Raw genomic sequence first — 288,358 nt, forward strand, 5'->3', positions numbered from 1 at the left:
TGGATCCCAGGGCCCTGGGATCATGACCTGAGCTGAAGGCAGATGCTCAAACATTGAGCCACCCAGGTGCCCTGTCTTGGACTTTTTAAACAAAATTGGTAATATTTCTTCCTTAAATATTTGGTAGAGTTTCCCCAGTGAAGCCATTGGGGCCTGGAGTTTTTCTCTGTTGGAATGTTTTATTTTTTTTTATTATTTTTTTTTAAATTTTTTTATTTTTTATTTATTTTTTATTTTATTTTTTTTTTTAATTTTATGATAGTCACAGAGAGAGAGAGAGAGAGGCAGAGACACAGGCAGAGGGAGAAGCAGGCTCCATGCGCTGGGAGCCTGATGTGGGATTCGAACCCGGGTCTCCGGGATCGTGCCCTGGGCCAAAGGCAGGCGCCAAACCGCTGCGCCACCCAGGGATCCCATGTTGGAATGTTTTAAAATATGAATTTAATTTATTCAATAGATATAGGATTATTCACATTATCTTCTTGTTCTAAACAAAGCTTTTCCTAAACTCTTTCTACTCCATGAGCCAATACCAAGTTTTTAAATTCATCACTTACTCATAAATTTGGAGTTTGTAGAGTTCTACGTATTCTTGTGTTCTAACTATTCCGTAGATATAAATTTTGTGTATTTAATTTGATTTCCCTTTTACTCTGTTTTTTTTTTTTTTTAAGAAATGATGTACAGGGATTCAGATTTATGAAGCCACCATTATTCTGCAGAGATTCAGAAGCATTTTAAAGTACTCTTTAGTAAGAATGTTTCAGTAATGAACTATGTTCCATAGTGAGGACTTTTTTGATGAAACTTTCTTGACTGGAGGGACCACAGAGGCACTTCCTGGGCAGTATGACTGTATGGTATTAGGTCTTCTGGCCTCCAAGCACCAATTCCCTGTTTGGTTGGTAGCAGTTCTTGAGTTATGTTTAGGCAATCTCTTTTACTTTGTATTTGGTAAAAGATACTCTCTCTTTCTTAGTTAAGATATAGCAATGAACTGATCTGGGCTAACCAAATTCTCTCCTTGAGGAACTGAATTTTGAACAGAATCAAACACAGATGAATCAATTCAAGCTGGAGGTTTTAATATTCTTATAAGACTCTAAATTACCTCCCAATCCCTGATCTCTGGGTCTGCCCTGGTGTCAGCTCTTTCTGAACTGTTTGTTTCTAGTTTTCATGGGCTATCTCATATCTTCTAAAGTAATTATAGTTCTGCTTAAATTAGTCAGAGGTGATTTCAGTAGCTTATAACTAAATAACCCTAACTGATAAAAGAGTGAATAGGGGGTAAAGTGGTAGCTATTCTTCTCTAGACAGGGAACATAGTGTTTATAAAGGCTGTATGGGATTTATAGAGTTTGTCTATATGATATGTGGACCAACCATATCAAAGATACTAGGCAGGGAGAGCTTATTAAAACTGTAAATGCCCTACTCCAGGCCTAATGAGTAAGAATTCCTCAGTGTGGGATTCAGGGAATTTGCAATTGGAACAAATTTCTCAGGGAATAATCTGCAAAATACATTTGAGAGACACAACATAAGGGCACAGGCTTTGAAATTTGAAAAACATAGAATGCTTTACGCTGCTTAAACAGTGATTAGTCAGTCCCTCCAATCCTGTTTTCTCATCTGTAAAATGAAGATTATAAGACCTTATCCATCAAGTTGTTTTAAAAGATTGAAATATGTATGTAAAGGATTTTCATATTGCCTCTATAGAGGAGAGCTGCATCATTTGTGGGTGTTTATATTCTAAAATCTAATACATCTAAGGCAAAAATTGTGAGTAGCCAAAATTATGGTTGAAAATCATGTAAATCTACAATGGTAACATATGACCACACTTATGCATTATGTTGTGGACAAATGTAATGTCTTTCATCAAACATATAACTGAGGAGCCCATCTGAAGAGTTAAAATAGGTTAGAGTAGCTGAATACCATGTAAAGTAATTGGCTTGTGCTTAGAAGTCATGTTCTATTAAACACACACACACACACACACACCTACACAACTTTATAGTCTCAAATCATTTCTCACCCATGCTCCATGCCAAACAGGGCTGGATGAGGGCAGTGATGCCTCAGGTAGTGTCACTCCAGGAACAGGCTGACAACTGATCTGCTGTCTGGGATGTTGCTAGTTGATGAGGCAGAGGAAGAAAACAGAATTAGCTCTGAAATTCTTCCACCCAGAATAATTCTCTACTCTCCGGCTCAAGTTCATTGGCAATGTAAGTCACATTGCCATGTCTAATTTCAGATGTACCCAGTTGTTACAGTCTGAGGTCTTAGACGCGGAGGGAATAGAAATACCTGTGAGTATTGCTAATGTTTACTACTTGGGGTCTGCATAGCAGTATGTTTTGAAATCTCTCCAGATAATTCTAATGAGAAATCAGGTGAATACCCAGTCTAAGGCTTATACTCTTTGTCAGAAAGGGAGGAAAGAATCACCTGCTCTAATTAAAGTGTAATATTAGTTTGTGAAGGTTAAATGTATGCATGATGTGACACAGGAGGGCTTCTGTTTTGCCTATGTTTGTGGATGGCTTTATATGATGGGGAGAGCAAACTGTCAAGAATCACTGGTGGAGGAACACCTGGGTGGCTCGGTGGTTGGGCATCTGCCGTTGGCTCATGGTGTGATCCTGGGGTCTGGGGATTGAGTCCCACATAGCTTTGTTGTGAAAAGCTGCTTCTCCCTCTGCCTATGTCTCTGCCTCCTGAGTGTGTGTGTGTGTGTGTGTCTCATGAATAAATAAATAAAATCTTAAAGTTACTGGTGGTGACCACTGTTCAACTGTCCATGTTCTCCTCCCTTTTTTTCCACACTGGTCACCATTAGGCATTCCCAAGGTACTCACAAAGTCTCCCATGCTTCCAGAAGTGCCAGTTATTCAAGATTTTTAAATGAGATAAATGGATAAAACTTACAACAACAACAAAAATGGAGGTAAGGTTAAATATGGGTCTTACAAATTTCTTTTGGCTTCAGTACTCATGATTATGTAAGCTGTAACTTTAATTAGGCTGTTAGAAACCTGGCAATACTCACAAATTGCGCAGGGAATTAAAAAAAATCAAACTGGCATCTAATTTTGCTTCTGGATAAGTGGTTCTGCTTGTTACACAGACAGCAGATATCAGTATTTGGAGCAGTCTTCTGAGTCATCATTTTTATCTAAATCCTTCCATCAGGCTGAGCACAAATCCCAGATAATGTCACTTTAAAGCTGCCCTTTCTGTGGTGTCTACTCACAAGATTTCTATCCAGTAGATGGTCAGGTTCCTGACAGACTGATCACAAGTGCATCTCAAGCCTCTGCAGGAGAGGAGAAGCCAGAGATAAGTTGCATGGATGCTTGGGAAGGGCAGAAAGAAGTATAATTTACATGCTGGATGGTCTACATAGCTTAGATCCATGGGTTGGCTGAAAATAATGTGCATTGAAACACATTACCTGACACATGCAATGCTCTCAATGCATACTAGTGAATAGTAGAATCACATTCTTAAAATTAGAAAACCCCTAAACAACTCCTAAATGAACTATAAGTCCTCCCAAGAGGCTTCTTCAATAACATTCATCCATCCTGTACCTGCCTATCTCTAATAATAGAGACTTCATTACATCCCAAGACAATCTACTTTATATACTTTATATTACACTGGAATTTGCTTCTTCTGTTTCTTGTTTTTCTCACTGGAACCAAACAGAAAATTTAATCCTTTTTCTATAAGGGAGCCATCAAACATTTAAGGAGAATTAATATATCACTTTAAAAATCTCATGTAGACCAATCATCTCCAGTTTCTTTAACTCTACTGCAAATCAGAGAATTTCATATTAGAAGAAATCTATTAAACAGTTTATAAAAACTCTTTAACAATGCAGGTTTCTCCAGAAAGTTCATCAGAAGCATCCATTTAGCTTCTGTTCTGCCATTAAATCTCGGATTGTCATGGGTTGAACCATGCCTAGCCCCCAGAAGATACATTGAACCTAACCTCCAGTACCTAACCCCTAGTACCTCGGAATGCTACCTTCTATGGAAAAAGAGTGGTTGTAGACCTAATTAGCTAAAATGAGATCACACTGGAGTAGGATGAACTCCTAATCCAATAAGACTAGATGTGTCCTTATAAGATTGCTGTGCAAAGATACCAGAGACAAGAAAGGAAAAACAGTGAGAACAACATCTTGTGAAGACAAAGGCAGAGACTGGATTTATGGAGCTGCAAGCCAAGGGACACCAAAGAATGCCGGTAAAACACCGGAAGCTAGGAAGAGACAAGGAAGGATTGATTCCCCTACAGCTTTCATAGTAGGACTCTGCCAACACTTTCATCTTGCATTTCTAGCCCCAGACCTGTGGGACGATAAATTTCTGTACCCAGTTGGTAAGATTTGTTACAGTGGCCCTAGGAAATGAACACATTGGCTTTGACTAGATTCTGGATTTTCTTTTCAGAATGATCCTAGCAGGATTCTTCCATATGGTAGAATCAGCAAAGCAAGGAAAATCCTTCCATCTAAGGAGCTCTTCCAACTAAGTATCTCCAGTACTGAATCGAAACCAATTTCAAACAGAGTCTATGAACTAACCTACATGTTGTCAAACATATGCCGTAGGGGAATGAATCTCCTAAATCACATATTTAGATGTACAAATATGAATTTTATTATTTTTTGATAACTTGATTTGTAAACAATGGCTTTGCTGAGATATAATTTATATGCTACTAAATCCACTCTGTGTATGATTCAGTGGTCTTCAGTACATTCATAAAATTGTGTGACCATCACCATTACTTAATTTTAGAATATTTTCATTACCTCAAAACAAACTCTATACTTAATAGCAACCACTCCTCCTTACCCCTTTTCCCTAGCCCCTGGCAACCATTAATCTACTGTCCGTTTTCATCAATTTGCCTATTCTGGACATTTCATATAAATGGAATTGTACACTATATGGTCTCTTGTGACTGGCCTCTTTCACTTAGTAATATGCATTTACGGTTCCTTCATTTCCTTTCATGACTTGATAGCTCATTTCTTTTTAGTGCCAAATACTATTCCATTGTCTGGATATACTATAGTTTATTTATCCAATCCAATTATTTATCCATGTACTGAAGCACATCTTGGTTTCTTTCAAATTTGGGGAATTACGAATCAAGCTGCAATAAACAGTTGTGGGCAGATTTTTGCAGGTGTAAATTTTCAACTCCTTTGGAAAAACAGCAAGGAGGGTGATTGCTGGATTGTATGACTAGAGTATGTTTAGTCTTGTAAGTTTCAAACTGTCTTCCAAAGTGGCTGTACCATTTTGCATTCCCATCACCAATGGTTGAGTTCTTTGCTTATTTTTTAAATAGGTAATTTATCTTCTTATTATCAAGTTAAAAATATTTTTAAAGTATATTCTAGATACAAATCCCTTATCATGCTGACTGCTGGGCCTTCTTAAATTTTCTGGACCTTAATGCCGTACCTGCATCTCTCTTGGCCATTTAAGAGAAACATTCTGTTGTTCCAAATGCCATGCCATGGTGGGGAGTTTGAGGACAGGGATACTCCTAGGTCTGTCTACCAAGAAAGACACCTACAGTTCTTTTTGTGCTATGGCTCTGCCTCCATGGATGATGGTAAAAACTGGCTCTTAAATTGGCATGCTATTTACAATATTTTGTTTAGATCATGAATCTTGTCCCCTAAGCCATTCAGGTTCTTGAGGTTTAATACTCAGAAACTAGTCTTTAAAACTCAAACTCTTTTCTCAAATTATTTTTTTTCTGCCAGCAGCATTACAACCTACTTTAAACATTCTAAAGCAAGAATTTGAGCCTTTGTCTACTTTGTATCCCTGATGCCTCCAGTTGAGTTTGAGTTTGAATGGGAACAGGGGTCAGGATATAGGATGTAATACTATAAGATATTATGTTGCTATATATGATAAGCAACATATATGATATAGAATAAGGGTTTCCAAAAGCAAGCTGAGTTCAAACAGGTACAAGTTGTACAGGTACCGAAACTCAACGACAGAAAATAAGCTAACTCAACGACAGAAAATAAGCTAAAAGTCATTCTGAAGAATGAGAAGCAACTACTCTTTGTATTCCCTCCAGTCACAGACTCTGAGGGTCGTCCATGAGGTTAAGATTGCAGAAATGCAATTAGAAGTCACTTAAGCTAAGAGGAGAATCTGTTTTAAGGTTATCATGGCCTCTCATAGTCTCAGAGAAACTCAGGACCTGAAAAGCACTGAGGCCTCAGAAACAAATGAATCAGGAACTCAAATGCAGTCATAGTTTTCACCTTTTCTGGGCCATCAAATTTCTGAAAGCTCTCCATTTTTGCACCTCCTAGTGGCATTTAAAAATACCCTATCCTTTTTTTTTTTAACATTTAAAAAAATTTATTTATTTATTCCTGAGAGACACAGAGAGAAGTAGAGACATAGACTGAGGGAGAAGCAGGCTCCCCAGAGGGAGCCTGATGCAGAACTCTATTCCCCAGACCCGACTGGGATCACACCCTGAGTCAAAGGCAGACACTCAACCCCCGAGCCACCCAGGCATCCCAAAAAGATACTCTATCTTTCTACATAATGCTTCCAAAATTCCCAGAAAAATGAGTTTCTCTACTTAATTTCAATGAAATATTGGCCAGGGTAGATCTCACTTTAATAATAAAGACATATTCATGGCTACCAGGCAGCTGGTGCTGTAGGGATAGGGAAAATGTCAACCCCCCTCCCCCCATAATAATTTGCTTGGCAGACAAATGTGTTAGGTGTTCTCTTTGTTATTCCTGACTGTATGTAGTTTTAAGTCCACAGTTCTTAAATTAGCATATGAAGACCTTGAAAATCTCCCTCTAATTTATTTTTCTGACCCCTGTCAATCTCTATACTCCAAGTCTAGCAGCTACCAACCTGTTTTCTCTTCCTGGAATGCACCATGTTCCTTCTGGCCCTGTTAGCCTTTGTATGTTTTTTTCTTTGTCTAGAACAACTTCCCCTCTCTAGTTTGCCTGATAATTTCTGTTCATCTTTTAGGTCCAGCATCAGCATTACTTCTAGAAGCATACTTGAATTCTAAAAACAGAGCTTATTGCTTTTTGTATGCTTAACTTTGTTCACAGTTCTAGAGTCCCTATTACACTGGATTGTAGTTGTTATGTAATTTGTCTCCTTTCTCTACCAACTAGAAATTTATTATTATTATTATTATTATTATTATTATTATATTTAGAGAGGGAAGGAGAGGGAGGGGCAGAGAGAGGGAGGGGGGAGTGGCAGAGGGAAAGAAAAAGAATCTTAAGCAGGCTCCAGGCCCAGCGCAGAGCCCCTAGTGTGTTTGGGAGTAGGAGTAGGAATAATGGATATAATTCTGGTTCTCTCCCTAGCAGTTTTACATTTCTGTCTCAGTCGCAAACAGAAAACAGGCAGTTGGTGCATCTCCTGGCCTTTGTCTTCACCCCATATCTTCTCTCTCCTCCCTTGTAAAACTAACCTAGGTTGTGAGGCCAAAAGTAACAGAAGAACATTCTTTTCCCCCCTCTTCCTTCCGCTTCATTTTTCTTCCACCCGTCTCCCAATTCTATTTTGGGCCTGTCCTTCCCCTCTCTCACCTTCCTCTGATGGAAACACTTTCACTTTTATCTCTGCCATATTTTACTGTGATTTTAATTTTTTTAATTAAATTTTTTAAAGAGTTTATTTGAGAGAGAGCGCTAGCGAGCAAGCACACGAGCAGGGGAAGGCGCAGACGGAGAGAGAGAAGCAAGCTCCCCACTGAGCAGGGAGCTAGATGTGGGGCTCAATTCCAGGACCCTCGGATTATGACCTGAGCCACCTAGGCGCCCCTTTACTGTCTTTTAATTTTTAAATTCATCAGCAGGGAAGGACTCTTTTTAAACATTTGGATTTTTAAGAAGAAAATTTGCAAAAATGATTATTATAAACGTAAATTAGCGATTGGAATCCTCCAGATTTCTAAGCTAGAGTAAGCCAGTCAGGTCATTTTCACTGCACCTGGGCAAAAATGCATCTGAATTCCTATTAAATAGATTTCCGGGATGAAATCTAAGTTTACCTCTCTAACTCTCCTCTAAGTCCTGAAAAACAAAATCAGTAAAAATGTATACATGCTTTTTAAGCGGGGGGGGGGGGGGAGCTTTGAATAAAGAGCGGAAGCTTTGAGCCGTGATTCCCAGTTTTTTGAAATCCAAAACCAATAACCAATGCCAATCAGTAACCCTTTCCATCTTTTACTTATAAAATAATATAAAGGATAGGAGAGGATAAAAAAAAAAAGGGTGAAAGAAAGTATAAATCTCAAAATAAAAAGTTACGGAGGTAACAACGCTAAACGACATCAGTAAAAGCAAATCCCGGACTAGCGTGTAAGGTTAGGGACCCCGCGGTGACTTAGCGAAGGCTCCGCCTCCGGGAACCATCTCTTTGGGGCTCACCTGCCGGCTCGCCCCGGCCCCTGCTCCTCCTCCGCATGCGCACTGCAGGCCCTCGCCTCCGGCGTCCTCTCGTCGCCTTCCCCACCCCCGAATTCCTGATTCCGATTGGTCTGTTTCATGGGCCCACCTCTTGGACCCAACCAATGGGGAAGCCGCCTCGGTGCCCCGCCCCTCTGCCGGCGGTGTGCGGCGGCGCAGCTTGCAAACCAGGGTTGCCAGTGGGGATGGCGGCGTTGGCGGCGACTGCGGCCCGGCTCTTGAGGCTGCGTGCGGCCGGGGCAGAAGGACAGTGGGGTCGGCTTCGAGGCGCGGGGCCGCAGGCAGCCTCGGCCGCTGGGGATGCGGCGCAGAGGCGGCATGTGGCTCACTTCACTTTCCAGCCCGACCCGGAGCCCCAGGAGTATGGTGAGCTAGGGGCTGCCCTGTCTGCGCCCGGTGCAACCCAGACCCCCGGGCCTGTGGGGGTCTCGCAAGGAATACCACGCTGCTCGTGCGGGCGGCGGGCGGCAGGCTGATCTCCTTGCTTCTTGATGTAATTCCTGTATTGCTTGTTTCTACTTGAGCGCCTGAGTGGTTTCTTCCCGGCTCTATTTTTGTGGCTGTGCAGCCCTCGAGAGGCAGCCCCTCGGCCCCCTCGAGATGGGTGAGAGGGCATACCGCGGTCTGGAAGGGCGGAGGGGTGGAGGGTGGTGCCCAGGGAACGCCTCCTTTTCTCAGTTCTCCATCCTTACTTTCCCAGCTTTGGCCCTAGGTGTGTTGTCCTAGTTTGCCCCGAGCTAGGCCGTTAACCGCAGGCACCGCTATTTAAAAAGAGAATTATTTTTCATATCATCATCATCATTATTATTTTATTATTGCTGTGGCAGGGAAGAGGAAATGGAAGTGCAATGATTTTCCCAAGGTCACAGAACAGGTTATTCCAAGAGATGGGAAGGAATCCAGGTTTCCCATTTGAGCCTAGCAATGGGCCTGGGCTGGGCTAGGCTGCCACTTAGCCAAGGTGAAGGTGAGGGGAAGAGGAAGCTGTCTAGTACTCTCATTGGTAGAAAGGTCACATAGCAAACTCCTCAGAGTATGACAGTTGCATGACCTTTACCATTTTTTCTGCAAGTTGTGTGTAATCTCCGAAAGATCTAGTGTCTATTATCTGAACCTCAGAAATAATAAGAAAACATTTACCTTCTCCTTGTCTGATAACTTTTCACGTGCTAGAGCTGATATTTTTTGGAAGAGTGTCTTTACTTGTGGGTAATAGGTATGAATATATAGTGAGTGCTTACCACAGGCAGGTACTATGCTGAAAAATTTACATTCATTATTTCATTTGATGCTTAGGACAACCTTTAGAGGTAGGTGAGCGATGTTAACTGAAGTCTTGAGATAGTTTGTCCAAGGCTTTACGGAAGGTAGTGACAGCTTCTGCTCTGGATTTTAATTATTCAGATTCTAAAGCTTCCATTCTAAATAATGTACTATAATGCATGTAGAAATAATTAACTAAGAGGTGTACCACTTTTGTGAAATAGTAGATACCATAAAGATGAATAGCAATTTCTTCTCAGCAACAGGATGAATCTTGAATTCTGTCTTCAAAGCAAAGAAACTTTAGCCTGATACTTGAAAAATAGAACACAGCTTTTCTTAATCCTCCCATGTCCCTTCCATAATTATGAAATTACTAACATCCAGGTAGAATGATAATTACGTTTATATGTTTGTCTTCATCCTAAAAATAAAAATAAATGCACGTTACAGCTAGTTTGGGCAACAGAAAAAGGTAAGAAAAAGTGATTACACCATCCACTATTTGTAAATACTGCTAACATAATCCTTCCAGGTATTTCCTTTCAGTTTGGTGGAATTAAATTACTCCACTGACAAAAATCAGTGGGATTACATTTTCCTATAACTGTAGTTTTAATGCAGATACAATCTGCATTATTTAACAAGAAGCATTTTTCCATATGATTACATGCTTTTCGTAACCTTTAGAAAGTCACGTGTTCCATGGAGTAGAAACACTTGTTCCGTGATTAAGATCTTGGCCCTAGAATCAGATTGTCCTACGTTTGATTTCAGCCCTGCTACCTATGACTTTGAATTACCCACCATCCATTAGTCTCACTTTCTTTGTAAGTCAGGATTTTATAATAATATCTACTTCAAAGGATGTTATAAGGACTAAATATAGACAGTTGTGTACAATGTACTCAACCCGGTTTGCCTACTAAGAAGCACTCTAAGTGGAAAGTTAATGATTGCTATTATGCTTTTATTTTACACTTTTGCACTGTTACAAATAATCGGGATAGAAACATTTCATGTATCCTTTATATATCTGAGATTATTTATTTATTTTTAATTTTTAAAAATTTATTCATGAGAGACACACAGAGAGAGGCAGAGACATAGGCAGAGGGAAAGGCAGGTTCCTGCAGAGGAGCGTGATATGGGACTCAATCCTGGAACTCTGGGATCATGACCTGAGCCGGAAGCAGACACTCAGCCGCTGAGCCACTCAGGCATCCCTGAGATAATTTCTTTAGAATAAAGTCCTAGGGATGAGATTTCTGACCCAAAGATATGAACAGTTTAATGGATTTTTAATACATAGTCCAAATGATCAGTTTATACTTCCATCTGCATTTATCAAAGTGTGAGTATTGAGTGTCACGATAAAATCGCAACTGTGCGGTGTGTGATACTGTGATTTATAATAGATACATACTGGTCTTTGTCCCCTTTCCCTGGCTCAGAGCTTCTAAACTTTTGAAATTTCTTTTGATGAGAACAGTAAAGGTGTCTTGTTATTCTGATGGTGTCTTTTCACAAGCTCCTACTTCATCTAAGGATGGGAGCTGGTCATTAGAGGAATCAGTTGTGTGACTAGAGGCTTAGGACTTTGGGTCGCACCCCTGACCTCTGTGCAGGGGAAAGGTTCTGGAGGTTGAATGAATTTAATCAGTCATGCCTATATAATGAGGCCTCCTTTGAAAACCCAAAAGGGCGGGGTTCAGAGAGCTTTTGCATAGATAAATAGGTAGAGATTTGGGGATTGTGTCATGCTTAGAGAGTCTGGAAGCTCCGTGAGCTTTCCCCATACCTTCCCCAATGCATCTCTTTCCTCTGGCTGGTCCTGAGTTATGTCCTTTTATAAGAAACCATTAATCAAGTAAGTAAAATATTTCTCTGTGTTCTGTGAGCTGTTCTAGCAAATTAATCCCAAAGAAGGGGTTGTAGGAACCTCTAAACCATAGGCAGTCAGAAGCACAGGTGACAACCTGGACTTGTGATTGGCTATTGGGAGGTGGGGGCAGTCTTAATAACACCTGAGCCCTTCACCTGTGAGATCTGACACTCGCTCCAGATCCCACTGGTTGAGCTGGATTGTAAGGCACCCAGCGAATGTTGTAGAATTGCTTGGTGGTGTGTTAAAAAATTGGAATTGGTATCAGTTTTGTGTGTGTGTGTACACATGCTTCGGTATTTTATTATTTTATGCTGTTTTACTATGTATTTGTTTTCTTTCTTTTTAAAGGTTTTATTCATTTATTTGTGACAGAGTGAGGGGGAGAGTGAGAGAGTACGAGTGGGATGAGGGGCAGAGGGAGAAGCAGACTCCCCTCTGAGCAGGGAGCTGGACACAGGGCTCCATCCCGGGACTCAAGGATCATGACCTGAGCAGAAGGCAGATGCTTAACCAACTGAGCCCCCAGGCACCCCGGTTTTATTTCTATTAAGGGATATTTACCAGATATTTGTTTGGCAGACTTTTAAAAAAGATTTTATTTATTTATTTGAGAGAGCACGCATGAGGGAGCACGAGCAGGGGAGAGTACTCTCCATGGAGTAGGGAGCCCAAAGCAGGGCTCAATCCCAGTGTCCCGAGATCATGACCTGAGCCGAAGGCAGACACTTAACCGACTGAATCACCCAGGCACCCCTTGTTAGCCAGATTTATTTTCTTTTGTGAATTGGATGTTCCTTGTCTTTGCATATTTACAAAATTATATGCCTAGTAATTTTGTCCATCAGTATTAATCCTGCCTACCATTATTTAATGGCTTTCTGTTCCAGATGTGTGGTAGACATCAGTCTATAATCCTCACAGTAAGTAACCTTGTGACCTAGAGAGTATTACACTCATTTATAGATGAGAAAATTGAAGCTCAGCGATATCCAAGTCTGAGAAGTAGCAGGGCCAAAATGTGAGCCCAGATATGTCTACCTGAAAAGCCTCTCACACTACTGTTGTGCTAATATTTTGTATATTAAAAATATTAATGAAGATGGCAACTCTTTGTCTTTCATGTATGCTACAAATAGTTTTATTTTTAACATTTTGGTTATTATTAGTATTATTTTTTAAAGATTTTATTTATTTATTCATGAGAGACACAGAGAGACAGAGACATAGAGAGAGAAGCAGGCTCCATGCAGGGAGCCCAATGTGGGACTCCATCGTAGGACCCCAGGATCACACCCTGAGCCGAAGGCAGACACTCAACCACTGAGCCACCCAGGCATCCTGACATTTTGGTTATTTTGACCATGAAAGAGACTGCTTAAATAGAGGGGTGGTTCAAGGTCGACTTTGAGTAGGCAACATTTAAGCTTCACTATGAAGAAAGACAAAGGAATCCTCTCCAAGGCAAAATAATGTTCTCCTAGAAGGAAAAAGGGCAAGCAGTGGTGAAATCTCTGAGGTGAGGTAAGTCTGTTCTGTGGTGCATGGGAAAGCAAAGCCATGGAAGTTGCGTAGAGGGAGGCAGGCAGCTCTCAGAAACCAAGGGTAGACTGAAAAGTCCTCTTTTTGTGAGGATGAAGGTCTTCCAGCATTAGAATTTGTAGAGAAGCAAACAGCATGAGTAAAGACATGCTAGAAAGCACAGGCTCTTATGAGGAATGAGAAGTAGGTTTGGAGGAAAAAGAGGAAGGATAGAAAATCAAAGTTTGGAAAGCCTGAAAAAAGGTTGGGGTGTGGGGGAGAAAAGATTGAATATATCCAGTGTAGCTTACACTGTGCGGCCTGCATTACATTCAGGTTCAGGTTTTATTCTGTGGGCTGTGGAGGGCCATCGATGGTTTATAGGTAAGAGAGTGACTTGAGATGTGCTTGGGCAATGTTATTAGGAGAGTTATAGAATTGATATGGCAAGGTAAGGAGGCAGAGAGGTCAGTCAGGTATTGTACTGCTGTACTGCCCAGGCAAGAAGGTATAACTCTTTATTTATTTATTATTTTTTAAAGATTTATTTATTTATTCATTCAGAGAGAGAAAGAGAGAGAGAGAGAGAGAGAGAGAGAGAGAGAGAGAGAGAGAGGCAGAGACACAGGCAGAGGGAGAAGCAGGCTCCATGCAGGAAGCCCAACGTGCGACTTGATTCCGGGTCTCCAGGATCACGCCCTGGGCTGCAGGCGGCGCTAAACCCCTGCACCACCGGGCTGCCCAGGTATAACTCTTTAAAGCTTGGGGAGTGTCAGTGTGAATGATTGTGTGTTTTGAAGGAATTGACTGGATTTGGTGCTGTTTTGCCTGTGGGGGCTAAAAGGGGAGGGGCAGAGATGACTTGACATTTAGCCTAGGAGGCAGAAAGGGTAGAGTAGTGGTATCACTGATACAAATGAGGAATGCTGGAAGAAAGAAACACATTTTTGGGGAGAGGATGACTTAGGTTTGGATGCATTGATTGGATGTCTTAGTACTTTTGGGCTGCTGTAAGAAAAATACCACAGACTCGTGGCTTATAAACAACAGTAATTTATTTCTCACAGTTCTAGAGGCTGGTAAGTCCAAGGTCAAGGATTTGACAGATTCGGTGTCTGGTGAGGCCCTGCTTCCTGGTTCTTAGCCAGCTGTGTTCTCCCTGTGACCACACTTAGTGGAGGAAGTGAGGGTGTTCTGTGGGGTCTCTCTCTGTGAGGGCATGAATCCCATTCAAGAGGGCTCCACTTTTATGACCTATTCATGTTTGAAAGCCCCACCTCCAAGTACCATCATATTGGGGATGAGGTTTCAACATATGAATTTTGGGGGACACACATTTATTCTACAGTATTGGAAGTGTTGGCAGAACATAGCATTATGAGGTAGGCTAGTCTGAGTGCTAGTCTGACACCAACACAACCATGTCAAAAGTTGGGAACCTTTGAGACTAGATAATTCTCTCCATGTCTCTTTTCCCTGTCTTATGCAGAATTGCTGCAGTTTGTGGCCTTCCTGTTTTCTCTTCCTACTCTGTGTTTCCTTGTTCTTACTTTATCATTGCTTGTCCAGACCTTTCCATGGTACCCCACAGAATGATAATCGTGATGACCACAGATACTTTTATCAGAGCTTACCAGGTACCAAACACTGTTCTGAGTGCCTTACATGCAGCAATTTTTAATCCTCATATAACAGTGCAATGATAGGGATCCTATTATCATCCACATTTTATGGTAAAGAAACTTAGCTGCAAAGAGGTTAAACTTCTATTTTTTTTTTTTTAAGATTTTATTTAGTCGGGCAGCCTGGGTGGCTCAGTGGTTTAGCGCCACCTTCAGCCCATAGCCTGATCCTGGAGACCTGGGATCGAGTACCACGTTGGGCTCCCTGCATGGAGATTGCTTCTCCCTCTGCCTGTGTCTCTGCCTCTCTCTCTCTCTCTCTGTGTGTGTCTCTCATGAATAAATAAATAAAATCTTAAATTTTTTTTTATTCATTTGAGAGACAGAGAGTGAACGATGGGGGTGGGGAGGCGAGGAGTGAGGAGCAGAGGGAAATGGACCAGCCGACTGCATGCCGATCACACATGTGAGGCTCTATTTCAGGACCCTGAGATCATTACCTGAGCCAAAATCAAGAATTCGTTGCTTAACTGTCTTAACCTAGGCACCCCTGTACTTTTTGTCATTTAAATTTCCCCAAGTCACCCTATCTGTATGAGGTGAAGCCAGGCTTCATTTTTAGGTAGTCTGACTTGGTCTGCTCCCAGAGCAGAGGCTGGGCCCCTGTGCACACCACCACACACTGTTTTGCATTATTCATACATGCTTCAGTTTATTCACACAACATTTTGCCCCCTCTTAACTCCACCTCAAACCTGGCTTTCCCCAAATTTGCTGCATCTTTTTTTAAAAAATATTTATTTATTCATGAAAGACAGAGTGAGAGAGAGAGAGAGGCAGAGACATAGGCAGAGGGAGAAGCAGGCTCCATGCGGGGAGCCCAACATGGGACTTGGTCCCGGGTCTCCAGGATCAGGCTCTGGGCTAAAGGAGGTGCTAAACCGCTGAGCCACCCGGGCTGCCCAAATTTGCTGCATCTTTTGCATCTCATCTGAGGACTCCTAGCCTCCTTTTTTGTTGTAATTTACCTACCTTCAAGTTTATTTACTTATTGCCCAGGAATTTGATTCCTGGTTTTCTCGTCTCATCCCCTCCCCTTGTTTTGCCTTCCAGTGTACAATATATTGATTCAGTAATTCTGTATACTACTCAGTCTTCACCCAGATAAGTAGGCTCACGTTCTGTCATCATACAAAGTTATGACAACATGATTGCCCATATTCGTTCGCTCTGCTGTATTTTTCATCTCATCCCATTTTCACCATCATTATAGGAGATGACAACATTGCAGAAACCATGTGACAAAGAAGCTGAGAGATGTGGTTCTTGAGGCAGACGTGCTTGAATTTGAGGCCCCCTTTGCACTTAGCACTGTGATATTGGCCAAGCTTATTTGTCTCCATGGCTGGGGGAACTTAATGAGATAAGCCATGTAATTATGGTGCCCGGTACCAGTTGCACTAAGATTGGTGTCCCTAATTAGGGGAAACCATAGGTAACCAGCACAGAGTAGATGCTCGTACATATTGGATATTTGATGGTAATTATCTCACTGAAACGTCACGCCGGCCTTATACATTAGGTCTTATCCCTGTTTTATAGAAGAGGAAGTGGAATGTCAGTGGTGAAGTAACTTTCCCAAAGTCACACCTGGAATAAAGGACCCACCGGATGCCAGGCCAGGTTTGCATAATTATGTCGGTGTGTGTGCTGCCTTCGCTGCCCTGTATTGCTCCCCAAGAACACATCTGGGCCTCTCCCTGCCCCTGATTTTCAGCATTGTATGTAGGTGTGGGTTTCTTTATTAATTCTATTAATCCTATTCTATTTTAATTTTCTCCTGGATGCCAAACTTTGTGCTAGGTGCTTAGCACAAAACACAAATGTGGATATGGACCCATCTTCATGGAATTTGAAGTCTAGTTGGGAAGAGGGACAGAAAATAGCTAGCAGGGATGCCTAGGTGGCTCAGCGGTTGAGCATCTGACTTCATGCCCAGAGTGTGATACGGAGTCCTAGGATCTGGCTCCCTGCATGGAGAGTGCTTCTCTCTCTGCCTATCTCTCTCTCTCTCTCTCTCTCTCTCTCTCTCTCTCTCTCTCTTTCTCTCTCTGTGTCTCTCATGAATGAATAAATAAATCTTAAAAAAAGGGCAGCCCCGGTGGCGCAGCGGTTTGGCGCCACCTGCAGCCCGGGGTGTGATCCTGGAGACATGGGATCGAATCCCACGTCAGGCTCCCTGCATGGAGCCTGCTTCTCCCTCTGCCTGTGTCTCTGCCTTTCTCTCTCTCTCTCTCTCTCTCTCTCTCTCTCTCTCTCTCTCTCTCTCTCTCTCTCATGAATAAATAAATAAATAAAATCTTAAAAAAAAGTTAAAAAAATAGCAAGCAAATGTGTACTGAAATCAGCCCCAATGGCAATAAATGACCTGTAGGACATGCTCAGGTGCTGGGAAAGAGAATAGAGACCTAGCAAGGTTCTTAAGAAGAGGTAGCATTTAACTAGGCTATAAGGATCAGGAAGGAACATCTAAGAAGGGGGTGCCAGGCAGAGGATCCAGCATGCATGAAGGTCCTGATATAGCAGGGATCTTGGTTTGGTGGAATTGAGAGAAGTCTTAGGTGCTGAGCCTTTGGGGACAGTGGTACAAAATAGGACTTTAGAGGTGGGGAGGGATGAGATCAAGCAGGGCTTTGTGGACATGGTAAGGAGTGGGGCTTTATTCTGGGTGCAGAGAACTTAGAAGGATTTTGAGCAGAGGAGTACCATGACATGCATTGCTCTTTAGGACTTACTGTAGTAGTGCTTTGATGAATGAGAAGTGAAGGAGTAGAAGAGAGGAGGTGGTACTATGGACTGGATGTATGTGTCTCCCATGCCCTCCATTCATATGTTGAAGCCCTAATTCCCAGTGTGGTTGTATTCAGAGATGGGGGTCACTGAGAGGTAATTAGGTCATGAGGCTGGAGCCTCGTGAATGGGATTAAAACCCTTTTAAGAGACATAAGATGTATCTTGCAAGAAGTTACTGTGGCCAAGTTCAAAAAGGGTGTTGCCTGTGTTCTCCTCTAGGATTTTGATGGAGTCTTGTCTCACATTTAAATCTTTCATCCATTTTGAGTTTATCTTTGTGTATGGTGCAAGAGAGTGGTCTAGTTTCATTCTTCTGCATGTGGATGACCACGAAAACAAAAGAAACAAAAGCAAAAATGAACTATTGGGACTTCATCAAGATAAGAAGCTTTTGCACAGCAAAGGATACAGTCAACAAAACTCAAAGACAACCTACAGAATGGGAGAAGATATTTGCAAATAACATATCAGATAAAGGGCTAGTTTCCAAAATCTATAAAGAACTTATTAAACTCAACACCAAAGAAACAAACAATCCAATCATGAAATGGGCAAAAGACATGAAGAGAAATCTCACAGAGGAAGACATAGACATGGCCAACATGCACATGAGAAAATGCTCTGCATCACTTGCCATCAGGGAAATACAAATCAAAACCACAATGAGATACCACCTCACACCAGTGAGAATGGGGAAAATTAACAAGGCAGGAAACAACAAATGTTGGAGAGGATGCGGAGAAAAGGGAACCCTCTTACACTGTTGGTGGGAATGTGAACTGGTGCAGCCACTCTGGAAAACTGTGTGGAGGTTCCTCAAAGAATTAAAAATAGACCTGCCCTACGACCCAGCAATTGCACTGTTAGGGATTTACCCCGAAGATTCAGATGCAATGAAACGCCGGGGCACCTGCACCCCGATGTTTCTAGCAGCCATGTCCACAATAGCCAAACTGTGGAAGGAGCCTCGGTGCCCATCGAAAGATGAATGGATAAAGAAGATGTGGTTTATGTATACAATGGAATATTACTCAGCCATTAGAAACAACAAATACCCACCATTTGCTTCAACGTGGATGGAACTGGAGGGTATTATGCTGAGTGAAGTAAGTCAATCGGAGAAGGACAAACAGTGTATGTTCTCACTTATTTGGGGAATATGAATAATAGTGAAGGGGAATATAAGGGAAGGGAGAAGAAATGTGTGGGAGATATCAGAAAGGGACAGAACATAAAGACTTCTAACTCTGGGAAATGAACTAGGGGTGGTGGAAGGGGAGGAGGGCGGGGGGTGGGGGTGAATGGGTGACGGGCACGGAGGGGGACACTTGACGGGATGAGCACTGGGTGTTATTCTGTCTGTTGGTAAATTGAACACCAATAAAAATTAATTTATAAAAAAAAAAAAAAAAAGAGACATAAGAGAGTCTCTACCATGTGAGGATACAGCAAGAAGATGGCTTTCTGCAAACTAGGAAGAGAGTCTTCATTAGGAACTCACCTTGGTCTTGGACTTCCCAACCTCCAGAAGAGTGAAAATGTTTCTGTTGTTTAAGCCACTCAGTATGTGATGTATATAGCAGCAAGAGCTAAGGTAGGACATTAGGAGGTAGTTTTCAGGAGCAGGAAAGAAACGGTGAGTTCTGGAATTGGGACATCGTAGTACTAGATTTTAAGCTATATTTTGGAAGTGGGATTGGATGGATTGGATAGAAGAAATGAACAAAAGGAAGATATTCAAGGATGCTTCCTTGATTTCTGGTTTGGACACTTGAGTGGAGGATAGCGCTGTTTGCTGATGGAAAGGACTGGTTTTGGGAGCAGATGTCAAGAGTTCAGTTGTGTGCCTCCTGAGTTAGAAAAGCCTGACACCCAAGTAGGGAACTGGTGACTGTTGGGTGTAAGCCTGGAGTTGAGAGGAGAGGTCTGTATTGGAGAAAACCATTTGGGAGTCACCAGCATTTGGAAGAATTTAAAAGCCACTTGGAGACCGAGTAGAGAAGTAGCCAGCCAAAGGAAGGGAAACAGCTGTAGCTCGTCATACCATGACAAAAGACACAAAGTGCTCCTAGGGAGACCCAGGGCTCCTAGCCACAGTCTATTGAGCTTTAAGGCTTTCTTAGGTCCTCTCAATTTTGGCCTTAGGTGACAGTCTCCTTGCCAACACCCCTCCTACACCCCCACCAACCACCCCCCTCCTTTACTGGCACCCTGAAGAGGCATTTGTGTTTATATAAATTTTAATATAAAATGTTCTGTCCCTCCTATTTGAATTCTCTGTGAAACTTTATGGGGTAGAGGTTGGGAAACCCCAGAGTAGGGATTAAAATGGGACAGAGGTACATATCTGGCACATATAAAGGGATTCCTGGAGAATGGGACATCTGTAGGGGTGGAAGAGGTTTTGTTGGGAGAAAATAGGTAGTTTCTTAGGCATCTTTCCATCTCACAGTGTGGTTAGTGCCAGATTATGCCACTAAAATCCTTCATCATGTTTCAACAGGCATATACTGATTGTCCTGTTTCTGTTAGGCACTAAATGCTGAACTTCCTCAGGAATATGACACAAAAATGCTATACTATACGAGTGTATTCCAAGCTCAAGAGGGCCACTGCTGGCTATGCTGGTAGAACCTTTGGTTTCTGAAAGCAGACCCTAACTTTCCATATCATAGCTGTTTTTTTTTTTTTTTTATTTGTTCATGGTTTGACTACAAACACCCTGTCAACATGTCCTGCTGCTGACCTTATTTATTTCTAGACAGCTGCTTCTGGGGCACCCATTTGCCCCTTTAGTCTCGAGACTCTAGTTCTGTGCAAGGTGTCTCCCTTCAATGCTTCTGCACACTAATAGTTACTCAGAGTAACTCAATAACACTTCTACTTCATTCCCCTTCCCCTGCAGAGTGACTCTAAGTTGTCACAGTGGTAGATATTTTTTCCTACTGTATTTCTTTCTCCTTAAGTGGTTGGTTAACACTGTGCTTTGTGTATTTTATCTTTATTGAATCAGCCTAATATATTTCTTTGTTCTGTCATGCATTCAACAAATATTTATCAAGCACTTACTACATGGAAGACATTGTTATAAGCGCTAAGCATATACTTCTGATCAAAAGCAGGTAATTATCCCTGCCCTCTCAGGGCTTCTGTTCTATTGTGTTCCATATATTCTGCAGACGCTCCATTATATCCCAATTTATCTTTGCAACAATGATAATGGCTTGGTTTTTCACAGTGCTCTACTTAGGACAAGTTCAAGTGAGCAGCTCACTCCATCCATAAAGCTATGTTTTACCAATAGGTACCCATTAGCTTGTATTCCTGAAAGGGAAATTACACTGCTGTGTACATTTTTTTAAATATTTTTATTTTTTTAAAATTTTTATTTATTTATGATAGTCACACAGAGAGAAAGAGAGAGGCAGAGACACAGGCAGAGGGAGAAGCAGGCTCCATGCACCGGGAGCCCGACGTGGGATTCGATCCTGGGTCTCCAGGATCGCGCCCTGGGCCAAAGGCAGGCGCTAAACCGCTGTGCCACCCAGGGATCCCTGTTGTGTACATTTTTGTTTGTTATAACTTTTTATCTTGGAAAGAAGAGTTGTTTGGTTTTGAAATTTAGCAGCCATTTATTAATACTGGTGATTGAATGATTTGGCAGTTTTTTTTTTTTTTAAGATTTTTTATTTATTTATGATAGTCACAGAGAGAGAGAGAGGCAGAGACACAGGCTGAGGGAGAAGCAGGCTCCATGCACCGGGAGCCCGATGTGGGACTCGATCCCGGGTCTCCAGGATCGCGCCCTGGGCCAAAGGCAGGCGCCAAACCGCTGCGCCACCCAGGGATCCCCGGCAGTTTGTTTTTTTAAAAAGATTTTATTTATTTATTTGACACAGAGCACAAGCAGGGGTAGAGAGAGGGGGAGAAGCAGGCTACCCACCGAAAAAGGAGCCTGACGTGGGGGCTCAATCCCAGGATCTCAGCCGAAAGTAGACACTTAACCAACCAAGCTGCCCAGGCACCTCTGATAGCAATGTTTAATAATTTTTTAGTGTTCATAGTTAGATGTGATATAGGTACATACTTTGTCATGAAGGAACATAGACATATCTTATCAATGGTCTTTAATAGAAGCTGTAGGAGATAAGTAATTCTAAGGGAAATAAATATTTAAAATGATCTTACCTATGAATAATTTGTGATTTCTTCCTAACCCATTCACAGACTATCCTCCAACTTTAAAAATAATTGAAAGTAGATGTTCCTCTTGCTCTGTTAAAAATTATTTGAATCTTTTAAAAGTATCTAGTAGAATAACAGTTAATCCAAACTCCTAAAAATTTCAATCTATTTGCAAAAGAGTATTCAGAAGTAGAAGTTTTTGTGCTTACATGGAAATAAAACCTTTATATAATCTTACGTATAAATTATTTTCATATAAGAGAGTATATTCTTTGTAGGAAATTAAGCAGTACTTTCCAGATTTACTTGGTATGATTTTTTTTTTAAGATTTTATTTATTCATGAGAAACAGAGAGAGGCAGAGACATAGGCAGAGGGAGAAGCAGGCTTACTGTGGGGAGTCCGATGTGGGACTCAGTCCTGGGACCCTGGATTCACGCCTTGAGCCAAAGGCAGACGCTCAACCGCTGAGCCATGCAGGCGTCCTTTCAGGCCTTTATTTTTGGCATAAAGGGCAGCAGGGCAGATCTGAATGGATATTGCCAAGACCCGAATCCCGTACATTCAGCAGTGTGGAAGGGGTCAGAGCAGGTGGAGTCAGAAGGTCGAGTGTCAGTGGATAATGGAAGATGAGAGATGTCATAAATCAGAGCCTACCGTGAATCCAGGCTGAGCTTGGGACAAAGATAGGTCTCCAGGAAAAGGGTGAGTGACCAGTGGGTGTCACAGCCAGAGGTTTGATGGCAGCAATGACTGTTGTGAATCACACTGTGAGTTAGACCTTGGCTTTTGGGACACCCCAGGCTACTGAGGACCGACCACAGAAATTAACTGGGACAGAAGTCAGGATAATTAGCAGGTGTTCAAGGGATTTACTACCAGCATGGCTGTGGGTTAAAGTGAACCCTAGTGCACAGATCAGGCAATAAAGTGAAGAAGGCATGTGGATCAGAGAAGATTCAGGCAAAACCCTTTCTCTGCCCCGAAGAGTGTGTTTGGAATGTGACCTCCAGTTCTGGGATATCTGTGGGCTCTGGGCAGCACCAAGACTTAAAGCTCAGAGTAATGATGTTTCTGAATTCTAACATTTGGCACTTTATTAAATAAAAATTTCTACCATTCCTAATACCAAGGTCAAGATGAAGGACGTGGGCAAAGTCCAGATTCTAATAAATAGCTTATATTTATTCAGCACTCACTGTGTCAGGTACTTTTCTAAGTACTTTACATGTATTGTTCCATTTAGCCTTCCTATCGACCTATTTAGGGAGCCAGAGGTTGGCTTGCCGAGATCTAACTTGAGCAGTAATAAGATATGAGGAAGGACCAAGTCTGATGTGCAAAGGCATGGGATTATAGTATTCACCAAACACCAGCAAGTTCTGAGTGCTTAAGTTTATCATTAGCCTTCCTCCCTCATTGTTTTATGACCCACCACCATTTGCTGTTACTGGCATATTACATGTGCCTCGGGCCAGGTGTACTTGTTATGGCATATATCCTTAGCCCCTGGCCAGAATGTCTTTCCAGACCACTTCCACTCTGCTCGTTCCCCTTCCTGACTTCCCATCGCTTTTATCTATGCACATTTGGTGACTTGCTTCTATTCCTTTTTCCTTTTGTGTACTTGTTTTTAATATAATATGTGTAAATTTTGCTTCATCATCAAGCACAGAAGTCTGTATGGCTTCTGTATTTCCCCCAGAACCAGCATCATTATGAATAATCCAATAAATTCACACACTATATTCTATATCTTCCTTTCTACTTTGATTTTAATCATGTTGTAATCAACTGTTAAGAAACTGTTTTATATATCTTACAATATAGGAAAAGTTACTTTAAAAAGTTTTTGTTTTTTTTTTTCTTTTTAATTTTCACAGGGCAAACTCAGAAAATGAATCTTTTCCAGGCGATAACAAGCGCCTTGGATAACTCATTGGCTAAAGATCCTACTGCAGGTAAACTTCCTTTGTGCTTGACTGTGGTAGCATGTTAATTCAGAATTGCAATTTGCTGGAAATATTGAGTCTGAAGTTTAATGGTTAACATTACATATATCTGAAATTTTTTAAAAGGTCTGATATCACAAAAATATGGTATTAACACATGTCTAAAATCAATTCATTATGAATCAATTCTCATGTATATCTCGCATCATCAAGTCAGCTTTCTTCCATAGTATGTGTGATCCTGTTATTATCTTAATACTTTTTGGATTAATGCCTACTAAGGACTTCTGTTCCTTCAGCATATAGAAAAAAAGTAGGAAGTACTGCTTCATTCAGATTTATAAACCTGTTTATGAAATGAAGATTTGATTCCATGCTTTCCTTTGAGATACATTGTCATTCCACCTACAAGATTTTTGGGAAATAACTTTAATTATCAAACTTGGTAAGATAAAGTTATTTATTATTGGTAGAAAAACAATTGTTCTTTATGTTTTCTTTATTTGGTTGGCTTTACTTCATATATTATATATATATATATATATATATATATATATATATATAGTATACCTGGGACTTCCACTTGAGAATCCTAGTTTTAAATCAAGTGAAGAATGGGTTGTGAGGAGGAACTGAAAGCTACACTTGTGGATGATGAGATCTTGCTTTGTTTGAATGCCATCTGAGAATAATTGATGTTGATGAGTAATTTAGGGTGAATTGTTTTTCTAAGGTCCATAAATCTGGTTAGGTGCATTAAGAGGACTAGAATTCAACTCTTTGAACACCCATTTTTATTGTCCTTGCTTCACTATATCCCGCCATACTTGCCTCCTTTCACGGAATTTAAGTCCTTTTCCTACTTGTAACTGTTCTCTCACCTTGGAATGCTTTTCCTTCAGCCTTTCAGATTGTTTGTTGACTTTCACTGTATACCATGTAAAAAAGACCTGAGCCTGGAGTGTGAGGCATAGTTCTGCCTCTTACTTTCTAACTTGTCAAGTTACTTTATTACTTCTCTGGCCTCATTTTCTTCATGGGTAAGAACAAGAGGACCTTCTAGATCAGTGGCTTTTCATCAATCGGGGTAATTTTAATCCTCCTTCTTCCTCTTACATTTAACAATGTCTGGAGACACTTTTGGCTGTCACAACTGTGTGTGTGTTGGGGAGGGGCAACTGTCAGCCACTGGGAGGAGACCAGGGATGCTGCCCTATGTCTACAATGCACAGAATAGGCTGCTACTACAAAAGAATTATCTAGTCCAAAATGTCAGTAATGTTGAAGTTTAGAAACCTTGGTTTAACCTTTGATCCATTTCTGTTTTCTGATTTAAAATGTAAACATTGAAATTAATTTTCATTGTCAGTATCACTTAGGGATTATTAAATAAAATCTGTTCTTTAAACATTGTTTTTCAGTAATATTTGGTGAAGATGTCGCCTTTGGCGGAGTCTTTAGATGTACTGTTGGCTTGCGAGACAAATATGGTAAGTTAACATAAAGATGCTAACTTTATATGAAGAGCATTTCTGTATATTTTTTCTTTAAATGTCCTGAAGATAAAAATATGCCTGTTACGTTATCTGCCATTTTCTTATTGTATAGATAGTTGTTGGTTTCTCATTTTGGTTTTGTTTTCCGTATCCACAGCCATCCACAGAATCCTTTGGCCTACATTCCTCCAGATGTATTCTTTTTGCAGCATCCCTCTGATCTGGTTCAGATCACACATATTTTAGATGCCAAAATAATCTTCATCAAATGTATGGTTTTTCATGTCATTCAAATCCAGGAAGCTTTGATCTCTTAGTACTGCCTACCTTAGCCAATTTTGATTCCAGTGCCTCTAGTTCAAGATTCTACCTTATTGCTTTCTGTTAAGAGATTTCGTCTTTTATTACCTGGGTTAATTGGGGTTCTCCAGAGAATTAGAAGCGTTAGGAAATACATACCTGTATCTATGTATGTGTGTGCATACGTATGTGTGTTATATAAGCATCTATATCTATTTGTAGTTATATGTATCTCTATATATGTGTGTATGTCTATACCTATATCTATATTGAGAAAGAAAGATTTATTTTTAAGGCATTGGCTCACACAATGAGGGGGCTGACAAGTCTGAAATCCATAGGGCAAGCCAGTAAGCTGGAAACTCAGGCAGGATTTCTGTGTTGCAGTCTTCAGGCTGAATTTCTTGTTTGGGAACCTGTCTTTTTTCCTAAGGCCTTCAAATGATTGGGTGAAGGCCCTCCATATTATGAAGGGTCATCTGCTTTACTGAAAGTCTACTGACTTAAATGTTAATCACATCTAAAGAATATTTTCAGAGCAACATCTATACTGGTATTTGATCAAACAACCGGGTGCTATCACCTAGCCGAGTGGACATACAAAATCTACCATCCTCCCCGCCCCCAAAAGAAAAAATTACCATCCCATTATTCTTTTACATGTTTTACGTCCTCTGATGTCTGTCTTCTGCTTGGCATGTGATTGATTTTTGCCTGTTTCTCTTACCTCATGTGACTCAGACCCCAGAGTGCATGCTGGCCCATCCTGACATCCTCCTTCAACTATATTTCAACTCCTTACTGTGAGGGGTGACTTTGAGGTGATTGACTTTTTGTTTCGTCTCTCAGTCTTAACTAAACTGAAAGTCAGCAAAGAAAGCACTTAAGTTTAGGGGAGGAACTGACATCTGCCTTTCTGTTTACCTTTGCCACTGCTCTCTAAAGCTCATGGGTGCACTCAAGCGGGGGATCTTTCCGATTTTTTTTTTCTCTTCTAATTGTTCCTTGTCCCACTCTTCTCTGAGATTATCTCATATTTGAATCTGAGACCCCCTGGCATGTTCCATCTCGCTTACCAGGAAGTTCTCTTCTCTTTATAGCAGGTTCATTTTCTGAGTCCTGTCCCTCTGCTTTCTCCTGTTGATTTCTAATAGCTGTTTAGAGTTTGAGATAGTTGGGGCAATCTCACCTAGCTCACACTAGCTCAGTTAGTTCCAATCCAGCTAATTCAGATGCCTACAAACTTTAGCTCTTTAAAATAAATTTCAAAGTCTTTATGCATTTGATTTCAAAGCAATGCATATGCATTGAAGAAAATTTAGAAAATATAGAAAAGCATAGAGGAGAAATATAAAATTGTCCATACTTCCAGAGATAATCTAGAGAAAACCATGGTACCCCTCTTGGTATACACACTTCCAGACCATATTTGAATATCTCTGAGTATATTTGCAATAGTAACTGATGTTAAACACAGAATCATACTTTTATTTTTTTCTTAGGATTTTCAGCTCTGCTTACCTTGCCCACCCGTTCTTGCATATTGTCTACTCTATCCTTTGAAACCCTTAGCATATATTTGTCAGAGTTGTTTTAAATCCCTGGCCTAGATAATTCTAGTCCCTGCCTGTCTGGTTCTAATTGCTCTGTCTCTTCAAATTGTGATTTTGCCTTTTGGTATGCCTTGTAATTTTTTCTTGCTAGCTGGACATGATACACTGGGTAAAAGGAACTGCTGTGAATAGGCCTTTAGGAATGTGTTGGCGAAGTGTGTGGGGAAGGGAAGCATTCTGTAGTCTTGTGATTAGGTCTCAGTCCTTTATTGAGCCGATGCCTCTGGACTGTGAACTACCCAGGTGTTTTTACTTCTCTCTCAAGTGGGACAGGATGGCTGGAGCTGCCTGGAGTTGGGCATCCTCCTTCCCCCAGGCCAATTACACTTGGACAATAAGTACCCAGCAGATGAGGCTCTGGTTAACTAGTTTCACCTGACATTAGGCTTTTTAAAGAAGGGCATGCTCTGGCGTATTTCAAAGTGGTTCCTTGTCCGCTTCTCCAGCTGGAAGCAAGAGGAGATTTTTCTTCCTTGTTTATCATAGGAACCTGGTCGACCTGGAGGTAAGCCTCACAAAACTGGGGAGGCCTTCTTATGACTCATTTCCCTGGCATTTGTAACTCAGACTTATTCACATGGAGCCTCCAGCAATTTCTCAATCACAGTTCAAGTTCTCCTAGCCTGGTACCGGTGCTGACAATGGCTTTTTACTCTCCAGTCTCTGTTCTGGTAAAGTCAAGATTCCCTGTATTCCTGTCTGTCTCTTCAGTCTCAAGGACAGCAGTTGGCTCTGTGTCCTCTCCTCTCGTATGGGTCCAAGAAGAGTTGTTGATTTTTCAGTCTGTTCAGCTTTTACTTGCTATTAGGACAGTGTAGAACTGGAAACCAGAGGTTTCAGCTCCTCACATGTGGAACTGGAAACCAGAGGTCAAGTGGGGCTCACGTTACTTAGCCTCGTCCACATGTGGCGTGGCTGTGCTGCCGAGCAGCGCACTGCCCTGGCTCTCCTGTCTCGCCTGCACCAGGGTGGTAGCATGCCCACTGCTTGTTTAAGCTGGCGAGTCTCCTGTTGGCTGCCTGCCCGAATTCTCATCCGTGGGCTCTTCAGCCTGTGCCCATTCTGTTGGGGACATTCCATCCCTGTCCTCTGCTGCTCACACTGGAGGGACTTCTGAATTTCTAGATCCAGTTTAGACCTCTGACTTGAGCTTCTATCATAGCACATCTTCATCTCCATGCTCCAGTCACTTCACACTCAGCATTTACAAACTCAGCTGAGTGCATTCTCTCCACCCAGCACATCCACAGCTCCCACCGCATTTTCTATCTCCGTGAATAGGCCACTATCCGTCTGGTTACCTGAGCCAGAAACTGGGGCTCCTTTCTCATGCTTCACCAGCACCATCCCAGCACATTCATCTTTACAGTTTGTCTCTAAAATGGCCTCTCCTTTCCATTCCCACTTCTCCAGTGTGCATTCAGATCCATAATCACCTTTGCTTGGGCAGTTTCACCACTGTTCTTAGTAATCACCTCACCTCCACTGCCTACCTGGCTGCCAGTGTGATCATTCTAAAAGTCACCCTTGATGGGATACACAAGGGACTCTGAGATCTGCCCTCTGCCTACCTACCTGACCTCATTCACTTTATTCTTTACTAATATTGAATTGCTAGATGTTTTCCCTAAGCCTCTGCTTTTTCCTCCTCCCCTCTCTTCCTTTACACACACTATATGGATCTCTCTCATCTGATTCCTTGGTAAGCTCCACTTTACCTTCAGAAGGTTCCTCTGTAAAGCTCTTCCTGACCTTCCAAGCAGACCCAGGCACTAGTTTTCACTGTTCAGATTTTACATTTTTTTACATATGGCAGGTTGCATTGTGATTGTCTGATCTCTATACCAGACAACTTTTGCAAGGCAATAGATATTTAAGTACTCTGTGCATCCCGAGCTCCTAATACAGTATCTGGCAGTACTTAATAAGTGGATGTTGTTGAGTGAACTTACCCTTCACCCTCTCACCAAGAAAGTGGCCTCCTGCGTCAGAAAGGGGATTTCCTTATTGTCCTTTAATTGATGTTTGGTTGGTCTGATTTTTTTTTTTCTTAAAGGTTAAAACAGGGTGAAAAAGTCTTCCACTCATTGAGGCACTTGCAGATTAGGTCTCTAGACAGGGGGCTGAGCTAATGAACCACTAGTTTTTAGTTTTATTGTCAGCTGCTGTGAATTTTTGTTTTTACAAGTGCTTTAGGACTATGGATTGAAGTTTTGAATAATTCCAGATTGGTCAATATGAACATTAAATCAACTTTCTCTAGTGAGAAGGAGTGAGGTTCAGTCTTCAGGAGTATAGAATAAAGGAAATGGTGAAGAGAAATATTAAAACTTTTTTCCATATTTAAAAAAATAGCATGTATCTTTTAAAAATAATTCTCTGCCTTTTTGAATGCAGGCCAGAGATGTTTAGCTGTACAGAAACATGCCCACTTAGTATTTTTTGAAGTTAAAAGCACTTGTATTTTAAAAGATAATATCGATATCATTGAATATATGGCATTAAATGACCTAGTAAAGAGCATCTTGCAAGGAATGGATTAGCCTTCTGGGGAGGAGCGGAGTGTTGAGAGATAACGGATCACAGTCAGTAGGTGGCAGCCTACACTTCGAAATGAGACTGTCCTACTATCTTCGCCGGCTTGGTACCAATACTCCGCAACTGTGGGAAGCATTTTAAATCCCACCAGAAGGGAGAATTTGAAGAATTGCTGGTCACTGACCTAATATCGTGATGCTGAGTACTACTTAATATTAAAAAGAAGGAACTGTATAATTAGGGACCGTGCTGTTAAAAAAAAAAAAAAAAGAATGAGCTCTTTTGAACTCCAGATAATCCAGATGAGTGAGTATAGCACCCCTAAAGCACTGTTCTCCTTCCCTTGTCCTTTGATGGAACAAAATAATAAGGATGGTTTGAAAACTGAAAGTAGTCTAACCTTACTGACACATTGCACACCAAATATCAGCTTTAGCCTTTTTAAGCAAGGGATCCCTTGCTCCGGAGCAACAGTTGAAACTAGGTATATCCTCGGGAAGCCCTGGGTAGGAGAGGGCAGTTCAAATGGTAATTGATTTTTTTTATTTTTATTTTTATTTTAGGAGACGTGTAATTTTATGTCGAATACCACCCAACTTTTCATTTATATAATGAGATGGATTCCACAGGTCCTACAAAACCTGTCCACATTGTTGTCCTCTTTATATTGTCTGTGTGTTAGTCACATAAGGCTTCGATATGTCAGGGTTAGTATATGTTTTGTTTTTTTTTGTTTATAAGATTTATTCATTCATTAGAGAAAGAGTGAGTGCAAGGAGGGGCAGAGGGAGAGAGAAACCCCTGCAGACTCCTTGCCGAGCATGTAGCCCGACCAGGGGCTCCAGCCCATGACATGTTTTATTTTACACTCTTCTATACTGATGTGGACGTTGCTGGGCTGTGGTTCATAAGGCTGTATTTTGGTCCACTTGTCTGAAGAAACTTAGGTGAGAAAAGGAATAGCAGAGGACTTGCTGAATTAGTTTACAGGCCCAAACATCTGCCTTTTCATGGGATTTGATGTTTTTCCATTACTGTATTCATTCCTGTACACCACAACTGTGGCCTGTCTTAGCAGCTTGGGAAAACGAATATAACCGCCTGTTTGTTTTCTTATGTAAACATCATCGAAATTGTATAACCAGGCACTTCAGTACCCGGGATTCAGGAAGGGAAAATAAGGGTGGGCGTGTGGAGAAGACACGTTCTCCTCTGTAATGTGCAGATATTTGGAACTTGATTTTCATTCAGCCTCCATGGCCTCATCAGTCAAGGAAAGGACTAGATGTTCCTCACAGACACATCCTTCTGTATTCTTTGTGTTTGTGTCTTTTTTTTTTTTTTTTAAGATTTTATTTATTCATGAGAAGCACAGAGAGAGAGAGGCAGAGACATAGGCAGAGGGAGAAGCAAGCTCCTGTGGGGAGCCTGATGTGGGCCTTGATCCCAGAACCCCGAGATCACAACCTGAGCCAATGGCAGACGCTCAACCACTGAGCCATCCAGGTGCCCCAGCTTGCGTCTGTTTTTTTGCTTGTCTCTTTTTAAAAAGAGGAGTGCATTGGCTTTACATTTCAATTTCCTTCATATTTAGAGGTTTTATGAATATAACAATTCTGTCATTTCAGAATTGTGGGCACTTGAGACCCTTAATTTTCTCTCAAGAAGTCCCTTTTCCAGTATAAATTTTAAATTTGGGGGATGAAGGCAAAATCTTTTGACAAGTCTGCTACATTTTTATGTGAATTATGAAATTAGCCTCTTCAAGAGAAAAAAAAATACCTGCTGCAAAGAAGGGGCTTGTTGGGTGATCATTGTACTCCTGGATGTGTTGTCAGGAATGTCATTCAGTGAAAGGGGGCTTGGCTTCGAGGCAGTTGGAATCCATTTCAGTGAAAAGAAAAATCTTGGTAAAATAATGGCAATTCTTGAGGGAAATGAAATGCATGATTTTTTTTTCCCTATGACGTATATACATTTATGACTTCACAGCAGATTGAATACCAGATATAAGCTGTAAGGGTTTAACCCTTCTGTGAATTTGGAGTAAAAACAGGTGTTAAGATGATGTAAACTTTTTTTTTTTTCTAATGTGTTTATTAAAAAATATTTTAAAAGGATTGTTAGTAGCTTTGTCTTTCTTCCTAAAAGTCAGGTGTTTTCAGTTGCTCCTCGTATTATAAGGCCCTTTGTTTTCTAAGAGTACACATGTGATAGAACTAGATAAAGAACATATTTAATGTACCCTTCTTGTTATCTCTTTTACCTCGGTGAAGTTCCTCGAAAATGGGATGAAAATATTATTGATATATACTTCATTTACATTCATTTCCCCTGTATATTGCTTTGATGCTCTTTTGCAAATTTTTGTTCTTAAAAGATTTTGGAATCTACTAAAATTAGAATTGGTATAGATGTCACTGTATTTTAATTTCTCTAAAATCAAAGTGTGTATCCTTACAATTGGGATGTTGATCAGTGTCTCAATAACATTCAAGAAAATGAGATATAATGTCTTTTGTAGGATATGAGAGAGAGAAATTGAGGATCTATCTAGCCCAGATAGATCCTCAATTGGAGGTGATTTTTTTCACTCCTGGGCCCAGGAGTCTAGGGACATTTTTGACTGTCACAGCTGGGGCTTGCCACTGGCATGTGATGGGTAGAGGTCAGGGATACTGATAATCGTCTCACTGTGCGCAGAGCTGGCCTTTTCCACCAAACCATGAATTCTCTGGCCCAAAATGCCAGTAGCGCCAAGGTTGAGAATCCCTGATCTAGTCATCCACATAATATAGAAACTGATGTTCTGAGACATTAGATGTTACTGAGCTGTTCAGTGGTAAGTAGGTGAGCCAGATCCTGAGCTCAACATCCCTAAAAACCAGTTCTGAGCTTTTTCCACTACGTTGTTTTACCTTCTTAGTTATACGTGAGCAACTCATATAAAGCATGAAATGTATAAGGAATATATAAGGAATTTTAATGAACAGAGCTTAAGGGCTTTGATTATTCATGGAGTAGGAATAAGCCATTGGTAGTCATAAATAACCCCTATTAAAAAGTTCTTAAAAATTCTTCTTCTGATTCTTTTGTGAACATGTGTTTTTGATTAGTGTATTAAGTTGTTCTGGGGTGGCAGCTGCTGCTTTGACTGTTTGTTTTTCCTTAGTTGATTAAACAATAAATGTTAGAACTGCCAACAGGTGTTCTCTTGGACATTTTGAGCATCAGGGTGTAATGCCCTTAAGCCAGTTTTTCTCAACCTTATTTGACAATGGCAGGCTTTTAAAATGATCAAGTGTGAGCACCAGCCGGGCTTAGCAGATAGGGTTGGACTAAAGTAGACCAGGAAAAGTGGGGTTATAGGTCATTTTTGCCAGACCATGAGTCCTATATTTTTTAAAACATCACAATTAAGAATTAGAAAAATAAAACTATATTGAGAACACTTTAAAGGGGGTAAAAAGTTCTTTCATTTTATACTTGCACTAGCCAGTAAGACCTATATTTTATATCCTTAATATTACAGATGATGTTGCTAAGTTGGCTTGCTAAATCAGATGCCAAGGTTTATGAATATCTTCTTCCAAAGTGGTACTTTTAACAGTGGGAAGAAAACACACCTCAGTATTTAGCATTTTTTGAATTTGGGTGCATTAGATATTTTTAATTGTTTTACTTTGATCAGCTCATTTTCTAATTTTTACATATCAAAGCCAATGATTTTTTTTTACTTATAATCAGAATTGCTTATTTGATTTAAATATAATTTTTGAATTATAATGCTTTTTAGTTCTCAGAAATTATCAGGGATAAAAGGGGATCAGCAGTATAATAAATTTCATATATAGTTTAGATTGCTGCGTATCTGGGACTCCCTGGATCCTCCCATCCTATTTTGTTCATCTTAAGGAAACCGATCACAAAGCCCATTAAATTACAACTGAGAATGCTTTTCCTTCCCAGAAGTAGCATGTTCAGTGATCATGGCAGTGATGTAGCAGCTTCATTTTGACGTTGCTCTCAGGTACTGAGCTGTTATTGTCACTTACCTGAGGTCATTTACCTGGCTCAAGAGGTTTACATCTAAGTACACATATTTACATAACTATACAATCTTTACTTCAACTCGAACTTGGAATTCCACTGTTAAGTGACTTCATGGCAGTTAGAAATTCACATGACAATTAAATTCACCAGGAAAAATGATTTTCCAGTCAAATTGGGAGTAGCCAGTACAAACAGTGCTGCATGGAAGATAGCATTAATGTCATTCGACAGGTATTTGTTGAACGAAGACTTCTATGTAAAGTCAGAGAGGATTGGAGCAAATGCTTTGTTTTCTGTTCCCGTTTAGTATAGATGAAATTTTGTGGTTGCTTTGATTGGCAGAGTGGATCAGTTAGGTAAAGGCTGGCAAATGTCATGTGCTAAGGAATCACTTGGGAAGCTTGTTGGACAAAAAGTTTTCAGTTTCCCAGTGAGCAGCTACACCCAAAGGCAGCTTTAGCAATGAAGTGCTTGACCTTCTCTGGTGGCACTCTGCCATCCGTCTCCCCCGCCCGGGTCCTCTGGCCACCAGCCAGAAATGATGGCATTAAGCCAACCTTAAATTAGCCAAAAGATTCTTTTTCTGTAGTTTTGGCTCCTGGACACTCAAGCATCTTTGGTAATAAGGGATTTCTCCCACTCTCAATTTCTGGGCAGGCTGCTGATTTAACCCTCGTGTTTTCCTCCTTTGGTCTCTGCCAGCTGGGAGTCCAGCAGAAACAAAGACCCTAGTTTCTAAGCCAGAAACACAAACACAGTATTACATTCTTAATTAATCAAGATTCTGTAGATGCTAAATTTGAGTATTTTGTTCTGGAAGAAGTAGAGTCTCCTTAGGATTCAAAAGGAAACTTTTAAACTTTAGGAACTTAAACACTTTAGGAACATGTAAAAAAAAGTTTTTTTTAAATTTTAAAAGATTGATTTATTCATGAGAGACACAGAGGGAGAGAGGCAGACACACAGGCAGAGGGAGAAGCCGGCTCCATGCAGGAAACCTGATGTGGGACTCGATCCTGGGACCCTGGGTCAAAGGCAGACACTCAACTGCTGAGCCACCCAGGTGTCCCAGGAACATGTCAATGCTTAAAGGGAAGAAAGGAATATTTAAATGGCACAAACTTTTATTTTTTAAAAAATATTTATTTATTTATTTGACAGAGAGAGCCCAAGCTGGGGAGTAGGGGAGGGAGAAGCTGGTTCCCTGCTGGGCAGGACCCTGGGATCATGACCTGAGCCAAACAAAGGCAGACACTTAACTGACTGAGCCACCCAGGTCCCTGGGCATAAACCCTTTTATGTCAATTCAAATCTAAATTGAATACTGGTAGGATATTAAAGAGACGAGTTCCATAGCATTCTCAACAGTTTCCTAAGTCCAATAGGGCAACTCAGTCATTTGTCTGAAGAAGGTACCTTTTTCTTTTCTCAAAGATTCTAGAGTTTCTGCCCAAGGACCGGTTTGGCATTTAGTTTTTAATTATTCTGTTACGTGTAATATTAATTCTGTATTAATATTTTAATGTTATGTGTAATATTCTGTAATATTTTAATGTTATGTGTAATATTAGTTCTGTAATATTTTAATGTTATTTGTAATATTCTATAATAATTATTTTAATTATTCTACTTTTAATAATTAAGTTTACAACTTGGTTCACAGTGTTTGCTTCTTCACATAAAAAAGAGAAAAGTTAGAGGTCCCTGGCTGGCTCAGTCAGAGAAGCATGTGACTCTTGATCTCAAGGTTGTGGGTTCAAGCCCCACATTGGATATAGAGATTACTAGAAAAATTTAAAAAGGAAAGGAGGGAGGGAGGGAAGGGGAGAGAGAGATTAGCTACTGTGGCTATAATGATTGTACTGTTGTTCTCAAATGACTTCATTCATCCCACACTCTGCTAACAGTGAACCAGGAGGGGAGCCAGAGTCTGTCCTATCCCTCTAACCTAGCCAGCCTCTCCTGATTTCTCTCAGATCCTCGTAAGCAGAATTTGAGCCAGAGTCTCAATTAAGCATTCTCCTTTCTCCGTTATTATTTGTCCACCTATCTAGTTCATGTTAGTCTTTCCTCAGGTGTGGGACAGAAGGCCACTTACTACTCAGCCTTAGCTCCCATTTCACTTAAAGATTCCAGCAAAGTAAAATTTAGGTAAAATTTGCTCCCAATTTTTTTAGGCTAGGTGATCCTTAGCTCTCCATGTCCATTTCCCAAGGGAACGACAGCCAAGTGACTGCATGGTGTTTCACTGTTAAATCTTCTTGTAGCCATAGAGTGCTACTGCTGTCACTCCCATCCTATGTCCCATTTGTTTACTAGTCCTCACCATGTTCCAAGGAATTACAGGATCTGAGAATAGGCATGGCTCTCTCTTTGAGATTTATAGGTTAGACTCTTCCCGCTGCAAGTCATGGACTGAACATGTCAGGAGTTCCTGACATGTTAATTTTTTCAGGTCCCCTTCTACTATTATTGGTGTCTATTTGTGGTCTCTGGCAGAGCCTTTGTTCAATAGCAACAGCCTTTCCTCCCTCATTTAGCTAAAGAGTTAGGTCCGGTTGTTAGCATTTGATGTACTGTCTCCCTTCTAGATCCCATGGTGTCTGGGTCTCCTTTTGGAGGTTTTAGCAGTTTGTCACAGTTTGACCCTGCCTGTGCTCTTCTTGCCATCACTGTGTGTGCAGCCACCAGTGACCCAATGTCTATTGGTCCAATGTCTCTGGAGAACAGCCAAAAAAGGGCAATGAAGAGGCCCCTGTTGCTGGTGCAGTTGACCTGTGGATCTGTGGCTTCTGCCTTTACTAATTCGTGGCTTCAGGGGGACTTGGGGTGACCTGAATCTTCACAATTACCCCAAACCATCCCATGCATATGTCAGATCTAAGTACAAAGAGTGGGCCAGCTATGAAAATGTAAGACTAAGACAAGCCCTCAGGCTCTATTCTCCAACCAGAATGCTTCCCCTCACCTTCTGCTATTCTGGATATTCTGGAGCCTCTGCTGCCTGGCAACTCCACCAGTTTTCTTTGTTTGGGTCAGTTTTATAGTTTTTGCAGCACTGGAAGGTTGCCACCCAAAATAGCTCTAGGTCCATTCAAGCATGTGATCGGGATTTGCCAGGCTAACTGCTCACAAGTAACAAAGGGATAATGAAGGCAGCGATGGGCTGAAGTGCATTCAGCAGAGAAAGGCTGGCCTTGACCCTTACCATTGCCACATTGACCAGAGAGCACAGGAAGTAAGTGGTTAATGTGTACCCAAACTTCTGTCTTGGACTCAGGCACTTCCTTACTATGTCCTGGGGTTACTCGGGTTATTTCCCTGAGATCTTTTAAGAGCTTGTGGGAGATCCCATTCCAGCAAGGCAGATGCCTTTCAGTTGTTTGTGTACATGTGTGGGATAAGTGTTTGAAGTAGGTCTCCAGACGGCAACAGTATCCCTCACTTCATGGCAGTGCTTCTCGGCCTTGCCTCTGTGTCGCAGGACTGATAATTAGGTCTCCCTCCAGAGATTCCGAGTTACTGCTCTGGGGTGTGGCCCGGGTGTTGGAGTTTTAAAAGGTCCCCAGTTGATTCGAATGTGCAGCCAAGTTTGAGAACTACTACTCTAGAAGGTACTAAAATTTTTAAGATGTGGTCTCTGCCTTTAAGGAAATCCCAGTACACTTGCTGGACCGAAGCCTAATTACATGGTAAGTAAAATAACAGTGTACGAATGAAATAACAATATAAAACTATGTAAGAAGGTGCCTAGTGACTTTGTTTCTTTGCTTTAGGCCAGAATTTAAATGACAGAGGAACTAAGTGGTGCACTGGGAGTTTCTATAGAAAATAGCACTGAAGACTTCTGGAAAAAAGAAAATCGAGCATAAGCTCTACTTTTGTTCCCTCCCAAAAGCCCAGTAAAACCTCAAGGGATCTTTTGTAGAGGCCTGAATCCACAAGGATGGGAATAGTGGGATTGGAGACACATGAACACAATGCTGGAAGCTGGAAGGTAAAGGGCTTGATAGGCTTGCCAGAACAGAATCTGGAATGAGCAGCAGGGTGGTCAAGAACCAGCCTAGTTTACATCACGCAATTACCCAAGGATTTAGGAATTGGCAATACCAAGTACCTCTGGGAATAGGGATGAAGAGAATGGTGCTCTAGAGTCATGAGAATTGGTTGAAAGTCTTTTTTTTTTTTTTTAAAGATATTATGTATTTACTTGAGAGAGTGAGGGAGCGTGCATGAGGAGAGAGCGGGGGAGAGGGAGAGGGAGAAGCAGACTCCCCCCTGAGGAGGAAGCCTGATGTGGGGCTCTATCCCAGGAACCTAGGATTATCACCTAAGCCAAAGGCAGATGTTTAACTGACTGAGACCCCCCCCCCCGCCCCCCTGCAGGCACCCCTGAAAGTCTTTTTAAGAAGCCCTGAGATCTCTCCACCACCAGGAACATCCTGGAGGTTAATTCTCCAGGGAGAAGGTAGATGTAAACCTACCTAGAGCTAAGGGAGGCTGGGAAATGGAGTCTGTCTTCTGCGTGCATATGTGCTCAGCTAAATCTCTGGGGTGCTATTATGTAGAAGAAAGGGAGAGTGAATGTCAGAGGAGAATCAGCAGTCAGTACCGTGCTTTCCTAGACAGGTATTTGCTACATTAGTATAACGATGATGTTGATGATAGCAGCAAACAGAGTGCTTTCTACATGTCCAACTCTGTTCTGGGAACTTTATATATATTAAATCATGTAACCCTCACAACCCTATAAAATTGTCTTATCACATTTTGTAGATGTAGAAACTGAGGCACGGAGAGAATAAATAATGTCCTCAAGATTTCACAACTAGAACCAGGCCTAACTAACACTTCATCTTTCTGTGATTAAGCCTGACACTGTGATTAAGTTTCAGAAAAACCTGGTTTCCATTTAATGTTGTTTGATCTATTGGTTTTGTGTTCTCTTCAGGGGGAAAAAAAGGGTATATGGACATAGGCTTGATAAATAGAAGGAATTAGTGCTAGGTCTATAAAACTATATTATGTGTGTACAAATTCGAATACCATTAAAATACAAATCGTTTAACATTTGAGGTCTATTGGTTTTTTCTGTTTAAAATATAGTTTATATATCTTGAACACTGTTGTAGAGGTGGCGAATGACATTATTCAACTGCTAATTTAGAAGGTAACTCTGGCCACAGCATGAGGAACTATTCGTGAGGCTAGAGGCAGGGACATGGAGGTGGGGAGTTAGGATTGCGGAGTCCAGGGGTCCGTAAATATGAGTGTGCATCAGAATCACCTGGAAGGCTTGCCCAAGTACAGATTACTGGGCCCTATCCCAGAGTTTCTGGCTCAGTAGGTCTGAGTTAGGGCCGAAGAATTTTTACTTCTAATAGGTTTCCAGATGTTGCTACTGCTGCTGGTCTGAGGACCACCATTTGAGAACGATTGCATCTATCTGAGAGATAATGAGAATCTAGCATATGTCAGTGCGAGGGAAGGCGAAATCCGGAGGGGAGCAATGAGTCAATAAGGGGGTACTACTAGGACTTGCCATTCTTTGGAATTTGGGGCAAATGAAGAGAGGATCTAGGGCCTTTGGCCAGGGTTCAGCATTGAATGAAAGACAGCTTGAAAAGAGTTGGTTGGGTGACTTGACCTAAAGAAAAGCAGTTTTCATGGCAAAGTAAGGCCAGAAATAGATGACCGAGGCTTCGAGGAGATACGGTTATCCTGTTGTAGCATATAGAATATAGATTCCATTAATTCTGAAACACTGGGTTATACTCTGCATCACGGCTTATTTTAGCTGGCCATCTGGTTTGGACCAAACTACAGGCTTCATCGTATTATGCGTCGTGATACTTTCTGGCTTTCCCCCTGACCTTTTGTATAAAAATAGATCTGACACTAAAACGTGTCCAGTTTATTTCCAGTGAAAACTTCCCCTTCTGCATATGTGCGTATTAGTTTTAGATCAATGTAGAAACCAGGCGGCGGGACTGCGCAGCCTCGAGGCTCGGTCCTCGGGGCCGGGGCCTGGCGGGGTCAGCGCCATGAGCCTGGGGCCCCGAGAGGCGCTCTCGCGGCGGCGGGATAACAGGAACGTTGGCATGTACGTGCAGGGAATGTTCTTCGAAGGGGATCACAGGAACCTGGAGGGCAGAGGGATGCATGGAAACTGGCCTAGCCTGTTAACTCTTTTGGAGGCTGTTGAGCCCCAGAGGGAAAGTGACCCCCAGCAGGCAGGAGCGGCTCCCCATTCTTTCATCCTCATCGGGCACCAACTCCAGGCCAAGCACTGTGCCCAGCACTGAGGATATACAGAGGTTCTGGTCCCTCCCCTCAAAGAGTTTGCAGACCAGTGGGAGGGACAAGCTATATACTCATTGTCCCAGAAAGGGGCTTGCCTCTGAATTCGCCCCCAAAACAAAGCTGGGCATACAGCCCCATGAATGCTTCTTTAATTGACGTAATAAAAACTACATCGTTTCATTTCAGGAAATGAATGAATTTCAGGATTTTTTTTTTTTTTTTTTTACAAACTAAGACCAGGCTTTATTGCTCAAAATGCAAGCTAAACACAGCGTACATGAGGCCCCCAAGGAGACAGTGCAGATCCATGGGGTCGGGGTGGACCCTGGCGGCCCAGCCCCTCCGCCCCCGATGGCTGTTCCTCACAGGGCAGCACTTCACACCGATGGATGGTCACGGACTCCAGGACTGCTTAGCTCTACTCACTGGGAACCTCGGGCACATGTGGGAGGGTTTGGAGCCCCCCTCCCCCCTCCCCTGCCTCTAGGGCCCACCCAACACTCCACTTCCTGATAGGGTGGAGGTGCAACCTTCCTGGATCACAGACAGCCTGTCTCCTGCAGAAGGAGCAGGACTGGGCCTAGGTGACCCCGAGTCCCACTCCCTGGGTAAGAATGAGCCAAGAGTCCTCCTCTTGAGAGGTAGACAGGTCTTGTTCATGGCACACATAGAACACACACACACAGATGGATGGATGGATAATCTGATTGATTATCTGCCTTTTGATAAATCCCATTGATGTTTTCTGATTCTGCTTTCATTTACTCATTGGAGTGTGAATTAGAAAAGTGTGGCCTATTAAGTAATTGGAAGTGATGTAGGATTTGTTGGTTATAATCCATTTTACAGGAAGAAACATCTAGAACTACCATAAGGAATTGTAATGCTATAAATTATAAAAATTATAAAACAGTTCAGATTTAGAGTAGAATGATATAATTGAATTTTTAAAACTAGGGGCACTTGGGTGGCTCAGTGGCTGAGTCCTTTGGCTCAGGTCATGATCCCGAGGTCCTGGGATTGAGCCCTTCTTTGGGCTCCCTGTGGGGAACCTGCTTCTCCTTCTGCCTACATGTCTGCCTCTCTCTCTGTCTCTCATGAATAAATAAACAAAAACAAAAACAACTTTTTTTTTTTTTTTTTGTCTGAGCATCAATCATTTGGGACCTTTAAACTGTGTTACTTTGGTGACCATACTAAGGATCATAATTATGATATCTGTATTTAATTCTGCCTGTATATGTACACTGAATTAGCTTTCTATAGCAGTGAGACTCACAGATATTTTTAAAAGAGCTGATAGCGAATATTTATTTTCTGGTTTAAACTAGTTCTTGATTCTCTTGAGCTTTATTTTATTAATAGCTCTTGAATTTGGACTTAGAATTGGTTTAATGTCAACTTTCTCTTGTTTACAAAGGGGAAAGCTCATTTATTTTTCATGCTTCTTTGTCATGTTGTTCCCTTTGCTTCCGAGAAAAGGGCACCAGCCTATTTAGATAGGGAAGTTTAGGCTATTTATAAAGCGAGGCAGGTTAATTGAAATTGACAGCTTGGTAATGTCCTTCTTGGTGAATGACGCACATGGGTTTTAGATGATGTTGGCATAGTGTTTTCACTTATAGTCAGGAATCAGCTGGAGGAATTTGTGGGCTTTGAGCTTCAGTGTTGACGTAGGTACTGGGGACAGATATGTTTTAGGAAACATCTCATTTCCATATAAATGAAGGAAGACTAAAAAAAATTTAGATGGCTTGCTCTTAAATTCCAGCTGTTATCACAAGGATGACGAAAATATTTCTTTTGATTTTCTGGAAAAACAGTTTTGGTTGTATTCAAGCAAAGTGAAATTATTATGGGTTTATTCAGAAATGCTTCTTGTATTCATTTTTGGGGAATCTTTTTTTTTTCAACATCAGCTATGTGTACATATGTTTGAAAAATTATATTTTTTGTGTGCATTTCATTAAACTCCAGATTTAATCTCTTAAATTTAGATAGCTTCACTTAAAGATGTAGTCATGTCAATAACCTAGTCAATTTGATTTTTTTTTTAAATTTATATTTATTTATGATAGTCACAGAGAGAGAGAGAGGCAGAGACACAGGCAGAGGGAGAAGCAGGCTCCATGCACCGGGAGCCCGATGTGGGACTCGATCCCCGGTCTCCAGGATCGCGCCCTGGGCCAAAGGCAGGCGCCAAACCGCTGCGCCACCCAGGGATCCCCAGTCAATTTGATTTTAATAAAAAGTAGAGGAGCTGCAGTGTTATCTTTCTTACATGATGAAACTGGGTTTTGGGTTTTTGTTGATTTTAGTCTCAGAATATCAGTTTGGCAGAAATGGGTTTTCTTTCCAGGTGTCACTTAAAGGAGAGTCTAATGTGAGCCTAAATTGTGTAATAGTCATATTTCCTAGAACCCAAACATTCAGATTACATTTATTTAAATTCAGTTTCATTCAAGATAAGATGATTTCATAAGTGGGAATTTTATCTTCTGAAATCACATTGATCATGCTCAGAAACAAAACTTAGTTTATATGCAAGTGTCAAAACACCAGCGGTTGATTTATTACTAGCTTAATAATACATCTTTGGTGGGCCCATTGCCCTCGTGAAAGCCAGCACTGGGTAGTTCCTGAAGACTTGTGGGGCTCTGAGAATGCCGAGTTGGTTCTGTGCTGCTGTGGTTATGCTGTTACCTGTGTGCATCATCATGTCCTAGGGTCATACTCAGATGTACAGCGAAAGCACACAGCACTTAGTTCAGGTACCCAGACGTTGGTTTGCTCAGGTATGCTTGAAGGGAGTAGTGTAGGAGCCAGTGCTTCCAAGTGCATGCTTGTTTAAATAGGACCCTTCCTACTGGGATCAAATGGCCCTTATTTCCAAACAGTACATTGGAAGGCTTTGGGCTCCCTTGGATTAATCCTTGGCCTGTGTTGTCTCCAGGCCTCTGCAGATGCATAACAACAGCAGCAGCATTCATTCCTCAATTGCTTTTGAGTGGCTTTTGATCATCACTCTTTATTCTCACCCCTAGGTTATTTCTTGCAGGTTAACAGAGGCCAGGCCTCTGTTGATAGCCCTGCTCTGCTCAGTGGTGACCCTTAACATCTTTGGATGAAGGTACATGCAGGCCTCCTGTACCTATCCCTGATAGCATCTTATTTTTATGTTATTTCCTTGTATCATAGTTATTTCTCTTTGACTTATGTCCTTACCACATAAGGTTTTTGAGTGTTTAAACAGTTATAGTTGTTTAAATGATATCTCATTATCCCTGCATTTGTAGCATCTGACTACAGAGCCTCGTATATCATCAAGCACATATTTTGTGGAAATACTGCATTAGGTAAAAACAAATCCTATCAAGGTTTTTTTTTTTTTTTTTTTTTTTTTTTTTTTTTTTTTGCGGGGTCAGAATTAAAGCCTCTGGTGGTGGTGGTTAAGGATTTGGGAGGCTGTGGTGTTCTCCCTTCCTACCCCTGTCCAATAAGCCTAGGAGGGCATACTGGAGATATCTTACTCTTATTCTTCCTCAGTTTGGTCCATCTCTTAGGATACAACTGATTTATTAAAGATCTTATCTAAATGGTGGCACTGGGCACTTTGTTCATCTTAAAATAATTTTATTCTGATGTTCCCTATTTCTAGTAGTCTCTAATCTGGTAATTGCTAATAGTAATTGAATTTCTTTCCAAACAAAAGAAGATCCAATTTTCAAGTACCAAAATCATTTTTACTTTTCCCTTTAAGATTTCTTTATTTTTCATTAAAAAGCAAAAATCTCTTTAAAGTTGATGCATGCCTTCAGGAGCATAGCAAGCAGGAAATGTTGAATGCAATTAAAATTTTTTTAAAAAGTAACTCTTATCATAATTAAGATCATTTGAACAATGTAGTTGATGCAGTCAGTTGGATATGTGGTTGAATTTGAACTGATATGAGGACTTTCTCTAATATTTCCGTGGGTATGTATTTAATTCTTCCCTTCCCCCTTCCCCCTTTTCTCTAAGAATGGAGAGTGTAAAAATAACCTGACGCTTTATTTAACATCTTAGTTTTGTGCACAGTTTGGAGATTTTATACTATTTCTAGATAGAAGCATGTATATATGTGTACAGAGTAATAGTGCTATCTTGCTATGCAATTACTGACTCAAAGTTTGGAGCAGCCCTTTTAAAAGGTCTTAAATTCTCAGTTGTTTTCTTGATAATTTTTAAATTGCTGTTTTCTCTTGAAGGTGTTTTTTCTTTTACTTCATTGTTAGAAATTGGGTCAATGTAACGTAAGGTTTAACCCAGCTCTCTTACTTGCTTTAGCATTTTGGAGAAACATTGGAGGGAATTTTAGGAATTGCCCGTAAAGACTTACTGCTTTCAGATGAAATAGTCAAGACTATTTTGCATCTGTGGCTATTATGTCAGATAATTAAGGTCTAATTTCATATATTTTAGCATTTGAGTTGAGTAGTGGAGCCAATTTAGGAAAGATATTTATTTAATAGAATGGCGTGAGCCTTTGAGTACCAAGGCTGCCAGTTCCTGACTGTTGTTGTCCTTGGGCAAGTCACATAAATCAAGGCTCAGTTTTCTTATTTGAAGAATGTGGGGCTGGGGGGCAGGTATTAAAAAAAAAAAAAAAAAAACAAAACCAAAACTTCTGGTTACCAGTGATGGTTTTAAACAACTGCCACACTTGTCATGTGTAATTTATTTTAAGAATACTTTTTCAATTTATTTTCAAGTAGCTTTTTTTTTTCTAAAATTGAACAGTAGAGTTAATTATTTGCTCTTTTCCTAGAATATTGTTTTTCTAGCTGCTGTTAGCTAACTCTATGTGTCTGTGGATATTCTGGGAGTTTTCATATTTCAGTGAGATTTAACATTTGAGGGGATTTAATATCAGTGATAATCATTTAAAAAAACAGATTTTGGGTCATCCAGACACCTGCCATATAACCAAGTGTTTAAGGGTTAAGTACTTCAGTGTCTGAAGTGTATGAAGCTTTCACTTGAGATTCAAATAATACACAGTGATAGGAGCATCCCTGCATGCCATCCCTGAAGGATCCAGATTATCCTGTGTTACAGCAACAGTATAGTGATAATATAATCAAGTTACAGTCAGAAAAATTTCACAGATTGCATATCTTAATATAGCACCTTTCAACAGTTCTCTAGCAGTAAGTTTATCAGTAATTACATACTGAAGAACTTTCTTAACCTGATTCCAGCAATAATTGAATAGCTACACATTTAATGCAGATTTTGATATGGTTGTGATAACAGCTTTATCTTGAAGCAACTTTCTTAAAATTATCATTCAAGGAACACTTGTGGGTGATTTTATTTGGTAAGTCTGATTATCCTCACCTAGTAAAGAAAGCCACAAGATCATACATAACTATTTTATAGGGTGAATTTAAGTGAAAATGCATTTTTCTCCCATTATAATGATTAAATTAAAAAAGGAACCTAAAGTTCCATTGGTGCTCTCTCATTTTAGCAGGAAACCATGGTTTGTTACACTGTATTTTTGCTGTTAATCTTGACTTAATTGGGTATGTAGTTATTTTTGTATGTATGAATTTGTTTTACCTTTGTCTTATCAGGGCAATAAATACTAAGTTTAATTTTGTATGTATGAAGATAATTAAGATTGAAGTTGACATTAAGAGTGCAAGAGAATATTTTTCTTCTAACCAAGTTGTCCATCTAGTACTGGTTTGAGCAACCTTGGTCTAGGATATTGATCATTATTGTATCATAGTCACTGTGGCTCACTTTCAACCACATGTCCCCTCTGTCAGTCTCGATGAGTTGCTTAGAATCAACTCTTCCTTTTCTGTCATTTCTAAAACTGATTTCTCTAAGACATGGCCACCTAAAATATAGCTATGAAGTGAATAAGCTATTAATTTTTTGTGTGGATAATTGGATTTTCAAGATATTATGATCCATCTAATTTTGTAATTTCCCCTGATTTGAGGTATCATTTTGTTTTTTTTTTTTTTTGAGGTATCATTTTGAGTATTATTTTGATTACTTTTCTTAAAAAAAGATTTTATTTATTTATTCATGAGAGACAGAGAGAGAGAAGAGAGAGAGAGAGAGAGAGAGATTGAGATTGGCAGAGACCCAGGCAGAGGGAGAAGCGGGCTCCGTGCAAAAAGCCCGATATGGGACTCGATCCTGGATTCTGGGATCCCGCCCTGAGCCAAAGGCAGATCCCCAACCACTGAGCCAGCCAGGCATCCCTTGATTACTTTTTCATTCAGCTATCCACTTAACAAATATTTTTTAAATGTTACTCTGTGCCAAGATCTAGGTACAAGGGATAATGGAACATAATTCTCATCTTTATGCATTTTCCTACTATAAAAAAATTCATGAATATGTTGCTTAGTACATGTCAATTTCGGATGGACTTACTCTTTTTGCCTTGTCATATCTATATGCCTGGAGTACTTGTGGAACATTACCACATCCTGATTACCATGTACTAAAATGCCTTTTCAGCCCAAGATGATGGGTCTTTTAAGCCTGTTCATTCAAGTAATGCTATTGAATGACTATTAAATTCAAGACCTTGTGCTAGATAATATTGAGGGTCCAAAGATGAATGAAATATTCTGTATTCTCAGGAAAGAAGCTTACAAATTTTAATCTAGTCATTGAATCCTTGCAACTGATTGTTGGATCTGTGGATATTTTTGGATCTGTACCCAAAATTGTAGACTTCTTGATTACAGAGTGACGTTTGCATTTTATCCCTCCATCTGTTCATTCAGTAAATGTTTATTAGCATATGGATTTGCTCCTGGTTGACTTCTATCTTTAATTTTCCTCTCACCCATGTTAATGACCCAGAAACTCTTTGCCAAAGATTTTTTGAGAAATAGAGGAGGAATCTATAGGACAAGACTCACAAACAGCCCTTTCTATCCATTGTTGCCCAGAGGCATTTGAAGAATGTTTTAAGGTAGTTGTAAATACAGGTAAAATACTTCCTAACTCTGGAAACCTTAGGATCTGGAGTCTTCTGTAACCATAAGTAGAGTGCTGCTTTCAAGTAAAAGCAAGATTAGGTAGAGAGAAATGTCTAGAAGTGATATAGGTCCGAGGACCACCTTGGCCAACCCTGTGGGATCTCTGGAGTCATAATAACCCTTTGGGTTGTCCTTAATTGAACTGAAATGACCAGACTGTTATAGTCTCACACTGATCAATCATTGGATAGTGCCTTTGAAAGTTATGGGTTTTTTGAGTTAGAAAGTTTGTTATAGTTGATATAGTTCCTAAAAGGGCTGACTACTGATGCCCACACCATTCTCAGCAAGCAGGGCAACAAGTTCTTCACACATGGGGTCTGGGGTGCAGACATTACAGTGTCCACTGTAGGCAGTAAACTGTGATCATTACCATGATGATAAAATGGCATATTCAATTCACTTCGTAATTTTCTAGCTCTGAAACAGGAATATCCTAATTTAGGATGCTAATATATGGTAGATTAGTTATGGCTAAGGTGGACATTTGGCTTTATATTTTTCTTTATTACTTTTTATCTAGGTGTTAATATTACTTAACCCTAATAATGGTGACTATATGTCTTGGTTTATTCAGAACAACCCTGTTTTCCTGAGTCTGTACTGTTTAGGCCTGTTGAGATCAATTAACATCTGTTTAATTATTTTTGGTATCTTTAACACTCCCAGACATTTCCACTTGGAAAGTAAATTGTACAGCCATTCTACCTAGTATTTCTATTTTTTTTTAAAGATTTTATTTATTCATGAGAGACAGAGAGAGAGACAGAGACCACAGGCAGAGGGAGAAGGAGGCTTTATGCAGGGAGCCCGATGTGGGACTCGATCCTGGGTCTCCAGGATCATGCCCTGGGCTGAAGGTGGCGCTAAACCGCTGAGCCACCTGTGCTGCCCTAGTATTTCTATTTTTAAAATTTGTTTGCATGTTTATTCTCTAAATGTCTTTCTAGTGAATGGAATACTATATTTACTTTTCTACTTATTTTAAGAGGTAGAAGTGATCCTCTGGATTAACTTTATTTTTGCTTTACTTGACCCTGAAACAAATGCCTTTCATCTTTATCAAATCCTTTGTCAGCAAACTTTAAAATGTTAAATCACAATATATTCCAGAAAGCCTGTGACTGAATTTACTGCGATGTATTATCTACCCCCGTAAAAATTGTATCTATAATGGCCTTTCCCTTGGTGTATTTTATAGCTTAGTCATGAATCTTTCATCTCCTTATTTACCCTTCTGGTCAGGAACTCGAGGTGTTTCCCTGATAGAGTTGATCTCTTCTGGAAGGATATACTGACCTGTTCAGATTTGTGTCCTAAGGAAATACGTGTTGCTTTGAAATGGGCAGTGGTTTTTTTTTTTTTTTTTTTTTTTTTAAGGTTTTATTTATTCATAAGAGACAGAGGGAGAGCGAGAAAGGCAGAGACACAGACAGAGGGAGAAGCAGGCTCCATGCAGGGAGCCCGGTGCAGGACTTGATCCTGGGACACCAGGATCACGCCCTGGGCCGAAGGCAGATGCCCAACTGCTGAGCCACTCAGGCGTCCTGAGATGGGCGGTTTTAAATCTGCCTTTCCAGAAATTTTATGGGAATAAGAAGTTTAATTTTACCCAAGGTAGATTTAATAACTTGCAGAACCACTGTGTTCAAAAGGAAAGCTAATTTAAAACTAGTTATGGGTTTCGAAGAATGTCTGGGCACTGAGCAAATGGAGGTACTCACTAACTTTCATAATCTACCAGGAGATAATTGGTTGACACCTTACCCCTTGGCTGCTGCTTCTTTTTCCTAATTGTTTCTTTGCACTCTTACTGTTTCTGGGCGAGTTGTCACCTCAATGTTGTGGTGGGGAGAAGGGTTCACTGGTGGACTCAGTTGTGTTCATCTGTGACCCTTTGGCTAGAAAAGCTAACTGCTGGTTTTCTTTTGATATTCAGCATTACATTGTAGACAGTATCTTTAATGTCTTTAGTGTGCTGCCAGTCATGTAAAGCTTCTTAATCATGTTTGTTTTACAGAACAAGAAAACTGTTAAGAAGGTGGTATGACTCTATACCTGATTTTTGTCAACAAATGGGATACTAACACGTCAGTTATTTAAATAATCAAACACCTGGCATTCTACATGTGTTTGCATGGACTTGAGATTATGGAGTCCTACAAAGAGATAACCTAAAATTTAAGCATAGGTAGCAAAATTAAAGATGGCATGTTGTATGAAAGTCTTTTCTTCTAAGTACCTGTAATATCAATAGCAGTAAGTTTATCTGAAATGTTAACTTAATTTTACTCTGTTACAAGGTTTAGAAAGCAGTAATTTGTATAGTATATACTTTTTTCTGACCTAGTCCAAGCTTGAGCATTGAAGAGCTATTTCAGGGTAGACATAGTTTTTTTTTTTTTTTTTTATGAAATCAAAGCACCTGGCCACTTTAACATTCACGGAGTTTAATTTATAGCTTTGATGAAGCTGCCTCCTCCTTGCGACTTTCCTTGAGCTTCAGAAATATGGTGTCATTAGACTCAAACTGCCTTTGAAAGTTAGGGATTGCAACTGATCTTAGATTTTATTTATCATTTGGATGAATGTTGTAAATGGTCATGTGTTTCATGACTGTTCTATGTACCACCTGACCTAAATCATGTGGTCTGTGTGAGATTATTATATAATCCCATAATACTACTTAATAGGAGTGAATTTGAGAAATTTGGTTCTAACTATCGAAAAGCTGATTGTAGTCCCCTCAGAAAGTAAAGACTGGATTTCTGAATCAAAAGAAACTAGCTTCCGTTATTTAATTTTTCCTTTGAAAATAAATGTTTATTGAGTACTATCAATAATTAATTCAGTAAATTACTCCATCCATTCACATCAGGCCACTCTTCATTCCAGCATGGCTCACTGTCTCCCTCCCCAGTACTCCTGTCAATAGCCACAGGGCTGGTGTTCTCACTGTTTCATTTTTGTCTCTCTAGTGATCCTGTCCTCTGTCCTACCTCAGCTTCTCACTCTAACCATCCTATCCCGGATGTTATTATCAGTAGTAACTGCAGTCCCTCCCAAATCTCAAGTTAAAGCATCCCAACTCTGACTTCCACCTGGAACCTCCAGCTCACTGCTTCTGGTTCCTCCAATCCAACAACATTTTGACCATACTGATTCTGAAAAGTCCTGAATTATACCACCCTGTCACCGTATCTCACTTTCCTGATGACCTTTTTTCCCCCTTTTTTACCCAGTTTAAATTCTGTGTCATTATTTGCTTGGGAAAATCCAGTCTCTGCTAAATCCATCCTCTAAACCTGCAATCTTAAGTAGAATGTTGCCAGAGAAAAAGTCATCTTGTCACTTTTAGTCTAAGACTAGTAATCTGCAGGGGCCACTCGTGCCTCCCACCATCCTGCTGTCTGGTCATGGTCCCTTGACTCCTCCATTTTCCCAGATGACTATGTCATACTCTCCTCAACACTGCCACCCCCCATCCTTTTTACCAATAATCTAGTTTTATATTTTGCCAAGAGGATAGGTGCAGCGAAGAAGGAACTTTGACAAGCTTTCACCACTGCACCTGCTTACATGCCGTGTCAGGGCCCATAAATGCTTTCCTCCTGTGCTCTGACTCCTGTCAATCCCTCCACACTAAACCCTTTCCTTCCCATCAAAGACATAGCTTTGGTTCTTCCGCCTCTCCAGTTCATTAATTTTCTCAATCATTTCTTCCTTTCTTACTGATCATTTTTATCAGCCTGCAGATGTTTTTTATTTCTGGTCTTACAAAATTCCCTTTATGGATCTCCTATTTTTATCCAACTAGTTGTTGCTCCTTTTCTCTCCTTTGCAGCAAAATATCTCCAAATAATTGTTGTTGCTCATTGTCTCCGATGTTTCTTCCCCTGCTCCCTCTTGACTTTGGCTTTTATTCGCTGCTCCCTCCCTCCTATTTTGCTGATACTGCTAATGTCAATATCACCAGTTATACAGTTTGCAGCCTTCCTCTCACTTGGAATTGGCAGCATACAGCAAAAGTGATTACTCTAACCTCCTAGAAGAGGCTTCCAGGCCAGCACATTCTCTTACTTTTTCTCCAAACTCTGGCTTTTTTTTTTTTTTTCCCAACTTTGCTGATTATATTTGTTCTCACTGCTTGTCTTTTTTTTTTTAATCGCTTGTCCTTTTAACATTGAATCTTTCCTCTATGCACTCACTTAAATTTGCTTGGCAATTGCATCCAGACCCTTTTTTGGGGGGGGGGGTGTCTTGATGCTGAAGACTTTCAACTCCTATACCTAACAGTCTATTTCCAAGCTTTGCCTTCATATCTGAAGGTTTCTCAACTATAACATCTCCACAACTGAACTCCTAGTATCTCATCCCAACATGCTTCATGGTTTGCCCTTCCTTAGTTAAGGGCAACTCTCTCCTTTCAGATTGCGTGACCCAAAATCTTTGAGTCATCCTTGGCATTTTTCTCTGACTCATACTCTGTATCCATTTCATCAGCACATCCTTTTCCTTCTATCTTTAGACTCTATCCAGAGCCTCACAACTTTTCTGCAAGTAGGAGCCCTCATCTCTTACTGGTATTGTTGTAGTATCCTGTAATCAGACTTGCCATGTCCCTTTTGTCTGGTTAGAGACTGTTCAGCAAATACCAGCTAGAGAGATGGAATGCAGTTGAAAAGATGCTGTGATTTTGCTTAATGGCTGCCTGTCTCCCTCACCTACTTGTTGACTCATTCATTGTCATAGTAGAAAGAGAGTTGATGGTGACTTACAAGGCCCTCCTTGCCTGATCTGTGCCACCGCCCAATCCCAATGTCAACTCTTCCAGCTTCATTTCTTACTCTTACTCCAGACCAGGCACTCTGAACTTCTTACTTTTCCTCTGCTGTAATAAAAAATGCATATACCCAGGACCTTTGCACCTGCTGATCTCTCTGCCAAGAACATCTATTCCCTCAGATATATGTGCAGTGTACTTTCGTACTTCTTTCAACTCTTTCTGTATATGTCACCTCTCACTGGGGTCTTCCTGGCCCTCCTATTTTAAATCACAGTAGCTCTACTTCCCACTTCTAATTACCTATTTCCTGCTTTAATATTCTTCATAACATGTCATCATCTAATACACTGTATATTTTACTCATTTATTTTGTTTTTGTCTCTTTCCTCTAACTACAATGTAAGTTACTCATGGATAGGATTGCTTTATTTGCTTATTCTTTGCATCTAGAATATAGTTCATACAATATTAAGCACTTTATAAATGTTCAAATAAGTGTATGAATTATTTTAATCTTTTTAGTATCACGATTCTTTTGTTACAGACAAGGAATTGAGCCTTACAAAGGCTCGTATTTGTGGAGATAGCACTGAACACCACATCTGTCTTGGCTCATGGTGCAATCACTGTTTGTGTATGAACTTTATATTGGGTTAATTGCATTATGACGTAGAGAAAGTCCTCATTATTGTGCATTTTACGTGTGTCCTTACCCTCAATCGTTACCTTTTGGGAGAAAATAGATTTTTAACCTATAGTTCACGTCATTGCAGCTTGTTGGAGAGAGTTGTTAAATTAGGCTGATTCCTCAGACCAAATGTGTATTTGAGTAGCAGTTCTGAGAAACTCGAGTTTGCTGCCTTCTAGCATCAGAAAATGCTGTATTTACTGAGATGAAAAATACCTGAGTCTAGGGAACTTGAAGTGACAGGGAATAAATAAGAACAGGGCTCCTCTGGTTAAGGTGGCTCAGGTATTCCAAGTTTGTGGATTCCACCACAGGCAGCAGGAATCTTTTTTTTTTTTTTTTTCATTTTCTGCTAATGAATTGTTCTTAGTTCAATGGAGTCGCAGATTTTCAGAAATTATCAAGCTGATCTCAGTCAAATAGGGAACTGATGAGTGATAGAGGTCACAATTTCAGAAGGTAGTTGCAGATGGTGCTGAGTATGAATCATGCTTTTAAGTTTTTGCAGCTGCTTTTAGAGTGCATTCTACAGGATGTGTCTGGCTGGCGTTTCCCCAGCACCTGTCCTATTTGCGGTTCATATTCAAAAGGAATGATTGAGCTGAGAGTGGATTCTGTGCTCCAAGAAGAACTGGTATCCCTCGATCACGGAAGTGAAATATGAATCCCTGAATCTGTCTGCACACTTTTTGTTACCTTGCCAGGCTGTGGTCATTATTTATGTCTATCCAGCTCCCTAAAATTAGGAGTTTTCATGAAATGCTGATATTGGCTGAGAGGTGGTGAAATTTGAAATGAGAATTGAACACTAGTAACATGTACCTTGTGGTTTCAATGGAAAGCCTGAAGTGTTTATCAAGCTCTTTTAATTTGAAGAGTCTCAGACTCCAAATTCCATCTTTTCCTTAGTGGGTAGAGCAGAAATCCTTGCTCAGCATTTTGGGCTCGAGCTGTTCTCTGCTGGGCTCTTGGAGTCTCCTGCAGCCATAGAGGTCAGCCAAAGATTTGAACAGAGTATATGCACAGACTTTGGGGTGCCCCGATGTAGTTTGGAATATAGGTGAGGTTTGGTGGGGTGATGTCTGGGGCTGACCACCAAGAAAGAATTCTTGAGATCTCTTTGGTGCAAAATGGTGGTTTTATTAAACACAGGGACAGTATCTATGGGCAGGAAGAGCTGCTGCCCTGGGGTTGTGAGGGGTGGCTGATTACATACTTGGGAGTTAGGGGAGGTAAGGGAAAGAGAGGTTTTCAAATGAATGTTTGTATGCCAAAGAGGACCTACAAGATATCAGAGATCTTGCCATTGCCAAGTTAAGGTGGTTTTTCCCTCTAGTAAAGGATTAATATTAAGATAGATGGGAGTTTCCTTCTGGAAGTTAGGTTGTTAAGAATGCTTTTTCTTGTAAATCACTAAGACTTTTTTTTTAAAAAAAGATTTATTTATTTATTCATTCAGAGAGAGCGAAGAGAGAGGCAGAGACACAGGCAGAGTGAGAAGCAAGCAGGCTCAATGCAGGAAGCCCGATGTGGGACTCGATCCGGGGTCTCCAGGATCACACCCCGGGCTGCAGGCGGCGCCAAACCGCTGCGCCACCAGGGCTGCCCACTAAGACATTTTTTTAACTAAGGGAGACTCCTGTCTCTAGGACTATAATCTCTATGCATTATTATTTTTTTTTACAAGATTTTATTCATGAGAGAGAGAGACAGAGAGATAGAGAGAGAGAGAAAGGCAGAGACACAGGCAGAGGGAGAAGCAGGCTCCATGCCGGGAGCCCGACGTGGGACTTGATCCTGGGACTACAGGATCGTGCCCTGGGCCAAAGGCAGGCGCTAAACCGCTGAGCCACCCAGGGATCCCCGGTAATGTTCTTCTTTTAGGGATTTGCTCTCTCCATATCCAGCCACTGGCAGCTCTGAACCCCATTCTCTCATACCTGAGCTAATAAAGACTGAGTCTGTCCTGTCTGAATCCTAGCAGTCCTTGTCTCAGAGATTGGAGAGTCCTCTCAGGGGACAAGCTCTGAAAATGTTATACTTAACCACTGTTCTTCCTTCTTTCAAGGGTCGCCCTCTTGGATTTAGGTGTGCTTTTTGGCTCTCCAGTGCCTTTAATTAAGTAGTTCTTTGTTCTATTTTGTCCAGAGTTAATATATGTGGGGAGGTTAGTCTGAAAAAAGCTGTTCATCGGTAAATTTGTAAACCTCAGTAAGTTGATACATAGTTTTCATTGTCATTCAGTTCGGAATACTTTATAATTTCCTTATAATTTCTTCTTTGAGCCGTGGATGCTTAGACATATTTAAATTTTTTTTCTAAGATAGGATTTTCTAATTCTCTGTTAGTGACTTCTAGCTTAATTCCATCATGGTCAGGGAATACACCCTGTTACGATTTTAATCTGTCAAAATATGTGGACATTGGATGTATAGCCCAGTCAGTGAGTGTCAGTGTTCTGCTTACTTGAAAAGGGTTTGTATTCTTGGCTGTTGGGTGCAGTGTCCTGCGTGTGTCAGCTAGGTCATATTTGCTAATCCTTTTCCAATCTTCTCTACTCCCACCTTTGTATCTTGGTATGCTTTTTTCTGTTACTGAGATTGGTATATTAATATCTTCCACCATATTGGGAATATATTCATTTATCCTTTTAATTCTGTTAATTTTTCCTATTTATTTAGGGCCTGTGTTGTTCATGAGTGTAAATTTAGACTTATGTCCTACTTTGATTTGCACCCCTTAAAACTATGAATTTTCTCTCTGTTTCGGGTAATGCCTTTTCCTCTAAAGTCTACTTTGCTAATCCTGTGCTTGTTTTGGCTAGGGTTTTCATTGTTCGTTATCTTTCTTGTCTCAGTGTTTTCTTTTAAATAGTTGGGTTTTGCTTTCTTTTATCCTAGAATGACAACCTTTCTTTCAGTTGAAACACTGACTACTTCTAGTTAACATAATTGTTTTGTTTGCATTTAAACCAGCCATCATGCTAGTTTTCTTCTATTCCCTTCACCTCTTCTATGCTTTTTTCTTCATCACCATTAATTCCCTGAATTTTTGGTTGTGTTGTGTGTTATTACCACACTCTCGTTTGTCATATTAAGATTATCTTCACCTTCTTTTAGGAAAAGATAGAGTTTTCAACACACCGTTGTGTGAACAAGGAATCGTTGGGTTTGGAATTGGGATTGCAGTCACTGGGGCTACCGCCATTGCAGAAATTCAGTTTGCAGATTATATTTTCCCTGCTTTTGATCAGGTAAGAAGGTTTCATTTTACTATAGTTAAACATTTCTTTCTTCTTCTTTTTTTTTTTTTTTAAAGATTTAATTTATTTGAGAGAGAGTGAGCGAGCACAAGCAGGGGGAGGAGGGGCAGAGGGAGAGGGAGAAGCAGGTTTCCCACTGCGCAGGGAGCCTGATGTAGGGCACATCCCAGGATGCTGGGATCATGACCTGAGCCAAAGGCAGACACTTAGCCTAACCTACTGAGCCACCCAAGTGCCCCTATAACTGAACGTTTCTTAGTTTAAGTCCAAGAGGTGTTGACATTTTGCCTCCATTGTCCCACCTCTTATCATGGAGATTTTTTTTTGTCATCTTTGAGCTAATGCATTATGAGTTACTTTGTTATGGGCATATATTTAAAGATCTAATAAATGGTTAAGGAAATGGATGGAAATAAAGAACTCCTTGTGACCTGTCCTTCTTCTCCTCCCTCCCCCCCCCCAGATTGTTAATGAAGCTGCCAAGTATCGCTATCGCTCTGGAGATCTTTTTAATTGTGGAAGCCTCACCATCCGGGCCCCTTGGGGCTGTGTGGGCCACGGGGCTCTTTATCATTCTCAGAGTCCTGAAGCTTTTTTTGCTCACTGCCCAGGAATCAAGGTATCCTCATTTATGTACTTTATTTGATCTGTGTTGGATATTTCCATTTTGGTTCATTCTTTTAACTAATAGGCTTATCCAGAGGAAAGCAAACAGGATTTATGGAATTTATGTGAACTTAATTGTTTATTTTTAGAGAGAGTATTTATTTTAGATCAGCTCTCCAGTTCCCAGGTTTACAGAATATTCTTGTTGAAGTAGCACTGGCTTAACCCTGACATTAATTTCACAGACTTCAGAGAATGAGACAGAGAACATAGTTGGTTTAACTTACCCCTATTTCAAAGATGTTTCTTTCTAATCCAGCTTTCTCATTTAACTGATTCTGGATTAATTTTAATAAACCTACTGTTTAGTACATATTTTACCTCAAAGTTCAGAGGGTTAGGATTTTTGCTTCAGTTTAAAAGAAGCCTTTGTTATCCAGATGTTTTCCAGTCCAGGTAAGGTAATACTTGATCAAACAATTTTGAAGCATCTCTCTTTTAAAACCTTATATCTTTAAAGCCAGTAATTTTAAGTGTTCCACAATAGCTTAGGTCTTTTGATTAAAAAAGAAAAAAATGTGGCTTGTTTTGCATATTTTGTGTCTTAATTTTTTACATTATCTTTTCTATTTCTTTTTGCTGAAGAGCTTTCTAGGGATCACAATAGAAATACCTTTATCTTTCCCAGGACTGTATATATGTTGGATAACATGAATTGGTTGTAAACACATGTCTGTCTTATTTTTATTTTTTATACCAGAGCAAAGTCATAAAGTTTTTTTTTAGTTGAGTAGAGGTTGAATAATTTTTCAATGCAAGCCGGAAGTGATAGGTTCCAACAGAAGCCACATTTGAAGCTACATTTATTTTTGTGCTTAAATTGAACATTGATTCACATTTAAAGTTAATGTTCTTATCCAGCATTTTAAACGATTTTATTTATTTATTTTGAGAGAAAGAAAGAGAAAAAGAACGAATGAATGTTAAGCAGGGGAAGTGGCAGGCAGAGGGAGAGGGAGAAACATTCCCCACAGAGCAGAGAGCCCCAAAAGGGACTTATCCCAGGCTCTGGGATCATCACTTGAGCTGAAGGCAAACACTTAACCTTCTGAGCCACCCAAGCGCCCCTTACCCAGTGTTTTTTAAGAACAGATTTTCGTTCTTTTAATCTCCTAACTTTTCTCCACTTGCCCCTTTCCCTCTTTTTAATCCCAAATGAAAATAGTACAAAATGCTGAAAATACATGAGGAAAGCAGATGAAGAGAAACTAAAGGAACATAAAGACATTGTGTAGTACAGTAAGCAATGTGTTCAGCAGTCTGTTTTATAGAGAATTGTGAGATTTGTGTTATTTTTTAATTAAGAATCCCTTAGTTTAAAATAGTATAAAATTAACTTTGAAAGCCAAGCGTAATTTGTTTCAAGGAATCTTAGTTGAGTCTTTGAGATAAAATCAGATTTATTTTAATAACTCTTCCCATGTAACACTGACACTTATGCAGTTATTTAACTGTCATTAAAAACTAGACATAAGTTTGTGATTTGAGGCAAAAGGGTGTAGTAAGAGCTTAGGCTTAGGTGTCAGAACTGTGGAAGAATCCCTGGTATAGCAAGCAGTAAAACTTTGGGCAAGTTATTTGATCTCTCTTTTAATCCCTTGTCTCTCTTTCTAAATTGGGGAAAATAATAATAGTATGAATTGCTATGAAGAGTAATATCCATATAGAGTACTTGGCCCAGGTAACAACATGTGCCAACTGCTTTGATCATCTTCCTCATTGTCAAAGGCCTTCTCAAGATGGTCCTGGAGCCCATCCCTCTCAACTGGAAGTGGGAAATACCTACACTTTTCTTTTCTATTCTTTCTTTCTTTCTTTCTTTTTTTTTTTTAAGATTTTATTTATTCATGAGAGACACAGAGAAAGACAAAGGCAGAGGGAGAAGCAGGCTCCATGCAGGGAGCCTGATGTGGGACTTGATCCCTGGTCTTCAGGATCACACCCTGGGCCAAAGGTGGTGCTAAACCACTGAGTCACCCAGGTTGCCTCTACACTTTTTTTTTAGCTTTGCAATAACTGAACATTATAGTGCCCAGATCAGAACTCTCAGTGGATGATCCCTATGTTTCATGGGAAAGGAGGGGATTTTGGTATATTAAAATTGGAGAATAATTACATGCCCTTTGAAAGTAGCAGTAGAGTAATAGTGGAAAAGATTTTTCTATAGGTGAATATAAGATAGTGACAACTTTGCTTTTTATGTATTCCTTTTAGTCTGTGTATGCAAATTTAGCTTTTTAAGAGAGGAACAGTATCTTAGTTACCAGAATATGGTGGACATCTGATAAATACTTATTTAACAAATGGAATGTTGGGGGGATGGGGCAATATGTAAAATTTATAATGGTAATTAGGCTAAAAAAGATGATTTCTGTAACTAATAACAATTAGTTACTGAAATATCAACGCTTCTTATAAATGAGTTTACTGGGCTACAGTTTATACTGAAATTTTTGTTTAAAAAAAAAAATCTGTTTTGCAGGTGGTTGTACCCAGAAGCCCTTTCCAGGCCAAGGGACTTCTTTTGTCATGCATAGAGGATAGAAATCCTTGTATATTTTTTGAACCTAAAATACTTTACAGGGCAGCAGGTAAAGGTTTCCTTTATTTTGTATTTGTGGATATCTTTATGCATTTTGTTTTGCATAGCTCAAAAAAATGATAACCTTTTTATTTAATAATATTGATTTGTATTTTCCTTGTTTATAGAAGATTCTGATTGGTTTCTTCTGTATTTACTTTGTCTCTCACTGTTTTTATGTTAACTTTAGAGACAATCTAGCTGTTTTAGGTTCTGATTGTGGAGACAAAGGAGCAATGTGAAATGGTAGCAAGAATATAGGGACTATGTTTAGCTACATAGTAGATGCTTAATAAATGTAGGTTGAATGGAAAAGTGAATGAGTGCATTGTACCAAATAATATCAAATGTCCTTCTAGCTATTGGTCTTTCTCTGAATCAGGATACATTTGATAATGAAGGGTGCACTATCAGTGCTGTGGCATCGGGTCAATGCTGGAATGACTGTCTAAGGCAAATGGAGATGTTCAGTCACCCTACCATGAGCTCAGAATCTTAAATCTGGAACCATTCATCTGTGACTGCTTATTTATCACCTATAATGGAAATTTTAAATATCAAACAATTCTGTCTAAAGTACATTTTATTTTGAATATAAAGAACATTGCTTTGGTAAATCATTCTTTTTCTTGAATAGTTAAGCTTAACATTCTTTATTATATAATTTACATACAATAAAGTACACAGATATTAAGTGTTCAATTTGATAGATTTTTTTTGACAGTCTTACACATCTAGGGAAAAAATGTGAAAAACAAAATCTGGAGCAGTTTCAGGAAGCTCCTTCTGCCTCTTTCCTGGCAATTCCTCTTTTTCTCTACCTTAAGCTTAGCCACTTTGATTCTGTCCCTATAGATCAGTTGCACATGTTTTAGGGCTTCATAGAAACAAATCACACCATATATATTCTTTTGTATTTGCCTTCTTTGCTCTACCTAATGTTTTTGAGATTCATTCATGTTGTTGCTTGTTATCAGCAGTTTATGTCCTTTTCATTGCTGAATAATATTTCTATTGTATGAATATACTCACGATTTATCCATTCTCTTGTTGATGAACAAATGTCCATCATTGTTTTCAGTTTTTTCCTACTTTGTACAAGGCTGTTAGGGACATTCTTGAACAGGTGCTTTGTGAACATACTGTTTCTTTTCGTTTGAGTAATAAACATCTAGGAATGGAATTGTTGCATCACAAAGTAGGTGCACATTTAACTTGGTAAGAATCTACTGAAGAATTTTTCAAAGCAGTTATACCATTTTATGCTTCCATTGGAAATTTTTCAGAATTCCAATGCTCTTAAGTTAAACATATTTTAAATGGAATGTTTTCATTTTTTAGAAACTCTGTTGTGATCTATATCTCATAATGGAATTAAAAGTAACATAAGAATTTAAAGACTGGAGGTGAATAGGAAGACACGGATGGTGTACACCAAGTAGCTCTTTGATTGCTAATTGCTTTAGATATTCTGGGTATTATATTTGTAAGACCAACTGTGCAAGCTTATCAACTAATGCAGATTTTTTTCAGTACATATTTAATAAATAGTGAATAAGAAACTTAGAAAAGCAATATCCATTTTGTTGCAAATGTCAAAATCATGATTGGTAAAGGAAATGTGTAATGTTATAGGATTCCACCTAAGAGAGTGAGCTTGAGAAATTTGTTGTAGCCTTGGCACTGGGAGAGACTGTGAAAACACTCATCAGGAATGGGGCTCAAAGGTTTTCAGAAGTTTCCCAATGATTATGTGCCATTTCAAGGACTTTAATTCTGAATTTTTTCTTGACCTCTAGGGGCTCAGTAAAGAACAAAACAGAGGTTCTTTCACAGCTTGAGAGTTTCTCTGCAGAAGAAAGTAGTCTAGGAAAAAAGGGCTAGCCACCAAAACCTTTTATATCCATGTTTTTTCTAGAGTTGATCCCTGAGCCGGAAGCATTAGCCTCCTGGGAGCTTATTAGAAGTGCAAATTGTTCTCTGATTGGAGAAGGACAAACATTATATGGTTTCACTGATTTGGGGAATAAAAAAAAATAGTGAAAAGGATTATAGGGGAAAGGAGAGAAAATGAGTGGGAAAAATCAGAGAGGGTGACAAACCATGAGAGACTCCTAACTCTGGGAAACGAACAAGGGGTGGTAGAAGGGGAGATGGGCAGGGCGATGGGGTTACTGGGTGATGGGCACTGAGGGGGCCACTTGACAGGATGAGCACTGGGTGTTATGCTATATGTTGGCAAATCGAACTCCAATAAAAAAAATATACAAAAAAAAAAAAAGAAATGCAAATTGTTGGGCCTGGTTTCATGACTTGCTGAATTAGAACCTTGGAGTGTGAGACTCAAGCTGTCTCTTAGCAGCGCTCCAGGTGACTTTGACTCCAACTAAATTTTGAGAACCAGTGCTTCATATCAATTCTGAAGCAGTGACTAATTCTGCCTATTTCCATTTATCTTATTTTATTCTCGCTTCCTATATAGAATTCAGGATGCATTTTTGAGTCCGTAATCTGAAATGCTTTGTAGAAGACGTTTCTGTATTAACAATCACATATAGCAGTGAAAAAAGATACTTTAGATTTATCTCAAAGACCACTTAGAAGTGGTGGCAGTGGGAAGACTTTTAGTATCCATAGATAATAATTTAATAGGTTGACTCTTATTCCTGCATCCTTTTTTGAATTTTCAGCATACATTGGGGGAGTATAGAATAGAGTAGACCAAAGATATGAACCTTTACATTTAGAGTTCTTTTTTGTTTTGTTTTTTAAAGATTTTATTTATATATTCATGAGAGACACAGAAGCAGAAACATAGGCAGAGGGAGAAGCAGGCTCCCCTTGGGCAGCTCGATATGGGACTCAGTCCCAGGACCCCAGGATCACATCCTGAGCCAAATGCAGATGCTCAACCACTGAGCCACCCAGACATCACACATTTTGAGTTTTTTTAAAGGAGTTCACAGATGTATTTTAAATACTAGGCTGACAATCCTTTGCAAAAATAATTGGGAGTTGTATTCTTTACATGATAGCCCATTTAGGTTAATTACTAAGTAATCTTAATTAAACAGAACATACTCCTATATAAGTAAAGAAAACTTTTGAGTATAATACAATGTTTATAAAATCTATGCATTTAAGTACTTATATTTTATTTACAGAATGACCTCTTCAACATAGATAAATCTGTGAAGTAGAGGATTCTGAAAAGTTAGATATGTTATTTAGGCTAACAGTAAATCCATATATGACACTAAGAGATGGAAATTGATTTCTCTCTCCCATAAATATCAAGGTACCAGAATCCTTCTGTCTGATTTCTCTGTTGTCTTTGTGACTTTTGCTTCTGGTCCCAGGGGACTGTTCTGCTCCCATCATCACAGAAACATTTCAGGCATGAGGAAGGATGGGGTGGGGAGGGGAAGAGAATTCTCCTTCTCTTAAAGGAATGACTTGGAAATTGCACATATTAAATCTCTGCACATTACATTGGTCAGAACTTCATCATGGTGCCACCACCCAGTCACAAGGGAGGTTGAAAGAAGTCGTCTTTAACTTAGTGCCCCACTAAGTTTTATTGTGCGACAATGGGAGATGGTTATTAACGACTACCAGTATCTGCCACAGTTGCTTGTATGGAAGAAGGAGGAAAGAGAACTGAGCAATAGTGATTATTTACCCTTTGGACCCATAGTCTAAGAATCTATTTCAGAGATAGACTGATAAAAGTCTGAAAAAAATATTAATTGCAGCACTATTTATAAGAGCAGGGACTAGAAACAACCTATCTGTCTATTACTAGGGGATTTGGGGTTGCTTGAATAAGCTAAGTTACATATATCTGATGGATTATATTGCAACTCTTTAAGGAATGAGCCCTCTAGATACTGCCCTATCAGTCAAGGTTTGATCAGAGATGCTGCACAGAAGATCTAATGAAGATTATATAGCCATAACATATATCATGATAGAAGCTGATTAGTCTATGAAAATTGTTTCTTCTGTGTTTGGTGCTGTCTGCTGAAATCTATAGGGTTGACTGTCGGGCAGGAAAGATGGACATGAAGTAGGGGATGATTAGGACAAACAAGAACATTGGATTGGAATCCAAGGGACAGTCTGGAACTGATTAACAACTGTCTCTTACTACCTCCAGACCTTAGTGGGGGAAAAGACTGATCATTAGACTGGGCTGGAAGGCTTTACCAGCTTGCCTAAGAAATAGTGAGGGCCTGACTTAGCAGTGGGAGATAGGTTAGCAATTTCTTAGACTGTGTCAACTACTTGGCTTCTAAATGAATTTTAGGGGTGGGGGGAAAGAAGAGGGAGGTATTGAGTAAGGATAGGATAAGATTCCCTTGTCTGATGATAATTGAATGGTAGATTAGATACCCTAAAATGAATGGTTGGTATCCATGTGTGTATTTATTTTAGATGTATACTAAACTGGCACAGAAAAAAAGAAAATATAATCAAGAAAAAACTCCCTCTGGTTTAACCAGAAATTATAAACCAAGGGAGAATTAGCTGAACGATAAAGCCAAAGAAATTAGCAGAATATAATTTAGAGAAACAAAGAAAAGGAAAGTATGAGAGAGGTGTTGAATAGGAAGGGAGAATGAGAAGGCCTAAATATATTTGAGGAACAGGAGAGTGGATTTTCTAATAATGTTCATTAATAGAATTTTGTTGATGGAGAAGTAATGCCCTGGCATATTGTGCCATTGTAACTAGGTTGGTGTGATAGATAATTTCAGAAAAGTACCATCTGTTACTTTTTCCTCCTGCAGAATCATTAAGGTAATCTGTTATTTCCCCAAATTTGAGTCATGATCTATATATAATTCCCCAGATATTTATAGGATACAAGGTAAAAAATTCCTTAGGAAGCCAAAATAATTTGATATCTATAAAAGTTAACTGGCTAACTCAAAGAATTTTCCAATAATGTATCATTCTATTTACATTATTTATGTTATTAAATGCTGTTTGAGATTGATTTAATTGTAGAGGCTTTAGCTCAGAGTTGTAGTGCACAGCTCTCTCTCGCTTTTTACCATCTATTAGTCCCTTATTTTCCTGCTAAGACCTATTCTTCCCATGGCCACTGTTCTTACCCCACTCTCTGTTGCTCTAAAGGCCAGTCATCATATCTGATGGGTCCCCGCAGTGGATATGAGGCACAAACCCAGGTATTCTGAGATTGCGTGTATGAGACAGAGCTGCACTTCCCTTTTTTTAAATTTTTTTTTAAATTTATTATTCATGAGAGACACACAGAGGCAGAGACATAGTCAGAGGACTATGCATGGAACATGCATCTCTCTGCATGGAGCCTGATGTGGGGACTCGATCTCAGGACCCTGGAATCATGACCTGAGCCAAAGGCAGATGATGCTTAACGACTGAGCCACCCAGGTGCCCCAGAGCTGCACATTCTATGGGTGATTTGCCCAGAATGACATGAGACTGGGTCTAGTGACAACTTAGTGAATGATGGTCTTTAGTAGAAGATTGTGGGAAGGAGGGGGAGAAATAAAAATGAAAACTGAAAATCCTCACTATTTTATTCTTTAGGTTCTTAAAGTTCCTTGAGTTACTCAAGTTACTCTTATTCCTTTGAACTTCCTCTGTGTAGATGGAAGGATCTGAGGGAAACCTATTAATCTCATTTTTAGGTTTAATCTCCTTTGGTTTCCAGTCCTCTGTAGACTTTACTAATAAAAATAGGTAATCTTGACTGCTGTACTACATCATCTTGGTGATGAAGTAGTGAAGATGAAGATATCCCTAGTTTGATTAGTACAATCAACTTAATATAAATGCTATTTTTGTCCTAATGGCTGAAGTAGGAGCCCTATCTGTTTATGCATAATATAATTTACTTCATAAGGTTGTTGAGAGGATTGAATTGGATAATCCATGTGTGTAACTGCCTTATCTTTAAGCGTCTTTTGAACACTTAAGTGCTAACATAGTGCTATATTGCATAGATGGGAGGACTATTTTAATTAATCTCCATAACAACCTTATCAAAAGAAAATGGAACCATGACCATTTTATAGATGAGGAACCCCTGGGCATTAGGGAAGTCAGTCAACTTGTTCAAAGCTACACAGCTAGGTTTCAAACCCAGTTTGTCTGCTTCCAGGGTATTGGGTGTCTGTGTGGCACCAGTGGTTCCATTTGATCTTCACACTATGGGGTGGTGTTATCCTGAGACTGAAGTTGAGAGTTTTAAAAAAAAATTGCTCACAGAGGAATAAGTGATAGCTTTAAACCAAGATGTTCTGACCCCAGAGGCTGCCTTCTTTCTAATATTGCCCAATTTGGGGTCTCATTTAAACTTTATTGAATGAAGGGTATAAATAGAACTTTCTCTAGCATCCTAGTTTCATGCCAAGAAATATGCCATTTTAAAGATTTACCCACAAAATTAAAATGATCTACTTTGCAATTGAGTGGAAATATGTCATCAGTAGCCATGCTTTTTTTTTTTAACAAGGTCTTTTAAAAAATATTTTATTTAAAAAAAATTAAAAAAATAAAAATAAAAAATATTTAAATTCAATTTGTCAACATATAGTATAACACCCAGTGCTCGTTCCATCAAGTGTCCTCCTTAGTGCCTGTTACCCAGTTACTCCATCCCTCCACCATCCTCCCCTTCTGCAACACTATGTTCGTTTCTCAGTCATGAGTTTCTCATGGTTTGTTTTCCTTTCTATTTTTTTCCCCATTCAGTTTCCCTCTTTTCCTTTATAGTCCCTTTCACTATTTCTTATATTCCACGTGAGTGAAACCATATGGTGACTGGCTTATTTCATTCAGCGTAATACCGTCCAGTTCCATCCACATTGATGTAAATGGTAGGTATTCATCTTTTCTGATGGCTGAGTAATATTCCATTGTCTGAATATGTACTGCATTGATTTCTTCATTGGCATAGGATTAATTTGCTTCTTTGAAAGTTTTGAAAACTATATATATCACAATTCAGTAAGGTTATAGGGAGGTTTGGGAGCCTGTGCTTCATGCATTCTTTAAGGGACCTAATCCTGTGTCCCGAGCTGGAGGCCAAGCAGCAGAGAAATGTCTCTGCCTACATTTTGAGGAGAGGGGGTGACAGTGCATAGCATTGTCTTGTCACAGCTCTTGACCTCTCTGATTGCCTCCTTTGGGGCCTGGTTCATGTACTGTTCTGTATCTTTAACATCTGTGTTGAGGTGACTCTCCACATGTCTGGTCTACAACATATAGAAAAGATTTCTTTCAGTACAGCCATTAACTTTTAGAACTACAAAGATGAAAGTAAAAATCGGTAATACATTCTTTTATACAGTGATTTTCTTGAATTTTGTTTCTATTTATTTTGAATATAAAATAAATGTAGAACTTGTATCTTCTAAATTTGGAAAGAAAATATCTCCATATTCTAATTTCAATACTTAAATGCAATTAAACTTTCAAAAAATGGCAGAGGTATATCTAGAAAAGACAGATCTGTAGAAGAGCAATCTAGACAGTGTCAAACATGTACAAAATAGTTATCATTCAAAAAGAAAATGAGTCAGTGTGACATTAGGTATAGGCATCTTGTGGAGAAACTTTGCTTTTATCCCTTTTGAGCTTTTTGGTTTTATTTAATTGAAATTGATTCATGACATCAGTGATAATGAAGTAAACAGCTTTCATCTGTGGTTCTAATGGGGAAAAAAAGACTAAAAGCCTCACAGTGTTTCATTTCCAGGATTCAGATGACCCTTTCAGGCAAAAATAGGTCATAATGGCACTGAGGGGGCTTTTCCTTTCTTTTTTTTTTTTTTTCTTTCCTTAGTAAATACATTGATTGTATATGAATCCATATGTTCTGAGGAGAAGAAAATTGTTTTAAGTACTTCTTGAGTGGTAGGAGACTTTAAAAATGTTTTTGCCCAGTATATGTATACATGAAAGAATATTTGCTTTTTAAATTTGTTTTGGCTGGCATCATGAAGTGGATCTTGATGCAGCGAGTACATATCTATATACTAATAATGAGACTGAAGAATGAGAAATGAAGGAATTGATTCCATTTACAATTGCACCAAAAACTGTAACATACCTAGGAATAAACCTAACCAGAGAGGTAAAGGATCTGTACTCTGATAACTGCAGAACATTATGAAAGAAATTGAGGAAGACACAAAGAGATGGGAAAACATTCCATGCTCATGGATTGGAGGAAGAATAAATATGAAAATGTCTGTGTTACCCAGAGCAATTTTCATATCCAATGCAATCTTTATCAAAATACCGTGGACTTTCTTCAGAGTTGGAACAAATAATCCTAAGATACGTATGGAACCAGAAGAGACCCTGAATAGCCGGAGGACTGTTGAAAAAGAAAACCAAAGCTGGGGGCATCATGATGCCTGACTTCAAGCTGTAATACAAAGCTGTGATCCTCAAGAAAGGATGGTACTGGCACAAAAATACACATAGGTCAAGGGAAGAGAATAGAGAACCCAGAAATGGACCCTCAACTCTATGGTCAACTAATCTTCAACAAGGCAGGAAAGAATATCCCCTGGAAAAACGACAGTCTCTTCAATAAATGATGTTGAGAAAGTTGAATAGCTTATACTGCTTTTTAACATTTTAGGGATTAGGATTTTTAACTTCCTGCTAGGATCTAGCTATTTTATGGCCCCTTATTTTCCGCTACATGTGCCATTCCTTCCTCATCATAGTCAAACTTCTCCTCAATGTCTTCATAGACTTGCAAGTGTGATTTTTTTTTTGTCAGATCATTAGTGTTCACATTACTGTGATCATCATATTGACATGATTTACAACTGAGCAAAAAAAAGTGGGGGAGGGGAGCATCTTATTTCCTTATTGGTATACAACTCTGTCTTCTCTGGACCAAATCATGTTTTCCTTTTCTCATGTTTCCGTTGTCAGTAAAATCCCTAATTTCCTCAATATAACCTGTTTTCATTATGTTTGGACACATTAGGTGGCCAATCAGGTTTTTCTTTTTCCCGTAGGCCTTTTTCTGCTTTGGGGCAATCCAATAAACTCTGCATTAAGAATGTGGATTCTGGAACCAGATTACCTGAGTTTGAAGTGCTGGCTCTATTCCCTACTGAGCTGGCTGACCTTTGGCACACTACCTATGTTTCAGTCTTGCCTATCTGCTTACTGAAAACTCCTGAAAAAATACAAAAGAGAAGATAAAAGGAGGACATGAATCCATTACCTAACTACTGTTGACTTTTTGTTGAATATACTGCCAGACTTTTATCTGTACTTAAGATTTTATTTATTTGTTCATATGAGAGAGTGAGAGAGACAGAGACCGAGATATAGGCAGAGGAAGAAGCAGGCTCCATGCAGGGAGCCTGATGTGGGACTCGATCTTGCGACTCCAGGATCATGCCCTGGGCTGAAGGCAGGCGCTAAACCACTGAGCCACCCAGGGATCCCTTATGTGTACTTTTAAACGAATATTATTACTCTGTTTATTTCAGTGTTTGCTTATTTGATTACAAGAGAAATTAGGTATTCCATATTTGTTCTTTACGACCTAGTTCTGTGGACTTCTAAACCTTGTGGAGTAGCATTTATTGTAAACCTAAAGCAAGCAGGGGGGCACCTGGGTGGCTCAGTGGTTAAGCATCTGCCTTTGGCCCAGGGCATGATCCTAGGATCAAGTCCTGCATCAGGCTCCCCACAGGGAGTCTGCTTTTGTCTCTGCCTCTCTCTGTGTGTCTCATGAATAAATAAATAAAATATTTTTTTTAAAAAAAAGACTGTTCAAACTTTTATGTTCACTAGTAAATTATATAGATATTTCCATTAGGTTTGACACATTTGTTGTTAGTGTTATTACAAGATGTTTATGGTCTTTTTTGCCATTATGATTGGTATTTTTTTTCATTACGTATTTCTAATACTTTTTATTCATGGTATATAGAAAAGCTATTGATTTTTGTATGTTAATACTACATTTGGAGACCATACTCAATTCTCTAATAACATTTTAGTTAAATATCTTAGGCTTTCGAGGTGGAAAATCTTTTACAGCTAATGATAAAGCTTTCATTTCCTAATAATTGATGAGACATTTATTGTTATTGTTGTTATTATTATAAGGGTATCTCCTGCTTTCTTAACAGGGGCCCTGGTCAGTACTCTTTATCAAGTTAAGGGAATATCTCTTTATTTTTAAATTGAAGGCTCATTCCTCTTGTTTCTCCCAAGGTGTTGAATTTTATCAGGTTCTTTCTAGATATCTGATGATACGATTATATGGTTTTTCTTTTCTTTTTTTTTTAAGATTTTATTTATTTATTCATGAGACACACACACACACACACACACACACACACAGAGTCAGGGAGAAGCAGGCTCCATGTAGGGAGCCTGACCTGGGACTCTATCCCAGGTCTCTAGGATCAGACCCTGGGCTGAAGGTGGCGCTAAACCGCTGAGCCACCCGGGGGTGCCCTCTTTTTTTTTTTTTTTTTTTTTTAAGTTAGTTTAAAGATTTTATTTATATATTCATGAGATACAGAGAGATGCAGAGGGAGAAGCAGGCTCCATGCAGGGAGCCCGACATGGGACTTGGTCCCAGGTCTCCAGGATCGGGCCCTGGGCCGAAGGCGGTGCTAAACTGCTGAGCCCCACCAGGCTGCCCTTTTTAAAATTAATTAATTAATTAATTAATTAATTGATTAATTAATTAATTTATTGAGAGAGAACACAGGCAGAGGAGAGGGAGAAGCACGCTTCCCATGGAGGAGGGAGGGGCTTGATCCCGAGACCTTGGGATCATGACCTGAGCTGAAGGCGGACGCTGGATGGCAGAGCCACACAGGTGCTCCTGGGTTTTCTTTGAGCTCTTGATGACGTGTAGTTCATGAACCTATTTTCTGATGTTTCAATCCTTGTATTCTTGTGATAAATTCTACTTTATCATGATGCATTATTGCTTTTAACATTGCTGGATTCAATTGAAGATTTAAAAAACCTTTATGTTCTTAGATAAAATTGGACCTTTTTCTCTTTACATGTATGAACACAGGCATGTGTTTATATGTCAAATTGGTGTATTGTTTTCTTTCCTTCAAAATCAGAAGTTATGCAAGTCTGATTCCAGAATTAGAAGCCTTGTCTAGTTTAAGAATCAGAGTTGTTCTAGTCTTGTAGAATGAACTGGCATGCTTTCTTTTTCTTTGTTCCAGATGCACTGAATAACTAGAAATTATCTGTTCTGTAAGGTTCAGTATAATTTGCTTGTAAAGCTGTCTGGTCTTGTGACTTTTGGTACACATCTTTGACTTTCTTTTTAGTATCTCCTATGATTGTTAGGCTCCTACTTATTCTTGAGTAAATGTTGGTCATTTATATCTTTGTTTATTATACTTTTTCTTTGGATTTTCAAATTTAGTAGTATAAAACTTTTATTTCCTAGTATCATTTTATTAAATATATTAATACATGTAGACTATTTATGATAATGCCTGACTGATAATTAATGCTTTATAAATATTAGTAGTGCATGAAAGGATGTTTTGTATTATTTAAAAAATCTCCAGTGGATTTATTTTAACACCCGTAAGCATAAATCTTTATTTAGGCTGTTGAGCCTTGAGCACAACTCAGTGTTCAAATTCAGGAGCGAAAGAAGGGTAAATATTTCATAGAGCTTTAGTAAGAGAGGTCTGTCAACATTCAACCAGTTTCAGGAATAGTTGGTCCAAAATGGTTTTGTGAAGAGGGGGTAATTGAACCTGTGGCTTAATATCTGTTGGTTGGGCAATTCAGACTTTGCAAGAAGGTGAAAAACAGTTGTTGGGTCTATGGTCCTATGAAGGCCACTGTAGGACATTTTTAATCCTTCAGGGACTCTTACAGATTATTTAGGATTGTTAACATATCCTAGCATATTTGGATGTGCATGTATTCTGTGAAATCAAGCCAAGAACCTTCTACTTTTGATAATAGGCCGTTCCTAATGTTTCTCAAAATGTCTACAAAAGCAGATATTTAAAAGTCAAAGATCGACTTACATATGACAGTGTCCTTTATGAAGAAAGTTAAAATAGAAAATTTCCAATTAAACCTCACCTTGTAGACCTGGTTGTTGATGACAATCAGACAGTGATATTAACACTACCCAAACCAAACTGTTGATTAGCAGATGGGGTGTTTTTAGCTAACATTTTCATAGTTGATCTAAAGAATTTCAAATTTGGAATAAAAGGCACACACTCCTTTAGAAGTTTTTATCTTCAATGTATATAAATGTGTGTTGAGCAAAAGCTAAAGATTTATAAATTGCCTCTACTTAACAGGTTAAGTAGGTTGTAAAGACTAAATTTTTAAGACCATTAGGGTTACATTTAGTATATTTTCACATATTTTTACCTTTCACAAGTAGAAATAAAGGGTTTGGGTTTGTAAAAATTGCTTCTGGGAAAACTTATTGGTAACTGGAAATTATTTTACCAGTACTCTTAGCATTCCTCAGTGTTGTACTTGAATTTATGGATTCTACCTAATTTATCCTTTTTAAAAAAACTCTAGCACTAAATATAGCTTGGGGTTATGAAATGATTATTAAATGTTATTTGACTTAAACCGCTAGACTACAAATCATAGTTTCTGGCTATATGAATATGCCTGGAGTCCTTCATAATTTTAATCCATAAAATCCATAGTTTTAATCCATAATTTGATATGAAGGGATTTATACAGAAGAAAAATACAGATTTCTAATGGAGAAATGACACACTGTGCAACACAGACGCTGATACTGGGTGATATGTATGTGGAGATTTTAAAGAATATTTGTATTATGGATTATAAAGCCCGTTTGGTATCTAAAAAATTAGTTTGAGAAAATGAGAGTGAATTGCTGGAGGTCAATGAGAAATCTAGATTTAATACTTGGTTCATCTGCAGGAAAATAGCAATTATTTATTTTAAAGATTATATTTTTAATATTTAAAAATGTACACACAGTGTTCCCTTTTTAAAAAATATACAATTGGCTGCTTTTGGTTTTTAAGGCTTATGGTGAGGATCAAGCTTGATCTGTGTTCATACTTGATACTGCTACTAAAATCCACTTTGGGCAGATTTCTATACAATTTATCATGTTGGTTATGAGCCTGGGCCTCAGAGTTACCACTTACTGTATTATGACTTCACTGAGTTACTTAGTATCTCTCAGCCTCAGTTTATTTATCTGTAGAACCAGAATAAATCCAGTATCATTTGTATTGAGTTGTGAGGATGAAATGAGGTGATACATTTAAATGTATCAGGTGTCAGGTACAGAATGGGCTCAAATGTTAGCTTTTTTTGATTATTAATATATTTAGGTTCCCTTTATTTCTCATCAAAGATTACGTTTTCTTCTTTTAAATGTTTTTTTGTGGGATCCCTGGGTGGCGCAGCGGTTTGGCGCCTGCCTTTGGCCCAGGGCGCGATCCTGGAGACCCGGGATCGAATCCCACGTCGGGCTCCTGGTGCATGGAGCCTGCTTCTCCCTCTGCCTATGTCTCTGCCTCTCTCTCTAGCTCTGTCTCTGTGTGACTATCGTAAATAAATAAAAATTAAAAAAAAAATAAATGTTTTTTTGTAATGTAAACCTGTTGTATATTTGTCCATTGCCTCTTATCCTCACACTTGCCCTTCTGAATTTTCCTCTGCAATGCTGGGGTTGAAAACTAGTAAAGTGTATTTTCTTGATCCCCTGCCTCTCTCAGTTCCAGTTAGATTGTCAGTAGAGACCACTTGGGATAGTTGAGGAAGTGGGATGAAGGGGGAAAGGAGCCATTGTGGGACTGGTGCTGGTGATTGACAAGACTGTGCTCTGCCTGCCATTGTTCTGCAGCCTTGGTAATATGGGGTCTTTAGTGGGGATTGTGTGGCTCTGCAGCAGCCCCTGGCAGTTTCAGTATTATTAGTGGCTCCTGTAGACTACTGAGGCTAGCCCAGGGGTTTTATATCTTCCTGACCTCTGGGTTACATTATTTTACCATGCTACTCAGCACCCCCCCCGGCCCCCCCGTAACATCTTTGTAACCAATTTCCTGAATTAAATTCTAGAGAGGCTTCTGTTTTCCTGATTGGCTGCTGATTCATGAAGTCATCAGCTGCCATTCAGTATTCCATAATTCAGTGATGAATTTCGCAGGATGACAAACATCACATAGTTTCTATGTGTCTTTCTTATCCTAAAAATAATTATCTTTTGTCAATGTGCTCCATTGCCCTTTTGACATTCTGTTTATTCTCTGCATTTAAGAAGCTGGTGGACAGCAGCTAATTCTCCCTGTCTAGTGGGAACTGTAGCTCCTTGTGGGTCATATGGTATTTATGATAACTAAGGGACTTAAGATACCAAAAACATAATGCAGAAAATATCTATAACAAAACTTCAATGTTTTAAAGTCATCTGCCCAATTTAAGGTACTATATTTTATTGATTCTGAGATCTCTGTCACCTCCACATTTTAACGTCTCCAAAATTGGAATATGGCTTAAAACCAATGGCAGTCATCTTTCCAGTGGCCAGTAATTGCTGTTACCTAGTCAGGTATAAATATCAAAATCCCCAATCAGCACCAATACCTACAGAATATCAGATCCACAGCTTAGAATAAAGTTCCAGAGACACTAGAGAAGTGTCCTTTTAACAATGAGGGTTTCAAATGGTCATGATGGGTAGGTCAGGCAAAGTGGAGAATCCTAATTTAACAGTCTTTGGAAGCAGGAGTCAGAAATAGACTGTTCTAAATACTGAAGCTAGCTTTGGATCCATTTAAGAAAGTGCTTTTTCGCCGTTGTGCTTGCTGACACAGAAAGTGCTATTCTGTGAAGAAACATGGACACTGATGATTATAAGTTAGAAGATGAATGAGAAAAATTAGCTTCTAAAGGTTGAAGAGTTTTAGGAATAGCTTAACCAATTTATTTTGCTTGTGTTTTGTTATGTTCGTAGAAGGGTGATATGTAATAAAACCTATGCTTGATTAAATCTAAACTTTTTTTGATAAGAAAATAATTATAAACAGTATCAGTTTAATTGGTGGTTTTCTCCTAGCAGTTCATAAAATAATGACATATCTTACATTTGACAGTGAATTAATGTTTTCCTTTTCTGTCTCGATATAATTCTTTGTTAGGTGATTTTTTTTTCTTTTCAACTCTCCATGTGCTGTTGGAGAATGGCTTTAAAATAGTGCCATTAAATTCAGCATTTAATTATTTTCTTTTCCATTTTGCCATTTACCATGTTAGAGTCATTCATAGGAATGGAGTTTACCCATGTGTAGCTCCTTGCTATAGAAAATGCATTGAAAAATATTTACAAAAGAAATGATAATGTATTAAACATGAAAGAGGGACAACTAGTAAAATTGCAGATGGGAGAACTTTTGTTAAATTATTAAATGCTGCATACTAAAAGAGTCCATGGAGAAAATACTGTGTCATTGCAAAAATTGAACAAGATTTATTACAAAGTGGTTAAATTTTAGTGTATATGTTAAGTGTACGGATGCATATTATGTGATATCATCAGTCTCAAAGCTTTTTTGTTACATGAAATGATAGGAGAACATAATGAGGTTAATTTTGAAGTTGTGTAAGGAATAGGATTGTTCCTTTATCATATCCTTACTTTTGTGATATGTTTGCAAACTAGTCTGAAAAGAAACCTAATTTGTCTCATTACACACACAAAAAATTAGAAATGTGGCATTTTTTCAGATTAATTATCAAGAAAAAGAATTAGAGTGCCTTAGAGTTGAAGTAAGTCCAGGGCTTCTTATGTAATCTTGCTTGTCACTATGTTCTCAATATCACTATCCAGTTAAAAATAATAGGTCTTGGGATCCCTGGGTAGTGCAGTGGTTTGGCGCCTGCCTTTGGCCCAGGGCGCGATCCTGGAGACCCGGGATCGAATCCCACGTCGGGATCCGGTGCACGGAGCCTGCTTCTCCCTCTGCCTGTGTCTCTGCCTCCCTCTCTCTCTGTGTGACTATCATAAATAAATAAATAAATAAGAATAAAAAAATGTTTAAAAAATAATAGGTCTTACTTTTCAATAGTATTTCGGCAATAAGAAAACATGACCTTTTAAAATAATAACACTAATGATTTTAAGATTTCAAGTGTTTTTGTATCTCCATGTGACAAGTCTCCTGGTTACATGCTAGAGACTTGCTGATTCTGACATGATGTATTTATGATTAGACAGCTTGACGGGTTATTGGTTTTTATTTAGCAGTCAAGAGTCTCCAACAAAAAACTGACATGCACAGATAATGAATTGATGTCTTCCCATCTTTTTGTCTCTGTGTGGTCAGAACTTTGGTTAAGTTCATCCAGGTAGATGAGGTCACATGGACAGTACCAGATGAAGCTGCACTCCTTTTGCAATTGGATAGCTTTATTAGTAACCTCATTTCTGTTTGTACTGATATTTCTGAAAGCAGAGCTTGTTTCACAAGACAGTATGAGTCTACAGTGCCTCTGTCATGACTGGTATTTAGCTCAATTTCCCATAGTTGGTTTTTGGTGACGTTGATAATTTTGCATACTTGTTCATCAGGTTCTACCATATTTTCCCAGAATCGGTGGGAGACCTAAAGAAGATGGGTCAGCCCCCTCTTAAAAAATTTAATGTTAATATTTTGTTAAACTTTTCATTTTGAAATAAATTTAAACAGAAATGTTGCAAAAAGAGTACAAAAAATTTTTACATACCCCCTACTGAGCTTCCCTGGATGTTAATCTCATAAGTAACTGTAGCAATAATGATCAAAACCAGGAAATTAACAGTGACCCAAAACTGTTAAAACTCCTCCAACATCTAATCCAAATTTCATCAGTAGGCCTGCTAATGTCCTCTTTCTGGATCAGGATCCAATCCGGAGTCTTCACTTACTGATGTCTTCTTAGTCTCCTTTATTTTGGGACAGACCATTCCTTTGTCTTTTTTGTCTGTTGTGATCTTCACATTTGGTCTGCTCTTTTATAGAATGTCCCTCAATCAATCTTTCTGATGTTTCTTTAAGATTAAAATTCAGGTTTATGTAGCTATTTGGTAAGGATACCACTGAAGTGATTCTGTGCCCTTCTCAGAGCATCACGTATGATGACACATGGTGGTGTTCTTAGCTTGTTTGTTTTGACTTTTCTATTATTCATGTATAGTGCCCTCCTGCTTAGAAAGGTAACTTTTTGCTTTTGTGCATCACATTATTTTCATTTTTCAGAACCACAACATTTTTTTGTGGTTTTCTCTGTTTGCTCTTCTAAGAGACTTCTCTGGTTTACTCCCGAGTGGTATTGAGGCTTATGATGCTAGTTTATGCTGTCCACACATGATCCCAGTGATCACCATGGGTTAATTAGTATCACCATGGGTTAATTAGTATGAAAAGTTTAGCACTTAATTATTCTTTATTGAAAGTTAATTTTGTCTTTTAATTAGATAGTAATATAACAACCATTGTAATCACAACTTATTTAGACAAATAATACTGTTAACAGTGTATTGATTTGGTCTTGCTTTAGATTTTCAGTAATTTGAGGTGAAGAAGTGAGGGAGATATTGAATACAACTGTATTTGGGGAATAATTTGAAAATAATTACCAGAAGAGATTACATTTGCTCTTCTATTCATAGATTTTCTCATTTCCAACATCAATATTAAAATGAAGGGGGACCTGGGTGGCTCAGTGGTTGAACATCTGCCTTTGGCTCAGGTCGTGATCCCAGGGTCCGGAGATCGAGTCCCGCATCAGGCACCCCACAGGACTGGTCTCTGCCTCTCTTTCGGTGTCTCTCATGAATAAATAAATACAATCTTAAAAAAAATAAAATGAATTGTTAATGTAGAAGTGAAAATTATCAAAGTATGACCATAATTAGTAGCCTCATCTGAAAGGTTATTTGGAAAAATAACAATTGTAATATAGAGATCTTGGTTGATAGTTAAATATCAGTTTTATACAGAAAATAATAATAGGAGTAAGAATAAATGTTCCTAGAATGAAAACTTTCTCTGTAGTTTTAATGACTTTATCATTGAATTATTTCAAATTAAAGCTGTCTTCTTCCTAAGAACTGAAAGGATAGCCACAGTGATTCACTTAATATGTCCCCATTCTGTCCCTGTGATGTGGCAGACAGACAGATGCTGCCTTCCATAGCTTACACATGGGATACTGGGGCATACAAGTAACACAGTGCTTTGTCAGAGATCACCAAATTAATTAGATGCAGAGACAGGGCTGGGAATTGGGTTCTTGGCTGAGTGGATTTGCCCGCTCTCCCTCATTAGACTGTAAATTCTGACAAATGAGATAGACTTTCTCAAGTATGAAGATTGCCAATGTTGTTAGTAATCAGGCAACATGAAGTAACATTTTCGAAATATATTCTATTTCTTTTTAAGAAGAACATTTATGTTTTATCACTGCATCATGTATAATGCAACATGAATAAAGCCCTACTGACTTTCGCATTTGTGAGGAAACTAGCATTACTGTAAATTAGTGCCAGGGCAGAGAAATGACCCTATTATCTCTGTAATGGTAATATTGTGCCTCACAGGGAAGCTTGCATCATTAAGAGTGAGTTATTATTATCTTGTAGACACGTTCTACATGTGTTATTAATATATGAAGCCAGAAGGAATTGAAAAGGTTTTTCTAGGGACTTGGGTATAGAATTTAAAGCTTTCATCCTCATCTGAAACAGCACATAAATGTGTGTTGATTCATGTTTGTCGATGGCGCACACATGACTTCACACCTTCATTTCTTTGTATACATCTATTCTTTCTATATGGAGTACCCTCTTTATTTCTTTGTTATCTCTAAGACCCCTCTTAGTTGTGCCCTTCATGGTGGGGCACAACCAATGCCCTCCATTTCTCGATCCTTACAACCAGGTTATTGCTTCCCCTTGTTTTCCCAGGCAGTTTATCCCCACCACAATGTCATGTTTTTGTTTGCTGATCATGTCTTTCCATCTTCATAACTCCCAGTTGAGTTTGTGCTTGTCAAAGACAGCAACTGCCTCTTGCAGTTTCATATTCTAGTATCTTGTATCATGCCTGCATATATTGGGTATGTAATAACTATTAAATGAATAAAGGTGTATTGTATATAGTATATACGTTTATACACTGCCTTATTTTAAAAATGTGTTCAAGATGACCAAAAAAATGACAAGAAAATTAGAAGGAAAAAAAGAGGAGGATGGGAAATAAAATTCCACATTTGTGCCATGAGTCTGTATCTGTAATATGAATATAAGTGCATTTGTAAATCCAAAGAACACATATATGTGGAACTTGAAAAAAATTTTTTTAAAATGGGTTTGCTATTCGAGCCACAAGTTGCATCTTTTAAATTTTGGTCTCAGAAAGATTTCTTATTTTTCTGGGTGACACATTTTTGTCAGTATGTATCTGATGCTGAAGGGTTTGTCTGGAAGTTTGTCTGGAATGCTCATTAGTGCAAAGATTAGAATGTAATCAGCATTTGGTAAATGGAGTGGTCTCAGTTGGTCCCACTGCTATGAAAACAGAAATCTGTAATATGACTGTATAGGGGCCTTTCAGTTCCTAAAATTTTTATTATCACTCCTCTTACCTATTGTATTTCAAAAAGCACATAGTCATGGGGTAGAAATGCAAGAATGCTCATTTGAAATAATAACTTTCTCTTGGAGTATCTTTTAAATTAGTGTAACTAAAGTACTTGTGAATTATGACTTGCCCTCAATGTGACGTGTTTGCCGAGTTCAAATAAACAAATACTCTCATTCTTCGGCTCTCAGGATTAAATTTATGAGAATCTAGTAGATTTCTGTTTGTTTTTTAACATGAGACTCTTCTTGAATCTAATTCGTTGCACGATTTTGTCGATGGAGAACAAGACTTTGTGTGCCATGTTGTTCCTTAATTAAGTGTTAAAGTAATGAGGTCTTATTATTCTGGGTAATTTATTTAATACAATGAAGCAGTTAGTCACTCACTGGCAGTTTTTCAAAGGAAGTGGGCCAAGATGCTAACCCATTTCTTTTAGTATGCTAGCCATTAAAATTGTGTTTTCCAGGGATTTGCTAATCAGCTGGCAACTGATTTAAAAGGCAGGAGGACAGGATTCTTGAATGACAGCCACTGACTCACTGACAAGACAGAGTGTGTCAGTACACATTTTAAGCCTTGTCCGTTGGCGTGCAGATCTTGCTGCCAGAGAAAAAACTTGATGGCAAAGAGCTTATGTGCTACCTTTTGCATGTTTGCTGGATATCATCAGTATCATTCTTGACCATCGTTTTGGTTTAGCGACTTGAGAACTGCTCAGTAGAGTATACTGCTACTCCAGTTGAATGTTTGTTTCCCTGTCTGTGTGTTCTTTTGTTCACTTGAATATCTGTTGGTTCATCTGTCCATCAAATACTGGATTTAAGCTGTCAGTGAATGGACTGGAATTAACCTCTGAAAGCACTGTTTACAATTGAGGTTGGCAAACTCTTTCTCTAACGGAAGAGGTAATAAGAATTCTAGCCGATAGGCCATGCTGTCTTTTGTAAACTACTCAGCTCTGCTGTTGTAGGGCAAAACCAGCCATAGATGATATGTCAATGAATGGAGGTGGCTGTATTCCAGTAAGATACTGTTTACAAAAATTGACTTGCCTACTCCTGGATTAGATGGAAGTATCTGGCTCAACATAATTTGCGTGTTACACAAAGACTTTAAAACATGCTTTTAACACTTATGAGTTTTCTAACACAACTTGTGTCTCAGGTTTGTTAGGTAGCTTAATTGTCATCTGTTTGGAGTAGATTTGTAGATTTCAGGGTATTATTTAAACATACTGATGGTCTAAAAAATATCTTTCTCTGGCATTGGTCATAGAAATGTTACTGGATTGGAAATATAAAAAAAATACAAGAAATAAAAATTTCCACATCACTGATAACAGTACCATTAAATTTGATAGATTTACTTGTAAATGATTTTAAAAACTATACTTTTGACATGAAAACATGGCCAAGATATATTGCCAAGCGAAAAAAAGGGGAGATTATAGAAGACTTCTGAACAGGTTGTACAAAGAGATTTTATATGTAGAAACAAAGATTCACATATGTTTATGAATGTGCATACTTGAATATTGTAAACATCTGTAAAGACAGGGTTCTTAATTTTCTTTTTTTTTTAATTTTTTTATTTAGTTATGATAGTCACACAGAGAGAGAGAGGCAGAGACACAGGCAGAGGGAGAAGCAGGCTCCATGCACCGGAAGCCCGACATGGGATTCGATCCCGGGTCTCCAGGATCGCGCCCTGGGCCAAAGGCAGGCGCCAAACCGCTGCGCCACCGAGGGATCCCGGGTTCTTAATTTTCAAGCAGAAATCCAACTCTGGCCAATATAAGCAGAAAAGATGTATTGAAAGATAGTGAATAGCTCAGAAATCTTTGGAGTGCCTAAGAACCAGGCTCAGAGGCCATATGTCTAGAAGCAGTACCCCAAATTCTACTGCATAATTGGTTTTACAAAGATGCCTCAGCAGTTGTCTGTGGGCATGGCACCATAGTCTGAATCATTGAGACCGCTAAGCCTGAAAGCTGGATCTGTCTCCACTGTTACCAGTACTCTAGGATGCATTCTGGATGCCTGCTGCTCTTGTCATCAGCTTCCACTTCAGAGTGTGGCATGGGTGCATTTGATCCGCAGAGCCCATATTTTGTGCCCTACCTGCAACGGAAGCTGAAAAAGTGCAGATGGGGGCCCTACTTCTGTTGTGGACAGAGGGCCCCTGCCTCAGCAGTTGGGACATTTCCCTAATTTAGGAAGAAGATTAAGAAGCTTGGATGACAGAAAGAGTGAAAGCTGTCCCCTGCAGATACTCAGGAAATTGTTGGTATTAATAACCCCAGGCAGGAGAGTTGGAAGAACTAACTGGGGCACAGAGGGAACCTTTTAGTTTGCTCTTCTTTACTCTTTTAATTAAAAAAAAATCCATATAACAATGATAAAAGATGATAGGGCAGGTGAACAAAAGGGAACGTTTTGCCCTCAACACTTCTACTGTTTTACTGCTCCCATGTGGGAATTCAAGAAGGCTTCCTAGCATAATGGGGGCAAGTCCATCAACTTACTTCCATTTAAAAATTCACCTTATGATTTCCTCTTGAATTTAGCTCTATACTGCTTGCACTTAATTGGGCAGAAATAATCTTGAAATAGTCATCTCTGAGATTCCAGTGGCTTCTTCATCCTTTTGGCCTGGTAGAGTTGCTTTAATGGATCTTTTTGGGGTCTACAGGATTCAGTTTTGAAACAACACTAAGGTGTTGTCAGGTGCCATAGTTGATGAAGTGTTCATAGAGGCAAGGTGCAAAAATAAAGTCTACTTAAAAATGTGGGCCTACTATCTGTGTTTTGTTTTTCAACCCCCCATAAGTTTGCTTCTTGAGAGAAAACTTGTCTGAGAAGTTAATTCAGTCTGATCAAGTTTTAGCAGAAGCATACTAAAATTTTTTTAACTTTATTTTTTTAGAACAGGTTTAGATTTACAGAAAAAATATGAGGATAGTAAAGCAGTTCCCATATATCCTTCACCCAGTTTTTTGTATTATTAACGTTATATATTAGTATGGCATATTCGTTAACAGTTAATGTTCCAATCAATATTGACACATTGTTGACCAAAGTCCTTACTTTAAGATTTTCTTAGTATTTACCCAAACTCTTTTTCTGTTCCAGGATAGCTGGTGTATTTTAAACATTTACATTGTACCTTTTCATATGTATAATAATAAATGCTATTTCTGTTTTAAATAACTTAGGTAATTTGGGAGAAGAATAAAATAAAGCTTTGCCACAGTGAAATTCTTATATTCACTTATGCACGAATGCCCATGCAAGAAAATAAATTACTTTTTTTCCCTGTTATATATTCAGTTGAACAGGTTCCTGTAGAACCTTACAACATTCCCCTGTCCCAGGCCGAAGTCATTCAGGAAGGGAGCGATGTGACTCTAGTTGCCTGGGGTACTCAGGTCAGTAACATTTATAAGAACTGATAATTCTTCTGTGCTTGGAAGCTCTCATTTTTAATCCTAATACTGTAAAAAGCAAAAGTGTTGTTTTTCTTATATCTCATATTTAAGTCTTGTTAGTGCTGCATCTATATCTGGTACTGATTTCTGGTTGAAGGTGAGGTCATATCAATCTATTCAGTCTTATTAAAATATGTATGCATGTGGTGAAGCCATTAAAATCTGTTGAATTTATAAAAATGTACTCATTAAAAACTTTCTTTCGAAGCACACATTATACATCCTCACTTGCTTCTGTACTTCCTGTCTTTTTCAGCACATCTGTTGCTATCTCTTGTGATTGCATGTGGGCCATCGACGGGTCCCGACGCAGGATTCTATACCGTCCTCTGCTCTAGTGAACCTCAATACTGATCTGCTTCAGTTTTCCTAATGCTTGTTCTCATGTTGTTCTACCTCCAGACTTTTAAACTTGGGGCTTTTTTTTTTTTTCCCTTTGACTATAGACATCTATCTCTTCTTTATCTCTTTCTTTCTTTCTTTTTTTTTTGAAGGTCTGTTTTTCTTTGTGTAAAGGAAATACTTAATTTAGAAAACTTAGTATAGCATTAAATAAGGAAAATAAATAATTTGTAATACTACAACCTCTGACTCTCTTCTCCACTTCAGTTTTGGCTTGGAGAGGTAGTTAGTCCTCATGGTTTCTTAATTCCGGTGGGAAAATCTTTTATCTAGATCCCTGTCCTTCAGTACACATCTTGCCTCTCTTGGTAATAGGGAGGTCAGTGCTTTGCTTTTTTTCTCATACTTACCATGTCTGCTGACAGGCCTCTTTCTCTTTTGTCCTCCTAAGAAGAGTTGTCTGGTTTTCATAGCTACCTCTACGAATCTTTCAGATTATATTCCATTTTACCTTTTCCAGGCTGTAACTTACTGGCTGGTTCTTTCCCTCTTCTGCATCTTCAGTTTTTCCTTTCAATGTTAAAAAGGTGTATATACATTCTCTAAAAAAAATACCTTTTCTCTACCCTGATTTTCCCTTAAATACCAGTATATTTCCTTTTTTTTAATCACTGAGCTTGAAGAGTTGTTTTCTACTATCTGTATTTAATTCCTTAACTTCCCTATGTTTTTGTACCTTATGAGTTCTGTTCCCACTAATTTACTAAAACTATTCCAGAGACATTCCTAATTTTCTAATTAAGTCCAACCCTTATCACATATTGCTACTGTGTATGACACTGGCTACTGTCTCTATGAAACCCTTTCTTCTTTAGTTTCTGGAATATATTGTCTCCTATTTTTTCTTTTCTTTTTCTTTTTCTTTTTCTTTTTCTTTTTCTTTTTCTTTTTCTTTTTCTTTTTCTTTTCTTTTTCTTCTTTTTCTTTTTCTTTTTCTTTTTCTTTTTCTTTTTCTTTTTCTTTTTCTTTTTCTTTTTCTTTTTCTTCTTTTTCTTTTTCTTTTTCTTTTTCTTTTTCTTTTTCTTTTTCTTTTTCTTTTTCTTTTTCTTTTTCTTTTTCTTTTTCTTTTTCTTTTCTTTTCTTTTCTTTTCTTTTCTTTTCTTTTCTTTTCTTTTCTTTTTCTTTTTCTTTTTCTTTTTCTTTTTCTTTTTCTTTTTCTTTTTCTTTTTCTTTTCTTTTCTTTTCTTTTCTTTTCTTTTCTTTTCTTTTCTTTTCTTTTCTTTTCTTTTCTTTTCTTTTCTTTTCTTTTCTTTTCTTTCTTTCTTTCTTTCTTTCTTTCTTTCTTTCTTTCTTTCTTTCTTTCTTTCTCTTTCTTTCTTTCTTCTTCCTTCACTGTTCTCATTATCATCGTTTTGTTTTGAGAGAGAGAGAGAGAGAAGTTGGGAAGGGCTGAGGGGGAAGAGACAGAGACAGTTGAGAGAATCTTAAGCAAGCTTAAGAGCCTGTGGAGTTTGACGCAGGGCTCTATCTCATGACTCTGAGATCATGACCTAAGGGAGCTCAAATCGAAAGTTGGTCCTTTAACTGAGCCATCTGGGTGCCCCTCTTCCTCCTCCTCCTCCTTTTGCTTCTTTTTTTTTTCTTCTTCTTTTTAATTTTTATTTTTAAAAAGATTTTATTTATTTATTCATGAGAGAGAGAGAGGCAGAGACACAGGCAGAGGGAGAAGCAGGCTCCATACAAGGATTCCAGTGTGGAACTCGATCCTGGCACTCCGGGATCACGCCCTGAGCCAAAGGCAGACACTCAACTGCTGAGCCACCCAGGCATCCCTTCTTTTTAAAGCAAATTCCTCCTTCTCCATCTTCCCCTTAAATGTTGGTCTTCTACAGGGTTCCACGAGTTCTGCCCTTTACTTCTCCCTCCACATGCTTTCTCTAGAAAGTAGGTTGACTTTCCCTTCTGTGTGCTGATATCTTTAGAATCAGTGTCTCTGTCAATGACTCCTTTCCTTTTCTGAAATTTAAGAACATCTTTCCAACTGTTTTCTAGGCATCTGTGTTTGATTACTTTGGTGTAATATGGGGTTCAACGTATCTAAAACAAATTTAATTCTCCGTGCAAATAAGTTCTTCTGGCTTTAAATGCTTTTCTATTAATGATGTCAGAATTCAGTTAACTTTTTGGGTCTGAATCTCTGTAGTTATTCTCTGCTATTTTTATTTCAGGTTCACGTGATCCGAGAGGTGGCTTCCATGGCTCAAGAAAAGCTTGGAGTGTCTTGTGAAGTCATTGATCTGAGGACTATACTACCCTGGGACGTGGATACAATTTGCAAGGTATGAATATAGTGTTGATAGAGTATCATTTCCTTTAACCCTTGGGCCAGATTTGTTGGCGGTTTGCAAATAAAAATATATATCATATAATTCCCTCCCATAGTTTTCTGTTTAAAATATTACAGAACTGTGTCCTTCATGCAGCCAGCTTGGGTTGAGCTGTGGAAGTCATGGAGTGGTGCAAATGAGAGATACCAAGTTGTTGAAGTCACCTGTGTTTTGAACTACTTATAAGTTATGGTTGGATAAGCAAAGTTTAATATAGTCACTTAAGTGGTTTGGCCGAATTTTCATTTGTCTCCTCTCCGGAAGAGATGGAGATGGATTATTTAAAGTACAAAACAAAACCCCAAAAACCTCTTTATATAATCTTCATACCCTGAATAAGTTTGAATATTATGTTATAGGATTCTGTCTGCTTTCAGTTTTCTATCCAAGGAACAGTCCTCCCTCAGGAATATGGTTGATTATAACGGATCTTTTATGTTAAAGTATAGATAAACCAAAGTGCATCTATTTCCATTGTGTGCTATATAAAGAAGATTAAGTTCTTACTTTGTCATGCTCTTATCTACTGAAGTTTAGGTAATAATTGCATATGTTACTTTTCCTTGATTTATTGTTACAGCAAATAAGTCCTAAGACCTAGGGTATTTTATATTTTTTAAAGAACTTTAGTATTCCCATAGCTTTTATAGGCTGTTTCTTCGGTTTGTTGTGTGAAAAAAACCTTCAGTCACTATTGCTGTAAAAGTATAGCATAGGGTGTGTTTAGGTAAAGATTGTTTTATGATTTAATGGAACATAATAAGATTTGTTATAGTAAATGTTCTGCAGACTCACTTGACATCTATAAACTTGACATGGTTGCAGATGGCTTCAACAATATTCTAAGTCTTTATATTTGTAGTTTCTATCATTAAAAGTAGTATTTTAGGTTGAGATATTCATAACTCCATGAAAGTAATGCTTCTTGCAGGGTTTTTCAAATCAAATCAGACACTGAGTTTTCTCAAGTAGCCAAATATTCCAAATTACGGCTATACCAGAGCTGATAGCCTTTGCCCCAAAGTGGGGTTCCTTTTTGCAAATATATCCCCCATTTATTATTGGAGTTTGTATTCATAAAGTAAATGGTGCTTTTCTTTGGTGATATGTTTTGTTATGGTACAGTGGGGGTACTGATAAATGGATAGGGCAAGTAGTTTTAAATTTTATTTACATTTTTATGTACTTTATACATTCAAACAGAATTTGTAGCAGAATTTATACATTCAAAACACGAATATAACAACACTCCATACTTAATTGTGAAAGTAAAGTGAAGAGAGGAAAAAAGGGGGGAAATTATTTATCTTTAAATAAATAACTTGCATATGTGGAATGCTCCCTCCTCCCTTTATTAAATCTACCGGTTGCATTTTGTGTAATCCTGGAATGTAGATCTTATTTTCTTAGGTCTCTTGACTACTAGAAAACATGAAAGAGGAGACCACTAGAGACCACTCCTGAATGAAAAAGTGACGCATCAAACCTCTAACTTGCTAGCATCATCCTTTTAGTCTTGTGTTGGGGTGCTTTCATCATGTTATTTTTCTAGTTGATGACCCTCTAGTAATGACAGTGAAAGCTAGCTTGTCATTTCTTGATTACTTTGGGTTATATGAGTCTCTTCATTGCTGATCATGGTAATCGTCTGTTATCCTTTCATGTATCAAAGAAAAGTTTTGATACTTGGCATCTTTCTAGGATTTGGAGATGATTTTAAAGAAGAGGGCCCTATAGCTAAACCTCATTAAAAGTGAAGCTTTTGTTATTGTTGTTTAACCACGGTTAAGTTTTTCTTGATGAATTCTGTAGTAATCAAAATTTGTTTATTATCTCTTTCAGTTAGTGCTGTGTTTTATTGGTTCTTTTGTTTTATAATATAATTAGATCCCTCAGCTTCATTCATGACATGTTAAGTTCAACACTCAAATGCATCTTTTGGAATACCTAATCAAGAAAAGCCTATATTAAAGGTAAAAAAAACAACAACAACAAGAACAAATAGACCAACTTATTGCTCATACATACACATTAGCACACCATGCATAGTAAAATGACTCTGGGACACTTGAGGAATTGGTTAATGTAGTCTGAATTTAACTATGTGGGTTTTGGTGTTTTTTTTTTTTTTTTTAAGATTTTATTTATTTATTGAGAGACACAGAGAGAGAAAGGCAGAGACATAGGCAGAGAGAGAAGCAGACTCCATGCAGGGAGCCCAATGTGGGACTCCATCCCAGGAATCCAGGATCATGCCCTGACCCGAAGGCAGACGCTCAACCACTGAGCCACCCAGGCATCCCTGAATTTAACTATGTTTTTAAAAACATAGTCATGCTTTTTGTTTGATTGAGCCTTGAAGCATTGCTTGGAAGTTATAATCCTGAAAAATTGCTTGGAGACAGAGAGCAGCAGTGTTTGAATGCTGCTCAGGGAAGCTACAAAATTAGAGACCTGAGCCCATCTGAGAACCATAGTTCATCTACTCAGTTCTGGACCTGATATTAGAGAGGTAAGCTGAAAGCCTCCAATAAACAGAATAAAAATTCCTGAGTTTCAAAGTGCCTAAGAGATAAAGACCTACTCTGGGTACTGGGAGTGTGAATGGGGTGGAGTGGCTTAAAAACATCAGGAGGGTTGAAAGCCCTGAAGTGAGGGGTAAATTGCCTCTTTTTACTTGGGGGCACCTGCTAAGTAAAGTAAGACTCTACTAGATACTGAGAATCCAGGGGTATTGAATCCATGTTTCATGGGCTTGTAGGAACAAAATAGGATGCTTGATGGGGAGTGCTTAAACAGAGTTGGTCTCCCATTCAAGACAAATGACAAATTCTAAAGCTGTCTGTGGTGAGAGCTAATCAGCAAATACCTGAAAAGCCAAGTCATCACTTGAGACTGAAGTGTCAAAGACCAGTCATATTCTCAGTGGACAGGTGTAGAGTCAGGTTTTAGGATCTACCAGAAGTAGATTAAAACTTTCCAAATCCACAGCACAGCCTCTCCCCGTCTCAATTCCTTACTGGATTAATATAACTTACCTTCTGCTCTGTCTGCCCAGCAGAACAAGGAGTCAGTCTTCCTATCATCTGGAATTTCTATGAATCAGCATTCAATAAAAAATTACTAAGTATATGAAGAGACAGGACCATTTGATTCAAAACCAAGAGAGAACACAAACAATAGAAAGCAGAAACACAGGTGATCCAGTCATTGGAGTTAGCAAAAACTTTATTATGTTTAGGACCGTAGAGGAAGAAAAGGAACAAAAGAGGTAAGAAAGTGGAGAATTATTCTGGAGAGGTGTGTGTGTGTGTGTGTGTATGAGAGAGAGAGAGAGAGAGAGAGAGACACCACTGTAGAACCAAAGAAATATTTGTCAATAAGAACTCAGTGGATAGGGATCCCTGGGTGGCGCAGCGGTTTGGCGCCTGCCTTTGGCCCAGGGCGCGATCCTGGAGACCCGGGATCGAATCCCACGTCGGGCTCCCGGTGCATGGAGCCTGCTTCTCCCTCTGCCTGTGTCTCTGCCTCTCTCTCTCTCTCTCTCTCTCTCTCTCTGTGACTATCATAAATAAATAAAAAATAAAAAAAATTAAAAAAAAAAGAGCTCAGTGGATGTGTTTATAAACTTAGTGGACATAGTATGATAGATGATAATAGATGATGATAGTAGATGATAATAGTATTCATGAATTAGAAGGCAAGTATATAGAAAATGTCCAAAGTGAAGTGCAGAGAGGGAGAAAATAAAATAGACTAAAACAGAAGAGGACATAAAATACACGGGGGATCTGGTCAAATAGATGATTTGAATTACAGAAGAAGAGAGAATGAATTAGTTAAAAACATTATAAAAATATTTCTCATGAAACTTTCAGGACATTGCCATACTTGAGAACTTGTGAACCTCTAGGGATGTATTCAAAGAAAACCATAGCCACTTACACAATGGAATGAGATCTTAAATTGCCAAGGATGCCAACCTAGCATTCTATACCCAGTGAAAACCTACTCTTTTCTTTTTTCTTGTTGTTTTTAAGATTTTATTTATTTATGAGAAACAGGCAGAGAGGCAGAGGCACAGGCAGAGGGAGAAGCAGGCTGCATGCAAGGAGCCTGAAATGGGACATGAACCTGGGAATCCGGGATCATGCCCTGAGCCAAAGGGAGGCACTCAACTGCTGAGCCACCCAGGCATCCCTAAAAACCTACTCTTAAAGTTAAGATGAAAAAAAAAATACTTTAGGTAAATAGAAATTGAGAGAATTTATCACCAGCACATTTTCACTGAAGTACTATAAGGCAGTTCTTTAGGCAGAAGGAAAGTGATCCAGAAGATAGTCAGAATGGGCTTACATGGAGTTAAAATATTGTGTTGTGGGATTATTAAGTGTAATATTTTTATTAGGTTATAGTGAGTCAGGGATGCATGTTGTAACCTCTGTACTAACAACTGAAATAATAGTGAAAGTGTAAAGGCAGCAAGTTCAAAAGGGACCTATAGATGAATAGAAATATTTGGTTAAGCCAAAAGATGAGAAAATGTGTTTAAAAAACAAACAAACAAAAAAACAAAAAACAAAAAACTCAAAACAAAACAGGTGTGTCAATAGAAAACAGATAATAGATATAAACTTAAGTATAATAATTAAAAACAAATGCATTAAGTCTGGCAAAAACCTATGATTGTCAGACTTCATTAAAAAATAACACCAATGTGCGACTTATGAGAGAAATGCTTTAAATATAAGGACACAGAAAATTTGAGAGGAATGGGGGGAAAAAACGACCTTTGGTGTAGCCATAGTAATTTCAAATAAAACTTTTAAGGCAAGAAATGTTACTAGAAACAGAACATTTCATAGTGCTGAAGGAATCAACCTACCATGAGGATATTACAGTCTTAAATTTATTGTGTCATCAATAGCATAGTTTCAAAATACATAAAGCAAAACAAAATACAAAACTGAAAGGAGATGTAAATATATCCGCAGTCCTAGTGGGAGATCTTGACACCCCTCTTAAAAACTGATCAGAGCAGATCAGTAAGTATATAGATCTGAACACTTATCAAGCTTGTCCTAATTTTGTACTCAACTATATAAGACATTTTTTTTCCCACTGAAGAACAGTATTAGTTTCAGGTGTACAGCATAGTGATTCATTATTTATATACATTCTAAAATGCCACAATATGCCTTGTTCAATTTATCCAAATTGACCAAATACTAGGACATAAATATAATCTTAAACTTCAGATGTTTGAAGTCATTTGGAGTATGTTTGGACAACAGTAGAGTTTAGTTAGAAATTGAGACAAAACTGGAAAAAGCCTCAACTTCCTACAAATTAAATAATTTATATTTAAATCATAGATTGTGAAAGAAGCTTCAACAGAAATTAGAAAACTACTGAACTGAAGGGTTATGAAGGTACCCCGTATCAAAAATTTCAAGATTCAGCTAAGCCATACTTGGAGGTTTCTATTATTCAGTGTACTCCCTACATTGAATGTAGGGAGGCAGACAGCATGGCTATAAATACATATATTTAGAAAACAGGAATAAGAACAAAAAAATTAATGATGTGAATTTGCATCTCCAGAAAGAAAATCAAACCTAGAGAAAATAGGATAAATGTAGTGATAAAGAGCAGAAATCAGTGAAACAGAAAATGTACAATAAAGATGTTTGATGAAGTAAAAATTAGATCTTTGAAGAGACCAGTGTACTTGATAAACCTTTAGCAAGACTAATGGGAAAAGCAGGGCAAACACAAATGACGAATATCCGGTATGAAGAAGGGGAAATCACAGAGCCTAGAGACAATAGAAGTAGAGGATGTCATGAATAATTTTACCAATAAGTTTTGGTTGAAATGGAAAGATTCCTGGGAAAATACAATGTTTTCAAAATAAAAATTAGTTCTACTCAGTAGTCATACATCAAAGAAATTGAATCTATTTTTATTAATATTTATATAAGGAAAACCTTAGACCCATAGGGCTTTACTGGTAAATTCTTTAAAGCACATTTCTTATGAAAATTCTTACAAAAAATAGAACTAAAGGGAAAACTTCCAAATTCTTTTTTATAAGGCTGGCATAATCATATCAAAACTGTTCTGGACACACTATATAAAGCAAAACTATAGACACATATTTCTTTTTTTTTTTTTTTTGTTAAAACATGACTCAGTTTTTTTTTTTTTTAATTTATTTATGATAGTCACAGAGAGAGAGAGAGAGGCAGAGACACAGGCAGAGGGAGAAGCAGGCTCCATGCGCCGGGAGCCTGATGTGGGATTCGATCCCGGGTCTCCAGGATCGCGCCCTGGGCCAAAGGCAGGCGCCAAACCGCTGGGCCACCCAGGGATCCCTAGACACATATTTCTTATGAATGTAGTTGTAAAAATCAAACACAATATTTTGGAAAGTCAAATCCAATACTATAAAAAACTAAAGGTGTGAGGGTTTATTTTAAGTGTGCAAGGGGTGTCTGACATTCACAAACACAGTGGTTGATGCAGTTTCCCTCATGAACAGAAAATGGTTCATGAACAATCACAATGATCTTCATAATACAGAAAAACATTTGTTAAGAGTCAATATCCATTCATAATGAAAATTTCTTAGTAACCTAGAAATAGAAGGGAATTCTATTAATTTGATAAGGCTACTTTTTACCTTGTAGCTATGAATAGCTATAAAAAGCCTGCGGCAGAAATTGTATTTCCTATCGAAATTTTGACTGCTTTCCTGTTGAGATCAAGAATGCAGCAAGGAAAGGGAGAAGAAATGGGTAGGAAATATCAGAAAGGGAGACAGAACATAAAGACTCCTAATTCTGGGAAACGAACTAGGGGTGGTGGAAGGGGAGGAGGGCAGGGGGTGGGGGTGAATGGGTGACGGGCACCAAGGGGGGCACTTGACGGGATGAGCACTGGGTGTTATTCTTTATGTTGGCAAATTGAACACCAATAAAAAATAAATTTATTATTAAAAAAAAAAAAAGAATGCAGCAAGGAGGAACGCCTCGGTGGCTCAGTGGTTGGGTGCCTAGCTTATGCTCAGGTCGTGATCCCAGGATCTGGGACTGAGTCCCACATCAGGCTTCCCTGCAAGGAGCCTGCTTCTCCATCTGCCTCTGTCTCTGTCTTCAGTCTGTGTCTCTCACAAATAAAATAAATCTTAAAAAAAAAATGCAACAAGGATGCCCATACATAAGGGCAAGAGAGGCAAAAGTCATATGGATTGGAAAGAAGTAAAACTTAACTACTCATAGATAAGATAATTTGTATGTAGGAAGATCTAGTAGAATCTTTTTTAAAAGATTTATCCATTTATTCATGAGAGGGAGGGAGGGGGGCGGCAGGCTCCTCACAGGGAGCCCGATGCAGGACTTGATCCTGGATCCCAGGATCACAACCTGAGCTGAAGGGAGGCACCCAACTGCTAAGCCACCCAGGCATCCTGATCTAGTAGAATCTAAGGGCAGATCATTAGAATTGAGTTTACCAGCGCCCCTGGAAACAAGGGCAATATACAATAATTATATTTTTATATACTGGCAGCAAATAGAAAATAAATATAAAAATACCAGCAACAAATAAGAAATAAATTGATAACATTTGAAAAATCATCAAAAAAATCAAATATCTAGGGTGAAAATGAGTGATGCTTTATGCAGAAAATCACAAAACATCATTCAAGGAAATTAGAAAAAATGCAAGCAAACTGAAGCACATACCTATTAATCAGTTGTAAGGCCAAGAATAACCAAGGTAATTGTGAAGAATAAAGTGGGGAACCTATTTATCAAATATGTTATGATAAAGGTGTGTTGTAAGGTTATAATAATTACAGCATTGTACTGGGGTAAAGTTAGACCACTGTACTGTCATTGATTAATTTCCTTGAATTTATATTGTAGTAAGCCTTTGTATAGACTTAGAACCTTGGTGTGCTCTGACCTGGAGGAGTTTTTTTTGGTCAGTCAGCCAGAAACCCCATACCACTAAGTAGAGCTGTTCTTCCTAAGACCCCCAAGAATAAGAGCCTTGGCTAAGTGTTGAGGTTCAAATGAATTTTCCTGCTGAGATATAGACCACATCTAAAGTGAGTTAAAAAGTGAACTACAAAGTAAAAAAAAAAAAAAAAAAAAAAAAAAAAAAACAGTGGCCAGGCAGACTTAGACTTGAGGTGCTGTCCAACTTGAAATGATTTTTTTTTTTAATGTGTAGAAATTGAGAAAAGTTGCCTATGGATAAGAAGAAGTTGATTTTGGCAGGAGAATGACTGTCTTTGACAGAAATCAGGATTCAAGAATAATATTGTCCTTCAACTTAAAATCAACTACAGGCAACAGTGCAAAAAAAAAAAAAAGAAAAGAAAAATGACAGTTGACAAGGTGTAGGTGATTTTCCCCAAGTTTATAGAGAGGAAAGCATTGACACAGAACTTTGACATGCTTATACTTTAATTAAAGATTAAATTATGCTAATTATTGAAATAAAGAAGGGTTTGCCTTTATACCTTGGAGCCTTTTTTGATTTCTCTCTTTCTTTCGTTTTCTACCTGCCCACATTCAATTCCAAAACAGATCCCGCTGGCTTGGCCTCCACAATATCTCCAAAATCTGACCACTACCTCTAATGCTGTTACTTGATCCTGGCCCCTGTGATCCTGGCCCCAGCTGTTAGCATTTCTCACCTGGGTTTTGACCATAGCCTCAAAGCACTGTCTTGCTTCTGCTCTTTCTTTGTCGTAAGCAGAATCAGTCCTCTCAAACATGAGTCACACGATGTCCCTTCTAGTCTCAGTAGTTTCCCATTACTTGATATTGGATCCCATCCCTCTTACCAAGACTCCCTTTTACCCCTCCCTCCTTTTTCCTAGAGAGATGAAATGATCTAACATATTATGTAACTTTATTATTTATATTGTCAATTTTCTTCCCCCCATTAGGAGGTAAGTTCTGTGAGGGTAGGGGTTTTTGTCTGTTGGCTTACTGCTGAATTCTAAGAACCTGAAGAAATACTTAGGTTTGGTATTCAGTGAGTATTTGCTTTGTGATTATAATGAATATCAGTGAAAAAATGTTTGTTAATATGCATGAAAATTGTTTAAGTTTGAAATGTTTTGAATTTGATACTTTTTATTTTTGACGCTTATACAGAAGTTTAAAAAGTAGCTCTACACTATTGCTTTATGAATAAATCTGTTTTTAAGCTGAAGCATTTATTCTAAGGTTTTAATAAGCTTTAGTTTGACCTTGTGTTTTGTCTTAACAGTTATCCATTTTTCATAATGGTATATAGAAATTATCATTTGAATTCTCATTAGAATAGGACCAATTCTAAAAAGTAAAGTGAAAGTGACTACAGTAAACCTCAGCTATCTTATAGTTTCTAAGAATTGAGATCTTATGATGATTTTCTATATAGATGAGAGTTATTATTTCTGGGTAGCAGCTTTTAAAACTTCTTAACCTTTCGAATGTCAGTATTTCCAAAAACTTTTCACTTTTCTCAAGGAAAGCATAACATATGATTTCATCTTTCAAAAATAATTTAGTCCAAATGAACGTGGGTTGTTATGCTGTGTTAAGACATTTACATTTATTGAGGTATATGGTTATTTACTTCATTGATATATTTCTGTGCTTAATTTCATGGTTTTAAGTTTTTTAAATTTAAATTTTCTTTTATCTTTTGCTGTCACATTATTGCCAGCTGTGCATGGGATCCAGATGACCAAACTTTATAACTGAGACATGTGCATTGGCCAAGGAAGGCCTGTAATGATTTCTCATGAATCAAGAACACATGCTTTACTCTTCAAACCTTATGATACCAATTTGGGCTTTTCAGAACCTTTCTCCTCTTATTTCCTTGCCTGCTTTTTTTGCAGGTGGGTCATTGTCATGGGCTTTAGATCTGGAAGAGGTTAGCCTCCGTCTGTTCTCTTTGGCCTTCCTATTGGTCCTAGGAGTAACTTTTAACATCCATCACAGCTCTGCACTGCTTCTGATCAGGGGTTTTCTCTGTTCAAACACTGGTATGAGATACTGTCTCAAAGCGCCTTCCTCCTCCCCTAAAGTAATCTGCTTTTTTTTTTTTTTTTTTTTTGAGGTTTTCAGGAGGTGGGTTGTTACCTTTCAAATTCTTAACAAAGTTTGGAAGTGATTTAGAAAGGAACTTCTTCTCTATCCTGTCTGCTCTTCTCTCTACTTCCCTCTTGCTTTCCCTCTCTTTTCGACCTGAATTCTGTAGCAAAAGTTTATGATGTGCCTGTAGATGCAAATGTTTGCTCTTTGGCTACATGTGAAGACACCTGTAGTTTCAGGATTTGGGGAGTATCCTAGGGATCAGGGCAAGACCTCCGTGGTCCTACAGTCTGAGACAGAAGCTGGAAGGAGTTTTGCTGTGGCATGAGGAAGTGACTGTAGTTGGGAGGGTGCATTTAACATCCCCTCTGTCCTTTCACTCTAGCTGTTTCTGTTCTTCAAGAGATTTCACTAGGGCCCTGGATAAAGGTGAGGCAGGTTCTAGGGCTGGCAGGTGGGGTGGAGGTGGGAAGGTTCTGGGAGCATACTCCTTCAATAAAAGAGGAAATGGATATTGAGGACTGGAACTGGGAAGAAGTTAAACCTTGGTCACTTGGGTGTGGCTAAGCATTTATATATAAATAACCAAGTGTGTGGGGCAGCTGGATGGGTTGGTTGAGCGTCTGCCTTCAGCTCAGGGTCTGATGCTGGGTTCCTGGGGTGGAGCCCCACGTTGGGCTCCCTGCTGTGCAGGGAGCCTGCTTCTCCCTCTCCCTCTGCCTGCTGATCCCCCGACTTGTACTCTCTCTCTGTCAAATAAATAAATAAAATCTAAAAAAAAAAAAAAGAACCAATTTTGCTTACTCTCCATATTTGCACCCAGTGTTAGCGTATTTGTTGAATAGTGCAAAACTGGCTTAGAAGACCCAAGATCCCATTAAAGTTAAGCATAAAAATGTATGGGTTATATTTTATGACTTTAATTATGATTTTGTAGCCTTTAGATTATTTTCATAACGTTGATTTAAATTACCTTAGATCTCATTTTTTTGTAAGATTAGTAACACTTTCAAAATAATATTTAAGGTCTTTACTTTGTACCGAATGGCTCTACATTGGTTTTACGGGGAGGTTGGAGAATTTGCCTTTAGAGAATCTATAATGGTTTAGTACTCTCAGTTACATATACTTTTTTAGTAGATTTCTTGGACCTGATTGAATAATTCACTGCTTGAATACTAGCTCCTTTGCTTGAAGCTTTTAATTGGTGAGGGGAGAGGTAAGGAAATACGGGAATGGATGAGAACAAGAGCATCACCAGAGTGTGAGGTATTGGGGGCGGGAAGGGGGGCTAATAATTACCTATAACCACTAGAGGCCTCTCTTAAGCCAAGTTTTATGGTTAAAATCACCAGGTTTCCACAATGGGACCTGGCTCTGTCATTGTAAATTAAGCATATTTTATGTTGCAGTTCTGAATAAATGGTATGAGAGCACTTTTTTGCTAAAGCATATATTATAATGTAACCCAAAAGTCTTCTTTAATGTGTTTATCAGAACAACTGATGATTTATTAACTGAAAACAAATTAGAAATCTCCCTCTGCTCTTCTTTCACTCTGTAAATAAGCTATTAATAAACACATGTAATCAAAGAATATGCCCAGATGAAAATTATAAGTCTCTTTTATAGTGCAAGGATATTTAGGTTTAAAATTATTACTGATTTAACATGTTGTGTTGAACTATTGAGAGTAATATATTTTTCTGATGTAGACTTATAAGTAATTTTAAATATCGTGTACTTCTTTCATGATTATTGTAAGCTGCTAATATCAAAAATCTATTTAAGAGAGGATTCAAAAATGTTTTTTTAGACTCAGTATTATCTGGGGTAAAATTAAGTGCTTTCCTTTAGGAATAATGAAATATTATTAAATATTAAATATTTTTAATATTTTAGGAATAATGAAATATCATTAAATATTAAATATTAATATTATTAAATATTAATATTTAATATTTAATAAATATTAAAGCATAGAATATGGTTTTTATTCCATGAGGTCAGGGGAGTTCTGTGAATTTTATTACTGTATTCCTCAGAATTTTAAAGAGTGTACAGTAGAGAGAAGATAGTAAGTATTTATTGAATAATCTTACTGTATTTCAAAAATAGCATGAAATACGTAGTAATAATTCAGTTTTTCAGTGAAAGAAATTAAAGGAAAAACTGGTAATTTGTGTTAGAAAAAAATGTCCTGAGAGTATCACTCCTGCTACCTGGTCTATTTTTGGTATGACTTAATATTTTAGATAGGTTTTGAAGAAGATAAAATAATGCCTGGGTTCTGATTGACTTTATGTAATATACAAGGCTTGACATAGTGCCTAGTGAATGGCAAATAATAATTTAAAACAACATGTTTTATGCATATCTCCCTTAGTATTCACAGCAGTTCTCCTAATTAGATGTCAGTGTCATTATTTTATAGGTGAGAATATTGAGTAACTTGCTCCAGGTCACACAGCTGATGAGATTCCTGGGCTCCCAACCTGTGCCTTTTTATTACAGCATGCAGCTTCTCAAGCAGGGTTTAAGCAGAATTTGTAAATATTTTTCAGAGGTGAGGAAACTTGATTTGTGATGTAATTTTAATGTAACGTGCAAGTATAGAATATATTGGTGACTGAAACAACGTATTTACTGTGGGGAGATGTAGTTTCTGGTTGTTTTTCTTTCTTTCTTTTTGGCTGGGCTTACTGTCAGAACTGTAAAGTGTTCCGGTATAAGTGTGTTCATTCTCTACACTAGAATTTCTATTCCCATTTTAGAGTTGAGGAAACTGTGTCTTAGAAAAGTTAGAAACCTCCCCATGTGACTCAGCTAATAAGTGGCAGAACTGCAATTCAGGGTTAGGTCTTAAATTCTGGAATGCTGACATTTTCATAGTATAACTATGCCTCATGTTATGTTAGAATAGTTATTTTACGATTAACTAACTTTATGCTTTAAAAATTATTCAAGTTTTATCGATGAAATACTTCTAAATTTGAGCTTGCAAATATTATATAACATTTCAAGAATTTTCTCTCACATTTGCCCACCTGTATAACACTTCTTAAAAAATATAACATTCCTAAATACTGTATACACCTTGTAAATCACACTACCATATTTCATTTCATTTGGCATTATTTTTTTTTCCTTCTACATGGAGCCGGAGAAAGCAAGATTAAATTTTATAATTATATTTTTTCCATTTCTAATCCTACATGTGTCCCCTTATACACTTAAAATTATTTGAGTTTCACTCAAGATTTTCATTTTGTTGAAACTATTTGCTTTTGCTGTTAGAATAGCAATGAAAAGAAAGAAATCCATTACCTCATTTCATAGTGAAAAAAAAGCTCATAGGTACTTTGTGTTTTTAGTTTAACAGAAATCTGGTTTAGGTGTAATGTAAGAAATCTACATTTGTTGACTTTCTGTTCTTTCTGGGTTTGGCTTTTTTTTTTTTTTTTTTTTGATGGCCATTAAACTGGTACTTACACTTAGGAAATTGTAGTATTTATGCTATAATTGGTAAGTTTTTCTTGCGTTTTCTATCAGAATACCTTGGTTTTGCAGTGTCTATATACTATAATTTAACCTAAAACTTTATTGAAACTGTCATCGACAAAGGTTTCTAAAAAATAAACATAGGGAATAATACCACTTACTTCTATAATTTATCTACTCCAAAATTGAAAGCACCCTTACCAGTCATAAATAGTTAACCTTTTCAACCACACACATACTCCCTGCTACATGCTTTTGTTGCTTTTTCTTCCAGGAACTTTGGTTTTCTTTCTGTCTGCATTTTCTTTTATATCTTTAAGTGACATAGTTTCTTATATATCTGTGACACATCTTGAAGTTTATTTTTCAGTGCTTTAAGCATTTTTGTTATTGTGAATTGCATCATCGTTATTACAGTTTTCCTTTTTCCCTTTTCCGTGTGTAATGGAAGAGATTAAAAAAAATTAAATACATTATCATGTAAATAACGGTTTAGTAGAGCATACCATGTAAAGCAATATTTTCCATCCCTGTTTCTAGGCCCACCCTTAAACACAGCCACCTTTAACCACTTCTTTAGTTTGTTCTGATGGCTACTTCCATATCTTTAAGACATTGTACAGGTCTTTTGGCTATAATTTATTAATTTCTGCCAAGATCTGGATTCTAAACAGATAGCAAAAATAACAGGGTTTATGGGGAAAAAGTAGGTTAGGCAGATAGTTTAAAACATCTACAGCTTCGTAACTGGAATCAGGAAGGAGTGAACCTGCTGAGTTATGGCGTTAAGGGCAAAATGCATAAAAGTTGGGGAGAACCATGCAATAAACACTTCTAAACCAGAGCAGATGGGCCTGCCTGAGTAAAGAGGCATAGTGTATGGAACTTTTTCTTTGAGGCTCTCAGCTCTGTGGTTATGCTTTGCCTCTTACTGTATTTCTTAGCATCATAAAACATTAATGTGCTGGGGTGAATTGCATTTGTGCCAACACAAGTAGGACAGTAGCTGCTACTCTGACCTAAAGACATGTTTCATACCTTGTGCCAGAAAATTGGACTCCACCCCACCCCCACCCCCCGCCCAGTCCCTCATAGAGTTCACTAATGAATTGGGTTTGATAGGCGCCTAGGTTACATCTTTATCTTAGCTATGATAGAGACTGGAAAATAATTTTTTTACAATCTACCTTGAAGTAGGATTTTGATAATTAAGGAAACTATTGAAATGTGGAGAATATGTTAAAAAATGTTGGATTATCCCACAATCGAAGAGGTCTAATATACACATATCCATAAATGTATATACACACGTATCTGTGTATAATCAATGTATGTATACCTTCATTTATTGATTTTAAACATCATTCCCCACTCTGACACATGAAGATACAATGCACTTGCCTCACCTATTAGCTTCATCTTATCATTTCCTCAATTTTGAGTTACTTCGTCTACTGATTGTCTTTTGATTTTCATGTTTTTAAATCTCTTATCTTGTTCTGTTAATTTTTCTCAATATCCCTCCACATTTCACTGTGTAAGATGACATTGGTGCCCTCTACTTCTGTCTTCACTCTTCTAATTTCTGTTTTGTATCAACTATTTATTTTTACATAGCTGAGACTGATAACATTAAATTCTGTTCTATAACCATAATTAAATCTTCCAAACTTTTGATTCCAAAAGTTAAAAACCAGTAAACAGTCTTGATATTATGATAACAAATGTTTTCTACCACTGAGCTGACCAGGGGGGTAAGATTTTATTTTATTTTTTTAATTTTAGTCCAATTGTCTTTGCCCCTATGCACTTAAAAGGAGATATTCTTGGCCTCTAGAACAAATGGTTTGCCTTTTCGTATGGTGCAGTAATTCCACAAAATCTTGTCACATTTTAGATGTTTCCTGTTTGGACTATAGCATTCATTTGGATCATTCTGTTTTTTTTTTTTTAAGGATTTTGAATTACCTATTCTTTTTCTCCTTGAAAAAGCATAGTCAGCCTTTAACATATCTTGAAAACCAATACATCACTTGGAATCCACTTTTTTTTTTTCCTCTATAGGAGCCAGCCCTCTGACCTTCTGTTCCAGTTTTCACTGCCATCCTCTAAATACGCTGCAAATTCATTCTTAGGGATGTTTCTCCATTGTACTTTTGAAGACATTGTTTTTGGGGTCCTTTGACTTTCTCTTTCATTATTTTCTCCCTCATTTTGCCAGGGAACATACATAATTAACTTCATCAAGCAGAGATTGTGTGAATGTGGGAGGCTTTTGGGATTACCTGCATTTGAAAAAAAAATGTGTGTGTTTTGCACTCACACTGGATTGATATTTGGCTGGATATAGAATTCTTTGTTTACAGTAACTTTTACTTAGGTTTTTTTCCTTTTTTTTCTTTTTCTTTCTTTTTTTTTTTTTTTTTTTTTTGGAGTTTAAAGATAATGCTTCTTTATATACTTGTGTTATATTGGGAGAGGATGGGTACCTCTCGACATACCACTGTGTTTGGCTAGCTTTTTACACATCAACCCTCACAGAATAGGCCTATCAGTTGGATAATAGATTTTCTAGATTGTGATAAAACCATTCAAATTGCCTACAGAATCAGACTATCTTCTTTGCCTGGATTGTCTGTGCGGTCAGGGTTGGAAAGATGTGTTTTATTTGGGTTAAGTGGGAAAATTGGCACAGCTGTTCTATTTAATTCCCCTGTCATCAGTCCTGGTTCTTACACCCAGCTTCCTCACCTGCTGATGAGCCCATCTGGGGCCTCAGGGGAGATTAGCTTCCTCTTCCCTTGGACCCTCCCCCCTCTCCCCCACGTGTCTGGGCTTTGGCTTCTTCTCCTCATCTGCATCTTCATCACACATCCACAAGACACTTGTTTTAGTCTCTTTTGTCTAATAGTTGCTATGCCTCCCCAACTTGGTTATTTTGACTCTTACAAGTTTTCTCCCTTTTGTATTCATTTCCTGTCTTAGAGAAAAAATACAAAAGTATGTATTCAGTCTATCACTTGAGCTGGAAAGCTTCTCTATTATTTTTTCTTTTTTCTTTTCTTTTCTTTTTTCTTTCTTTCTTTCTTTCTTTCTTTCTTTCTTTCTTTCTTTCTTTCTTTCTTTCTTTCTTTCTTTCTTTCTTTTACCAAAAGCATGGTGATTTTTTTTTCTTTTATTTCAGTCAGCATATTGTCCCTTCACTGAAATCTTACTCATTTCAGTAGTTTCTTAGTTGATTTTCTAGGCTGATAATCTTATTCTGCAAGGGAGACTAATCTTGTCTCTTAATCTAGATATTTTTTTTTTCTCGTTTGACTAGAACCACTGAACAATATTGAATGATAGTTATGATAGCAGACATTGAATGTGATATTTCTAAGGCCCAGTATTGAGCTGATGGAATTGTGAAGTAGAAAATAGAAAGTCCTGACTTCATTATATAGAGTCCTGGCTTAGTGAGAAAGATAACAGAAATTTCCTGCAGAGGTAGTAGTTTTGAGTGACTGGCTTTGTCACTCAGAGCCTGAGTACCTCTGGTACTTCTTTGCCCAATAGTCACAATTCAGAACTGGAGATGAAAAAGAAAGTAAAATAAATTCTTCCAATGGAGTTTACCAAATTTCAGATGTTTATCATTCTTGGGCAACTTCTATTTCTTGCTAATAAATCGAGGAAAACAAGACACGTGACCGGCAGCTACAATCCATCGTTTACCTAAGCCAGTGTAGTGAGACAACTATAACTGGACAGATCCGTGCATGTGATAAATACAGCCTACATGCTCAACAGCTAAATGACAAGTCATTGCAAGAACCAAAAGCCTTGGTTGTTGATTATCATGTAGAAGAAATCAACTACTTGATTTATTTTTAATTTTTTAAAGGTGCTTTAAGAATTGCCCTCTAGATGTTAAAACTGACTCATGATGTGAAACTCTAGGGTATAGTATTTGGAAATGCTCGATAGAAGTTGCAGGGAAGTGATTTTCTGTCAAAGTAAAAGAGACTGTGTATCAGTTTTGTCCTTAAAGGAAACTTAAATTATTTGGAACTATCAAAACATGAAATGAATTGTCCCTTGTGGTTGTGAGAACCTCATTAATAGGAGATCATTTGGCAGAAATGTTAAGAGAAGGAATGGGGAGGATGGTCTAACCTGTCTCTTCTGTGTCAAAGACTATGTGAAATAAAGGAAAACTGTCCTTTAGCATTTTGGAACATAGTATTATATTCCAACATTAAGTGAAGTAAGAAAATAATACAGACATCAGAAGTTCTTCATCTCTTATGTTTTGCACAGGAAATTCCTCTTTTTATATTTCTAGTAAAATACCTGTGTCCTTAGACTTTTCTTTTGCCAGCTTTGTCTTCTTTTTACCATAATTAAATACTAAATTATTTTTCCAGTTTTGTAAGTAGGACAGACATCCACTGGCTGAGTTTTATAGTGACTTTTTTGTAACCTCTCTAGCATTTACTTTTTAAATTTTCCACAGCTGCTACTGTCTTCTCTCCCTCTGTCCCTGCCCCCCCACCCCCACCCCTCAGTTTAAGCCCACTTTCATGTGGAGTGGGCCGCCTGCAGTACCTCTCCCACCATGAGTTCTTTTCCATTCTCATTGCCTTATTCAAATCATCGTCATTTCTCCCTAGGACACAGTGTCCTCTTGCTCCTTTGAAGCCCGCCCTTCTTGCCTGGGTAAAAAATTTTTTTTTTTTAAGATTTTGTTTATTTATTCTTGAGAGACACAGAAAGGCAGAGACATAGGCAGAGGGAGAAGTAGGCTCTCTGTTGGGAGCCTGATATGGGACTTGATCCAAGGACCCCAGGATCACTACCTGAGCCTAAGGCAGATGCTTAACTACTGAGCCACCCAGGTGTTCCCCAGGTAATTTTTTAAACCAAAAACCTTCTTGCTATTACTCCTCATAGTTCAATTCTGGCAGTGCTTTCAGACTGCCATCAGGACAACATGTAAAATCTTATGATGGCATATTTGGTCCTCCATTAGCTGAGCCCACTGTACTGTCTCATCCTTTCCTGCCATTTCTTCCACACAGATGTCATAGCCCAGTGACACCAAACCATTTGTCGTTCCCAGAAAACCCATTTTTTGTTCTTGCAGTGCCTTGGTGTGTGCTGTTTCCTCTGCCCTTCGTTCCCTAGAATGGATGTGAGCTCTGATTCATCTGCCACCCTCAGTTTACAAGTTATCTCTTCCAGGAAGCTTCTCCTGACCTGTTCTCCTATTGTCTATTAAGTCCATGTTGCTGTCTTCTCAGTGTTCACAGGGCACTGCAGCTTTCAGAGCTGCTTTCTCCTTGTAGTTTTTAATGTCCTCATCTAGCTTCCTCACAACGCTGTCTTTTAGCTCTCTGTGTTCACAACTACAGCAGCATGGAGAAGGTGTGAAATAAGAATGCATTTCTTGTCCCGTGAACTTTCCATGTGTTTAGAGATTAGGTTTTGTAGAATCTCCCATTTTCTCGTGATGTGGCTGATAACCTTGAAATAGGTAGAAAAAGAATTAGAAGTAGCTTGAAGTAGCGGCCATAAAACCCATTCCTAAACACACACACACACATGCTCATTCTGTAGGGAGCCATTCATCATATGCTTTCACCTTTCTTTGGAAGATGGGGCAAAGTTAGGATGTCAGAGGTAACAGGGAAGCCTAAAGCTGATACGATGATAGCCCAAGAACAAGGCACTCAATGGGAAAAGATAAAACCATAAAAAGTACATAAGAATCTTTAAAAACCACAGCTGTTTGTAGTCAATGGAGAAACAAAATAGACCTGTGCCTTGGCCATATGGTATTATAATTGATGTTCCAAATTCTATCCATAACATCACGAAGAGATTAATTTCTGTTCTATGCACTGTTTGAAATGCAATGTTACTGCTTAAAGGTATGAGCAGGGTAAACTCTCAAATATGTTGAGTAACCCAGCCTCCTACAGTGCTAGATAAATGAGTTCTTGCTGAGTTTCTTCCTGAAAGCTGCAGGGTATGGTGCTCTGCTTCTGATCATTAATTTCCCTTTGGTTATATTCATATTGCTAACAATGCTATTTAGTGATCTTCTGTTAGGGCATTTTTCTATTAATCTCTGATTTCTCACGTCACATTTGGAAACTAATAAAATGACCCCTTTCTCTTGGCTCTTATTGTTCTTCAGTTCTTTTAATCATGCAACTGCTTATGAGTTTTCACTGGTGGAAACCTCAGTAAATCATTAATTCTGATACTATTTTGTATAAATCTCTCTGACATTTTCCAAACTTTAATTGAATTGGTGGGAAGGAGAATAGAGGGGGATGAAACCTCCATCTCTGAAGATACTGAGGTGTGACAGATACCATGGGGAGTAACAGAACTCCAAGTCCCTGTGCCGTGGCTCGAGGCCACTGATCTTGGTGTGAATCACTTGAGACAGGGTTTTTTTTTTTTTTGTCTCTCATTGTGGTTAAACTCCAGGGGAGGTGGGGCTGGTGGTGCCAGTGGGTGGAGGGTGTGTTGACTAATCTGTTAAGTAGCCTTTTATCTGAGAGTCTAGTTTCTCCTTAGTATTTCTGACCAAAATTGTGGATGGTTGGAAATAGGGATTTTTGTTTTTAATTAGTCTCTTTAGGGACGAGAGGCTTATTTTTGAAGAATGGAATTTTAAGGAAGCCTGACAACCTCAGTTTTCATGTGACTGAAAAATTTTGGCAGCTGAGAAAGCTTTCACAACTAGGAGTTCGAGCCAGATTTTCCAGAGGCTAAACTGTTCTTTGGGAGTTAGCCTCGGGGGTAACCTGTACCTCATCTCTCAGATCACAGTGGTACCCTTTAGTGTGCTCATGGCACTTTCATGTGTCTTGCTTCCTAATGGCTCCAAAGGCTCTCATGGGGTTTATCCATTCATCATGTGCCTTATAAAGATCTTCACTCTTCCATCCCATATTTATACATTTTAATTAGGTTAGTTAATACCTACCACAGGCATAGGGCAGCATAATGCTTCATTATCTCTGCAAGAAAGATCTTTTCCTCTTCTCTTATACCACCATAAAATTATAATGCTACCGTATTACCACAATGTTGTAACGTGAGAGGCAGGAATTGATTGTTCTACCCAAAATCCTGTAGGAAAACAGAAGTAGGCAAAAGGGAGCTGCAGACTGGGAAAGCCACCCAGTTCCGTTCCTTGTGCCCTGCATTGTAGCAACCTGACAGCAGTTCCTGCTAGACTCTTCCTGTCAAATGAGGCAATCAGTTCTATTGTGCTATTCTGACTGTTAGAGAGTTTCCAGGTGATATTTGCTTTTCTCTAGGTCCACGTATTGATTCTCATTGTAAGATTTTGTTTATATCTACTTCTCAACTTGTCTTTAAATATTTGGACACCTTACAAGCCTCCTTGCAATTTTCTCATCTCCAATCCAAATATTATCTCCATCCTTTCAGCTATCACTTAAATCCTCTGGTTTCCAGATTCCTCACAGTACTGGGGGCTATTCTTTGGACATATTCTCAATGTCCAATGAACCTTTTAGCTTCAAATGACTTAAAAATGATTCTTGAGGTATTGTCTGTCAGCCAAATGCTTACTAGGACCTGTTTTCTCCTAAGCTCTGACCTCTGTTATGACCTAGAAGAACAATGTTTTTTTATATTTCTGTTTTGAAATACTTGAAAAGGTAGTGTGTTCCATGTCATTGGATATGTGAAGGGGATGCGCATAATATCAAGGATGTTAACAGATAAAAACAAATAGCTAATTAGAGTATGGTGTCCTTACAAAAGTAAATTAAAATGGCTATTTAAAAAGTACCTGTATGAAATACTAACTAAAATAGAGGACATATTAGAGTGCATAATACTGGGAATAATACTTGAGTGATTATTCCTCTCTCAGAAGAGCACTTACATGCTTTTGTTCTTTGACCAATCTCTGCATAAACTTGCAAGATTATTTTGCATCTATGAGAGACTGAGTCTTCTGTCAAAAACTTTTAGTTACCCAAAATTTCATTGACATTTTCCCTTCATGTCAGCAAAAGAGTGCTCTAATTTTCTCCACATTTGCCCACGTTGTTTACTTATTCTTTAAAGAGTCAACATTTGGGGCCATACAACTAGGTTGTTACAAACTTTTAGAAAGCCCTCAATCAGTGGTGTTAACATTGTTTTGTCCAGTATCTCCCCTATTTCCTTGAGGATAACTTTAGCTATGCTTTCTTAGTTAATCTTAGCCATTTATCAGTGATGTTTTCGTAAGTGGAATATTATTTACTCTTAATCCTAAAATTAAAGTATTGAAAAATATATTGACCTTACTATAGATTTGGGGCTGTGTAGTTGATAGATTTTGCCCCATTATTGCAGTGAGAGCTAGTAGTATCTATTTAGTAGTACCTATTTTAGGACAAATTAGTAGTATCTATTTTAGGACAAGTGATTCTTTAGTGACAATGTTAACAACATTCCATTGTATAGAGTCTTTTTTTTCTTCCATGAGGTAATTTTAAAAATGTGTGGCTATTGTGAGATACTTAGTTCAATAATATGTTGCACGTAAGAACATTCAATGATAGGGTTCTGGTGTTATAAGGAAAGGGTGCTAAAAAACCAAAATCTCCAAGTAAATTGTGGTTTGTAACAGTTTCACCCTCAGGGAAGGGAGGCTCATTGAAACTTCCATGACTATTAATCTTGAGAAAGAGCATGCATGGTCTTGTTGGACTGAAGCCTCTAACCATCTTATCAAGCCAAGGATACAAAAAAATAGGCTCAGTTTGTATCCCTTTTTGGCCCATTAATCAAAATAAAGATGGTAGGAGTATATGGATGGTATGTTGGGTCCTTTGTTAAGTTAACATAGGGTATGAGTCATGAATATTTCCCATTTCTTGATTTTATCAATTGTCACCCCAAAGTCACTCACCAGAAATATATAGTAAGAAATTGAACTCATTTGGCCTCACTTAACTTGTTTTGGAGAATGGGTGAGAATGACTTCCAACTGGAGCTGTCAGTTTTTTTCTGCAGCAGGCGCCTGCCTGCCTTTAGCCTTTTGTGAGAATAGCCTGATATGCTTCTTCCTCCTTTTGCTACCATGAAGCATACTCTCCCAGGTTTTTTAGGCTTCCAGACTATAAGAGTGATTGCATTGTCTGGTTAGTACACAGAGTTCTGGGGCATGGAGAGGGATTTCAGGCCCCAGTATTCTGCTGGTTGCTGGATGTCCTTGGGCAAGTGAGTCAATCTCTTCTCCACTTTACTTTCTACTTTGTAAAATTGAGACTTTCTTTTTTCCTTAGTCTCAAAAAAGTTTATAACAAATAAAGGTAAATAAGAGTTTGCTGATATACTCAGATAGATAGTACCTATCTGAGTACTTTAGTTAACATAGGTTGATTTCTCACATTACTAGAATAAATTAAATGCAATGCCCCAATGGGTTCAATATGTATTCCAGATTGTCTGTGTTAAATAGAAGATGTAAGTCTGGTCTATGTTGTATAAATCATTTCAGTTTCTTTTGAGGAAAGCAATGTGGTTGTTTATGTTGTCCATGTAAATGTATTATGGCATTAAAGAAGTTCAGGCAACCCTGAAGAATTGTATAGTCACTGGAACCTTTAAAGTCCCTTCAGTTAGTGTAGTTGATTCTTATGAACCCTTTTAAATAATCTAGGTAATCAGTGTTTTAAATTGCATCAGAATTATTTCATCTCTTTAGGGCTCTCACTTTTAAATTTTGTACTCTCTCTTAAGTAGATGAATTCAGGGATCCCTGGGTGGCGCAGCGGTTTGGCGCCTGCCTTTGGCCCAGGGCGCGATCCTGGAGACCCAGGATCGAATCCCACGTCGGGCTCCTGGTGCATGGAGCCTGCTTCTCCCTCTGCCTGTGTCTCTGCCTCTCTCTCTCATTCTGTGTGACTGTCATAAAAAAAAAAAAAAAAAAAAAAGTAGATGAATTCATTCTGGGAAGGTATTTGGGTTCCAGTTGACATAAATTTGATTCCAGGTTTTGTACCTCACAAGTCTATTATGCTTTTGAAGCCTTCTTAGCTCATTTACACTCCATTTTTCGTATTTGGGTGCCCTATAAGCCTGTAGACTTTAAAGACCTGACTGTAGTCCTAAGCTAATAGTGCAATCTGCTTTTAGGTGTATAACCATAAAACACCTTAAAGGGAGTCCTCTGTTTATGGATCTAAAAGTGTTGTACTTGAGCTAACAGTGAGGCTAAAGTCTGATGTGAGCATTTGAAAAGTATACAGCATACTACTAATGGTGGAACTGTTACCTAATGAGAGTGTGTCTCTGACTCCTTGTAGTTCCCTTGCCTTTTATTCCTGTGAGCTGTAGAAAGAACCCACTGTAGGGGGTTGGAAATATTCCTTCTTAGGATTGTGGGATGACAGAGTGGTTGCTTTTTCCAACCACCATATGTGGTGATTAGGCTCTTCGGAATGACATTGGGGTACTCTTTGAACAAACAGCAACAGCCTTCCAAATAACTTATAATAAATAAAGTATGTAAGACATTTTCTTCAGCCAGATGTGATGTTCAATAGTAGAAAAGTAAATTTAAAGTGATCTCTTACATGAAAATTTGGGAAGTGCCTGGATTGATTAAGAAAGTACTTGGATGGATAAAGTTAGAAATAAACTCCTTTCCATTTCCTAGGTGAGAATATACAATGATTCACTTGAATTTCATTTTAATGATTTTTTGGAAAGTGCATTGTATGATAAAACCTAAAAACTTCAATGAATGAATACACCATTTGAGCTTTTTGAGATTTTTGTTTCCAGTTCTCAGAACTATTTAAGCAGATAGCACATTTCTGTGTGGTTAATTTTCCTGAATGTTTAATAACTTATCTTATTTTTGTAAATTAAATTGTATTTTTCATAGTAGAGTGAAATCAGATTCCTGGGGGACTCTGGATAAGATAGCATCTAATCCTGTGCCTCTGAGTTCCTTCTCAACCACCTAAAACAGCCATTGCAGAATTTCTAGGAGAAGGAAGTTAGGGGTTTGAGTGGGGAACACCTAGAGAACTTATCTTTAAAGAGTGTTTTCTTTGCACACAGAGTGCTTTTACCTGGTTTTTGTGTTTATCTTAATGGGATTGGGGTGGAGAGCTTTATATCTGTCATAGCCAAGCTTTGGTGTCTCTACTACTGTTCAAATCAACCCAAGCCAGAGCAAGTATGTGTCCCGAGATTTGAGGCATACTCCTGACTCAGATTGTGATCAGCCTTGGCTCTCAGGAGGCTTCAGAACTTTGTTTACTTTCCAGGATGGGAGGGGGAAAAAGTTAGTAGTGGAGAGATTTGTGTGAAGACCTAGACCTTAAAGTTGCCTGGGAACTCCTCAGGGAATCCTGGCACCTGCCCAGTAGCCCTATGGCAAAGATTCTTCACTAAAATACTATAGAAGATACCCTGCTGAACTAGGATATGCTAAAAGCATTCTCATTAAAATTATTCAGTTTATTTCCTTGGACAAATAGTCATTGAGCAACTGCTAGCATTTTCTAGGTGTTTTAGAAATGGAGGACAGAGCAAACAGAATAGATGATTTTTCCCCCTCTTCTGGAGCTTAGATTTTGCTGGAGGAGACAGTCAGTAGACAAATATATGTTTAGGTCGGGTCATGACAAGTTTTATGAAGAATGATTAAGTTTAAAAGAATAGTGAGGTGAAAGGAGGTGCTATGCTACATAGTTGATCAGGGATGACCACTCTCAGATGGGCCTATTGAGCAGATACATGATTTAAGCAGAAAGCCTTATAGATATTTGAGGAGTTAAGATGGCAGAGCATTAAGGGGATCCTAGTCTTGCCTCATCCCTTAAACGCAGCTAGATAATGATCACATCATTCCAAACACCCAATAAATCAGTCTGGATGCTGAGAGAACAAACTGCACAACTAGAGGGAGTAAAGAAGCCACATCGTGGAAGATAGGAAGTGGAAATGTGATTCTGGGGAGAAAAGAATTCTGGGTGCTGTAGTGGGGAGGTAGCCTGTATCTGAGAGAGAGAGAGGGGGGGGCAGAGAGAAAGTGGTGGGCAAGGGATTGCACAAGAGAAACACTTCCCCAAAACCATTGACTGGGAAAATTATAGAGTGGTTGATTATCGCAAGTTTTTACAAGTAGGAGCGCTGAAATTCTGAAGTTTTAGAAGACTCCAACGACTAGGTGGGGCCTGGCAGGCACAGCAGTGCCCCTGTGGGGAAGGAGGGCAGAGGCCCAGGAGTGGATTGTGTACCCTGAGGATCCCTTGGGTTGCACTGGAGAGACAGTTCTCCTTCTTGGAGTAAATATGGGAGAGGTGGCATGGTCTTTCCAGGGACTAAAGAGCCTAGGGGTGCCAATATACTTTCCTGTTCATTAGTATAGGAACAGAGATACCTGCTGAAGGCAGCAAACCTTGCTGCCAGCTTTTTGTTGCACTTTCCTATAAACTCTGAGCCCCTCCACAAGGCCTTGCATGATTCTACAACTGTTTCACTGGGACAAACTAGCACCAGCCGCAGTGTAGCAAGACCCTATCATAGAGGATCAGTGCAGTCCATGATGTGCCAGGTCCCTAATAATTTGGAGTTTTGAAAGCCCAAACTCCCCACTCCAGGAATAAGAGAGCAGGGCAACACCATTCCCCCTGCCCATCAGCCCTGACCTACTTCAGTGAGCATCACAGCGCCCCCAGTGGAGGCTAGAGCCACTTACACCAAGCCCTGCCCCCTTCCCCCTGCAAGTGCATCTTTCCAAGGCAAGGCCACCTGAGAACCTGCACTCCTCCCCCAGAAGACTAGCACAAACCTCTCGCACACACCAAGTCTACTGATCATAGAGTGCTGCAAAGCTTTAGCTCTAGAGGAAATAGGACCTGGCTTCTTTAACAAGCAGACCAAAACACACCTAGTCAAAACTTGCTACATAGTGGGTAAGATCTAAACACTCTCCACTGCTGACAAGGAGAAACTGCAGAGGACTGACTTGAGGGAAAGAGTGGCCAAAATACAATAGCAGAGGGGCACCTGGGTGGTTGAGTTTGTTAAGCACAAATTCATGGTCTCAGTTCAGGTCTTGATTTCAGGGTTATGAGTGTGAGCCCCACACTGGGCTCCATGCTGGACATGGAGCCTACTTAAAAACAAACCCGTAATAGCAGAGTAAACACTCGGAAACGCCTCCTGAAGCACCAGGACAGTTAGGACCTCTTCTTAATAGAGCCATTACTCAGGAGCAGGAATATAACAGGCTTTCCTAATATACAAACGGTGACCTAGACAAAATGACAAGACAGGAGTTCACCTCAAAAGAAAGAACAGGAAGGGTAATTACCAGGAATTTAATTAAAACAAGTAAAATGAGTACTTTACAATAAGTAAAATGAACCAGAATTTAAAACAACAATCATAAGGATACAAGCCAGGCTTGACAAAAGCATAGGAGACACTAGACAATCCCTTACTGCAGAGATAAAAGAACTAGAAACTAGTTAGGCCAAAATAAAAAGTGAGATGCAAAACTGACTGGGATGCAATGACAATGAGGATGGAGGAAACAGAGGAATGAATTAGTGATACAGAACATAAAATTATGGAAAATAAGCTGAAAAGAGGGAAAGAAAAGTATTGGATCATGAATGTAGACTTAGGAAACTCAGCAACTCCTTAAAGCATACTAAGATTCATATCATAAGAGTTCCAGAAGAAGAAAGGGGAAAAGGAGCAGTTTTGAGCAAATTATAGTTGAAAACTCCCCTAATCTGGGGAAGGAAATTGTCATCCAGATCCAGGAAGCACAGAGAACTCCAATCAAATTAAACAAAAGCTGGGCAACACAAAGACATAGTACAGTTTGCAAAATACAGAGATAAGCAAAGATTCCTGAAAGCAGCAAGGGAAAAGAAATCCCTAACTTACAAGGGAAGATAAATTAGGTTTGCAGCAGATCTATCTACAGAAACCTGGAAGGCCAGAAGAGAGTGGCATGATATATCCAATGTGCTGAAGATTACTGCCAGGATTACTGTATCTGGCAAGGCTGTCATTCGGAATAGAGAGAGAAAGAGTTTCCCAGACAAACAAAAACTAAAGGAGTTCATGGCAACTAAACCAGTCCCATAAGAAATATTAAAGGAGATCCTTTGAGTGGGAAAGAAAGACCAAAAGCAACAAAGACTAGAAAGGAATAGAGAAAATCTCCAGAAACAGTGATTTTACAGGTAATACAATGGCACTAAATTAATGTCTATCAATAATTACTTTGAATATAAATGGACTAAATGCTCCAATCAAAAGATATAGGGTATCAGAATGCATAAAAACCCAACAAGACCCATCTATATTCTGCTTGTAAGAGACTCATTTTAGACCTAAAGACACCTCCAGATTTAAAGTGAGGGGATGGAGAACCATCTATCATGCTAATGAACATCAGAAGAAAGTTGGAGTAACCATACTTAGACAAACTAGATTTTTTTTTTTATTTATTCATGAGAGACCCACAGAGTGAGAGGCAAAGACATAGGCAGAGGTAGAATCAGGCACCAATATGGGACTCAATCCCAGGACCCTGGGATCATGCCCTGAGGTGAAGGCAGACACTCAGCCACTGAGCCACCCATTCATCTCTAGACAAATTAGATTTTAAGCCAAAGACTGTAAAAAGAGATGAGGAAGGGCACTGTATCATAATTAACGGGTCCATCTAACAAGAAGATCTAACACTTGTAAATATTTATGCCCTTAACTTGGGAGCAGCCAAATATATGTCAATAACAAACATAAACTCATTGATAATAATGCAATAATAGTAGGAAACTTTAATACCCCCCACTTGTAGCAATGGATGAGATCATCTAAGCAGAAAATTAACAAAAAGAAAAAATGGCTTTGAATGAGACATTGGACTGGATGAACTTAACAGATATATTCAGAACATTTCATCCTGAAGCAGCAGAATATACATTCTTTTTGAGGGCACATGGGACATTCCCCAGAACACATCACATATTGGGCCACAAATCTGGCCTCAACAAGCACAAAGAGACTGAGATCATACCCTGCATATTTTCAGACCGCAGGGCCATGAAACAAAATCAACCACAAGAAAAAATTTGGAAAGACCACAAATGCATGGAGGTTAAAGAACTTTCTACTAAAGAATGAATGGGTGAACCAGGAAGTTAAAGAAGAAATTAAAAAAAAATACATGGAAGCAAAGGAAAATGAAAACATGACAGGCCAAAACCTTTGGGAGGCAGCAGAGGTGGTACTAAGAGGGAAGTTGATAGCAATAGAAGCCTACCTCAAAAAACAAGAAAATCTCTAGTACACGACCTAACCTTACATCTAAAGAAGTTAGAATAGGAACAGCAAATAAGGCCTAAAGCCAGCAGAAATAACAAAGACTAGAGAGTAAGTGATGTAGAAACAAAACCAGTAGAACAGATAAACAAAACTAAGAGCTGGTTCTTTGAAAGAATAAAATTGATAAGCCCCTAGCCAGACTTAAAAAGAAGAGAGAGGACCCTAATAGACGAAACCATGAATGAAAGAGGAGAGATCGCAATCAACACCACAGAAATATGAACAATCATAAGAGAATATTATGAAAAATAATATGTCAACAAACTGGGCAATCTGGAAGTAATGGATAAATTCCTGGAAATATACAAACCACCAAAGCTGAAACAGGAAGAAATAGAAAATTTGAACAGACCCATAACCAGCAAAAAAATTGAATCAGTGATCAAAAATCTCCCAACAAACAAAAGTCCTGGGCCAGATGGCTTCCTGGGGGAATTCTATGAGGCATTTAAGGAAGGGTTAGTGTCTATTCTCAAACTGTTCCAAAGAATAGAAATGGAAGGAAAACTTCCATACTTATACAAGTCCAGCATTACCTTGATTCCAAAACCAGAAGAAGGACCCCACTAAAAAGGAGAATTATAGGCCAACATCCCCAGTGAAAATGGTTGCAAAAATTCTCAACAAAATACTAGCAAATCAAATCCAACAGTGCATTAAAAGAATTATTCACCACCACGATCACTATTCCTGGGCTTTGGGAGTAGTTCAGTTTTCACAAAGCAATCGATGTGATATACCACATTAGTAATGGGAAGGATAAGAACCATATGATCCTCTCAGTAGGTGCAGAAAAAAGCATTTGACAAAATCTAACATTCTTGATAAAAACCCTCAACAAAGTAGGGATAGATGGAACATATCTCAACATCATAAAGGCCACATATGAGAGACTGACAGCTAATATCATCCTCAGTGGGGAAAAATTGAGAGCTTTGAGATCAGGAACAAGACAGGGATGTACCCCTCACCACTGTTTTTTAACATAGTACTGGAAGTCCTAGTCACACCAGTCAGACAACAAAAAGAAATAAAAGACATCCAAATCAGCAAGGAAGAAGTCAAATTTTTTCACTATTTGCAGATGACGTGATAATCTGTTGAAAATCCGAAAGACTCCACCAAAAAAAATTGCTAGAAGTAATACATGAATTCATCAGAGTCACAGGATATAAAATCAGCCTACGGAAATCTGTTGCATTTCTATACACCAATAATGAAGCAGCAGAAAAAGAAGTCGAAGATTTGATCCAATTTACAATTGCACTGAAAGCCCTAAGATATCTAGGAATATACCTAACCAAAGAGGTAAAAGATCTGAAAACTACAGTATGCTCTGAAAGAAATTAAAGATGACACAAAGAAATGGAAAAACATTACATGTTCATGGATTGGAAGAAAAAACATTCTTAAAATGTCTATACTATCCAAAGCCATATGCTTTAATGCAATCCCTACCAAAATGCCACCAGCATTTTTCACAGAGCGAGAAAAAACAATCCTAAAATTTGTATGGAACCATAAAAGGCCCCAAATAGCCAAAGCAATCCTGAAAAAGAAAAGTAAAGGTAGAGGCATCATGATTGTGGACTTCAAACTATGTTACAAAGTTGTAGTTATCAAAACAGGTTGGTACTGGCACAAAGACACACAGATTGATGGAACAGAATAGAAAGCCTAGAAGTGGATGCACAACTCTATGGTTAACTAATCTTTGACAAAGCAGGAAGGATTATTCAATGGAAAAAAGATAGTGTCCTCAACAACTGGTGTTGGGAAACCTGGACAGCAACATGCAGAAGGATGAAATTCTACCACTTTCTTATGCTATATGCAAAAAAGAAATTTAAATGGATAAAAGACCTAGATGTGAGACAGGAAACCACCAAAATCACAGTGGAGAATACAGGCATAGGATGTGGAGAAAGGGGAACCCTCTTACACTATTGGTGGGAGTACAAACTGGTGCTGTCACTCTGGAAAACAATATAGAAGTTCCTCAAAAAGTTAAAATGGAACTATCTTATAGCCCACCATTTACCCTACTAGATATTTACCTAAAGGATACAAAAATATAGATTCAGAGGGGTACATGCACCCCGATGTTTGTAGCAGCATTATCAAAAATGCCAAACTATGGAAAGAGCCCAAATATTCATCAAGTGATACATGGATAAGGAAGATGTGGTACATATATATACAATGGAATATTCATCATCAAAAGAATGAAATCTTGCCATTTGCAACAACATGGATGGAGCTAGGGAGTATTATGTTAAGCGAAGTAAGTTGAAGACAAATACTATACAGCTTCATATGTGGAAGGAAAAGAACGAGAGGGAAACACACCATAAGACTATTAATATAGAAAACAAGCTGAGGGTTGATGGAGGGTGATGGGTATTCAGTAGGGCACTTGTTAAAGTGAGCACTGGTGTTATATGTAAGTAATGAATCCCTGAATTCTACACCTGAAGCCAATTTTGCCATATATGTTAAGTAACCAGAAGGAATACAAACTTAAAGAAGCTTTACAAATATATAAAGGAAATGTATAAATAATATATATATACTATATATTTATAAATTATAAAACTATATATATAAAATATATAATGGAACAGTAGGTAGCATTAATAGCATGTGAGAAGGGTCTAAGGCAGGAAGATGCTTTGCTTATTGGAGTAATAGCAACTAGGATGTTGTGGTTATAGGAGATAAGATTATAGAAGTAACCCACAGCCAGATCAGAAACAAAGTAGAGATGCCTACTCTCTTCATTATTCATCAGCACAACTCTGGAGGATCTAAATAATGATGCAAGACTAGAACATTGAATTATTGAGAGAAAAGAAAAAATAAAACTATTTGAACTTCATAGGGCATGTTCATACACTTGTGAAGCCTGAGAGACTTTCAACAATTGAGAATACAAGAGTTGAAAAAGGAAGCTTGATATATAATAAATATATTTTTTAAAGATTTTATTTATTCATGAGAAACACACAGAGAGAGAGAGAGACAGAGAAAGACAAAGACACAGGCAGACTTTGCCTATGCAGGGAGCCTGACATGAGACTCAATCCCGGGCCTCCAGGATCAGGCCCTGGGTTGAAGGTGGTGCTAAACCGCTGAGCCACCTGGGCTGCCCTACAGTAAATATTTAAAATGCCATAGTTTTCCCCTATTCCACTGATAGCCGTACACTGAAAATGGCCAAAAGATCCTATTTATAATAAAAACCAACTATAAAATATTTACAAATACTTTTTACAAGAAAGACAGATGTATACAGAAAATAATAAAATCTTATGGAAGGCCTTGAAACCAGACCCAAAGAGATTGTGTTCTTGGATGGTACAACAATATAGCATAAACTATCTAATACAACCCCAATTTCAGTCCTAATGGAGTTTAGTCTTTTTTTTTAACTGTCTAAAAATCTTTTATTAGCTGAAATTAAAACTAATTGTAAAGCCATGTTAACAATCTATGGCTAGCAGTTAACATATAGGGATTAGCAAACATTTCCTAAAAAGGCCAGATAGTAAATATTTTCAACTTTGTGGGCCAAATTGCTTGTCCCTTGACTATTCAACTGTGCCTTTTAGGGTAAAAGCAGCTATTTGGGTGTAATTTATTTTTTGAACGGTTTGCTAATTCATGATATATATTTTAGAACAAAATAGTGCTCAGAAACTGATAATACAGTATGTAATAAAAGTGATATTTCAAGTTACTTGCAAAAGAGAGTTTATTTAATAAATGATGCTGGCAACATTTATATTAATCTAGAAAAATAAAATTCCTACTTAACACAAAAATAAACTCTTGGTAAATATTTAAATATGTAAACTAAACAAAAAATAATATAAAATTTAAAAGAATATTATATAATTTAGGACTGGAGGATATATTTTTAAACAATAGAAAACACAAACTATAAAGAAAAGGAGAGAGATGTTTGATTGCATATATGAATAAAATTTTAATGGCAGAGTTACAAAATTTGATAACTTACCTATAAGCAAATGAAAATGCCAGTCTGTAAAAAATATTTGTAATATATACGAAGAAAAAGGACTAATATCCATGACATGCAAAGTGCCTCTTCAATCAACCCAGTTAAAAAGGGGGCAAAGAGGTCTATTCTTGCAAAGAGAAACTAACTGTTCAGTGGCTCTAGGAGAGGATGGTCAGCATCACTAGAAGCTGTATTCTTCTGTAAAACGGGACACTTAAAGTACCCATTTTATAGTATTGGACCCACCTCATAGTGGTATCCACCTCTTAATATATGGAAAGAATAAATCAGGTAATGCAAATAAGGTATCAAAATGCTCAGTACATCATATGTGCTCAACACATGGTTGTTTATTGCCCTATAGAAATAAAAGCATGAGTAGGCAAGGGTTTCTGTGAAAAGGGTATTTATTTCAGTTTTTAGTTGGGAATAACTGGAAACAAAACTAATAAGGAAATAATGGAATAAATTATCATTCCTGTGGAGTTTCCTGCCTCCATGCATGTACAGCTTCCCCCATTATCAGTATCCCTCATTAGAATGGTTCCCTCTTTATTATTATTTTGGAGGTTTGTTCCTCTTATTTTTTAATCCAGGGCGAACCTACATTGACATATCACAGTCACCCAAATTTCATAGTTTATCTTAGGATTCACTTTTGGTGTTGTACATTCTATAGGTTTAGACAAATATATGATAACATATATCCATTACTGAAGTATCATCTAGAGTAAGTTTCACCGCCCTAGAAATCCTCTGCTCAGCTTATTCATCCCTCCCTTGCACTCCTACAACTACTGACAACCACTGAACGTTTTACTGTCTCCGTGATTTTCCTTTTCCCAGAATGTCCTGTGATTGAAATAATATGTTATATAGCCTTTTCAGATTGACTTCTTTCACTTAGTAATGTGCATTTACCAAGTCTTCTATGACTTTTCATGGCTTAGTGGCCCATTTCTTTTTACTGTCAAATAATATTCTATTGTCTGGACATGCCACAGTTTATCTGTTGACGTACTCAAAGCCCTATTGGTTTCTTCCAAGTTTTGGCAATTATGAATAAAATTGTTACAAACATCTGTGTACAGGTTTTTGTGTGGACATAATTTTTCAGCTCCTTTAATAAATTCTTTTTTTTTTTTTAAAGATTTATTTATTAGAGAGCAAGCATGAGCAGGTGGGGGAGAGGGGGAGGGAGAGAGAATCCTAAGCAGACTACACCGAGCAGAGAGCCCAACTTGGGTTGTCGATCCCACAACACTGAAACCACTACCTGAACTGAAACCAAGAGTTAGGTGCTCAACTGACTATGCCACCCAGGTGCCCCTAGTAAACGCTAAGGAACATAAATGCTGAATCATATGTTAAGAATGGGTTTAGTTTTATAAGAAACTGTCCCACTGTCTTCCAAAGTGGTTGTACCATTTTATATTCCTACTTGCAATGAATGAGAGTTCCTGTTGCCTCACATCCTCAACAGCACTTAGTGTCATTATTGTTCTGGATATTGGCTATTTTAACATAAGGTGCATATTGGTAGCTCATTTTTTTAATTTGCATATCTCTGATGATATGGAGCATCCTTTCAAATGTTTTTTTTTTCTTTTAAAGATTTTATTTATTCATTCATGAGAAACAGAGAAAGAGAGGCAGAGAGACACACAGGCAGAGGGAGAAACCGGCTCCAAGCAAGGAGCCCGATGTGGGACTCCATCCCAGGTCTCCAGGATCAGGCCTTGGGCTGAAGTCGGTGCTAAACCACTGAGCCACCCAGGCTGCCCTTTTTTTTCCATTTGTATCTTTTTTGTGAGGTGTCTGTTAAGATCTTTGACACATATTTAAGTTGGATTTTGTGTTTTACGAATTCTTTGTATATTTTGGATAACAGTTTATCAGATATTTCTTTTGCAGTTATTTTCTCCATGTCTGTGGCTTGTTTTCTCATTCCCTTGATAATGCTGCCTTTTGCAGAGTAGAATTTTTTAATTTTAATGAAGTCCAGCTAATCAGTCATTTCCTTCATGGATGGTATCTTTAGTATTGTATCAAAAATGTCACCAATATCCCCCATCCACCCCACTTCCAAGGTGCCTAGCAGCCAACTTAGTACTAATACACACCCACGGAATCCCAGTTTAGTTAAAATTAAAACCAAGCATCCTGAGTGTCTACAGCGAGTATTAACACCACGTGATTTCTGCCCAGTGCTCTAAATGCCAAAGTACAAAAGTCAATGATGTGTCAGTAAAGTGCGTTTTACACTGGTCTGTTTCTTCTCCTTTGCTCTTAGGCTGTCATCTGTCATTTCCCTCTGTTGTCAATTCTGTCTTACTATATTTTTCTTTCTCTCTCTTTTTATCTCTTCTTCTAAGTAGGAAAGAGAGCTGGAGTTGGTATTGTGTATAAATTGAGATTCCATAGGCCTGAAAGGAGAGGACTTTTGTAAGAACAATGTTAGTGAGCTTTAGAATATGGACATATTAAAATACTTTTTGGCTAGAAAATAGGCATATTTTTCATATTACTATGAACTCTATTTACCTTAATTAGGCTTAAATAGTCTAGAGGGATTATTTATAATTTCCTTAGGTAAATGTCATATTTGTTTGTAGTTCTTAATTTCTTCATTTTATCTAATGTGCCTGTCAGATGTTCAATGAAATGGAGGACTGTTGCTGGGTCTCAATTTCTTAGACCACCTCCTCTTTCATGATACTCTAAATGTACATCACATTTTATCCAGAGGCCTCTAAAGGAGTTATATCTTTCATTTCCTGAAGGTCTAAACTTTAAGAAGCCAAACAGAATGGAAATAACAGTAGTATAGAGGATGGAGTGACTACTCACAGTAATCTTGTGTCTTTCTTTTTATTCCATGAAGAAACCAAGAAAATAGTTTTTAAAACATGTTGTAGCTATTTAGGTGGGTACTGGTAGCTGGGAACTTTACTTTTTGTTGGCTGTGATCAGGGATAGAATCCCTTGCCTCAGCTGGAGGGGTGAATTTATATCTGTATGCAAATTAAGAGCTGGAGTAAAGGTTTTGAGAAGGTTAGTAATTTGATAGTACATGATATCTTAAATTTGCATTTTTTAAAGTTTGTTTTCAGATCAGATTATAGCAAAAGCCATAGCAATAGTTCATACTTCCAGTGTCAGACATTGGTTAAGCACATTACATTTGTTCCCTTTTAATACTTACAACCTAAAGGGATAGTTGCTGTTACCACTTCCATTTTACTTATAAGGAAACAGATATTTGGACAAGTTGAGTAACCTGTGGTTAATCACTGAAAATAAAAAGCCAATTCCTAGAATATTTCTTCTGTAAAGTAGAAGAGCTTGTTTTTGATTTAGTGTCTGACCTGGGATTTAAACCTGGGTTATCTGATGCCAAAGCCTATGTTCTTGATTTTTAAGGTATATTTCTTTTCATTTTCACATTAATTCTGTCCAAAGGTCAATGGCAGTTAGTAGGTTCTATAGAAAGGATGGAATAAAATTAAGTGCCACCAGTTCCTGTAGTTGCTGGTGGAGTAGTGGATAGGATAACTTAGGGTCACATCCTGCTTGGTGAACATCTCACTGTGTCATCTTTGAGCTTTCTATGGTATAAGATGGCAACAAGATTAATAGTGTGAAACCATTGGGAATATATGCTTCTATGGCACTGCTTAGTCATGGCATGCAGATAGGAATGGCTCTGGTTAGCCGTAGAACCTGGATGTCAATGGCAGTTGCCAGTCAGATGGGGCTGTCTGTGCCAGACAGCTGTCTGTTCAGCCAGACAGTTAAGCCATGCTATATGTGAAAAGGCTGGTTTTGTAGCCCTTCAAGTTTGGAAGGAAATGTAAAACTGAGTTTTTAAAACTAGTTTATTCAAAATATTATTCAAAACAATTGTTCTCTGGCTATTTAGATGTTCTGTTGTTTTTTTTTTTTTAATAAAACAGTAGGCTTTGAGTTATTGCCTTGTATCTTTAATGTGGTACTGCTGTGTTCCCAAAGCACTTTATCCATACAATGAATGCATTACCCACATTATGGTAATTTGTTTACATCCATATTCCCGGCCTCGCCAGGGACTGTTTGAAAGAAGGGCTGTCTTAGGCTGGAAACAAAGGACATCACTGAGGATAATCAACTTTGTGCTCTAACAGGTCACAGACTTTTAGATGATCAGTTAGTATGAACTGATTTGAACTCTAAAATCAAAGCCCAACATTTCTCTGTTCAGAATGTCTGTATGTAACTGATTAAATTTAACTCAAACTATAGGTCTCAGTTTAGCTGGAAAAATGAAAATTTCATCTATGAATATAGGTGTAATTTTGGGTCTCATGGTCTTACATATTTCTATACATAGCCCAAGGCTTCTATTATTTATGTGGGGAAAAAAAGCAAAAGCCCTCACTGTATGGCTCTTTCAAGCATTTTACATATATTAACTAATTTATTCCTTACCATGTCAGCATGAGGTAGCTACAGTGAAAATATTGAGGTATGGAGAGGGGAAATGATTGGCTCCAAAGGTTGAGCCAGGCAGCCCCGCTCCAGAGTCTGTGTTCTTAGCCAATCTATGTTGTTTTCATTTATTTGTAGATACTACTTGCGTCCATGTGCATCTATGTCAAGGAAGAGATTGAAAGAGATGTTCTTTGTCTGATACTTCATAATAGGCCTTATTATCACTTCTTGAAAAATATATAACTTTTTTTTAGAAAGATCTTTTTCTAAGGTCAGTTTTTAACACAAAATAATTATTTTTTTCATACAGATTTACTTTATGAGGAATTTAGATGATCTAGAATTAGAATGAGTTTGGAAGAGAATCAACAGAACACAAAGGAAATGTAAGTTATCTTATTGAAGAGAATATAGATATTTCATCTTGAGAACATCCTCAAGAATTCAAGGTGTTTTTCATGTATTTGAAGGTAGTAATTGGCAGAGAGTTTGGCTTTGTTTTTTATAGTTGGGGCTGATAAATTTAGGACCACTTCGTTGTAGATGCTTTAGAACAACAGGTTTTTGCTCCATGTAAAGAGGAACTTTCTGCATGGATGGGCTACTTTAGAAAATACAAACTTTTTCTCAACCAGAATGTTCAGAATAGGCTGGCAGGAAAGGAAGTCGCTGAGGATAATAACATTTGGCTGATCGAATAACTGAACTAGGTGAAGAGATACGAAGTTCCTTGCAATTCCGTGATTCTAACAACTTAGCACAGAAGCAATTCTGTCTTAATACTTTTATTGCATGCCTCACCACCTAGAAAAGTTCTGTGTCAGTGATTTTTAGTGAAATTTACGCCATTAATCCCAGTGGCTGTAGAAAATAGCATTATAGACATAATTATATCAAGCGCCTGGAAAATTACTCTTCAAACTTGGTAATAATTGTTGCTCATGCTTCCTTCCTGTTTATTATGTAGCAAGCATTTTGTTAAGTGCCTCATATTTGTTACCTTATTTATTCTTCAAGGGTGGGTACTGTTACTGTCTTTTCCTATGTTATAGGCGAGGGGTTAAGGTTAACTTGTCCATGTTTACATTAGCTAGTAAGATGGCATGGCCCGAACTTGAATTCAGGGCTTTCAGAATCTAAAAACCTGCACACTTAACGACTGCACAGACCTTCAACTTCATAAGCCAGATCAGAAATTAGAAGTCAAGATAATCCTAAAGGCATGGTTCTGAGATATGTTGCCTTTTGTTGTTTACATCAGGAGAAAAGGTTTGAGTCCCCTCCTTCAATTGGAACAAACTATCAAAAAAGCAAGGAGTGAGACAGGAAGGGAAAGGGAACAAGGAAATTCTTGTGGATAAACCATTTCATATCTAATTGAAATTTGTTACAAAACTTAAATGCATTTTTTAAAGTTGTATTTTGGCTGGCATGATTTCATGAAACCAAACTTTACTTTTCCTTTTCTTTTCTCCTCTCCTCTTTTCTTTTTTCTTTCTCTTTGTCGCTCTTTCCTTCTTTCTTTATGTTTTCCCATCTTCCTTTCTTTCTAGAAATGGTTGTTGAGGGAGATTATCTTTAAATTATGCAGTAAACAGTTAATTATTGACCACCTTTGACGGGGAGAAATTTGTTCCTCTGTGATGAATATACACTCTTGGGTATTGATGTCAACCTTTACCTCCGTAAAAGTAAAAGTAATTGTCTTTTACTTTAGGTCATGAAAAGTCTAGACCAGTGCTGTTGGGTAGAACTTTCTACAGTGATGGGAATATTCTATATGTTCACTGTTCAGTATTATAGCCACAGCCATGTGTGACTACCAAGCACTTGAAATGTGACTAGTGTGACTGAGGAATTTAAATTTTAATTTAAGATTAAATAGTTGCATGTGCTAGTGGCATTTATTGGAGAGGATGGGTCTGGATATTTAGGTGGCTGGAGTGACTGAATGCTTCTTAATAGGAAAGTTATATTTCTGAATCAATTGTTTCCTTTAGTATTTTTTCTCTCTTTAAATTTCTTTTAGCCTTATTGATAATTGACATATAAAACTGTGTCAGTTTAAGGTCTACATGATAATTTGACACGTGTATATTGTGAAATGTTTACCACAATAAGATTAGTTAACACCTCCATTACCTCACATAATTACTTTTCTTTTTCTGTGGTGAGAATACTTTAGATCTATTCTCCAAGCAATTTTGAATTATATAGTATAGTATTAGCTGAAACTACTATGCTGTACAATAGATGCCCACAACTTACTCATCTTGTAACTGGAAGTTTGTAGCCTTTGACCAATATCTCCCCATTTCCCCAGCCTTCCAGCCCCTGGTAACAACCATTCTGTTCTCTGTTTCTATGAGTTTGGCTTTTTCAGATTACACATATAAGAGAGATCATACAGAATTTGTTTTTCTCTTCTGACTCATTTCACATAGCATAAACCCTTTTTAGCATTTGTTTTTTCTATTTCTGTGAAAAATCCTATTGGAATTTTGATATGAATTGCTTTGAATCTGTAGGTTGCTTTGGGTAGTATGGACATCTTACCAATATTCTTCTGATCCAGGAACATGGGATATCTTTCCATTTGTTTATGTTTTCTTCAGTTTCTTTCCCCAGTGTCTTTAAGTTTTCTCTTATATAAATATTTTTCACTATCTTAGTTAAATTTATTCCTAAATATTTTATTCTTTTTGATGCTATCATAAATATAATTGTTTTCTTTATTTTTTCCCAGATATTTCATTGTTCATGTATAGAAAGGTAATAGACTTCTGTATGTTTTGTATCCTGCAATTCTACTGATTTCTTTATTCTAACAGTTTTTGGTGGAATCTTTGGGGTTTTATTTATATAAGATCATATCAGGTGCAAATGGAGACACCCTTACTTATTCTTTCTGATATGGATGCCATTTGTTTCTTTATCTTGCCTAATTGCTCTGGCTAGGATTTCTAGTATTATGTTAATTGGAGTAGTGAGAGTGAACGCCCTTGTCTTATTCCTGATCTTAGAGGAAAGGCTTTCCACCTTTCACTACTGAGTATGATCTTAGGTATGGGTTTGTCATATATGACCTCTATTCTGTTCAGTTACATTTCTTCTAGAACAAATTTTTTTTTAAGATTTTTTAATATATTTATTTATGAGAGACACAGAGAAAGAGGCAGAGACACAGGCAGAGGGAGAAGCAGGCTCCATGCAGGGAGCCTGATGTGGGCCTCGATCCGTGGACTCCAGGATCACGTCTTAGGCCGAAGGCAGGCATTAAATCGCTGAGCCACCCAGGGATCCCTATACCGAATTTGTTGAGAGTTTTTATCATGGGAGTATTTTGTCAAGTGCTTTTTTCCATGTGTTGAGATGATCATGTGATTTTAATCTTTCATGTGTTTGTATATTTAACATATTGTACAGTTTTATTTATTTTACATTTTAGAAATACATGGGTTCTTACTATACATATTTTTCTAAAATGGTATTTTAAAAATCTCTATTATGTTTTTTAGAGTTATTCATTCAACAAATATTTATGGAGGACCTGCTGTGTGCTAGACATTGTTTTAGGTCCTTAGGATACATTAAGCAAATAAAAGAAAGATATTTCTGTCTTGGCATTGATTTTGTAGCTAGAGGAAACAGACAATATAAAATAGGCATTCCTAAAAGGTAACTATGTAGGATGTTAGAAGGAAAAAGACTATAGGGAAAAGAAAATTAGGATAAGGGGAATAGAAATATTAGCCAGGGGGAGAGGGGGGAGGATGTATGACTGCAATTTTAAATAAGTATATAAGGGTAGGTCTCAATGAGCAGACAATTGAGCAGATTTCAAAGTAGGTGAGGGAATTATCCCTGTAATGTTCTGTGGGAGAAGAATGTTCTAGGCAGAGGGAAAAGTCAGTGCAAAGTCCATAAAGCAGATGTATGTCTCATATACTTAGGAAATACCAAAGAAGTTTGTGTGGCTGAAGCATTGATAGTGACAGCAAGTGTGGTCATAGGGGAGGTGGGAGAGGTTGGAGAATAGACTGTTAGTACTTTGGTTTCTACCATGAGTGAAATACATGCTATTGTAGAGTGAAATAATGTATTATATTGCAAAAGGCTTGATCAGGCTGCTGTGTGGGATTACACTATTTAGAGTCAGGGAGACCAATTAAGAGACTATTGTAGAAATTTGGAAGAGAAGTGATGGTGGCTTGGACCAAAGTCGGTAATAGTAGGGGTGGTGAGAGAAGTGGTCAGATTCTGGGTGTTCTTCCCCCCTACCCCCCTCAGGCAGAGACAATGGGATTTACTGAGCAACTGGGTGTATAGAGAGGGGGAAACAGAAGTCAAGGATGACTCAAATTTTTTGACTGGTGCTATTGGATGGGTGGAGTTGCTGCTGACCAAAATGGTGTGACTGCAGGGATATCCTTAGTGGAGGGAAGATCATAAACAGAGTTTTGATTGTGTTGTGTTTTATGTATCTCACATGAATCTGAAGTTTGGGAAAGAAGTCTGAACTAAGAATATATATTTGAAAGTCATCAATATGTAGAGCACATAATCTATGAGATGGGATAAGATCAAAGGAATGAGTATAGAGAATAGAGAATGAGTATAGAGTATAGAGAATAGATCTAACAAGGAAATCTTGGAACACTCCAAGCTTCAGAGATCAGTGAGAAAGGAAGGCATCAACAGAGAGGATGGGAGAATGATCCCATCTGTGGGATACAGAAGTATGAAATCCTAGTTGTTGAGAAGAGGGGTAGTCAGCTGTGCCAAATGATGCTGATAGGATCTGTAAGATGAGTAGTGAGAACTGAGCAATTGTCTTATCAATGCAGAGTTCATTGGTGAACTTAATGAAACATTTTAGTGAGATGTTAGGGAAAAATCCTGGCTGAGATATGTTAAAGAGAAATAAAAGGAGAGGAATTGAAAATTGCTAATGTAGAAAATTGTCAAGGAGGTTTTGGCAAAATGGAAGCCAAGGAGATGGTATAGGATGGTGGAAGTTGGCTCGAGACTGTTGCTTTCTATCTTTTAAAGACATGGGATAAATAAGAGCATCCTGAGAATGGCCCAGTAAGAGCACAGTTTTGAGTAATTTGTGTACATATATGCATGTATATTTTCTAATTCATTATGCTAATGTTCCATGTATGAATATCTCAGAATTGCTTTGTGTTCTCATTAATGGACATTTAAGTTGTTTTCTAGTCTTCTGTATTATATACATTTTGATTCATGTTTCCTTGTGCATACATGCACTATTTCTCTCTTGTAAATATCTGGAAATGAAATATCTTGATCTTTATCTGTATTTGCAACTTTAATAGATATTTTCAAATTGTTCTACAGTGTGGCAGTACCTACCATTTACATACTCACCAACAGTAAGTGGTGATGAATTGGAATGTGTGAAATGTTATCCTGTTGGGTTTAAATCTGCATTTCTGTGATTACTAATAAGATTGATCATCTTTTCATAAACGTGTTGGCCATTCTGGTCCCTCTTCTGTAACTCTCCCATTTTTCTATTGGGGAAAAGATAACAATTTCTCTCTGATTTGTGGAGTTCTTTATATTTTATCTTTTCTCAGTCTGTGGCTTGCCTTTTCAGTTTTTTAAATTGTAACTTTTGATGCACAGCAATTTTAAATTCTGTTGTGGTCAGATTTGTTTTTTTATTTATAGTTTGTGATTTTTTTGTCTCAACGAAATCCTTGCTATCACAAGGTTATAAAGATATTCTTTTATATAGCTTTGAACAAGTTTAAAGTTCTATCTTCCAAACTTAGGTCTTTAACCATCTCTAATCATATCTGATATTTTTAGTGGGGCTTTAGGTAGGAAGCATGTTTTATTTTTGACAGCACCATTTTTTAAATAGTCTGTCCTTTTCTGTGGATTTGTGATACATCTTCTGTCAGTATCTGATTTTTAGGTATGCATGGGTTTATTCAGGGGCTCTTTATTGTTTCTTTGTATCACTGAGGAGGCTTCCACTAATACTTCACTATCTTAATATAGCTTTATGATAAATCTAGATATCTGGTAGGACAAGTTTTCCCAACCTGCTCTTACTCACACTTCTTGGCTAGTTTTGGTCCTTGTATTTTCTATAGGAATTTGAAGATTAAGTTGCCAAGTTATGCATATACACACACACACATAGCCCAATTGGAATTTTGAATGGAATTGCATTTAATTTATAGATTATTGGGAGTATGTGATATTTTGACTATGTTGATTTTTCCTTTTTTGAATATGTTCTATCCCTCCATTTATTCAAGCTTTCTGTGTTCTTTAATAAGCTTTTGTATATTTCTCCGTAAACTTCTTGCTTATATTTGGTTAGATTTATTCATAGATACCTTACAGATTTAATTGCTGTAATGAATAGGATCTATTTTTTTCTATGGCATTTTATTTTTCTATTACTGGTCCAGAAGAACATTATTTCTCTTTGAATACAAAGCAATATGGAGATTGAAGGGATTAGTAATGGAAAGGGCAATTTGTGAGGCAGTCTCCTAAAAGGGAGAGACCATACTGGGGGACTGAACCAAAATTAGCATCAGTGGGGTGGAGAAGAAAGCCTGGTTTCATAGCTGTCTAAGGCAGGCCCCAAAACTTGTAACTTAGGGAAGTGAAGAGGTGAGTAAAGAAGAGAGACATGGGGAATGCCTGGGTGGCTCAGTGGTTGAGTGTCTGCCTTTGGCTCAAGGCGTGGTCCCAGAGTCCCTGGATTGAGTTCCACATTGGATTCCCTGCGGGGAGCCTGCTTCTCCCTCTACCTATGTCTCTGCCTCTGTCTGTGGGTCTTTCATGAATAAATAAACAAAATCTTTAAAAGAGAAAAAAAAGAGAGAGAGAGAGACTTGGGAACATGATAATAATTAAATGATGATCCTGTTAAATGAGGTTGAATGTATAAGAGGAAGTGTTGAAGAGGAATAGTTGAAAATTCATTTCAGGACTGCATTTTAGTCAGCCAACTTTGTGAGAACTACAATTTATGCCCACTAGCTGAGTAGAAATCTGGATAGCATTGTGTGGATCAAATGGAAGTCTGGACAAGTCCAGTTACAGGAACTGGAAGTGCAGTTAGCTCTTAGGGCTTTTTGTCAGGTGGGTTTTGATTCTTGCTAATGTTCAATGGATTCTTCATTTTCCACTGTAACCAGCTTCTCAATCATCTTGGCTTCGTCAGCTCTGATCCAACCTTTCAAACTCTAGCACCTGCAACCAACTGGCAATTTTCCTGTCCATCTTGTTTTAAATTTCAAACTGTGATGTTGGCCCAATCATCTTTTCAAGCAGTCTCCCAGGTCACAGGTTGCAGGCCAGGCCATAAATTGACTTGTTTTGCTTTTTGCTTGTTTGGTCAAGTGTTCACCATTGGTTCAGTATTTTGTAGGATGACTATATTTCCCAATTTGCCTAGCATAATTGTTGTCTCAGAACAATTAATAATACCCCAATTTTCAGTTTGGGCAGTACATTAGTTGGTTATGCTACTCATCACCAGGGGCTGTAAAACATGGCTACTTATTCCAAAGGAGGGATTATGGAAGAAGAGTGTGATGGTAGCTAGGCTACAGGGCACTGAGTAACATCTCCTATACTTCTCATGCATAGTAATGGTAGACTTGAAGAATCCTGAAAATCCACTGGAAATGAAATTTAATGATAAATGGAAGAGGACAGATACAGGGTGCCATTTGGGTATGTTCCCAGATACCCAAGTCAAACAGAAGTAAAGGTAGATCTGAGTATTCCTGTGGGAGTCAGGGTAGGGAATGTTTTGGCAGGTGATAGACGTGGGCATGCCTTTTTTTTTTTTAAGATTTTATTTATTTATTCATGACACACACACACACACACACACACACACACACAGGCAGAGACACAAGGCAGAGGGAGAAGCAGGCTCCATGCAAGGGAGCCCAACCTGGGACTCGATGCCGGGTTTCCAGGATCACACCCTGGGCTGAAAGCGGCATTAAACCACTGAGCCGCCCGGGCTGCCCTGGGCATGCTTTTATCAGGAAAAGGGTTCCATTCTTTGGTCGGGGTTAAAGAGAAAGGACTTGGGAAGGGAAAGGAGCAGGGAGCCCTGTGGATCATGACAAACTGTGCTGCTTCTTGATGGAGATAAGAGCTGAATGAGTGCATATCCGATATAGGAAGATTGACGGTTGATCCAACATTTTGAACTCAGGTCTGGGCAAAAGCAGGTTAACTTAATCATTGTTTGAAGACAGCTAAAATTTAGTATGGAAAGTCCTCTAGTATCTATATTTTAAAAAATCTTTAAATGGGTCACGGTGTAAGTATAGGGACTTAGAATTATGAAAGATCTATTTATATTTGCCTATTTTAATAAGTTTAAGGGTAAATGAAGATTTACTTTTTCTGTGTAAGTAACTATGACAGTGAGAAGTTACATGTTCTACATATATTCAAAATGTGTATGAAAAAATATACTATTTCCTGAACACGGGTTCTATAAATCTGAATCCATAAAATAACAGAAGCTACTGGGGTTTTATGTTGAGGAAACTGTAACTGGGAAACACATGTTAATTATTGATATTTGGGGGAAAGCTGAGGTGTTTGATGACAGATGGAAGTGAAGCCTGGAGAGGTGTGGAAAGGGAAGGGCAGAGTTTTGAGATTTTTGTGTGTGTAGGTATGTGTCTTGAACCATAAGATAGTGTAACTAAAGGCATGTGTTATAGTAGAAGTCATAAGTAGGCAATGAGTGGTTTCAAAAACATGGTAGAAAATGAAGCTTCCTTTTGAAGTATTTATTATCCCACAGAGATTCTAAAAGGGGTTGCTCATTAATCAAATCCTGAAGGACTCCAACATAATTATAAAAAAAATAACACTGTTAAAGTCACCATTAAAAGAATTAGTCATAAATCTTTTTGTTTTGTTGTTATTATCTAAATAGAGAACAAAGTTGTCTTTGTTTCCAGGGAAGAATGGTTAACAGGCATTTTGTGTGTGTGGTTTGTGCTTTGTGTATGTGTGTGTCTACTATAGTAGTAACAGATAATGTCTTTTAACAGCTCATGGAAAGAATTAGTTTCTTCCCTACCAAAAAGCTAGCCTTGTGGAAGCTGACAAAAGTCATTATATTACTATGATTTTTGGCCCAAGAAAATAACGATATCTTGGAAAAACTGAAGGAGTATGGCAGTGGAAGAAAGACATCTGTAATATAACAGACAAATTATTTAAACAAAAGATACAGTGTTTCTTTAATTGCATTCTCATGGACTCTTGATTTAAAATGTGCTGACCAAAGGCAGTATTTGGAAGAAAGGAACTTTGGATTTCCAGCTTGAGTTCAATTTAACAAACTTTTATTGAGCATCTACTCTGGAGCCAGGCAGCCTGAGTTTGAGCCTCAGTTCTGTTTTTCTACCCCTCTTTGCATCTGTTTCTTCTTCTCTGAAGTGGAAATGGTCATGGTAGTCCTTAGTCTCTGTTATTTTGAGGACGAAGTGAATTTTAAAATATGAAGTGAATTTTAATGTATGTAGAGTACTTAGTACCATGCCTACCACTTTGACACAGAAAGTCAACTGAATTAGAGACTGGGGACTTAAGGATGTTCACATTGTCTTCCTGGGAGACACAGGTAAGCCACACGACAATTTCAGTATTTTCTGATAATGCCAAGGAAATGTTTATCGAAAGGTTGCTGGGTGACACGGAGCTGGAACAAATAACAATCTTAAGGAGATAGTTCTCTGAAGTAGAATTCAAGAAAGGTCGTCTGTAGGAAAGGAGAAAAAAATTTCCTTCAAATGGCCACAAAACAAAAAGTAGATGAAGCCAGAGGCTGGGATACATTCATTTGTAGTTTTTTTGAGCCTCCTTCTTGCTGGGTTCACCTCTGCATCTGGTCACTGTTTAGTGCATGATGTTTCAATATTCTTTTTACTTGTACTATCGACTACAGAGTCGAACTGAGCCTAATAGCGTTGATATAATTGGGATAGCAATGATTATTCCCAAGTACAGTTCTCCATACTATTTAGACAAAGTATTGACTTTGGGGGTAGAAGAATGTCCCAGAGAAGGAACAGCCCCTGTACGGCATTGCCCTTTCCTTCCACTCTGTCAGTTCTAATGAATTGAGAAAAGAGAGGAGTATTACCTGGTTAGAATTAAGAGAGAGAAAGGAACACATTTTAAGACCTATGTATAAGAATCATACTTTAAGATAATCTTGATACAATGATTTGTGATGTTCTAACCTGTGAAAACTCTAAACTGTTCAGCAATATAAGATGTATACCTTTGTGAGTGTGCAGAAATGTGATTTTTTTTTTTCCTCTGTAATTGAACTCATTTTAGCTCTGGAACTTCCTTTTCTGCTGGTAGTGAGTAGACATGTAATATTGCTACTTTAAGTTAACCTCTCTTTAGCACTTGGGAGTAAAAACTGTCAAGTCCAGTGCAAGATGTAATGCAAAGCTCATAGTCATACTTAGAGCTGTTCCCATTCTGTGGTTCTTCCTGCACTCCCACCCTCACCCACTGGCCAATGTACTCCAGATAGTCTCAGTGTAGAGAAAACATTGGAAGAAGAAAGGTGTCCATCCAATTCATTTGCCCTTTGGTTCTTCCCGGCCTTTCCTATGTGTCTCATCCTGATTGAGCTTTGCCTCTGTCTTCATGTTATCCCTGTTGCTGTGTCAAATGATAAGCCATCTTAGTGTTGATTATTTTTTTTAGGTAAACCAAAACCATGAAGAATGCTTGCTGATTCATTGGCCGGCCCCATAGATCCCCATGCTCATTATCTCCAACCCCTCCCGCATTGCTGCAACAGAAACTCATGAGACCTCTCTTGAAGGGGCCTTGGGAATGTTTTTGGATTTCCTCAACATCCCATTAGAGCCAGGATAACAGGGAAGCTCAGAGCTCTCAATCCCATTCTGCCCCAGCACTCTGCCACCATTACTGCTCTGTGATATCCAGCCAATACTGACTTGTCTCCCTCCAGACATTCACTTGCATATATACCCCTTTAAGCTCCCAGGTATTGTCTAAACTCTAGACACCTTGTCCTTACCTCTTCCTACCAGCCAATTAGACTTTTGTCTGTTTTCCTAGAACCAGGAAAACTGCTCTAATATCATGTTGCACTATTGTCATACTCTATGAGTAACCTTCATATGCACTCTCAATCCTAGGTGTTCCTAGTCAGATGCTTTGGAGACATCAAAATGTACTATTTGTCTCTCAGACTCTTGCAGCACAGGGTGTGGGTTTCAAGACTATTACTTCTGCTGATCTCATTTTAAACATTCTATTTGGAAAGTTAGAACTGAACAACAAAGTTTTGTCCTTGGCTGTGCCTGCCTATCCCCCAAAGCTGAAGCTGACTCAGCTTTACTGGGTACAGCAATAAAATCAGTAAGAGTAAAAAAGCAAAACAGATAATATTTCAAAAAACTATTCTGTTAACTCTTGCTGCTTAGACCTGAGTTGTTATACCACAGGAGAAAAATCCTCAATCATTTACAGCCCTAACTTTGTGATGAGTTAGGCTGATAGCTATGCATATTTATAAACAGAATTGTTAGTTTGTCAAAGATTTGTTACAGGTGAGCTAATGTTAGATGTTGAGGGGAAACTGTTGGCCTAAATTTAAATTCTGACTCCTCTCTGATTCATTTGGATGTCTTTACAATTTATTTAAACCTTCCGGAATCTTATCTCTTAGACAGAATGACTCACTTCTCTCAATAAAGCATATTGTCTGTACTTCTGGAGACTCAGTGAAAGATGTCAGCAGCCAACTAAATTCTCTTATTAGAGATATAAAATGAATAGAAATGGTTCTTGAAGTGACTACTGTTCAGTTCCTGAAATAGCATCTGCTTGGATACTCATGACTGCAAATTGCTGCTCATGGCTATGTTAGCAGATGATGAAGACCACTTGACCCTGGCTGCATCAGGGTGGTTTTGATGCCTTCTTTCCAATCAAGACAGGCTTGCCTAGAGTTTTTCAAAGAACAAAATGAGATAATCTATGTGAACACTGTAAACTTCAAATCTATGCAAGTGTTATTTTAAAATTTTTACTAGCTTTCCTGCTGTATTATTATTTCAACGCTTTGAGACGTTCATGCTTAGAAAGCTTGACTTTTTTTTTCTTTTTTTTTAAGAAAGTAAGCCCAGAATCAGCACCCTACATGGTCAGTGTCACTTTATCTCAACATCTTTTCCACTCTTTAAACCATGTCCCAGGCTTCTTTGGTTCTTTTTGGGTCTGTGACTCTTCCTGTTGTGTAAACCTGGGAAATGTTTCCAAATGTGCTATTTCTTTTTTCAAGCTGAAGTACATATTCTGCTGCATAGTTTTACTTTTTTCTCTAGACTTTGTTGGGCTTACCACTTATAAATTGGTCTGAAAAATGATTGCTTCAAATTCAACATTTGAATCAAGTGCCAATTATGTGCAGAGTATAGTGATAGTCCTGGGGAGAGGGGTGAGCCCACTTCCCACATGAATAGCAGTAGCAGTGGTGCCATTCACCAAGGCAGGAACACAGACTTGAAGTGGAGGAGGGATGGTTTGGGTAGAGTTGGGGAGCTGTGAGAGATTGCTGTTAGTTTGGGATATGGGAAAAGCTTGACTAGGAGAGACTGACTCCAAGTGCTAGATGGAAGCCATGGGAGTGAATGGAAGAAAAGCAAGATGAATTCCCTATTGAATAACTACCAGACTTGCTATGATATTCTCCTGTAAACAGATATCCTGGTGGGGAAAGACCCCTCCAAATAGCTTATAGTGACGTTGAGGTATCTATGTGTTGAGTGTCACTGATAGGCTTTTCTGGACATGCACAGTTTGAGAATCAGCGACAAACTTGGAATAGAACTTCTCAACCTTGGCACTATTTGCATTTTGTTTCAGATAATTCTTTTTTTTGTGTGGGAGATTGTCATGTGCATTGTAAGATGATTAGCAGCATCCCTGGTCTCTCACTAGATAGTAATAGCATTTCACTCCCTACCCTTCCTGCTGTCAGTTGTGACAACCAATACTGTCTTGCAGATACTGCTAAATGTCCCATGGGCTGTAAAGCCACCTGGGCAAGTTCTTCTCTTGAGCTTATGTAAAGCATTTTTGGAGGAGCTACCTTAGCTGTTCTGTTTCAGAACAGCTAAAAAATACATTTGCTTCTGCACATTATCCTGACCCCCATTTACTTATCTTAGAAGATCTATTAAGTAGTTTTATAATTTTCTTTTAATCATGTACTGCCCATAAAAGCACATATAACCGTTCATTTCCAATCAAACCTTCTCTTTGTGTGTGTTGTATATAAACAAAGGGGGTGCTGCACTCCAAAGAGTGACAGAGCCAGTAGTTTGCTGTTAGTTCCTTGTGTGTCGAACATTTTAAGGCAGACCATCCAAAAGAGTTACCTGAGAGTACTCTTGGGGCCGGAGGTAAGAGAATGGGTTTCAAGTGAAGCAAATAGGAACTTTGTTATAGGAATTTGAATGTAAAAAATTTGAAACACAAGAGTTAGTACTTAACATTTTTGAGTGCACATTTGTTTAGAGTTCATAAAGAATAAAGAATATAAGAAAGTAACTTAATAAGTTACCTGCCATAGTGGCTGAATTAACTTGTAGTTTAAAACATTCCTCTTAGAATTAGTAGCCAAGTTTATTAAATTTTTTTAAAAATTTTTTTATTCATTTATGATAGTCACACACACAGAGAGAGAGAGAGAGAGAGAGAGAGAGAGAGAGAGAGGCGCAGAGACATAGGTAGAGGGAGAAGCAGGCTCCATGCACCGGGAGCCCAATGTGGGATTCGATCCCAGGTCTCCAGGATCGCGCCCTGGGCCAAAGGCAGGCGCCAAACCGCTGCGCCACCCAGGGATCCCAGTAGCCAAGTTTATTAACACATTGATAATATACGTCAGTGGCAAGCACTGACCAGTGTATGTGTTGCTCTGAAATGAAGCTATTAGTTGCTCTATTAGAGTGCAAGTTTTGTGAGGACGAGGATTTTGTTCTTTTTGTTCACTTTCCTTTCTTCACGGCCCACATGTCCTGTTACAGTGCACAGTGGTGTAGAGTGTGGCCCAGGGAGCAGCCTCGCAGAGTATTTTGCTTCCTGTTTGTTTAGCTCTGTGTCTTCCCTGACCAATGCCCCCCTTCCTCACAGGCTAGTTAGTGTTCTTGACCCACAGCTGGAGAGAGCCGAGGTGAGGATCTGAGACCATGGTGCATCACTTCTTCTCATGGATCTTCCAGCATTTCTTCCTAAGATGTCATAAAATTGTGGCTACTGTACATTTTCTGTACCTCGTAGAATGATGGCTATTAGACTTCCAGCCCCACTCTTATTCTACCAAATGGAGGAAGAAAAAAGATAGATTTGAGCCTCTGTAATGTGCTTTTGGCCCACACTCAGAGCATTCACACCTACCTTCTCAAAATCCAAGTACAGCCTTGATGAATAGAAATGGGAAGAGAAGGGAGAGAATACCAGAGTTTGAAAGTCTTTATACAGTTTTTACTCCTGGGGACCGGAAGAGTGGTATGTGGAGAGCTGAGGAAGGTGCGAGCCTTGTCTGTATACTTCTGTCATTTGATTTGAAATGACTAGGCCACTTGGAGCCAGCAATTATATTTTATCATTTAAGGCAGAATTAGGTTTAGACTCACCTGGTCTTATACAGTACAGGAAGGATAGAGTAAATATAGTCTATTTAACTGTGAGGGTCCTAAGTCTCCTCTCATGAGAGTCTCCATGGTACAGGGGCTAGAGCATGTTTATCCAAGCTTAATTACTGGCTCCCTGTGTGCACTTGGTCGAGTTATCTAACCTCTCTCATTTTGACTCCTCATCTGTAAAACTCTAGTGAGGGTTGTCTGAGGGTTGTCTGAGGGTTGTCAGGACTTAATATGATCATTGTGTAAAAGCGTGTAGTGGTTTTTATGATTTATATGCTATAGATTGTTTATTCAGGAATTGTGTGATACTGCTCTGGTTCTCTGTTCAAGGAGATTAAGATTCTCTAGCTTGTCTAGGTAATATCCTTGATTAAATCATTAAACTTTGTGTACCTTGGATTCCTTATATTTAAAACAATACAAGGAAATGAATGATCTTTCATATTCTAAGCTCTAATATTGAGCTTTATTTTACTATTTAGAAATCTCGATCTTTCTGTTAAAAAAAATGCATCTGTTAACTCATTGAGCCTAACTCATCTAGGTTTGAATAGCTATGGCAATTGTGAAGTCCTTTGCAAATAATCCTATATAATGCATTTTTAGGTAAGTATGCACCAATAGATCAAATTGGTTAATTGATATCTTACAACTTAATTATGTTTTAAGGAGCCCTGTGCAAAGTTAGAGGACAGTATAAGCTTATTTAGAATGCTCAGCCTGTCACAGGAATATATGACCAAGGCAAATTTCTTTTGTATTTGAGTATTTGTAGCCAAATGCTCTTAGTTTCCAAGCACTCTGTTGCTGTAGGAGGGCGAATCATGCATCCTTTCTGTGCTTAGATTTTTCTCCTTTTACCATGTGTTTATTGTATAAACCAAGGAGATTCCGTACAACTTAGAGACAGCAGCTTTCACTCTAGACTTCGTTTTTCAAATACCACCCATACTCTCTTCTCATGGAAAACTACTCCTAGCATCTTAAAGACCATCTCCAGCTTTTATGTATTCCTATTTGTTTATAGTGTTTGTAGCAACCACCAACATCAACAGATGGTTGATTCCCATATATATAATTTTTAAGGTAATGATGGAGTTAAATTATTAAGACTCAAACTCATAAAAACACTTTCATCATAAGCTGTGTACACATTTTTGATTGAATTATTACCTTAGGGTACTCTGCTGCTGCTACATAAAAGTCAGTGGGGGGCTTTATCATACAAATATTTAAAAACTACTGTAAATAAAGAAAGAGTTGACGCAGAACAGAAATTCAATTTTATGCCATACCAGTAGCTAACAGATTTCTTCCTGTGGACCTAGGCATTATGTTAAGAACTTTATTTCATTTGAATATCTTGAAGTACTCCTGGAGTGGCTCCATCTATTTTATATATGAAGAAACTGAGGCTCAAGTTGAGAAACTTGCCCGTCTTCATAAACCTGTGAGCTGCAGGATGGGGGGGGGGGGGCAGTAAATCCAGGCTGCCCCAGTCCAAAGCCAGGGCTGAGGTTGCATTTTATAATAAAACTTCCAAAATTTCCTTCATAGGACCTTGGGACTTATTTTTGTTTATATTAAATCTAGTAGCAAATTGAGTGGCTTCTGGGGAAATTCAAATCCAAACAATGTGACTCTGAGATCATTGAGATTATTTTGTCATTAGCATTTGATGAATAAGACTGTGTTATGAACTGAACATGGTTATAGAAGGAAAGTCCCTTAATTCTTCACTCCCTGGCATCTCAGCTGTCAAACCACATTTTGACAAGTTATTATTAGTTACAAATTATTTTTAAAAATTTTCTGAACTTTAAGTTTCTGAATAGAAACTGAGAAAAAATTTAAATTGTTTTTAGAAGCATTGAGTGCACTGCAACCAAAATATATCTAGATAGTTTGCACAAAACTAGGGCCATATGTGGCTACCATCACAGAGAGTTACTTATCTGTAAACATGTAATGTTTAATACTTATGACCATTTACATCTAAATTATTCTCAACATTGCAATATTTGCAAACAGAAATTGTATTTATACCGAAGAGATACTAAGACACTAAACATAACAGATAAATATTAAGTATTAAAAATACAATTGAATGATTAAAATCTATGGTCATGCAGTTAAAGGAAAGCCATTGAGATATGCCTCTTTGTAAAGTAATCTTACAGTGTACAACTTTCCTTCTCTTCCTATTCCTTCTCTTTCCTTGTCTCTTCTTCCTGTCAGTGTCCTGTTCATGATCATGATCCTCATTACCATCCTCTCCATCAGTTTCTTCCAGGTGTCTGCATCAGCTCTTTAGTTACAAGCAACTCAGGCAAAGGAGTGGTCTATTGGGAAGGATATCTTGTGATTTGCAGTTTGAGTACAATTGGAACAATCAAGCCCCCTGGAGCTATGCCAAAGCACACTGAGTGCTTAGAAGGGGTTATAGTTGGAAGTTGATATTGATCTCTTAGTCTAAGGTCAGCTGGGAGGGTCCTCGGCCATTACTTCCAGTCCATGAGCAGTCTAGCCTTCTAAACCCAATGTGCCATGCAGATGTTAGATTTTTATGTAGGCTAACACTTAAAAACAGCTGGGAAGTACCTTAGAAAAACAGGATACACAGCAGATCCAGAGATGAAAGAAAGTTGCAGGAAGTAGTGGATGGTCTTTTCAGGTGTCACTTTGGGGTCAATGAGATTTGTATCCTCATGCAATCATGCTATTTATTCATATGTCAGCTTTCAGGAGAGTTTTCTTAGCCTTGCCTTTGGACTCTATGTTTATTCCTTGTTAAAGAGAATGTCAGGTGCTTTGGTTGATGGCACCTTCAGCATGTCATCATACAGAGAGGGCATAAACTTCTAAAGGAAAAATAACCTGCAGGAGAGAGAACAGGGATGCTAGGGAAAATTGCAACATGTCCTGCCATCCCACGCCACTTTATCATGCATAAAACTCACACACCTCAGGACGCCTGGGTAGATCAATGGTTGAGTACCTGCCTTCGGCTCAGGTTGTATTCCCGGGGTGCTGGGATCGAGTCCTGTATTGGGCTTCCCGCAGGGAGCCTGCTTCTCCGTCTTCCTGTGTTTCTGTGTGTCTCTCATGAATAAATAAATAAAATCTTTAAAAACAAAAACTTATATATTTCTTTTGATATACTAATCACAGGTAGTCTTTGGCTCAAAACTCAGAGCTATACGTATATATAATGTTTTTCTGGATGTTATGTAGTTTTCATAATGAACCTTGGTGAAAGATTTTCAACCATAATTTGTTTCTAACCCTAAAGGAGAAGATTGTAAGTTTTAGCTTTTATGGGTCATTGATTCCTATCAAGGTTTCTAAAAGTTAAATATTGTTAAAATAGAAATGTGTTTTTAAAATATCTCCAGGACTTGAATTAAGTTGTCTTTGGGCAACATTTTATAAGAATCATTTCTCTGCTGCAATAATCATGGTTCTTCCTTTATTACAAAAGAACTAAGAATGTATCAGTGTTCACATTTGTCTAATTTAGGGGTATGCAATGTGCATATAGGACCATCAAAGACAGGCCATAGCACAACTACCTCTTCCCTGTTTATAATCAAATCTAAGAAAGTATAAATTCCTCTGATTTCTTAGTTTCCTAATATATCATTAGTACTTTTTATCTGTTACTATTTTATCCTAATCCTAATCTCTGTTTCTTTTAGTGAACATATTTATTTTTTGCATGTCATAGTTTTTTCATTAGATTCTTTTTGAAAATTTGTTTTTCTTTCCAAATTCTGTATTATAAAGTGTGATTGTAAAGTAATGTGAATGGTCTCTGTAATTGTTCATAAACAAATTTTAGAGAGGAGTACAAAACACAATTCCAAAAATGTGTTAGGCAAAAAAAAAAAAATGGCTCGCATAACATATCTTTGGTATTTTGAGGCATAACGTTCATTCTTTGTTTAAAAATGAATCTGCTTGTATTCACACTACAGGTTATATTTGTTTTTATCTGTATACTTTAAAATATACATTCAACAGTTTTCTAGATTTGAAATTCCTTAAAGGCAGAGCCCAAGTGTTATTTTTATTGATTTTGTACATTATTAGCTTTTTTGACTGTACATTGTATCTACATAAACTGCAGTATGGAAAAGAGATGTGTCCTATATAATTCTTCGTGGGAATTATAACATAGTAATTGTCATTTTTCTCAATATCTATTAGAAAGAGCCATCCTTCTACAGTTTGTCAAAAATGAATCTTCCATGCAAAAATGAATCTTCCATGAAAGGTTTTTCACATTTCATTTCTTTCTTTCCATTGATGGTGGCCTCTCTCTTGTATTTAAAAGCTGTTTTGGTATGAATTTCTCAAATACTTTGATTTACAAAAAATGAAAGGACAACATTCAGATCACCACAGATTGTTCGTTACTAGGGAGACTGATATCTCTGTACAGTATGCAGTAGGAAGAAACTAAATATGGAGAGAACAATCAGTTTTCTGTTACAGGATATTTACAGGATGATAAAACTAGAAGGATTTTACCCCTGGCCTTACAACATAGAGGGATGAAAATAATGGGTTTGACTCCATGGGATTAGAGAACAATAGAAATTTAGTTTTCCATATTGGAATTGTATTGTGTAATGTCATATGGAATATATCCTAGCGTCTTGAGCATAATGAATATGCCTCATATACTGTATATAATGTTTCTTATTCTTATTAAAGAACGTGCAAAGGATACAAAAATCTTAAATATATTACTCTAGTCACGAAAATTGTTTATGGACAAGTAATAAGAGAATAAGCCAGCTGCAGAAATTTGACTACTGGGTTCTGGTAGCATGACTCTGCCAGCAGGGAGGTGATCTGTGCTGTAATGCTGTTTGCCTTTGTTTATTTCTCCCTATATTGGAAAAAAAATCAGTCTTTCCTTCTCCTATATGTCTCCTTTGCTTTCACACTACTCTACACACTCAAAATGCTTCTGATACTTTTATTCTCTAACACTAGCTGCATGTCCTACAATTTAACTGTATTCTCTTGCTCTCTACCTGGAGATAGTGTCAGATCCCACAGGTTAAGACCTCAGTTCCACAAGATTGCTCCCACCCTACTTCAGATGCCAATTACAAGTAGTAGGTCCCCAGGTTATCCACAACTTCTGTCAAACTTGGCTATAAGTTGGAGGTTCCCATGACCCCTTTCATAGGTTCAATTAATTTGCTAGAGTGGCCCACAGAACTCAGGGAAACCCTTATGTATTTATGTTTACTAGCTTATTGAAGGATATGATAGAGGATACAGATGAATAAAGTTTTAGAGTGGGCAAAGTCTGGGAGGGTGCTGTGTCCTGGAGCTTCTATCCCTGTGGATTTGGGGTATGTCCCCTCCTAGTACATGGATGTGTTCACCCACCTGGAAGCTCTCTGAACTCCATACTACAGGAATTTTTATGGAGGCTTCATTACGTATGCATGATCAGTTGTTTTTTGTTTTTTTTTTTTTGTTTTTTTTTTGCATGATCAGTTTTTATGTCCATTTTCAGCTCTTCATCCTTCTCTAGAGAGTGGGGGGAGGGGGGAGGGGGTGAAGATTCCAAGCTTTTTATCATGGCTTGGTCTGGCAGGTACCAACTCCTGTTGAGTAGTCATCCAAGAACCCATGCAGACTTGCCTCATTAGAACAAAGATACTACTGTCTCAGGGAAATTACAAGAATTTCAGGGGCCCTGTGCCAGGAACTGGGGCAAAAACCAAATATTAGAACAAAAGATGTTCCTCGTGTGCATATCACTTGGGAATTACAAAGGTTTTGGAATCTCTGTGTAAGGAAGTGGGGGCAGAAACTAATATGTATTTTCTATTATCTCACACCCCTAAAGGTTGGAAGTTATCTTTCAGAAACCATTAACTTCCCTTTAGATTGTCAGAATGACAGCAAATAGTAAGCTTAAGTCAATAAGATTCAAAGTTGGCAAAAATGATTCTTGTCATTTAACTTTTTTAATGTCACATTTATATATATTTATGTAATCTATATGCATGTGTGTGTGTCTATATACCTGTATGTATGCACATATATATGTATATATGTAAAATTGTTTAAGGAAAGCTATTTAAATTCACAAAGTTGCCAATTTTTTTTTTTTAAGAGAGAAAGAGAAGCAGGGGCAGAGAGATAGGCAGAGAGAAAAGGAGAGAGAGAATCTTAAGCAGGATCCTGCCAGTGGGACGCCAACGTGGGGCTCAACCTCACAACCCAGAGATCATGACCTGAGCCGAAGTTAAGTCAGACGCTTAACCAACTGAGCCACCCAAGTGCCCCCAAATTGCCAATTTTTATAATGCTTTTTATAGTTCAGCTTTTTATTTAGATAGAAAACAGTCTCATGGTAGTTCTTCCTAGGTTCAGCTGAATCACACTTTTCTCTGTCTGGCAAAATCAGGCTCTTTGTTTTAGTCATACTTTTAAAATTAAAAAACTGATTGACATCTGTTAGCTTTTCAGGCAGGAGATATAATTGATAATATTTAGCCATGAGAAATGTAGTGTCTCATAGTACGCATGCTTTTTTGACAATACTGTTCAAAACATATTTCTAACAGACATTTATTGGCTAACAGAAGAGGATGTTTTCAAATTTACTATTTATGGCAGGTGATTTTACTTAAAAATCTAGTAGTGTCTTGTGCAATTTTATGATTTCTCCAGTTGCTTACAAAGGCAAATAGCTACATTATTAAAAATAAATTTCACACAGAAAGATAAATACTATATATGACCTCACTTGTATGTGGGATCTAAAAAAACCCCAACTCATAGAAACAGAAAAAAGATTGCTGGTTGGCAAGGGCAGAGGTGGATATAAGGCAGTCAAAGGGTACAGACTTCAAGTTGTAAGATAAATAAGTTCTGGGGTATAATGCATAGCATAGTGATTATAGTTAAAAATAATGTATACTTGTTTCTAAGAGAATATATCTTAAAAGTTTCACCATACACACACATACACACAATTGTAACTGTGAGGTGATGAATGTTAACTAACCTTATTGTAGTAATCATTTTGCAACATATACATGTATCAGAGCATCATATACCTTAAACTTACATAATACTATGTCAGTTTTAGCTCAATAAAGCTGAACAATAAATAAGAATAAATTTGCCTGTTAGAGTTATAGTTTCTTTGTTATATGAGACTACTTTTAAAAAGAAAAAAAAATTATGTTTAGCCCTTTGACAAATGAGCTTATTGAGCAGCTACTATGTACCGAGTTACCAAGGCCCAGTCATAAAAAAAGAAAAAGTCCTTCCTGTATGAGGCTTAAATTCTTACAATCAGCTGATTGACTACTTAAAAAAAAATTCCTAGTTCCTCTTTAATATCTGTCTGCACACTTGCACATCCCTTACTCCCAAAATATACACGTACATATGAGCACACATACATGTGCTATTGTGTATATGCATGTATATATACAAGATTTTACTGTAAGTGTAAATATTCTTGTGTTGAACATTCATACATATGTTTTTCTGTTCTTATGATAAAACCTATAAATCAGGGAATTTATATAAAAATAACACAGATTTTAAGAATTTAAATTCCACTTTTAAAAATTCCCTATTATGTATCCTAAATTTTTCCCTTACTTTTGTGGCTTTATAATATGTCCTCTACATTAATTTCTTCACAGACCTTTTCCCTGTTTGAAACAATATTAAATGGAGAAATGAATGAGGCACTGTTTTGCCTGAAAGTCATTTCAAAAGCCTTCCGAGATCAGTGGCATGTTATTTTCACCAGCTCCTGGACAGCTTTTCGTAGGGTAGGTATCCAAGAGGAAAGGTCACCAAACTGAGCTAAGGATTCATATATTCAGGGGCTTTTGGAGCTTGAAGGGACTTCAGCATTTGTTTATCAAACTCTGAGAAAACCAGTGGAATGCTGATTACAAATAGAAGCCATAGTAATGGATTAAGACACTTGGTTCTTTGTTTAGAGGGATACCAGAGAAAATCTTCAACAAAATTTTAACTTCCTTAAAAACAGTCAGCCTTGCAAACATTTTTTTCTTCACTAGCTTGTCGTTCTGTGGAATAAAAAGTTCTGAAGCGACAAACAATGGTGACTGGCCCTCTGTTTCCCACCTTTCCTGTGTGTTGGCACTTTGTCCCACCTTGCTTTTTTGGTGGATTTGATGCATTGGGATTCAGGATGATTCTGAGCCACACTCAGCAGGGGGAGGAGGAGGATCTGCCTTCTCTCATCCCAAGGCTCCTGGTTTGGGGTTAATCTCCCTAACAGTGATCCTGTGAGAATAGGCAGTGTGGGTGGTGTCAACATTTATTCCATGATGACGGATGTTAGCAGAGAGAGGACCAGTTGAGTAGCACAGGTACCTGAAACTCAAGTTAACGCATGAAAGCATAAACCATATCCTTCACGTTCATGCTATTACTTTTTGCTTGTAATTCTCTCTCAAACGCCTCCCCAGAACTTTCTCCCAAGCCAGAGTTAGAGTAGGCGTCACTACACTTCTACTTATGGTATACTTTATTTGCATGTTTTTTTCTTTTTTCTTTTTTTTTTTTTTTTTCCAATTTAAAAGGCCATTGCCAGGAGATGTCCTATGGAGTGGTATCTATGGTCAGGACACTACAAATGGAGAGTGCACTGCATGAACGGACATTTTAACTTCTATTAGGTCAGATCCTGTCCATGTCCTTGGCAACTGTCTCTCAGTCTCTTGAGCATAGAGACTATGCTTAATAATCTGTGTACGTGAAAGCACAGTAGTTAAAGCAAGATAAATATTCTGTCATTATCTCCTTATTTTGATTTTTCTTTAGGGTCTGAGATTCAGGAGATGGCTGACATTAAATTGATATTATTGGTATAAATTTCATTTTTTTTTCTATGTCCTTTGAAACTTCTTTGATTTATGGTTGTATAAAAGCTATCTATGTAAGGAGTTTTTAATTTTATGCACATTTAAGTATCAGAATAAGTTCATAAATTAGTTTTGGAAAATTTTCTTCTAAAGGGGGTTTATCTGAACATTATTCTAGCTGAGAAACATCAGACAAGGACCTTTGTGAGTAGAGTTTGCAGCATACGAGCTGGGATCACGGGCCCTGGGAAAGCACACTCTCTGTCTCTGGTGATTTCTACCTCCTGGGGTCCCATCAGGCCTGCCACTCTTGTTTCCTGCTGGAACTGGATAGTGACTTGGAGTCTGTAGTTACATATTCTGTACTCAGTGAGGGTTTGCAATCTATTAGAGCCCAAGTGTTACCTTAGAAACCACTTAATTCAAATGAGGTCCAATTTTGTTTAGGCATAACAATTTCTTTGACCCTCAGAATTGTATTGCTCACATTTGCTAGGGTCATCCTTCCTTTCAGGACCAATTTCCCAATCTTTAAGTTCATGACAATTTGGCGATGATGATGATCATGATGATAATAATGGCAAGCAGCTACCATTTAGTGAGAGCAGTCTACGTGCCAGGCATGTAATATATGCAATTAGTGGTTCTCACAGCAACCTTGGAAGTAGGCAATACGATCCCCATTTTACAGATGAAAACCTGTGCTCAAAGAAATTAATTTACTTAAGCCACCCAATGGGTAACTAAAGAAGCTAGGTTTTGGTTTTAATCTGAGTCTTTCTACACCCCCTCACGCCACCTATGTGCATTTCACTGTTTATGTTGTTTCCATTTCAAAACTGAATATGTTTTTTAGAAGACAGGAATGTCTGTTAGGGACTCCTCTTCATGAATTAGACTTCTCTTTATGATTCTTTACATAAAAATGATTATTTGAAGATAGATGCCAGCTCCATGATCTTGTTTTCTGGCTAACTTCTTATCTTGTGGTTTTAAAAAATAGTGCCAAATCAATTCAATATTGAAGGTAGTGCAGAGATGTTGGTTAGTGTTACTGAGGTCATCACTTAATTTTATTCAAAGAACTGGTCTTTGGAATTTTTCAGATTGCATACTGGCAATTGCAGATTTATGTCTTAAATATTTTCCCCCAGCCACCCTTCCGTCCCCACTGCCTTGTTCCGTGAGCATGGTGACTTGTTGCCTGCAGGCCAGCTTCAATACTGTGGTTCCGTGTCACTCATGCAGAGCCAGCCCTGTTCTGATATCAGAATTATTGTTGGCTGTCCTGGTGTAAAGTGATAGCCTCCTCCTTTGAAGGAGGGTGGGATTGGAGTGCAATAACATTAAAGGTTATGTTAATATTCCACCCTCATGGAGGTTTCCTGGTTTCATTTGAAGCTGTAGTTTAAAATATATGAACTTCAAATAGTGTAGATAAAAGAGTGTGAAAAAAGGTGTGCCTATAAACACAAGCCCATATATTTTACAGGTCATACATTTTTTAAATAATAGATGTGAAAAATGATTATTTTTCATTAAGATAGATTTTTGAGTGATTTCTGACAAGTTTTTTTTGGGACTCAAAAGAATTACAAAACCCTACTATGTTTCCCTTAATCTATTGGAAATAATTATCACGTTAATCCCCATGGGAACTAACAGGGTAGTGTATAATAGATTCAAGAACATCCATTTATATACCTAACAAATGAATTTATGATTAATGAAGGACAAAACCGTTTATTTTTTAGCATTACTTTGAACCTAAACTGTAGCAGAGAGGGGTTGGTAACCTCTGGGAGTATGGTAGCAGTGATGGTGAAGTGGTAAATACCCATCATCCTGGGATTCCTGGGTGGTGCAGCGGTTTGGCGCCTGCCTTTGGCCCAGGGCGCGATCCTGGAGACCTGGGATCGAATCCCACGTCGGGCTCCCGGTGCATGGAGCCTGCTTCTCCCTCTGCCTGTGTCTCTGCCTCTCTGTCTCTCTCTGTGTGACTATATGAATAAATAAATAAAATCTTAAAAAAAAAATACCCATCATCCTGAACCCACATCATGACTATGAGGAAAACCTCATGGTCCTATCCTCATCATTTTGATTTTGGATTTTCCAGTTCCTTTTCTGTGGTCCTGAAATAAACCTGATTATTTTCATGGTCCCACCTTCATTATTTTCCTCTGCTTTAAAATGTTGGCTGTGGCATCCATGCTGCTTCTTTATACCTGTTCCTTGTAGCTAAGGCAGACACACTAACTTTGGACATTAGTCTCACTGCTGTTGGCCTGACCTGGGTCCAATATTGACAGCCCAAATTAGCAATTTACACTTTAGAAACTGGTCGGGGAGTGGGTGGGGGGATGGGAGGGATAATAAAGAATTTTAAAGATTCCCTTTTTATATAAAAAATTTCTAGAAAATTATATTTTTGATAGGAGAAAAAGCTTTTAATCTATGAAGGACTCATAATTGGCAAACTGATTTTCAGTTTTTCACTAGCATATAAACACGTTGGCATTTTCGCGGTTAGGTGGTGTAGGACACTGTGCTAGTGAGTCGTAGGGAAGAGCTTCAGAGCTGTAGACTGCTTTTTTTCCCCTGCACATTTGCAATTTCAAATGCTGTAATTGTCCACTTATGATGTCATTTTGGAGCGCATAGCAGGACTACTGAAAACTTAAAGTTACACGTTATCTTGGATAGCTTATTGTTTTTTTGGTTTTAGAAACACGTGGTGAAGAAATGGCTCAATCGTCTTTTCTTTTGGAACACTGGCACTACTTTGCTAAATGTAACATTCAACGAAATGGATGTTTACCCTGGTAAATATCTGCAAAACATTTGGTAAGGCCGGAATGGAAGGCTGCCTAATTCAGTGTATAATTTTGTGGGAAAAGATAACATGGCAGAAAGTGCATCTTGACATTTGGGGAAGAAAGAAAAGTGTTATTGTGCCAGAAAGATGTTTCCTTAAAGTATAGATTGCGACTCTTAGGCAGAATCTGGGCTGGTGGCATATTTTGCTTGGCTTTCACAGTATTTAAAAAGAAAGAAAGAAAAAGATCTGACCACCTAAGTCAGAGCCTGTGTTCTTTGGTTGTCCACACTCCCCACACCACTTGTTATTGCCTCAGTTATGCTCATTTCTCCCCAGGGCTCTGAGACCTTTGTTTTGTGTCTTTTGCTAAGAGAAAGCTATCTGTAGGCAGTATCTGATTAATGCTGTGCCTTGAAGCTGTCATCAGACTCGAGGAAGAACCTCCCCACCTTCTTCCTGCCTGTGCTTCTCCAGCACTGGTCCACAGATGTCCCAGGAGGTGGAGGGAAGCTAGGGAAAGGCTCCTTCCTCACTGCCATCCTGCGGCCAGGGAAGGAAGAGAAAAGACCCACCTTGTTTTCCTGTGTGCTTGCTTCTTACCCCTATATTTTTTGACGCTAGCATGGGGTCCAGTTCATCCATTTGCATTTGTGCAGCATATAGTTTCGAAGTCTGCTGAATGTGGAGCACTGTACTGGGCTAGTGGAGGGCAGTGGGCAAGAGATAGCTAGCTCTGTTACCACTGAAACCACTGTGAATTTTTGTTTTATTTATTCTTGCAGTTTTAATTCCCATGTGAGAATTTCAGATCTCATCTGTATCCTAAATCACCCAACCATACCATCTTCTTAGAATTTTTATTCCTGTCTCTTAGAGACTAGAACTTACATTCTCCTGACAATGAGTAGTAGTTGCTTAACACATAACACTTCTGACTCTAGAGTAGATAATTTTCAGAGGCATGCTTTTTCTTTGAATGATCACAATACTTTCTAGAATTCTTTTTTTTTTTCCCCAGTAGGATCAATGTTTTACTCTGTGTTTTGTTTCCTTTACTTACTTTCGAACAGGGTAATTTAATTATGTAGCCAGCGTGTGGGGTTCATTTTGATTCTGTTCTGTTTTTCTGCTTTCTCTAATTTCTGAGCCAAAGGGTAGGCCATGCAGCTCCCAGCCTGAATACCCAGGACAGGAACTCTGCTTCCAGGTCGGGGCTTCTCCTACACTGCCAGTTTTTCCTCCACCTGCTTCTCTGCCACTCTGAGCTAGGGCTCATAAACTCAGGAGCCTGAAGTTAGGCAGATGTAGCAAAATTATTGAAGCCCTTGGTTTTAGACAGTATGCTACGTATGGTAGCTGTGGAAGGCATTTAAATGCAATATTTCTAAAATGCTTTGCCTTTTTAAAAAAATTTTTATTTTTTTATTCATGAGAGGCACAGAGAGGAGAGGGGCAGAGATACAACACAGGCAGAGGGAGAAGCAGGCTCCATGCAGGAAGCCTGACGTGGGACTCGATTCCCGGTCTCCAGGATCACGCCCTGAGCCGAAGGCAGGCGCTAAACTGCTGAGCCATTCAGGGATCCCCTGACCCCCCACCCCCCTTTAAAGATTTTATTTATTTATTAGAGGCACACAGAGAAAGAGAGAGAGGCAGAGAAAGGCAGAGGGAGAAGTAGGCTCCATGCAGGGAGCCCGACATGGGACTCGATCCCGGGTCTCCAGGATTACGCCCAGGGAAGGCGGCGCTAAACCGCTGAGCCACCTGGGGCTGCCTTCCCCTGCCCTTTTAAACAGAATTTACCCGTGAGCCAAATATGGTATTCATTGGAGTCTTTAGTATGAAACCGTGGTTTCTACAGCAGTGTTTCTTAAACTTTTTTTGAATTTTTTTTTTAAGATTTTATTTATTCAAAAAAAAAAAAAAGATTTTATTTATTCATGAGAGCCACAAAGAGAGAGGCAGAGACACAGGCAGAGGGAGAAGCAGGCTCCATGCACGGAGCCCGACGTGTGGGAGTCGATCCCGGGACTCTAGGATCACACCCTGGGCCAAAGGCAGAGAGGCTCAACCACCCAGGCGTCCCAAAATTTTTTTGACCTAGTACATACATATGATTATTTTAAGACAGAAGTCCAGTATTTTACATGTTTGGATTTTTTTTTCTCAGAGTAAATCTTAGAACTGAGATTGCTTATTCTAAGAATCTGAACATTAGTATCTTTTAATAAATGGATTCCCAAAAATGTTTCTCAAAAGATTTATGCTGGTTTGCATTGCATAGGCAGTGTGAGATTTTGCTATGGCCTGGCCAGAATTCAAATTTAAATTATTTTGTGACTTTAATGGATGAGGTGCTATTTCATTCTTTTTTTTTAACTTAATTTTTAAATTATTAGAGCAATGGAACATTTTCATCGGTTAGTAATGATATTTTCTCTCATAATAATCATATTCTTAAAGGATATAGTTAAATGATCAACTTACAATAAAGTAAGTCAACAAGCACAAAATCTTGGATCACTCCTCAGAAAAAAAATGGCTTCATCATTCATAAGCTATAACAGGTACTTCTCACTTTTTGTGGTATGGTGGCCACAGTCATCTTAATCTTACTCTGCTTTATTAGTCCTTGTCAATAAAAAAGTTGCAGAATAGAGAGTTGTAAATCAAGTAGGAGTGTTTGTTAATATCTTTGTGGTTTATAAGGAAAGAAAATTTCAGAATGTTTTCCCTGAGAAAAAGAAAAGAGGCTTAAATCTAGATATAAATTGATTTTTCAATATTGAGTTATATTTCTGGACAACTCTTATACTGCATGTAACTTCTCACTAATATTCCGTTAGCAATGGATTTTGATAGTGTAGTTCTTACTTTGAGATATGTGTACCTCCTCACTTTCTTTTTCAAATCAGTGAGTATTTTGTAGACAAATATTGCTATTTCTGCTAAATGGATTCTTTTCCTGACTCCACCTGTCATATAAATAGTTTCTCCCCATTGTCTTGGTTTTAATGAAAGTATGAAATGTATGTACTTTTTTCTCTCTATGCCATCTTAGCTATATATACTCAAAAATATATGTATAACTTTTGCTGAAGTATCCTTTGAGTTTTACTATACCACAGTTTTGAGTCATAAAAAAACCCTAAAGATTTTAAGCCTTGCCCATGTATTATGAACTACACATGATTTTTGTTTCGTAATGGACTAAAAACCCATTTACTTCCACAGAATTGGATCAGGTTTTAGAAAATAAAAGCATTTATCCATGGTGATGCACAATTGTAGCAGTGTTTATACTTTTGATCATTCCTTAGAGAAGTATTACCTTGGTAGACAACCAGCTGGCTTCAGGGAAAATTGTACCCTTGATACATGCTTAAAACAGCAGTGTAAAACATAACTGGCTGACAGTGCTGGTTTTGGTTAGGGTCACTTTCTTATTCATGGTATGCTGGGAGCACAGGGAATGATATCAGTTTCTACCCTGTAGAACTCTTATGATGGCCAGACATAGTATTTCCCTCTGTTGTCAACACTTGAGAAAAATTTGCCAAGTGGAGACTTATGAATAGAAAAGGAGAGAATATTCGTAATTGTGGTTTGTTTTAAGAAGAGAAAAATTCATTTTTTCAATGTTATTTTAGAAAAGATCTTAGGAGTTGAAATTTAAAATTCCAAAAAATTTTGTTTTTAACAAATGGAACATGATTTTTAATTCCAGTGTTCTTTAATTTCTTTCTTTCTTAAGTATGCTTTGTCCCAGGCCATTGTGGCAACCCATATTACAATCCTTTGGGACCTGGCTTAACTCATCTTTTTTTCCCTAGTATTGGCACATGTGAATGGCTCAATAAATTGTTTTTTGACATGAACCAGTGACCTTTGGAATTTATACAACATTAAAAATTAATTGGGAAATTGCATATCATAAATAAGATGACGGTGATTTTCCTGGTTGGTACCCATGTTCCAAACTTTCTTAGCTGGCATTGTTTTATCTCCTAATTACTGGCAGAGTAGGGAACAAAGACAGGAGGCTCAGAAGGTTCTCTATTATATAACTAGACTCCTTTTTTTTTAATTTTTCTTTTTGAAAGATTTTACTTATTTTTTCATGAGAGACACAGAGAAAGAGGCAGAGACATAGGCAGAAGAATGAGGCCTGCAAGGAGCCCGATGCAAGACTATCCTAGGACCTTGGGATCATGACTTGAGCTGAAGGCTCAACCACTGAGCCACCCAGGTGTCCCTAGACTCCATAATCAATCTGGTCAAGGAACTATGTGACATTAGTGATCTTAGGATAAAATGTCTTTTGTGTTTGTTTTAGAACATGGATAGTGAGAAAACCAGATAGATGCTTTTTCCAGAAAAGGGCATAGTGAACAATTGAGTATGATGATATATTTTTCTCTTTGGAATATTATAAAGAGATTTTATTTCCAGTCCTCAGAGGGACCGATTTAGAACTTTGATGTATTAAGCATTTTTAAAACTATTTTATCAACAATAAAAATCAAGCAGCCTTATTAGAAAGTTACAAAGAAAAAGACTACAAAATTATTAGTGATGAAACATCATTAATCATTAGGGAAATACAAATCAAAACCACAATGAGATACCACCCTACACCCATTAGGATGGCTACTTTAAAAAACAAGACCAAAAAAACAAAATAACAAATGTGAGGATGTAGAGAAATTGGAACCTCTGTGTATTGATGGTGGAAATGTAAAATGGTACAAATGCCTTGGAAACTGGTATGACAATTTCTCAGAAAGCTTAACAAAGTATTACCACGTGATCATTAATTCCACTTCTGGGTATATACCTAAAAGAAGTGGAGGCAGGGACTCGAATAGATTTTTCTACACCCATGTCCATAGCATTTTCACAATAGCCAAAGTGTGGAAGAAATTCACATCTGAGAGATGAATGGATATATGAAATGTAGTATACACATACAATGGATTATTATTCAGTCTTAAGGGGGGAGATTTTGACAAATGCTACAATATGGATGAACAGACTTATGCTGAGTGAAATAAGGCAGTGATAAAAGAACAAATATAATTCCACTTATATGAGGTTCCTGCAGTAGTCAGAGTCAGAGAGCCAGAAAGTAGATGTTGGTTGCCAGAGCCTGGGTTGGCGGGGGCGGGCGGACAGAGAAATGGGGGAGTTCTTGTTTAATGGGCACAGTTTCAGTTGGGGAAGGTGAAAAAGTTCTGCAGATGGATGGTGCTGATGATAGTGCAACAACATGAATGTAGTTAATGCCATTTAGCTGTTCAGTGAAAAATGACTAAAGTGGGAAAACAAAGCTATGGAATTTGAAGTCAGCCCATATCATAACCTAGATACTAGAGATTAGTTATCAACACCTTCCCCTACCACACAATATGTATATAGTACCATGGTAAAATAATACTACTTGAATGAAAGTAAACTACCTGAAATGATCATAAATGTAGGGGAATGGTACCGCCAATGGTCTTCACTGTTGGGTCAGGTTCTAGATTTGCCATCTAGTGTATAGGAGCTATCGTATGCCCACTTTTTCATCTATTACAAGAATATAATTATATTTATAGTAAAATTTTGGTTGTGTTGCTTCTGAATGCTTCTGCTATTGCAAACTCCAAAGGAAAAGTCTACTAGAGTTCAGGATGGTTCTAAGGATACACACAACACCCTGACTGTGTTTTCAAAAGTATGGCTTGGTTTTGTAATAGTTCTTGTTAACAGTTTTTAAAAATTCTACAACATAGCAGTCAATAATATTCATATCCAAATGACATGTTCAAACTTCTTTTCCTGAAAAGAAATGGATAAGAGTTATAGAAATATGAGTTTATGAAAATATTCTAAATCATGCTGAAAAATGATGGGGCCGTGATGGAATGAAGACAGGAAACCGGCTTGAGAAGTGGCTGCTTCAATCATTGAAAAATTGTTTTGGCAAAAAAAACGTTGATACCTATGGATAGTTGTATTTTGCCTGATGCTTGAGCTAATGGAGGAAATGAAAAAATTTTCTATTAAGACACATACATTTACATATTTACTCATGGCTTAACTATATATTTAATAAATGTCTACCCATACAGTATAATACCTTTATTCATCCAGTATAATACCTTTATCATCATGGTGACATGATCTTTTGTTACTAGAAAAAGAAAATTTATGTTCAGTACCAGGAAAAGGAAATGTTCTGTTTGTGTTTTTGTTACAAGCATGTATTTGAAAGAGATGTACATAAAAACAGAAACATGTTTTGTACTGCTAACTCTTTATTCTAACACTAGTCAGGATTAGGAAAAATAAGTGGAAAGAGTTGACCCAGGGGAGTCCTTTATTAGAATCAGAACAGTGATTAGATCTTAGCTTCTAGGTCTTCTCTCTCAATGCATTTTACAGCTCATATAGTCTCTCCTAAGAGCTGAAAGGCATCAGAAAATTGGAAGCTTGCTAATGATTCATTTAAATAACTATGTCTGTATGCTTCTTTAAAAAAAATCAACATAACATTTATTGAGTCCACATCCACAACCATATCAAGGTATTGTGGTTAGGTATAGAATACATGACACTTTCTGAATTTTGTGCTTTTGAATGAGTTAGGGTCTGCTGGGAGAGACAGCACAGACATCCCTACTTGGCTCTCTAAGAAAAAGAATATCCTCTAAAACAAAGAAATGAAAAGACGCTTAAGTATTTTTTCAAACCGCTTTGTTTTTGTAATATATACATGCGTCCCAAAATAATAAAATGAGCATAACTTGCTCAATTTTTTAAAATATTTTATTTATTTATTCATAAAAGACAGAGAGAGAGAGAGAGAGAAAGAGAAAGGCAGAGACACAGGCAGAGGGAGAAGCAGGCTCCATGCACCGGGAGCCCGATGTGGGACTCGATCCCGGGACTCCAGGATCACTCCCTGGGCCAAAGGCAGGCACTAAACCACTGAGCCACCCAGGGATACCCCTAACTTGCTCAATTTAATGCATATTTTGTTATGTGCTGTGTTCTACAGCAGACCTAAATATAAAACAGTCTCCATCTTCAAATTTGTGATTTTTGTGCGGTTGGAAAGGCTAATAAGAGAGATGTGCATGGGACTGTCCTACAAGGTAAATTCCTAGTATTCCTAAGACAGATACAGCAGTAAGTGTTACCTTGACCCTAGTACTTGACCCCTTGCCCTTGTAGTGTGGTTTTAGGTTTCATAGAATATCCATAGTCGGCAACTTCAAAATCTATTAGGAAATGGTTGCTAGGAGGTATATAATGTGATATGAAAAAGGGGACCAGGGGGGAGGCATTATATGAGATGGGTCTTGAGGGAGGGATAGAATGCCTGCCAATTTGGCGAAGGAAGTCAGAGACAAGAAAGCATGGGTCACGTTCACAGAGTAGCGATTGGCCGGACATGCCCCAAGCCTGGAGGGACTCTAAGAAAAGCCAGAAAGGTAAGGTTGATTGAAAGAAACAGTTTTATCTGACACTGATTGAAATAATTTCAGAGATATGTCCACTTTTAATTTTTGCCTGAGTTGTTTGTTCCCCGACTCCTTAGTGTTTGAGCTGTGATTATACAAATAATTCAGGCAGGAATGAACTAGTGTGGATGTCTGAAATTTTCCCAGACGTTTCATGCCTTTGTTAGTGTGATTTGCTCATTCTTTTCCTGTTGTTTTTACTCTGTTCTCTATATTCTGCTTGCTCCCTTACCTACTTTTTTCCACATGGGTGATAAAACTCCAAGGATTTAGTTTTTCTCCGTTTGCTCCACTTTCCTACAATAGCAAAATATTTGTAACCCCATCACTAATATTCTTGCCAAAATGGACTTTTCCGAACTTTCTCAGGAGTTCATGACTGTTCTTTTTCTCTCAGCATTGGTATTTCTCCAGGAGAGTATCAGTCCATGGTCTGTGTGTGAAAATCATGCTGATTAATAATAGTTATTGGGCATATTATAATACATTTGCTGGCCTGTGATTAATTGTGAAGTTTTTCTGGCTAACTTTTCAAATGCATGTGGCTATTAAACAAGAAAGCATTTCAAAAACTGTAATCCATTTGCAATGATATGTGAAGCTAATTTAAATCATGTCCTTAATAGATTGTTTATTGATTAATATGTTCTTGATTAATGAAAACACAGGTGTATGATTTTACCATTACTTTTACTTACATGTATTTATAAACATTTTATCTCAAAAGGAAGTGGAAAAGGCCGGCTTTGGTGTTTCTTTTGCTTTTTATTAGTTTTATATTCAGATAGAAAATGTTTAAAAGAGCTATAAATTTCCTATCCAAAGTGTTACTTTCCTGCTTTATCTTTCAGCAGTTAGAATAGGCTGCTGAACTTTGTGTTGGTCAGGTCAAAGTGCTACTCTGTAGGAGAAAGTCTTGCTATGCAGTTTGAGTAAGAAATAAAAAATATAAAAAAAAAAAAAAAAAAAAAAAATAAAAAAAAAAAAAAAAAAAAAAAAAAGAAATAAAAAATATATATTTTTTGGCTTTTTGAATGTCAGTGTTACACATTCAGGCATATGCAAGCCTAATGGTCTGCTTGTCTGTATCATTTTCTCCTGGAATGACAGCTTAACAGTTTTCCTGGTTGGATCGTGTTAAAATCTTTAAAGGCTACATTCACTAAAACATATGTCCAACGTTCGGGCAGCCAAAACCTGTGCCGTCATCTTAGCGGAGCATAACTTAGCAATTCTGGTATTACCACAGAAATCTTATTGTCAAATCTACATTATAAAAATCCTCAGTTTGGAGTCTATTATTTTGTATTTAAATTGTTTTGGGATGTGCTGAAGTATACTTTTGTCCTATCTTAAAAATGGAGCTTGCTAAGAAAACAATAAAAATAGCTCCGTAAATCACAGGAGGACATATTTAATACAATGAAATTATTTTATAACAGGCTTTTACCTAACTTTTCTTGAGTGTCTACCATAATCTGAGCATCATATTAGGTATCCCGCATAAATAATTTGAAGTAACAGCCATTGGTAATGATGTCTGGGTGGAAGATGGACAATGGGGAAAATGTCACCAAGTGGCTGGACCAGAAGCAAGGCATTGTCTGGGTCCCATCAGAACAGGGGTGTCCTGCTCAGTCAGCCTGTTGTTGGCAAAGTTGTTGTGTATTCTGTATTGACATTTTGATAGTTCCTTTTGTGTGGGGCTGCTGCTGGTGCCCTGGGAACGGAGATGGCTAACTGAAATAGTGAGAAAGTGAGACTCCACGAGAGAAATCCAGGGCCCATCAAGGCTAACTGACTTAGCAGCCACAGGCTGCTTCCCTCCTAGCCTTTCAGAATTGCTTTTTAAAGTTTTCTTGACAAATCTTCTGGAGCTGCTGTAGGAAACAAAGCCCTTTTTGTGGTAGGGGATACAGAGAACAGTTACCCACAGTCCTGGTCTTTAACTGGCTCAGCCTTCTGTAGTGCCATTTGTTGCCTCCAGCTCACTGGTGCTCCATCAGCCCAAGGCTAGAATCCTGGAGCAGGTCTCAGTGGCAAGAAGTTGAAGAAGCAGATACTGGAAAATCCAGCCTTACGTGATCTTTCCTGGCTCTGATAGGTTCAGCTTTTCATATTGAAAAGTTGTTTAAACCCTCTTAAATATGTTTTTCAAGTGGTAGAATAGGTTTATCTCAGAAGAAAACTTGAAACTTTAAAAATTTCTTCTAAAGAAAATGACTTTTAAAGTAGTATTAGTAATTTATATCTTTAGTTATTAGTTAGTAAAAGGCACCATATTAATTTTTACTAAGTACATCAAAATGCTAAATTTGGCTAGCAACATTACCTGGCACTTGTGTATCATTGTGCCTAAATGTATGAAAATCAAATGCCTGTTGAAGTTGACCAAAAACATGTTATTTAATCAGAATATCTAATTGAATCACAAGGAATAGAGTAAAAGTGTCTCTAATTTTCTAGATATGCGATGATCTCATTATCCTAATATTAACAGTGTTAATAATTTCCAAAGGAGTATATAGAAAAGAAACAACCCTCAGAAATTCTGAGAAGTTAAAATTGTGAATGATAAAAAAAAGCACATAGCAAGTTGAATTTAATTATATCTTAACAAAATTTTTGAACTGTATTTATAGACTCAATCATTAATGATGCATGCTAATTCTTTGATGATATGACTGAAAACATAACTGTTACTTCTTAATCTTGGCAATTTTCAGAATTTTTCTGTAACTTTGTTTTACACATTTTAATACTTTTCAGCAAATCAAGATTTGCTTGCTTTTAAGAAGCAAAAACAAAACTTAGGTGCTTTCCAAATTAAACTAAATAATCTAAAATGCTCAGCTCACAGCCTAGCACATAGTAACTTATGTGACAACCAGTTGTTTATGATTATCATTATTTCTGACTCCTCTCTTCTTGCCATACTCTCACTGGTTTATATATTATAATAATTTCTATAAACTTGCAGTGTTATTACTTTTCACTGTGTCTGCCCTTTAGCTCTTGGTGTTTTAGAAATTTCTGGAATTTCTTTCGTAACTGTCAGCTTAACTCCTGATCCAAGAACACACATGTACATAACACACATATGGAGGTGTTGAGGAGCTTCATCTTCTCTGATACTAATAGTTTATTGACCATGTTGTATAAGATCCAAGAGTTTAAGGGTCAAGAGGTGAGTTAGTTATAATCCTGCCATGGAGCTCAGCATGTAGAGACTGGCAGGACAAGACTGGCCCCCTGTGTTTTTAGTGTGCCTATTTGCTGCTGTAGCTTGGGACCTCAGGGTTCCTTGTACTGGAAGCTATTCCTAAAATACCATTTTTAAAAAACGTTGTTAGATTTCTTTGAGGAGATTATGACTACAACACACTGTGTACTTGTAACTTTCAGCATTAATTCAAGGGCTTTACCTGTACTTAATAATGACTTATTGGGAATACTTGCAATAATATAAAAATTCTTTTTACATAAAATCTTTTTCCAGTAATTCCTTTAGTGTCGCTCCTTAGGAGAAACAAGTTTTGAATCCCTCTAGACTATTTACACATGTTGCTTCAGCTATGTTTATTGGTGTCCCAACTGCCATGGTGGTGGTTTTTTGTAAAAATGAGATTATGCTGTTCTGCAGTTTGCTCATTTTATCAATTAATTTACCATAGGCACCTTTCCCTGTCCTCAGACTTTTTCATGGCTGCATAAAACCCAACTGTATTGCTCTGTCTTGGTATGCTTAGCTTTTCTCCTGCTGAAAGACACTCAGGAGGTCTCTGGGTTTCATCGTGTTGCATGAACTCAAAGGATTGGAAGCATTTATCCTGGCTACATCTGTGCTTAGTTTCCCTATTGTATTCTGCAGGCTATCTGTCCTGGTTGCTTATGGGCCTTCAGGGATCATTCTGAGGGTTGTCATTTGATCTTGGATAGGACTCAGTTTAAATAAAAAAAAAAAAAAAAATACCAGTTCCGTTGTATGGGGGTTTAAGGTGACAGTAGCATTTTTATAGAAGTTTCTTATTTCTACCTTCTAGAGACTTAAGATGCATCCTCTAGCTGGGATGGATTTTGGCTATGCCATCCTTGGACACTTATACATTGGTAGACTTTGGGTTTTCAGAGCAATAAGAAAGGGTTGGTTGTTGAATCTGGTTTTTTAAATTGGTAGTCAAGACTTTTTTTAGAGAGTACTTTGAGAACGCATTTTTTTTTTCTTGTGATTGTGGGCTATTTTTGTCTCTGTATATTTCTAACCAGGTGCATTAAAATTTAATTTATGACTTTCATAAATTAATCACAGTGATAAAATCCAAATACTATTATACTAAGGTTAGCATTTCATTGGAGGTGGGAAACGTATTCATTAAGGTGTACATAAAATTTTATATTCTTAAGTCACTATTTACTCCGTAGATACAATAACTTATTTTTATCATGGCTACTGGCCATATCTTGGAGTTTAACATCTGCTACTTTAAGATTTTATACTCTAATTGCTCAGAATGAAGGAAATCTTTTAATTTATATATGTGTATTTGCTCGGAAGATCTTGTATTCACAAAATATTAATGTATAATTTAGGAAAGGTGGTATCAAATTATTAGGCACATAGCAGAGAAATTACCCCGTCTCTTAGGTGACATGTCAATTATTCAACATATTTGAAACAGTAACTTGCTGTTGATTTTAATGTTTTTTACCTTCCAACACAGCTGGCATCCTGCTATGATATTATGAGCTATTCTTTTTGATTTATTAACGTATAAAATATGCCAGTCTGGGTGAACAACCACACTGAGCCAGTAATCCGAGGACATCTTTTTGTTTGTGACATTTTCTATGTTAAAATGGAGTTGTCATTAACCAGATTTTAAAACAGATGAACAAAGACAGTTGTAACCCTTGTACTTCAGTGATTTCTTCCTGCTAGGTTTCCTCGAAAATCTAGTGGCTTGAGCTTTGCCTGCGTTACAGCTTTTATATGCTATTTTTATGTTTTCCTACTCCACAAAACAGTATTTCCTAAGGCTGTTTGTTTATATGCAAATACACCCAAAAATGAGCCAAAAAAAACCACTTTCATTCTTAAGGTAGTATGAAAAAAATAATTTTGAGATAAAAACATGAAATAATTTAGTTTGTAACACAGAAGTATTTTATAATAGAATGCGTTTTAATGACAGAATTATAAATCGCATTTTTCTTTTGTAGTAGAACTATAAACTATATTGAAAAATTTTGTAACTGCAAATATCAAATAACTGTACTGTGAGAGAGTTACAACTTATTTGGCATAAAATTGTATTACTAATTTTTTATTATGTATTGGATTGAAATACCTTGTTTTTATTTCTTAATCAAAACTGCCATCATATACTTGAAGATATGTATTCTCTTCAACATCAGATTTTCCTTTTCTCTTTCAGTCTGTGATCAAGACAGGGCGACTGTTAATCAGTCACGAGGCTCCCTTGACAGGCGGCTTTGCATCGGAGATCAGCTCTACAGTTCAGGTAGAGTAACTTTGGCACTGGTTTTAACATTTGTGCAGTTGCACTTGTCTATTCCAAGAAGAAAGTTCCTTATCACAATATATAAAAGTATGTAGTTTTTGGAAATGCACGTTTTCCATTTGATTCCACGGTCTTTTAGTTAATGGTCTAATTACATCTTCTAGAAAAGAAATCTTGAAGTAATAAAAGCTGAGAATTCCTTTATAAGAAGAAGAAAGTTTGAAACGAGTTTACAAAACTGATGTTAGTTTTGTTTGCTAGTATAACAGGAAGGAAGACTTTTAAATCTGAATGTGGTATTTCTCTTTTGATAAAACTTAAACTTATGCAATAGGTTGATCTTAGATTTTCACAGACTTCACCTTACAGAAAAATGCATCTGTCAAAAGTCAATAATATAAATTCAATATATAATTTCAAAATCAACAAGTGATTTTGTTAGTTTAATTAATAATCATATTATGTTATGCTATTGGCCATGCTTTAGAAATGGTTTAAAACCTTTTTAAAAAACATTCAGTTAAATTGCTGCAAATAAGGAGGAAAAAAATTCCATATACTGCTTTATGAGGGATTTTTGTTTAAAACTTTTCTTTATATTTATACCACAGATAGGAATAAGATGATATAAATGAGTTTCATTTTTCCTAATTTTGTAAATTAAAATTCAATAACTATTTTAAATGTAAAGTATATGCATTTTAAATTCCAAATATCTTTGCAGTTTGCAAACATTTTATTTCTCTTTACTGGTGTTAAGATGATTCTGCTGTTAATATATATGTTGAGAATTCCTTCAAGAGTATATGGTTTAAAAATTTGACATAAAATTATGATATATGAGTAATGATAAGTTTTTATAAGTTGAACTTTTAACCAGTAAACAATGATTTCTACCAATAAATTATCTTTAAGTGCAAATTGACAGCATTGTAAATATTTTAAAATTAGATGAAGCAGATTTAAAGATAAATGTCATTAGACATAATCCATAATTTATATCAAAAAAGTATACTGTAATTTTTATACATTATAGTCACTAAAAAATTAAGGAAATAAAATATTTGAGTTTTGAAGATTTGTTTTTAAAATTTATTAAGTAAAAATCTGAAGCATACTACTTATCATTATATAACATGTGTGCCTGGTATTTATTGTGCATTTTATTCATTGAGTAGCATAATGTAGTAACTTGGTTAAAAAAAAATGGGGGTTATAAGAATAAATCACTCTAAAACCAAGATGCTATTTCAAGTCAGAGACAAAACTGGAAAAATAAACTGGAATTCTCTGATACTTTTTAATATGTAGTCTACTAAATCATTTGAAATGATAGTGACTTGGTAAGAGAACTTTGATCTGATAGCCTTATTCATTCTGTTTGCTGAATGTTGTATTATCTCAAAAATTTTATTTTCATTTAAATGTAAAAAGAAAACAAGTAAAACATAGAAATTATAATACCTCTGGTGAAGACCACTTTCTCTATGCTTAGACTGGATCTCCATAAATTATTAGTAAGCTGCAGTAGAGTGTCACATATTTTTCAGACGGGAAAGGAATTAGAAAGATCTAATTTAGTGTCTATTGGTCTTGAATAGTATGTAGACTTGTATTAACAGAAAAATATCAGGCCTCAAGAATACATTTGTGAATTTCAGTTTGAGGAATACCATATTATGAGTTAAACACAGTAATTACAAAAAGCAAACAGGAACAAGATCATAACCACTGTGTTAAAATCAGATCCTGAAATTATGTGATAATAATTGGTGGTAAAAGTTGTGAATGAGATTAACCAAAATGTAATTATATTTATATCATAACATGAAGACACCAAAATTAAAACAAGACCCCTTGTCACCCTCTCATACTCCCAGAAATATCCCCATAGGTGTTTGCCGGCTACCGTCTGAGAAATCATGACCTAATCTGATCCTATTCCCTTTACACACGAGTTTTTGTTGCCGAGAGTGTGTTTGACTTACCCAGTTCAAAAAGACAGTGGAAGATCTGCAGCTAGGACAGGAGTCTTGAGTAAATGTTGAGTTTGTGCATATGCATTCTTTATTCAAAGTTCCCCCCAGCCCCAAGGGGAAGATAGAAGTTTTAAATTTATTATAAAATGTTCCTTTTCCAGGTTAAAATCATTCAACCAACTAACTATAAAATGAGTTAAGGCAATAATGTAGAGGGATCTGCATTTGAGGTTTTAGGGGATTAGTTGGATTTATTAGTACGAGGATTTTGAAAATAGTGTTTCTGCTTAATTTAGATTTTATTTGCATAAATGTAGAGTATGGAAAATAGATTTTAATAAAATATAATCAACCCGTATCCTCAAATGTTTGCCTATTGTGGCCTATTGTGGCTTTTTTTGTATTGTAAGAGAGGAAAAAAAAAAAAAGACATCTTGAGAGGTTTTTTTTTTTTCCTCCTTTTCGGTAATAATGTTTCCACATAACTCAGAGTAATCTGAAGAATAAAGTCTTCTTTTCAGTAATTGTTTCACGCACATATTCAACTGAGTGCAGTGTCCTATACTGAGCATCTTTTTTTATGGAAAGCCTGTTCCCTGTTAGAAGTGAAACCTACATCGCATTACCAGTGCCTTGGATTGTTTAAACTGAAATTACTTAAGTGAGGTGCAGTTGCTTTTCATCACTTGGAATGATTGATATTTCTATATTTCTTTTTTGTTGTGTAAACTACAATGTAAGGTTTTTTTTTAAAAGACACAACAGGGTTAAGATATTGAAAGCCAATTTTCTGGGACAGCTGGGAAAAGGTACACCGATAACTTATCATTGTCTTGGAAAACAAGTTTGAAATTATGGATGAAAATGATTTATAAATTTTGAGCACTCTTGATTAAAATACTGAGTTATGCTCATTGTTGTATCAATGAATGTAAATTTTAATGCAAAAATAAGCACACACCAAAAAAATCTGCTACACAAGCACTATTTTGTGAAAGATTCCTAGTGGTTCTTCAAAGGGTCATGATTACTCTTACAAAAAACTGTTCTTCATATGACAATATTTTAAGAGAATGATAATTCACAAGAAATCTACCTTTTTAAAATACGTTCAAATCTGAGAACACCATTTTCTGTTTCCTTTAAAGTTTATTACCCATATTAAAGATAAAAAATATTGAAGATAATAAGCACTATAGGGAGTATTCTTCTAAGTTTATAGTTGGTATTTTTAGGTAGCAAAATTATATCATATTATATAAGATTGAGTGTCAGAACATTTTTCTGCTGGGTATAGGAAGTACTGCTGGCATTGCTATTAAATTGGTTTTTTTTTTTTAGTTGTACAGACAAAATATGAAAAGAATGAATATGAAATGTATTCATACTTTATTTATATAACTTTTTATTTTTTATTTATTTTTTTAAAAGCATTTTTTATTTTTTTTAAATTTTTATTTATTTATGATAGTCACAGAGAGAGAGGCAGAGGGAGAAGCAGGCTCCATGCACCGGGAGCCCGACATGGGATTCGATCCCGGGTCTCCAGGATCGCGCCCTGGGCCAAAGGCAGGCGCCAAACCGCTGCACCACCCAGGGATCCCTATATAACTTTTTAATTAATGGCAGATGGCTCTTCCGTCTTACAAGGAGTTCACTGTCCGCATTTTGTTTGTTCATGCCTGTTGCCTCTTTTTCATAAAGCCATTTATTTTATTAAAAAAATACTCATTGTTAACGAAGTAACGTTAAACTCACAGACGTGATTAAACATAACATTTTAAAAACATATTTGTCAATAGCTTCTTCATGAAATTTATATGAATTCTTATAGAAATTAAAACCAATGCATCAAATCTAAGAACTGCTTTTCATTCCTATTGGATTGAATTTGGAAGTTCACTGGGAGGCAGAACAAACCAAGGTCTGGTATATTTGGCTCCCCCTCTAGGGAAGATTTCTTGGTCGGTCATCCAAAGCTTCACTGTCTCTTCCCATCTAATTTTACATTCCCATCTGTTCTCACTTTGGGGGTGAGGGAACTTTTTCCTTCTTTCATTTGACACATACTGAAAGTTGGAGATACGCAGCTTTTAGGGAGTTATGCATTCCATTGGGCACTCTGATTTGTAGAAGAGTGCAAAGAAAACAGAGTTAAGGTAATTCATTGACCTCATCGTGTAGTTTGAGCAAAGATTTTGTTGCTCCAGAAAATTATATAAATTAATTATATGTGATGTTTGTATTCCTCAGTTTTCAGTAACCATAGGTTTTTAAAAAAAGCATTACTGTGCAAAAGAAATGTGTCAACCTCATCCATTTTAGTATTCCTCTAATTAATTGATATTATATGTTCTAGAATGCAATGTTCAAAATAGGCATTAATTATTTAAATGTTAAGGCCAAATAATGTGTGCTATTTTAACAGCCTTAAATAGTATAATTTCTTTAAGCCTTGTAGAGACCAACCTTTTTATTAATTTCTAACACATTCCCATAATGATGAAATAAATCTTGACTCTGATAGGCTTATGATAAAAAAAAAATGTTTTGGTTTTTTTTTTCCTCTGGATTCAATGCTCAATAAGAGTGCCAAAAATTTTAGGGATCGGGGTTGGCTTAAAGGTTTGATTTGCTTTCTTTCTTTCTTTCTTTTTCTTTTTTTTTTTTTTAACACATGGAAGCAATAAGTCTGCAATAAAGAGTCCAACTGGAGAGGATGGTAAGTTTCCATACCATTGTTCCATCCTTTCTGTGCGGTCTCTTTTCCTAGAATAAGGACTCAGAAGTTGTGCATACTGACATATATTTTTAAGGTAATCATATTCTAATACTTTGAGAGGATTTTTATAGGGTTTGCACAAATCACTGAGTAAACGGAAACTTTCATAATTTTCACTTAAAGGAATTTTGCCTTTCTTACCATTTCATGTTAGAAAGGATTATACAGAAGGATTTTTTAAAAATAAACTTCTTATTCCTACCAAATTTACCAACACTCTGCCTAAAAACATCAGTCTGAAGGAGAAGGAGAAACTCCTAAGTGGTCTTGAGTTTTTATCCTTGTGGAAAATGTTTAATTAAAATTAGTACATTGCAAAGTAAGAGTCATCAGAGAAAGCTATCAGAGTAGTAATTTGATGAATAGTTTACTGCAATTTTATAATCTTACTTTTTTAATTTATTTTTTTTAACCAATGATGCAAGACACTTGCCAAAAACAACAGATATAACAATCAGGAGAAGTGTACTTCCATATTAAAACCTGTTTTAAAAAAAAAACCTGTTTAAATGGAGCCAGAACATTAGAAACATGGTTGAACATAGAGTGTTCAGATAGACAATGGCCTTTTTTTAAAATGGAATTTTGCCTGGAAACCTATTTAGTGTTCAGCAGTTTCTATGGCCATAGATATGAACCAAAGGCTAAATCTTTCCAGGAATGCATCATGGCTGGGGCTGCTCCATTACTGTTTGTAGTTTGTAGTTACATCCAAGTTATGCTCCTTGCCCTGATCATGCCAGTGTCTCTTTCTCCTTTGCTCAGTTGTATAAATGTGACCAAGGTTTTACCTTCAGCCTTTGTCTCCCCATTCTTTCTTGAGCAGTCCCAAGCATTTGCATGGCTATTCTTAAAACTTTCAAATTTGAAACCTTCAGGACTTAGTCTGCTTACTGAATATTAGATTCAAAATTTCAACTTCATGCTAGTTTTGATAGTGATAAGAAATTTGTATGATAAAATGGTTTATGTGAAGGGATTTTTTTTAACATGAAGCAGTGAGAAAAGGTGGACATCAGCACATGGATATCTGCCAATTTCTGGAAATCAGCTTATCTCAAAATGAACTGTATTTTTCTTCAACTCTTTCTGGACCTCTTAAATTGTTTCCTTACTTCTGTCTGCCCTGCAGCCTCTCACATCTTACCAAATTACTATTCACTGTACTCTTAAAACACATCAAATTTTGCCCATCCTCTGTTTGAGTACTCCAGTAGGTCTTCTTGGGCTATAAAAATAAGATCTTGATGTTGTCATTAAAGGTTTCATCTGCCCAACCAATGTTTCTGGTATTATTTCTCATACCTTCTTATGACTCCAGTGTGCTGTCCTACTGACCATTTCTTGAATGATAATTAATTCCTGCAACCAAACTTTACTGAGTGTTCTGGGCACAGCCTCAATCTGGGCATTTCATTTAAGAAATGGGAGCTCGTGTTTTAGTGACGCAATTTTAGTAGGAAAAATAGATGCTAAACAGATAGTTATACTGTGGTATATGTTTGGATATAGAAATATTCTGTGGACTGTGGGACTATAAAAAAACTTGATCACCTAATCCATATGTAAGCTGAGTTAACTCTTGGAGGATGTGTATGACCCAGAGGGTGAAGGTGGATTGTGATTCTAGGAAGAAGGAATAAGGAGGCAGGAAAAAGAAATTATTTTCTAGTTATTTCAGTGGTTTGATTATGATTGAAAAGTAGTATATGAGGCTGTACACCAAGTAAGGATCAACAAGTTGGTAGGGTTTAGACTGTAAATTATCTTATATGTAATACTAAGGAATTTGTTTTGTGTGGAGGAAAAGGTTTGACAGAGCAGAGCCACCTCACATAAGTAATAAATTTCAGTTCTCCCATATAATGTATTTTAAATACCCCTCATAAATTTCCTGGCAAATAGGAAGTACAGCTCTTCCAATAAATCCATCATAAGGTGAAAACATTGTAACTCAGAAATGCATGTAATACACCTAACCTACCAAATATCATAGCTTAGCCTAGCCAAACTTAAATGTGCTCAGAACACTTATATTAGCCTACAGTTGGGCATAATCATCTAACACAAAGTCTATTTTGTAGTAAAGTGCTGAATATCTCATGTAATTCATTGAGTACTGAGCTGAAAGTGCAAAACAGAATGGTTGTATGTGTGGGTTGTTCACCCTCATGATTCCTGGCTGACTATAAGCTGTGGTTCACAGCGCTGCTCAGCATAATGAAAGCCTGGAAAAAGATCACAATTCAGAATTTGAAGGTTAGGGATGCCTGGGTGGCTCAGTGGTTTAGTGCTGCCTACAGCCCAGGTTGTGATCCTGGAGATCCCGGATCAAGTCCCACGTCTGGCTCCCTGCGTGGAGCCTGCTTCTCCCTCTGCCTGTGTCTTGCCCCCCCCCCCTCTCTCTCTGTCTCTCTGTCTCTCTCTCTCTCTCTCTCTCTCTGTCATAAATAAATAAATAAATAAATAAATAAATAAATAAATCTTTAAAAGAAAAAGGAATTTGAAGGTTAGTTTCTTAGTTTCTACTGAATGTGTATCACTCTCACACCATCATAATGTCAAAAAACTAAATTGAACCATGGTAAACCAGCAACCATCTGCAACAGGAAAACAGTAGTCACAATTATTTTTGTTATTTAATTAAAAGGATTTTAAGCAGGAAATTAACTTAGAAGGATTTACAATTTAGGAAAAAATTCTTTGGCACTTGTGTTGAGAATTCATCATGAAGGGTGGGGGAGGAAGTTACAGAGATTAACAGGGAAACTATTTGAGTTATTTATGTATTTAAAAGATTTTTATTTATTCATGAGGAGACCCAGAAAGAGAGAGAGAGAGAGGCAGAGACACAGGCAGAGGGAGAAGCAGGCTCCACGCAGGGAGCCTGATGTGGGACTCAATCCTGGGACTCTGGGATCACGCCCTGAGCTCAAGGCAGATGCTCAACCCCTGAGCCACCCGGCGTCGCTACTTGAGTAATTTAAATGAGAGACTGGGGGTCTTTTAAGTCAAGGGCATGAGAGTGGTGGTGTAGATAAAGGTGAATTTTAAAGGAGGGAGAATTCGAAAGGTAGACTTGCTGACTGATGAAACAAGAGTAGTTCAGAAACTGGTTTGTATGACAGAAGAGGCAGACAGGAGTTAAGAATAAGGCCTAGCTTTGTTTCTAGGTTAGGTGATTTTAGAATGGAGGTGCAATTTCACTGAGCTGGGGAATATTATTGAAAAACAGACGTAAGCACATCTTTTGTGGAAGATGATGAATTCATTTTGGATTTACAGAATTTGAGAGGAGAATGAAAATATGTGTCTGTGACTCAGAAGAGCATCTAAGATATAGGAGAAGATTAAGGATTTATCATCTTATGATGGCTGAGGTGAGGGATATGGGTATGATCATATAAGAAAGGGCTAGTCTTAAGAAGAAAATTTCTAAAGAAGAAACATTTAAGAGAATGTAGAGCTGTGAAGGAGTGTGGGATGCAGTGGCCAGAGAGAAAGAAGTGAGTAGAAGAAAGTCACTACAGAAGATAGGTGGGAAGAGTTTCACCATAGAGTGTGTAGCCAACATTATTAAATGTTCCTAGAGTCAAGAGCAATTTTTAATATGATTTTTTAAATATTTTATTTATTTACTTATTCATGAGAGACACACAGAGAGAAGCAGAGATGCAGGCAGAGGGAGAAGCAGGCTCCATGCAGGGAGCCTGATGTGGGACTCGATTCTGGGACTCTGGGATCATGCCCTGAGCCGAAGGCAGATGCTCAACTGCTGAGCCACCCAGGTGTCCCTAGAGTCTAGAAGCATTTAATAGAAGTTATAGACTGATGGTTGTAACTGGAAGACATTGGTGACTTTTATGAATGTAGGTTTGTAGCCAGGATGGAGGCCATATTATATTTGGGTCAGTGAATGAATGAGTGAAGACTTAAACAAGGAAACATGACTTCATGAAACACGACTTTTAACAAAGGAGAGGGAGAGGCATAAAATAGAAGTCAGTTTATGCTGTTCTAAATGCTGTTCACTCAACATGGAATGCCATTTTCTCCTTTTGAACCCCTCCCTCACTCCCTTTTCATCCTCATTTTCTTCCTTACCCCTCCAACCCACCTAGTGGAATTTTTAAAAAAAACTCTCAAACCTGCCCTCTGCTTTCCATTTCTCTAATAAACTCTAAATGGACTTAGAAAGAAAACCATACAATCTAAAAGAAAAATGTAGAAAATAACTGATATTAAGATGGATAAGAAATTTTAAAAAAAGATTTATTTGGTGGGGGTGGTGATGGGCAGAGGGAGAGGAAAGAATCTCAAGCAGACTCTGCACTGAGTGTGGAGCCCAAGTGGGGACTCGATCTTACGACCCTGAGATCATGACCTGAGCCAAAATGACAAGTCAGTTGCTTAACCTCCTGAGTTACCCAGGTGCCCCAAGGTGGATAGGAAATTTCTTTCTTTTTTTTTTTTTAAATTTTTTTTATTTATTTACGATAGTCATACAGAGAGAGAGAGAGGCAGAGACACAGGCAGAGGGAGAAGCAGGCTCCGTGCACCGGGAGCCTGACGTAGGATTCGATCCTGGGTCTCCAGGATCGTGCCCCGGGCCAAAGGCAGGCGCCAAACCGCTGCGCCACCCAGGGATCCCGGATAGGAAATTTCTGAGCAGAAATTTAGAAAGCAACAAGATCCCCCATATTATCATCGATTAATATATTTGCATAAAGTGAAAAATATTTGTGTGACAAAAACAAGCACAATTAGAGAACGACAACTGGGTCAGTGTTGAGGCACACGACAAAAGATTATATTGTATTAAACATTCTTAAATATCAATACAGAAACTACTAGCACCTTTATTTAAAAGATCAGAGACAGATTATTTTTTTAGAACCGTTAGTGGCCAATAAACATGAGAAGATATGCCTCTTATGGCTAAAAATGGAAATTTCAAAAATGAGATACCTATCATTTGTTACTCATAAGAATCATACTGCTTAAAAATAAATTGTATTCAGTGTTGAACTGGTTCAAGGTGAGTATACATATTGATTGATCTTTCTAAGAAGTCAGTTTGGGAATGAGTATTGAGACTCATCAAAGTATGCATTTCCTCTGACTCAGAATTCTTGAAATCCTCAATTTGGAGTTCCACGCAAAAATATAGAAGGGTATTTTTCTCAGTTCCTGTCATTTGTTAGGAAAATATTGTAAAAAATACTAATGACAACAGGAATACAGTGGAATAAGTTATGGTTTCTCCATATGATGAATGTTACAGATTTATGAAAATCATTAAAAGAATTGTTGACGGCAGGGTAACATTTGTATGCCTATAATAGTAAATGAAAACTCACTATGCAAGCCTACCAGTGTTTTACTTGCCCACTTGTGGAAAGAAAAAAAAATATGTATATCTAGGTATAGAGGGAAAACAGCTTACAAAATATGACTTTTTTGGATTTATATTTTCTTCTCATAATTTCTAAATTTTCTATGTACAGAAGCATTTATAATAATTAAAAGCTTTTTTGTAGTTAGATGTGTCATATATGTCATGGTAAATCTTCCAGTTCTTGCTAAATTGTTTTAAATAAGAACACCTACTTTGCTCATAAATTTGATTTTTAAAATATCATAGTACTTTACTGTGACATGATTCCTTAATCATGAACCTTTGCGTTTGAGGAATTACTGTCTTAGTGTTAGTGGCTACTTACTCAGATTTGTGATGTGAGAGGGTTTTAAAACCAGTAAGCCCTAGTACATAGATTCTGTTATTCTGCAGATATGTTCCATCCCTCACATGCATGGTCTATTTGATTTATTGCTCTCATTATAAAAGTGAAAGCATCATCATATTGGGATATTCAGATTATTTCACCTTCCCGTGTTAATTGGTCAGTGATACTGAGACTAACATTGGATCCCCTTCTTCTTTTCTCTCCCTCCTTTTGTGTTGGCTTTACAAAAGATTGATGTCATTCTTTTTGAAATCTTTTTGAACGTAAGCCAGTCAGGAGAAAGATCATCTACATTCTGTCTTTCTGGGTAATGATAAAGTGCTCCAGTTTTCTCTCATACAATGGTTAATATTTTTTCCTGTCAGAAGTAGTCCCCTTTGAATTCAAAGGCACATTCATTATGTACCTCTCTCCTCTCTTCCTTTCTCTGTAACCTCTGGTTAGCATTTTGTTGTGTCCTTTTTGGTGATATCCCAAAACCACTCCTGTCTATCCTGCTTACAACTGACTGATCTGCCAGTTGGATGGGAAAAATCAACTGCTGGAACATTTGAAAGGATGTGTACTCAAGTGAAAAGTTATGTTATAAACATGGTCTTAAATCATGAGGTAGACATTATTTAAAGAGTATGTGGATTCCCCAATAACCTCAGTTTTGAACTGGCACCTCCTCAGAAAGGCTCTCCCATATCCTGTCTCCGGTAGCTGTCCACCCCAGAGTATCCCCCCACACACACACACATTACTCTGTCTTACTGTCCTCATAGCCTTTGAATTGTCTGTAGGTGTCTTCTTTATTTGTTCAATGTCCTTCTTGCCCCAGCAGAAGGCGAGCTTTGTGAGCTTGAGGACCACATGTAGCTTGTTCACATCGGTGAGCCCAGTGGCCAGCACTAAGCGGACACTCAAATAATTAAATGAATTGTTTGCCCCAAGCAAACAAAGAATTGCTGTTGGCAATTTCTTTGAAGAAGAATGTCTTGCTGGTTTGTGTTGCATATAGAAATTGCTAGTCACAAAAGCTGCTAGTTGTTGACCACCCCCCCAAAAAAAGGTTTGTTTTGTGTTTATGAGTTAACTTCCAAAATAAGTACTGATATACCATGTGCGCTTGTCCTTTGCATTGCTACTTTGTGTGCTTCTGACAGAATTTATCTTATTTTTTTTATTCTTTCTTGTGAATAAACCGGTGATACTTTTTTTCTCCTCTTAATTCTCTAGTGAGGCTAAAAAAGACATTTACTTTAAAAGAAAAAATTAATTGAGAGACAATGAGAGAGAGAGAGAGAGATCGTTTTTGGGAGGAGGGGCAGAAGGAGAGGGAATGGGATGCTTAAGCAGACTCTATGCTGAATGTGGAGCCCGATGTAGGGCTTGATCCCAGGACCCTGAGATCAGACCTGAGCTGAAACCAAGAGTCGGACCCTTAACCAACTGTACTACCTGGGTGCCCCCAGGACATTTACTTTTATATAGTAATCAGTGAAGTTTCCTAGAATGAATAGACTATTTAATGAGTAAAATAGATTCGCTTAAAAAAATTACTTTCTTTTAAAAGTTATAGTCATTATTTCTATGATTTGGTACCTTTAAATTCTATTTTAGCATCTAAAGAGTTGTAGTTTACTTTCAGAGCAATTCTTGAAGGTCTGGTTGTATCCTCAAAGAAAATTATAATTGAAAATATTTCATTTCCTTATTTGGCATGCAGTAGTTTCCCTTCTTTTTAAAATATGTATATTTTTAAGTATAATTTTAGTATTTTTCAAACTACAATAAAATTGTTTAAGCTTTTCTAAGGGAGAGAGAGCAGAGCATCTATCCATGACCTGGCTAACCCTCTCAGCCATTGTAGAGAAATAAGGAGAAGCATATTAGATTTGTCAAGAAATTTTAGGTGTGTTTTGCCAGCATTGTATTCACAATCTGTAAGGGACTGGGTTGGCCTCTTGGAGACAGAACCAAAATTCTCAGCTAATTTGTCATGCTTCTTGGTGGGCAGTAAAGTTGCCGTTGTTGAAAGGTCATTTTATTTTAGTAATTTAGTGTAATTAAATTTACAGTTCAAATTAGTTTATACTTTGTTACAAAGGCCATCACCTCTTTTCATGAATGAGTTCACAAATCACCAAAACATGCTTACATTTAAAATAGATGTTAAGGGATCCCTGGGTGGCGCAGCGGTTTGGCGCCTGCCTTTGGCCCAGGGCGCGATCCTGGAGACCCGGGATCGAATCCCATGTCGGGCTCCCGGTGCATGGAGCCTGCTTCTCCCTCTGCCTTTGTCTCTGCCTCTCTCTCTCTCTCTCTCTCTCTCTCTCTCTCTGTGACTATCATAAATAAATTTAAAAAATTTAAAAAATAATAAAAAAAATAAAATAGATGTTAAAATAGAGATTAACTATTGAATGAATAATGAATTTTCTGTTCAGTTTGAATCTAAAACTTGTGAAAATTAAAACAAGTTAAAATCAGCACTTACCTCAAAAACAAGCAGTTGAAAATGAAAGTTATAGGCAAAAATCATCTAGTTTATAACTGTTTAGATTTTTAAAATCTATCAGTATTAACGTGTTAAAGATTTTTTTTTAATTTGCACAATGTCTGAAAATTTGCATTTGATTGAGAAAATGTTGAGTATTTGATTTTTTTCTTTCAAGTTGTGTTAAAGAAGATACTTTATTTCTTGATCCATTTGAAGAAACATGCTTTTCTGTTTTAATCCTTTAAAGGACCATATAATGATATTTACCATTTAAGGTAGTTTTATATTGCAGATAGCACCAAGAATTTGTCTTTATCAAAATTATTAAGCAAGAGGTGTAATTTATGACTATTCTCTTAGGAGAATAGTTATTTATGTTTTAAGAAGTGCCTTGAGGGGCACCTGCATGGCTCAGTTGGTTAAGTGTCCCAGAGTCCTGGGATCGAATCCCATATCCGGCTGCCTGCTCAGCAGGGACTCTGTGTCTCCCTCTGCCCCTACCCCTGCTCATGCTCTCAGACTCAAATAAATAAATTAAATATTTTAAAAATAAGTGCCTTGAGATGGCTAATATTTCAAGATCCATTTTTTATATTATTTATAATTATAGTTGTATTATTGTTTACAAGTCCTGATTATTTGCTTTCTTCTGGTAGGATTAGTTAACCCTCCTAATAACTACTCATTTTTTTTCCTGCACCAATTTTATATTCCCAGCTTAAACTACAGATGCTATAAAATACTTCCCATGCGTGTAGTTTTTTAAAAGACTTTATTTTTAAGTAATGTCTACACCCAACATGGGACTCAAACTCATGACACTGAGGTCAAGAACCACACGCTGGACAGACTCAGCCACCTAGGTGCCTGCCCCGGACCTCCCAATGCCTGTATTATGAGCGCTTTCTGGATCAGTCAGACAGACTCTTTGTTTTCCCTGAGATAGTTTGTAGTTTCAAATTTTCTGGCACCATTTTTCTCCTCTAATCTATCCCTTTTAAAATACCAATGGTTAGCTCTATATTAGCAGTTAAAGAAATTAAAACTTAATCTTACCTTTATAACTCATTACTGAAGAATCTCTTGCCTCTGCATCCTGACAATAAATGTAGGCTTGTTTTTCTAACCATGAACTTTTCTGGGCATCAGTGTCTACCTAAGAGTGCTTAGCAGACCAAATTGAATATATTTTGTGAATAATATTCCAATATCACACAGTCCTATATTTTATTAAAACCGGCTTTCCTATGGCAGTTCCAAAACATAGTTCAAATACATTAAAATAAGTATTATACAAATATTGATAAATACCATTTTAATATGATGGAATGTTTTACTATGTATGCAGCTATCAATTTACCTAATAAATTAAATACAGTATCCATTTTAATAAAACTCACATATTTTATAAAACTAGCACTTGACTAACCTATATTTGGAGTTACGAGAGCCACAATAGTGTAGGTAAAGCAAAATGCTCCTATTAGAAAGCATGCCACTTGGATTCCTTTTGTTAGCCCACCAGAGACCAACAGTATCTTTTTTCCCCCTCCTTTCTTGCCGTCTTGCCTCCCTCCCTTGCTTTTTCCTCTGCCTTTCCTGCTAGCCTCAGCAAACATATGAATCTTTGTGGTAAAACTATAATTCTTCTCTGACTGTGGACATGCTAGCATTATTCGGGGTAGCGTGTGCTTATGAAAGCCTTTTCCATCTTAGGCAAAAATTAGAAATGCCCTTTAATACTGGATGAAGTTAGAGGAATGAAATTAGATGGAGGCAAATATTTTCTTTTTTACATGGCTGATCAAAGGTGACATTTTAAAAATTTACAGAATTAATACCATTTGTGATGCATTGTTAAAGGGAATCATCTATGAATGTGAAATATGTGAGTGTATATTTTCCTGGTGTTTTTTAAAAAAAATAGTGTAATGGAATGAGGTGTTATAGATGATATTTCTACCTATGTTGTTAATTTCCTCCAAGAATATCGTAGATAACAGTAGTTTTAATGATGCTGTTAAAGGATAATTTGCCAAAATTGAAACTAGAGGGATCATTAGGACGCATAATTAAGAAAGACTTTTTTCCCCAAAATTTGAAATGAATAATAGAACAAGTAGAAGTCCATAGTACATTTTTTTATTTCCTTAAGAGAAGATCAATTTTCATTTTTACCTTCACAACAAACATCCTCAAAAAAAAAAAAATCCCATCTTGAAATGGTGGTTATCCTATTTAAAGAAATTTTCCAATTACTTGAAAAGTTCTTTTTGAATGATTTTTCTTACTACTTGCCTTGTTACTCAAAATTGGGATAGAATAGTGTTTATTCATTCATGAAGACGCATTAAGTTAGTAATCTAAAGCAGAGTTATCTTTAACATCATCAGTATGTTACTTCTATTAAAAAGTTTCTTTTAGAACCAAGGCTTAGTTCATTCCTTCCAGCTAATGAATTTGTTTTCCTTGGGGACACTTAGCCTTAAATAATAGTGTTTTCTGAGAGGATGCTTTCCTTGATTTACAGAAAAGGATAGTTGGGCTTTTTGGGTGGATACTAGTTTGTTAAAAGCCTTTTACTTTACAACTGTAAGGCCAGCAGTCTCTCTACTATCTAGAATATATTTTTTAATGATTTTATTTATTTATTCATTCATGAGAAACACAGAGAGAGAGGCAGAGACACAGGCAGAGGGAGAAGCAGGCTCCACGCAGGGAGCCCGACGTGGGACTCAAACCTGGGTCTCCAGGATCACGCCCTGGGCTGAAGGCAGCACTAAACTGCTGAACCACCCGGGCTGCCCTATCTAGAACATTTTAAAATTGATAGCTATTTCATAGATAAAATCTGAAGTCCTTTGTTTTAATGAAGATTTTTATTAGTGAAGTTTATTTTTTTAAGGTTGTAGAGGTGGACTATGACCACCTGTAATATTTATTTTTTTCATGCTCTATGCAAGTCAAGCATTTTAAAGGTGATTTAATCTTTGCATTGGTTTTCGTGAAGACTTGGATGATCTATATGTCAAATACAACTGACATCTTTATTAGGATACATTTATCTAAAAAAGAAGTGTTCACAATGTGTAGCAAGTGATCATTGTTTCAGCTTCCATGTCAAGCTAAATAGAGGTGAACTAGTAGAAAGTAGAGAAATTAGACCCAGTTTTCTTGGCCGATTTGTTTAAAAGTTATTCCCATTTCTATCAAGCCTCACATCCTATTGCGTGAAGAGGAAACCTTTCCTAGGGACAGTGAAGTCTTGTGCTAGTAGTGGAATGAAGGTGATCGTATATTTTATCTTCCAAATATGGACAGTAGGCATAAATTGGGATCATCCCATGAAAACTGAGATGTTTAATTATTGACTTAGGCTACTTTATGGGAATATGTCAACTATAGTGTTGCCCAAATAAATCTTCAGGTACTAGTGGAATTAGAACTAGATAAGAAGGATTATTAGTAGATCAAATTTAGATTTCTTAAATGTCCAAGAACTAAAAAAAAAAAAAAAAGAAGAAAAAAAATGAAAAAAAAAAAAACCCTCAAGAGCATAAGTACCATTTCTTTGTTCAGTGATTATATCTGTTAAATGTAAAAGAAGAGTTTAAGATGGGTTGTTTTTGCTAGTGGCTGCCGCAGCTTATTCTCATGTGTAATTTATTTTTAGTTATTGGCAAACTACCTGGGAATCATTCAATGACTTGTTTGTTATGTTGGACATTAATCCTTCATAGTTTAAAAATGTCAACAAGTTCTAAATGTCTTTAAAATAACTTTAAATACCTAACATTTTCCTAAAGTGAATGTTTAGTTGTTTGTATTATGTACAAAATGAAGATGAAAATATAGTTATATAACTTACTGTGCCTTCTATTTTTTAGCTATTTACCAATCAAGGAATGGCAAAATGACCCTTTTCTATTAATGACAGCTTTTAGCTTTCATAAGTTTGACTCTTTGAAATAACTGCTGAAGGGGGAGATTTTATTGTTCCCCAATTGGTAAATTAAGGACCTGGAGAGATTCATTAACCATGTCAGTGATTTTAGTCTTTCAGATAACTTTATTTTTGTTATATTGAATTAAATTATTAAAGGCTTGAAATGATTCTATAAAAATTTATTCAACTGCATGCTGATTTTGGGATGTATGTTTTTGAAAAATGCCTTGATGAGAAAGACCCACGTGGCAAAATCAAATGACTCCCGGGTTCAAACCTCACATTGGACTACCTGCATGGGGCCTGCTTCTTGCTCTGCCTATGCCTCTGCCTCTCTCTCTGTGTCTCCCATGAATAAATAAATAAAATCTTAAAAAAACAAAAACAAAAACAACTTGATCCCAGGACCCCCGGTATCATGACCTGAGCTGAAGGCAGACACTCAACCACTGAGCCACCCAGGCATCTTGACATTAAAAATACATTTAAAATGAAGTAAATAAGGACATTATTTCCAAAAGAAAGTGGAATCATGGCTGTTTGCCTCCTGCATTCTCTGGAGCCATCTTCATTTCATACAGTGGTTCAGAACTACATGTACCATCAAGTATATTCCTCCAAAGTTTTATGTTATTCATGTTATGCTTCATCCTTTAAAAAAGATTTTTAAGCTTTTAAAGGTCATCCTTTTTTTTTTAAGATTTTAAAACTTTTTTTTTGCATGACTAGTTGTGTGTGTGTGTGTGTGTGTGTGTACACATATTGTCCTAGGGCTGATGACTGTGATTTTCATTGCTTAGCCTTTGCTCATGTATGCAGTGTGGCTAAAGTATCACCCAGTGTTGAGAAGCCTAGAAGTTTAGAAAGCAGGAGTAGCTAAGTGTCCTTTTGTTTAAGGGGACAGAATGTAACTGTGCACATATATAAATAGCTGTCACATTTTAAAATTCTGGTGAACAAGTATGAAGCTGTTTCCAGCAAACAGAGTTTGGCAAAACCCTCAATGCTGAGGGATTACTGAATGGCCAATCTGTATATTTCTAGAACTTTTAAATCTTTGTGTATAGGGGGAGGGGTGAAGGGAGTTTCTTTTATTTCTTTTTGTTATGATTCTAGCAATCCATTTTAGATAGTATGGTAGCATTTAAAATTTTACTGCATAGTCTAGAATTTAGGCTAAAAATAGCCACCTTTTCATTGATTCCATAGCTCTTTAAGGGTTATGCCCAGTACAAAGCTGAATGTCTCTTCTCTGAAAAGGTAGGACTGCCAATTATATCAGGTGTTGAAGTAACAAATTGTACTAGTGAACTACAAAAAGATCAAGGAATGAACAAAATTCAGTGATAATAGTAAATGTTATAAAATAGTGCTCATTTTGTAATTGTAAATAATAAATAGCTAACAAATCATTTGTCACTTGGAATATAGTTGATTAGCTCACATAGCATCTTGGTTTGCCATCGTAGAAAATTTAGTTGAATATATTTAGGGATGACAGATACTATCCTATATGATAGTACTTTTATTTAATGAATAGTTCTTTTCAGATTTTTCAGAGAAAAACTTTAGATAATAACACTATGATCAAAAGGGACTTCTGCTTTAAATTATAGTTATATTTCCTTTTTGAGATATTTCTATTATAGTCACTCTTGGGTAAAAAGCATTTAGAAAAGGTTCTTTTTCAAGTTCATTTAGGAAAGTTCAAGAGAATTATTATAAAATAGTAGATATTTGTTACTTTTAGGTAGAGGAATTGTATGTGTGAGTGATTTTTAATTATCTTCTTTATCAAAGGCATTATTTATTCCAGAATTTCTTAACTGCTTGCTTCATGTCTCCATCTGGCTGTCTGAAAGTTTTTTAAAAAACAAATGTCCAGGGATCCCTGGGTGGCGCAGCGGTTTAGCACCTGCCTTTGGCCCAGGGCGCGATCCTGGAGACCCGGGATCAAATCCCACGTCGGGCTCCCGGTGCATGGAGCCTGCTTCTCCCTCTGCCTGTGTCTCTGCCTCTCTCTCTCTCTCTCTCTCTCTCTCTCTCTCTCTCTCTCTCTCTCTCTGACTATCATAAATAATAAATAAAAATTAAAAAAAACAAACTCTTAATGAATAGCATTATTAAAAAAAAAAAAAACAAATGTCCAAACTCAGTTATTTTCTGTGTTCCCTACCTCAGGCCAAAAGCCTAGGAGGCCTCATGAATGCCTATTCTCCCTATACCCTCCAATCAGTCCACCAGGTGGTGCACTGCTCTAGAAATACTGCTCTAATCTGACCCCTTAGCACCTCCACTACCTAAATCAAAGCCAGCATCTTTCTTCCCTGAATTATTACTTTCTCGCAAGTTTTTCCTTCAGAGTAGCTGAAATAGCCTTTTGAAAGTGCAAATTAAATCATGTATTTCCTTGTCCCAGTGGACTTCCCCTGCTTCCACCACCCCCCAATCCTTACCATGAAATACTAACTCCTTACTATAGTCTAAGCAGCTCTACTGCTTAATCTTATTTTCTAATTCTCTTTGCCCTTTTTGCACTTATCTAGCCTCAGGGATCATCTTGCTCCTTAAATGAATATAATTGTAGTTAAAAAAAATTAAACATAAAGCTAGAAACACATACTTTTGATGATAGCTTCCGAATATCTTACAGATCAGACAAAAACAGAAAATTTGATCCAGATAATACAAAAATGCTCTGGACAACTAACTTAAAGTTTCTTAGGATGTGGTATTATTTTTAATCTTTTTTATAATGCCATATTTTGAGTAACAACAACTTACAGAGTTAATGCCAATTTAAGTAATTATGAAAGTAATTGTGAAAAATTCATTGCATAGAGAAATGTTACATTTATTAGCATGTGATTAAAATCTTCCTGTAATTTTTATCATTAATACAGTATTTATTTAAGAAAATTTAGTATAAGCTTTTTTATTTAATTGATCCACATAGGCTTTTATTTATCCCTTTCTAACTTAACTAAATAATGAGAGTGGTCTCAGTGCACTCTTTTTTTTTTTTTCCCAGCTGCACTCTTAATATTGTTGCAAAGATAATGTTGTAATCGAACTCTGAGAAGGGAAGGAGAAACATAGGAAATTCAAAGACATAGAATCTATAGACAAAGACAGTAGCCAGAAGGGGGGGAAAATGAAACACTGCATATAGGGAATAGGATTCCAGAGTTGTATTACTTCTCATTAGGAACAATGGAAGTCAGAAGACAATGAAGTGACACCTTTAAAAGACTGGAAGCAAGAAAACTAACAACCCAGAAATCTACAATCAGGCAAACTAGCCTTCAAAAATACAGGGAAAAATAAATAAATTTTCAGATGAGCAAGAATGAGAGAATTGACTGCCATTAGACCTGTACTACAGGAAATACTAAAGGACATTCTTCATGCTGAGAGGAAACAACAGCAGATGGTGACTCAGATCTATAACTAAAAACTGCAGAGCACACATTCTTTTCAAGTGCACAAAGAACGTTGGCCAAGATAGACCATATGTTATTATACCATAAACAAATTTTAATAAGTTTCAAACATTTGGAGTCTTACATAGTGTGTTATCTATTCAGAGTGGAATTAAATGAGATATTAATAAGATACCTAGAAAATATTCAAATATTTGGAAATTAAAATAAAATTCTAATAATAGTAGAATAAAGAAATAACAAAGGAATTTACAAAATCCTATGGATTGAATAATGACCACACAAAGTAAAATATGTGCAGAGAAGCTAAAACAGTACTTAGAGGAAATGCATAACTGTAAATGGTCATATTAGAAAGGAAAAAAAAAAAACCCTTAAAACAATGTTTAAAGTTTCTACCATAAGGGAAAGAAAAACAAGATATACCTATACCTAAGTGGAAGAAAGGAAATATTAAAGATAATAACAGAAACAATCAAAAAGGGATCCCTGGGTGGCGCAGCGGTTTGGCACCTGCCTTTGACCAGGGTGCGATCCTGGAGACCCGGGATCAAATCCCACATCGGGCTCCCAGTGCATGGAGCCTGCTTCTCCCTCTGCCTGTGTCTCTGCCTCTCTCTCTCTCTCTCTGTGTGTGACTATCATAAATAAATAAAAAATAAAAAAAAAGAAACAAAAAGAAAAGAGACTACAGAGAAATTAACAAAACCAAACATAATTGGTTCTTAAGAAAGATGAACTGACAACCCACCAGCAGGACTGATGTATTCCTTAGTCCAGATTCTCTAGCAATGGTTGAAGGGCAAGGACAAGGCTAGGGTGAGGGATGGGGAAGGTGGGATAGCTCTCAGGCGCCTACTGTGTGCTGACTGCTCAGCCATGGACTTGACACACCTTTTATTTCATTTCTCACTATCTTAATGAAGTGTTTGTTATGTTCATTTTTACAGATTAGAAAATTGAGGTTTGAGGAGGGAAATTAATTTGTCTGTAGCTGGATAGCAGGCAAGTAAAGGAACTGGAAACTATACCACATCTGTCTCCAGGTTCCATCTGCTCTCTCTTGACTATAAGTATTGCGAACATAGCAGTAATTAATCCCAGCAAACCAAGTAGGAAACTAACAGAGCGTGTGAAACTGGATTCCCTGTGTGGGGTGTTACTCAGAGGTGTCTGATGACTGTGTTATTTCTTCTTATTGAATCCAAGATGTAGTTATTTTTTTGTTTTGTATTCTCAAAACCCATTTTCTTCTATACGTAAATGAAATTCATTTAAATTAAGCAGAGAGTTGTTGCAAAAGAAGATGAATATTAAGAAAACTTTTGTTTCGCCATGAAGATGAAACTGCCCCCCCTTCCCTGCATGAACATGAACATCATTTCAATACTTAAATATTCATTCTTATAAAAGAGGAGTAAAAACGCTTGGAAAAATAGATTTTATTTTGTTTTCTTCCAGGAACTGCCCTAAAAATTGGCAGTTAAGCTTTTGCATCCTTCTCTTTCCTCCACCTCTTTTTCTCTCTTTATATATGTATGAAAAGGAAGCTTTTCAATTTAATGGCGGCTATTCCCTATTATATATCTGGCAAGTAGAATGTATCAAAAAAAGATTGGTTTTGTTTGTAGAACGCAAACTATTTTCAGACACATTTAAAAATAGTGAAAGGTAAAATAGGATACCTTTTTGTAGGTATTTCTTTATGGTCTGATTCAGCTTATAATACTTAAATATTTACATTAGGAGATGAATTAATAGTGAATCAATGATTCATCTCAGAAATATGTATGTGAACCTCATGTTAAAACTCTAGGAGAAAAGTATCTTTGCATGTACTGAAATATATTTCATATTAAGTATATAATTAAAACTGTTATACTAAAGAATTTTGGAGAACAAATCCTAGAATTTTCTTTTTTTTTTGATCCTAGATTTTTCATACTAGTTTGTGAATGATCTCTTGTGAGTGCCAAAAGCTTAAATATACCTTTTTATTTTGCAAAATGTTGAGTTCTGTAATCATGATATAATCAGCATGAACTACATTGGAAGACTGGTTATTTGAAATGCTGACTTTTTTTTGCAAAGCCATATGTTATCAAGTAGGTGATAGAAACATTTTCTAGTACAGCTAGCATGGTGTTATATAGGTCATCGTATACCAAGGGAATTTAAATTTCTGACTAGTCAGACCTTGAAAACAACTAGTTCTTTCATTAACTGAGCTTTTATTTTTGCTTAGCTCTAAACTATATTTTGGATCTGGTGTTTTTTTCAGTTACATTATTAAAGGGAAAGTGATATACAAAGTTGTGCTGAAACAAAATTCTGGAAAAAAAAAGAAATATGAGCTATGCTGTGAAACAAACATTGCAATGTGAACATACAGCACAAAGCAGCGTTTATTAGAAAGCAGATCTGTGGCGTGTGGCAGCACTACTTAGGTTTGAGATTCACAAATGTCAGTGCCAGTTTACATGGGATAACGATGCAAAAAAAAAAAAATCCAAAAGACAAAATTTCCAGTGTGCATAGTGAGAAATGTAGATAGGACCTTGTTTTATTAAAACTAGAAAATAATAATAAAAGCCACAGGAAAATGTCTTCACATGATATTACCTGCACTCAAAGAATAACTGTTGAATCTTCTGGCTTCAGTTAGTGAGATTTACATAATCCTGTGTCAAGATGCTCTAGTGTTGAGATACAGTGTACAGTAGGTAGTAAATGTAGCAGACTAGATGGAAAAAAGAAAGTGTCTTCAAAACTAGTTACATCCACTTCTGAGTTGTAACTGAGTAAGGCTGGCAAAAATAGAGGATAAAAGAAAGAAACTAAAAATTAGGGCAGAACACATGAAGTCCTAAAGAAAAGAGAATTTTAGAGAATGTCCAGCTCAACGTCCCACTTCCTCTGCTCTGATTTCTCTTAATCCCCTGGGAACTTGTTTGGATGCTCCTGAGTGTGCCCCCACAAATCTACCCATGGGACAGATACGGGCATTTGCTTAAGAACCAGCAAGGGTTTGTAGGCCTAGAGCAAGTTCAGAAAAGACTACCAAGTCTACTGTGCCTGTGCTAAGATCTCTTTTTCAAAAAGCAAGTCCACAGTAAAATGAGAATAAGGGTGCTGTTTTCCCTCCCCCCCGTTTCTGATGTTTAATGGAAATAGAAACTTATCAAACTTCCAAATCCCTTCTTGGGAAAGACACTCTCTTATTCTGTGATTTGTTCATCTTCTTTTGTTTGTGTTACGTACATTTTTCTCGTAGCAATAGATTATGTTAATTGGCCTTCATGTTACTGTCTTTGTCAACAAGTCAGCCCAGTGTCTCTTTTTCTTGAGTGTAGGAAATTGTACCAGTTTATAAAACGGTGCTATAGATGGGTTTTTTTTTTTTCATTATCATGCAGACATTTTAGCTCCTTGGAGCTGTGTCTCTATTTTGTCTTTGCTTTATATTACACAACCAAAAGGTCGACCTTGGTGGATCTCCAAGATAATATGGATAGGAACAGCCTGTCCTATGAGGAGTGTTCTAAAACTGTTGAAATTTTTTATTAATTTTTTTAGCGTCTTTTTAAAAAAATATCAAAGTTTTAAAAATGTTGGAGCTAAGTAATTAAGGAATTCAGTTACCAGTACTGTTGGGCTGTTGAACCCTAAACTAGGTAGTTAATTTGAAAGAGATACATTTTAAAAGGTGTTTTTTTTTTTTTCCTTCCCTTTAGTTCATCCATTGTTGTGGATTTCCTGGTATTCTGTTTAAGGAAAAGAGGGAATATGAAAAATGAAAATACATTAAATAATGGATATGCAGCCAGCATTTGTTATGCTAGACACCATTCTAAGCTTTTTACCTGAATTATTCATTTATAGTACTATTAATACAAAACGGTAACAAAAAAAATGATAATCAAGTAGGACTCACTGTTGGCCGCATTTTACAGATGGAAGAACTGAGACACAAAGATTAGCAACTTGCTCAAGATCACACAGCTAGTAGGTAGCACATTTAAACCTTGGTCATCTGATTCTAGACTGCTGAATTCCCTAAACTCTGTGTGATAGAGAAACAAGTACTGTAACTCTGGTAAAAGTTGAAAAATACTTCAATTAAATATTTGTAAGCATGCTTATGAAGAATTTGGACCACTGGAATTAGCTTTATGATGAGACTTTTCAATCTGTTTTAATATACTTTTATTGATAGAAAACCAAATGCTACATATAATCCTTAGTTAAATAAACCTTTGTTTTTTTAAGCAGCAAGATAACTTTGTAAGCATTATAAAATTATGAAATTGTACAACAGTTGCTATTATCATAAATTTTGGCCAGTTTATTTTTAACATAAGTAATCATATGTAACATCATGTCTGTGATTTTTTTTCAGTAACTATATAATTCTATATAATTTTTAAATGTAGATAATCCAAATTTTCAAATACCAATAAACTTCCACATTAATGATAGGAAAAAATTTGGCAAGAAACTTTCTGACTGACTTTATAATTCTTCAAAGACAACAGATAACTAATTGTTAGATAATATGTCTATATGTTGTGATTTCTGAGTGTGAAGGCTTTCATCTTTAATTTGATGTTCAACTTGTAATGTTATTTCCCAGCATTGGTTGATAAGTGTATTTTGTTAGACAACCAGATCCTTGCCTAAGAAATACAAATGTAATTCAAGGAATATTTTCTATGTTTTAATATCCTTTAAAACTTTTATTATGCTTTAGAAGAATGATGAAATAATAGTTTAAAAATCAACATTAAATGTAGAAGTGATGGGGCACCTGAGTGGCTCAATTGGTTGAATGTCTGACTCTTGATTTTGGCTTAGGTCATGATCTCTGGGTAGTGGGATAGAGCCTTGCATAGGGCTCCACACTTAAGTGTGAGCCTGCTTGGGATTCTCTCTCTCCCTCTCCCCTCTGCTCCCCCCCCCCACTCTTGCTCACTCCCTCTAAAAAAATGAATAAAAATAAATATAAGAGAAATATATATAATAAGTTCATTGTACACAGCTTTTTAGGAAATTTTACATTATCAACAAACATGAACAAAAAGCTACAAACAGATAAGATTCATTGTGATGATATAGATACTTGGAGAAAGAATACAGGTTTTAAATTTTTATTACCTAGGTAGCTCAGTGAAAAGTGCTCAGTTAAAAAAACAGCATCAAGGAAACACAATTATTATTCTGTGCCAGGTTGGTTTTCGCCACTAACTGATTTATATGGATTCATTATGTGCCTGGATTTTTAGTTTTACTAATGATTCTTTTATTTGAATGGATTGTGAATGATTTGAAGATTAATGAAACCTCAAGGGAAATTGTATCTCACTTCACTTGGGGCAGTGTGGTATTTTGGGGTTGGCAATTTGCAGGCCTAAAGACTGGATATTGCTTGCTGGTTAGGCAGAGCTTAAAATTTGAGTCCTCAGCAGAGGAGCTGTTCCATCCTTAAGTTGCCAGTTGATCTCTAGGCATAGAAGGTAGTTAACCTATTTCACATCTTTTTTTTTTTTTTTCCTCTCAGCTTTATTTTTAACTTCCGATTTTCCTAATCTTGTCATTGTATCATCCTTATATTTTCTATTAATCGTGCTCATTTCAGCGGGGAAAAGAAAATGTAGAAATAATGGTTCTTAGGTTGTTTGCTTACACTGATATTTTAGGGAAATCAGCTAACCCTGTTTTCAACCTGCACCCTGATGACAGAGGTTGCAAAAACCTCTACAATATCAGAATGACAAAATCATTCATGACCTCTAAGAGCTCAAGAAAAATTGGATATGGTTTAACACCATCTGTGAATTTGTTTGACTCTAACGTTTTATTCACTGGTCTTCCCTGTCCTTCCCAATTAAAGACCCCCCCCCCCTTTTAAAAACAACAAAACAGCACTTTCCTCTTTTTTTTTTTTAAACAATGCTTTCTTCACTTGTAGCCTTCTAAATATTCACTGTTTCTTCCATATGTCCTTAAAAAGTAATCATTTTATAAGTCATGTGAGTATCATTTTGAAGGGTTCTTAGTTGACTTTGAAATTCCTCTCATTTGTAATTCATTGAATTGCTTGGTAGAAGATTGGGAGCATAGTGTGACTACCGATTACATTTTCTTGGTCTTAAAGATGAACAGATGTCACTTCTTTCAAAGACAGTTATTGTTATCTGAAAATGTTAACTTGAGTGATTTTTGGAAGCCTTTTAGAAAATAGAAGTTTTATATTTCAATCCCTTAGGGTGTTTTAGAAATTATAGCAGGCAGTAATATTTTTTTTTCTTCTAGGATTCACAACATCTTTTTTAAGGTAACAGACCAGTTCTCTACTGTGAAGCTTTCAAGGGAGTTGGAGTTAATTGCAGGTGTCATGAAGTGATGCTGTGTAAATTTTAATTCCTAAATTCTTTAGGTGTGTTCACCCTACCCCAACTCTGTTTTCTGAAGTTTGAAGGAAGAAATGGCATATTGCTGAAGCAAGTTAAATACACAGTTATAGGGATTTGTAATCTTATATCTGATTGACAGATGAAAACCTATGCTCAATCTCAGTTAAGAGTGAAGTATGACTTAGTGTCATAGTTTTATGCAATTTGGTCAACAACTTCCTGAAGCTGAGATACTAATTTAATGGGAAAAAAGCAAAAAATGTAACCAAAATAAAGGTTGCTTTATATGAACCCAAATGAATGTTGGAAGGAAATACAATGTAGGAAGCAGTCTATAATTTGCTGGGCATAAGGATAGCTATGGTAGTGATAACTGATTAATTCAAAAGTAGTTTCCATCCTGATGGAAGTAAATGCTCTGATTTACACTTGTAAAAATGTCAAAAGAGTATAAGAAAGTGGACATATTAGCAGTGCTATGTTATTTTCATTGGTTCTTACAAGGGGCTTTTGGCAGATCTGAATTGTCATTGTTATCTTTGGGGTGGAGATCAGTTGATATCTTTTATCATTGCTGCATTTTGGATTTTGGATTTCTGGATCTGATTTACTGGGCTTGCTAGAGAACAAGTAAAAATTGTTTTTTTCTCTAATAATCCCTCTAAACTTCTGAATTTAATTTTGTAAATTTTAGTTAGTTGCATATTTCTGACTTTCTGAGAAAAATAAAAATGAACCAAAATTGACCCAAGCAGAGAAAGAATTCAGATCTTCCCATAGTATAAATATAAAAGAAACTGAGCCAGTAGTTTATTTTCCTTAAAGACAGCAGGCCCAGTTGATTGTATAAGCAATTCTACTGGAGTTCAATGTTTTATGTACTTCTAGACTAGAAAATCTTCTAGAGAATAGAAGAAAGAACATGACCCATCTCATTTGATGAAGTTCATATAACCTCTAAACCACACAAGCATAATATAAGAGGAGAAAACTCTAGACCAATCTCATTCGTACTTATATGCAAAGTTTTTAGAGCAACCTCAATCCAGAAATATTGAAGATCAAGTTGAAGTTATTCTAGGAATGGAAGATTGATTTAACTTTGGACAGTCTATTAATTTAATTCATTATATTAGCTGAATAAAAGAGGAAAAACTATACTATCATCCTAATGACTGCAGAATCAATATTCAGTTATTTTCAGCACCTGCTTATAATTAAAAGAAGGAAAAATTCTTAGCAAATTAGTAACTTCCTTTACTTCTAGGTTTTCCACAAAAACCTAGAACAAATGTTATATTTAATGGTAAATGTTGGAAGTGTTACTTTTAAAATCAGAAGCCAGGATACCCACTGTAACTCATTATATTTATTGTTGTACTAGTTGTCCTAGCCCCAGCATAGTAAGACCAGATAAGAATTGAAAATTGGTAAGAAAAGAAGGGGAAAAGAAGAAAGAAGTGTCATTTATTGATGGTGAATAAATATGATTTTATACATAGAAAATCCAATTTAACTCATAAATTGCCTACTAGAATTAGAGAGTTGAACAATGTTGCTACAGATAGACCCCAAATACAAACTGAAAATACAATAAAAAAATTGGTATCTATTGTAGCAATTATAGATATGTGACAATAATCTTTAAAAAAGTATTTGAGACCTTTATGGGAAAATGATAAAACTTATAAAATCACTTAAATTATTAATTTTTCTTTATTTTTAAAGATTTTATTTGTCCATGAGAGACACAGCAAGAGAGGTAGAAACATAGGCAGAGGGAGAAGCAGGCCCCCTTTTGGGAGCCCAATGCAGAACTCATTCCCAGGGATGCCTGTGTGGCTCAGCGGTTGAGCATCTGCCTTTGGCCCAAGGCGTGATCCTGGGGTCCCAGGATCGAGTCCCACATCAGACTCCCTGCATGGGGCCTACTTTTCACTCTGCCTATGTTTCTGCCTCTCTCTTTGTGTTTCCCAATAATAAATAAATAAAATCTTTAAAAAAAAAAAAAGAACTCGATGCCAGGACCCCGGTCTCATGACCTGAGTCAAAAGCAGACACTCAACCACTGAGCCACACCGGTGCCCCTTAAAAACAGCTTTTAAATGATTTTTTTTAAAAGACTATGTTCATAGATAGGGAGATTGATTACAATGAGTCATTGTTTATAGATTCAGTCCATCTTCTTTTTTTTTTTTTTTTTTACGATTTTATTTATTTAGTCATGAGAGGCACAGAGAGGCAGAGACAGTCAGGGGGAGAAGCAGGCTTCCTGCAGGGAGCCCGATGTGAGACTCAGTCCCAGTACCTGGGGATCAGGACCTGGGCCAAAGGCAGACACTTAGCCCCTGAGCTACCCAGGTGCCCCACATTCACTCCAACTCCAACAAAACCCAAACCCAAACAGACTTCTTCCTTGAAACTGACAAGTTGGTGCTAAAGTGTTGTAGAGAGTAGGAGCCCTAAATACTCCAAACAGGAAGAATGAGATGAGGAATAATTTCTGCTTCAAGATGATGCAAATGGAGCAGTATACATGTAGATAATGTTGGCATCGTGTGTTTCTCACAAGGCAGTGCTCAATTATACAGCACTAACAGCACCTACCCTGCCAGATCAAGTTGATACAACTTGACTTATGCTCCTAGTATGTTTGTTCTATCTTACAGAACTGCCTTTGAGGATTAAATGAAAAAGAATAAATCTTTTTATAGCGATGTATAAATTGCTAATACAGGGGAAGTTTTGGCTATCAGTGGTTCAGAGCAATGGCTACAGGGCTGGACTGCCTGGACCCACAGAGCAGTCCCTCCCCCCGCCCCCCCCACCCCTTATCTGCTGTATGACCCAATGGGCGTTTGAGCTCTCTCTGCTTCAACATCCTTGTCTGGAGGGACACCTGGGTGGCTCAGCGGTTGAGCATCTCCCTTTGGCTCAGGGCTTGATTCCAGGGCCCAGGATCAAGTCTCACATCGGGCTCTTTGCAGGGAGCCTGCTTCTCCCTCTGCCTATGTCTCTGCCTCTCTCTCTCTCTCTCTCACTCTCCCTCTCTTTCTCTCTCTCTCATGAGTAAATAAATAAAATCTTAAAAAAAAAAAAGGAAAACGTCATCTGGAAAATGAGGGAAATAACAGTTCTTTTTGCAAAGTGTTATTGTGAAGATTAAATTAATCTCTACCTGTGAAACTAGTAAAATATCATCTGGTACACAGTACTTAGGAAATAGTAGCTGTTACTGTTTTTATTTCCTTACATTGTTATTCTTTTTCTCCAAATACTTTCATTAATGTGTCATCTTTTAATAACACCTCCCATTGGGTCTAATTCAGTGTTAACATGCAGACATTCAAACAGTATGTGTCTGAAGTGAAAAAGACAACAACAACAAAAAAAATAGCAGGTTTATTTGACAAATGAATACTGAGTACCTACTAGAGGCTGGGCTTAAAGAGGATCTATCAGACCAGAGATCTGGGTTTAATGGAGAGAGACATTTGTGAACAAACATCATGATATTGACATGTGGGTACAATGGGAGGACTTACGCAGTACAATCTAATAAACATAGAGAAAAAGTGCCTAAATGAACCTAAGGAAATCAGTCCAGAAGACTCCTGAAGAATGTAACATTTTCCCTGAGGTCTGAAGAATGAGTAAAGGTGTCCTGGGCACACAAGTAAATAAGCCAGGACTGATATGACTGGAATTCCATTCATAGGAAGGAGGTATTTAATAACCTTTGTGGCAGCAGGATGTGTGTTGATAGACACCATCAGACACAGATAAAGAATTTAATTTCCTTAAGGGAAAATGATACAGGAACTTATGGAAATAAATCCGGTGATGACACAATATGCTCTCACATGGAGGGTATAGCTCTGTGTTTTCCCGTGGAGTCAGACAGCTGTGGATTGATACCAGACATGAGCACTTCTTTTGACTTTGTCCTGACCCCAGCCTCCTCCTGGAGATTCTCCTTCTGGAGACTGGCTCCAAGCCCCCCTGGTAAGAGTGAGTGGCTGCTACAAGGAAACCACAGCACATTTCTACATGATGTTCACTGTGTGAGACTGAGGCAGTAGAGGTCAATTTCCAGAAGCATTGCTCATTAGGCCAAGCACCAGCCCATCTGAGACTGTTCCTGAAATTTCTTCTCCATCCTGAAAGCAGAACTTGGGTTCTCAAGCCTCTTCTGTCATTTAAGTTACACAACTAGCTGCTTATTTTGAGATTTGCTCCTCAGTCCTTTAACTGGTATTCACCACCAACTTTTCCTTTCCAAGAGGAGAAGAAAGCTTTAATTAAATAGACTGGTTTAGAACCCATTACATAACAACAGTTGTGTTTTCTTGGGAAAGTTGTTTTCCTTTATAAATCTTAATTGCCTTATCTGAAAAATGGAGGTGATCAATCTAGCGCACAGTGATTGTTTGCAGTAATGTATGCAGAGTGCCTAGTACACTCCCAAATGCATAATAGGAAAGCAGTAAGGTACTTGTATTTTTTATTCATAATCTAAAGTTGGACCATATCCAATATTAAATGTCTCTGTTCCCTCTCTGTTAGTGTTCTGTGCTTCACAGTGCTAATGATTTTGTTACCTTTTTTTCAGACACATCCCCCATGAAAGAGCATGCCTCTCTTTTACAATTTCTGTAAATTGAGACTTAAAAAGTCTCCAGATGTGAAAAAAAAAGTCTCCAGATGTGTCCATTAATGTCTACAAAAATACATTCTAGTGAAAAATAATCAGTTTCATATAGAAAGGTCAAACTACAAGTATATAGACTTTATAGAAAATTTATAAATCATTCATGTTCACTTTTAGACGTATTCTGTTTTAACCTGGAACATGACCTAAATGTCCAAATCGACATTTATTAGTTCTCTAATATTTTAATATTATTTTTTGTTAAAATATTTCCTTATTATAAAGCTATTGGTCATTTTCTGGTTTACTATGAAAAATATAGATTATAGGCAGTAGATTTGAATATTAAGAATGCATTTACCTCCTTCGCACTTTCTATAGCCACTTCAATTTTATTAAAATATTTTTTAAGTATTTACCTGTTGTATAACATTGATTTTTAGTTATTTAGAGAGGAGTAGTACTATTCTGTGTTTTAACCTATTATTTATTTCATCTATAAAATGTAGTTCATACTATTTCACTGTGATGATGTGAAGAATAAAATCTTTAAAAATATGTAAAGCACCTACCACAATATCTGAGCTATAGTAGGCACAGAATAAATGACCACTTGATTTTCTTTCTTTTTTGTTTGCAACTTAAGTTGGGGCATACACTAGTCAGTAGGAGATTATATAAGGAAAAATGCTTTTATCGATTGGAGCCTTTTAAAAAGTAAAAATTCCTGTTTAGGGATATCATTCACAATAGCCAAGTTGTTAGACTAGAGTGACTTCTAAGGTTTCATTCATATTCTGTAATTTTAAGATTCTGAAACAGTAAAAACAACTGGTAGACTTTGTTAGGTAGTACAGTCTCAAATTTAGGATAATTTAGTTTGACAGTTAAATCCTAAAACAGATGTTAAAACATTTACAAACCTCAGTGAACTATTTTTTAATTGAGTGTCCAATCATCTTAAGAACTTAAGCTATACTTGATTATCTTAGATTTTCCTTGAATCATAATGATTTAATTTGTATATGAAAAGTAATTCTAGTTCTGTATCATTCATTATATGACATAATCTTCAGTGCAAGTCAAACATAAACTGGCTGTTTGTTTTTTTTTTTTTTTCATTTTGCATCCGTCATTTTTCCATAGTCCATGGTCATTATTCTAATTCTTTACAAGGATAAAAATATGCTTATTTCCATCAGAACTTCCCAGCAACTACTAGGTTCATATTATATGATTATATGATGGGTAACAATGTAAGCAAATGTGTTTATGATGTCCGTTCTTCATTCAGTTTAATTTCACTCTTAATTAATGGAGAAAATTATGAAATCAAGATCCTTCCCACAAAGAGTTCTTAAAATAAAATGCTTTGTACCACTAACATTTGTCTTGTGATTTTTGCTTTCTTTGCCTAGAAGTACTGGCAGAAATGAGAGGAAAGTGATCTTAATTGTTTTGATCTCTCAGTGGCTAGCAGTTGTTTGCCTGCAGCCTGGACATGGGGTTTCATTACAGAATGCTTTGTGGACTGCCTCCTTGTGTTATGCACAGCTGCTCTGACCTTGGATTGCAATGGAGGGCAGAAAGCATTTAGGAGCACTGAACAGTGTGGCTTTTATTCTGTTTGTTTTGGGACATTCTGAATTGGCTCAAATCAGCCTTCCCAGAAGAGAATCTCGGGGTGGGGTTGAGAATCAGAGCAGCATTTCTCCCAGGATGAAAAAGATTTATGGTATCAGCCTTTTGCATTAGGTACTCTCTCTGCGCTTGCTCTCATTCTTTGAAAAGTTTTCCTTCCAATTCCTTTCGGGCTTCATTGAACTGTTAGGGTCAGATATGGCCTTCCTCTCTGCCTGGGCTTGTAACACAAGCCTGGGGCCTCTGCAGCTCTTTCCTCATGGGCAGATTTGACTGAGAATTTGAAGACCCCTGTATTAGTTTTCTATTGCTGCCACAACAAATAACCAGGAACTCGGTGGCTTAAAAAAACACACATTTATTATTTCACAGTTCTACAGACCTGGATTCAACACACTTCTCACTGGGCTGAAATCAAGATGCTGGCAAGGCTGTGTTCCTTTCTGGAGGTGTCTCTAGGGGATCATCCTGGCCTTTTCCAGCCTCTGGAGGCTGATTCCATCCATTCCTTGGTTCATGGTACTTCTCCGTCCTCAAAGCTAGCCATGGTGCACATTTCTTTCTCCTTCTGTAGTCTTAGTGCCTTCTCTCTGACTGCAGCTAGGAAACTTCTCCAAATTTCAGGATTCAGGTACTTAGATTGGCTCTACCTGAATCACCCAGGGTACTATTCTCATCTCAACATCCTTCAGTACTTTTTTGCCACGTAAGGTAACGTGGTCTCGGTGTCTGGGGATCAGGACAGTCGTTTTTCAGGGCAATTACTCTTCCTACTACAATCCACTTCCTTTTTTGTCAATGGGTTACACTAGTCTGGGAACCTGGGGGAGACCACCATCTCTCCTCTTCCTCACAGCAGGCCCATCATTTAAAAATGATATAGTCATTTTAAAAGCACAAAACCTGGGGGCACCTGGGTGACTCAGTAGTTGAGTGTCTACCTTTGGTTCAGGTCATGATCCTGGAGTCCTGGGATCAAGTCCCAAATCTGGCTCCCCGCAGGGAGTGTCTCTGTCTCTCTCTCTGTGTTTCTCATGAATAAATAAATAAAATATTTGAAAAAAAATAAAAGCACAAAATCCAGTGAATAGACCAGGGCTTCTCAGTCTTTTCCCCTTCTGTTTAACAGACTGAAATTCTGGCTGTCTCTCCCTCTGATTCCCTCCAGCAGCTCTAGGTTTTGCTTTTGATATGCTTCTCCCCTGAGTCCTCAATATGCCAGTGTTCTGTTCTTCCTGTGACTTTCCTCACAGGATGCAGCAGGGCAGCCCCAGAAATGGCAGTAAATTCCCACAGTGGTGGGTATTTAGGGAATAATTAAAAACCCTATAATCCCTTACTTCTCCCCACTAAAGTTTTTCTCTATTGAGCAGGTTGGGGCTTCTAGAACCAGAATTTAATCAATAATCACGAAGGGTATAAGGATAATCAGATTAAAAGATTAGGTTTGAGATGCCTAGGTGGCTCAGCAGTTGAACATCTGCCTTCAGCTCAGGGCGTGATCCCGGTCCGGGAATGGAGTCCCTGCATCGGGCTCCCTGTGAGGAGCCTGCTTCTCCCTCTGTCAATGTCTCTGCCTCTCTCTGTGTCTTTCATGAATAAATAAATAAAATCTTAAAAAAAAAAAAGACTTTTGCCTTCCAAAAGCTAACCATCTAACAGACAGGAATGCAGTGTGATCATTTCTATTACAGAATGGATGGGTAGATATATGTGTACATTTGTATATGTACATGTGTGTTATTATAATGGTTGCTTAGGAAAGATAAGCCCTTAAGTCTCCCTGGGGGGGTTTCAGGGGCAGTTATCCAAAGGCAACTGGGGTTGGGCAGATGATAGTAGGACCATGCTAACCAGAGAAGTCTTCGCTTTCACCCCCCCCCCTTTTTTTATGGAAAGAGCTATGCTGTGAAATTTTTGACATGGAAAAGAATTCTACATCACAACTTGTGTTTTTCTTTTCTTTTTCACCCCCTTGCTCTTACGAAAACCTGTAGGAATCAACATACTGTGTGACACCTTACTGAGTGTGGTCTTGTACAAATTTCTTATCTGTGTTCAGTTTTTCCATTGGTGGCACTCCTCTCATTGAATTGTTGTGAGGTTTGCATGAGTTAATAATGTTAAGCTTTTAGAATGGCATCCAGCATACAGAAAACATTCAATAATAACGTAATGTATCACTGTCACCATGTATCATCATGATTTCTCTTGAATTACTCATCACTTCGCTGCCATCATAATATGGAACAAATGTCTTGATTCAAGCCAGCTTTTCCCTCTTATTTATGGTTTAGGAGTTGCCTCTAGATGTGTAAGGAAACTCGAAGACCTCTAATTTCATTGCACTGCATAAGTGAAGCCATGTGAATACGACCTACACACATGGAAGTATATTTATTTAGGCATAGGAATTGTCAGTTTCCCACAGGATAGTTTATAATGCTTAATTTATATTAGGAAGATATCTCACAGTTTTCTTTAAGTCTGTAAATCTGCAGAGATAATATGGAGAATGATAATGTCAAAGAAACTAATTTTTCCTGTGGTTAGGCTATATAATTATAGTCTTTAATAAATGTGACCTTCAAAGTAGCCTCCTTAAAATATTAATAGAGTTGTAGAATCAATTCTTTGGAGTTGGGTTATCAGCCACATGTTGTATTTGCTTGTAAATCTTTAATGAAGTAGGAAACATTGTATAAATGTTGCTAAATATATATACTGCTAAATTTAAAATATACTAAATATGAACACTTTCTAAATATGAGCAAAATGAAATTGGATTCATACCAAAGTGAACAAACATGTGTTTTTTAAATAGAGAAAGCATGAATTCAACGTTCGTAAAAGCATCATAAATAAGAGGAAATACTTTCAAATGTAGAGTATGTTTGCATTTTTAAATGCTTTATTAATTGCAGTATCATAATATGAATAGCAACAAATACATCCTTACATTATTTTCTTCCAGCTTCTTGCTTTACAATATATGTGAGCAAATATTTTCTTATGACATTAATACATGTGCAACAATGACCATATATTTTTTAAAGATTTTATTTATTTATCCATGAGAGACACAGAGAGAGAGACAGAGACACAGGCAGAAAGAGAAGCAGGCTCCATGCAGGGAGCCCGATGTAGGACTCGATCCCAGGACTCCACAATCAGGCCCTGAGCTGAAGGCAGATAGCCACCCAGGCATCTCTGACCATATTTTTGAAAGGAAAAGCCTTCTCAGAGATAGTTTTGGACACTGAGTAAATTAAACCTGTGATAGTCACACAAAAATGAGATGTTTCTGCACTATACCTGTGATATGCCCCCCAAAAGCATAAAATTAATATAAATCCATTAAATATACCCAGTGACAGTATACCCCAGGGATAGATTCTTTTATGATCTAAGCAAGCTCCTGTTATGAAAGTAGTGACATTTTAACAGGAAAAGAATTAGACAATTTGGTTTATCTAGAGCTGACAGCTTTACTTCACATGCAACTCCTGTCATCTGGGTAGGAGCTACCTGGAGTTTGTGTTGAGAAGGCTACTGGGTTTGGAGAAACAGTGCCACCATCAGTTCTGCAGTGGGTGAGGAATGTCAGCAGTGGGTGAAGAGTGGCACACATTTTCCATCCTTAAAAGTCTGGGTGAGAAGGGACATAGAGAACAGTAGGCCTCTCATCTTCTGAACTGTAACTTGGGATCTTTCCCTAATTCTGTTGAATAACCTTTCCAGGAAAACCCTGTTTTTATAGTTATATCCTTTGTGAGGGAGGATTACCTGAACAGGAAGGACATCTGTGAAATGGTAATGGTAACTTTTTTTTTCCTTTTCATCATAAGTGTGGTTACCATCTGTCACCGTACAATATTGCTAACATATTATTGACCATTTTCCTTGTGCTGTACTTTGCATCTCCATGACTTACTTATTTTATAACTACAAGTTTGTACCTCTTAATGCCCATCAGCTATTTCACCATACTCCCACCCACCTCCCTTCTGGAAAACACCTGTTTGTTCTCTGTATTTAAGAGTCTGGGTTTTTTTTTTTTTGTTGTTGTTGTTCATTCATTTTGATTTTTAGATTTCACATTTAAGTGAAATCATAGTGTATTTGTCTTTCTCTGTGTCTGACTAATTTCCCTTAGCATCATCATATCCTATAGGTCCATCCATATTGTCACAAATGGCAAGATCTTATTCTTTTTCATGGTTAATATTTCATTGTATATGTATCCCACATCTTCTTCACACATTCATCTGTTGATGGACACTTGGGTTGTTCCTATATCTTGGCTATTTTAAGTAATGCTGCAGTAAACATAGGAGTGAATATAATCTTTTTGAATTAGTGTTTTTATTTATGTTTTTAACAAATACCCACTAGTAGAATTATTGGATCATATTATATTTCTATTTTTAATTTTGCGAGGAAACTGCATCCTGTTTTACACATTGGCTGCACCAATTTGTGTTCCCAAAAACAGTGCATGAGAATTCCTTTTTCTTTACATCCTCGCCAGTACTTGTTGTTTCTTGTGTTTTGTATTAGCCATTCTGACAGGTATGAAATTATGTCTTATTGAGGTTTTGATTTGCATTTCCCTAATGATTAGTGATGTTGAGCATTTTTTTCATGTGTCTGTTGGCCATCTGTATGTCTTATTTGGAAAAATGTCTATTCAGGTCCTCTACCCCTTTTTTAATCAGATTGTTTGCTTTTTGGTATAGAGCTGTATGAGCTCTTTATATATTTTGGATATTAACCTCTTATCAGATATCTTCTCCCATTCAGTAGGTTGCTGTTTTTGTTTTGTTGATGGTTTCCTTCATTGTGCAAAAGCTTTGTATTTTAGCTTCTGCTTCCCTTGCCTAAGGATACATATTTATAAATATGTTGCTAAGACTGATGTCTAGGATTATGACCTATGTTTTCTTGTGGCAGTTTTATGGTTTCAGTTTTCACATTTAGATCTTTAATCCATTTTGAGATTATTTTTATGTATGATGTAAGAGAGTGTTCCAGTTTCATTCTTTTGCATGTGGCTGTCCAGTTTTCCCAGCACCATATTGAAAAGACTGTCTTTACCCCATTGTATATTCTTGTCTCCTTTGTCATAGATTAATTCACCATATGACTGTAGGTTTATTTCTGGGCTCTCTATCAGTTCCACGGATCTATGTGTCTGTTTTTTGCCAGCGCCATACTGTTTTGATTACTGTAACTTTGTAAATTGCTTTGCCTATTTGAGATCTTTTGTGGTTTCCTACAAATTTTAGAATTATTTGTTCTAGTTCTGTGAAAAATGCTGTTGGTATTTTAACAAGGATTACATTGAATCTGTAGATTGGTTTGAGTAGCATGGACATTTTAACAATGTTAATTCTTTCAGTCCATGAGCATGGTATATCTTTCCATATGTTTATGTTATCTTCAGTTTCTTTTATCAGTGTCTTATAGTTTTCAGAGTATAGGTAATTCACCTCCTTGGTTAAGTTTATTCCTAGGCATTTTATTCTTTTTGGTGTAATCATAAAGGGAATTATTTTCTTAATTTCTCTTTCTGCTACTTCATTATTAGTTTATAGAAAATGCAGCAGATTACTGTATTAATTTTGTATCTTGCATCTTTACTGAATTCATTTATTCTAGTAGTTTTTTTTTTTTTTGGTGGAGTCTGTAGAGTTTTCTAGATTTAGTATTATGTCATCTGTAAATACTGACAGTTTTATGTCTTCCTTACCAATTTGGATGCCTTTTATTTCTTGTGTAATTGCTATAGTTAGAACTTCTAGTGCTATGTTGAGTGGTCATGGTAATTTAACCCACATGGACATAGATGAGTTGCTGTCATTGTGGTCATGAGGATGATGTTGGATTCCTACTGTGGGAACTTGATAAGGGCTGTATCCAATACTTAACTCTTTTGAAATCTAAAAATATTTATATTTTTCATTAACATGACTGAAACTAAAGTCTCAGAAACATTTAGATAATCCAAGTTTGCCTAAATTTTTAAGAAGGGACACTTAAATGAAGAGTAATTCTTTACCCTAATATGTCACCATCTTTAATGTATTTCAGTTAATATGAAACAGGAAAATAATGTGTCATACTCTTGATAGCTATAAAATATTCAGTAGTAATCAAAACATAAAATGTTCCTTTTCCATTTCTCTGTACTCCCAATTATATTTTGTAAAATTTTAACAATTACACGTGAGACTTCCAGTAGGAAAAATATAATCTGAAATCAAATGTGTTTCCTCATCCAATATGTATATTATAGTATTTTGGTGAATATCAAATGTTAAATGAGCTCAGCAGATATATACATGGAGTCTACCACATGTGCTGGGCAGTAGAGAGGCAATGATAAGTAGATATGGTACCTGTCTCCAAGGAGCATTCACTTAGGAGTAGAGAAGCTATAATTTGTATCATCACTATATGGAGCATGTAATGTGTACATTTTTTCAGCAGCTAAGAGGAGAATGCTTATTCAGAATAATACTATCATTCTCCATTATTTGCTATTTACTAAGCTATCATTTTCAAGCCCATGGAAGCCAGCTGGTGGTGTGTGTGTTCTAAACCAAAATGAATTCATTAGGAACTGGGATCTGCTTAACCACCTTTAGTCAGAGGAGACGCTGGCTTAGTGACTTGTGGTTGTGTGGAAATGGAAAGTAGAACTACTGGGAAATATATTCACAGTGGGAGAACTTTAAAGTTACAGAAATAGCATGAATCAAGGAGAGTATAAAATTATAATTTGTCCATCATCACCTGTAAACATTTATGGAAAATCTCCGGAGTGACTGGCTCTGGATTTTACATTTTAGGTTAAACTTGCCATTGCCTTCTGTTCTTGCTGTCCTGTATTCGCCCAATATGTTAATATGTTTTCAGCTTTTGAAGTATTGTCTTTTGAAGTATTATGTTACTTGTGAACACAAAATACAAATTGTCCTTTTTTAAATGATCATTTCTGTCTCTGAAAATGCACAGAAAAGAGAGTAAGTCTGCTGTCTCAGATTCTCTTTGAACACATCACCTTTCCACACAAACTTTAAGGCATTAAACCTTAAAGAGTTTTCCTGTATCTGTTTAATAAATGGGTTTACACAATATACAGACCCATTTCAAACTTTTCTCTTATAGAGCGGGATTTATGGACAATGACGTAAGCAATGATTTCTCTCTTTTCCCCTTAGTATTTCCCTAACATCTACTCTCTCTAACAGTATTGTTTCCCTTAAAATTCTCACACTAGTTATCCTAACTCACATATTCGTAGAGCTGTTCTCTGCATATGGATTTTGTTCTTCTCTTTTTCCAGCTTTGTGGGATTTTTAGTGAGAAAAATATTACTTCTCTTTGGTGACTATTTTTTCTTCTTTTCTTTTTTAAAGATTTTACGTATTTATTCATGACAGACACAGAGAGCGAGGCAGAGACATAGGCAGAGGGAGAAGTAGGCTCCCTGTGGGAACCTGATGCAGGACTCAATTCCAGGACCCTGGGATCATGCCGTGAGCCCAAGGCAGACATTCAACCACTGAGCCACCCAGGCATTTCTGGTGACTATTTTCTACCAGTTCAGCATAAGGTAGAAACAGCTGAGAAAAATTCATTGACTTCAGTGATTCAAAGGTCATTTGTAGCAACGGCGCAGTAGAGCAGTGGTCCTCAACCCTGTTTGTGTATTTGTCCAGTAGAATCTCCTAGAGTTTTTAAAACCCCTAGTGACCTGACTATACCTCAGATAATTAAATCAGAGCATTTAGAGGCTGGGACTGAGACATCAGTTTCAAAGCTCTCCAGTGATTTTAAGGTATGGTCAGTCAGAGCACTGAGCCGTACTCGGGGAGAGCATTATGTAAGGTGCAATTAGATTGGAATTATGGCAGGCGTGAGTGACAGGGGAAGAAACCAAGTCAGGAAATGTGGACTACCATTTTGTTGTTTTCATGGTTAAAGGAAGAAGAGAGGCAGGACTGTACCTCTAGGAACTATAGCTCGCACATTATCAGTAACAACATAGTAGCATATTTGTGTTAGCATACATAGCAGGGAGGCTCGGCCAGCCTCTTAGGGCAGTGAATCAACAATTTAGGGGTCAGGGATGAACTTGCTGTTAACAAAACTTCTAGGTAACTGTGACATACCTGTCCCTTTCCCTGCCACCCTCCCTGCTTTCTCTATCCTCCAGCACCTGCCTATGGTCACCTTGTCCTTTTCCTTCTTAAATCAAGTGAGAGGAAGCTGGCTATCAAATATTTTATCTCAGAGCTGACTTCTTTCATGGTGGCTATCTGGCTCTAGCAGTTCCAAGCAAGTATTCTAGATTCACCCTTGTTAGACCATAAAGGTCATATTCCCTGAACCAGAGACTCCAAAATCAGGAGAATGGAATACACCAAGTTGCTGAGTCAGTGGAGTCCCAGCCTTGTACTGGGGAAAGTGTCAGCTTCCCACACAATACAGAGGAGAGACACAGAAGAAGAATGAGTACCTGAAGGAAAACCTGGGTACTCTTAAAAGGAAAGAAGATGAGAATGGATGCTGGACAGCCAGTACTGCCTACTGCATATAAAGTCCTAGCGATGCAATATAATGAATTTTTATATTTGTAAATTACTGATACTTTTAATGAGGACATTTTGAATGACATACAGAAGATGCTATAGGGATTGTATTTCTCTCTGAGCATTAGATATTTTGGGGAAAAATCTATGATATTTTAGAATATAATATAATATGCTAAATATCAAATGATAGTTTCTTGTATCAAAACAATTCATGTAAATGCTACAGCATGTACCAGTCTATAACATGTGTTACTGATTCTTCTTGTGAAGACTCCCATTACTTCACAACATTGTTATTGTGGCAGAAACTAGCCCTCTCTCACTGTATTTCTGGAGATAAACAGGCAAACATTGCTACCTTTTTCTGGTTAGTATTTAATAGAAAAATGTGGTTCCTGGATATATCATTTTAAGATTCTGCAAATTCTGCCTAGAAAATGGAACAAATGCTACAAAGAGCTTGATAAAGGACGGGCAAAACCTTCTACAAAATGGAATTAACAAGTGAAATAAAAGAAGGTTGTTAGAGGTCTAAAGTTTGCTTGAGATAACAGTCATAACCATCAGCTTTAGAACTGTATTGTGTTTAATTATAATTGACACAGGTTAGGTTGATCTGATTAAATGGTGACAATAATATTCTTAGGAAATGTTTGGTATCCCAAAGCAGTTTCTTAACAGGAGAGTGACCAGAAAACCACTTGCTAGTTTCTAGAAGTTTGAATTGTCAATTACCTCTCTTCAATTTGAGATTAAAGTCTGTGACTAAAAATACTTGAGGAAAAACAACAACAACAACAACCCTGTAACTTCACTCCAATTATGAGAGAATCATCAGAGAAATCCCGATTCTGGGACATTCTACAGAATACCCAATCAGTACTCCCTAAAACTGTGAAGGTCATCAAACACAAGGAAGGTCGAAAAACTGTCACAGCCAAGGAGATCTTAATGAAACGAGAACAAAATAATAGGTAGGACCCTTGAATGGAAAAAGGACATTAGTGGAAAATTGAAGAAATATGAATAACAAGTAGACTTTAGTTAATAATAATGTATCAACATTTGTTTGTTCGTTGTGACAAATGTACCATTACTAATGTGAGATGGTAGTAATAGTGGAAACTGAGCATAAGTATAGAAAAACTCTGAGCTGTCTTCACCATTTTTCTGTAAATATAAAACTACCTTTAAAGTTATTTTTTGAGTTTTGGGAACATTTTTTGGTGGTTCCTTTGTTACTACCACAAAGTAACGGCAACAGAGCCTCAAGGTACTGCTCGGTGAGGGCCACAATCCTGTGTTCTTTGGATCCTCTGTGTATCCGCTGAGGCTGGAGTGCCCCCTTAGATTTGGTGTTTGGACTTCTTCTGGGTCTATGACCTCCTGTCTGTCTGTCTGTTTCACTCTAATGTAGTGTAGGTTAAGAAACAAGGAAAGTAATATCTACTGTATGTCACGCACATACTGGACTTTGCTAAAATTAAACACATCCAATTTTTAGAAGCCTGTGGAATAGACCAACCATTTCTACAAATGAGAAGAATTGGGATTCGGAAGGCTAATTTACCCAGAGTCCGATGCTTCCTAACAGACTCCACAAGAGTCTGGTTGTGACTTCAATTCTAGACCTTTTCTACCTCCAGGTTATTGTGTAGATGACTAGTTTGCTCCTGTTAATTGCTGACTAGCTTTTCATGGTATGTATGAATATACCACAGTTTTTTTAACCATCCCCCCGTTGAAAGATAGTTGAGTTGTTTTCAGTTTTTGCTATTGTGAAAAAGTTGTGAATATTTGTGTGTACATTTCAGTGTTTTCACTTCTGTATGATTGCTGGGTCACATGGTATAAGTGTATATTTAGTTTTATAAGAAGTTGCCAAACTGTTTTCCAGAGTGGCTGTACCATTTTACCCTCCCACCACCAGTGTATGGGTGATCACATCCTCAGTAGTGTTTATGCTGTCACGATCTTTATTTTTGTTGCAATAGGTGTGCAGTGATATGTCACTGTAGGCTTAATTTTCATTTCCCCAGTAGCTAATGTGTTGACAATTTTTCCATGTGCTTATTTGGTGTCTATGTTGGCATTTTGATGAAATGTCTATTCCTGTGTTTTACCCACTTTCTGATTGGATCATTTCCTTGTTTACTGATAAGTTTTGAGAGCCGTTTACATATCCTGTGATAGAAGATCTCTGCCAGACAGGTGCTTTACAGATACTTGCTTCCAGTCTGTCCTATGCCTACTTTGACTAAATCTAACATTTTACCTCCTAGAGGTTCTGATCTTCCCTTGAGGAGATGCTCCTGCCTTTAAACCCAGGAAGCTATTCTTACATATTTCATCATCAAAGATTTTGTCAAACTTCTAGGTTTTTGTTACAAATGAAAGAGTACTTTTCCACCTCCCCACTCTCTGCACTTCTTATTCTAGAGATTCTGATACTTCTCTTTCATGATGTCTTTCCCACCCATTTTGTTAATGGTGATAAGATTGTTTTCACCAATAGGGCCAGTTCTCCTGTACTTTTTATCTCCTTGCTATTGAGTTAGCCCCTTCAGTGTTTATTCTTTTTTTTTTTTTAAGATTTTATTTATTTATTCATGACAGACACAGAGAGAGAGAGGCAGAGACATAGGCAGAGGGAGAAGCAGGCTCCCTGCAGGGGAGTCCCATGTGAGACTCGATCCCAGGATCATGACCTGAGCCAAAGGCAGACACTTAACCACTGAGCCACCGAGGTGCCCCTTCAGTGTTTATTCTTAAACAAAAGCAGTTTGTGACTTCTTTATTCCTTGGGGTTTCTTTTGTTTTATTCCTTTTGTGTTTGTTTTGTTTTGGCTCTGAGGCCATCAAGATTTTATCTTTTTTTTTTTTCCATTAGAGTATCAAAATGGTCATCTGACAACCTTGAGTCTAAGCTTTGTCAAGAATTCAGGGTTGAAGTTCTTTTTGTTCAGAATCTGTTGGTTTCTGTTTTCAGTATTGAAGGGCAAATGACTCTCAAGCTCTTGCCTTTCTCCCTGTCTGAAAGATGTGAAGATAAGTAAAAACTAGATTTTCCAAATAAACCTCTACTGAGTGAGTACCCACTGTGTGCCAGACATTGTACCAAGCATGCCTTCTATTAAAGGGATTCAGGAAGGGCATTTACTCTTCCAGTGACTGGAGTTCGATTTCCCTTATTATCATGCTGATCAATGTACCCTAGCAGGCAGTGAGAATGATTAAGAAAATCTAGAGCCACACTGTCTTGTCACTTACCTAGTTGATAATAGAATCAGGAAAAGGACCCAAGTCTTCTACTTTGCGGTACAGTATTAGTCCGTAAACCAAAGAAGCTGAGATGTTTTGTCATTCTCTTTCACAAAGAAATCATTTTTTCACAAAACAAAGAGCTAATTGGAATTAAACTTTCTAAAAGATTCCAAATAATAATTCCAAAGAATGAAACCTTCACATAATCAGAATTTTTATAAATCAGAATTAAGATAAACGCTAAGCAAAAATACAAATATACTCATCTCAATGTTGCATAATTGGGCACATCACATGGAGCACTTTCTAATTGTTTTGCCTTCATTTTTATATTAACTCACAACCACCCAAGTTTCTAAGTAGCAACATTAATATGGGACTAGCTCAGAATTTGCTATATTGTAATCAGCTTTGGTGACAGAAAAACCAGAAAGGATATGAATAAGGGGGATGGTTTTTCTCTACTGCCCCTAGATAGAGCACAGGAAAATCTCTCTCTTTGCGGTGGATTCCAAATTCTTGCCAAAGGAACAGTAGATCACATTTTTTGAAAAAAGGATCTTCATGCATATGATGAAGCCATTTTAAGCCTTTTTCTTTATAATACATAGCCATAAAAAGCCCCTGAAGAGAGATGCAGAGATAAGGAATAGGGAGAGGAAGTCAGCAATGTGAGTAAATGGGAAATTGATATTATCGTTAGGGAACTAGATATGGTTGTAAATCTATCGAATTACTAGATGAGAAAAGGTATTTGAATATTTGCCAAGAAGGGATTCCAGTTAGCCACAAAGTACAGTAGAATACTTCCAGTTCTAAAGTCCCGTGCTTTTATTTTCCTCAGAAGTGGGCATTTCAGTGTTGACCCTTAAAAAATTTTGTACTGAATAAAGTGATATTTCTCCACAATTACACCCCAAAAATGATCTGTTTGTATTGTATACTTTAACGTACTACCCTCATCCCTATATTGCTCCGTGTCTCATTATCAGCAGCTCCAGGATTTATCTCTGATGATATTTCTGATTCCCTGCAAGTGAACCCTGAGTTTACCTGGAGAATGTTGGACATCTCTGTAGCTACTCTTTTAGGTACTTGGTAAAATATAGATATGTGAAATATAAAAACCGTATGTCACCATTTTCCTGCCAAGGCTGGTCTGTTGGCCACCTGGCCATCTGGTTGCCCACCACTCTCCCTCACCCTGTTTGTTCTTCCTTCCTTGTGTACACTCCTCCTCCTGTGCTACAACCCCACCTGCTTTCTCTCCATCTCTGGATCCCACCAGGCTCTTTTCCATCTCTGTTGTGGTTCTTGGCACAGCTGGATACTCACGATTTTCAAATGCCACGTCCTCGGGAAACCCCTTCCTGAGCCCTCTGGAGAACTTGGAGCTCTAGCTCCCCATTACTACCTATCACAGACCCCTGCATCCTTCCTTTCTAGCGTGTCCTCATACGTATTTCCCCGACAAGAATATAAAACTCTGAAGGTCGGGACATAAGAGGCTCGAAATCTTTGACGAATGACTGAACACATAAATTTTAAAATCAACATCACGGTCCTGAAGACTTCCTGGCAAAGGGCATTTGAGCTGAATTTGGAAAGTGGATCGTGTGAAGATAGCAAGGGATGGAAAAATTCGGGAGTTGGAGAAGAAAGAGAAAGATTTGTGTAAAGGCAGTGTTCTAAAGTGGTAAGCTTCAGGGTGGAGGTGGGCCTGTGCATGTCTGTACTGGGCTGGGAGGGAAATAGGGATAAATAAAGCATAAGCTTTGGGGAGCCAGGAAAAGCTTTTAACTAGGGGAGGGCATGATCACAATAAATGGTGTGGCGTCTGGTAGATGAGTAAGACAGTGTTCAGTAATTGCTAAGGAGTGAAAATGTCCACACCCCAGTTCCTGTCTTGTTGATTTTTTGCCTCATCAGTGACTAAGCTCATTAATGCCCTAGAGTGAAATAGTCTAAGTTGAAAGTAGAACTGTTTGGTTAGCAGCTATCTACTGAGGCCTACCCTGCGTTAGGCATCATACCTCTAAGACAAGGGGGCTGTGAAAAGCAGTGTGCGTGATGGCTTCCAGTGTTTGTTTTGCACACCTAAATTGAGGCACAAGTGAAGAGACTTAGCTATGATCTTGAATCAGTGAAGACAGGAGCTGGCAACCACTTATCTCCTGAAATAGGAGAGAGACGCTATTTAATTTAATCAACGCAGCCAACTTATTTATTACCCTGCACAGTAATAATTACATATCAGGAAATAACCACATATAAGAACTACAACTATTCCAATGTGTGCTGCCTTTAAGAAACTCCAAGAGCTGGGTGGAAGCATATGTTGTTCTCATGTCAGTTTTGCTTCTGATCTGTCATTTGCTCCCTGGAGACTGATTTTCTTCTGCCTGGACCTCCACACATAACCCATTCCAGCTGTAACATCCTTAGATTATTTATGTCACAAATATTACCTTGTTTTGAAACTGAATTGGAGTCCAGTGACTGGTTTCCTATTTTTGCATTTATTTATAAAGTTGAATTCTAGTGAAACCATTCGTCAGCAAACATACGTTAGTTTTGCACAAAACATGGTATATTTTAGTCTTGAAACTAGTTCATGCCGTAATGGCCACAGAGAAGGAAACCATTTTTTAAAGAATATCAGTGTTCGAGCTGTTGCTTATTGATAGGGAGAGGGTAGTTGCCATAGCGATCTAACAGCCTCTGGAGGGAATGCGGTCATGGCCTTAAGCATCCGGAAACCCACCCAGTTTGGAGAGCCCCTCTGAAAAGAATTTCCTTCCATGGAAATGATTTACTGAAATAAAAAGAGTTTAATTTCTGTAACTCAGGCCCATAGATTTGTTTTTGCATACTTTCTCACTGTAATGAGAAAGTATTTATAGTAAATACAGTATATATGATTTTCTTCAGGAATGAGGCTAAATGGATTGCATGTTAATTGTTCCATAAATATGTTCTCAGACATACACAGCAACTTTGACTTTTTTTCACGTGTGGAATAGAGCTTGAAAACCAGTTCAACAAGATGCTGATCAAATGCTCTTTATCACTGCTTGGGGATGTTCAGAGTTTCAGTGAGTAATCTTAGGTGTAAGAAACTTTCATGACATAGAGAAATCTGTTCAAGCTGTGCTGGGTGAAAATACTCATGTATAATACTCATCTAACAGTAACATAAACCTGCAATCGGTAGTTCTGAATCCGAAATTGCTCGCAGGGCAGATTGATGTGTGAACACTGTATTTACAGGACCAAGACCGCACATTTGCTCTGCAGCTGTGTTTAATGGTTATCAGTTTGGCACGCAGCATGATTGTTTTGGAGGGAGAATAGACATTTCAGATCCCTTTTGGCAATTCTGAAGTAACTGAAGTACCTACTGCTGAAGTGAATCATATACAGACTTAATTAGATTTGCTACATAATTAGCATTTGAGGAAACCTAAGGAAAATCCTTTCGTGTTGGTGATTTGTTATGTCAGACATATAAGCGTGCTCATTCGGGGGACTGGGAATTGAAAATGATGAAATGTTAATGCATCATAGCCCAGATATATTATATACATATATAATTTTTTTTAACTGAGCTTTTAAACGTGTTATTTTCTCGGGGATGTCTGAAGTTCTTGTCTGAGACAACCGAGACCTGTTTCCACGTGTGGGGATGGACCCGTCTGCACACAGCCATGTCCACTTGGTGGCACTTATGTGTGTGCAACTAGCTTTACACCTATATGAAGAGCCCACGGCTATTTAATAAACACCCCAGTGCCAGCTGTGGAGTCTGTGCCAATAACCACTAATTGAACCCAGTGAGTAGAATCTGAGACAGGAGACCCCATACTGCACTTAAATTTACATTTTAATTTGAGATTAATTCAATTGTAGAGTGTCTTATCTATTGTCTGCTGTTTTAATTGCAAAAAAAAAAAAAAAGAATTTAATCTTATTCTCAAAAGACATTTCTTTAAATACTCCAGGAATTTCCTTCTGTAGTTTTAGAGTTCTACAAAAGTGAGTTAAGCGTGGAGAATAGCTATAAAATATTTACTACAAGGAGAAGGTTAAATTTCATATTCTAATTTAAGGCTCGGATAAAACTAGTAACCCATGTTTATTTAAAATATTTTCCTACTCTACCAAAAAGCTGCATATTCTTATTAAATTACTTAGCCACTTAAGTTAAATCTAGATTTTCCCCATAGATAAGGAAATGAAAGGAAGCAAGTTTCATTTCCTGGTGAACCACTTAACTGATTTTCTTGACTCTTAAAGTAGAAGAAACTTCTGGGACACCTGGGTGGCTCAGCAGTTGAGCATCTGCCTTTGACTCAGGGCGTGATCCTGCAGTCCTGAGATCGAGTCCCACCTTGGGCTCCCAACATGGGGCCTGCTTCTCCCTCTGCCTGCATCTCTGCCTCTCTCTCTCTCCCTCCATGTCTCTCATGAATAAATAAATAAAATCTTAAAAAGAAAAAAAGAAAGAAACTTTCAACTTAAAGCCCACCATTGATTGAACATCTTCGTTTCTTTCTCAGAATTCAAAATGCGCTTCATGACTCAATGTGGCAGTTAAGGCCGGCACTCAAGCAAAGTTCCACTCATGTCTTTCCTTTCTCTCAATTTCCCATTTTCTCCCCAACAAATATTTAAAAGAAACCAAACCTATAAGTCCGAGCTTACCCTACTGTGACTCTCGAGACCCATCTCTTCCCTAATAACCACTGCCTCCCAAAGACCCTGACTGCTAAAGCTTTTTATTAAAAAATATGTATTGATTGGACTTGCATAAACAAGTAGATGATTCTACCAGTTTCTCTTTCACAGCTATCATGGTAGTAATACATATAAATTTTTCCTTCTATCCAAACAGTACTGTCTTGCCCACTTTTAGATCTAAAGCCCTGACAGCATGCCCAAGAGAAAACAGACCAGCTGGTTCAAATACCGACAGAATGGTGACGGAACTTGTGTGGTCAGGGTCACCTCACTTAACCTTTGTCAGTCTCTCTTCACTTGTCACCACCCCATAGAGTTGTTGAAAGGCTTGAGACTATATAAATAATCATACTTGTTTATTATTAAATAAGAATATCTCTTTGGTTACTATTTAGTTAACGTCTGGCTTTTTTGTTCTCTGTACGCGTGTACAGATTCCTTTTTCTGAAGTGATAGGCATATGAACAAATACATTCCTTTTCCTGGAGGCATCCCTGTTGTTTCTCAGGATATTCACCAGGACTTGTTGATTGAACACAGAGAGAGTTGTTTGTGTCCGCATGTGCTTCTACACACCATTACCTGTGGTATATGACCAGTAGGGAAACTTTGTGATTTCTCTGGGGGAATCTGTGCTATGCGTTGTAGCCTGATTCCCAATCAAGGGACCTGATGGAATTTTTGTAGAGTTCGTCCTCAAATAAGTAGATAAAAAAAATAGGAAATAAGTACTTTGGTCCATCTAAGTAAACTGTGTGAACATCACCCTTTTATAGAAACTCCGTAAATTTAGTCATCTAAAAACAGTAACTTTGACATTTTTAATATTATAATTTTGCACTCATCTATAAAAGTATCCAGAGCCAGGTCCTAGTTATGAACCACCTTTCACTAGTGTATCTGTAGTTTTGTCATGCTTATTAGAAGTTTGTCCACAGTGAGCATGCAACATAGATTTTATGAGAATTGGATTCATCGTATCAGCACACAATTTACCCAATTATGGGCATAAAAAAGGAGGCATGTGTATTTTTCCTCTAATTCTGAAATATCTCTCGATTCTTGAAATTCTGAAAATGTGTATATGCAGATACATAGACACTTAATCTGAAAAGTTTCTTTGTAAGAAATGTTATGCAACTTTAAAGGTAGAAACATAGATATGTAAATGCAGCAAAAAGGAAAATATATTTTGTGTTCTGCATTATATTTTAATTGGATGCAGACAGTAATCACAAGTGCTAGATTTGTTTTAATGAAAAGGTTAAACTCATTGTATTAGCAAAAGTCATCTACATGTAAATAATGAGAGCACTAACAAGCCTTTTCTTACTTAGGTCAGAGATTCCTGCCAAAAACTTGTTTCCTTTGTTAATTTGTTCAATTATTAAATTTCAGGAGTGCTACTACTACTGGGATCCAATTAACAAAATTTTTACTAGATCTCCCTAATAATTGGTGATAGCCTTAGAACATTTATTTCTGCTGTGCAGAAGTAGTAGTGAAATTATAGTGATCTAGTGACCAGAATTAAATTGCTGAAAAACAACTTGGTCTGATTTATTCATTCAGCAAAACCAAGCTTAAAGGCTGTGTTGCTATGACACCCAAGATTAACTTAAAAAAAAAGTGTGTTTAATTTCAATAAAAACATTGACATATCTCTTTTGGCATTATGTAGATAAAGTTGATCTTTTCCTTGCCTTTTTTACATTTAGCAAGTTGGTTTAGTATTTATACACAAACACAAACTAGAAATTTGACACTTAAAGAGAAAGAAAAAGCAGTAACAAAAAATAAATTTTATATTGTAACAAGAGATCATTCATAAAATAGCAGCTAGTTTAGCCCTCATTTCTTTATCCAGCTTCTCAAACTTTTTTAGAAAGATGGTGTCAGATAAGGGGAAATCACTTTATTCAAGTAGTTTCGTTTTGTGATTAGTCTGGAAAATTAAAATCAGGTTGCAAAATTGGGACAGTGGCAAATCCCAATAGAAATTTTTCTAGTGCAGGTTCAGTTTCCCAAATCCTACAAGAATATATTTCCTGTGTCACGAGACAAAAGAATCATCAGGTTGCTGTAGCCAGAATTGATTTCTGCCTCCCGAGCACCATTTGGTGGGATTAGAATGCTATAGGAATAATTTTATGGAAAAAAACAATCAGAAAAACCAAATGTTTTGTCAGATCATCGAAAGTTGCTTAATAGGAGTATTTGAAGTGTCCTGCAAATACAAAAGCAAGAATCCTACCTGACAGAGAGAGGTTTGTTCATGAGATGACCCAGTGCTGCACGTCGCTTATGTTTATCATCATGCACCCACATTCTCAGGAAATTCCACTTTCAGACTTTGCTGCTGCCGATGCTTGCTTCTATAGGGAAGAATTCTGAACTATAAAATTTGAGAGCTTCAGCGTCTGTGGAAATTTGAGAGCATTGCCTTTTTTTCCCCTCTCTATTGAATATAAATTGTTTTAACAAAAGCATTGTAGCCATAGTACATTTTAAATGTCAGAATTTGCCCATAGTATGTCTGAAAAGAATTTTAACTTTAGCTTTTGAACTTGTAAAGCCTCAGGATATCTTTGGAGACTAAGTGCTGCAAATAAATACGATGTTTATTTGCAAGAAGATTTAAGGAAGAAATGACTGTTTTTGGGCTGCTGTTCTCACCGTGCTCTTCAGGTGAAAGTGGCGCGGCAGTTTGGGTCACAGCTCAAGACTGAATCTGGGGGAAAGCTTGAAAGCAGAACCAAACCTTTACAGGTTTTACCTGGAAAACCTAAGTGGTTTGGATGGGGTGTGAGTTTTACCTATGTGGTTGCTAATTTAGTTTTTATGAAAAGCAAAACAAGTTAGTGTTTATAAAGTAGTTAATATAGTCCCAAGGCAATAATGAACACTATGTACTTTCTTAAAAAGTGATCTTAGATAAAACATTATAAATTATAGAAATGAGTTATCACTTACTTTCACTTATTTCTGATTTTAAAACAGTGAAATTTAAAAAACATCATTCTGAGGATAAAAAATTCCTATTATGTAATAAATGGTTGATTTTAAAATTATATTTTGTTTTTAAAATTTGTTCTACTTCAGTTTCTACAGTTTATTGAGATTCATAGATAATTATATGTTAACATGTTTAAATTTTAACACAACTATAGACTTTGAGCCATGAATCATTTCTGTACATGTTTTAATATCATACTCTAACTTTGTTTTAGGTAGCCAAACTATATCCAGGGGAACCCGTTTAGTTCAGAAATAATATTTCTAACTTCAGAAAATAAGCTTCCATTTTAAAAATGGAATTTGAATTTAAATGAAAATCCTAATTTGGAATTCAGTTCCATTCTTTAGCTAAAGAAATTGCAGAAAACAAAAATTGTGCCAGATTGCCAGTAATTTGGGTTAAAGAGGGAGAGATGGAATTTTTTTTTAAAGTCCTCAGATACAGAAGACATTTCAGTGAAGTTAAATGAGAGAGAGCTCAGCTTTTAATTTAGTCAAGACCATGATTTTACATAGAAGCTTTGCTGAAATAGCTGGGCTTGACTGTAATGTTTTAGGTCTTATAGAAAGCTGGATAAAATTATATTATTTATATACTGTTTCACTTAGTTACACTGGTTCAACTGTATTTTAAAAGTGAGAGACTTCATATCATCACCAAGTGTTTGTTGAATGCATCTCATGTGCATATGGTATCAGAAAAAATAAAGATAACTCTGAGGTTTGAGGGCAGTAGCTCTGATGTTTGAGGGCAGATTAGGAACTGTGCTGCCTGAAGAATTAATTTCATAGGTCTGTGATATGTAAAAAATTGATATAGCCTAATATGTCTTCTAAAAAGCTAAGCTTTAAAAACATGATAACATACTATTTAAACGATTAGCTTAAATGAAAGATCATATTTTACATTAGTAGAAGTTGTATTTACTTAATTCAATAATGAAATTAATTTGGAGCTGCTGGCATGGTGCCTTCACAGGTTTCTGTGACTCATTTGCTAAGGAAGTGTGATTCAAGGCACCAGAATAATTTTTTTCTCATCTGCTAAAGCTCATGTTTTGGCTATGGGCATGTTTCATGACAGATTTAAAACAAATTTAAAACAAATATAATCTGATAGTATCGGGGAACTGGGGGGATGTCTAGCCTTACATAGATAAGACTATTCAACTTATAATCAAAATATAAGTCTCTAAGTTCATTGACTTTATAACTATCAGGTTTACATTTGTTATATTGTGTTTTTTTTTTTTTGTATTTTTAGAGTTTAACTCTTGCACTGCTCATTATGACCTCTAGACAACTAATTGAACTTAGAAGCAAGATTTCTGTTGTTTTATAGTTAATTTAATAGTTTAACTAAATTAGGACTAAATGGAATTTAGGTTTAAAATTAAGCACATCCACAAATCATTTCTTAATTTTTTTTCTCCTAGAGAAGAAATGATAACTCTGTGATCTCTGTGTCTCATTTGGTGCTCATTACATATATAGCTTAATTTACCCCCATTCTGTCCTCCCTCAGAAACAAAATATATTCTTATAGTTTAAATGGGTTTATTGGCAGCATATGATTATATGATGTATTCTGGACTTTTTTGTTTGCAAAATAATTTACAAATCCATTTTCTGAGCTATTACTTTGAAATTAAGTTGTGAACTGCTGTTTCTCCTTGTTCCCAGGAGGAATGTGAATTTTGATTTATCAGGTAACCCTGTAGGCAATGTATACCTATTTTGACTTGTGAGGTATGTCCCATTATAATGTCCTGCTTTTTTGACTTTCCATTAAATGTTTAGAAAAATATGTTTTTCAGGAAAAAATAAGTAATTTAATCGGTCCATATCAGCTATAAAAGGTAGGAACATATATAAAAGACCTAGATTTTCTTATCTCACTTTAAACTTTTCTTCATAACTTTCTAACTCAAGGTAATTTGTGGTCTTAACACAATAGGCTGCATCCAACTTTCTGTCATTAGAAGAACTGAATAAAAATTATTCCAAAATTGTTCCCAGAAAGAAATTCGAGCCTGGGATTGCCTTGAACTAAGAAACAAAAACAAAATGATTACTTTAAAAATAAACGATACTGAATGGTGGTCTTTTATTCTTTGACTGTTTTTCAAAGTATGTATGCTTTGATTACATTCAGTTATGTTGGGCTCTTTTACTTGTAGCTATCCATAGCTAACTGACAGCCTAATTTGCTATATAGTAGCAGTGCTTGGAAATTTTGTGCCTTGGGGGGAGGGGAGGTAGATTTTTTTTTTTTTTTTTTTTTTAAACATTTCCAGAGCTCTTGCTTCCTCACCTAGCCCCAGGATCTGTCTTTCTGGCCCCAGGAACTGGCAATTGGTATCCAGGCTCCCTGATGCCCACCAGGGGGCAGCACCGGACCCTCCCTTTCCCTGAGGCCTGCGTGCAGCTGGGCTGCTCCTAACCTCAGTGATTCCCTCCCTCCTTCCTCCTATACAGCATTTACTTATTTTTGGCATTTCCTTACATTTTTTAAGGCTTAGTAGGTCTCCAATAAAGCATAGCCGTTCAGACGCAGTGCTATAAGGGATGTTACTTCTTAGTGTTGACTGTTCCGTGTACCAGAATCTTTTCTTCGCTGATGATTTAATCTATAATTTCAAACACCTTGTGTTTATTGTAACTTGGAATCTTAAGAGGGAAGCAAACACCTAGCAATTATTGAGCACTATGTTATGTCAAGCTTGAAAGTAGGTACTCTTTATACGCTACTGCACAATCTGGAGAGGCGAATGGACCTTTAGCAAAATAGAGTTACAAGACAATAGGATAATGTAATATAATAGCAGAATTTTTATTACCTCTAGTTTTCTGTAGAGTAACCAGAGGCTCTGAGGAGTTAAATCATAGGAAAACAAGTTAAATCATAGTATTCCCTTCAAATAGAATTCCAAATTCCATGCTGTATCAATTATGTTATACAGCTTTGCCATAAAAACAATGAAAAGATTTGTGGAGAATGACCAAAGCCACAGTGTTGTGTGCCTGAAATTGATTTCAGTACTGTGACTTCTGCAACATAGGGATGGGAGAATTTATGGTTGATATACTTAAAACTTGAATGGGGAGATGAGGTTAAGTGCCGAGAGATCTTGAGTGATCCCACGAAAGCCCTAATATATACATATTTACATGTACGCAGTATATAATCTTATTACATTCACCGAAACATGGGAATAAATGCAGCACACGTAATTTTTAAAAACCGATTGATAATTTTAGTTTTCCTAAAATAATAATGGATCCTCTTGTAATTAATTTTTACTTACTCCCTCTTACCTGCTAAGAAATATACAGGATCTCTGTGCTCTTCAATTTCCATAAGACACATAAGACTTTATTTTGTTACAGAAAAGAGGCAAATAAAGAATTTATGTTGCTTGCGTCTGTGGTTTTTACAATATGGAATTGTCATTTCAGATTGTCAGCTTCCTTTTCTGGTTATAATATGTATAGCAACCCAGATGGCTAATATATAAACAACCTGATGCTTATTTAAATCGCTTAGGATAGCTCAGGAGGCTGCTGAGACCTGGGACCATCTGTTTATTGCTCCGTTACTTCTAGGCTTGTGTGTGCTTTCAACTTCTTCACATGTCTCAGCCTCTACCTTCCTTATATATACACTGAAGAGTCTTAGACTGAATTTAACCCATCATACCTCTTGAGGCACTGTTCTAAAACCTTAATCCCAGCCTGCCTTTTTCATCATTCCTTCTTATTCCTATTTTATTTGAGTTTTTCCTGTTATTACTATCCTCAATAGTCACTTTGCAGAAGAGTAACTAGGAATATGGGCTTTGTAGTCAGGTTGGAATCTTAATTGGCTATGTATGTAGCTGTTTGACCTGGGCAAGTTCTTTCACCTTGATTTCCTCATCTGTGGAATGAAATATAATACCTACCTCATAGATTTGTTAGAATGATTAACCAGGATAAAATATATGTACCATTTGCTACATCATAAGTACTGGGTACTATTATTAACATTGTTTTAGAAAGAAAATTCTCATAATGACCAAAAGATAATTAAAAGTACATTTAGAATATCATATACTAGAATTTCATACAACAGTCTTTTTTGGAGGGAATATCTGTTTCTCTTTAAGAATCTAATTATTTATGTGGAAGCACACACCACAACAAAACGTATGTAGGAATTACTGAGTGATTGCAGTAGGGTTCGTTTATACTCCTTTTTCACTGGATGCATGGCAAAACTTTGGACCATGAATAGCTGGAGAGAAGTTTCTCTTGGCACCTGTTTGGGTTCCCTTCTGATGTCCCTAGTTACATATTAGACTATAAGCTGCTCTGGAACCTCACATTCACATCTATAATGGTTCCACATACAAGCTCCTTAAAGAGAGAGACCAGAAACTGACACTTCCCATGTTAGCCCCTATGAGGACATGGCCTGTAATCCTCACAACCCTGTGGATTAGGTCATTATTTCTACCTAATTTTATGTGAATTACTATTTCCAAATCAGAAATAATCAGAGTTTTTAAAATAAGAGTGTGCTTACACAGTCAAGGAAAATAAAAATACGATTAATCTGGACAGTCTTGGAAATTCAGGGTACACGGTTACTATAGTAATTATGGTGTCATAATATGGTATATAATAGAGATATGTACTTTCTGGAGGATTAATGTGGTATGTTGACCTATAAATCTGCCAATGAGATTCAAATATTCCTTTTAAGTTTGTGTGTGTGTGTGTGTGTGTGTGTGTGTACAGCTTCTGTATGAAAAAATAGGTTAAACAAGGATGCCCTGTTTTGATGGTTCCCCAAAGAACCATATAACGATATATAAATCATTTGTATATGAACTCAGTAGGAAGTCACTCTGTGTAGTTGCTTGACCCAAACATCTTTTTTTCTCAAATCTTTAAAAGAAGTTTTAGCACAAGGCTGTGGAAGTAAAAACTTAAGTCTCTTTAATAATAAATACTTCAGTTAGCAAAGAATTAGGATGTCAAATGGTATCATTTGGTCAGGACATATCCTTATAAAACTGAATCATAGTCCTCTGTTACATATTTTTCTGTTATCTTCCATGATTTTTAAAATATGTCTTATATACAGTACTTTAAAATACTTTAATTCCACTTACTGTGTAGTAATTGTTTCCAAATTAAGGAAATGTTACATATAAAGTTACAAAACTAACATAAAATGGTAACTTTTATTCACATAAGGTGATTCTTTACTCTTTTATATCAATGCTATTTAATTAGAAAAGTAACACTGTTTCATAAAAACTCTAACAGTACATATAAGGTATAAAGTAGAGTCCTTTCTACCTCTTTGCATCTCCTGGCCTCAGAGGGTGACTGCCAGTTTTAGTTCAAGTGTGACCTTTCAGACATTTTTCTGTGCCCATGCAAACACACAGGTGTATCTTGTAAAGAGTGATTGTAACATTCTTGAGGAATTAGGAGCAGTGTTATTTGGAAAAAAAAAAAGTTTGATGATGGTAGTCTTTATGTTAAAAGGAGTCATTTTCACAAACACTGGCAGATCATTTTGTTGTAGCCTCAGCTTTCCACTATTTTATAACAGGTGTAAAGTCAAGGGCATTTAGTGAAATGTTTTACCTTTGATTTTCTGTACTTTACAGTTTGACCATGGGTAGTTTATGAAGAGTACATATTCAGGGAAGATGGAAAAACAGCCTGTGTCAACTAAACTAATAAAACAGAGCTAATCCCATATCAACAATTTAAATCCCTTTAAAATTATTTGTTGCAAACAAGAAACAATCCACCAATCTATCTTTTTTTTTTTTTTAAAGCTTATTAGTAGTGGAATTTCTTAGGTAATTCTTGTAGTGTTCTCAAGTTGTTAATGAAGATTTCCTGTAGCTAAGAAAAACCAACACTATAAATCATAGGGGTTATGGGGGCAGTGGTTATGGGTTGTTATCCAACTGTAAATGGCTAGTTGGATCTCTTTGATGCTAATTTGTCCTGTTCTCAGGCCCTTGCTGCCCTGTTACGTTTGTCACTTGAAGAAATATGCACAGAGCATAGGTAGTAAACATGAGGTGTCAGGGTTCCTGCATTTAAAAATTTGTTTGAATGAAAATTTTAGAATATAACAATAGCCAAATTATGGAAAGTATCCATTGACTGATGAATGGATAAAGAAGATATGGTATATACATATAATGGAATATTACTTACCCATAAAGGGAATGACTTCTTGCCATTTATAACAATATGGATGGATCTAGAGAGTATTATGTTAAGTGAAGTAAGTCAGAGAAAGATACCATATGATTTTAATCGTATGTAGAAATTAAAAAACAAAACAAATGACCAGAGAGAGAGAGAGAGAGAGAGAGATGGATGCAAATCAAGAAACAGACTCTTAACTTTAGAGAACACAGAGGGAGGGAGGGTAGGGGGGATGGATGAAATCGGTGATGGGGATTAAGAAGGGTACTTGTTTGGATGAGCACCTGGTGATATCTGGAAGTGTTGAATCACTATATTGTACACCTAAAATGAATTTTATACTGTATGTTAACTGGAATTTAAGTAAAATCTTAAGGAGTGCCTGGGTGACTCCGTTGGCTAAGCATCTGCCTTTGGCTTAGGTCATGATTCAGGGTTCTGGGATCAAGCCCCCGAATTGGCCTCCTTGCCCCATGGGGAGCCTGCTTCTCCCTCTCCCTCTGCCTGCCCTCTCCCTACTTGTGCTCACTCTCTCTCTGTCATATAAATAAAATCTTTAAAAATAATTAAATAAGTAAAAAAAGCATTGTGTTAAGCAAATTAAAATAAGATACAGTTAAGTAAAATACGTAAGGAAGGTGGACCTCTGACTTTTTCTAAAGGAAGGTAATATAGAAATAGGGGCATAAAAACCGTCAGTTTTTTCTTGGGGGGGGGGGTTACGTATAGTTGACACAACATTATAGGGTACAATTTAGTGATTTGACAAGTTTATACATCATGCTACTTCACAGGCGCAGCTACCATCTGTCCCATTGCATCACTATTACAGTATCATTGCCTGTATTCTTGTACTCTGCTTTTTATTCCTATGACTTAACTATTCTATAATTGGAGACCTGCATTTCTCTCTCCCTGTCACCCATTTTGCCCAACTCCCCACCCACCTCCCCTCTGGCAACCATCAGCAGAAACCTAAGATTTTATTTGAGGTAATAGCTGTGAAAAGTAATGTTAATATCATTTTCATAGGAATAGTTTAATCACATATCTCTCTTTAGATTTTTTTTTTAACTCTCTAAAAATTTCATTTTCAGGTTTGAATTGGTCACCTGAATAACTTTTTTCTTCTAAGGATAATTTCCTATAGAATTCTTCAAGGATGGTTGGTAGTTTACATTTTTGATTCAGAGCTCTAGCCTCATGGAGTTCATTGTTTCTCAGGAGAGACAAATATCTGGGCAATTACAGTGGATCTTGCCAAGTGCAGTACCGTAAGAGCTCAGGGCAGAAACCCCTCTTATCAGTGGTGCCACCAGGGAAGGATTCCCAGCAGTGGTGACTCCTAACATGATATCTGAGAGATGTGCACACATCAGTCAGGCAAAGAGCGATGGGCTTTGGGCAGTGAATTGGCCATGGACCTATCAGCATCTAAAAAGCTTGGCCATGAGAGAATGCAGAGGACAGTTAAGTAACTGGTAGAGAAGTTCAGCCTGACTGTAGAGTAATTAGAAATATTTATTAAGAAAGTAATGCATGTCCATTGTATATAAGATTTTAAAAATACAGGACACAAGAGAAAACATATACTACCACTAATTTTAAGCTGCAGAGTTTCCTATAAACATTTTGTTATGATTTTGTCATGCATAACATTTGTATTTGTAGGACAACGTCTTTGGTATAGTCCCAGTTAGGCTTAAACAAGAGATATGTATGGAGGCATAAATGCAGACGCATGTACAAAAACATTTTAAGTAAAATTGGGATCATGTCAAACATGCTGTGTGTTACTTTATTTTTTAACTTTTTTTTTACATTATAATATACTTAATTATTTTAATGCCCTTAGAAAGAATTACATTTTAAGTGGAAATGTTTCATCTCTGTGAATAAAAAGAAACATTCTTGAAGTTTACTATCTGTATTCTTCTCTATAGGAAGAATGCTTCCTGAATCTAGAGGCTCCTATATCAAGAGTATGTGGGTATGACACACCGTTCCCTCACATTTTTGAGCCATTCTACATCCCAGACAAATGGAAGTGCTATGATGCCCTTCGAAAAATGATCAACTATTGACCGTATTGGTAAGTCTGCTCTGCATTTTGAGAAAGCTAGCATATGCCACTCACATGAATGTGCTGTTAACCAAGAGCCATTGTCATCAGTGTGTTGGCAATTTCCGAAACAAAATGTGGATTTAAGAAAAAAAATTCAAATTTACAGTGGTAAATTTATTTACATTTAATAGAAACGCATCAGGTATATGTTTATCTGATATCTATAAGACAGATGTATGTATATATTGAGTAATCAGTAAAGATGAAGATGCTCTGTACCATGGTTTGATTGTAAATACACCTTACTCCACTCTTCCAACTTTATCCTCATTTCTCTATATTTTTATCAGCTATTTAAACTGTTCACGAATAGGGTTAATTTCTGTTATTTAAAAATGGTTTTGGGACACATGGGTGGCTCAGCGGTTGAGCAACTACCTTCAGCTCAGGACATGATACCAGGGTCTGGAGATCAGGTCCTGCATCAGGCTCCCTGCAAAGAGCCTGCTTCTCCCTCTGCCTATGTCTCTCTCTCTCTCTCTGTCTCTCATGAATAAATAGAATCTTTAAAAAAATAAAGGTCCTTTGAGCACTAATAGTTTAGAATCCAATGAATTAAACTATATGAAATTTGCCTTTATATTTAAAAAAAAAGGTTTGTTAAGCAGGAAACCTATTTATTGCGTATAGGGAAGTTTTTACTTAAAAGAAAAATCCAGCACCACTACCATTTTCAGAATCCTTTTTGGAAATTGAATGTTTTTAAATTGTGAATAATAAATGATATTTGTTTATGATGATTTTCTATGCCATGCTTATCTGCCTCTTCAGTGTTATTCTAGCAAAAATGAATATCATTAAAGACTGTTTAGTTTTCAGAATTTTAATATAGAAGTTGCTAGCATTGACATGCTGTTTCATTTTATCTTGGCATTTTTGAAATGCATAGATAGGATTGAATTTTACATTTAATATTTTAATATTAACATGTCATATTTACATTTTAATATCTAGATTGTCTAAAAATAGCAACAGTAATACATTTTGAACAACTGCTGTCTTTTTAAAAAAAAAAAAAGATTTTATTTATCTATTCATGAGAGCCACAGAGAGGCAGAGACATAGGCAGAGGGAGAAGCAGGCTCCCTATGGGGAGCCCGATGCTGGACTTGATCCCAGGACCCTGGGATCACGACCTGGGCCAAAGGCATATGCTCAACCACTGAGCCACGCACGTGCCCCAAGAACTACCATCTTTCAAAGAAAAGGGGGAGAATAGGTTCTGTGTAATAACATAGACCTATACTTTTAAAGATAAATACTATAATTCTTGAATTCTATGTATGAGGAGTAGTAAACCTACCTCATCTCCTATCTTTAAATTTGTATAGGTAAAGAAAATAATATCCCCATCTGCCACTATGATCCCCACATTTTTGCAGTTCTATTTTGAGAATGTTGCAGATGTAAGTTCAGGCCATTAGTCCACATGTCCTCAGCGTTCTCTCAGACATACAGAGGTAGATACTGTATATCTGGCGTCCTCTTAATATCTATAAAAGCAACTGGCTTCTACAGTAGATCACACTTATGACTAGTTAGAGAAATACCATCTTTGTTGTCCATCTTGGCTCCTTCTATAGACTGTGCATAATGGATAGCCAAGGTAGTAATAACGCATGGCTATAGTATTTAGGTGCTGGTTTAAATTTGGGTCTATATTTCTTTTTAAACCTAAAAAATACTTAAGCCTATCATGAAAACATGATAGAAGAATAGTTTTTCTATGTGTCAAGCTAAATATGGCATTAAGGAGAATAGTCATGCATCTGAGAAATCTATATTTAATTCATGGTGGCCAGAATGTCTATAATTGTTGTTGATTTCTTTTACAGAAAAACTGGAAGATTGTGACTAGATACGGAAATATTTTTCTGAAAAAAAATTTTTTTTTATTTCCTCAGACTTCTCTCTTCTTGAAAATAGAGTTTTTATGAACTGAACCACCTTGGATATTGGCTGAAAATTTTAAATTAATTATTGTATTAACACATATGAATTGATGATTTCCATTAAGAGTGTCTCAGATTAACTTTTTAAAATGTTTCACTCGGTAGTCCTATAAATTCCATTTAATTACATCTGTAAATATTGGGTGTGGGATAGTATTCAATAAAGCAAAATCAGATTGGCCTCAGGTTGTGTGTCCTTTTTTTTTTTTCATTAGCTAAAAGAATTTTCATCAAAGTAATAGATTAACTTGTTGATTAAATCTGAATAAAATTAAAATGTTTAGAAATGCTGATTTTCAGCTTCAATATGTTTGGTATAGTTCTTTATGGTTAAGATAGTTGGATGTTGGTGAGACTTCTGCGATATTTTTCCTCATTCTTCCCTCTTGTCTCAACAAAATGCACTGATGGACATACTCACTTTTTCTCCAAAGCATGGTGGGTCAGGATCATCCTTGCTGCTGCCTCTCTTCCTAATTTTCATAGATGGACAGCATGAGCCTGTCTTTTGTTATAAAATGGCCAAGCTTTTGCTACAATTTTTTTTGTTTCATTTTGTTCTGTTTTTGCTATGATATTGCAAAGCAAGTATCTTTTCCCACTTATTTGTAAATAAAAAGAAGCAGAGCATGAGCAGCATTAAAAGGCTCTGGCAAGAGGAAGCTTCTATATTGGGGACATTGCCAGGACCCCTCATTTCTTAATCTGCCTTTTCTGCCCCTCATCTTGTTTTGAAACAGCTGTATATATCCTACAGAATCCCCTTCCCAGAACACCTCCTCTCTGGGGGCCTGGCTCTCACAGGTGATGCTAGTAGATCTACCACCCCTTCCATAGATTCCAGAAAAGTTTGTTCTTACCAGTTCCAGCAGAAAGATCCACCTTCCTGAAAAAAACAAAGAAACAGGGCCATGGAGTGTTTTCCTTTCTCTATAAAGACAAAATAGCTATTTTCTTATGATTACAAATGTTTATTTTACTTTAAAACTACAATTTAAAAAGCTGCATTTTATTTACTTTTATCAGCTATTTGGAGGATACAGAAATCTCCAGTATCATTTATAGATTTCCAGAAATTTGGAGGTAAAGTGAATGCCTTGTCACAGATTCTATGTAGCAATGGGCTGAAGTAAAGAACCAGAGCACTTGTCAGGGTAAAAATGAAGTTCTGTCCTTGGTTTAAAAATTAGAGTGAAGTAAGTCAATCGGAGAAGGACAAACAGTGTATGTTCTCACTCATTTGGGGAATATGAATAATAGTGAAGGGGAATATAAGGGAAGGGAGAAGAAATGTGTGGGAGATATCAGAAAGGGACACAGAACATAAAGACTTCTAACTCTGGGAAATGAACTAGGGGTGGTGGAAGGGGAGGAGGGCGGGGGGTGGGGGTGAATGGGTGACGGGCACGGAGGGGGACACTTGACGGGATGAGCACTGGGTGTTATTCTGTATGTTGGTAAATTGAACACCAATAAAAATTAATTTATTAAAAAAAATAAAAATAAAAATTAGAAACACCTGTATATCCTAGAATGGGAAAAGATGTATTTGTCAGCATCAAGTTTGGGTAACATTTAGGGAGTCCGATTGGCTTATGCTACAGGAGATTCTGAGTTTAAAATGGATGGCCTTTGGCTTTTCTTCGCTGTCCATGAGAGTCACAAGGCATCCTTGCAGGGAAGGGAATTCTTGCCTCATGTGGTCAGTCTAGCAGAGTGGGAAACATAACAGTAGTCAACCCCATTGTGGCCTATTCTGGGTCCTACTCAAAGATGTTCATTTTAGCTGAACTTACTTTTTTAGTTGGTACTATTTATGATTTTAGTTAAAGTTCCTTGTTTCAGTTAATTGCCAAATGTATCTTTTTAATATAATCTTTTCTGTATGTCTGGCCTTGTAAGAATTTTCCCTTAGTGATTTTAATTTTAGTATCTCTTACTCTGTTTTGAAATAGCAGGCATGAGGACAACCATGGGGATACTCTGTGCTTGAAGTAGCTGAGTTGGAAGGCATCTCCCCCTTCTAGTTAGCCCTGCAGTCCCCACCAGTAAGCACCCCTTCCCCTTCCGAAAGAAATGACTTACAGTTAATATAAAACTTAGTCTGTGGCACAGGATGTACCTGTACACCTAAATGGCTATCTTAAGTACATTCTCTTTACACAAAGCAAACGTTCCATATAGTGAAAATAAGAGCATTGAAATGAGGAGACACCCAGGTGGTGTTAAGTGAATTTGGAGAAGTTCCAAATCCCCAGGACTCCGAGCTCAGCATAGGAAGGGTGTTCCCTGGGACAATATAGATTTTAAAAAGCAAAGGTAATCTTCTACACTTCAAATCTCCAATTCCTTTAGGAAAACAAACATGATCTAACATCCACGTTCTATACAACTGATAGGTATCCTCCAAGTTATGTGAAGAGACCTGTATACACACTAAAAAAAGAAAGGCGGCATGGGAGATCGAGAAAATGACCTCAATTCAATCCCTTAGGTTTAAGTCACATAAAACAGAAACTCTAAGGAAGAATCCTGAGTAGACATCCCTAGAGGTTCCACATTTGGTTTAGTGAAATCGCTTTCCCATCAGATGCTCACCAGTGATGGACATGTGTGGTTTCCAGCAGCCTGGCATCCCTACCCCCACCTTCTAGTAACAGTGCTGATGTTTGAGAACATTCGTTGAGAACTCCCTCCTCACTGCATGTGGCTCTGGAGGGGCTGCCAACTCCAGTGCTGTTCAGCACTAGCCACAGAGATGGCCCTGACCCAGCCTGGTCAGATGCATCAGAAAGGAAGTTGGGTTACCCATGCAGAAACAAAACTTGGCCTCTGCCTTGTTGATGACACTAATTTCTAAAAGATTCTCAAACTTTTACCTTTTTCAAGTATACCTGAGGATATACTTGATCAATGTTAACCAGCTAGGTGCAATGTTGACTTTAGCAGAAACACTTGGCTGAAGGGTGAGAAGCATGACCCCAAAGCCACCCTGTCAGAATTTCCAGAGAGACGTGAGTTTTAGAGACTCTGACACACACCCCCAGGCCATCTAGTTTGGAAAGAAATAGAAAATATTCATACATGGGCAAAGATTTAAAAACCCCGATACCTGATATCTCCCTGAACATCATAATTAAAGATATTTGCCAGGAAAATGAGAAATAAAATAAGTCAAGAATGAGGAAATCCTAGCTGGAAAGGACTGGAAGTACAAATGGAAACAAGTTAAATAAAAAGATATATATCTAAAATAATTGTCTTAACTACAGTTTTTATGTGAAACAAATGTTTCATACTGTAAAAATAAGAAAATGGTGATAATAATAAATATGACTTAAATTGACAAAGATTAGTAGATTTGCCAAGAGGAATTCAAAAGTGCCAAATTCTTCATTTTCAGTAAAGAGAAGTATAACTTCATTATCCCGCCATTAATCTTGAAAGCTTAACATTGGTTTCTAAATGCTTTGAAAATAAAATTAATCATAAATAGGATGGAAAGTGGCATATGTATCTTTCATATTATTGTATTGATATGAAATACTTATTAATTCATTGTACAGTTAGTGGACACTTGAAACAGACCAGGCACTAGGCTAGATCCTAAGATGCAAAGGTAACTAAGAAACATCCCCTGCAAAGAAAATGGGAAAAAACGTTTGAAGATGAAGGAAAGAAAAATAGGAAAAATCAAGGCCAAACAAAACAATTATGACAATAAATATAATAGGGTAAGTTCCCTAGTTTAAAAGAAAGAACTTAGAATGGGTTGAGAAAATCCCGTTACAAGCTTTTTACTAGGAAGGGTCTTGGAAATCAGTTGACCTAGAGAGGTTAAAATTTGCAAATGAACAAATAAAATTAGGCAAAAATAAATATGAAAACAACAAATGTGGCAAAATTCATGTCTGGCCAAAGGCAAGGGAAAAAATATGCAGTCAATAGTAACAAAAAGCATACATTACAGGGAAAATGTAACAGTTAAATTCTTTGTTCTAAGTGCATAGTATTAAAATGTAAGCAAAGCGTGTCAACATGGGGATATGGATAGAAGAGTCATAGAAGACAACTTTGTCACCCCACTGTCAATTTTATAGATGAAGTAGATTAGAATAAGTAATAGGGTTGAGTCGACAAATATATTTTAAACTCTGCCCCCATAAACAGAGGCTATATCACCTTTTAAAACATAGACAGCAGTTAAAAGAATCGAGCATATACTGAGGTCTGCAGAAAAATGACAGTAAATTCCCCCAAGGAAAAGAGTATTAAAAGGCACCATGTTATTTGACCACATCCAAAATTAACAACAAATATTCCCAGCTATGTAGAATAAAAACGTATCCAACTGTGGAACCAAGGAGGAGATATAAAACAATTACAAAATATTTAGAACTTAAGATCACAGATGTGCTTGGGCCAAGATTCTACTCAGAGGTAAATTCACAGACATTATAGCCTTTCAAGAGAAAAGTGAAAATGCAAGATTACAAGAATAAAGGAGGAAGAAGCACAAGAATCACGAAAAAAATATAATAAGATAATAAGTAAATGAAAACAGAAAGTTCCAAATAAGACAAAGCTGTAGGAGCCAAGTTATTTTTTCATGAAAGTGAAAGTTCCTCTATGTATCCTATGAGGGTGGATTACACTACCTATGTTTGTATGTAATTCCAGTACAGGCAAAAAAGGTCCTGTTAATGGCTGTGCCTGTGTCGGGTAATACAGTCACAGTCCGTTGATGGAGGAAATTATTTAGCAAAACTAATCATTTGCCCACAGTACTGGTAAGCAAACATCTTTGTTTTTTGGATGTTTTATTCCATCACTTTAAGAAAATAATTATTAAGGTCTTGTTTTGCTAAAAGTCCTGCAGTTTCTTGTCAAGACCTGGTTGCTACCAGAAATATTTAATGTAAGTTTTCAGAAGATACAATGACTAAAGAATTAGAATAATAATTATTTTTATTTTTTTTAGCTTTTGAAGCTTTAATGTAGATATGATTTCTGGTAGGCTTTTACAGATATTGAGTGTAGCATGCAGGCCCTCTTCTTTTGAGGATCTTTGGAGATTCATAAGAAAAACAGATTTGAAGATTGCGCTTACCATCCAAGGAGGACGAAAATTCAGTGACTTCCTCAAGATAATTAACGTTAAATTATAGGTCCTGATTATTTTTATTTACTTTTTCACAAAATGCTCCATAGAGTTTTAAAAATACACAAAAAAGCATTTTTGTATTTAGATAAGTCTTTTAAAATATAAAGACTACAAAGCCATGTGACAGGATTTCTTCTGTCACTTATCCTCAGAACCATAGAAGTGCTGTGGAAATATCTTAGTTTATAATCATCATAAGCTTCATCGAACCAGGAGTCAAAGGACCTGGGTTCTAGCTGCCATCCTGCACAGTGTGATCCTGAGCAAGTCTCTCAACTTCTGGATAGCAGAAGCCCCCGCACAGGATGAAAGGGGCTGACAGGTCATCTTGAAGATCTCTTCCAGCTCTGATATTTTGTAATGTGATGAAATTGGACTAATAGGTTCCAAGATGTTTGGGGTTGGGGATGTTAGAACCTATATTGAATGTACAGTACTTTCGTTTTTAAAAAATATTTTTTTTCTAATTCAATATTTTTATTTTTATTTTTTATTTTTTTAGAATTTTTGCTATTTTATTTTTTAAATAAATTTATTGTTTATTGGTGTTCAATTTGCCAACATACAGAATAACACCCAGTGCTCATCCTGTCAAGTGCCCCCCTCAGTGTCCGTCACCCATTCACCCCCACCCCCACCCTCCCCTTCCACCACCCCTAGTTCGTTTCCCAGAGTTAGGAGTCTTCATGTTCTGTTTATCAGAAAGCGAGACAAAATATTTTCTTAAATCCAATTTGCCAACATATGAACATAACAGTACTTTTAAAATCCCTACTTCTTTTTCAAGTCCAGTTCTTAAATTTATTTATTTTTCCCATGGTCTTCTGTGCACTGAAATATATTTTCCTATTTAACAGCATCTTCATTACGAGCAATTAAAGAGCTTCTCAAGGATGTATTTCTCATAACTCTTTTGTTGTTGTTGTTGATGTGCTGCTTTAATTTCTCCAAGATCTTTTTTGTAGTTGTGGATGCTAATTGCTTCACCACTTTTTCATGAGATTAACCATCCCTATTCAAACCCACTTCACTCTTCCAGAGCTCCCAGACCTTGGAAAGGTACGGACAGGACTCAAACATTAGCCTCTCCTTCCAAGGCTGGGGAGGATGTGGCCTGCAGTGGCCATGATCACAGCTCCCATATCTGTTACAGTGTTTTGTTGTATGGCATGGATGGCCATGGTAACACACCTTTAGGATCAACCACCCCAGGACCTAAGGGAGGAAGTGGTCTCTCTGGCTCCATGCTCTGGCTCTTACCCTTGTGCTTTGCACTAGCTTTCTTGGGCATCTCCATGCATAAGGGAGCTGGGTAGAACCTCAGGCTGCAGCCCAGATACAACATCCCTGCTGGAGAGCCAGGCAGAGGCGACTAGATAATTATTTTTGAAACGTTTTCTTGATCATTTGAAACACCTATTTATACTGAGATTTCCACCCCCATCCAACGGCCCCCATTCACAATGTTTTACTGGTTCTATAGAGGCAGGAAGTTTGGGCCTGTTTACTACCAGTTCTGTAGAGCCTAGAATAGCATCTGATCTACATAGTCTCAATATGTTGCCGAACAAAGAGATGAAGGGAAATTCAGGACTCTACTTGAATTCGACCTTTTACCTAAAAAGCACTTAGGTCAAGAGGTCTCTGGGTAGTATAGACATTTAAAGTGATATTTTAATAGCATTTGATATTTTATACCAGTTGATATTCTATACCATCAGAGGCCCAGGTGGTATTTCATTTCTTAAAGAGTTCGAGGAACACAGTCCTTTGTGTAGGACTAGACCTCAAAGGTCCGCAAAAGATGAGCATTGTTTCTACATTTTTAGGACTGTTTCTTCATGTATTTTTTTAAAGTGGCTTTATGACAATATTGTACATTAAGCTGTATGTGCAAATGGACAAACCAGAATAGAATTCTCATTCAAAACTGTTAATTTGGGGATGATGAGATTATCAGCAACTTTTCTTTATTTTCTTAATTTCCGTCCTTGTAGTCGCAAATGAAAAGTCACACTGGATCAGAGTTGTCCTTCCAATGGCCCTGTCTGTGCTGTAATCTCCCTTCTTGTGGTTGGTAGAGTCTGCAAACTTGAGGTTGGGTCATAGGTAGGACACCATTTTTTGGCCACAATGGCTGGTTGAGGTATGAACTGGATCAAAATTGGGCCAATCAGAGCCCTTCTTCAGGATTTGTTGAACAAATAGATTTGGCAGATGTTATTCTAGAGGGACCCATAGTTACCTTCTCTATGGAGGAAGGCCATCTTCATCTGAAAAAGAACAGAACCCATGTCTGAGGAGAGTTGCAGTGCAATATGGAGTCCATCCTAGCCAGATTTCAGTCTCTGGAATCCGTCACCCCCAAGGCTGGCTCCACTCCTTCCATGTACAGCCTTATGGTTCTATTCTTTCTTTCATCCTGTGAGGAATTACCCCAGGATCTTTCCAAGAAACTATCTTTTTCTTTGTTCTAAGTTGGATTTCGGTTGCTTGCAACCAAAAGCATTCTAATCCAATCATTCTAAATGCCTTGAAATATATTTAGTTCAACAAAAGAAAGTCCACGTGTTTTTAATATATACTTGGGGAAAACCCTTCACCTTTGGGACTGGCCTATGGATTGTGCTTGATTTTTTTTCTTACCTACAACATGCAAATTAGCTGCAGATATTGTTGTGTTAATGTCAAGTGTTTTAGCCATAAAACAAATGAATTCAGACTTTCAGCCTGAAATAGCAAATGCCCACAAAGCTTCCTTTAGTCCACGCAAATAAGCACTTCCACAGCATCTGTCTTTTAGAAGACGTGCTCTTTGGGGCTTATTCATATAAAGTTCTTTACTGAAGTCATGAGACTTTAGAACCCTTGTTAAACTTACCCATATGGCTACAAAACAGCCCCGGGGAATTTTTTTTTTTCAAAGAAATTTAATATTGCCCTATTGTCAGTCCAATAGCAATTTTTTTTTGAGAACACTTTGTGCAAATTCCTTATGTTTACTTTCCTTCCTTTGAGTCATAAGTTTACTTTCACCCTTCATCTTTTATGTGAAGTATTTCAAAGAGGTTAGAGAACAATGTACTGAATGTCTGTGTACCTTCTACCTAACCAAAAATCATAAAGTACAAATCATCTTTCCTAGGCTACCCTAACCCAGAGGAAAACTTAAAGCCCTATTAATGGTAACAAGAAGTGTGGTAGACAGCTTCACAAAGGTTTCTCTATTTTGGAGAATTGCTGGAGGGCTGCTTTGCAATAGTCATTTGAACAACCACATGGAGTCCGTGCTTCCCTGGTTCTGGCTCCAGCTCCCTGCAGACATTTCTGCTGCCAGCAACCATGGAAGGCTCCTTGGAGCTGCTACTGCCACAGCGGCCACCTACAGCTGCCACTCACTGCCCTGAATCTCCCCTCAGCCCCTCACAAGGACTACATATAGGAGAGGAGGATGTTTTTGATGCTATTCTTCGCTGGGCCCCTGGAGTGGTGACAGTGCTTTGTTCTCCCTGGAAATAGGAGAATCTCTCATCTCCCAGTGAGATACATGAATCCCAAGATAGTGTGGCTGTATGCCTTCAGTGTCCCATGGATATTTGATGAAACGGATGAATTGTGCTTAGAACTTCTGTCCCTCTGGGCTCGAGCACTGTTACTGGTTTAAGTCTGGTTCCCCAGCTCCCTCTTGTCTGAGAATAGGCTTCTGCATGGAGCTGCTCCATTTCTCACTACACATAGACCATCAGCCAATTTGCCTGCCAGCCCAGCAGACCAGTCTAGATCCTAGAGCAAACATACGTTAGCCCTAACTGGATGGACTCGTCTAAGGAAAGACCTCATGTCTATCAGACTTATTTGATGTTATATGCACAGTAACAATTTTCTTTTTTTTTTTAATTTTTTTAAAATTTATTTTATGATAGTCACACACACACACACACACAGAGAGAGAGAGAGAGAGAGAGAGAGAGAGGCAGAGAGATAGGCAGAGGGAGAAGCAGGCTCCATGCACCGGGAGCCCGACGTGGGATCCGATCCGGAGTCTCCAGAATCGCGCCCTGGGCCAAAGGCAGGCGCCAAACCGCTGCGCCACCCAGGGATCCCCACAGTAACAATTTTCATATAGATTATGGGAAAATTGCCTAGGAGAAAAAGGAGCAAGCATGGTTTATGATTTATGGTACATCTGTATGACTAGATACAATGTAGAATTTGCAAGTAATGATTATAAAAATTATGTAGCAACACGGAAACATACTTATTATATACTTTTAAGTGGAAAAATCAGGATGCAAAATTATATGTGTATTATAATTACAACTATTATTACTTATGATTTTTTTTTTTTTACACAGGAATAGAGAACACAACAGCAGTATTAAAGTCAGGACCATGAGTTATAATAAAAGAGAATTTCTTTTTTAGTGTGTTTACTGCAAAGTAATAAAATACTGAGTATATACTTTACTAAACTTAGCAAGTATTAAGCATTGCATTTCTGCCTATTCTTTAAAACATGGTCCCTAAGCATCAGTACTAAAGAATCTTTTTGTCCATCTGATTACTGCCAGAACTTGGAATAAAATACGTTGGTTTTCCCTCCCTCCCCCCACCTCTCTCTCTCTCTTTCACACACACACACACACACACACACACACACTCCACAAGTGATTTGTTAGGTAAATTCTGAAGGGAAAGTTAAAAAAAAAATCACCTTCTATAGTAGTATACTAATGCTTTTGTAAAGTTTTAACCTTTTTAGTAAGATGTATAAGAGTTTGTGAGGGTCACAGCAGCAAAAAGACATCACATTCAAAGGTTTTCCAGAATAGAGTTTTACAATAAGGGACTACTTACAAAGGGAAGGAAGAGTAAAGCCCCTAAGGAGCAGCATTGTGAAGTCATTACCAACCCGAGCCTGAAGGCCCAGGGAGGGAGGAATGGCCCTGGACCCTGGTGAGAGCAACAGCCATGGAGGAGGGGCTACCTGATGAGGGGCAAGAGATGTGGCCATGGAAAAACAGAAGACTGCTCAAACAGCATGAGGGGAGAGGAGAGGATATGCCTCCGTCTCTCCCCTCCCTCTCTCCTACCCCCTGCTGGCCTACCAGTGCTTCCCATCAGCTGAACCCAATTGCAAGGGTTGAAATAAGAAAGAAAAAATTTGGACCTCAAAAACAGATGTAAGCACAGAACAGTTGCAGTGCAGCCACCTTGTGTCCAGGCGTTGCCCTACATTGAAAGGGCAACGTAGCCTGGTGATGCATTCACTTGAAGGCAGCCTCTCCGGAAACAGAGCAGGACCAAAAAGGGGAAAGAATAGGTTTAGAGGGGTGAACGGAGGATGACTGGCACAAGGAGCCCACAGCTATGCTACGACATCATAGATAGCCAGCTAGATGCCTGTTTAACTACAAGCTTATTATTTTTGAAGCTGGTGAAAATGTAGGTTCTATTTAGTCATGCCACATTTTCCTGGAGTGGGTGCTAGGTTATGTCATTTATATGTTCTGCTGGTGGAACTGTACACCATTTATATCTCTATCCTGTACTTGCAGTGATATTCTGTGAGTCCCCAGTGTTCCTGCCAAAATCTGGACTCGACACAAGGCGGCTGCACTGCAACTGTTCTGTGCTTACATCTGTTTTTGAGGTCCACATTTTTCTTTCTTTTTTCATTTTGTTGGAGCATGTCATAGATTCCTCAGAAAAATCTCAATTTTCTGAGACTTTTCATGTCAGAAAATGGCCTTGCTCTAACCCTTGGACAAGTAGTTTGGCCTAGTGTAAAATTTTAGGCTAAGAAACGCGTTTGTCTCAATAATTAAGGCATTGCATAGTTTTCTTGTCACACTTTTCCAAGTCTCTTATTATTTCTCTCAAAATGTGTCTCCTTGTCCGATTTCTTGGGATATTTTCATAACCTCTCCTAGCCTTCTTTATATGTCATTTTTATTTTGGCCAACTTGTTTTTTAACCTTTGTTCATCTCTCACAGCACCCTCTTATTTTAAGGCTGCCATCTTGTATATATGTGCATATATGTATGGATGCACATAAATGTATGCATATATACACGTGTATATACGCGTATGTGTGTGTTGTCTTCATGTCTCAGGATATATATTAGAGCTATGACTTCTTTAGAAGTTTTATTGTGTTTTCTGAACGATACTGCTTTCTCCGGTTCCACTTTTCTGTTTTTTCTGTCTTTTGTCTTAAGTATAATGATTTCTAGTTGTCTTTGTTGAAGACCAAGGCGTCAACAGCTGATTTGGATTGTGGTATATCCATACAACGGAACATTACTTAACCGTAAAAATGAAGTTCTGATACGTGCTGCAACGTTGATGAATCTCTAGAACATCACTCGAAATAAGAGAAGTCAGCTACAGAAGGTCACATATTGTATGATTCCGTGTATAGGGAATATCCAGAATAGATAAATCCATGGAGACAGAGTGCACATTGGTGGTTGCCAGGGGCTGGAGAATGGTTTTATTTTGGTGCGACAGAAATGCTTTGGAACTAGATAGAGGTGCTGATTGCATGGCATTGCAAATGTACTATGTGCCACTGAATCATTCCCTCTAAAATGGTTAATTGTATGTTATGTGAATACCACCTCAAAAAGTTCTTGTTTTAGATTGACTGGACAATCTGTGGATGTGGATGTGTGGCTTGACAAGCAGTGGCCTTCATTTCTGGATGATTAGGCAAGGAGCCTCTCACTTAGAGAAGGCTCAACATTGCCGGTACATGAAAACATTTTCTTTGGGACTTTTTCCCAAGAAAAAATGTTGTGTTCTACCACCTACAGGGTAGCAGCCTCGTTCGTTAAGTGCCGGTTCTGGGGTCTGGCTGCAACATGAAGTTCCATGCTTTTCACCTTGTACATTTTCTATTCTTGCTCTGAACCAGATTTTCCTGGTCCCAAACGCTCTCCCTCTCAGTTTTTCCACAAAGTCTCTGGCCTCCATGGAGCAGTAGACACTTTGTTCTCATGAGGGTGAGGGAAGAGAATCCCTCGGTTTTTTTCCTCTTGCCTCGACCCTACTGTGAGCTGCACCCGGACCCTCCCAGGGTCTTGGCACAGCTGGACAACCGCCTCCGGTCTGACGGGCTCGGTCTCCACCGTCCCTTCCTCCTCTGGCACAGCTCCCCTCACTGCTTTTGTTCTTCTGGCAACATGCTCATGTTCTCTCTCCTGTTTTCCTTGTCATTGGGTGTTATTCCTTAAAATAACTTCTTTCTTCATTATCATTTCCATGCCATTCCAGGAACGATGTTGTTCAATGGGCTACTTTAGCTGGAAGCCTGTATGTTTGTTTATTTTTAAATCTATTAGGGGAAATTTTATCACAGAATGAAAAAATACCTGCCCAATTGTCAGCTTTAAAATAAGCTGTGTTCCTGGGGAAGTTGACAAATTGCCTAATCATTATTGTGCCTGATTTTTAACTGTTAAAATCGTGTTTGGAGGTGCTAAGGTGTGGCATGCCATGGGGGGGGGAACCCACATTTATTCAACGCTAGTTATGTGCCAAGAGAACACTGCACCTCCTCAGGCTTCAAGTGCAAATTTACTGAAATTGAACTGCTGTGTCCTTGTCTTGTGTGATTGTTTTTGCAAAGTATCAATTCTCATAACCCCCTTTGAAGTAGGCAAAAATTAAATCAGGTAGTTTCTGGAGCCATAGAACATCAACCCTTGCCTCTAATACAGACTTTTCACATGCTATTTTCATAATTTGTTTACACCTTTGACCTCCACTGTACCCCCCCGCCCCCCGCCAAAACCCGCCCGCAGGAAGATCCTGCCTTATTCATCACCATGCACAAAGTGGCTCAATGAATGATTGTACAGTATATGGAGATCCTGATATAGGATGATAATTTAAATAGAAGAAAATAAACTGGAAAATGTAGCGTGAGGTCAGAATTCAATATCAGGATGACTAAAATTGAGAGCCTTACGTTCACAGATCACTACTCAGCAATCCTATTTTTCATTCTAAGAAATCCACTGGTACTTGTACATTTCATTGCGAGGACCAGAGACCGACTCATATTAGTTCATGCAAGGTGGAATTTATTCTTATAAATCTAATTGCAGGAGGGACCTAGGACTTATAAGAATTAGAAAGTTATCATAAGGTTATTGTTTTTTTTTTTTTAAATCTCCCTCTTTTCTTCCTCCATCTCTCTCTTGGGCCTCTTGGTAACTCTGCTTTACAACACACCAGTTTCATTTTTGTTTCTTCTCTACTTTCTCAATTCACTCATCACGTTGTGCCTGGCTGCCTTAAAGTGACATCCTGTACTTGGCTTTCTAGCTTGCCTTCACATAATTAATGAATTCAGTATTTGTCAGTTTGGATTTCAGGTTCCCAGGAATAATAGGCATGATTGGCCCAGCATGAGCCAGGTGTCCTCTCCTGGTCCACAATTGGGAAAGGGCATGCAGGTACAGTGCTTATGGAAGGCTGGGGAAAGACGGCATCTCTCTTAGAATATACTTGACAGGTATCTCTGTAACAGAAGGTTAGATGAAGTGTGAATGAATGTGGTCTCTGGCAGAAGACTTTGTGAAGCCGAGGAAAACACAGCATGGGGGTGGGGTATTCTCAGGCAACTCTGCCTGGTGCTGCTCTCCCTGTCATCAAACAGGAGCACTCACCTCCTCAAGAAATGCTGCTTTTTCTTTCCTGCAGCCACATTTCTTAAGTCATCATTTGGATGCTGTCAGCTTATAAAGGAATTGACAAATAGAGCTTGGGAAAATGGACCCTGAGCTACACCAAGGCTTGGGAGTCACACAGGGACACCGACAGGGACATGGGGATTGGTGAGTTCCCATCTCTGTGATCTTCTAAATTCTGTCTTTGCACACAGAGGTCACACATTGTCAACTGAAAAGGAGCTAGAGGAGGAGGCAGATTCGAGAAAGAACATTGGGATGGAAAGATGCTCTAAGGAGCAGAGGTCATGTGTTGAATAGAGACAGTGGTCCTGAGAGTTGCATAATTAAAGTGACCTTTGTTTATTGTATCATTTTTAACATATATCCCCAGTGTGCTACTGTCTCTGAGAAATCGTGATTAATTGCAAGGACAGGAACGGACCGGAATTGGAAGCCTGTGTGGGCTCTGAAGCAGCACTAACTAATCAACTTCCTGTTTCTTCTCTACGATGGTCAGTTCAATCCTGCTCTCTTTGGGTATTTCCTTTCTTACCTTCAATCCCCCAGATCGAGGGAATCTGATCTCATTTGACTCAGAATGAACTCTTCAGCCCCCAATCCAGGTTTGGTCAATCTGCTACAGCCAGAATAGCACTGGTTTTATAGGAAGTCCACCAATGCTTTCCTCTGAAAGGGGCCAAAGAGGTCAGGGTGGATAATGGGCGGGATGGTCCTTACTGACTTCCTGGGATAATCAGAGGTTGATATCATTGATTTTTCAGCCTCCCACCAGCCAGCAAGCTACCCTGAGTGTCCTTCCTGGTGCTAGAATAGCCCTGGGTCACTATTGTAGCTTCTCTGGAGGGATCCAGAAATAAGGCCAACCAAGGGCCATCACAGGACCTGCCAAGCCTTGTATAGGGCACATCATTTCTTGGAAAGTTCTCCAAAAGAGAAAGTTTTGAGTAGACTCTAGAACATAAAATGGATATTTATACTGTGGAAGAGAGCAGAAAACCCTATACAGGAAGGGGCACATGTAAGATTTGATGGGAGAAAAGGAGATCAATTTGGCCTAGCAGTTTTAAATGACCCTTTTTTCATAAAAGTGACCTAAAATTTCAAAAATTACAACCTGCTTGAATTTTAAACTTAATGGATGTTGTTCTGTCAACTCTCAGACTTGAAATGCAAGTTGCATTAACCAAAGATGTGCCTTTAGATGTAAGTTTAAATAAAGCACCTCTAAAGAAGACTCAAATTCTATGTAATTTTACATAATTAAATGTAGCTATTTTGTCATACTACAATTTTCCGCTTTGCTCCTTGTGTCTACAATTTTGATGTTCATCATGGATTTGGATGGTTTATTTCAGTGCAAGCTTACCCACATTTGTAGGGTGCAGATGGTAATTACTCTCTACCCAAAACCAGACAAGATGCCCCAAGTTCTCAGTTTGATGACACTTGGAAAATTTTTAGCAAAGAAAATAGTGAACACTCTTCAAATCTGGGCACAAACAATGGAGGCAAAAGTAGTTGCATAAAGTCCCTTTTATTTCTGCTGCTGTTCTGCTCTTTCTACTTTTCTCTTCATGTCACTATGAGAAGGGATTGAGCTTATGGACCTCAGCATTTCTAAAAAGGCTGAGACTACCAGATAATTCCAAGGGCTAACATGGATTTGATTATAAGAAACTTTTTTCAAGAGCCTATCTTTTTTCTTTTTTAAGATATTTATTTATTTATTTATTTATTTATTTATTTATTTATTTATTTATTTATGATAGAGAAAGAGAGGCAGAGACACAGGCAGAGGGAGAAGCAGGCTCCATGCCAGGAGCCTGACGTGGGACTCGATCCTGGGACTCCAGGATTGCGCCCTGGGCCAAAGACAGGCGCCAAACTGCTGAGCCACCCAGGGATCCCCTCAAGAGCCTATCTTTAGGAACTTCTTTCTTGTCTCTTTGAACATCAAAGTCTGAGGTCCTGTGAGTCTTATGTACAATTATTCTCTTGCTGTCACCCATGAAAATTGATGTTTTGAACTTTCTACACTTTTTGTGTATGAAATTATCCATATACTTAGGCCCTTGAAGTTAGAAACGTTGACCTCATTCTAGGAGCATTGTTGTACGAACTGTTAGGATAAGCATAGTGTGGGGCTGTGAGCCAAGGAGATTACAAAAGAAATGCAGGATCAAGTCCATGCTCCCAGGGCATATGATGCAGTTAAGCAGAAAGAGTACAGCAGGATTTTACAGTTTTCTTTTAAAATAGATAATCTTGGGGCACCTGGGTGGCTCAGTGGTTGAGCGTCTGCCTTTGGCTCAGCTCGTGATCTTGGGATCCTGGGATCCATTCCTGTATCAGGCTCCCAATGGGGAGCCTGCTTCTCCCTCTGCCTATGTCTCTGCCTCTTTCTCTGTGTCTCTCATGTATAAATAGTAAAATCTAAAATAAAATAAATAAAATAAAATAAAATAAAATAGATAATCTTGTCTCTCTAAACATCTGAGAAGATCTACATAAAAATATTGAGAGTACAAAGAATACGTTAGTGTAACCAAAATTGTGTAGGTGGCTTGTAGGGGACTAACATTTGGGCCATTCTGTGCTTACTTGTCAAAGCTTTACAGCTAGTCCTGGGCTCCTTTAAAGGACAACAGCATTGGTGTTATTTATGCCACTGATGTGCAGACATTTGAGGCCATGAGGTAGAAGCTTCAAACAATTCACAAGTACTTCCAGCCAACACACTACACCCTTTCTTCCTTACAAAGTTTGGAATGACTAATAATAGTCCTACAGTGATGTTCTGCAGCTTCTTTCTTTTGAAATTCCTGTGTGTGTATGAGTCATGTGCACTAGGATTTAGAGAATGTTTATCACTCACATATTTGTATTTTTTACTTGAACTCAAACATGCAATTACCCAAACCTTAAAGGAATAAAACTAACCAAGGAAAAGAAAGAACAGCTCGCTAGCATCCTCAAGCCACGCCACAAATGACCAGAGAGCTCTGAAATGGACTGGCTGCTATAAGGTCTGCAGAGATGTGCAGATAATTGAATTAGGCATTGCTGTGGTGTCAGAAAAGGATATTCGATGGATGGGGGAGGGAGGGGATCTGGGTCTATTTCTGGTTTGATGTGGGGTGAGGAGGACCCAAGCCATTTGGTGGTAAAGAAGATGGCCCTGCTCTCTGATTTTCCAAAGTAATCCTCAGACAAGTATTATCCTACAAGTAAAATGGATTTATCAATCCATTTCAGAGGTAAACAGAGCCTGTTTTCACTCATTTTCTTTTCTACAAGCACCTTTGTTTACGGCCACTTACACCAAAGTGAGGGAACCCAATCATTTGTCAAGAGCTTCAAACTCAGCAGTTCTCGGCTGAGATTAAAACCCAAACTTGTTCACACTGTAAAATCAGACTCATCATAACAGGAACAAGTGTTGGCAATTCACAGAAAGTTAGATTTGCTCCTACTTTGGCTTTCCCTGTACAATCAGTGAACCTGTTGAAAGCCAAGTTGGGGCCAGGAATTCATTCTGAGCAGGAGGTATAATATGACACCGTTGGAAATATTTGAAAAGCAAACGATCTCCATACAACTGGTATGAGTCTCTCAGGTATAATCACTCAGAGATGCCTTATGGTGTATGAAGTTTGTGTTTTTATTAGTATGGAGTGTGTTTCAATTTTCTGCAAGCCAATTTCAGTCTTAGACCAATGCCAGAACCTTGAACCTGGAATAATCAAAGCAGGAATTTCCCTGTTTGGCACTGAACGCTCCTCATTAGCTGTTAATGAGGCAGATGTTGTAGAGCCAAGCCCCATGTGGGCCATTTGGCTTCATACTGAGAGAAATATCTTTCAGAGACACAGATTGAATTCCCATCTCTAGGCAACATCAGGCAGATGCCTATCATGGGACACAATTTGATCTTGAAGTAAAAGTATGGATGTTAGTGTACTTACTGCAGCCCATACCTATAACTGGAGGAAAAAGCACTGAATATGGCCTGCTGTCAGAACAACCCTAGCATCCTGTTTGTAACCATAGTCAGCAATAGTTCCCTTTAACGGTAAGAGAAAAATCTGCAAACAAAGGAAAGGAAAATATAAAATTACCTATGTATGAAACTCCAATTTTGACTTCTTATCCAAGAGTCCTGTTGACCTAAAAGTGACATTTCGTTCTGCAGGGAACGTTTTACATAGTATTTCCAGTGTCATTCTTGGTTTTTATGTCTAATTATAAAAATCTCCAGTTGTCCCATTTCATAATATAGTGTCTAAACACTATAAAGAGTAGAAAATAAGGTATATAAGTCAATTTATCCAACCAGCTACCGACCCATCCATTCACACATCCATCCATCCATCCATCCATCCATCCATCCATCCATCCATCCATCCAAACTTCCAATATACTTTCTAAGGAGTATAGTTTATCTTTGCTGCATTAATGTTCTCTTTGCTGCCTCCTTAGTCCTTTCAAATCTGGTTTCTAATCCGGCTATTCTCCTCATATTGCTCTCTTAAGAGTTTACCAAATCAACTTCTATTTGTCTATTCTCAGTCCCCAGCCTGGGTTCAGAAGGAAAGAAAGGCAGACTTCAGAGGTGAGTCATCTCCCTGAACACTTGGCCCTATGCCAGTCAGAGGGCAGGCATGCAGTCATGTCCTGTCCCCACACCCCAGCAAGGGAGCTGTTCCAGGCCTGTATCTGAACAAATAGCCAAAAGCTTTCTTTCCCAAACACTTCTCTTTTGACTCCCATGGTTCTGATTATCCCGGTTCCCCTTAAACCTAATAGTCCTCCCAAAAGATTGGCTCCATAATTTGTGGGACCCAGTACAAATTAAAACATGGGTTCCCAGGCAGCCTGGGTGGCTCAGCGGTTTAGCACTGCCTTCAGCCCAGGGCCTGATCCTGGAGTCCTGGGATCGAGTCCCACGTCGGGCTCCCTGCATGGAGACTGCTTCTCCCTCAGCCTGTGTCTCTGTCTCTCTCTCTCGTTCTGTCTGTCATTAATAAATAAATAAAATCTTTAAAAAAATTTTTTAAAAACATGGGTTCCCATGTTCAAAAAAGGAAAAGGTACCAGGAAAGCTTTTCCTTTTCCCTTTCAGTTACTCTCTTCACTTGTGATGGTGTCTTTTTATTTGCTATTTACTATCATTCTAGATAAAGAAAAATTCAAAATTTTCAATTCCTGGTAGGAATTTTACCATTTGTTTTTACAGTGTATGACACCAATTTAAATGAAAATTTAAAAGCAGTTAGCTTATATGTAGAATCACTGAAATGACACCATTAGTATTTTGTAGTTCATAGTCACAGGTAGTTCATTCTTATCAGAACAATGGAATCAAACAAACCGTACAAAACAAACTGCTGGTTTTCAGTTTCATTTCTTGATATGTACACATTCTACTAACACACTCTTGAATCTGCTCACTGATGATGAGTAAGGAAGGACTGGAAAGAAAGGGAACTGTGGGTTGTCTTATCTTTCCTTTTCTTTCCATGTCATCATTCTGGTTTATATGGCTGGCTAATACAGGGAAGTAACACAAATAGGAAAGGATAAGATTGTTTCATGATTAGTTATGTTTCCTGGAATGCCGTTGATTCCCTTCAAACCAGCAAATTGTGGCTTGAACACAAATCATAGCCTCTTGGAGCTTTCAGCCTTCCTCCAACTCTCCCTCCCTCAGTTGAAGGTTACCTGGTACTCACTTTGAGTCTTGCCAAGCTTCCACACATCGCAGGCACGGGAATTCTGTGCTTAGGAGACGGCAGGGATGTTCTCGTGAATCAAGAGACAAGGAATGGTGGACATGAATATTTTGTGTATATCCACTACTTACATGTTCTGTTGTCCCATCCAACTTTATTTTATTCTTTTTTAAGATTTTATTTATTTATTCATGAGAGACAGAGAGAGAGGCAGAGACATAGGCAGAGGGAGAAGCAGGCTCCCTGTGAGGAACCTGATCCAGGACTTGATCCCAGGATCCCGGGATCATGATCTGAGCCAAAGGCAGATGCTCAACCACTAGAGCCACCCAGGTGATCCTCCCATCCAACCTTAGTTACAAAACATAAGTTCAAAGATAAAATGATTAAGAATTTCAAACCATAGTAATAGAGCATTTCACCAGGCTGGAGCCCTGTTGGGCGTGGAGCTTTGTGAGGCAGAACTGATCACACAGCCATGAAGCTATTCTTGGGCTCTCTCTGGTTTTCTGTTTCATTCAGTCCACTTAATAAGTGTCATGTGTAATTTTGTCATCATCTTCTTCCCTTTCTAGATTTTATTCACTGTTAGAGATTCAATTTACACCTCTCTGTCTCTATCTTCCAGCTATTCCCCAGACTGAATATCCAAGGGCCTGCTGGACACATCTCACCACATAACATGTCTAGAGTAAAATCTATCATTTTTCTCCTGAAGCTGTTCCTCCCTTACTGCTGGAGCCAAAACTCAGTCATTTGGTCTGCAGTCTGCACAGTGCTGATAATGTGGCAGTTGCTCAATATACACTGGTGTATTGGTCACATTGAAAATCAGCTTCCAGTTACAAATTGGTAATATTCAGTCTCAATCATTTAGAAGTTGGTTGTTCTGGTTGTAGATGAGCCCTATATTTATTTCTTTTCTACTTTTAAAATTATTCTTATATCTTCAAGACATTCTACAGAAACAAGGGAATTAATGTAAAGTTTAGCCATCAATTTCTACTTACCACTAACTGAAAACTTTTAACTGGAAAGGCATCGATATTAATAGTTACAGTGGATACTGGGATATTGGATTTCACTAACATGCTCACAGCTTTGCCTTTGGTCATTCCAAAATAAAAAGTTTCATTTCTTCTTCTCCCTGTCTCTCAGTCTCTCTCTGTCTCTGTCTCTTTCCTTTTAAAAAATTCTGCCAATGGCAGTTTAGACTAAGTCCTCTTCAAAGCCACATTGGCTACTGTCTTATTTGTATTCTTTGTTGCAAGAATTGTAATTGGATGGACTTTAATTATGGTGTCTTGATATTTCCAGTGCTTCCCACTTCTGGTTAAGCCATAAATACAATGGCAGTATTTTGTGTTGTTTTCCTGGCACTTTTAGTTCAGACTAGAACCCAGGAAAGGGTCAAAGGTATTAAAAACAACACCACCAATGAAAAGGAGACAAATAGAACTAATAAAGAAAGATGGGGGTTTGGATTGTTTCAAACCTCTTTATGGTATTTAATTTATATTTAAGTGAAGTCCAAGTCAGTTCTTGTTTTTATGGGATCCTCCAAGCCAATTTCTAGCCATCTTTGCTTTAGGTTTGGCATGTGGAAAGACTAAACTGCCTTCTTCCCTGACTGGGGCTCATCCAGTCACTAACTGCTTGCAGCACTGAGGTAGAATTTTACTTATTTCAGATGGCCCAGGCGCTGGAAATAATGTGCTACTTGTATAATAAATCCAAAGAAATGCCAAAATAACATGTGGCTTCCAAAAGTGGCCCACAGAACTGTTAGGCACAAGAAATAGGAAGCCAACTTTGAATTCAGTATCATTGTGTCTATCCAAATCTACCTTCTGGCAGAAATTAAAGTACAGTTATTTGTCAAATTTAAAAGTAAGATTTTAAGTAACACTTCCTTCTAGACTATTCTAAGATATATTTCATTAAAGGAACATTTTAGTAATCCTTGAATTTGGAGGTACCCAAAACTATTTTAAACTATTGCTTTAAGTAGTCTTAAAAGTTCTGTGACATTTCATAATGCAACTTCAAAGGCAATAAAGAGATCAATCAAAAAAACATTGATTGGATTTCTGGTTCATCTGGCACTGGTATAAAACAGTAAAATGAATAACTCTTCCTTTCAGAAAATAAATCTTTTTGAGGTAACAATAACATAGGCATATGAATTTTAAGAGGACAACACAATATAGTATATAGTCTTGTTGAAGAGCTCAGAAGAAGAAACCAGATTGCTATGGGGAGGAGAAGTGTCTTTCTCCCTCGAAGTTAGTGAGGACCAAAGAGGTTAGTTAGCCTTTTAGGCCTTGTGGAAAACAAAATGCCTATGGGGTTTTATACATTGGCAGATGCTGCATTATATTTTGCATTTCTTTACCTGTAGAAGGACATGACATTACCAGAGACTAAGCAGTGTGGCATAGTGAAGAGCTGAGGTGTGACCTGAGTTATGGAGGAAGGTAGGAACTTGAAAGAGTAGGTTGTCTTGATAGAGTAAGAAATTATTTCTTACTGGGAGTAAGATGGTGGAGAAAGGTAAGAAAGATCTCTTCAGGTCCTTTATTTTTAATAGGGTTGTCTTTCTAATATTGAGTTGGAGGAGTTCTTTATATATTCTAGATACAAATCCTTTATCAGATGATTTACAAATCAGATTTCTCCCATTCTGTGGATTAGCTTTTTACTGTCTTCATGGCATAGTTTGTAGCACAAAAGTTTTTATTTAAAAAAATTTTTTTAAATCTATTTGAGAGAGAAAGAGAGCGTGTGTGCACATTCCCAAGGGAAAGGGAAAGAAAGAGAATCCAAGTAGACTCTCCACTGAGTGCAGAGCCTGACAGTACAGGGCTCCATCTCATGACCCAGAGATCATGACCTGAGCTGAAGTCAACAGTCAGATGCTTAACCAACTAGGCCACCCGGGGGCCCCTGTAGCACAACAGTTTTTAACTGTAACTCCAATGTATCTATTTTTTCCTCTGTTGCTTGTATTTTTGGTGTCATAGCTAATAATTCTTTGCCAGACCCAAGGTCATGAAGATTTACTCCTATGTTTTCTTATAAGAGTTTGTCAATTTTATTTCTTCCATTTAGCCTTTGGTCCACTTTGAGTTAATTTTTGTATATGATGTAAAGTAAGTCCAATTCAATTCTTTTGCATGTGGTTATCCATTTGTCCCAGTGCCATTTGTTGAGCAGATTATTACTTTGCCACTGGATGATCTTGACACCCTTGTCAAAAACCAGTTGATCATGAATGTATGGATGTATTTCTGGACACTCAGTTCTATTCTACTGGTCTATATATCTATCTTATACCAATACCACACTGTTTTGCTTACTTAGGCTTTGTAGTAAGTTTTCAAATGGAGAAATGTAATTCCTCCCTTGTTCTTCATTTTAGGGATCATTTTAGCTATTCTGAGTCATTTGCAATAATGCTGATTTTAGAATCAGTTTGTCCATTTCTACAAAGAAGCTAGCTGGGATTTGATAGGGATTGTAGGTCAGTCTGGGGAGTATTGCCATCATAACAGCAGTAAGTCTTTAGGTCCATGAACCTGGAATGTTTTTCCATTTATTTAGATCTTTAGTTTTTTTTGACAATGTTTTGTAGTTTTCAGAGTATAAGTTTTGCATTACTTTTGATAAATTTATTCCTAAATATTTTATTCTTTTTGATGATACTATTGTGAATAGAATTGTTTTCTTAAGTTTCATTTTTGGATTGTTCATTGTGTAGAAAAACAAGTGATGTTTTATATATTGGTCTTAAATCCTCTAACCTTGCAGAACTCCTTTATTAGTTCTAGTAGTTTTTTAGTGAATTCCTTAAGATTTTCTCTATCCATGATCATGTCATCTGCTAATAGAGAAGATATTACTTCTTCCTTTTCTGTGGGGAATATTATCTCTCTTAGGTCTGGAGGCTAGGTGTATAGTTCAGGCATACAAAGTGATAAGATACTTTTTTTTTCTGTCTCTCATAGGTACTTTCTAATCGTCTTTCACCATATTTGTGTGGTCTGTTACAGAGATTCCTGTTACTTCATGGCATTCACTGTTATTCTTACATCCATTTTGACTAAGGTAAAACCTCTTATACAGATAAGCCCTATATAATCAAAGTCAATGACACCTCTGAGAATAGAATTATCACATGCTAATTAATTATCTGTAACCCTGGAGCCAGAATGTGGGTCATGCCAAATATTCAATATATTAGGTCCCTTCTTCCTTATGTTGAAATTAAATATATTTTTACCTTTCACTCACAATCTATTTAGCCACCAGAGAAAGAGAGTTTTATGCCTGATGTTTTTTCTCACCAGCTACTTATTAATTTTGGTTCAGGCAAAGTTGTATAAAAAAGAAAGTTGTAAGAAAATTATTGAAATAGCATTGAGATAAATAATGGCATTTGAAATCATCTGCTCTCATCCAGAAAGTTTATAATTCTTGCTGCATAGAGGCAAGGTTTATATTCATTAGATTTGAAACATATTTTCTTTGTATTACCAAGATCTACTTTATGCAAGCATTTCACCGAAAATCCTTATGTAAAACCCTTTTAATCAAGTAGCATCAGTGAGGTGTTCATGCCTCAGGTTTGCGTAGAATCTCTGTTCAGCGCAACCTGCTGCCCTGCCCTGTACTTCCCATATCCACCCAAATGTCCATCGCTTTCTTGAGGGAATTATATCTTCCCTGATCCTCTCTTCCTTCCACTTTTGCCTTGGAAGTCTTCCCTGTCTTGAAAACTATTAAAACACACACACACACTTCAATTTGAAATAGCTCTTTACTTAAAACAAAACCAAAAAAATGCCAAAGGATAAATGCGGCAATCAGCGAAATATAATTAAAGGATTCTTATTAGGGGCACCTGGGTGATTCAGTCAATTAAGCATCTGCCTTCAGCTCCGTTCCTGATCCCAGGTCCTGGGATGGAGCCCTGTATCTGGCTCCCTGCTCAGCAGGGAGTCTGCTTCTCCCTACCCAGCTTGCATGTGCTCTCTCTCTGTCAAATAGAGAAATCTTTTTTAAAAAGATTCTTATTAATAAAATTCGATTATTATATTTTCTTTGTTCATAAATTTATATCACTTAGTTTACTCTTTAGCAGTTAATGCATTCTTATCTTTAATATTGTACTTCATTTCAATCATTATTTTTGCATTTATGGTTAGTGTATAAGTCAACTTTTTCTAAGTCATTCTGTGGGTATATATAGAAGCACTGGAATCACAGTAGCCTACAAAAACCGACTTTTATTTCTCTCTCATATACATTTGCTGAAAGTCAGCTTTGTTCTTTCTGTATCTTCTTCACTTTGTGATCAGGCTGAAGGAACAGATCCTATCTTGGTCTGGTGGTGGGCTGGGGTGGGGGTGGGGGTAAGCAATGCTAAAAGCATGTATTGGCTCCTACAACTTTTGTTGGGAAAGAACATGTGTCACTTCAACTCATATTTTATTGGCCAGATCTGATCACATGGCCAAACCTGAGCCCATGGGTGGAGAAGTATAGTTCTGTCTTAGAGAGGACTGCAAGTCAAATACAATGGGTGGAAATGTTTAATCCTCTCAAAGAGAAGGGATGCACATGATTTTCACAGGACATAACATAATCCACCATAGTTCCATTGATCATAAAAATATCTTACAGACTACTGGTAGAGGAGGATTTCAGAAGCTTAGTGATTTGAACTCCCTTCCTCTCCAACCTCCTTTCCCAGCAATTTGCCTCTCCTAAGCCAATGATTGCTAGAACCTATGAGCTATGGGGTTTATGGCCTTGGCCTCAGGACTCTGGGAAAGTGGTGCAGAACTTGCCCTCTTGGGGAGACTGAATAACCCTCTGAAGCCCCAGGGATGAGAAGCAAAATGCAGAGGATCCTTATGAGACACTACTGCCTACCCAACACCTATTCTCACATTCTATCCCCTTACTATCCCCCATCTGCTATAGAGACATATGCTTCAGGGGAAGTGACTCTATCTCCCATCTTCAGTGGGCCAAACCAAGTTTGATAATCCACTCCCTTTGTCAGCAGTTGCTTTAGGATGCTTAAAAGATCCATTTCTGGATAATGAAGTGCAAGGGGCAGAATTCTCGAGTTTTTTAAAAAGAACATTGCCTCACTATTATTAAATAGCAATCCCCTGGAATGCCTGGGTGGCTCAGTGGTTGAGTGCCTGCCTTCGGCTGAGGGCGTGATCCTGGAGTCCCTGGATCCAGTCCCACATCGGGCTCCTTGCATGGAGCCTGCTTCTCCCTCTGCCTATGTCTCTGCCTCTCTTTGTGTCTTTCATGAATAAATAAATAAAATTTTTAAAAAAACAATCCCCTTTCTTCCTGTGGCCCTTATGTTTGGAAAGGCTGAGCCATCTTTTGATCACAAAGGGAGACGGCCTTGGGGCAAACTCAACACACTGGGACAAAAGAGCAGGGAGATGGAAAGAATTTGGGTCCTTGCTATTATGTTTTAGAAACTGATTGTACCCAGTTAAGGGTCTACTTCATCTTTGACTTCTGGTTAATTAAAAAAAAAAATTCCTGCTGTTTAAGCTAGTGGTGTTTATGGCTTATTACCTTAAGAAAGCAGTCTGAGCCCTTTAAAATAGTCTAAACAGATACTGACATTGGTTTATGATCTCACGAGGAGCCTTTTCGAGTGCCCATTTCATAATATTCCTTTATAATCTACACCTACCTGACAGGCCAAAAATTGCATCTTTGCACTTAGACATATCATTAATTTAAAGTGTGATAAACTATCTCCCATAAGTTCTTATTCATTTTTTTCTTTAGTGAATTGTTTTTTCTTGTCCTTCACTGAGTCCTAGAAGAATGTTAGGTATTTCTCTTACTAATATGAGTTCTTGACTCTAAAACAATTTGATTTTAGGTGCATAGAACACCCTGTATGTAACCAATTGAATGTTATGTAAATACTTCATTCTTCAAACGACCATATAATTCAAATGCCCTTGTGCATAATAAAATTAGTTAATTTACCAATAGTCTTCAAATATTTTATAGTTTCAAGTTTTTCATTTAAATATTCAACTCATTTAAAATTTGTGTTTATGATATAAAATGAGGATTCCTTTTTCAAAATATTTATCTTACCGTTTCTTTTAAAAAAACTAATATTTTTGGATAGGTGCTACTTTCATATGGTTCAAAATTCAAAAGATATAAATTATATGGGCTTAATGTAGAGACAATTATTATGTTTTCTTTATATGCATTCTATCTTAAGGATCATTTTTTCAATATTTAGTTGAATAAGAAGATCAATTTTGAATAATTGTTCAGAAAATAATTTCATCTGCCACTTCTTATATGCCACAGTTTTCTCATCCATGAGCTCATGATTTTACTCTCTTAATCAGTCGGGAGACATTTACAAGTAATTTTCTTTTCCAAGAAGTCAACACAGGCAGTGAAGTAGGCTGCATGGTGGCCCCAAAAGGTGTTCACATCGTAATCCCCAGAATCTGTAACTATTGCCTTATATATGGAGAAAAAATGTGATTAAGTTGAGGATCTTGAGGAGAGAGTATCCTGAGCTATCCAGGTGAACCTGACACAATCACATGTGTCCTTATAAGAGAGGGGCAGGGGGGAGATTTGACACAGATGTGAAGAGAAGGCACTATGAAGTAGGAGACAGAGATTGCCATGATGGAGCTGTAAGCCAAGGAACACCAAGCATTGCCAACAGCCATGAGAAGCTAGAAAAGTTAAGAAATAGATTCTTCTTCTGAACCTCTGGAGACAGAAGAGCCTAGCTGCTGTCTTGATTTTGAACTTTTGGACTCCAGAAAGGTGAGAAAATGAATTTCTCTTGTTTTATGACACCAAGGTTGTGGTAATTCGTTATGGAAGTCCTGAGAAACTAATAAGATGATATTTTATGAACACTGGTATAATAGAAGAGAATGTCTTTCTCTGCCTTAACTATAAATTGGCAAGCTATAAAATTCAGGGGTTATAACCTTATTCCATTAATATTCTCTGGATGCTGTTATACTGACCATTGTTCTTGACCATCATTCTTTTTAATAGAACATACATTTTATTTCTGATTATTTGTAGGATCTTTTTTTCTGGTTTTGTTGTTATTGTTGTTAAAACTTTGTCAAGGATAACTTCTAAAATGGAATAAGCTTCTGAATATACATACAGAGGTAATTTTCCTCAGCTCAAAATATTTTGTTCTATTAAGGCTCTGTATTAGTCTCTTTAGGCAGCTATAACAAAATACGATGGACTGAGTAGCTTATAAACAATAGGAATTTATTTCTCACAGTTGTGGAGGCTGAAAAGTCCAAGATCTGCCAGGATTTAGTGTCTGATGAGGAAGATTCATGGATAGTCATCTTTCTAGTTCAATGACAGAACCATCAAGGTCTTTCTGTTTCTACATGTTCTGGTTCATAGGGAGCCATCTTTTCACTATAACCTCATGTGGTAGAAGGGACCAGGGAGTTCTCCTGGGCCGCTTTTATAAGGTACAAATTCCATTTATTACGGCTCTGCCGTCATGACCTAATCCCTTTTCAAAGGCCCCCACTTCCAAACACCATCACGTTGAAGGCTTGATTTTACCATGGGAATTCTGGGGGAACACAAAAATTCAGTCCACTGCAGACTCTGATTATTATTTATTTTGAGCTTTCTTTATTAGCACTTGTGCTTTATATTGTCCTTTTTCTCTGACCTCAATTTTCATGATTCTTTTTCATTTATCATTTTCCTCCTATTTGTTCCTTTCTTTGTCTTCTTGGATGGCTGCTAAAGTGTGTCCTCATTAATATCCTTTCCATTTTCTGCAATGGTTCTCACATTCCTTACAGCTTCCAATATCAATTTTTGTTCTGCTATTATGTTGTTACCTCGGTTTCAGTCCATCTAACTTTGAGTTGTCTTTTCTTTTTTTTATTTTATTTTTATTTTTATTTATTTATTTATTTATTTTTTGAGTTGTCTTTTCTAACTTGTTTTATTCCTTGTGATTTTTGGCTTCTTGTGTATAGAGGTTTTATCTTCCTAAATGAGAATTCTGAGCATTTTGGTCTCCTACTAGGTCATTTTCCTCCTCTGGGTCACCCAAATTATATTTTCTCATACAATTACATACTTATCTTATTAAAATACATTTAATGTTCTAAATAAAATGACAAGTAGCCTATAACAACCCTACTAAAAAAAAAAAAATTTTCTCTGCCTCATCTTGGCTTTACCTGACCATTCTAATTCCCACCGTCCAAAGACAGACCTGGTGTCTTCTGGTAACTACCTTATTAGTCTAAATAACATGGTTATATTACTATATCTTGATTTCATTGTTTTGAATTCATTGTCATGCTACGGAATATGAAGATTATCTCTCTAATAAATATCTTTTTAATAATCCCTCCTCAATATCACAGAATATTTTTGTAACTTTTCTATCAATCAGTATTTAATGTTTACATCATTACAACAGGTATATTTCCCTTTCCAGCCATATAATGTAGTAAAAATGCAACTGTTTTGCTTTCCCTGTAATCTCTAATTGCGTATTCATTATTTGACTAAGTTTGATATATCCATCATTAGTTCATTACTAAACTCCTGTCAATTTACCAGTTTTGTTTTTCTCTTGGAGATGTCCTTTCTGGAGTTCTTCAACCTTCTACTTTTATTGCAACCTGGAGCACAGCTATCATCTAGGGCTTTGGCTTCACTGTTATGTTAAAATTCTCTTTCCCCATCATCCTGGGAGTTCACATCTTTTCTCTGTTGAGCTCTTTCTAGCCTGGACTACTGTATTCTTTCTTGTTTTCTTTCCTTGTTTCAATAGACCTTATTTTCCAGGAGCTTCTTGAGGAAGAGAGTAAATGAAGTAACATTTTGAGACTTGCATGTCGAAAACTTTGTTTTGTTTTGCTTTGTTTTACAAACCTCACCACACATTTTGGTAGGATACAAAATTGCAGCTCATAAATATTTTTCTTTTATAATTTGATGTCTCACTCTTTTTACTTACAGTTAGTGTTACTTTTGAAAACTCCTGTGTGTTTACTTAGTTTGTTTGTACATTGATTTTGTTTCCCTAACTTGGGAGGCTTTTAGGATTTTTATTTGTGAGGTTCTTAAATGTCACTACCATGTAGCTTGAGAAGTGTTTATTCTCATTTATTGAGTTGTGTGAAGTAGACTTTCAATCTGGAAGATCATGCTGTCTGGTCCTGGAAATTTTCATTTTAATTTGATATTTTCTCCCTTACATTTTCTCTAATCTTTCTTTCATGACATTGTGTTATTTGGATATTGGCTATCCTAGTTTGTATCTCTAATATTCTTGGGTTTTCTCTACTGTTTTCCATCTTTTTATCTTTTTCCTTCTGCTTTCCAGCAAATTTTTCTAACTTCCTATTTTGACATTTTAATTGAATTATGAATTTATCTTTTTTATGAATTTATCTTTTAATAAGGATTTAACATCCTTAATAGCCAAAGGCTTCCTTGTGTTCCCTGAACATGTCTTTTATTTTTTTTTTTTATATTAGAGGGGGTGCTTTATTTTTTTTTATTTTTTTTTCCATTTATTATTTTTTTTTATAAATTAATTTTTATTGGTGTTCAATTTACCAACATACAGAATAACACCCAGTGCTCATCCCGTCAAGTGTCCCCCTCCGTGCCCGTCACCCATTCACCCCCACCCCCCGCCCTCCTCCCCTTCCACCACCCCTAGTTCATTTCCCAGAGTTAGAAGTCTTTATGTTCTGTGTCCCTTTCTGATATCTCCCACACATTTCTTCTCCCTTCCCTTATATTCCCCTTCACTATTATTCATATTCCCCAAATGAGTGAGAACATACACTGTTTGTCCTTCTCCGATTGACTTACTTCACTCAGCATAATACCCTCCAGTTCCATCCACGTTGAAGCAAATGGTGGGTATTTGTTGTTTCTAATGGCTGAGTAATATTCCATTGTATACATAAACCACATCTTCTTTATCCATTCATCTTTCGATGGACACCGAGGCTCCTTCCACAGTTTGGCTATTGTGGACATGGCTGCTAGAAACATCGGGGTGCAGGTGCCCCGGCGTTTCATTGCATCTGAATCTTCGGGGTAAATCCCTAACAGTGCAATTGCTGGGTCGTAGGGCAGGTCTATTTTTAATTCTTTGAGGAACCTCCACACAGTTTTCCAGAGTGGCTGCACCAGTTCACATTCCCACCAACAGTGTAAGAGGGTTCCCTTTTCTCCGCATCCTCTCCAACATTTGTTGTTTCCTGCCTTATTAATTTTCCCCATTCTCACTGGTGTGAGGTGGTATCTCATTGTGGTTTTGATTTGTATTTCCCTGATTGAACATGTCTTTTAAAAATAGAATTCTGGGGGGGGAGGGGCAAGATGGCGGAAGAGCAGGGTCCCCAAATCACCTGTCCCCACCAAATTACCTAGATAACCTTCAAACCATCCTGAAAATCTACGAATTCGGCCTGAGATGTAAAGAGAGACCAGCTGGAATGCTACAGTGAGAAGAGTCCGCGCTTCTATCAAGGTAGGAAGACGGGGAAAAAGAAATAAAGACACAAAAGGCCTCCGAGGGGGAGGGGCCCCGCGAGGAGCCGGGCTGAGGCCGGGGCGAGTGTCCCCAGGACAGGAGAGCCCCGTCCCGGAGGAGCAGGAGCTGCACCAACCCTCCCGGGCGGAAAGGGGCTCGCAGGGAGTTGGAGCAGGACCCAGGAGGGCGGGGATGCCCTCGGGCTCCCGGGGACACTAACAGTCACCTGCGCCCCGGGAGAGTGCGCCGAGCTCCCTAAGGGCTGCAGCGCGCACGGCGGGGCCGGAGCAGCTCGGAGGGGCTCGGGAGCGGCTCCAGGGAGGGGGCTGCGGGGCGGGAGCGCGAATCCCACAGCGCAGGCCCCGGAGCACAGGACGCCGGGACACAGCCCAGGATCCGGCCTCCCCCGGGACAGGCAGAGGCCGGGAGGGCCCGAGACAGCGAGGACGCTCCTGCCCCGAGCTGAGCAGATCAGCGGCCCCGCCCCGGAGCCTCCAGGCCCTGCGGACGGAGAGCCGAGAGCCCCGAGCCCCGTAGTTCCTGCAGAGGCTGAATCCAGGGCTCCAGAGTTGCCATAGCAACTGCGACTGTTCCTCCTGGGGCCTGACGGGGTAAACAACCCCCGCTGAGCCCTGCAGCAGGCAGGGGCAGAGCAGCTCCCCCAAGTGCTAACACCTGAAAATCAGCACAACAGGCCCCTCCCCCAGAAGAGCAGCTGGACGGACCAGTGATACTCCCCCGTGTTCCAATACAACTTGTTTTTGGCCACTCTGCACTGAGCAAAATGACTAGAAGGAAAACCTCACCTCAAAAGAAAGAATCAGAAACAGCCCTCTCTCCCACAGAGCTACAAAATCTGGATTACACTTCAATGTCAGAAAGCCAATTCAGAAGCACTATTCTACAGCTACTGGTGGCTCTAGAAAAAAGCATTAAGGCCTCACGAGACTTCATGACTGCAGAATTTAGATCCAATCAGGCAGAAATTAAAAATCAACTGAATGAGATGCAATCCAAACTAGAAGTCCTAACGACGAGGGTTAACGAGGTGGAAGAACGAGTGAGTGACATAGAAGACAAGTTAATGGCAAAGAGGGAAACTGAGGAAAAAAGAGACAATCAATTAAGGGACCATGAAGACAGATTAAGGCAAATAAATGACACTCTAAGGAAGAAAAACCTACGTTTAATTGGGGTTCCCGAGGGCACCGAACGGGACAGAGGGCCAGAATATGTATTTGAACAAATCCTAGCTGAAAACTTTCCCAATCTGGGAAGGGAAACAGGCATTCAGATCCAGGAAATAGAGAGATCCCCCCCTAAAATCAATAAAAACCGTTCAACACCTCGACATCTAATAGTGAAGCTTGCAAATTCCAAAGATAAAGAGAAGATCCTTAAAGCAGCAAGAGACAAGAAGTCCCTGACTTTCATGGGGAGGAATATTAGGGTAACAGCAGACCTCTCCACAGAGACCTGGCAGGCCAGAAAGGGCTGGCAGGATATATTCAGGGTCCTAAATGAGAAGAACATGCAACCAAGAATACTTTATCCAGCAAGGCTCTCATTCAAAATGGAAGGAGAGATAAAGAGCTTCCAAGACAGGCAGGAACTGAAAGAATATGTGACCTCCAAACCAGCTCTGCAAGAAATTTTAAGGGGGACTCTTAAAACTCCCCTTTAAGAAGAAGTTCAAGTAACTCTGAACGTGAATGGGCTTAATGACCCCATCAAAAGGCGCAGAGGTTCAGACTGGATAAAAAAACAGGACCCATCTATTTGCTGTCTACAAGAGACTCATTTTAGACAGAAGGACACCTACAACCTGAAAATAAAAGGTTGGAGAACCATTTACCATTCAAATGGTTCTCAAAATATACCCTAAAAACTACAGAACACTTCTGAAAGAAATTGAGGAAGACACAAAGAGATGGAAAAATATTCCATGCTCATGGATTGGCAGAATTAATATTGTGAAAATGTCAATGTTACCCAGGGCAATTTACACGTTTCATGCAATCCCTATCAAAATACCATGGACTTTCTTCAGAGACTTAGAACAAATTATTTTAAGATTTGTGTGGAATCAGAAAAGACCCCGAACAGCCAGGGGAATTTTAAAAAAAGAAAACCATATCTGGGGGCATCACAATGCCAGATTTCAGGTTGTACTACAAAGCTGTGTTCATCAAGACAGTGTGGTACTGGCACAAAAACAGACATATAGATCAATGGAACAGAACAGAGAACCCAGAAGTGGACCCTGAACTTTATGCTCAACTAATATACGATAAAGGAGGAAAGACGATCCACTAGAAGAAAGACAGTCTCTTCAATAAATGGTGCTGGGAAAATTGCACATCCACATGCAGAAGAATGAAACTGGACCACTCTCTTGCACCATACACAAAGATAAACTCAAAATAGATGAAAGATCTAAATGTGAGACAAGATTCCATCAAAATCCCAGAGGAGAACTCAGGCAACACCCTTTTTGAACTTGGCCACAGTAACCGGAGAAGGACAAACAGTGTATGTTCTCATTCATTTGGGGAATATGAATAATAGCGAAAGGGAATATAAGGGAAGGGAGAAGAAATGTGTGAGAAATATCAGAAAGGGAGACAGAACATAAAGACTTCTAACTCTGGGAAATGAACTAGGGGTGGTGGAGGGGGAGGAGGGTGGGGGGTGGGGGTGAATGGGTGACGGGCACTGAGGGGTACACTTGACGGGATGAGCACTGGGTGTTATTCTGTATGTTGGTAAATTGAACACCAATAAAAATTAATTTATAAAAAAAAATAAAAAATAAAAAAAAAAATAAAAATAGAATTCTGTTTCTTCTTAAATTCTGTATTTCTCTCATCTCTTTTGAGGACATTAATTTCTTTTTCTTTTCTTTCTTTTTAAATTTACATCCTCTCCCAGTGATGTTTCTGCCTCTCCTGAGTTCCTTTGCTTCTCTTTGAGTATATCAGTCTCTTTCATGTTTGGGATTCTCCTCAACTTCTGATGAACCTAGACCACTTAAAGGCCACTTGTAAGCTCTGTGTTTGGTGTTGGAGAGACTTATCAAGTAAGAGCTTCCCTGAAGTTTGAGTGCACCTCCTAACGTCTTTCTGGAGGATCCCCAATTGCCAGTACCTGTTGGTCTTGCCTCTTGGGCAGGTGTGTTTCCCCAGTGAGGAATACTCTCTTCCCCGTCTATAGGGAGTAAGTGTGGCTGCCCATCCTTTTTGAGTTTGTTTTCAAGTGGGAGGAAAGGGACCTGAGTGTCACAATTGTATGTTGGATCTCTTGGTTCGATATTCCAATGCTTATGGAAATGATAGAACTCAAGCCTGACTCTCAGCTGTGCCCAGAATTCCTGAGTCCAAAATCTCTGTGATTCAGCTTGTCTAGAAAAATTTCCTTTGACCAGATAGGGGTGGGTATTTGCCAGGCTTCGCAGACTTTGGGAGGACATCTGGAGGTCTATCTGCTTCCTTTGTATACTTTTAAGCAATGCCTCCACTCTTAATTCTCACCTATCAAAGATATGTGGAGGCCTCTCTGATTTCTGGGTGCCTGCTGGCTTATATGGTCACCTGTCCTCAAGTGCCAGCACCTCGTGGGGTCAGGTACTTCCCTTCTATCTGCTTTGCAGTTTTCAAACTTTGGTTCATCTCGCTTTTCTACTCTTATCTCCTCTTGTTCTCTTTGTCTTTTTAAGTTAATGCTGTGTGTGTGTGTGTGTACACTTGTGCACGTGGGCTTGTGTGTTTCAAATTCCCTTATATCCTTTGACCGGAATGTCAAGACAAAGCAGAGGTATGTTTTTAATACATCTTTAAGTCTGAAACACTTCTTTATCCTTTTTCTTCTGCAATATGTTTTCATAGCCCCTTTATTGTTGCTTCCTTCTTATTCCTCCTCCTACTCGTATGATTTGGTGGAAGCAACTGGATTATATAGTCCTCTCACTCTCTTCTCATCACTATTCAAATCTGTAGCTTTATACAATGTTCATCTACACAACTCCTGAATTTGTCACCAGTTCCGATATAACTTACTCTGATGGAGTATATCTCTGCTCTGTTTTAGGTTTCCCTTCCCTTCCTCCTGTCCCCACTAATTAGTTCATTGTTCATTTGAACTGAATAGAGTGTCTGAAAAATTACATTTTGAGCATGCATTGCACCCTCTTCTTTCCTACCCAAGTATTTTGTCCTCCAGACTACTTGCCTCAGAAGATGCATTGAATCCAGAAATTTCCTTTTACTTTGTGCCTGATTGTTTTCCAGGAGTTTATAGTATCTGAATTCAGGCAGCAGATACTCTGATTTAGAGAGCATCTGTCAATGGGTACAGATGGATATTTGCAGTGTCCTGGTTGTTATAGGTCCTGGGACAGATGGTGGCTGAGGCATGAAACCCATAGTTAGGAATATTGTTCCATGAAGCAAAGTGAGAGTGTGTCAGAAACTATAGCTCCACTAATTGTCTTTCATCTAGCACTAATTCCTCTCAGATTCTGAACATCTTTCAGTCTTTGTTTTCAACATAATTGGGGATTTTCAACTATTTTTGTTTTCAATGGCTATTTATTGAGAAGTTGAAAGAGGATGATTGGGGATTGTTACCCAAATTCCCTTTGAGCCAGAGTTCTTCCCCTATTTGAAATTATACTTGTGGTTAACTATAAAGTTTATAAGGATAGAAGGGAGGTGGGTGGGGGGATGCGGTAACTGGGTGATAGTCATTAAGGAGGGCATGTGATGTGATGAGCACTGGGTGTTATATACAACCGAGGAATTATTGAACTCTACACCTGAAACTAATGATGTACTGTATGTTGGCTAACTAAATATAAATTAAAAAAATAAAAAGTATCCGTTAAAATAAAAGAAAATCATTTTTTAAATCTATAGTTCTCTAATATTCTTTCTTTCTATTTTTTTCGGACATTCTTTCTAATTATAAGACTGAAAGTTACATTTTAAAAAATGTTACATTATTTTTATTCTTGTCCAAACCCACCTCTCATCTTTATGATCCCTTTCTAGTTTCTGGTAATATAAACCAGATTAGTGTAACTCCATTGTTTTATATTGCATATTTACTTTTAATAATTATTTTGGACATTTGTATTTAATATTATAAACATTTGTTTTAAAAAATTTAAGCTATGTTTCATGTGTTTTTCCTCTAAGTTTATTTATTTTTTTTAGTAATCTGTACACTCAACATGGGATTCAAACTCACAACTCAGAGATGAAGAGTTGGATGCTCCTCTGATTGAGCCAGCCAGGTGTCCGTGTTTCATGTACTTTAATACTATTCAATACTGCTTTTTAAACATAAGATTCTAATTCTCAAAATATTTAATTTTATTTATTCCCATTTAGGGTATACTATTTTGTAAAAAAATTTGGTGGCCTTCTTTATTATTATTATTTTTCTTTTTAAAAGATTACTTGAGCGACACCTGGGTGGCTCAGCAGTTGAGTCTTTGGCTCAGGGAGTGATCCTGGAGTCCCAGGATTGAGTCCCACATCAGACTCCCTGCCTGGAGCCTGCTTCTCCCTCTGCCTGTATCTCTGCCTCTCTCTCTGTGTCTTTCATGAATAAATAAATAAAATCTTTTTTTAAAAAAAAGATTACTTGAGTTATATATTTCTGAATTCTTGAATATCTGAGATTTCATTCTGTTGCTTTAATATTTGAGTGATACATTGATTCTTCATATATTCTCCAAATCCTTTCATCAAACCTCCTTCCCCCAGAATAAAAAGATGTTGGAGCATTGTCTCCTAGAATGTCAAGTTGCAGAGAAAAATACTTGCCAATCTGGTTTTGTTGCTTAGCTTCTAATCTATCATTGAATCACTTGCTTGCATGGATGCTTGTAGCATTTCTTTTTTCTTAACCTTCTAATTCTAAAATGCTTCTACAATATATTTGGCATAGGTATCTTTTCACTGCATTTACCTGGAACCTGGTTGACCATTCACATCTACATATTTAAATCTCTTGTTTGAAGAATTGTCTTCAGTTATGTCTTTATTCCTGTCTATTCTTTCTTCTGGTTTCTTCTTTTGGAGCATCTCTAAGTTTGAGATAAATATCTCTGTTCTCACTTCTCTGCTCTTCATATCTGTCATATTTTCTAAAATTACTTTCAGATGTTTTTCCTTTTCTGTGTTCTGGGCAGGCTTCATAGGCTTAGTTCATTTCGGTTTTGCTCTTTGCTTCCTGAGTGGGACTCATTTTTGTTATTGCTCTTTTATTTTCATCTTCCCTCCCTAATCTTCTCTATTCCCCCCAGGTTATTATATGTACATTTCATTCTATAGGCCTTTTGTAGCCATAGTGCAAGAGACTGACTGGTTGTTCACCTAATCTGATTCACTTTTCTCCTGGAAACCCACTACACATTTCTCAGACTCTCTTGAAGTTAGGTATGTCCACGTGATCAAATTTTACTGATAGAGTATATGAAGAACTGCTCTAAACCACTTCCATACCTGACCCATAAAAATCTCACACATGCAATACTCTACGCTATTTCCCATACCATGGCAAATTTAAAAGTCATGTGTCAAAGATGGTGGAGCCAAATGGTTGGAAAAGCCTGGTTTTCTAAATTGCCAACTGGAGGAGAGCCATCTACTAACCAATATTTTGGATTTTATGTACCAGAAAAATAAAAAATTTCATTTTCTTAACCTACTAAAATTGTGTGTGGGGAGGGGGCGTTATTTGTTATAACAGTAAGTATTACCTCCACTAATATTCTTAGCCTGTATATTATGCTTTTTTTGGCCCATCTTTTGTAAAAGGCATTTATCTTTGACATACTTTTGAGAATAGCCAGCCTTCTGTAGTTTTCTCTGGATATCATCTGAGCCTTTTACACTTGTTTGTCTTGTTTATAAGTTCCAGGTTCATTTTTGTTTCTTTATTCATTCTTTAAAATGTAATGATTTTTACAAAATGGAGATTGTCAACAAACAGGCTTTGTGATTTTTGTTTGGCTGTGTTGACCCTATACTTATTTTTATGGAGGAGTCTCTTTCTATGACCCTAACCTATAAGAAGGTTTTAAATATCTGAATGGTGTCTACAAAGAGCTGCTTTGATGCATCAGGGTGCAATTCTATACTACCCCCGCAATTTGGTCCTTTAATACTGTGAATCAAAAAAGTGCAGTAAAAACCAGTCTCCCAATATACACTGCTGCCAGGGGTTTCATGTTTCTGCTCCAGCCGTAGTACTTTACCTCAGGCAGCAGAACTAGTCACTCATCCACTCCCTCCACACAAGTGTATTTCTTCTTGACTTGATTCATGGTTAAACTGTAATTACAAGTGGCCAAGAGTATATTGGATATGGTAGAGAGACTATAGAGACTGGTGCTCAGAACACCTAAAGACTCCTAAACACTCTTTAGGAAGGGACAGCTGCACAATTACTTTTCAATAAGCACTTGGACCATTGGTTTTATTAAAACACAGATTCCTAGGCCCTGTATGGAAATTTCAACTTAGCAATTCCAAAGTTATACTCAGGAATCTGTACTTTTAAAAACTCCTAGTTGAGTTTGACTTGTAGCTAAATACTTGATCTGGAAGGAAATTTACTCTATGGCAAATAATTAAAAAATAAATTTTCTCATAACCTAAGTTTTCATTGGCAGATGAATGGAAAAACAAAATATGGTGTGTATATAAAATGGAATATTATTCAGCCTTAGAAGAAGAGATTGCTGAGACATGCTACAACATGAATGAACTTTGGGGCCATTAGGCTAAGTAAAATAAACCAGTCAGAAAAGAACTGCACGTTTTCACTTAAATAAGAGTAGTCCTATTCATAGAGACAGAACATAGAAAGGTGGTTGCCAGGGGTGGGGGGCAGGCTGAAGTAGAAAGTGATCATTGAATGAGAACAGAGTTTTAGCTTGGGGAGATGAAAAAAGTTATGCAGATGGATGTTGGTGATGGTTGCGCAACCATATGGATGTACTTAATTCCAATGAAATATACACTTAAAATGATTAATTTGGCTAATGTTATGTATATTTGACCATAATTTAAAAAGTAAAATACATAAAAATATTTTAAAATTCTCCTTACTCCTCTACCCCTTATTTTTTTAAAAAGATTTTATTTATTCATGAGAAACACACAGAGAGAGGCAGAGACACAGGCAGAGGGAGAAGCAGGCTCCCTAGGGGGAGACTGATGAGGGACTCAATCTCAAGACCCCAGGACCATGACCCGACCTGAAGGCAGATGCTCAGCCACTGAGCCACTCAGGTGCCCCATCTATCCCTTAATTTTTATTTCATGAGAATCATAAACTTTGAGAGCCAGAAAGGTCTTAGATCCTGAGAAATGGAGAGATTTACATAAAGCCAGCAGGTGAGTGAGCAACAGAAGTAGAACTATAAACTATAAGTCTTAGTTGTATTTACCAGAATATCATAATTTATGTATTGAATGCCTTTTTTTTCCTGATAGCTGGTATGAAATATTTGCTTTGGAAACTACATTTTGATTCTGGCTGGTTTCCTTCTTGAGACAGGGAGATACCTTTGGTTGGAAGTGGTATGACTAACATTTTTCTTGTAAGTTCAATAAAAGCCTTGGGTTGTTGGAAGCAATTAGGCTTCTTAAGAATGGCTATATTTGGGGGCATTTCTCAGGTTGACAGGAGGGCTCAGGAATTGATGTCATGGTTCTGTCGCTAGCTTAGGGCCACAAGCTCTGGAGCAGAGAGTGGAAAGAAGTCAGGGAAAGCTTATCATCTTCCTGGCTTTGAAATCTCTGAGGGAGCCTCCATAGACCCTCTGTGGTGTTTTATGACAAATTAAATTGTACTTAGGCAAAGGGGAAGAATGGCCAAAATTACAGATGACTGTCTGGAAAAGACTTTTCCCAGACTAAAGAAGTAGAACAACTCACTGATAGATAATTTAATGAATTACAGCTTGGAAGATGCCAAACAAAGACAAGTTTACATTAATTTGCCACACACAAAACACTCTCCAAATATACAGGGGATGATGACTAAGCTCTGTGTAAGGGACTTAACTGGGTTGTATGTATGCCACAGCTTTGGAAAAAGAGACTGCTAACATTCCCTAGGCCACACTGGAATTCGAGACCAAAATACCTAATTCCTCCAATGGCTGAGTATAAATTGTGCAACCACTGAGCTTCCAGAGTTTCCCCTGGTTATGGCTTGTTACAAATGCAACTGCCACATGTCACCGAGAAATCGTAATAGCTTGGTGATGTCCAAGGAGGAAATATGGATTCAAAGAATTTGCTCCTTACAGCATTTTTCAGAGTAAACCATTGTGTGGTCAGTGAAGGGATTACATCTGGAGTGTCTGAAAATAAAAGTCCTTTCCAAAGCAGAATTAAATGGAAGTGCTTAAAATAGCATGTGTTGGGGATAGGTTACTTTATCCCCAGAAGTCTTAGATGCTTAGTTACCACAGTAGCTGATGACAATGAATCCTCAGAAAGCTGCCCACTTTAGCATGATCTTCTGCAAGGGTCTTGCAACTTACCGTCTCAAGTGTTCACATTCCAGTGACTTTTTCTTTTCTTAATATCCACAATACTATGCATTATAAGTGGAAAAAAGGATAGTGTTGCAACTTGAGACATCTTTCTCCTGGTTTGAAAAATCAAATGAGACAATGTAACATACACGTTGTTTTCAAAGCAAGGGGATTTCTTTTCACAGAAAATAATGTTTGTTTTTTTTTTTTCAACTTTGTATCTAAGAAAAACAAAACCTACTTCTGTTTCCTTTCAAAGCTTCCTGGCAAAGACTTATTATTGATATGGGTCAGGTTCAGACTCATATTTTCCTCCTGGGTTATATGTTAGTTGAGTGGTAATCTAAATACTACTCCCATATGCATAATCACCCCACTTTGCAACCAGGCAAAGTAAAAATATGCTACTTATGTCTATGCCAGATTTTCTGGAAAACAAGAAGAAAAGTGTTTTCTAGTAACAAGGAAAAATAGAAAAATGTTGTCTGCCTGGGGCTGAAGATTTCTCTGTACTAGTGATAATGTTTGTACATGATTGATTTGGTACCACATCCTACAATATGTTGAATTCACTTTGCCTCTTTGGCTTGGCCAAATCATTTCTAAAAGACTAGAGTTTAGTTTCATTTATTTTATCTATTGTATTTATATTTCCTTCTGATCTTACCTTTATTATTTGCTTCCTCCTGTTTGAGTTTGATTTGCTTTTCCTCTTCTAGTTTAAGGCAAAAGCTTAGATCATTGATTTGAGAACTTTTCTAATATAATCGATGCTATAAATTTCCCTCTATGGTACTGCTTTAGCTATCCCTCATACATTTTAATGTGTTGTATTTTATTTTTTATTAAATACAAAATCTCTTTTTATTTAAAAAATTATTTAAAAGAAAGGTAGACTGCCACATGCAGCACCTCATTTGGATGTGTCTGTAATCTTGGAAGCTTGACTACCCTACCTTTTCCTACATATGGACCTTGAAAGCTTGTTTGGAGGTTCTAACTAGGAGAGCGCACCTAGTTTTATAGCTTTGGTGAGGAATGCTCTTCCTCTATCAAGGAAGAGCATTTATATACATTATTTATAAATAATTTTGATTGGTTGCTAACACTATTGCTAAGCAAAGTGTCCTACTATATAGCAAGTTGCAGGTATTCAGGCTGAGTCCTTGGAATATTTGTGGTTTGGTCCAGTTCAAAAGTTCATTGTTCTACCAGTAAGGATATGCTAGGCCATTTCCTTAATGGCCTCCCAACTCCCTTTTTAACTCCATTCACATAAGTGACCCCATTTCATTTCACTTTCACACATCTTTTAAATTTACAAAGAGTTGGAGATTCAAAAACTATCTTTCTGTTTTTAACTTTCAGTTTATCTTGTGGCCAGAGAACATGTTTATAAGAATTCTAATTTTAAAAAATTTATTGAGACTTGTTTTTGTGGCCCAGAGTATAGTTCATTTTCTAAATGTTCTATGTGTACCTAATCTTTAAAAATGTGTCTTCTGAGGGGCACTTGGGTGGCTCAGTTGATTAAGCGGGTAAGTGTCTGCCATTGGTTCAGGTCATGATCCTGGAGTCCTGGGATCCAGCCCTGCGTAGGGTTCCCTGCTCAGTGGGGAGTCTGCTTCTCCCTCTTCCTCTGCTCCTCCCCACTGTGCTCTCTCTTTCTCAAATAAATAAATAAAATCTTAAAAAAATTTCTATTGTACTGTGGTTGGGGAGAGTATTCTATAAATATCAAGTAGGTCAATCTGGTTCATGTGTTGTTCATGTTTTCTATATTCTATTGATTTTTTGTCTAATTCCATTATTGAGAAATTATTGAAATTTTTGGCTGTAATTGTGAATTACCTATTTTTCTTCAGTTTAATCAGTATATGCTTTATACATATTAAAGTTCAAAATTTATTTGTATACTTATTAGGTGCCACACATTAAGAATTATATGTTCTCTAGCACTTGATCCCTCTATGATTGTGAAATGTTCTTGATTCCTGGTAACATTCCTTTTTCTAAAATCTACGTCATCTGAAATTAATATAGTCATTCTAGTTATGTTATGCTTAGTGTCTGCAAAGTATATTTTATTCCATTCTCTTATTCTTATTTATAGTTTCGTATTTTAAGTAGCTTTTCTTATAGACAGCATAAAGTTGGGTTGTTCTTTTAACTCAGTCTGACATTCTCTGACTTTAATATTGAGCATTTGGCCACTGACATAGGATTTTTCAATAAATCTACTATCTTGTTACTCTTTTTTTTTTTAATTTTTATTTATTTACGATAGTCACACAGAGAGAGAGAGGCAGAGACACAGGCAGAAGGAGAAGCAGGCTCCATGCACCGGGAGCCCGACGTGGGATTCGATACCGGGTCTCCAGGATCGCTCCCTGGGCCAAAGGCAGGCGCCAAACCGCTGCGCCACCCAGGGATCCCCTTGTTACTCATTTTTTATTTGCTGCATCTGTTCTTTGGTACTTTATTCCTATTTTCTGCCTTCATTTAAAGTAAGGACTTTTATGATCTCATTTTGTCTTCTTTATGAGTTTATTAAGTCTACCTCTTTGTTTTATTTTTCTTAGTGGTTGCTTTAGGGTTTACAGTACACATCTTTCACTTACCACAGTGTACTTTCAAATAATAATGTTATGCGACTATACATACAGTGTTAGAATCTGACAATGGCATACTTTCATATTCCTCTTCCCAGCCTTCTTGCTATCACAGTCATCCATTTTACTCCTACATGTTATAAACCTCAAAATACATTATTATTTTTGCTTTAAATAATTGTTTAAAGAGATTTATAAATGAGAAAAACAACGTTAAAAGGGTCTCACTTTACCCACATGTCTACTATTTCCAGCATTCTTTATTCTTTTCTGTAGATTTTGGTTTCCATCTGTTCTCATTTTCTCTGTGCCTAATCACTTCCTTTAATATTTGTTTCTATGAATGTCGAATGGCAATGAATTCTCTCAGCTTTTCTCTTCTTTTGATCTGAAAACTTTAAATTACACTTTTATTTTTGTAAGATTCCTTGCTAACTATAGAATTCTAGGTTTATAATTTTCTCTCAGTTCTTTAAAGATGTCTCTTTGTGTTTTGGTTTGTGTACTTGTTGACAAATAAGTCTGCAGTCATTCATATTTCATTCTTTTGTGCTTAATTTGTGTCTCCCCCTGCTCTAGCCACCCCCCCCCATGGCTGATTTTAACATTTTTTTCTTTATCACTGGTTTTCAGTAACTGCATAGTGCACAGTTTTGTGTGGGGTTTTTTTCCCCCTTTTTAAAAGATTTTATTTATTTATTTGAGAGAGAGAGGAGTGAGCATGAACAGGGTCAGGGGCAGAGGGAGAAGCGGAGCCCAATGTGGGGCTCCATCCCCAGGCCCCTGAGATCATGTCCTGAGCCAAAGACACATAACTGACTGAGGCACTCAGGCACCCTCCCCACTTTTCCCTCTTACATTTGTTTTAGATTCCTTAAGTTCCTTGGATATCTGGGTTGGGTTTTATCACATGGAGAAAAATTTCAGCCTTATTTCTTTAAATATTCTCTTCTTTCCCTTCACCTTTCCATTCTGAGATGTCAATTGCATGTATGCTAAATCACTTGATATTGTTTCACGAGTTACTGAAACTCTTTTTGGGAGGGAGGAGATGGTCTTTTTAGTCTTTTTACCTCTGTGCTTCATTTTAAATATTTTATAATTCTTGTGTTTTGGCTTTACTGATCTTTTCTTCTAGCTTGTATAATCGTTTTTTTTTTAAGATTTTATTTATTTATTCATAGGCACAGAGAGAGAGGGGCAGAGACACAGACAGAGGGAGAAGCAGGCTCTATGCAGGGAGCCCGATGTGGGACTCGATCCTGGGTCTCCAGGATCACACCCCAGGCTGCAGGCGGTGCCAAACCGCTGTGCCACCGGGGCTGCCCTATAATCGGTTTTTAATCACATCCAATGTATCTTTCAACTTCAATGTATTGCTTTTTTTCATCTCATGAACTTCCATTTGGGTCTTTTTTATATCTTCCATTTCTCTCTTCATCATTTTAATGGTCTTCCTCTACATCTTGAATTCATGCAGCACATTTATAATATTTATAATGGTTGTTTTAAAGACTGCATGATTTCATTACTTCTGTCACATAGGAGTTTGTTTCTCTTGATCGATTTTTCTGTTGATTATGAGACAAATATTTTCCAGATGCTTGCATGCTGATAAGTTCTCACTGAATGTTGGATATTGTGATTCTTTTCATTGTCAGGTCCTGTGTTTGTTTTCTTAAACTTTATTTAAAATGTGTTGGATTTTGTTCTGAGGTATGGTTAAGTTACTTGAAACCAGTTTAACCTTTTGAGGCTTTCTTAGCTCCAGATAAGTCTTTTGCCTCAAGCTTATTCAGCATACTACTAAGGCAATGGCCTTCTGGGGACTTTACCCAATTTCCTGTGTATTATGAAATCTCTCTACTCTGACCCATGGGGAGTATGAACCATTTCCAGCCCTATTTGAGCTCTTCAACCTGTTCAGCCTACTGCTTTTCAGTGGTTCTTTTCTTGGCTTTGGGTAATTTCTTCTGCAGTCACAGATCTGAACTTTGCCAGAGACCCACAGGTATTTTTCTATAATCTCTGGCACATTCTCTGTGCAGCTCTCTCCTCTCCAGAGAGAATCTATAAATTCTAGTGATCTTGGCCCTTTGGAACTCTAATTTCCAACTTAGGAAGACTTTCAGGTTCTGCTTGGGCTCCTCACCCCCTCTGCATTGCAGCCTGGAAACCACTTACAGGCAGCAAGTTGGAGCACTTATATACTTACCCTTGTGTTTTTCTTCTCTCAGGGATCACAGTCCTGTGCTATTATGCAATGTTTTAAAACTATTGCTTCATATGTCACTCTTTCATGGCCACCAATGGGAGTCTCCAACTGAACACAGTCTGATTCTGCAAAAATTTGTCACGTCATTCCTAAATTTTATTTCTCAGTTGACTTTTTCTATTCAAGAGCCTATATAGAATAATGAGAAAAGAATTAAGCCATGGAGACAGACAATCCAGGCCTGAATTGTAGCTCTATTTAAATATGTATTAATTTAATTATTCAATTTATTCAGGAGACAACTTTTTTATTTTTAGAATATTCACTGAATGTCTATTTTGTATTAGGCACTGTGCTATATTCCAGATTTAGTTTGTCAATATAAAACAGGGAGAAATAACACCTACCTCACTATGGTAGATTGAAAAAAAATGGTCACAAATTCTTCCACCTTTCTTTTCATGATCTTGCAATGTGACCTTGCTGCCTCTTCAGTGGAGTAGAGTCTTTTCATTTACCTATTAAATCTGGACTGGCCTTATGATTCACTTTGGTCTATATACTGTGATAGAAATGATATGTGGGGGTTCTGAGCATGGAACTTCAGAGACTTTGTAGGTTTCCACTCTCTTTCTTAAAAAATTTGTGCCTACTATATGAATAGGCCGACGCTGGCATTCAAAAGAATAGTAGACTAAGTGGAAAGAGGCGTCAATTAATCCCAGCCATGCTGTCAAGGCCATTGTAAACTGGTCAGCCCCAGCCTACCCACCAACCTATTATGTATCAGGCACTGTGCTATGTTCTATCTTTGGTTTATCAGTTTAAGTGAACCCAGCTGAGATTTACTGTGCCAGACTCAGAGCACAAGAAATGTCTACTTAAGACTGACCTGTACATCAACATGCAGAATTGAGAGTTAATATCTATTGTTTGAAGTCACTATGCAACCTCACTGTTTTAGTGTGTTATGCAGAAGAAGCTGACAGATACACTACATAGATTAAAAAGTAATAAGAATAAAGTTTCTAGTACAATGCCTGATATATGCCTAACATTTATGCCAATAAATGTTTAGAATTGCTGTTTTTAACATCATGTTCAGAGATTAGCGTGTCAGATTGGTGGGTAGAAATTGAGACTTCTGAATGCTTTTCTAATTTTGAATTCTTTACCTGTGTAGCTTCAACTCTAAGACACACACACACACACACACAATCACATACACACATAAACTTTTATCTATACACATATATGAACAACTCTTAGATAAACTAAAACCTAGTATGACAGTTTAGTGTACTGTTATACAACCCAGTTAGGAAATAGAGTGGTCTAGGAATAATGTGACTATAGGCCACATGTGAATATTTTTTTTCAAAACATTAAAATACACTAAGTATTAAAGCTATAGTAGCCAAATGTTAATCAACCTTGATGATCTAGAAGGTGGCTCTTCTTATCCATAACTATCATTATCAAAATTGACTATCATTGTGTGGTATCTACGAATATATTGGTTAATTGAGATTTACTTGTTTTTGTTTGTCTTTGTGTTTGTTTTGTGTTTGTTTTTTTAGTTGAGATGTTATTGACTGAATGAAAGATAAGTAGGCTACATGGTTGTGTTCAGCTATTTTTGAGTAAATAAGTAAAGTTTTAAATTTCAGCTTAGAAATACTTTTCTTGAGGAAACTTTGCTGGCATCCTTAAATTATATTTTCCAATTATATGCTCATACGCATAGTATATTTTACTTTTTATCATTTGTCATAGCTATAATCAAATAATCATTTCTGCAATGGTTTAATATCAAACTCCCTCATTCTACAATAAACTCTACTGCAACATTTATGCCTGGTACTTAATGTAGTGCCTGGCACTTAGTTAATAGTTGGTAAATATGATTTGGATGAATGTCTAAGAGGTAAAGGAGGTTAAGAACTGAAAAATGCCACTTGGATTTAATAACAAAGAAGTCATTAAGACACATGTTGACAGCAGTTTCAATGGATTGATGGGAAAAGACAAGACCACAGGTGAGTCAATATTGCAGAAGGTGCTAAGAAAACAGAAAGGAAACTAAAGTCCAAGTTACCAATTTTATTTCAAAATGACAAATTCCTTTTATGCTTGATTATTTTTCTTTTAAAATTTAAGAATTTTAAATCGAAAGTGTCAGGTGAGAAATCACAAAATTATTTTTATTAATTTGACCATTAATATGTCTCTGGGAATCAGCACATGGAGGACCTTTATTATAAGTGGCAGGTTCTCTTGCGATTTTAACCTCTTTCAGTTTTACTTGCACACTTGTTTTGAGTTCTTCAGAGTCTGACAGTAAAGAGGACATAGACATAATAGAGTAAGGCATATGTTCAGTTTGGTTACTATGGACTAATTGAAAGGGCTCTATAGAATCTGTCATTTGGATATTCAAATAAAACTCTCACTTAAAATCTGGGGAAGATTTATCTTTTGTGATCCTACATGTACATTTCCTTTACTTCTCTCATGGCAGAAAGGACACATCTCTGTATATTTACCCTGTGCTTTTGAAAGTGATTACATTATTTTTAATGTCAGCTTTAATCATCATGTGAAGTTAAAGACAAGAATCAAATGACCTTTTGTTCTAGTGCCACAAATATTTCAAAGGGAACATACCCTCTGAGTTCAGGAAAGGGTGTGTCAGTGCAGGTGACAGTTTGCCTTTCACCATCAGCCATTTGGACTGTAATTTGGCTTGGGTCACACGTGTTCATGAGATTGGCCATCTCAATCCTGACTCTATTGGAATTGTCTCCCTATTAGAAAGCTATCAACCAAAGAATCCACTTGGAACCCTGTTGTCAATCTCCTAAAGGAAGATTGGAGTTGGAATGGCAAGAAAATTAAAGTCAGGCTCTTGAGCTGGCAGCTGGCCAAGGCACAGTTTTCTTTCTATACAGGGCTTCCCTGTAGGCACTTGGGCATGGGTGAGTGACATTCAACAGAAAGGAGAACAAGTACCCACTAATGGAAGCAAGTCCTAGATTTACATTTTCAGAAAGGGAAATGTACCAGGCTCAAAACAGAAGTAAACTATATCTTTAGGTAACAAACACAGGCATGTAGGATATTTATGAGCATGGTAGAGATTTACCAGTATAATCAAGGAGGGCGCAGGATTGAGGTGTGACCTCTAGAAAATGAGCAAAGCTTCTTTAAAACATTAGGCTCTTATAAGATGAATATGCTAAACAAGCTGTCTATTCATCCTCTTCCTTTGATTCTTTTTTTATATGACTTTTGCTTATTATTTATGACAGTGCTTGAAGAAGCCATCTGGTAAAGTTAATGGTAAACTACCTGCTCCTCTGTTTTATGTTGAGTACTTAGTCATTGTATCACTTTTTATCCAGTCCTTGGCTCATGCATACATTATACAGCATACCTTGTTTATGAGATCAGAATGAAGTGGGTTGCAGGCTGAAGTCCTGAAGTTACCTTTATTGGGACTTGCTGCGGACTTCCTTCTGCACCACCGGCTGCCAGGCTCAAGAGAGTGACAGCACATCAGAAGCTATGGTAACATTTCCAGCAGTAAATCTTGATCACATTTATGCATCTTATATTGCTGTCATTACTAGATTTCCAAAGTGCCCTTTTCACATGGCCATTTTATTGCTCTCTTACAGTTGCCAAGTTCTCTGAATCCATCTCCCACTGCCAAAAAAGGCATTAAACTATTCAGCTGGTCTTATCATCTTCCAGAAAACAATAAAGGCCCTTTTGTGTGCCTGTAGTTAAATGTGTTCATTGTGCCAGTAAGACAGGAGTTAGGCATGTCTTCCAGTGCAGGCTTAAGTCCAACTAGAGGGGATTATGGCTTCCTCTATTCTCTATCCCAGGCCCAGCTTTGGAATTGACTTCTTGCTGTAGAGCATATATTTGGTGAATTTTATTCCTGGCCACTAAATTCTTTTTAGGCTTATTTGTGTGTGCTTGCAAAATGTTAGGGCGTTACAAATTTATTTTTGTTTAGACTTTTGAAAAGTAGTCTAGATTCCACTAGACATGAGATGAGACTGTCACAAATTGAAGAAAAAGTGTGACAGGTGGGGTGTCCTGGGCACTTTGTTCTAAGTCATTGCAATATTTATAGGAAATTTCTGAAGATAAGAGAGAAATGACCAGTTACTTTAGATGGTCCAGGATGGACCAAATAGTATTAAACACTTTTTGAAAACTGAACTATAGTTAACATACAGTTTTATATTAGTTTCAGGTGTACAATATGATTCAACAGTTCTATAAATTTCTCAGTGCTCATTGAGATAAATGTACTTTTAATCCTCTTTATTTCACCCTTTCCCCTTCCCTCTCCCTTCTGCTGAGCACCAGTTTGTTCTCTATATTAAGAGTCTGTTTTTTGTTTGTCTCGTTTTTCTTTGTTTCTTAAATTCCTCATATAAGCGAAATCATATGGTATTTGTCTTTCTTTGACTTATTTCACTTATCATTATGTTTGCTAGATCCATCCATGTTGTTGCAAATAACAAGATTTCATTCTTTTTTATGTCTGAGTAATATTCCATTATATATATATCCCACAGCATCTTTTTAAAATTAATTTTTAAAAATTTTTAAGTAGGCTCCACACTCAGTGCAGTCCAATGCAAGGCTCAAATTCATAACCATGATATCAAGAACTGAGCCAAGATCAAGAGTCAAACACTTAACTGACTAAGCCAATGTGGTATGGGGCAGCCATACCACATTATCTTTATCCATTCATCTCTCTATGGACACTTGGGCAGCTTCCATATCTTGGCTATTGTAATTAATACTGTAACAAATATAGGAGCATGTATACCTTTTTAAACTAGTGTTTTTGTTTTCTTTGGGTGTATAACCAATAATGGAATTACTAGGTCATATGATATTTCTATTTTTTATTTTTAAAAATATTTAATTTATTTATTCATGACAGACACACACACACACACAGAGGGAGGCAGAGACACAGGCAGAGGGAGAAGCAGGCTCCATGCAGGGAGCCCGATGTGGGACTCGATCCCGGGTCTCCAGGATCACACCCCAAGTTGAAGGTGGCGCTACTCCACTGGGCCACTGGGGCTGCCCTTCTATTTTTAATATTTTGAGAAACCTCCATATGGTTTTTCACAGTGGTGCACCAATTTGCACTCCCACTTACAATGCATAGGTGTTTCTTTTTCTTTATATCCTTGTAAATACTTTCTATTTCTTGTATTTTTAAAATTTTAGTCATTCTGACAGTATAAAGTGATATCTCATTATGGTTTGATTTGCATTTTCCTGATAATTAGTGATGTTGAACATTTTTTTATCTGTTGGTCATCTATATATCTTCTTTGGAAAAGTGTTTATTCAGGTCCTCTGCCCATCTTTAATCAGATTATTTGTGTGTGTGTGTGTGTTAAGGTCAGTTGTATGAATTCTTTATATATTTTGAATATGAACCCCATATTGGATATATCATTTGGAATATCTTCTCTTATTCAGTAGATCATCCTCTATCATGAAAAACTGAAAGCCTTTTCTATAAGATCAGGAACAAGACAAGGAACAAAATACACTCACCACCTTTTTTCAACATAGTACTGGAAGTCCTAGCAACGGCTAGTAGGCAAGAAAAGGAAATACATTCAAATTGTAGGGAAGAAATAAAACTCGGATTATTTCCAGATGACAAGATACTATCCATAGAAACACCTTAAGAGTCCACTAAAATACTATTAGAATTGTAAATGAATTCAGTAAAATCACACAATATGAAATTGATGTGCAGAAATCTCTTGCATTTCTATACACTGATAATGAAGTAGCAGAAAGAGGAATTATGAGAACAATCATATTTATAACTGTACCGAAAATAATAAAACATCTTGAAATAAACTTAACCAAGGAAGTGAAGGTAATAAACACTTTTCAAAAAATATTATTGAAAGAAAATTTCTATGTAATTTGAAACACATGTACATTAAAACATAATTTTGAACATAGCAATTCTATCTTCTCCTGTATTTGACTATAAGAAATGCTATCTCCTTAGTTTAATTTACTTAAGTTATTATTATGATATTTGAGGGTTTAGTAACTGTGGCAAGGCAGATAATTTCACCAAATTTGTTCTCCCCTTCTTCCATGAAGATAGAGTTGTGGTTGAGTCCAAATTCTTAACTAGACCACATTTCCCAACCTCCCTTGCAGTTAGATGGCCAAGTTCTTATTAATAGAAGTGATCAGAAATGATGTATTTAGGTCTCAAAATTAAAACATTGGGCAAAACTCCTCCACAGTCCTTCTGGATATAGTGGGATTAGCTGCTTTTGTGTTCTAGGATCTCTGTTAGAGGAGCTCATCCTTTAATATAACTTATAACCCAATTATAATTCCATTTAATTGGAAAATGATGTGTGCTGGCATGGCTATGTTAAAGTTTATGTGTGGTTTAAAATTTAAGAAACAAAGACTTTGAACATGATTCTCCTCTAGGGATACAAACAACAATGTATATTTTTCATAAACTTATTTTTCGTGCATGTATAATATAAAGATTTCTCTTTTATTTTCCAGTGTTGATGAGGGTATGAGGAATATCAGACTTTTATGCAGTGTGGAATGCAATTATAATGATCTTCTTGTAGCTATCTCTTGGTATCTATCAAAAAAATGCATCACCTTTAGGTTCCATTTCTTAAAAATCTGTCTTCAGAAATGTTTGCACATGTGCACAAACATATACATGCAAAAACACAAGAGTTTCAGGAATTTTTTTTGTAATAGAAAAAACTATAAATGACTTAAGCATCTATGAATATAAGAATGATTACATAAATTATGGGAAAATCCAGACTCTAAGATCCTCATTAAGAAAGATGAAGAATGATCATATATTCTGACATGGGAAGATGACTAGGAAGTAGTAACAAGAAAATGTGTCACAGAATACTGTGCATGTTATGACACCACTTTAATAAAACTGCCTGAATGTGTGTGTGTGTGTGTGTGTGTGCATGTGTGTGTTTCTGAGTGAGTGAGTGATCAGAGGAAGAAATTGGGGCTGAGATAAGAGTGCACTTTGCCTTTGAGCTCCTTCATTTTCTACAAAGTCCAACATATAATGGAAGCCAGATGTTGACCCAGATATAACGAGCTTCATCCTTCCTATCATCCAAAGTGTAAAAGGCTGCATCCACATGAATAAATACATTTGTGAATTGCACAGGAAAAGCATAGGAAGACAATGCATCAAAGTTACTTCTGGCAAGGCAGAGGGGATTTGCAGCATATATTGGAATGCAACGCGGGACTATCACTTTTCCATTCTATATGCTTCTCTAGTCTTTGATTTTTCAAATATGTCCCAGGACTCCTCAACTCAAATATAGCATAACATTAAGAACCACAAAGTATTTAAAGTGTTTGGTGAAAATTTATGCACCATAAGAGCTTTTTAAGAGTGTCAGATGCTAATGCTGTGGTGGGATTTAATATCTCAAAACCAAGGGCTTCAAAGAAATTAGCCTTGATCTAAAAGGAGGACTCTGGGTCAGAAAGAAATTAAAATAAAAATGGAAAATATGACTTATACTGGAACACTTCAAACAACTTTTGGCCTTCTCTGTGAGAACACTGAAGCTTCCTTACTGGTAAATTTGGGAATAATGGAGAAAGCCTTGAAGGCTGTGGGCTTCTAGGCTGGATGTGCAACTGCAGCTGGGAGATTGTTGTTCCAAAGAAAGTTGAAGACAACACCAGATTAAAAAACCGGCAATACTTCTACATGTGGTTTAAAAGAGCAAGGCCCTTTGCAAAAAAGTGAAGCAGGATACACATCCAACTGTAAGGTTTTCAGAGAAGAGATAAATGAGTATTCTTTAGGATGAATGATAATATTCTGAAGCTTCCTTTCCAGAAACAAAATTGAAATATAACAACACCTTGGACCATTGCTTTAACTGCTTAGGGATATTTCCCCCTCTGAACTTTGTGATAGTTTTAAACATTTTATCTGGGGCCAGTTATAATGTGAATGCTTGGATAGGTCTCAACCTCTGGGACAGTAGGATTCAGAAGTTGTAGAAATTCAAACTTGGTTATATCAAATTAAATGTTATCTTATATGCTCTTAACCACTAAGTGAAATAAAACAATATGTAAATCTTCCTTTTCTCCTCTAACAGTATTATGGGTGGGTATGTTAAAATAATTTGAATCAACTAAATGAAGCTTACATCCAAAGGTTATTCCACAGACTACTCTGGAAAATACCATTGCTTGGCATGAGTGGTTCTGGACTGTCCTGCCAAAGCATTCAGTAGCATAGTGACAAACTGCAATTTTGATCGTCTCAGTACTTAAAAGTAAAGTATATTCTTAGAAAAAACAACCATGCTACTAGGCATTCATTCAACCCATATTCCTGGATCCATACATGGATTTAGGAAAAGAAAGTTAAATAAACTATAGATTTCCCTCAAAGGGAAAAAGAGTATTAATCAAATAAATGTAATGTGAATGCATTATAAATTATACTAGCAAAACTCTTCAGATCCAAAATATGGGCAAAAAACCTTCTTTAAGTTGTTAATGATTTCAAAGAGAAGGCAACACTTAAAAGAATCTTTAAGGATGCCTAGAATTGTCTCCAAATATGGAAAGGGATTAGTGAAGTAAAGGCAACAGCATGTGCATATAGCTTCTATTAAATACAGAGCTTCTAACAGCATAGCATTTTGAAAAATGGATTGTTTCAGAAAGAATCAAATATATTCATATTTAGCTTTGGACATTCAAAATAGGATTTTGTTGGCAGGCAGTAGGTTTGAGAGAATAAGGATTTTTATATTCTTCTAATTCTCACTAACATCAAGGGCTCAGCCTCATGGATATTACAACTTTTTCTTTGTGTAGAACAGAGAACCTGACCATTATTTAAGCTTAGTCATGAGAATGGAGTTTGGAAGATGAAAGGTATGGTCTGGAGGAAAGAGAAATGTATTTTATTTTATTTTTTTTATTATAGGAGGCACTCCAGTAAGTAATGAGAGGATAGAGAAAGATGAAAAGGCTGGAAGATACTAGGGTCCTTCTACCATACTCCTCACTACATGTACTCAAGGGTGAGATGATGGGAAAAGAATCTCTTTGAAATGCTGGAGAAGATATGGATCTTTAAGAACCAGGGAGATTTGGTCAATTCTAGAAGGAGATAATTGCAACTGCCTCCAGATCAATTGAGGGACATTTCCATATTACAAATAAACATGATATCAGAATGTGATTGGCCATGGAGGAGGCTGTGATATTCAGCTTTATAGAACATTCTCTTTCCTGTGTGTTGTGGGTAGAGGAAGCTGTTGCAGTAAGAATGAGGAACTGTATGGCAAATATGTTGGGTTGTGGCATCTGGGTAGGAAACAAGTGGATAATATAGTCAGATCTCAGTGTATGGTTGGAGTCTAAAGATGGTCAGAGGTCATTGAGTTTAAGTCATCCAAGAGAGTTTATAAAGTTAAGAGAGTTCAAGTAGACAAAAGACATTACTAAGGACACCATATGAGTCTAGGATCCCTTTTCTCAACTCCTAAAGAACATTAAGAAAGACACCAGCATCCATTGCTAACTCCCTTTATCTTTTCCATTAGTGAGGCTGCAAAAGCCAGATATTGTCTTTCTATATCTCTCTTACAGACTACGGTGAATATTTGATCAAGTATCAGTCAATGAGATATAAGAGAACTTTCCTAGTGGGGCTTTTGTGTAGTGATTTCCTATCTTCATAACATAGGGATATAGCTGGGACCACCTATTTTTTTAATAATAAATTTATTTTTTATTGGTGTTCAATTTGCCAACATACAGAATAACACCCAGTGCTCATCCCATCTAGTGCCCCCCTCAGTGCCCATCACCCATTCACCCCACCCCCTGCCCTCCTCCCCTTCCACCACCCCTAGTTCGTTTCCCAGAGTTAGGAGTCTTCATGTTCTGTCTCCCTTTCTGATATTTCCTACCTATTTCTTCTCCCTTCCCTTCTATTCCCTTTCACTATTATTTATATTCCCCAAATGAATGAGAACATATAATGTTTGTCCTTAAAGATTTTATTCATTTATTAATGAAAGACACACAGAGAGGTAGAGACATAGGCAGAGGAAGAAGCAGGCTCCCTGTAGGGAGCCTGATGTGCAATTTGATCCCAGGGCCTGGGACACACCCTGAGTCAAAGGCAGACAGTCAACCACTGAGCCACTCAGGTGCCCCCTCTCTTTTTTCTTTAAATGTGAATGTGTGCCTGAGGCATCCTTCCTTTGTCAGTGAAGCTAGAAGCATGAAGACAAAAAGCCAATATGCAATCCAGAAGGAACTTCTTATTTATATTGTCACTTAGCAGGCAAATTAGCAACACCTGTTTATCTTTGAATTTTTTTTTTGTTACATAAAAACAAACAAGCTCCAATTTATTTAGGTCACAGTTAATCATGTTTTCTATAGTATTCAGCCTTTTATTCATTCATCAGAATTTTTACTGTTTGTGCATCTGACCGTCATGTAAGTTTATTGAGAGTCTAACAGGTAATTGTGTAAGATCCTACTTAATTCCATATATTTAGATATCTGAAAAAAAAAATGTGTTTACTGGAGTCATTTAAACCAAGTTCAATGATCTAAGAATGATGGAACCAAGCTGTAGGTTTAAAATTTTTCCCTTCTACCTAAAGAAATAACATTTCTTACTATTCTCCAGATTGTGATTTGGGTAAATTGATAATCCTATCACAAAATGTTTAGGAGTTATGAGTTTTAGTGAACTGAAAAGATCGGTGTTTTGGTGGGAGGAGTTGGGGTAGAGAAAAAAGAAACAGAAAGGTTAAGTGGTAGCCATACAAGTTCCTTCAATATCATGATTTAAAAAAGGATTTTGACTTGTTGTGGTTGTTGGAGCCATGGAAGAGTTTAAAATAGATTAATATCAAGTTAGCATTTTAGAAAGATTGTTTTGGTAACTATGTAGAAGGAAGAAGGAAGAATGGGGATGGAGGAGAACAGGGACAATGAAAATGATAAAGAAGCTAATGCAGTTACATTACTCTGTCCCTGAGATATGATTACTGACACTTGTTAAAAGAATTCAACCTTTGGTTTTGGCTTTGCCTAAAGTTGTCAACATAGTATCAGATACTGGTAAAAACTGGAGATTCAAGGCTTTATTTAAAACTATTACAATAGAGTCAAACTATTTGCTAGTAACACTTCTTTATCATAACTAAATACAACCATACCACTGTTAGATTTTCAAATTGCAATTTATGTGAAATTGCATTTATTGTCTTTTATCCTGGAAGGTGCAAAATAACTGGTTCATGACGGACAGGCTAAATTGAATTCAACAACTTTTTACTAAGTGCCTATGATATACATTGCATTTGCCAATGACTTTTCTTGCCTCTTACCTAGAGATATACACCACAACACTCAGATTTTCTGAGACAAATACCAGCTTCTAATACTGTGTTCTATTGCTCTGTCTCATAAGCATACTTATCCTTGTCAAATCATGCATCTCAATTTTTATTTCAGAAATGTAAGTCTGTGTTCACATATATTTTTAAAGGATTTATTTATTTATGTGAGGAGGGAGAGGGGCAAAAGGAGAGGGAGAGAGAGAATCTTAAGCAGGTGCCATGTCCAGCATGGAGCCTAGCCTGACACAGGGCTCAATCTCAAGACCCTGAGTTCATGACCTGAACTGAAACCAAGAGTCTCTCCCTCTACTGACTGAGCCGTCCAGGCACCCCCTGTGTTCTCATATTGTAGTACACTAAGAAATATGACAAGTTATCATATTGCTTACATTTTCCTTTCCTAATTGCTATAGAATTTCTTAGTACCAGATGACCTCAAATTCTCAATGTCATGGTTATATATAGAAAAGAACAGATTAATACAATCTTCAGAGACCTTCTAAACTGTAATTTTTATTTTCAAGCAGTAGCCACCTTTGTGTGAGACAAGCACCCCTTGCCTCTTGTTGAGATCTAATTGCCAATATTAAAACATTTAACTACCTGTAGTTCATCAAAAGTATAGCAAACCATTGCCTAAGCTGTGTTTATTGTTGCTAAGTTTTTTTTAAAAAGATTTTATTTATTTATTTGAGAGAGAGAGTGATAGAGTGTGAGAATGAGTGAGTGCAGGGGCAGAGGGAGAAGCAGACTCACTGCTGAGCAGGGAGCCTGATATGGGGCTGGATCCCAGAATCCTGCGATCATGACCTGAACCAAAGGCAGACACCCTACTGACTGAGCCACTCAGGTGTCCTGCTGTTTTTTTTTTTTTTTTTTCCTAAAGGAAAAGACCTCTGAGGTTTCATTTCCAAAGCTGTGGGTGAGTGGAGTGGGGCCCCTATCAATGAAACAGGGAAGAATGGCTTATAAGGCAGGGACAGAGGAAGCAAGCACAGCTGTAAACACATGTGCATCTCTAGTTATTTTAAGGGTTTTTCAATACTCCAAAGAATGAATGCATGAGCTGGTGTGGCTGATTTTAGGGAGACCACATCTGAAATATCATAAGACCACAGGGACTTGTAGCAGACGTATCTTGATAGTAGAGACCATAGAATCTGGGTCTATGGGTCCTTCTACCCCTGCAGCTTTTCCTTGGAGATGAGGTCCACAAAATGAAACACCTCAACTTTTCACGTCTCTTTGACAAAAATATGCTCTTTAAAATTGTACATGTATTAATTTTATTGCCTTCTTTGGCAGACCAGCCGCATCAAAACTTTAGGTCCGAGGTGGGGCATGTAAGTAAATAAGTACCATGGGCCATCTCTGTGCTGTATTATTATTCATGGAAGCAAGGATTTGGGAAAGAGAATTCTCAGGAGAATGTTCAGGAAACAGTGAGTGGTTCAGCAAGACTGGTGTATAACATGCCTAGAGAGCCAAAGAGTGAGATTTGTTGGAAAGATGGATTACGTAGACTTTCAACGTGTGAGTGAGAGTACTCAGCTCCACAGCCTGACTGCATTGTCTGATGTGGTGGGATAATTGGGCTGCTCCACCACAGCCCTTCCTGAGAAGGTAGAGAACACAATGACGTGATTTTCTATGTTTGTAAAGGAGCTTATTGGCATAGGGACAACAGACTTGCCCTGTTTAGAGCCGCAGCATGGTAGGCAGGACTCAGCTGGTGCTCAGAACCCAGAGCACCAATTCTTTGCTAAGGGGTAGTCCACAGTGTCAATAGGCCCAGAATCTCCCATCCTGGAATAGGCAGGTCCCGAGTAGGGAGGAGGGGTGGGAATTAGGGTGAAGGTGAATGTTGTAAACTTGGGGGAGGATCTTTGCAGGTGTTCAAGAATAAAAGCCAAGTTTTTCTGGGTGTGATTGGCTGTGCAGTCCAGGTGTGAGTCCTCTCCCTGCCCTGTCTCCCTGTGCTTCAATGTCCTCATCTGCCAAATGAGGACAATGGTTCCTGTTCTATTACATACTGTTAGTGTAAGCATTAGGTGCATGATGTATATGAAAGAAATAGATGCCATTTATTGACCATCTATAATGCAGGAAGAACTGGACCATCCCTCTGTTAATTACCCCATTTAACTCTTACAAGAGCCCTTTAGGGCAGTGCCTCTCCATGTCCTAGATGTGGAAACAAGTTTGACAAGGTTAATGGTGCTTGTTCCTTTGTGTGTTTAACATATTTATATCAAACACTAAACATGTGCCAAACATGGTCATAGATCCCGGGGATAGAGTTGTGAATTGGCTGTCACGGTCGCTGTGCTATCGGAGCTTACATTCCACAGGGCAGATGGACAGTGATTAATTCATTAATCACTTGATACAGAAAAATAAGGCAAGGTTATGTCAAATGGAATGTCCCTCGTCTCTATTTTCCATATTTTCTGTAAAGTTCAAGTTAGATCTAAAGGCTGGATTAGACTTGGGAGCATCTTTCCTGACAAAAATCCATCAGGGGGTTGTGTGAGCTTCATATTATATCATATTAGGGGCTCATCATGTCTAGTTGTCCCACTTTTAAAGATGATGATAGAGGTAGCCTGACTCCCCCCCCCAGGGTAAATTTGTAGTGTGCCGTTATGACTAGAGATCAATCCATACAGTAATCACTGGCATCCTGCAAATACCCAGATCCCTATCAACCTTTCACCAAATAGTTTTAAAATCCACTGATAATCAATCCCTGACACTATTACTTTATTAGGGGTTGTAAAATTGTGTTTGTGTAACTGTTTATTCGATATTTATTACCTGGAATTTTTATGTAAAGAGAATTTTCCCTCATCAACCAGTATATTTATTTCACTGAAAACTGCTCATACAGTTCATGTTGAAATATTTAAGCACTTAACTTTTCCCATTAGTTTCCAGTAAGCTTGCCAGCTGGTGCCAATCCTATCTCAGTGGTGACTAATTAGTTTATTTTTGGCTTTTCTTTTTTTGAGTATTATAATGAACTCATGAATTTTAGTATAATAGTGTATTTCAACTATTGCAGTTGGTCACTTTTGAGTATGAACAGGGTTCCCTGTTCTGAGTGGGGTGTGAGGGGAAAAAATCACCTCTGACAGAAGGAGTGGGTGGAGGGTGTTTCATGTTTGCCAAAGTGAAGCAGTTGATCAGGTTGGCAGGTCCCAAGCCATTGTGCCCGCCATTATACCCAATCCCTTTTGGAGAGAAATGTGAAAGTACTTTAAAGTTAAGCATATAACTCTTTGGTAATATCCTACTTAGAACATATATTAACAGCTTTTGCTGTGATTACAACCAATCTCCAAATCTCAGTGGACCAAAACAACAAATATTTATTTCTTACTCACAATATGGTCTTTGCCTATGACTTGGCTGTGGCTTCTGGACATCTGCCTAGCTCCACTCCATGTGTCCTCTCCCTCTGGAGCCCAGGCTGCAGGAGTAGTCTCTAAATTTGGTGCAGTCTGGTGGTGAAGCTGAAAGAACGAGAGAGCTGGAGGAAAATGATGATGTCTCCTATATCTTCCAGACGTGGTTTATTGCACATCTGCTCACATTCCATTGATGAAAGCATGTCCTATGGCCAAGCCTGGTTTCAACAGAGTAGGGATGTGTATTTCTCCTATATGAAATCCTATAAATCATATTGTGAAGGCAGGGAATTAAAATTTTCCCTCTGTGGGGAGTGAGGGACAAATAATTCAGGAAAAGAATGCAATCTATCACAGATTGCCATTATCTGGTAACTCCATAATAGAAATAGACATGAGTATGGGATTGTGTAAACCCATTTTCTAAACAATCAAAAGAGAGACAGGGGATGGAGGAAGTGGTCACAAATGTAAAAGTGCTTAATATACCATAAAGGATCATGAAATGTTAATATGCTAATTTTGTGACATCTGAACTTCTTTACTCACAGAGGTATCCTTTAGTACCTCACTCAAAATCTGATCATTCTTAATTCACTCACAATTCTAAGAAGCAGGTTAGGAGCAGAAAGTTGTAGATTATGGTGGGCACGGGGTCCTCTGAAGGGAAACAATGAAAAAAGGAAAGAGGAATGGTTGATGGCAAAGAAGTCATAGGAATAACTAAATCAAGAACAAATGAAATCTCAGGAACCAGAGCTATTTGGGATGACTTGGACACAATTTTCTACAACTTAATGCCCTTTGGCATTCAACGAGCCATTTCCTTTACTGTCAGTGCTCTTATTTTGTCTCTAAGTACATTCTCTTCCCCACAAGGGCCATACACAGACATACGCACAAACATGCACCTGTTGTCTCTGATACATGAAAATCACATGCAGTTAGCTCCTGTTTTCAGGAAAATCACCATTACAGCGCATATGATATCATTTTGGAGAGACTAAGTTATGACACAGTAACAACACCAAAAATTTGGTGGACAAAAAACCCAAACATTTCCTTTTCATGCTTCATTTCCAATGTGGGTAAGTAAAGAGGGTGGTTCGCTCTTCACAGTTACTCAGGGCTTCAGCTAATAGAGGCTCCGTCTGAACACATGTTTTACTCTGACTGGAGGAACAAAATGGAAAGTAGTGAATCAGGCTCTTGAAACTTCTGTCTAGAAGAGCTACATGTCACTTCTCATCTGGGGCCAAAGTAAATCACAGGAGCATCTTCAGAAAAGGGGTGGTTAAGAAAAAACACAGGACCCTTCAAGGGCAAGGAAATGCAATTTTACCATAAGCCCAAAGGGAAGAATTAAAAATATTTCATGAATAGTGTTAATGACCAACACAAGGTACTCCCATGTGGACCACTGAGAATCCAGAACAACTTAGTTGGACAGCCTGCCTGAGTCTGAGGAAGGTACAAGGCTCCAAGGAAATGGGACACTAAGCTGGTGAGGTTTGATGGGACATAACAGAAAAAAAGAAGTTAGTGTAGGGAGGTGCAGTTGGGGAAGCCCGATCCTCAGTCTTGGGCAGGGAGCAAATACCCCAAGGTATTGAAGATTTTAGCGTGTTAAAATCTTTTCTAAACTTCTTTCTGTTCTTCCTGCTTTACTTAGACATTCTGCAGGCTCCTCGTAGTCTCCTTCAACACCATTTTAATTTTCCTCTTTCTTTTTTCTTTTTTAATTTTCCTCTTTCAATACGGTCTGGGTCAGCTGGCTCCCCATCCTCTGCTCCATCCCAATGCCTGGTTTTCCCACCAGCAGAAGTCTGAGAAAGGTTCTCTTTAGCATTTCATCTTTTCTTTCTGTTGAGCTCTGTCATGTGATGGTTTGGGGTCTGGTTAGATGGACATGAATTGACATGGCACAGGTCCCTACAGGAGTCTACTTCCAACAGTGTACCTAATCAATGTCCCTTTAACTTTGGGAAGGGTAACTCTGAAATCAGAATTAGGTGCGGGGATGTCCTGGAAGCAAATACCGTAAACATAGGAAGGGGAATGAACAGTTCTGTAAGCACAGATGAGAATTCACGAAGCAGAGCCCCTGGTAGTAGGCCCACGATTTTCTGGAAACACAGCACAATGAGGAGACTGGAAATATTCTCTGTCTCTTGAGAGTGAAACCTCACAATCAGCTCTGGTCCTCCTGCACAGGGTGTTTCTGGATCATTGTTTTTTCCAACTGCAATTAGTCACATTTTTTTCCTTGGTGGCCTGATGGAGAGAAGTATTGGCCACACATTACTGTGGTATGTGAACTTACGGAGCTGGGAGGCACTACTGCTCACAGACACGATCCACACTCTTGAGGATCTACACTTTCTGTTTAATGAGGCAGTGAGGTTGTGGGAATCTCAGGCATGGAACATTTATGGAATAAAAGAATGAATGTTGGTAACTCTTTTAAATAATACAAGTCAGGACTGCAGACCTCGTGGCCTCTGATCTTCCACAGAGACCTGGATGGAGCTGAATATTGTTTGCAAGGCATTGGATGCATAATTCTGTTTCCAGCTGGGTCCTCAGGAGATTAAGGCCCAGAAGACCCTTGGAGTGTGTGTATGGATCCGTCTGGAAGACCACACACAGTGTCAACAGCCTCACTCTGCATGTCTCCAGTCCTGTTTAACCAGGTCCTCCAAGGTTGACTCAGACCTTTGCATGCCTTTCAGAGGCATTTGCAGTCCATTCTTCAGCCTGGCTCTGGCTTGTCCTTTCTCATTTGTGCCTAAATTGTCCTCCTTCATGACCCTTGACTAGAGTTTGAGTTCTCC

General features: G+C 37.6%; 1 protein-coding gene across 2 annotated transcripts; it reads left to right on the forward strand.

Moving 5' to 3' along the window:
• Positions 1–8,681: 8,681 nt before the first annotated feature.
• On the forward strand, positions 8,682–223,050 carry BCKDHB (branched chain keto acid dehydrogenase E1 subunit beta). Of its 2 annotated transcripts, none has more exons than XM_055330823.1 (10): positions 8,682–8,899; positions 23,746–23,823; positions 25,236–25,304; positions 55,766–55,899; positions 56,372–56,527; positions 59,057–59,165; positions 82,158–82,255; positions 84,886–84,996; positions 161,935–162,021; positions 222,902–223,050. In XM_055330823.1, exons 1-10 carry the CDS (start codon positions 8,719–8,721, stop codon positions 223,040–223,042), a joined length of 1,164 nt encoding a protein of 387 aa, XP_055186798.1. In that variant the 5' UTR covers positions 8,682–8,718; the 3' UTR covers positions 223,043–223,050. The 2 variants fall into 2 exon arrangements, with proteins under 2 accessions (XP_055186798.1, XP_055186799.1); XM_055330824.1 differs by lacking the exon at positions 8,682–8,899 and adding an exon at positions 20,781–20,799.
• The last annotated feature ends 65,308 nt before the right edge of the window (positions 223,051–288,358 follow it).

This window comes from Nyctereutes procyonoides, unplaced genomic scaffold (genome assembly GCF_905146905.1).
Source record: "Nyctereutes procyonoides isolate TBG_1078 unplaced genomic scaffold, NYPRO_anot_genome, whole genome shotgun sequence".
In the NCBI taxonomy this organism is placed as follows: domain Eukaryota; kingdom Metazoa; phylum Chordata; class Mammalia; order Carnivora; family Canidae; genus Nyctereutes; species Nyctereutes procyonoides.

Excerpts from the sequence above, each read along its gene's own strand:
- BCKDHB (XM_055330823.1), top strand. The coding sequence starts at position 8,719 with ATGGCGGCGTTGGCGGCGACTGCGGCCCGGCTCTTGAGGCTGCGTGCG. Across the intron at positions 84,997-161,934 it reads ACGTGGATACAATTTGCAAG|TCTGTGATCAAGACAGGGCG; the intron begins GTATGAATATAG and ends TTTCTCTTTCAG. Across the intron at positions 162,022-222,901 it reads AGATCAGCTCTACAGTTCAG|GAAGAATGCTTCCTGAATCT; the intron begins GTAGAGTAACTT and ends TCTTCTCTATAG.